The sequence below is a fragment of the Stenella coeruleoalba genome (genome assembly GCF_951394435.1).
Source record: "Stenella coeruleoalba genome assembly, chromosome: 20".
Taxonomy (NCBI): Eukaryota; Metazoa; Chordata; class Mammalia; order Artiodactyla; family Delphinidae; genus Stenella; species Stenella coeruleoalba.
In genome coordinates, this window is record NC_137166.1 from 17,246,537 (window position 1) to 17,493,231 (window position 246,695).

At 39.2% G+C, this 246,695-nt stretch overlaps 3 protein-coding genes and 1 pseudogene across 12 annotated transcripts; 2 read left to right on the forward strand and 2 right to left on the reverse strand.

The window, feature by feature from the left end:
• The first annotated feature begins 3,841 nt into the window (after positions 1 to 3,841).
• Positions 3,842 to 16,104, forward strand: NOB1 (NIN1 (RPN12) binding protein 1 homolog). Its single transcript, XM_079908482.1, has 9 exons — positions 3,842 to 4,047; positions 4,169 to 4,301; positions 6,151 to 6,281; positions 8,699 to 8,770; positions 8,979 to 9,107; positions 9,202 to 9,402; positions 10,008 to 10,105; positions 12,268 to 12,412; positions 15,162 to 16,104. The coding sequence occupies exons 1-9, from the start codon at positions 3,985 to 3,987 to the stop codon at positions 15,429 to 15,431; spliced, it is 1,242 nt and encodes a 413-aa protein (XP_079764608.1). The 5' UTR covers positions 3,842 to 3,984; the 3' UTR covers positions 15,432 to 16,104.
• Positions 16,105 to 34,356: 18,252 nt separating this feature from the next.
• Positions 34,357 to 38,587, forward strand: NQO1 (NAD(P)H quinone dehydrogenase 1). Its single transcript, XM_079908483.1, is given in 4 exon segments — positions 34,357 to 34,520; positions 34,631 to 34,761; positions 37,752 to 37,931; positions 37,935 to 38,587. Coding segments are annotated over 4 exon segments (543 nt in total). The 5' UTR covers positions 34,357 to 34,411; the 3' UTR covers positions 38,058 to 38,587.
• Positions 38,588 to 44,148: 5,561 nt separating this feature from the next.
• On the reverse strand, positions 44,149 to 176,191 carry NFAT5 (nuclear factor of activated T cells 5). Of its 9 annotated transcripts, none has more exons than XM_079908467.1 (17): positions 175,795 to 175,808; positions 174,028 to 174,081; positions 112,830 to 113,044; positions 103,162 to 103,287; positions 89,662 to 89,723; positions 89,069 to 89,208; positions 83,729 to 83,921; positions 81,247 to 81,437; positions 79,562 to 79,734; positions 73,331 to 73,465; positions 73,152 to 73,204; positions 68,604 to 68,736; positions 64,625 to 64,705; positions 56,317 to 56,465; positions 52,999 to 55,507; positions 52,100 to 52,343; positions 44,149 to 51,651 (listed from the first exon to the last, which is right to left on the reverse strand). In XM_079908467.1, exons 6-16 carry the CDS (start codon positions 89,206 to 89,208, stop codon positions 52,108 to 52,110), a joined length of 3,993 nt encoding a protein of 1,330 aa, XP_079764593.1. In that variant the 5' UTR covers positions 89,662 to 89,723; positions 103,162 to 103,287; positions 112,830 to 113,044; positions 174,028 to 174,081; positions 175,795 to 175,808; the 3' UTR covers positions 44,149 to 51,651; positions 52,100 to 52,107. The 9 variants fall into 9 exon arrangements, with proteins under 9 accessions (XP_079764593.1, XP_079764591.1, XP_079764590.1 ...); XM_079908465.1 differs by having other exon boundaries at positions 64,625 to 64,708; XM_079908464.1 differs by having other exon boundaries at positions 64,625 to 64,708; positions 88,650 to 89,208.
• On the reverse strand, positions 60,380 to 61,753 carry LOC307179228 (proline-rich protein 13-like; annotated as a pseudogene). The gene has a single exon. The product of its transcript is annotated as a proline-rich protein 13-like (transcript).
• Positions 176,192 to 246,695: the final 70,504 nt, after the last annotated feature.

The following is a 246,695-nucleotide window of genomic DNA, read 5'->3' on the forward strand; positions in this document are numbered from 1 at the left end:
CTCACTGTGCATTAAAGAAGTAAAAGCTAAATATATACCTGGACCTATAAAGGCCCTAGGTGATACCTCCCACCCCTCCCCTTTGTTTCATCTCATCTCCAACTACTCTTTCACTCAGTACCCTGCTTCAGCCACTCTGGCCTGAGGGCCCTTGGACTGGTTTTTCCCTCTTCCTAGAAAGCTCTTTCCCCAGGTAGTCAGTTGGCTCACCCCCCATCTCTTTCAGATGTTTTCTTAACTGTCCCTTTCAGTGAAGCCTTTCCTGATCACCCTATTTAAAATTGCAACTCATCTCTTCCTTCCCCTCCTACCAGCCCTTTCCTGCTTTATTTTTTCTCTCCATATTTCCTCAGCTTAGCACTATCTGACTTTCATATGAATGTGTGTACGTATGTGTGTGTGTGTATATATATATATATGTATATGTGTGTGTGTATATATATATATATATATATATGTCTGTTTCCCACTACAAAAATTATGAAGACAGGAGCTATAACTCAGCTCTCAAAGCAGTGCCTGGCCCATAGGAGGCCTCTTTAAACAATCTGTTGAATGAATAGACTTCATCAACATTTATTGAGCACTGAACTCATTGCCGAAGGTCCTACAATATAGGAGATTTTTTTTAAGACACAAAAAATCTGAAATATGTCATCATAAAAGTGCCCTGCAAAAGTTAAAAAGTAAATTGAAATGTTCATTTAAGGAGAAAGACCCCTAAAGAAAGACCCCTGATTTCCAACCTACTTAAAGAAGACACACAATTAACTACAATGCAAAGCAGAAGTAATAACTGCTTATTGAGTGATAGAATCAAAATGTCTTAAGTATGGTGAGAAAGAAGGGTTCATATCCGTCCTTGGAGAAAAATCTGATTTGAGTAATGAGGACCAGTTTACAAAGGAAACAATCGAGCTGCTTCTTGGAGACTAAGTACGCAGGGATTGGCCAGCAGAATTTTCAGGCAGAAGAGAAAACAAGGGCAAAGGCAGAGACAAGAAAGTCCAGGACACTCCCAGGAAAGTCCAGAGGAATTCTAGGGATACTTACTGATTTCATGTAGTTTTTCTCTCCCCTACCCCACTGTTAAGCATATAGTTTCATAGCTTGTACATTTTCCAGTCCTGGAAGTGAAGTCAGCTCTTCACTGGCACACAAGACGTTTCTTTCATAAAGGGCCTCACATGTAAAAGTTGTCATTACCTCCAGATAAGTTATACATGGAGTTCTAAATATGTTTGAAAGTGTTAATTTGTTAAGGTAAACTGTTTCAAGTGACCATAATTTCATAATAATGTTTGAGATTTCTTCACTTTTTAAAAAACAAGGAGCTTCAAAAAATTGAAGTGTTTTAGAGTTCACTTCACTTCTGAGAGAACCTGTCCCCAGACACCCTGTGCTACCACAGGCACTACCCTCAACTCCCTGAACACTCCCTTTGGACTTGCATACCTCAATGCTTTTGCCCTACTCATCCTTCAAGATTTGGCTCCAAGGTCATAAGCTCGAAGGTGCCCCTAGACACTACACAAAATATCACTTTGTTCATAACTGTTATATCACCCAAATTGTGGTGGTATAAATTAGCTCTCAGTACTTATTTGTTCACTAAATAAGAGTCCTTCTAAGGCTTCAGTGGACTTGAAGACTAGCGAGCATTACAGGGAAACAGAAAAGGGATTAAACTATTACAAAAAATGACAAAAACTACAAAATGTCAAGAAACCTTTTATATTAACAAGTATTTTTAATATTTACTAGAAAGTGAATGGCTCAGAGCCTGATCTTTCTTTCCCTGGCTATTCCCCTAAATCAGTGGTTCTCAAGTGTGGCCCCAGGTCAGCAGCACCAGCATCATCTGGAACTTATTAAAAATGCAGATTCTCCCACCCTGCCCAGACCTACTGAATCAGAAACTGAGGATGAACCCCAGCTATCTAGTTTGCCAAGCTCTCCAGGTGATCCTAATTCACAGTCAAGTTTGACAGCACTGATCTAGATCATTCTTCTTCACCCTAGTGTCTACAGAATTATTGCCAACTTCAATAAACCTCTTTTATTGTGGAGTCTAGTTTCTATATACTCCCTCCCTTTTTAGGCAACAGGAGCAATTGAGGAAGAACTTAGAGATACAAATATTAGCGTTGAGTGGATTATATTTTCTAGGCATGAAATAAAAACTTGATTAGAGTAAGGTGAATGAATGGAGAGGAGACCCAGGCACCTCAAAACAATTCAGAAGTGACATCAATAAAGTTTAGGAAGAGTGGTATGGGTTGAGAGTGGGAATAAACATGACTCAGAGATTCTTACCTCGAGTGCCTTTTTTGGTAATGCCATTCGGAAAAATAGGAACTCAACCAGTGAAGAAAGTTTAAGCGGGGTCAGGAGAGAAAACTACCTTAGTTTTAACCTTCCTCCGGAGTGAAGATGCCAAAAATTTCACAAAGATGTGGCCAATGGCTAGGCTAGGGAATAAACAGGGATTGGACCTGTAGATTCCAAAGGCATTCCTATAATGCGATAATTGTGATAAGCCTTGGGGATAGATAGTATTGGTGAAGGAGAAAACTTAAGATACAGAGGCCAAGACAGTTCTGTGGTGGGTGCCCCGTGAGCAACGCAGAAGAGATGACAGTGAAGGAGGGTGAGAGATCATCAGAGACACAGCGGGACCAGGATAGTGATGTAACACCAAAGTGAGGCAAGGAGACAGTCCAGAAAGAGGAAATGGTCAGCATTGTAAAATTCTGCAGAGAAACTGAAAGTATAGAGAAATAAGAACAAAAAAAATTGATATGATAGGGAATTCCCTGGCGGTCTAGGCACTTAGGATTCGGCCCTTTCACTGCTGGGGCCGGGGTTCGATCCCTGGTTGGGGAACTAAGATCCCACAAAAAAGAAAAAAAAAAAAAAAAAATGGAGACATCTGGGGAAGGAAAAGGGATTTGGGCACCTATTAAAAGACCCCCGAGGGCAGTGAACAATTTTTGGAAGTACGATGGATAAAGTATAACCAAAGGGTGGGCTTCCCTGGTGGCGCAGTGGTTGAGAGTCCGCCTGCCAATGTAGGGACGGGTTCGTGCCCCGGTCCGGGAAGATCCCACATGCCGCGGAGCGGCTAGGCCCGTGAGCCATGGCCGCTGAGCCTGCGCGTCCGGAGCCTGTGCTCCACAACGGGAGAGGCCACAACAGTGAGAGGCCCGCGTACAGAAAAGAAAAAAAAAAAATTATAACCAAGGGGTAAAAACTAGAGTGAAGACTTGACAAAGAAAGTTTAGAATAACTCAACACCTCTGAAGATGGATGACTGAAAACTCAAGTCATCATTCAGCCAAAATTCGCCAGCATGAATTTCTAATAGACCAGATCTCATAATTATGAAATCTCAGCAAGTAATTATGAGCCTTATGTAAGTGGCGTAAGAGATCCTGGACCCAAGTTGCTCAAAATGAAGCGGGGGTAAGTAAGCAAGCAGCGGTCGGTATGACACAGTAGTAAGAAAGCGGCTCTGAGTCGGTTTGTTTCAGTGTTAATCTCGATACCTCACTAACTACCCATGTTAGCTGGGACTAGTTTTCTTGAGTAGCTACCCCTTACCCGTAAAATAGTACCTATTTCATAGGGTTGTTGTGATCTTTAAATTAGGGCATCTGTATTGATTGACTCTTAACAATGAAACTAATACAGACTATTTGCATTTAAGCGTAAAGAAGGCGCTAAGGAGCAGACGCCAAAGCGAATTTCCTCGGGTGGCCCCCCGCCCCTCCCAAGGTTTGACCCCGCCCACACCTCCCAGGCAGAGCTGGCGGCCTCACCGCGCATGCGCTCGGAGAGCCCTGAGCCGGAAGATGCTGCGGCGGCCGCCAGGAGACGGGGCCTAGCCGCGGCTGCTCTTCCCGGCTCCCAGATGCCCAGATCGGGACAGAGGGGCGAGCGCAATCTGCATGCGCATGCACGCTCCGGCCTCGATGGACCAAGATGGCGCCGGTGGAGCACGTTGTAGCCGATGCAGGGGCTTTCCTGCGGGACGCGGCTCTACAGGTACAGGGAGCTCCGGCGGAGAGGAGCGGGGTCTGGGCTGGTGGCCCCTAAAGGAGCTTGGGAAATCGTGCAGCGCGCTGCGTGGTGCGGGCGGGTATGAGTTGGGCCGATCTCTCCTCAGGACATCGGGAAGAACATCTACACCATTCGGGATGTGGTCAGCGAGATTCGGGATAAGGCCACGCGCAGGCGGCTCGCAGTCCTGCCCTACGAGCTGCGTTTCAGGGAGCCCTTCCCGGAATACGTGCGGCTGGGTGAGTGTCTCTGCCCGGTGTTAATGGCGAAGCTGGTTCCCGGGTTGCTGACTGAACCTGCTCTGGTTCTAATCGGAGTCTGGATACTTTATCAGAGTTGATTTAGAAACTGCACGGTCGGGCAGAAATAGAGACACAGATGGAGAGAACAAACGTATGGACACCAAGGGGGGAAAGTGGCAGGGGGTGGTGGTGATAGTGGTGGTGGGATGAATTGGGAGATTGGGATTGACATGTATACACTAATATGTATAAAATGGATAACTAATAAGAACCTGCTGTATAAAAAAATAAATAAAATTCAAAAAATAAGTAAATAAAAGAAACTCCACGGTCTAGGAGACCGTGGTGGGAGAGAGGAGTTCTGGGTCATGAGTCAGCCAGGCCTTGCCAGTTACTAGTTATGTGCCCCTGGGAATATCACTCAGACGCTCTAGGCCTCGGTTGCCTCCATCTGTAAAATGGGATTAACAGTACCTACCCGAGGGGTTGCTGGGAGCATTAAATGAGGAATAATGTCACTCAGCACAGTGTCCAGCGCTTTGCAAGTATTCAGTAAATTTGTTTGGATTAAAAATAGAAGATGGGAGGGAGCTGCAAGAGGGAGGAGATATGGGGATATATGTATATGTATAGCTGATTCACTTTGTTATACAGCAGAAACTAGCCATTGTAAAGCAATTATACTCCAATAAAGATGTTAAAAAGATTTTTAAAAAAATGGAAGAACCCAGATCTCTTACTCTCGCCCATTTCTTTTCAGTAGATAAGAGTGATGACTGTTTTGGATATGGAGGCCAGCCTCAAGTCAGAAAAAGGGATGGCTTTTAGGCCTTACATTAGTCCTGAAAGAAAACTAAACAACTCTCACTTGGCTTAGGAGTCAGCGTTGTTCTCTTGTTAGGGATCAAGGCGATGATCCTGCCCAGGAAAGGACCTAGGTGGTTGGAAGTGTTTTAGGGTTTAAAGGCCTGATAATGGAGATGTTGTTACCTACACTATTTGTGACTTCTTTAGCTTTCTCCAGCATCCTAGCTGTGTGATCTTTGACAGGTTACTTAATCTTTCTGAGGAAACACTAACAGTACGTACTTCATAAAATTGGGCTGAAACATTCCCACTCCTGGGCATATATCCAGACAAAACTATAGTAATTCAAAAAGATACATGCACTCCTATATTCATAGCAGCACTATTCACAATAGCCAAGACATGGAAACAACCTAAATGTCCATTGATGATGAACAGATAAAGAAGATATGGTACATGTATACAATGGAATACTACTCAGCCATAAAAAAGAACGAAATAATGCCATTTGCAGCAACATGGATGTAACTAGAGATTATCATACTAAGTGAAGTCAGAAAGAGAAAGACAAATAACCATATGATGTGACTTATATGTGGAATCTAAAATATGACGCAAATGAACCTTTTTGAAATAGAAACAGAATCACAGACATAGAGAACAGACTTCTGGTTGCCAAGGGGAAGGGGGTTGGGGGAGGTTGGGGTGAGCAGATGTAAGCTTTTATATATAAAATGGATAAACAACAAGGTGCTACTGTATAGCACAGACAGCTATATTCAATATCCAATGATAACCATAATGGAAAAGAATATTTTAAAAAGGAATGTATGTATATGTATAACTGAATTACTTTGCTGTGCAGCAGTAATTAACAACATTGTAAATCAACTATACTTCAGTTTAAAAAAAAAAAAGATTTGGGGCTTCCGTTTTTCTTGGGATACTGATCCTAAGTTCTTTTCATACTTTCATTATGGTTATCCAAGGTCATATAGCTCTTTGCTTTTAACTGAAGTTGGGAATCTCTTGTTTACAGTGACTGAGTTTTCAAAGAAAACTGGAGACTATCCCAGCCTCTCTGCCACAGATATCCAAGTACTGGCACTTACCTACCAGCTGGAAGCAGAGTTTGTTGGGGTGTCTCACCTAAAACAAGAACCAGAAAAGGTAAATAAGAAAGATAGTTGGTTTTATCTGTTTTAACTTTTTTTTTTTTTTTTTTTTTTGCGGTACGCGGGCCTCTCACTGTTGTGGCCTCTCCCGTTGCGGAGCACAGGCTCCGGACGCGCAGGCTCAGCGGCCATGGCTCATGGGCCCAGCCACTCCGCGGCATGTGGGCTCTTCCTGGACTGGGGCACAAACCCGTGTCCCCTGCATCGGCAGACGGACTCTCAACCACTGCGCCACCAGGGAAGCCCTGTTTTAACTTTTTTATTATGAGAACTATCAGATGTACAGAAGTAGAGGGAATAGTATAATGGACCCAGTGTCCCCATCATCCTGCCTCCACAGTTGTCAACTCATGATCTGTTTTCATCTTTACCCGACCCCAGCCCTGAATATTTTGAACTCAGACAGCCTAACATTTCACTGATAGATATTTCTTGGTGTGTCTCTAAAGATAAGGTATGTCTCTAAAAAAAATAGCCACAAAACCAATATTACACCTACACAAAATTAATAGTAATTCCCTGATATCATCAAATATCCAATCTGTGTTCACATTTCTCAATTATTTTATAAATTTTTTTTAATAGTTTACTTGTTTGGATCAGGATCCAGATAAGGTTCATACGTTGCAATTAGCAAACATGTCTCAGTCTTGACCTGTAGGTTCTTGGTAACGTTGGTTAAATTTAAAAATGCAGGGACTTCCCTGCTGGCACAGTAGTTAAGACTCCACACTCCCAGTGCAGGGGGTCCAGGTTCAGTCCCTACTCAGGGAACTAGATCCCCATGCTGCAACTAAGAATTTGCATGCCACAACTAAGGAGCCCGCTTGTCGCAACTAAGACCTGGTGCAACCAAATAGATAAACTAAATTAAAATAATAAAATGCAGAAAGAGTAAAAATATTCTCATTTTTTTTGGCTGTGTTGGGTCTTTGTTGCTGCGGGCAGGGTTTCTCTAGTTGTGGCGAGCGGGGGCTGCTCTTCATTGCGGTGTACGGGCTCTAGGTACGCAGGCCTCAGTAGTTGTGGCTCACGGGCTCTAGAGCACAGGCTCAGTAGTTGTGGTGCACGGGCTTAGTTGCTCCATGGCATGTGGGATCTTTCTGGACCAGGGCTTGAACCTGTGTCTCCTGCATTGGCAGGCAGATTCTTAACCACTGCGCCATCAGGGAAGCCCCTCTCGCTAGTTTTTTAAAAATAGAATTCTTTTCCAGAAGGAAGCAAGAAAGAACACTTTAAATGATTACCATTTTTTTCAACTCTTGCTACCTTCAAAATTCTGGGTTCCTGTTGTGCTTTTAGGGACTTGTCCATCTTGGCTAAGTTGAAGAGACTAATGGTTTTGTGCCTGGACCCCATTGCCTGTTTCTAGGCCAGAGGATTTTGAAAGATAGATTATTAACCTTATACTGTAATAAGTAATTTCAAGTAGTGTTTGCAAAGAATTACTTGATCTCCGCTGTCTAAGGTCATCAAAACTGTAGTGGGCTCATGATTCTATTCTAGTCAGAACTGCCTTCACTTGTTTTCAACCAAGTGTAGAGTCCTCCAATCCAAGAAGTCTAAAAGTGATGCCTAAAATATAGACATCTGTGTGTCACCAGAATGTTTTGGGGCGATGGGAGTGAAGGGAATAGTTTCATATAAACTCTGACTTTGTGGCTCAGCTGGGTTTCTGCTTTGGCTTCTGTCAATTTGAGATTCCTAAAAATTGCCCTTTCCTGCAGTCTTTTGGGCAGGAATTAGCTGTTTTGTATCAGAAGCTTTAAAACAGCCTGTCTTTTGACCCAGCAATTCCACTCTTAGGCATTTATCCTAAGGATATAACCAAAGATACTTCCAAGTTTTACACATAATGATGTTCATTAAACCTTTATGTCTAGGGACAAAAAAGAAATGTCCTAAAGTGGTTATTTGGTAGTAGTGGAATCCCTGAATAATTCTTTACGGGCTTCCCTGGTGGCTCAGTGGTTAAAAATCCGCCTGCCAATGCAGGGGACACGGGTTCAGCTCTGGTCTGGGAAGATCCCACATGCCGCAGAGCTACTGAGCCCGTGCACCACAACTACTGAGCCTGCACTCCAGAGCCCATGCTCCGCAACAAGAGAAACCACTGCAGTGAGAAGCCCGCGCACCGCAATGAAGAGTAGCCCCTGCTTACCGCAACTAGAGAAAAGGCCGCACGCAGCAACAAAGACCCAACGCAGCCAAAAATAAAAATAAATTTATTTTTTTTTAAATTTTTACATATATTTTTATGTTTCCCACTTTTTAAAAAACATTGAATATCTTTGATTTCAATAACCAGGGGGAAGTATTTTGTTTTCTGTTTTTTAAATTACTCTTCCATGTTGAATTTTCAACCTGCATTTCTTTGCTTAGAGCTGTCACTTTTTTCTTTTCTTTTTAAAGGTTAAAGTGAGTTCATCAATTCAGCACCCAGAAACTCCTCTACACATTTCTGGTTTCCATCTGCCCTCAAAGGTAATTTCTTAGACAGGCCAGGCTCTTCATGCTCTTTTCTGTTACATGTCAGATCTCCACAAATTGTCTGTTTAGAGGGAACCAAATTTACCTAGACAGATAGCATAGTTTGTCCATCCTTGTCTGATCTGGCTTGTATATCGTATATCATTTCATTTATAACCCTCTCAATTTTCAGGTTTTAAAATTATTTTTCTTTTAACTTCAGCCTAAACCCGCACGAGGAACAGTAGAACATGGACACCCAGTCGGTGAGCCTGAGGACCTAGAATTCAGTTCCTTTGTGTTCTGGAGAAATCCTTTGCCTAATATTGATCATGAACTGCAGGAGCTGCTGGTAAGGCCCTGCTTTATGATCTCCTGATGACAAGAGACTAGCGTCTCCCAGCTGCTCCTTTGGGCGAGAAGTTTGAATTCTGTTAACGTTTCAGATTGACAAAGGTGAGGCTATTCCAAGTGAGGAAGAGAACGAAGAGAATGGATTTGAAGAAAGGAAGGACCAAGACAGTGATGATGACGGGGGTGGGTGGATAACCCCCAGCAACATCAAGCAGGTCCAGCAGGAGATGCAGCAGTGTGCCATCCCGAAGGATGTGCGGGTCGGCTGTGTGACTACAGACTTCGCCATGCAGGTGGGTGGAATGGGCATTGGCTGGCCCTGGGCTTGGTGTCGTACCCGTTACAGGCAGTGGTCCTTTGGAGGTTTGGGGGTGTGTACAGGACTGTTGTGTAATGCTTCTTTTCCTGGCTCTAGAAACTTTGCCTGTGCTCTTTGGTAATTTTTAGTTTTGCTTGGAGGTTAGGGAATCCTAGTATACCTACAGAATGTATGTGATGTATTAAATTTCTGATGTTCAGTATTCATGATCTGTTGCTGCTTTTCTTTCAGTGTGTGTAACGTCCTGTGCTCAGTTAAGTATTTGGAGACTGTAGAGGTTTTGAGTCCAGAAATGAGTATATTTGCTCTCACACAGTAAATGTCTCTGTTAAGAGAGATTGCTAAAGGAGGCCTTGGCGAAATGATGTTCTCGGTCCATGGCACCTGAGAGAAGAAAAATCTGGGTCCTTGTCCTAGTTTACATGTCTTGAGAGGTATCCTAAGCTTGCTTTTCTTTAGCAGAAGCCCTTTATGAGCCAAACCAGGGTTTGGGAAGTTCTTTTAACTGTGATTATGCAGATATTAAACAATTCTTCGTTTTGCTATGAGCTCAGTTTCTCTTTAACTTGTTGGTTGCAGAATGTCCTGCTCCAGATGGGGCTGCATGTGCTGGCCGTGAACGGCATGCTGATCCGCGAGGCCCGGAGCTACATCTTGCGCTGCCACGGCTGTTTCAAGTATGTAGCCAATAACCTGGGCTCAGTGCCCCTCTGTTGAACACTCCTCTGTTCCTAAACCTTCTAGAGACTTCTTGAAGGAGAACCTTGCCTTGTGTACAGGCATTCCCTCCACCTTGTCTTTCCTACTCGGGCCAGGTTCTGCCCCCACCAGGGCACTGAAAGCCCTGGGACAGAGGTGGCCAGTGACCTCCCACCTGACAAAGCCAGGGCGGGTGTTTTTTGTCCCTACCTTTGTGTATAGGATTAAGGGTGTGGGTTCTGGAGCAAAGAGCCCTAGTCGTTTAGCAGTAAGTGCCAAAATGTTTATGGATGGGATAATGTCTGGGACTTGCTTTGAAATAAAACAGAAGTGGGAGGAATGGGTGAGGGTAGAGATGAAGCTGGGTGATGGGTCCATGAGGGTTCATTGTGCTCTTTGGTTTACTTCATGTTTGAAATTTTCTGTTTAAAAAAAAAGTGGACTCTGGATCCAGACTATGTGGGTTCCAATCCAGATTCTGTCTCCTAGTAGCTGTGTGACTTTGCAGAAGTTGGTCAGCTTCTCTGTACCTCAGATTCTTCTTATGTAAAATTAGAAAGGTGGTTGTGAGGAATTAGGGAGATCGTCACATAAAAGAGTGCTTGTCTGGCGCATAGGAAGTGCTCCATTGAGGTGAACTGTTTAGTTCACTGACCATGCACTCCTCCCCATTTCTTTTCTGCCTCATGAATTGGTTTTTCTCGTGGTGAGGGCTGGTGTTGTGTGGAAAGGCCCCCAGATCCGAGATCTGGTTGGAATGGAAGAGACTATACTGCAGCCCTGCTGTTGAGTGAAGCATGGCCCTGGGAACTTGGTGGCTTCCAGCCTTTCCACAGATTCAGTCTAGACATGGTAGCCATCATGTCAGGTATCTGGTGGAGCCCCTTAGTGTGGAGGCCTGTGTGCACTGCTTTCCGAAGCAGTAAGGTGTCTCTCCCTGTGTCCCCAGTGCTGTTCCACTGACGGTGGAGTAGCCTGGATGAAGCCCTCCCCCACGTGGCTCGGGGCCCATCTCTGTTACCGTCCTCTGCAGGTCTGCTGGGGAGCCACTCCTCAAAACTGCCTCTGCATTCTTTGAATCTTTAGTGTGTAAACGTGCCAGGCTCATGTCGGTAAAGCTTTTTGCTTCATGAAATCTCATTTCCCCCATTGTCCTTTGTTACAAAAGCTCTAAGTTCCTCAAATTAACATTCGTTCTTAGAAACACTTGGAAATGTTCTCCATTCTTGTTAGATTAACCCCAGTGACTGAGTGGTTTCTTGCACAAAATAATTATTTCCTAGCCCCTGTTGCTTAGTTCACTCGCAGAGACTTCAGGAAAGGGCTTGGCTTCTCTGGCAGTTTCACGCAGCTCTTGTGTCCTTACCACTGGGAACTGAGGGAGAATTCCTCAAGGACAGACACCAGGGCTCCTGCTTGGTCCCTGACAACAGCAGCTTTGCCTGTTCAGGTCCATCGTTGGGCCTTGAGCGGGTGCGAGAGAGGCAAGGCCTGTGGGTCTGCCTCAGCACCCACACCCATTCAGTCATAGCAGCTTTGATAGTGTATCCTGTTGGTTAGTAAATTCTCAGCACCTCCAGAGCCACCTCCTGGCTCAATGCCTAGGCTGATACTTGGGCACAAGGTGTTCAGAAATAGTTGAGTAATGTAATAATATGACCCTTGAGAAAGTATGGTGGTGGTAAGAGCACTGACTCTGGAGCCAGATTCCCTGGGCTTATACCTGCCACTTACTAGCTCTGTGACCTTGAGCAAGGTACCTTACCTTGCCTTCGTTTCCCCATCCGTAAAATGGAGATATATCAACTTCATAGGGTTATTTTGACATTAAACTTGTGGAATAATGCCTAACAAAATTCAGTAAGAGTTCATTATTACTGTAACAACATTCTGCTCAGTTTTCTTACTTACTAACTTGCTCCTTATGTCATTTACCTTTGCCGTGGGAGCCGTGCAGCAGCAGTGTGCTTATATCAGCAGCGTGAGGGCAGGTGGCCTTGGTCTGGGATGTGTGCGGTGCAGTCCAGCCTGTCCCCATTTCTTGTGTCTCCTCCTCTGAGGCCTGAGACTCACCTTGCGCTCTGGGGATGGGGTTTGCTGCCTCTGGCTCCAGTGTGATGCATCTCCTTTGTTCCTGCAGGACAACATCTGACATGAGCAGAGTGTTCTGTGCACAGTGTGGAAACAAGACACTGAAGAAGGTGTCTGTGACCGTCAGCGACGATGGAACCCTACGCATGCACTTTTCCCGCAACCCTAAGGTGCTGAATCCTCGGGGCCTCCGGGTGAGTGGCGCATCTCCCGCTCCCCTAACAGCAGGGCCCAGGTCGGGGAAGCGAGACCTTTTAGCACCAGGATCGAAATGATCAGAGAGGACAAACAGACCCTCCTGGTTTCTAAAGATAGTTATTGAAAGCCTGTGATCCAGGGACCAAGGCAGGTGGGGAGAGCTCACAACTCAACCTCCCTGGGAGGTTTTTGAGGAGTTTGCAGTCTAAGGAGAAATAACCAGTAATTCCACACGGTAAAAAGCAAGGGCCAAATATATGTGGGGTCAAAGAGGGATGGTTTGCAGGACGGTGGAGGATGGATTTGTGTGGGAATTTGAGGATGGGTAGAATGTCTAGAAGCTTCAAGAACCACAAGGGAAGGTTGTGTAAATACTCAGCACAAGAGAGTCCTGGGCTGGATACACAGTGGGGTGGATTTGTTTTGAGGAATCAGGAGAGAAGGGTTGACAGGCAGGCAAGTATGAGTGTGGCTGACCTGGCTCTGAGTTCTCCAGGTATGGTGCATGCCACTAACGTTAGAAAGGTTGTTTTTTTTTTTAACTTTCTATTTTGAAATAATTTTTTTAATGGTATCTCGTAGTTTTTTTTTTTAATAAAAAGTTGCCAAAAATAGTACAAATAATTCCCATTTAGCTTTCACTTAGATTTCCCAATTTAATCATTCACTATATTTGCTTTATCATTTATATTTTTTCTTTTCCCCTAAACCATCTGAGAGTAAATTGTGCATGACGCCCTTTTGCACCTAGATACTTCAGTGTGTGTTTCCTGAAACAAGGACTTCATCTTAGATACCCACAATACAATTACCAAAACCAAGAAGTTAACATTACTTCCATACTATCTAATCTATGAACCATATTCAGACTTTTTTTTTTTTGAGTTTATTAATTAATTTATTTATTTTGCTGTGTTGGGTCTTCGTTTCTGTGTGAGGGCTTTCTCTAGTTGTGGCAAGCGGGGGCCACTCTTCATCACGCTGCGCGGGCCTCTCACTATCGTGGCCTCTCTTGTTGCGGAGCACAGGCTCCAGACGCACAGGCTCAGTAGTTGTGGCTCATGGGCCTAGTTGCTCCACGGCATGTGGGATCTTCCCAGACCAGGGCTCGAACCTGTGTCCCCTGCATTAGCAGGCAGACTCTCAACCACTGCGCCACCAGGGAAGCTCCAGACTTTTTTTTTTTTTCTGGCTGTGCCACGTGGCACGTGGGATCTTAGTTCCCCAACTAAGGATCGAACCCATGCCCCCTGCATTGGAAGTGCAGAGTCTTAACCACTGGACTGCCAGGGGAGTCCTTAGACCATACTCAAACTTTGCCACAGATTTCTTTTACAGCAAGAGAAGGGGGTTTGTTTGGGGTCCAGGATCCAGTCTAGGATCACATGTTGCATTTCACTGTTGCATTTCATTGTCCTATCTCCTTAGTCTCTTTTAAACTGAAGTAGTTTCTCAGGTCTGCTGTCTTTCGTGACCTTGACAGTTTTGAACAGTTTTGAAGAGAACAAAGCAGTTACTTTGTAGACTCTCCTTTACCTTGGGTTTGTCTGGTGTTTCCTCCTGGTTAGATTCAGGCTGTGTCCAATTTACTGCTGATAATAACTTTGATCACTTAGTTGGAGGTTTCTTGTGTAACCACAATATAATTAACAAAACCAAGATTACCAAATTTCCTGTAAGGTTATTATCCGTGATTAATAAGTAACTTAGAGAAAGATAGTCTGATACTGTGTGAATACTGTTTCTCATCAAACTTTTACTTGTTAAAGTCATCTGAATCAGTTTTTACAATGAAGGTTGCCAAATGGTGATTTTCTAATTGCATCATTTCTTCTCCATATTTATTACTTGCCATTCTGCTGTAAAGAGGAACTTTCCCATATATCATTTATATGAGTGTGGTCGCATGTATTTTTATTGTAGTCTGTAGGCTGTGATCCATTGCTATCCTTATTTATTTTGATACTCAAACTGTTCATGGAGACCCTTCAGGATGGCTTCTGTGTCTTTCTGATGTGCCCCAGTTATTCTTTGAACAATTTTACTTTCTGGCACAGCAAGCTGTTCCGACTCTTATACCTCCCTGCCTGTGCCCTGGAATCAGCCATTTCTCTAAGGAGCTCTTAAGTTTTTAGAAGCAAAGATCTGGGCACTGGACAGTGGGTATGCTTATTGTCCTAGGGTGGCATTAATTCTAGGTCCACAGTGGACAAAGATGGGAAATATTATATATAAATACACATATTAATACTTTTTCTCTTATCTGTATTAAAAATTGAATTTATAACTTCAGATTCAGTTCAACACCAGAGTTCATTCTAGCCCTCCCTCTAATATCCATAACACCCTTCATAACACCATTTTCCATAATTATAATTTTGTTCAACTGGAGTGTGTGTGTGTGTGTGTGTGTGTGTGTGTGTGGTTATTTCAGAAGTGCTAACCTATACCATTATGAAAATGGTACCTGCCTACTAGGGTTCTGTGTTTTAGTGTAATTTTTTCCGTCTTTTGTTGAGGGAATGTAGTCACAATACCGTGTTGCTTTTCATCTGTGAGGTGAGAGTAGGCTCAAGTGGGAAGATGCATGTCATGTACTCAGTGCACAGTAGGCAGTGACGATAGACTCCGTTGGTGTCGTCTGCCTGCGTGCAGAGTTGTCAGGTAAGCTTTACGTAACAGGATCTGATGTGTATAAATACGAATCCCCGTCCTCCTAATGGCCTTTCCTCGTCTTATTTGCAGTATTCACTCCCCACTCCCAAAGGGGGCAAGTACGCCATCAACCCCCACCTGACCGAGGACCAGCGCTTCCCTCAGCTGCGACTTTCCCGAAAGGCCAGGCAGAAAACTGACGTGTTTGCCCCTGACTACATAGCTGGGGTGTCTCCCTTTGCAGAGAATGACATCTCCAGCCGGTCAGCTACCTTGCAGGTCCGAGACAGCACCTTGGGAGCCGGCAGGAGACGGTTAAATCCCAATGCTTCCAGAAAGAAGTTTGTGAAGAAAAGGTGAAGCATGAGCTCCACAGGCAAGCTGGACTGATGCTGTGACTGCCCAGGAGACCCATGTCTCAGGTCCCCAGCTGTGCCAACTCCACAACCACTTGGACACAGAAGAGGCCTGGCTTCCATAGTGCTGCCCCAGGACTCACTGTGGTGCCTCGGGTTGGGTTTGTGGTGGAACCCGCCATCCCTTGGCCTGTGTGTATCCAGGAGGTTTATGTGAACATTGTGACCTGACCTACTTGGACATGGACAGCTGCAAGAGCAAAGGATTCCAGCACCAAGAAGTTTGCAACAACCAGCCACACCCCTTCCCTCTTTAGTATAAAAGAAGCCTGAATTCTGACTCAGGTAAGATGGTTCTTTGGGACAGGAGTCCACCATCTTCTTGGTCTGCTGGCTTTCCGAATAAAGTTGCTGTTCCTTGCCCCACAACTTGTCTCTTGATTTATTGGCCTGTCATGCGGTGAGCAGTATGAGCTTGGACTCAGTAACTCCTTCTACCTATAAAAGTCCTTTATTTTGTACAGCTCCTTGGAGCTCCTTTCTTTGTGCTAGATGGAATGCTGCCTGATTCATGAATCATTAAATAAAGCCAATAAGAGCTTTAAAATTTACCCAGTTGAATTTTGTATTTTAAGTTTTGGTAGTAGTGGTGGGATCTGAAGACTCCTGATGACTTCATAGACAACAAGAAATACACGTGTTGATATCCACAAATGCTTTGAGTTCTTTTTTTTTTTTTTTTTTGGCCAGGCTGTGCAGTATGTGGGATCTTAGTTCCCTGACCAGGGATTGAACTTGTGCCCCCTGCAGTGGAAGTGCAGAGTCTTAATCACTGGACCGCCAGGGAAGTCCCTGAGTTCTCCTTCTTTGTCACTGTTTCTGAGGGCCGTGGGTAAGTTCCTCTTGATACGAACTCCACTCTCTACATTGAGCTCCTGGTCTAATTGGCTTTCCAGTCCAGGATTTATGGGTTGGTCTAGACTGACAGGAGTCTCTAACAGAGCACCAGTCCTTAGCCCTTGGTTAGTCTGTGGTCCCAGGACACAGCGTAATGGGTCAGTTTGAGCTGACACCTGGAACCCAAGTCCCCAGCTCTCAGTTAGTCTGAGGGCTCAGTTAGTCCCCACCCCTTTTTTATTTAAATTTATTTATTTTTAGCTGTGTTGGATCTTCGTTGCTGCATGCGGGCTTTCTCTAGTTGTGGCAAGCAGGGGCTACTCTTCATTGCAGTGCGCGGGCTTCTCATTGCAGCAGCTTCTCTTGTCGCAGAGCACAGGCTCCAGGTGCGCGGACTTCAGTAGTTGTGGCACGCAGGCTCAGTAGTTGTGGCTCATGGGCTTTAGAGCACAGGCTCAGTAGTTGTGGCGCATGGGCTTAGTTGCTCCGCGGCGTGTGGGATCTTCCTGGACCAGGGCTCGAACCCCGTGTCCCCTGCATTGACAGGTGGATTCTTAACCATTGCGCCACCAGGGAAGCCCATTAGTCCCCTTTTGTTGGGTTCTGCTGGTTCGGTCTGTAGTTCCACTTTGGGAACCATTTGTGATGAGCACCTAAGGCCTTCTCTTGGCCAGTCCACAGTGCCATCTCCTTGGTTACTGCAGTGTCCACAGTTCCGTTTCCTTGGTTACTGTTGGTTTCTGTTAATGTGCATATGGGGTAAAGGAATAATAGATCTATTGTTAATGGGCATCTTGAAGCCAAAACCACAAAATTGGTGGGCACAGGTTGAGCACTTAAAAGCTGATAGAATGCTCGCCATCTAACTGTAAGAATCCTGTGTTAAGATAAATTGCTCATGGAATGGGATAGGTCAACACTAGGTCACCTGCCACCTCAAGAAAATTTCCATACAATGAAGTATATTGTAAAACACCACAAAATCCCCAGACCCGTGGCACATCCCTCTTAGGTATTAATTTGGCTCCAAGAGACCCAAGGCTTAACTAAAGAAATGAGATCTTCACGTTTCAAAGAACTGAGCATGCACCACCTGGCACAACTGCTTGTTTTATGTTTAAGAACTGTGGTCCCAGAAGCTGTAGATATCTACTAAAATGGCAAAATCTTACTAAGGCAATTTAGAGTTGCAATGGCCATTATGGGCAATGTTCTAATTACACAAGTTTGTTCACTTTACGAAGTGCACTTGAAAGAATGGAACACTTATTTTAAGTGGTATGCAGAAGGCTTGGAAAGGCTTTAAGATTCCAAAATAACTTCACTGAAAGAGTCATTGCAAAAGGCTAATGAAAAATTAAAGGTGCAGTAGGTACTTAAAACAAAAGACTTTAAGACGGAGGTAGCTTCTACTACTCCTCTCTATCCTTCTTTCCCTGAGTACTCAGTCTATTAGTCCTCTATCTGAATTGCCTTTCCACTCTGAATAAGCTATAAAACTGTAACAAAAGTCGACCAAGTTAGTGACCTCACAGCTGCAACCAGTTCCAAGACCAGAAACCTGAAACACCTGGGACTCCCTCACTGCGCCCTCCTAGGGGTCCATCAACAAAACACTGGCCCAGAATTGGTGTCTCATTTGCAATCAACCAGGACACTGGAAAAAAGATTGTCCTCAAAGGTTTTTGTCAAATCGTTCTACACCAAATTGAATGGCCCCCGTATCCACCCTTGAAGGAGGCCCCCAAGAGGGTGCCTCCCATGTGGATGGGACTCCAAGGGATTCTCTGGTAAACTCTACCAGTTATTCCCTTAAATATCCAAGGGGAAACTAAAATTAAAATTGGCAAAAAACCTTGCCAAATTCTGGTAGATACCTGGGCTACATTCTCTAATTTAAGCCCCATCTGCCCTGGAGCCTGCAGATGGGATCCTGGGAAAACTGACAGAAGTTGGCAAAAGATGAGAATTCTTACAAGAGCCAACTCTCCTGGATCTCTGTAGTGCCCAGTCAAGAGAGGAAGGTAAAAGTCCACATTGTCCCTTCCTTTCCAAATTTAGACTCTCATGAATTTGGTTTTGAGGTACCCAATGGTTACTGATCTTTCTCTCTCAGGGACAGCTATTGCCTTCTCATTTGTCTTGTTTTGTCCTGTGAACTTGGCTTGGCTTTCTGTCTGGTTGTCAGTCCTTGCATAAGCAGGAAACTCAACCATCAGGTTGGCCGCCCCAAAATATGACTGGGCAGAAATGTGGGTTTCACCCTGTTTTCAGCTAGACATGGCCAGACAGATGTGGGTTGCACTCCATTTGCAGTGAGGATCCTACCGACTATTGGCAACTCTCAAGAGAATTGTCTTTATTTGGGCTGTCTTTGGGAAGGTTCTGGATCTTGGGGAATGGAGGGAGGAGTACCCTTTGCGCTCTCTTTGGAGACTCCTCTTGTATCCAAGTGGTTGTTTAATACTGACAGGAATATTTACTCTCTGTGCTGGCTGAAACCTGACAAAATATTTGAAAGGATTGTTTCTTTTTTTTTTTTTAAGCAGTGCTATGGTCAGAATTGGCCAAAACAGAAGCTGATATTCAGATCCTGATAGGAATTTTGTGAGTGTTTTTTTTTAAGGCCTTTTCCGCTAAGCTAAATGAAACTATGTACCCAGGGGGAAAGAAAAACATCCCAAAGACAAACAGCTCTAAATCTAGAACATAGGAATCTAGGAACCTTTTGATTTCCATCTTAGTTGAAGAGCTTCTTCTTGCTATGAAGAAGCAAATTAAAGATAATGTAGTTGGACGGGTGGATCCAAACAAGTTGCAACCCAGTTTTTCCAGGAATTAAAAACAACTGTCCTTGTATTGAAGATTGGGTCTTTACAAGAACTGAAATGCAGCTCTAGAAGCAATTCAAAGCCCACCTTTCCTTTCTACCAATTCCCAAACCTCCCCTATCCATCTTAAAAGACTTGTAGATATTGTAAAGCATCTGAACTTAGGGAACAAAAGTCCTTCTTGGTGAAACTTACATTCTTTCTCTGTGCCTTTTGAGATGGAAATGTTCTACCTAGTTCCCTCTAGGAACCAAGGTAATTCTTATCAGAAGCGGGGGAAAAAGGTTATTTGAAAACTAGGCCCATGAAAAATCTTAAAAATCTTCACCACAAGTATGACTGAAAAGCTTTAGGTATCTAAGCAGGACACCTTAACTTATTCCATCTGCCAGAAATACAATTTGGATCCAACTGTTCTATTTTAAACTAGTAAATTTTGCATTATTGTACCTGTCCCATAGCTAAAATTATAAAATGAAACCTATAAGATCCTATTTGCATCTGTATGTTTATGTATGTCTATATGTTATAAATGTGTAATTTTTTTCTACCTCCAGATGGTATTTGTAAAGAGTTCTATTCAAGTTCATGTGGTCTAGGATAATCTTTGGTAAATAAAAGCTAGTTTGTTTGTGGTTTAATTAAAACAGGCATGCCTTTAGAGTTGTCAGCATTAAATATAATACTTTTATTCTACCTAGGTTTATTAAAAGTCAGATAAGTTCATGTTATCTCTGTTACAGAATTTGTCAGCAAGAAAAAGAATTTAACATGATGGTTAGCTGTTTAATGTCTCATGAAATTTTCTTGAGTAATCTAAACATAATTTTTAAGAAAAAGTAAATTAAATAGAGGTAAGATAAAATTTTAAAAATCCTCAAAAAACTAAAAATAGAGTTGCCATATGATCCAGCAATCCCACTCCTGGGCATATATCCAGACAAAACTATAATTTGAAAAGATACATGCACCCCTATGTTCATAGAAGCATTATTTACAATAGCCAAAACATGGAAGCAACCTAAATGTCCATCGATAGATGAATGGATAAACAATAAACAAGATGTGGTGTGTATGTGTGTATATATATATATATATATATATATATATATATATACACACATACACACACACATATATACATACACACACACACACACACACACACACAGTGGAATATTACTCCGCCATAAAAAAGAATGAAATAATGCCATTTGCAAGCAACATGGATGGACCTAGAGGTTATCATACTAAGTGAAGTAAGTCAGAAAGAGAAAGACAAATACCATATGATGTCACTTATATGTGGAATCTAAGATACAACACAAATGAAGATATCTACGAAACAGAAACAGACCCACAGATACAGAGACAGACTTGTGGTTGCCAAGGGGAAAGGGGCATGGGGGAGGGAAGGATTGGAAGTTTGAGATTAGTAGCTGCAAACTATTATATATAGGATGGATAAACGACAAGGTCCTACTGTATAGCACAAGGAACTATATTCAATATCCTGTGATAAACCATAACAGAAAAATATGAAAAAGAATACATATATGTAAAACTGAATCACTTTGTTATACAGCAGAAATTGACACATTATAAATCAATATACTTCAATACAATTTTTAAAAATTTATAACTGACCTTTTCAACAATAATTATGCTTCACAGTATGTCAACTTAAAAATAGTTTCCAGGGGGCTTCCCTGGTGGCGCAGTGGTTGAGAGTCCGCCTGCCGATGCAGGGGACACGGGTTCGTGCCCCGGTCTGGGAAGATCCCACATGCCGCAGAGCGGCTGGGCCCGTGAGCCATGGCCGCTGAGCCTGCGCGTCCCGAGCCTGTGTTCCGCAACGGGAGACGCCGCAGCAGTGAGAGGCTCGCGTACCGCAAAAAAAAAAAAAAAAAGTTTCCAGGAATTCCCTGGCAATCCAGTGGTTAGGACTCTGCGCTTTCACTGCCGAGGGCCCAGGTTGATTCCCTGGTTGGGGAACTAAGATCCCACAAGATGCGCGGCGCAGACAAAAAAAAAAAAAAAAACAGTTTCCAAAATCTTTTTGGTACTTGAAACCTTAAAGTTATGCTGAGATAAGTGATGGATATTCATTAAATATCTAGGTCATTTCCAAACAAGATAAAATACTGAAACATTAATTACTGGTGTATCCACTTTTGGTTTCCTTTTACAGAGAAACTAAAAATATTTGGGTCTATCAGTAAATATCTTGTGTGCCACATAGAAACATTTACTATGAGAAAGAATATACTTCTAGAAATTATAAAATGTATTCATAAATTTGCCAATCCATGGAATGCTAGTGTAACAGACAGTCCACAGTTGCTTACTTCTTAGTTTCAGGAGGAATAAAAGATTCTACGGGTTAAAAATTCTAATATATGTAATTAAAATGACTTACTACAGCCATTATGAAAAACACTATGGTGGTTCTTCAAAAAGTTAAAAATTGAACAACCATATGAAACAGCAATCCCACTTCTAGGTACACATACAAAGGAATTCAAATTAGTATCTCAAGAGGATAGCTGCACAACGATGTTCATTGAAGAATTAATCACAATAACCAAGATATGGAAACAACCTAAGTGTCTGTCAACAGATGAAAGGATAAAGAAGATATAGTAAATATATACAATGGAGTATTATTCAGCCGTGAGAAAGAAAGAAATACTGCCATTTGCGACAAGATGGATGGACCTTAAAGGTATTATGCTAAGTGAGATAAGCCAGACATAGAAGAACAAATACTGTATTATATCACTTACATGTGGAATATCGAAAAACTGAACTTGTAAAAACAAGGGCTAGGGGGTGAGGGAATTGGAGAGATGTTGTTGAAGAGTACAAACTTACAACCAGGAGATAAGTTCTGGAGATGTAATGCATAGCATAATGATTATAGTCAACTCTACTGTATTATAAATTTCAGTTATTAAGAGACTAAATCTTCACTGTTCTCAATACAAAAAGGAAATGATAAATATGTGACATTATAAAGGTGTTAGCTAATGCTACTGAATAATATTGCAATACATAAATGTACCAAAGCAACACACTGTATACCTTAAACTTACACAATGTCTATTACATCTCAATTTTTAAAAATTTTATTTCTATTTTTATTTTTTCATTTTTTGGCTGTGCCACATGGCATGCGGGATCTTAGTTCCCCAACCAGGGCTCGAACCTGCTCCCCCTGCAGTGGAAGTGCCAGAGTCTTAACCACTGGACCACCAGGGAAGTCCCTCAAATTTTAAAAACTTAGAAAAATTAACAGTTAAAGGCAACAACTGTATGAAAAGTAGATAAGGAAAGTAAAATGATTTATTGTTCCAGAATGAGAAAAAGGAAAAAAAAATAAACAGGACAAGATCTGAATGGACATAAAAAAGTTATGAGGTTTATAAAAAAGGAATCCTGGGAAAGGAACTTTATGTGTAGTCAAGCTGGCTAAGATTGGAATGAATTTAAGTTTTTTTTTTTAAATAAATTTTAATATCAACAGTACACTGGTGCAAAATTAGAATTTAATTTTCTCTCTGTTAAAAGAAAAAAGTTTTATTGGACTTTTGGTCTGCTTTTGAAAGACTATGGAAGTTTCCTTAAGTTTTAAGTAATCTGCCCAGATAGCAAAGATTTTGTGTCTTATCAAAATAATTTACTGTGCATGTTTTCTTAAGTAATCAAAAACCTGATAAAGACAACACTGTCTTCTCAAAAGAGCTAAGTTTTGTTTACACTTAGGTGAATTTCTGTATTTGCCTTTAACATCATCTATTGTCATTTTGGTTAAATAGATAATTCAGTATTATTTCATAATGATCTGTGATCCTATTTAATCAAATGTTCAAACCTTTTGACATTTTCCCCAAATCAGATTCTAAAGAGAACCACAGAAGACCCAGAATTGCCAAAGCAATCCTGAGGAAAAAGAACAAAGCTGGAGGCATAACCCTCCCAGACTTCAGACAATACTACAAAGCTACAGTAATCAAAAGAGCATGGTACTGGCACAAAAAACAGACATATGGATCAATGGAACAGAACAGAGAAACCCACACACCTAAGGTCAATTAATCTCTGACAAGGGAAGCAAGAATATTCAATAGAGAAAAGATAGTCTCTTCAGCGAGTGGTGTTGGGAAAGCTGAACAGCTGCATTTAAATCACTGAAGTTAAAACACTCCCTCACACCATACACAAAAATAAACCCAAAATGGCTTAAAGACAAATATAAGACATGACACCATAAAACTCCTAGAAGAGAACATAGGCAAAACATTCTCTGACATAAATCGTAGCACTGTTTTCTTAGGTCATCTCCCAAGGCAATAGAAATAAAAGCAAAAATAAACAAATGGGACCTAATCAAACTTATGAGCTTTTGCACAGCAAAGGAAATCATAAACAAAATGAAAAGGCAACCTATGGACTGGGAGAAAATATTTGCAAAAGACGTGACTGACAAGGGATTAATTTCCAAAATATACAAACAGCTCATACAACTCAATACAAAATACCCCCAAACAACCCAATCAAAAAACGGACAGAAGACCTAAGTAGACATTTCTCCAAAGAAGACATACGATGACCAACAGGCACATGAAAAGATGCTCAACACAGCTATCAGAGAAATGCAAGTCAAAACTACAATGAGGTATTACCTCACACCAGTCAGAATGTCCATTATCAAAATATCTACAGAGGACCTCCTTGGTGGTCCAGTGTGTAAAACTCCACGTTTCCACTGCAGGGGGTGTGGGTTCGATCCCTGGTAGGGGAACTAAGATCCCACCTGCCATGCAGCGCTGCCAAAAAATATATATATATGTATATGTGTGTGTGTGTATATATATATATGCACGTGCACACACACACACACACACACACACACACAAATAATAAATGCTGGAGAGGGTATGGAGAAAAGGGAAACCTACATTGTTGATGGGGATGTAAATTGGTGTAGCCACTATGGAAAACAGTACTGAGGTTCCTTAAAAAACTAAAAATAGAGTTGCCATATGATCCAGCAATCCCACTCCTGGGCATATATCCAGAGAAAACTCTAATTTGAAAAGATACATGCACCCCAATGTTCATAGCAGCAATATTCACAACAGCCAAGACATGGAAGCAACATAAATGTCCACTGACAGATTAATGGATAAAGAAGATGTGGTGTATGTATATATATATATATATATATATACACACACATATATACATACACACAATGGAATATTACTCAGCCACAAAAAAGAATGAAATAATGCCATTTGCAGCAATATAGATGCAACTAGAGGTTATCATACTAAGTGAAGTCAGAAAGAGAAAGACAAATACCATATGATACCACTTATATGTGGAATCTAAAATATGACACAAATGAACCTCTCTACGAAGCAGAAACAGAGTTACCACAGGAGAACAGACTTGTGGTTGCCAAGGGGGACAGGCGTGGGAGAGGGATGGATTAGGAGTTCGGGATTAGTAGATGCAAACTATTACATATAGAATGGATGGATGAGCTCCTACTGTATAGCACAGGGAACTATATTCAATGTGCTGGGATAAACCATAATGGAAAAGAATATAAAAAAGAATGTATATATATGGGTAACTGAGCCACTTTGCTGTACAGCAGAAATTAGCACAACATTGTAAATCAACTATACTTCAGTAAAAAAAAAAAAAAACACAGAACATTTCTTTCCATTCTACCTTCCCTCTCTGTCCTTTTCTCAAATCTTTTTTTTTTTTTGGTTGCACTGTGCAGAATGTGGGATCTTAGTTCTCTGGCCAGGGATTGAACCCATGCCCCCCTCAGTGGAAGCACAGAGTCTTAACCACTGGACTGCCAGGGAAGTCCCTCCTTTTCCCAGTTCTTACACCATGAAGGTCTTTATGATTCTTTTGCCTTGCTCTGGCCTGGAAAGACAATGCCACTATTCACATATCTCAGGCCATTGCAAAGGGGGATAATCAAACCTCCAAATGACTGTTAGACTTGCCATGCTGCTGCGGATCCTGTAGTTCTACCCATCACAAACTTCCCCCAATTTCTTTTTTTTTTTTAATTAATGAATTTATTTATTTTTGGCTGCGTTGGGTCTTTATTGCTGTGTGTGGGCTTTCTCTAGATGAGGTAAGCGGGGGCTACTCTTCACTGAGGTGCATGGACTTCTCATTGCGGGGGCTTCTTTTTGTTGTTGTTGTTGTTGTTGCAGAGCATGGACCCTAGGCGCACGGGCTTCAGTAGTTGCAGCACGTGGGCTCGGTAGTTGTGGCTCACGGGCTCTAGAGCACAGGGTCAGTAGTTCTGGTGCACAGGCTTAGTTGCTCCACGGCACGTGGGATCTTCCCAGACCAGGGATCGAACCTGTGTCCCCGGAATTGGCAGGCGGATTCTTAACCACTGCGCCACCAGGGAAGTCCCCTCCCTGACTTCTAATGCCTCAGTTTCTCTGGAACAAACTTAGCTCCCTCTCTATTGTGTCAGACTCCCTAGCCCTGGGGTCCATTTCCCTGACTCTGGTTAACAACCCCAAACCTGGGGAAACTTGCATCCAGGCTTCATACAAAGACACAAGATAAGGGTAACCAGAAGAAAACTGCCTGTGCAGTCTACAGACCTTAAATTTTCCTGGTTGTCACCTTTCCAGTCTCAAGTCACAGAGTCATACAGAGATTACTAGGAGGCATCATGATTCAAACTTTGCTTCCGTTGGCAGATCCCTACTGCCCAGGCTAAGAGTAAGTACAAATGAGGCTATGATCAAGGATCTCTCCTTAACTCTTGAAGATATCACAGAATCTGCTGCTAAAGCAATATCTGCCCAACAAAAATCGCTAGACTCTCTGGTCAAAGTTGTTCTTGATAATAGGAGAGTCCCTGACTATCTTTTGCTGAGCAGGGAGGTAATTGCGCTGTAGCCCATACCACTTGCTACACTTGGACTGACACTTCTGGGAAAGTTGAGACTCAGTCACATAAGACCATTGGATAAGCCAGTTGACTTTAAAAAGTGACTCCTTCTGGACTTCCTTGGTGGTCCAGTGGTTAAGAATCCACCTTCCAATGCAGGGGATGTGGGTTCGAGCCCTGGTCAGGGAACTAAGATCCCACGTGCCGCAGGGCAGCTAAGCCTGCACGCCACAACTAGAAGAGCCTGCACGCCGCAATTAAGACCCAACGCAAAGGGTGAGCTGTGACAGGGCGAGAGAGAGTCATGGACATATACACACTAACAAACGTAAGGTAGATAGCTAGTGGGAAGCAGCCGCATGGCACAGGGATATCAGCTCGGTGCTTTGTGACCGCCTGGAGGGGTGGGATAGGGAGGGTGGGAGGGAGGGAGACGCAAGAGGGAAGAGATATGGGAACATATGTATATGTATAACTGATTCACTTTGTTATAAAGCAGAAACTAACACACCATTGTAAAGCAATTATACCCCAATAAAGATGTTAAAAAAAAAAAAAGACCCAACGCAGCCATAAATAAATAGGTAGATAAATTTTTTTTTAAAAGTAACTCCTTTGACTTACATCATTCTGATTGGTTTGGGTCTTGGGGACCGTGGCTCTCAAATGCACTCCAGACACTCCTGCTTATAAAAATCATAGTTGTCTCCAGGTGTACTATATTTTCTCAGAAGTTTTTTTTTTAATTTATTTTTTATTTTTGGCTGCTTTTGGGTCTTCGTTGCTGCACGTGGGCTTTTCTCTGGTTGCTACTCTTCATTGTGGTGTGCAGGCGCCTCATTGCGGTGGTTTCTCTTGTTGGGAGCACGGGCTCTAGGCGCACGGGCTTCAGTAGTTGTGGTGCATGGGCTTCAGTAGTTGAGCCTCACGGGCTCTAGAGCGCAGGCTCAGTAGTTGTGGCACACGGGCTTAGTTGCTCCGCAGCATGTGGGATCTTCCCGGACCAGGGATAGAACCCGTGTCTCCTGCATTGGCAGGTGGATTCTTAACCACGGCGCCACCAAGGAAGCCCTCAAAAGTTTCAAATGCATATTTGCAACTGCTAACCACCCAGCTAATGATTTCCCTAAGACTAGAATCTCAGAAGAGGATCAAAGAGAAAGACCAACTTAAAGAAAGTGAACACGATACAGCATTGTCAACTGTGAATAAATACCACACACAGACTCAGCAAAAACTTCGAGAATTCCAGAGTTTAGTTTGGAGTAGCACTAGAGCCTGAACAATTTTTTTATTTTTTAAATCACATCTCTCAGGCTGAGAGTCTGATCAAAACGAGGCATTGTTTAAAACAAGACAACAGGGACTTCCCATTTCTGGGGGCCTAGAGTGGAAGCATCTGGGAGCGGCTGTTTCCCTCTAGGTTATTCCTTCTTCAGCTGTCTGGAGGGCACCAATACCTCTCCTGAAATACTAGGGTGAAAACTATTTCCTGATTTTCTAATTCTACAGAATGTTCTGTATTTATGTGTAACTTAGACAAAAAAAAGGGGGGGAGCTAGTGAGGGAAAATGGGAAGATGTAGATCTTGTATAACTAGTATTAGCCTACCCAGCTAACCAAATCTCGAGGTGAACTGAATCATCCAGAGAACTTGTTTGCAAGTAACAGATGCATCCAACCGGCAGCACATTCCTTGAGGAATTCAGTGAGCCCAGAGAGTAGAAGCAGAATGCATGAAACTATTTGAGGGTCTGCCCTTATTATATTTCCAATAGGTTTGCCTTGATTGCTTATTCTTCCTGCCAAAACGATCATGCGGGTAAGGTGTCTATTACTGCTAAAGAGATCTAGACATGCTTTACATTGACATGATGAACCACAATCCCTTTCTTTCTGTGCCAGCTTTATCTTTTTTGTCATTAAGTTCTATGTTGGTCATCAATGAAACTGCGGGTTGACAGAGTACAGTTTGATCTGAGAGGTTAGTAAAAACTCTTGGTTTCAGATTGGCCTGAGTATGAAGCCAGAGAATTGTAGGAATGTCAGAGCAATAGATGGGGACAGAGGTCAGCCCCCGAGAGACAGGATGATCTGGCCACCAGAATGTACTCTCCACAAAGACAAAGATTTGTGTCTCTTTTGTACACTGATATATTCCAAATGCCTAGAGCAGTGCCTGGTGTGTAGTAGGTGCTCAATAAACCATGGTGGAGAGGCTGAGAGGATGGGTCAGTGAGAACATTAGCATTTCAAGGCAGGGAAAGAAGGTTGGCTAGTGTGGATGTGGGGTGGAAATAGAAAATGTAGAATGGTGAAGAAGGCACAAGGGCTTTCAGGACATAAAGAAGTGACACTGGATTGGGGGCATATTACTTAGGGCCTGAGATCTGAAAGGGAACCGGTGCAGGGAGAGAGAAGCACTAACAAGATGTGCTTAGCTGTGTTAGATGGTCACTTCTGTCGATGTGCAGGATAAGAAAAACTGAATGATAAACTAGAGGTACTGGTAATAATCCCGTTTGTCTTTCAAGACAGCTCAGATGGCAACTCCTTCTGAAGGCCTTTGCTGAGGGGTCAGCCCTGAAGTGAACAGTTTTCCTCTATTAGTTATTAGTGTATGTGTCTTACGCCTTTCTTAGGGTAAATTTCAAGAAAGTCAAGCCTGTCATGTAGCTAGTTAAATGGCAGGAAGGGAAACTGAACCCTCCAAGTCCAAAAAAACTCAGATATGGCCGTGAAAAATGACTTGGAAACAAGCAACTCGGGCTTATGCTTTGGTAGTAAATCTCTTTCTTTACCCTTATCTCTGGCAAATACACATGACCTTTCTGTTAATTGCAAATGAATGCTCTGTTAATTGCCTATTCATAGCCTTTGACCATTTTTCTACTGGGTTGTTTTTAAGAATATATTCCAGATACTTAACTTTGTTGGTTATATTTCTTGCAAATATATTCTTCCTGTTTGTATCTCGTCTTACTTTTTTCTTATTTTTGAAGGTAACTGTCATGCCTATACTGTAGTTAGTAGATGGTAAGCTCTTTGAAAGCAAGGGATAGATGTCCTGATTTTCTCATTTTCTAGGAAGCGCCTTTATCTTTTACTGTTTACAAAATGCTTGTTAGGGCTTCCCTGGCGGCGCAGTGGTTAAGAATCCGCCTGCCAATGCAGGGGACACGGGTTCAAGCCCTGGTCTGGGAAGATCCCACATGCCGTGGAGCAACTGAGCCTGTGGAGCAACTAAGCCCGTGCACTGCAGCTACTGAGCCTGTGTGCCTAGAGCCCGTGCTCCGCAACAAGAGAAGCCACCGCAATGCACCATAACGAAGAGTAGCCCCCCACTCTCTGCAACTAGAGAAAGCTTGCACACAGCAACGAAGACTCAATGCAGCCAAAAATAAATAATTTTTAAAAACTGGTTGAGAGTCCGCCTGCCGATGCAGGGGACACGGGTTCGTGCCCCGGTCTGGGAAGATCCCACATGCTGCGGAGCGGCTGGGCCCGTGAGCCATGGCCGCTGAGCCTGCGCGTCCGGAGCCTGTGCTCCGCAACGGGAGAGGCCACAGCAGGGAGAGGCCCGCGTACCACAAAAAAAACCAAAAACAAACAAAGAAAAAAACTGCTTGTTAATGTTGATAAGTGAAAAAAATATATATATTGGGCTTCCCTGGTGGCGCAGTGGTTGGGAGTCCGCCTGCCGATGCAGGGGACGCGGGTTCGTGCCCTGGTCTGGGGGGATCCCGCGTGCCGTGGAGTGGCTGGGCCCGTGAGCCATGGCCGCTGGGCCTGTGCGTCCGGAGCCTGTGCTCCGCAGCGGGAGAGGCCACAGCAGTGAGAGGCCCGCGTACCGCAAAAAAAAAAAAAAATATATATATATATATACACATATATATATTTTAAAAAATATGTAGGTAAGGAGTAAGCCAAGAGAATAAAAACTGACAAAGCAGTATTTAGTAAACACTGATGTGACTAATGCAAAGATAAATCACAAAGAAAATGCATATCAGAGATTAATATACTCACATCGCTCTCAGTAGCGTTCAGTCCATGAGTTGATAATAAAGGGGGGGTGGGAATTTGTTGAGGCAGGCTCAGGAATTCCTTTCCATTTTCCCAGGCAGCGTCAGAAGCAGATATATCACTTCTGTAGCATTTAAATCCTCATCAAATTTATATTCCACCAAATCTGAGTTTATGGAGACTGAAACGCCAGGACCAAGCTTGGAAATCCTCTATTTTGGCAAGCGCCAAAAGCTTGCCTGAAGCTTACACGTGGCTGAAGCTTACACGTGGCTGAATTTAAGCCAGTAGGAGCTGCCTACACCAGGTGTGGTTAATACTGAAAGCAGCGCAAGAACTGAAGCCTCACACATCCCTTTCTAGTTAATTTTCTTCAAACAACAGCGAAAAAAGTTGCAGGTGCATTCTCTCCCAGCTCCACCCAGTCGCTGCTGTTCAGAGTTCTTAAGGTATGAAATTGTGGCACCAATTTTCGGGAGAACGGTGGTGGTAAACTTCCTTTCTCTGGTACTCCTCCCCACGCCCTACACGTTGTTGCATAGATTTATCTATGTCTATATATTTTTAAATTATTCCAGCTTCACCACTTAGTATGTACATTTGGGTAACTGCTTAAGGTTTCTGTGCTTGTTTTCCCATCCATAATATGAGGATACTAATTCTGTTTACCTCATAGGGTTGCTGTGACAACTGAAAAAGAATACAAAGCACTTAGAACAGTGCCTAGCACATAGTTAGCACCCTTTACATGCTGCTATTGCAAAAGTAAAGCAGGTTCGTTCTAACAAGTTTATTAACACAAAGGAGGTCCAAGAAAAAGTTCACCTTTCCCCTCTGCCTCTACCCTCTTGCCATCTCTTACTTACCTAAGGAAACTAGTAACGGTTTCATGTGATCATTCCACATCTTTTTTTCCCCTCATACCAATATACTGCAAATCTACCTATATATATGGAGTTAATAAAAGTGGATTCACATTCACTCATTTTATCATTTAACGATATATCCTGGATATCTTTCAGGGTGACTATGTGTAGCTAACTCATTCTTGTTAAGAGCAAATATTCTGTAGTATGTGTGTATCGTAATATATTCAAATGTGCTCCAGAAATAGATAATCGGGGTTATGTCTAATTTTTGCCAATGACTAGAATGGTTCAGTACACATCCTTGCTCTTCCATCCTGATGCTTTCAGTCTGTAGGACAGATTCCCCGAAGTTGGACAACTAGATCAAAGATTTATGTGCCTTTAAAATGTTTAAAGATTCAGCCTGATTACCTTCCCCAAAGGCTGAGGCAACTCATATTCCCACCAGCAACGTGCCAGTTTTCCTGAAATCTTTTTTTTTTTTAATTTACCTCACCCTTCCCCGCCTCCTCCATCTTCTTCTTCTTCTTCTTTTTTTTAATTAATTTATTTATTTTTGGTTGTGTTGGGTCTTCGTTTCTGTGCGAGGGCTTTCTCTAGTTGCAGCGAGCGGAGGCCACTCTTCATCGCGGTGCACGGGCCTCTCACTGTCGTGGCCTCTCTTGTTGCGGAGCACAGGCTCCAGATGCGCAGGCTCAGTAGTTGTGGCTCACGGGCCTAGTTGCTCTGCGGCATGTGGGATCTTCCCAGACCAGGGCTCGAACCCGTGTCCCCTGCAGTGGGAGACAGATCCTCAACCACTGTGCCACCAGGGAAGCCCTTCCTGAAATCTTAAATTGCCCTTGATGTTATTTGTCTTAAATTGTTTTGCCAAGTGATCGGTAAATAATGTCTCATTTTATTTTTATTTTATTTATTTTTTTGCTACACCACGTGGCGTGTGGGATCTTAGTTCCCTGAGCAGAGCTCAAACCCGTGCCCACTGCAGTGGAAGTGTGGAGTCTTAACCACTGGACCAGCAGGGAAGTCCCATGATGCCTTATTTTAATTTGCTTTTCCTTGCAGGCCTGACAGGGCACGTTCTCATTTGTTTATTGTTGTTTGCAATTTCCTTCCCTGAATCATGTGTTCATATCCTTGACTTTTTCTTCTATTGCATTGTCTTTTCCTAATTATTTGTAGGCATTCTTTAGGATTTTAACTCTTTGTGATGAGTTCTGGATATCTTCTCCTGATTGTCTTTTGCTTCTGTTTATGGGACCTTTTGTTAAAAACAAATTTTTGATGTTTATGTGGCTTTATCTCTCAGGCTTTTCCTTCATGGTTTCTGAATCTCTAGTCTTTCTTAAAAAGTAGCCTCTGTCCAGAGGTTATACAAATTCTCCCTTTCATCCCATACTATTCTTTTTTTTTTAAAGGTTTTTAAAATAACATTTATGGGGCTTCCCTGGTGGCGCAGTGGTTGAGAGTCCGCCTGCCGATGCAGGGGACACGGGTTTGTGCCCCGGTCCGGGAGGATCCCACATGCCGCGGAGCGGCTGGGCCTGTGAGCCATGGCCGCTGAGCCTGCGCATCCGGAGCCTGTGCTCTGCAACGGGAGAGGCCACAACAGTAAGAGGCCCGCGTACCACACACAAAAAAAACCCAAAACAAAACAAACAAACAAAAAATAACATTTATGTCTTAAAAGTTAACATGTGCATAACAGGAAACCAAAAATCATTAGAAGCAAAAAACAAAGTTATCCATAATCACAAATAGTTTACTGTTTGATGTGTCCTTCTAGGTCTTGTTTATGTAGGTAGCTACACAACTAAGCATCCATTTTTATGTAAATAAGACCATACAGTTATGTATCATGCTTTTTCACATATCACGAATATCTACCATTTCAAAGTCCCAAAGCTATGAGTATTTTCACAACCAAGAATACACTATACCAACTCAGTCTGGAAGGGAAAAATGTAATCTTGCCTTTCTTGGCGACAAAAATTTCATAAAAGACAAAATGGCAACAGGCCTCTAGATAAAGATATTGGCAAGAGTTATGATTAAAATACTGCAATCCCTTAATGTTCAATTAAAAATGAGACATAAAGCAACAGAGTACACAAAGCATCCTATACTATTCTTTTTTTTTTGGTGGGTTTTTTTTTTTGAATTTTATTTATTTTTTTATACAGCAGGTTCTTATTAGTCATCAACTTTATACACATCAGTGTATACATTTCAATCCCAATCGCCCAATTCATCACACCACCACCACCACCACCCGCCGCTTTCCCCCCTTGATGTCCATACGTTTGTTCTCTACCTCTGTGTTTCAATTTCTGCCCTGCAAATCGGTTCATCTGTACCATTTTTCTAGGTTCCACATATATGCGTTAATATACGATATTTTTCTCTTTCTGACTTACTTGACTCTGTATGACAGTCTCTAGATCCATCCACATCTCAACAAATGACCCAATTTTGTTCCTCTTTATGGCTGAGTAATATTCCATTGTATATATGTACCACATCTTCTTTATCCATTCATCTGTCGATGGGCATTTAGGTTGCTTCCATGACTTGGCTATTGTAAATAGTGCTGCAATGAACACTGGGGAACATGTGTCTTTTTGAATTATGGTTTTCTCTGGGTATATGCCCAGTAGTGGGATTGCTGGATCATATGATAATTCTATTTTTAGTTTTTTAAGGAACCTCCATACTGTTCTCCATAGTGGCTGTATCAATTTACATTCCCACCAACAGTGCAAGAGGGTTCCCTATCCCATACTATTCTAATAGTTTCATTTTTTAAAATGTAGATCTTTAATCTGCCAGCAAATTGTTGCTGTATGTGGTGTGTTAGTGGGATAGTTAAAACCCAAAACTTTAATACAATAGACACACTGAAAAGCGCACAAGTTCTAAGTGAATTTTCACAAACGGAAGACACACTTGTGTAATCTGCACCCAGATCGAGAAATAGAATACGGCCAGCACCCCAAAAGCCCATTTGTCCCCTTCTAGTCACTATCCCCTGATGGAGGGTAATTGCTATACTGACTTCTAACACCTTACATTAGTCTTCTAAGGGGATAATTTTGTTTTCATGCAGATGGCTGTTTAAGTATGCCAACACCATTTACTAAATTAGCCACTGTTTTCCCAGTGAGTTAAAATGCCTCCTTTCATTGTTGGTACTTGTAAGGAGAAAATATATTTTTTGATGCAGTGGATGGATTGCATAACCCAAGGTCTAACAAAGTCACGTCTTCCATTATGGATCCCAGCTAGGCTCACCTGTAGCCAGAGCTTTGCTGGTTGGTGACTGATTTTCTCCATGTTCCTTGTGTGTGTCTAAATAGTTAGAAAAGCACTGATCCTACTGGCCCACTCAGAGAGGACATCCTTCAACTATGCCATGAAGGAGGCCGCCGTAGAGGCTTTGAAGAGGAAAGGATGGGAGGTCACTGTGTCGGACCTGTATGCCATGAACTTCAATCCCGTCATCTCCAGAAACAACATCACAGGTGGGAGCAGCTCTCCCCTTTAATTAGGTCTTTGTGGAACTTCTCGCCTGTGGGTTCTCTGGCCCCACCTTGGCCCCTCTGGCGTCAGCCTCTCTTTTTCCTCTCTGCAGGTAAACTGGAGGACCCCGGGAACTCTCAGTATCCTGCCGAGTCTGTTCTAGCTTATAAAGAAGGCTGTCTGAGCCCAGATATTGTGGCCGAACAAAAGAAGCTGCAAGCCACAGACCTTGTGATTTTTCAGGTGTGGCTAAGACATCAAAAGGGGTGTTGGGACACTTGCGTTCTTTTTGTCCTAGACCTGGCACCTAATTAGCTATGTAATCTTAGGAAAGTAACAGCCACTTGACCGCATTCTCTGTAGAGAAGGGTGATTACTTCAAAGGCGCAGTGTTACACAGATTTACAGATGTCGTGAATCTGGCTGTACTACTCTTTGAAAATATGACTGTGATGGCAGAGATGACATTTGAGCCTTGAGCTTTTTTTCCCTAGTATGTTTAATCTTTTTCTTCAGTTAGTTATTTCTTGTGGAATCACTCAAGTTTGCAATTCTCCCCCGCCCCCATCTCCATAGGCATCCTGAAATTAGTTTGTGGAGCTGCTATCTGGAGGATTTGGACTCCACAGAAAGTTCATTAATCCCCCTGAAGGGTCACTGAAAACGAGATACCTGAATTGGGCAGAGAATGATATTCATGTCCCCGTGGATACCCTGCAGAGAGTACATGGAGCCACTGCCACCAGTGGAGATGGAAAGCACTGCCTTCTTATTCTGTAAAAGAAAAGTCATTACCTTCCACATCTCCTTGGTGACAGGAAGTTAATGAAACAGCCCCAGGGGAAAGAACACAAAGGTCCCCCCTCCCATCTGTTGTTTATGTTACTTCATACATTGGCTCCTCTGAGCCTCACAGTATTGACTCTGCAGAAATACCAGCCTGGAAGATGGTACACAGAGGGGCAGGCCCAGGATTCCATACTCCTGGATGTGGCAAATCAGGTGAAGGTTGTCATGGTAACACAAAATCAGTGCTGACTGCTGGTGCCTAGGTGGAGTTATTTGTTGTTTTTTATCTATCTCCGCACACTGCTAGGCATGTATCTAGGCTTGTAATCCAGGAGCTCTAAAAATGTTTCTTGTATAGTTTTGGGTGTCTGCAAAATGAAGACAGACTGACTTTTTTATTACGGACAATTTCAAACATACATAAAGAAGAGAAAATAGTATAATGATGCATCCACCACCCAGCTTTAACTCTCAGTATCCCCTCACTCCTGTTTCTTCCTGGAGTATTTTAAAGAAAATCCTGAACATCCTGTCAAAATATCTATGAAAATATCTATTAAAAATTTTGGGAGAGACATGCATCTCTCCCTAAGGGACCTGGAGCCTGATTTTGGTATCTAATTGTGCTCAAAACTCTGCCTCAGGACAGAATCTACCTAGAATCCAGGTGTTAGAAAAAGCAGAACCATCAACCTACCCAGAAAGGTCCCTTGTCATACACGGCAGCATACGAGTAAGCAAACTCCCCTATGAGCACTCACTCAAACCAGCCTTTCAGGATGGCAGGGACTCCAAACCACTGCAGGGGGAACTGTGGGGCAGAGGACAAAGAGGTCAGATGGGGAACACCCCCAAAATAGAAGACTTAGGGTGCTTAGCTGCTGCCCATGATGTCACTGAGGGGCGAACTTTCTTCAGGACCTGTCATCCCTTCTGGAGGAGTTAGCACATTCAAGAAAAGAAAATTTTAAAGAAAAGAAAATTATTGTCCTTGGTCAGTCAACTTGACACTCCTGTTTCTGCCTAAAAATACAAATATTGGGTGGGTGTGAAGAAACACATGCAATAAGATTTGCTTCTATGAAATCACATTTGGCAGCCAAGTCTGAACAGCAAGGATTGCAGCCAAAGTTGGCTTCAGTGTGTGTTGCCTAAATCAATATTTTCCCAAGAGCTTGCTTTTGTGGGTGTGGTTTCAAAAATATGAAACCTGTACCTTGTGCTCACGGATTTAAAATCCTATCATTTAGAATAAACAGAACCACTCACATATGCAAACAAATGATCTGTGTGACTTAAGTTCATCAGGGAATTGCCATGAGAAAGACCTATTGGGCCTCTTGTCCTGGTAAAAGCTAAGCAAGGACATACCAGTATTTCTTCTTCTCCTTGACTCACTTAAAGGCAGTAACAACAGGAACATGCCCAGAGGTTAAAAAACAAAACTAGGACAGAGAAAGAATTTTTAAGACTTGATAGGTCTCTCTTTGAAGGGTGGTTGACCTACAGGAAAGGGGATAAGGAAGTAGAGTTTTAGGACACGACTGAGAATGAGACCTGTATTCTCACCCTGAATCTGCCAGTAATTTGCCTCATCAGTAAAAAGAGGGGCTTGAGGTATCTCTAGTAGCTTCTCACATTCTCACATTTATGATGCTCCAATTGTGAGGGACCAGATCTGCAGCTTTTAGGATAAATGTGCAGGTTGTTTAGGCAAGTAGATTTGGTCCCTTGTGAATGTTCTACAGTCAGGGCTGAAAAAGAATTGGTTGGTTTGCCAGGTATTAAAAGTTTACTCTCTCAAGTTGTTCTTGGAGGGACTTCCCTGGTGGTGCAGTGGTTAAGACTCCGCGCTCCCAATGCAGGGGGCCTGGGTTCGATCTCTGGTCAGGGAACTAGATCCCACACGCATGCCGCAACTAAGGGTGTGCATGCCGCAACTAAGGAGCCCGCCTGCTGCAACTAAGACCCAGCGAAACCAAATAAATAAATAAATAAAAGGGGCCGCCTATAGGATTAGGGAATTAATATTAACATTGGAGAATAAATGGTAAAAATAATTTATCAAGACTTGTCTAGTAATGTGGGGAGGCAGAGAAATGCACATGTGCATGCCTTGGCAAGGGTCAGTTGCCAAGAAGCTGAAACTCACCCTTAGGTAATAGAACTTTGGGCACTTTTGGCAGAGAATGCCAGGCTGGCACAGTTTCAAGGTTTTCTTCATTCAAAGAAGAGCACAGCTGAATAGGCTAAAATAGGTAACAACTAGGTACAGAAAGCACAAGGTGAGAGGGTGGAGCTATGAACTAATTTTCCAGGGTGCCTCAGGCCTCCACATCAGAGTGTCCTGTTGGGAAACCCAGATTAACTTTTGTTGTTTGTATATGGTACAAGGTCTGTGGGGTTTGATCTGTAACTCACCTTTGTGCTTTGTGTATCCCCAGAGTGGCACTCTGCATTTCTGTGGCTTCCAACTCTTGGAACCTCAACTGACATATAGCATTGGGCACACTCCCGAGGATGTCCAAATTCAGATCCTGGAAGGATGGAAGAAACGCCTGGAGAATATTTGGGATGAGATGCCACTGTATTTTGCTCCAAGTAGCCTCTTTGACCTAAACTTCTAGGCAGGATTCTTAATGAACAAGGAGGTACAGGATGAACAGAAAAATAAGGAATTTGGCCTTTCAGTGGGCCATCACTCGGGCAAGTCCATCCCAACGGACAACCAGATCAAAGCCAGAAAATAAGATTCACAAGACTTGATTTCCTTCTAAAATATAGTCAAATCTAGACTTCTTTCTTGGGGTTCCTTGACTTGCTTTAGTTTTTAAGATTTGTGTTTTTCTTTTGCCACAAGGAATGGATAGAACAGACTATATTCATACATTTTTGTATAGTTTTGTTAAACATAACCGATTCTGTTTTTTTTTTAATTATTAATTAATTTATTTATGGCTGCGTTGGGTCTTCATTGCTGCATGTGGGCTTTCTCTAGTTGCAGCGAGTGGGGGCTATTCTTCGTTGCGGTGCACGGGCTTCTCATGTAGTGGCTTCTCTTGTGCAGCACAGGCCCTAGGCGCATGGGCTTCAGTAGTTGTGGCACATGGGCTCAGTAGTTGTGGCACGTGGGCTCTAGAGCACAGGCTTAGTAGTGGCACACGGGCTTAGTTGCTCCGCAGCACGTGGGATCTTCCTGGACCAAGGCTTGAACCCGCGTCCCCTGCATTGGCAGGCGGATTCTTAGCCACTACGCCACCAGGGAAGTCCCAAATGTAACCAACTGCTATCATGGCAAAATCTGATTAGGCTCAAAAGGCCTCTCAGGCTTAGGACGTAAAGCTGGAGAGAAGGGTGTAGAAAGATCCCAGACAGTATTCTTTAAGGTCCTCTACACAATTTAATTCCTCTCTTTAGAGATACATTTTTAGGAATAAATCTGGCTAGAGAGCATCCAACTCCTCAATGATCTATTTTTCTTTTAATTACCTCTCTGTGGTTTATGGCAGAAGGGAATTGCTCAGAGAAAGAAATGACGAAATCTGTCTGACCTAAGGGACTTGTTTAGTAATTACTACTCTCTGCTTGTTTGTGAGATATATTGGCTTTAATTACTACACAATGAATATTATGCCTAATACGAGTGTCATTCTCCTTCAGCTTTTGTTGTTTCTATACAGTGCACACAGACACCTTGAAATGAAAAGCTAAAAAAAATCTCTTTAATTCAATCTTCTAATTTAATGTCTGCAAATAAACCAACACCTCTAAACACTACATCTGCTACAATGAATGAATTCACGAAAGGAAACAGTACTCCCAGTATCTAAAAACAGCTTGCCACAAACAGTACTTTATTTCAGATCCATGTAACTAACCTTCTGGAAGTTTTTCCTGTATCATTGATAAACTGATGACTTGCCTTTTAAAGATGTGTTTTGGTTTCATGAATTTAGGGACAAAATTGTGAGCCTAGAGTTTCATTAACTTTGGTGAACAATTTTGGCGTAACATTCTAACTTCCTATTTAAATGATTGAGGTGCACCTCTACTCACTGTTGGTATAACCTAAGTAGAAAATGATGAAAGAACGCCCTCTTGTGGTGCACAGAAAGAAAACATGAGAAAATGATGCAAAGCAAGGTTGCATGAAACTGGGAACAGCCTCTTACCTGCCAAGGAAATGATGGCGTCAGGCTGGAGAACCTCATGTGCTAGATGCCAGCAGGCACTGGGTATTCTTTCCACAATATCCACAATGGCAGATGGCTGGGTGCTTCAGTTTGAAAACATATGAAAATATTTACTGTTGCCTTCATCTTCACTGTAGTTTTATGTAAATTTCTAAAAGTTCCAAATGAAATAAATAAAATCCATTTCTACAAAACAGACCCACACTCACTGGTTTCAGAGAAGCTAGTGACAGAGGCATTCAGGCAAAAGTGGAATCTACTGGGCAAGAAGCAATCAGAGGATTCAGTGACAAATTGTGGCCAGAAGCCTATATGGTGACTTGGCTTGAGAGCTTGCCCAATAAGGCTGCTTCATTCTGAATGGCAAGGGAACCTACTAAGATTCTCTCAGGGAATTTAAAGGACATTTAAGGAGATCCAGGAAAGACAGTGGTATAGAAATCAAGAAAAACACAGAATGCAATAAACAAATGCCAAGGAGCAATATTTATTCTGATTTCCCTGATTTATTCTGATTTATCTAATCAATGGGCCAGGCATTCTTCTAGAGGCACTGGGAATACAGCAGACAAAAAAACCTAGCCTCATGAAGTTTGCATTCTAGTAAAGAATGAGAGAGGAACAAATGTCAGTCAGGTGGTGATAAATGCTACGAAGGAAGAGCAGGGTAAGAGGGTTAGAGATGGGATACGAGTTTTATACAGGGTGATCAAGAAAGATCTCTCCTATAAGGTTATATTTGGGCAAAGCCCTGATAAAGTGAGAGAATGACACATGTAGGTCCCTGAAGGAAGAGCATGCCAGGAGTGATGTGAGTGCAAACCCATGAGGCAGCAGCATGATCAGTATGCTTTAGGGAGAGCAAGGAGGTTAGTGTGACTAAAGCACAGAAAGCAAGAGAGGGATAGGTCAGACACAAAGCTGGAATCAGACCACAAAGGGCATTACAAGCATTGTGAAATGTAGAGATAGGAAGTCACTAGAGGGTTTTGAGCAGAGGTGTAACATATGACTTACATTTAAATCTGGCTGGTATGTGAAGAATCAAGTATAAGGGGCAATGATAGAAGCAGGGAGAACTGCTGGGAAGCTGTTATGACAATCTAGGCAACAAATGCTTTGGATCAAAGTGACAGCAATAGATGTATTGAGAAGTGGTTGGGTTCTGGAAGTATTTCAAAGGACAGAGTAACAGGATTTGATGATGGATTGGATCAAGGTCAAAAAACAAACCAACCAACCCTCAAAGGTATTTTGGCTTAAACAATTAGAAGAATGGAAATTCCATTTGCTTAGATGGGGAAGAATCTGGAAAGAGTATTGGCGGCAGAAGTTGGGAGTGGGAAGGGGAGAATCAAAATTTCACTTCAGACATGTTATTTCTGAGATGCCTGTTAAGACTGTCAAGTAGATAGTTCGATAATAGGAACCTGGAGTTAAAGAAGTTATGGCTGGAGATATACATTTGGAAATTTTCAACACATAGTCTATAAAGCAATCTGACTGGATGAGTACACCTAAAAATTGAGTTATGATAGAGAAGAGATCTGATGATTGACTTCTAGGGTTCTCCAATGTTAGGAGGTCAAGAAGACGAGAATGGAAAAGGCCAGTGTAGCAGGAGAGATGAGTGCGGTGTCCTGAAAGCCAAGTGAAAAAAGTGTTTCAAAGCGTGTCATATACTGTTGATAAACTGAGTGAAACAGCCCTCAGAATTAACTTTTGGGTGGCCATTGGTGATGCTGATGAGCTATTTCAGTAGAGCAGGGTGATAAAACCTGATTGGAATGGGTTCAAGAGGATGAATAAGAGAAAGTGGAAATAGTATGTATGGAGGATGTGGGGATGTGTGGTCAAAGAAAATTGTTTGATATTTTTAAGAGATGAGGGACATTACAGAAAATTTATATACCAGTGGATATGACTCAGAGAGAAAGGTTTTCATGCTGGAGAAAGAGGACAATTATATATGTATATGTATAATTGAATCACTTTGCTGTACACCTGAAACTAACATAACATGAAACTAACATGCATAAAATCAACTATAATCCAATATAAAATAAAAATTAAATTAAAAATTAAAAAAAGAAAGAGGACAATTAAAGGAACAGGAGGATGTATTTGAAAAAGCAAAAGGATATGGATCCAGTGCACCAGAAGCAGAAGAGCAAAGTAGCAACAGGACTGGTACACTTATTAGGCACTTAGCTCCTGTGTGCCAGGAACTAAGTAGTTTTACACTGATTAATTTACTTAATTCTTTTTTTTTTTTTCTTTTGCTGTACGCGGGCCTCTCACTGTTGTGGCCTCTCCAGTTGCAGAGCACAGGCTCTGGATGCGCAGACTCAGCAGCCATGGCTCACGGGCCTAGCCGCTCCGTGGCATGTGGGATCTTCCTGGACCAGGGCACGAACCCGTGTCCCCTGCATCGGCAGGCGGACCCCCAACCACCGCGCCACCAGGGAAGCCCTAATTTACTTAATTCTTATAACAACCCTAAGAGGATCATTCATTTTTCTTTCCACTTTATAAATAAAGAAATTGAGGAATGGAGAGGTTAAACAGTAGGTATAGGAGCCAGAACTTCACCCAAGCAGGCAAACTCAAGAGCCTATGCTTTTGGACTTCCCCGGCGGCACAGTGGTTAAGAATCTGCCTGCCAATGCAGGGGACACGGGTTTGAGCCCTGGTCCAGGAAGATCCCACGTGCCTAGGAACAACTAAGGCCGTGTGCCACAACTACTGGGCCTGCGCTCTAGAGCCCGCAAGCCGCAACTATTGAGCCCATATGCCCTAGAGCCCGCATGCCTAGAGCCCATGCTCCGCAACAAGAGAAGCCACCACAATGAGAAGCCTGAGCACCACAACGAAGAGTAGCCCCCGCTCACCGCAACTAGAGAAAGCCCGCGCGCAGCAACGAAGACCTAACACAGCCAAAAGTAAATAAATAAGTAAATAAATTTATTTTTTTAAAAAAAGAGCCTATGCTTTAAATACTATGCAGGCAGGGACAATGACAACATGAAATAGAGCACAAGAGTAGTAATCAATTGTCTTCCTGAGAGAAAGACCATTAAGTGTTGCTGTCGAGAAACTATAGCTGCTTTTATACTTCTAGAGTCCCTCTGTGTCCTGAGCAGGGATAAATGGTGTTCGGTTCTTTTACAGGCCTAATTATATGGCCGCTGAGAATTGTCTGCTCCTCACAAGATAATAGAGCAGGACTCTTACCAGCTTGGAGTAAAGCAGGACAGCTATCTCCCTTGTTCTGCACACTGTAACTTAAATTATGTAACCCAGGATTGCATCAGCCTTTCCGGCAGCCACTCATATGCAGTCCCATTTTCGGATCAGTCTTTTGCCCACATATGCTGTTTTTTGGACCCCAGTACTTTTGATATTTATACTTATTTAAATTCATTTGGTTATTACTCCCTTCCAGTGCTGCTGCAGTCAATAATGCCAAAAGACAACTTTTAAACATATTTAGAACAATAGCAGCATTGTTGTCACTTTAGACTCCTAAAGTGACAACTCATTTATATATAAACATTTGGATGTGTTAAAAAAATTCAGTCACTTTCACAGAATCAACAGACACTGTCTATATTTGATAAGAAGGTATAAGCATACTGTTTAAAGCAGTGCTTCTGAAGCTTCAGTTATTTATATATCACATACATGATATTCATGTATCACCTGTATTAGTATTTATTTAGTATTTGTCTTTGACTCACATTTCCCCATAGTCTAGTAAGTAGACACATTATATATTTTCTAATGTACATCCAAACCTTATATATATATATATATATATATATATATATGTTTAAAGATAATGTTTACCCATGTATCACCTGAAATCATTTTGGGTACCACTAGTGATATATGTACCACATTCTGATATATATATATATGGAAATAACTTACAGAAAAATAAAAAGAGATTGCCTCTGGATGTGGGACTGAGGCCTGGAGAGATGTGGTTTTCATCAAAAGTACCTCCATAATACAAGATTTGTCACCACATGTATATAGTGTTTTACTAAACATGAAACATTTAAACTAAGTAAAACAAACAAAAATTCTATTACACTAAGTCACTTGGTACACTTCCTGGTACAATGTAACTATTCAAAAATATTTCTATATTTCATACCTTTTCCTACTGATTTTTTAAGTTCAATCACATACTCATGTCGCTCAAAACTGACATTCACGGATATGACTTCATTCATAAAATCTGAGGAAAAAAGACAGTTAACTACTACAAAATGAAAACTTTCAATGTTTTATTTTTGACTGCAGCTGTTTACAGAAATATAGTTGCAAGTATACAAATGTTCCAATAGAAGCAAAATATCTTTTTAATATTTAACAAGTTATCACAGATAGCTAAAATCATAGATGCAAATGAAATTCCCTCAGAGAATAAACTGAAAATATCTGGTGTCAGTGCTCTGAAATCCCAACTATGAAAGCCATATACACAAAAATGTAACCCTTACTTACATCATTGCAGGACAATGGAAGAAGGCAGTTCAGTGGTTGATCAGTGTGCTCAAGCAAATAAAATTAAATAAAAAAATTAAATGGCAGAATGGTAGCTAAACCACTTGAGAACAGGTTAATAACATAACTGTAGTATATTCATTAAAAGACTAAGTAAAAGAAATGAATGAAACAGTAAAAACTGTCAAAAAAAGTAATAAATACTTGGAGCTTATCAATTCAATGTAAGGGAACAAGGTGAGCAGATACGTTCATTAGATCAAAGGAAATTAGCTCAATATCATTGGAATCAGTTTGTCGCTATGAAAGTCATAAACACTTCCATGCAGGACAGTTCTTTATTGGACACAGTCTGATTCCAAAGCCACTCTCAAACATCTGAGATGTGCGTGTGTGTGTGTGTGTGTGTGTGTGTGTGCGCGCGCGCGCGCTGTCCTGAGGTTCGTTAGCTAAAATAATAATAATAATACAAACTATTTCAAATCAGGCAAGTTACTTCTGGAAAAAAAACAAAACAAAACAGGGTGATACGGTTAAACACAGAGCCTTTAAAGGAAATATTACAAGTTGGAGTTGAACAGAATTGTGGTATGGTATAATGCTTTGGATATACAAATACAGTATGCAATAAAGCGGGGAAGAGGGGAAGGGGAACAAGAAAGGAGGAATGTAGCTAGAGCATCTCCCAACAGCTTGCCTATGTATTTCCAGCACCAAAGTTTGCAGAGTAAGCCACTTGTATTTCCACTGCTAGTTTTAAGCAAAGATAGCAGTGGTGATTTTCATAAAGTGAGTGTACAATTATTTTCATTTTGAAATGTTTACTTTTCTTACATGAGTTTATTAATTGGTGATTTGTAAACACCAACAATTATGGAGGTACTGAATTATACAGGGAGATTAAAATGAATGAATAAATCTACTTATCTTATGGTTAGTTTACATTTAACAGGATGCATATAACTGGGAAGGGAGAAATGCTCAAATTAAATAATACAGTGTCTTGTTTAACATCTTGTCTGAAGCATAAGTTCCAAGGATAGTTATATTTCTAGTGCATCAATTCTCATACAAAGCAAGCTATTTTAAAAGAAGATTTATCTATTAAAAAAAGAAATTAAATAAGATGTTTTGTTGACCTGGCTAGCTATGTTGTTTAATAGCTCAGATACAAATGTAAATATAAGGAATGACAAATAATTTTGTTCTGAGAGTTGGTCTAGATGGGCCAAAATTGTGGTCTGCTGGTAAAGTAAGAGGCAATGAAAAGAAAGCTTTTATTATCACTGCCCACAATGTATCCATTTTATGGATAAACAGGAGACTTTAGCACCCGTCAATTGTATTAGCTACTTAACTGTCATAATAGTTAAAATAAACACAGAACATTGCACCTATATATTTAAATCAGTCATTTAATGTAAACTTTTTAGTAAGTGGTATGAAAATGCCAAACTAACTGAATTATCAATAACTAGACTAATTTTATATGTACATAAAATATACTGTATTTCTATAGGCAGTACTGAGAATAAATTATCATTGCCAATAAATGATTATAGATAACCAGGTTAAATTGAATTTACATTAAAAACAATGTATAACTGTGTCTGTGTGAGTGGGAAAAAAAAGCCCTTTCTAGATCTTACTGTATACAGTTTACACCAGTGGTTCTCAAACTTTAGCATGTATCAGAATCACCTGAAAGGCTTGTTAAAAAACAGATTGCTGAGTCCCACTCCAGAGTTTCTGATTCACTATGTCTGGGATAAGGCCCAAGATTTTGCATTTTTAACTAGTTCCCAGGTGATACGGATGTTGGCTGGTGGGCTGAGGACCACACTTTGAGAACCATTGGTTTATACATACTATATATATAGAAAACTATATACTATAATGCTATTAATATGAAACAAAAAATATAGGAAGAGGGCTGGTTTTAATTAACTCTCAAACATATCATTAGAGAGCCGAACATTTTAATGTTTCTAAAATGATTTTCTGAAGTGTAATAATTTCCCCTTATAGTCAGTTACATTTCAAAGTCTTAAGTCCTACTATACTTTTTAGAAAATATTTCCATACCAAGTTGGCTATCCAAAATAAAAAGGGACATAAATATTCTAAACAGTTAAGATATACTCATCAAGAAGGAATCATAACTATACAGCATTCTTGACTTCTTTGGAATGATTAAAGTGCATAATATCATTAGGGTATTGAGAATATTGCATAAAGGTTTGCAGTCTTTAGTGCCACTAACAGTCACAGAAATACTCACATGGGGAAAGCAGCTCTATCCCTAAGCTACTACTCTCCTGACCTGTTTGTTGCTGATGGCTCTTTCTTCAGGCACCACCACTATGGTAAGGAGCTGGAACATAGGCAAAATTAACAAAAAACAGAGGGATACTCAATCCAACTGTATTTGGCTGCAAGGAATTATTTTAGTTCTGGAGGGACTCAGATACAACTTCATTTCCTTTGACACTATTTTTCATAGGCAGATTTCTAAAGTTCTGATGGACGAGAAGTACACTATAATGAATTATTTGACTCCGTATGGTTAGAAAAATTGACATTACTAAGCTTTACCTAAACTATGTGTTAGTGGTTTATTTTCACCCATCTTATAATAAAGATCAGAGAAGGTGCTTCAAACACTTCCTTTCTGAAATTTAACTATCCATATTTGTGTACATAGTCTCACATATAGTAAAATTTTCAATAGCATTCAGATAAGACCTATTATTAGTTGGTCAAGATGAAGACAAATTTAGCTAATTTCTATAAATGCTAAATAGTATAATTTTGTGATCTTTTACTTAGCCTCCTTCAAAGAAACAATTCTAGCTATGTATCTTTTCTGTTCCTCTTATGCCAAAGGGTGTTAGAAAGTTATGAAGTTGTTTCTATGGTGATCAAGAAATGGAGAAAAAAATGACTAAATAGAAAAAATGGAAGTTGAGACTATTAAAGTCATTTGCTATGTGTTTTTGGCAACAGTGAAAAATGAAATTATAAGAAAGGGGCACTAACATGGTAAAAAGGCACTTTTCCATAAGCATTTAATCTAGATCTAAAATATTAATTAAAAAAATTTCCTGAAAGAGAAAATGGAGTAAAAATAGAATTTTATTAATAAATGAGCCTAGAATGACACGAAAACAAATGGGGATTAAAGAAGCAATTAGAGTACTGGGACAATTCACAAATGATATTCTAGGTATTATTCTGATATTTACTACAGTATGAACATTATCTTCATGATTTAGCTCTAGTGACACAAATAAGCAGAGAAGAAAACCATTTTTAATACATGTTATGAGATTCTAAAGCTGATGAACTATATACAGTCTCTCTCTCTCTCTCTCATTAAGGCTCTCCATATAACCAAAGGCATGCAGATATAATGTGGCTGTCTTGGTTAGGGATGAAGCCTGTGGTCATGAAGCAGAGTAAAGCTAATAGGTCTCATATAATTTTCAATTAATTAGAAAAAAAACAACTGGAAAACAGATACTAGAACAGAAATTCTCACCAGAAAGATGAAACATTCTCAAATTACTCCTAGTGAATGTTTATAAACCATGCTGAATTTGAGATTTTGGTTATTAAAGCATTTAATTTCTGGTCTATAATTGCTGATGCATCTAAACAGACTTCACTTTTCCAAAATAAGCATCTATAATGGCTTAAATGGTCAAAAGGAATTATTATCTTAGTTCTGGAGGGACTCAATATAACTTCTTTTCTCATTCCCTTTGACACAATTTTTCCTAGGCAGATTAACTGAGGTTCTGATGGGCAAGAAATGCACTATAATGAAATTCCCAACTACAGCGTATACAGTATTACAAAAAAAGAAAGGAAGGAAGGTCCCTCATTAATACTGCTTCTATAATAAACAAAGCCCTTTAAAAACCTGTTCTAGGGAGACTGGCGAAACAGATTTGCATTGGTTAGATAACAACATGATACTCTATTTGTAATTAGAATAAGGTAACATGATAAAGCTCAGAAGCAAAATATGACTTCTAATTATTTTCTCCCATGTTGGTGTGGATATATAATGGAATGACAATAAGGAATAAAACACACACACACACACACACACACACGTGCGCGTGCGCACACACTCACGCAGACACACAGGTAAGCTCCAAGCATTAATGTGAGTTGCTAAAAGCAAGAACGATTGAATGTAACAATAAAAAGGAATAAAATGTGGTTTATAGTTTATTTAGGTCCTTCTGCCATAAGTAAATTTAATAAGTTGTTGTTTCCAAGGCCTCTGTTGGCTCATGGAGTCTCTCCTATATGTAGATATAACTTGTAACAGTAATCTTGAAACTGCATTATTAGCACAAGTATCAACCACTGACTACTAAGCTAACTCTTCAATAAGAAGACGAGTACTTTTTGTAACCAAATAGTATGTTCTGAATGCTATACTTAACATTGACCTTTTAGGGGTAAGGAACATTTAACAATGTAAAAAAAAAAAATCATCATTATTGAATAAGAATATGGTATCTTAGCACAGCCCTTGTACAAATAACCACAAAACTTATGAAAATAAAAATTGGGTTTTCTGCCTCCATCCAATCAAACCACTACAGTTCAGGTGTATGTTCTGTTCTAAACTTAGATATTATAAAACAGAAAATTGGTCCCTGGTGACTTGGCATTGGCAATCAGCATTTTACAATGATAAACTTCTTGCTAAATAACAGAAGTCAGCACCCAAGCCAGTCTTCTTGCCACCACTTTATCCATACAGCAGTGTTAACATTCTAACTGGAACGTGATGAACAAATAGACTTCCTGAGTCTCCTGTGTAATCTCTTGGGAAAAAATTCAGAAAACTCAGAAATAAACTTACAGCATTTTATTTCTACTTCTTATTTTTATACCACTGGATAAGCTTACTGACATGAGTCAACCCTCTGCAGTTAAGAGTTTTACATTTTAAAACTGGAGCACTGGATTGTGTGGTCCTTCTCATACCCTGAACTATACTGGGTAAATTTTCCTGATGGGGTGGGGAGAGAGAGATATATTGAGGAAAATGCTTTTGGTTTAGAGAATTTATAAAGTAGCTCTGGATATTACAAGATGGGGAAAATGTTATTAAAATTACAAACATGGGGTTTTTTTTAGTGTCTTTATAAATAAAAGGCATAGAATACAGAAAGCCAATTAATAATAACAATAACAACAATAATAAAATATTAAATATATAGTGAGCAAAGACTGAATGGCTCATTCTTGTGAAACTCAACTTATACAACTGCCTGGATGGGTTTCCTTACTCTAACGTTTTGCTGAGTGAAAGATCCAGCGAACACACAGTGAGCTGCCTTTAGCCCACTAATCACATCAAGGAACCGCCTGATGGAATGGCCACAGATGAAAAGGTCATTTGTTTCAAAAGATACTTAAATACTCAATAAAGACATAACAAACCCCCCCTCACTTTTATCAGACGCCACGTTGTGGTAGAACATCAGACAAACTCACAAATTTACCACAAAAATGTGTGGCAAAAAAAGAATAGTTTATATATATGTATATATATAAATTTCTATATTTATGCCAATGTACTCACTCAGTACAAATAGCAAAATAGTATACCATTTCCTAAATACAAAATATAGCTTTCCAAAAAAATGAAACACACATTAGATATAAACCATCCAAAACTTGAACGATTGAAAACTGTATTCAAAATTAAATGACCCAGAGTAGGTCTCTTTCTGAAAAGTTCCCTTCATATCGGCAAGAAGCCTGTACTACTGAAAACATAATTCAATGACTCTCAATCAGAGAGAGAAAGAAAGGGTTGGGGGTGGAGGGAAGAATAAATGAGAACAAAGAGAAAAAACAAATTAAAGAAGAGCACAAAGAACCAAGGAAGACCATCACAAAAAGGGGGAAAAATCTGACTGTATAAACAAAACCAACACCACAATTCCACAAAGTTCAGCTAAATGTATCGGATAGAAAAAATAAAAAACAGAATTGTAGCCTTCAACAAACAATTAACAGGCTATTTTTTGTACACTTAAAAAATAAATGAAACTGACAAGAATGCCAAAACATCTTATCTACATATAGAAGCCACACACAATTTGGCCTTAAACTGTATTAACAGCTTTCTACATGCCAAAAGGAGAGTAAGACATAAGCATGTGTCCAGACAACAGGTTGTAGAGAGAAGCAGGCATCCCATGGGTGGTGCGAACACCCAAATCTGTATAACTAATGCTACAACTGCAAGTTCTGGAGTGTGTTATTTTGCTCTGTATAGATGTAACACAAATTAATTCTTCATATTAAGTCAATGATATGACCCTGTAAAGCCTAAGGCTTGTGGGAACTATCAGATAAGTGACCACTTCAAACTGTAAAGCACTGAGGTGACAAGTGAATTACACTCACTGCAGCTCAGGGAGAAGTGATGTTTCAAGAAATTTTAGTTTGTCTTTTTTTTTTTCAGATTAACATTTACACTGTTTCCTATTAGAGGGAAAAATTTGAAGACGTCAGAACAGCACCGTTCATGGAAAAAAAATGCATTGTTTCTTGTTTCTCAGGAGTCAGCTCCCCTCATTCCTGAAAGGATACCCCCCGGCCTGTGCTGCAGGAGTTGCTGGGTTACCCCAGATCAAAGTGGTCTTTTCATTTAAGTTACTACAGGATCACAAAGCTAGTAATATATTACTAATTGTCTAAAATAAAGTGAAGAAGAGGGGAAGAACAGTATCGCTGAACATAAAAATGGAATACCAGTTCAAGACTGGGATAAGAAGAAAACAGACTTGAATTGCTCTGTCAGTTTTAACTATTGTAGGAGGATATCAGAACATAATTTACCATATATTATCCCCTTCATTTTTAAATAGAGCAAGATGTTTATATTTTTCTATGCACAGTTATGGCTAAAACCCTTAACAGAAACACAGAGAATTAACAACTCTCTGAAAAATAAAATCAATAGCATTCCAGCTGTTCCCAGTTTGTGTGTTGTCTGTGATAAATAGAGTCCTCTTATCTGTGTAGAGCTCTTAATACAGCTTACCTGTCAGAATGTTACCCCTTCAGTTTCTCTATAAAAACTGAATGAAGACTGCTTCACTTTGGCCAATAGCTGTGCTTTTTATATTGAAAAATCACAGCCTAAGTTATGATATGAACTTTCCTTTTTCAAAAGCCACTACTTGACTAAATGCAGGAAAGAAAATCTGAATGAAGAACAAAAGTAAACATGAAACATGAATTATTTTCTAATAGCAATAATAACTGAGTGATCCAGCTTATCAATTTAATCTGTACTTTTAAAGAAATAATGCCTAGGAAAATAGCAACAATTAATTCTGTCAGCTGGAAACTCAAATAGATTCTCAGTCATCACTGTTATTAGGAATATAAAATAAAAAGGTGTTAACAATGGTGGTTAATCACTGCAATAGGCAGCACAGGTGTGCTCTTTTGCAGTCAGAGTAAAATCCATCCATTTATTCAATCACAGTTTTTCATATTTTGTTTTCTTTTTAAAGTAACAGTTCAATAATCCTCATGGAATCACAAGATCTCAGGGTATCTTGAAATCAGGATTTTCTTCATGGAATTTCTAAAAAAAGAAGAAGTTTAATATAACTCAATAGGGAGGGAAAGCCTTTACAAAGTTCCCGTAGCCCTGAATGATCCCAAAGTATATTACAGTACTACAAATGATACTTTATCATATTTATACTGTCAGACTTTTCAGATTCAATATTTATTTCTTGAGGAACGGAGATATGAGTCATAATTATATCTGATATATAGTACATTCATCGGATGTTCTGTCATTCCAAGGAAAAGAAGCTTAGAGCCAGAAGGAATGCCCAGTATTAACAATATGACCTAAGCTATCATTCAGAGTAATTTATTTAGGGTAAAAAAGTACCATCTTGTGAGAAAGCCATATTTTAAAAGATCAGAGTCCTAACAGTGTTATTACTTAACTCAAATCTGCTAAGAATAATAAAATTTATTGATGCTTTTCAATAAGAAAAAAGCCAAAATGCAATACTCACATATCCAGTTAAAAGGAGCCAGTTAAGTTGTTCCCTTGGTTTTGCAATGAAACAAGCAAATCAATCTTTTCAATGTTCTGATTGGTGTTTATAGAGGATGCCAATGGAGAATTCTCTGGCATTTGCTGAGAAAGAAGTGTTGTCACAGGTGGTTGGCCCTCGTTTTGCGGTTGGCCTGGCTGACTTATGGCCATCAACTGATCTGGCAATGTAGCTGGTCCAGAAGTTAAAAGCTGACTACAGTCTGCAGAGATATTTAAAATAGAGAAGCTACCTGATTAGTTATTTTCTGTTAAGATTCATAAGAAGGTTATTTATTAGTGGCTGGGATAAATTCATTACTGTGTTTGCTCATTATAGAGTTAAAAGTGAGGCACTTGACAGCCTCCAAAAAGGTTTTCATTGAACAGTAGTAGAATTCATCCTAGGTTTCCTCTAAGCAGTATAAAAATACAACAATGCTTAGTTATCACCATAAGTCCTATATAATTTCCTTGCTATATAAACATTTAAAGAAACATGGTTTTCTACCTCCTTGGAAACTACTTACTTTAATTGGCTGAAAAATTTTCTGTCATTCTTACTTCATTTTCCTTTCAAGTTTATATCTTAAAATGGCAAACACATACATTTATATATGTTACCACATTTAATCCTCCCAATATCCTTTTCAAGTATGTAATATTACCACCACTTTAGATATGGAAACTGAGGTTCATGCAGGTCAAATATCCTAAGGTCTCAGTCTGTAAGTGGTATAGCTGGGATTTGAACTCAATTGTGTCTAACTACAATCTGTGCTCTTAAAACCGCTATGTTGTGCTTTCTTCTAGTAATAATAATGTGACCATTTCGACCAATAACATTTAAGAAATGAGAAATTAGAAAGAGTTTCTTACTATTTTGAATGCCAAATAAGAACATTCCTGAAGTCTGCTGAGAAGAGCCAGGAGAATTTTGTAGTTGGTTCATTGTGCCTCCTGTAGTGTTGTGAAATAAAGTAGCCTGTGGTTGAGGTGAAGATGTGGCTCCCTGGATTCCAGGCATGTTGTTCTGAGGGGAATAAAGGGGAGACTGTTGCATGTCTTGTTGGTTTATACTGTTCTGCAATGCAGACATGGATGCTGGAGAAAGGAAGAGTGTTACTTGCTGCTCTTGAGAACTGGGTGACCCTTGGACCAACTGAATCTGAGGAGAGCTATGGAACAAGGAGGTCTGTGATGATTCGGACTGGGCAGGACCTGGGTTCTGAAGTGAGGAAACTGTGGGCTGGTTCTGAAATTGCATGGGCTGCTGTTCTTGATTCATTGGGGCCATATTATTTTGTTGATGAAAAATTGACTGGTTCTGCTGCTCTTGATTAGCCATTGGATTGTGACTTGGGTTGAATATCATGTTTGGTGGTGGCTGCTTTTGAGATGCCATTGGAGCCATGGTATTCTGATTGCTGAATAAGATGCTCTGCTGTTGCTGCTGCTGCTGCTGCTGCTGCTGCTGCTGCTGTTGCTGCTGCTGCTGCTCCTGGGATGCAGAGTTACTCTGGATGGCAACCATTGAGTGCTGTGACTGGAAGATTGTTCCTTGTTGGTTTTGAGGCATTGGATTAGGAGGAAGGGAGCCCAGGGAAACCTGAGGCTGAAACAGACCTTGCTGGGAGGGTTGTGCCTGTTCTTGGGAAAGCATAGGGGTCTGGATGTGTGATATTGGAGCCTGCTGTTGGAATGCAGCTTGCTGCTCAGTGTTTGATGTTGACTGAAGTGGAGAAATTGAATTCTGAGCTGCAAAAAATGAAATCTGTTCTTCTTGGGCTACTGTGTTAGTTTGAAGATTATTCATTGGACTCTGGGAAAGAAATATGTTGGCTGACTGCTGGTCTTGAGGAACAGAAGAGCCCTGTAGCACAGCCATGGTATTTTGAGAGTGAAACATTGGAGGCTGCATTGGTTCAGAGGAGGTTGTAGAAGTCTGACTGTGGACAATAGGACTTGGACTATGAAAAATAGAACCTTGAGTTTCCTGGGAAAGGTTCTGAGCATCAGCAATAGGATTCTGAGGATGAAAGAGTTGAGCCTGTGATTGAGAAGACTGCTGCAAAAAATTCCCTGATTGGAGTGACATCATCTCATTACCTTGCTGGAATAAACCATTACCTTGCTGCTGAGTACCATTATTTTGAACACTTATCATACTTTTCGTAGATGAAAAAAGGCTAACTTGAGGTTGACTCTCTCCACTATGTTGCATTTGGACCATGGTCTGAAAGACACTGTTCTGAATCTGTTTTGCTTGTGTTCCAGTTTCTTCTCCATCTGCTGAACTTGATGTCTGAAACATGGTAGTGCCAGGAGTTGCAACCTGCTGTGTGGTGGTTGTAGCAGTTTCATTTCCAGAAACTGCAGGAGGAGAAGAAAACAATTCACATTGCATTTGCATGTCCTCATTGGCTGATAACGCACTCATCATATGAGAAGTCTGCTGGTAAACTGGAGACTGCTGAAGGTTTCCATTTGCTGAAGCAGTTGAAGGAAATAGCTCTGACTGAATCTGGGCAGCTGCCTGGCAGATACTCTGTTGCATCTCTATCACCATTGCAGCTGATGATTCCATCACTTGCTGTTGCTGTTGTTGCTGTTGTTGATTAGATAATGTGTTTTCATTCTGTGGGTGAACACTTTCAGCTCTTCCAGCTATTAAATTATCTGGTCTGGTATGGACTGCTGGCTCTGTTGAGGAAAACATTCCAGGGCTTACGCTATTTTGAATTTGACTGACTTGTTGAAAAATGTCTGCACTAAGCTGTTCTTGAACATTCTCATTACCATCTGGAGCAGAAAATAAAACTGAAGATAACTGTTGTTGTGCCTCTAAAACTTGTTGGACCAAGTCAACATTTCCATTGCTGCCACTAGTAGTACTGCCTGTAAAACTTCCTGCCTGCAGCTGTTGAATTGTATTCTGTAGCTGCTGACTCACACTATTTGGTGATGGGAAAATATTTGATGAAATCTGCTGCTGTAAAGTCTGTGCTTGTTCTTGTAGTGGTGACTGCTGCTGTTGCTGTGATGCCTCAGTCAGGTGTGACAAATTAACCACTGTACCATCTGACTGTAATACCTCTCTAGACTGAGTTTCTCTTGTCTGAAACTGTGTAGCCTGCTGCAGTAGTGCATCACTGTTGGGCAGCTGACTAGAAGCAGAAACTGCTGGAAAGGTACCAGGCTGTGAAATGTCCTGTGTTTGGATAGTTGTCAGGGTCTCTGGGTTGTATGCCTTGGGCTGAATCTGTTGTTGCTTTTCGTTTTCAGAAGGTAAGTGGGAAGATGATGATGATGATGAAAAAGACCCATTTCCTGCTATGTTAGAGATATTTTCTAATGTTTGTTGAGTGGATCCAACTGTCTTTGTAGTCTAAAAAATAAAAATTGCCAAATAACATGTACATATAAATATTAAATGAACTCATATGATACTTCAAAAATTATTATTATTATAAAAACATATGCAGGGCCAATTTTACCCTCTATATTATTATTTGGAAAACAGGTGTAAGACTGTGATTCTCAGTGATAACATTATGTCTTACTGTCATCGGGATTTTTAAATAAGTATTATAAGCAAAGATAGTCAAATAAGTAGAAGAATAATCAGCTGCTGGAGAGTAAGAACACAATAATTCTGTGGTTGATGAATTAATAGCCAATTTAAAAATATGTCCATTTGTGGATCACTGGTAACATTATTGAGAGGGGGGAACAAAGGTAAAATGGAAAAGGAGCTTTAGGAAAAGACTGGTGGAGAAAAGGAAATAAAATGTCTCTAGTTTTGAAAATGCTAAAACCAGTACTTTCATTAATACCACACATCACAAAGGTCTAGGTAATGTATTAATCCCTCCCTTGTCAAAAATGTATATTGGCGTATAGCTGATTCACTCTGTGATACAGCAGAAACTAACACACCATTGTAAAGCAATTATACTCCAATAAAGATGTTAAAAAAAATGTATATTGGAAGTTGCTTCGCAGGCTATTTTATTTGAATATAAAATCATTTACTCTGCAAAGCAAAATTCATTAAGTGAATCCGAAGAGAAACAGATATAAAAGAAATAGGAGAAGTAAAAAGCATAAATATGGGGAAAAGAAGTCAAACTACTCAAAATATAGCAATTTTTATATTTGAGGTTAACATGTGGGGCACTAGTCAATGCAGCTCACCTTAAAAATAGGGGAAGATCTTTTCTCTGCTGTTACTTCCATTGGAGTAACATCTTCACTCTTAATCACACTGCTTGATATGAGTGGAGTGATCAGAGCATTAGGAAGAATATTTACCTTATCTAAGTTACATCCAGCAGTTTTCATTGCTGCACACATATCAAAAAAAGAAAGAAAAGTTTAAAATCACTGAAATCATCAACTATTTCATTCTACTGTGTGTTGACATTAGTCATGATTTAAACGTCTATTTTTTGATGCTATGATGGCAGCATGAGATACAAAACTGGTGTATCAAAATGTGCCCTCTTTTTTTTTTTTCTTGGTCGTGCTGCGCGGCATGTGGGATCTTATTTCCCTGACCAGGGATTGAACCCAGGTCCCTTGGCAGTGAGAGTGCAGAGTCCTAACCACTGGACCACCAGGGAATTCTTTGCCTTCCCTCTTTTTAAGTATCAGTGCCCTGAGGACTCCTGGTAAGAGCCTGAGACTATGAGTTAAATATCAACAATTGAGCATTTCAGTTATCAAGTGATACTCCCCAGCACCCTTCCAAGGTGCCTGAATGAATACACTGCTTAACATGACCATAATATATTATAGGATACAGCTTGGAAATCTCTAGGAGGTTCAAGCTACTAAATTACAACTGTTATGTTCTCCTCTTAGTATCTGGCTGCCTGGCAGTATAAAGCCAAACTTTTTAAAGGCCATAGGACTGTCTGAACATTTCTTTCCTCAACAAAACTCAAGCTTCTCATTAAAAGATGCCACCAATTAACCAAACAGATTTCACTTTTCTAAATTAATGTCTTAGAAGACTTGAATTTGCCAAGTTGACACATGAACACATTTCTCTTTTAGATAGTACTTAAACTTCTGAAAAGAAAAAATTTTAAGTCCTATTTTAGGTTTACCAATTAAATTTCCAAAGCAAAACCAACAAGTATTTTTCTACTTCCATCTACTTCTATTTTCAGAAGTAGTTATAGATTAACAACCAAGGAAAGGCAATACATAGCAGATAGGTAAGTTCTACCACTTCATTATAACTATTTTTCCCTCTTGATTCTCTTTCTTCTTTTTCGTCTATTTAAGCCTGCCATTGGCACTTAGTGGAGCGTACTGATAATCACTAATGGCAGTCTTCTAAATTGAACACATAGCCAAATTCTGATCTAAAGGTTTACCACTACTTTGAGACCCTGTGTAAAGAAATATAGATTCCCCAGAAGGCTCAGCTGTTAAACTTTTTTATGAATTATAATTAACATACAATATTATATTAGCCTTAGGTATACAACATAGTGATTTGATATCTTTATACATAGATTTCTTAATTTGATATTGAGAAGAAATCCTGGCTACAAAGAGGGTTTTAAAATGGAATATGGTATATGAGCAGGATAGTTATCTTTGTAAATATTTTGATTTAAAAATATCTGAAACCTTCTAGTCTTTATTCAGCTTGTCTCACAGCCAGCTGGCTAGAAACAATTCCTATGGAAATTGTTATATTGGGGGAGGGCAAAGTGCCCATTTAACTTTCAATATTCTATGCTTTATTACTCTAAGAAATTAATTATTTACTCATGAGTTCTCTGGACCTATTTTCACCTAGATACTATCAATACCAATATGATTCAACTCACAATCCAATTCTGTCTGAGACAAAGCTTCAGATCACGCACAGGGCAGGCATTTAGAAGTAATTCAGGCCCACCCCACAAGACAATCTGAAAGACCATTAGTGTTGTCTTACGTTGATCCTGTAATATCAACTGCTATTCTTGCTTTTGTTGACTGATGCATAGTAGGTAATTAATAAATATTTGTTGAATGAAGAAATGAATGAATTAATTTTACTTTTCCTTTATCGTAGTCAATTTAGTTTGTTGTGGGCTATTTGGTTAATCTTATAGTGTTACATATTTTCATTAACAGTATTTCTGGCCTAAAAAACAAGTTTATATTACATTTCAATTAGACACTGCATATAAATATCCATTGACAAACAAATGCATCACCTACACAGTTACTGCTTAACAGATCTATATGCATATTTGCCCCAAATTTATTTAGGGAATCATTCTCTCTCTCTCTCTCTCTCTCTCTCTCTCTCGACCTCACTGCACGGCTTGTGGGATCTTAGTTCCCTGACCAGAGATCAAACCCTGGCCCACGGCAATGGAAGCCCAAGTCCTAACCACTGGACAGCCAGGGAATTCCCAGAGAATAATTCTTATTAGTGTGATTTTTCTTCTTCTGGAAAGTGAGAATAGGTGGAATAAGTTGAGCAAGAGTCTTTTACTTCTCCTAAGGAGACTATTCACAAATAGGTATGTCTACTAGCGTAGACAAACAAGGAAAGGACTTTTTGTCTAATGCTCACTCAAAGATACAAGTCTTTCTATGGCCATATGCATAAAGTCTTTGTACGGCCAATGATAATTTAGTTTTCTGAGCCCTATTCTGGTCTGCTTGTTGTGTTAGCTTTGCGTGAGCTCCAGCTGGAATCCTGCTGGTGCTGCCTGAAGGAGTGGAAGGTGCTTCCCTGGGCTGCCTGGTGTCATTAGGTGGGGGTGAGGGGTGCTGGACCTGGAGGAGGGAAAACCTTTCTCCTGGTATGTTCTCTGGTCTCCTGGTACTAATGGGGTTCCCATTATATCACTGTTGGTGCTGCTGGGGAAGGGAAGCAACTACATGTGCTGTCTTTTGCCACTGGGTACAAGGTCAAGAACTGTGGGGTCTGGGCTGCATAGCTCTCTGCCACTGGGCGGAGGTTTGGGAGACCCTGGTCTAGTTTACCTTCTGCCCCTGGATTGCCTTCTGCCATTGGATAGAGGGTTGAGAGACACTTGGTCTGGATCTTACTATGGCCCTGGTGGAGGGCCAGGTGTTGCCAGGTCTAGTTCTCTCTCCACTGTTGGGGGAAGGATAAAGACACACAGGGCCTACTGGTACCACCAGTGCAGGTGGAGGGAGCCTGTGTGCTGCTGCCTGCTGTGGGGTGGAGGATGGGTTGGCCCCCTGGGTTCTGCCCTTGCCACTCCTGCAGACATACTGACCTGCTGCTGCTGGCACATACGAGCCCTGTGTTTTGGGCCTCCTGGTTCCACTGTTGGCAGATCAGGTCCATTACTAGTTGGCAGATGTGGGGAATGGGGTGGGCTAACCCTTCCAAATTCTGCTGTTGCTATTGCAGGTTTGGGTAGGGGATGGGTTGGCCCCCAAACACTGCTAATGGGTCAGCTGCTGTCACTTGGTACGAGTCATCTCACTAAGTCTCTACTGGGCTTTCCCTTTCCTGATCTTTTGGCCAAAGAGAACAGGCTTTTCATGCTTATTTACAGATTTATTATTTTGTCTCTGCCTGTTGCCAGTTCTGAGTCACAACTGCTGCCCGACTCAGATAAATTGGAGATAAAAAGAAAACCAGTTAACTCACTTGGTGTTGCTCTGTAAGTTCTAAGGTCTTTAGCCAGTCTTATTCCTTTTTTCTATATTTCAAAGTCATTTTATACTGCTGAATATTTCCAAGGTATTAAGTAGATTTAGAAAGGAGGAACAGGGAAAAGTGAGTCTATACTATCTCCCCCACCACCCCCTCAGGAAAAACAGCTTTATTTGGACTGAGAATTGGAGATGAGAGGAGGACCTGAGGGAGCATACTGAGCTAAGGAGTAGAGATTAGTTTCCAAAATGGCAGTCAGAGCTCATCAGCCAAAAATGGGCTCCACTTCCCAGCAAGCTTGCAGTAAGTGCAATCAATAAAAGGCCTGCTGGGAAATGTTTATTTGCCACTAAATCACCCAAGCATGCCACAATTACAAGAAAGGTACAGGTTGTTTTTTTGTTTTCCATAATTAAATTTCCACAGCATCTTCCCAATCAAAAGTATTACAAAAAGAAGTAAAAAATCACATTTTACAGATCTTAGACTTGTCTTCAGCATTTTGCTCAAATTTCACCATCTTCAAAAAGTAAAACTCTTGTAAAACTCATAAGCTAAAAGTTCTATCCGGGCTTCCCTGGTGGCGCAGTGGTTGAGAGTCCGCCTGCCGATGCAGTGGATACGGGTTTGTGCCCCGGTCCGGGAAGATCCCACATGCCGCGGAGCCGCTGGGCCCATGAGCCGTGGCCGCTGAGCCTGCGCGTCCGGAGCCTGTTGCTCCGCAACAGGAGAGGCCATGGCAGTGAGAGGCCCACGTACCGCAAAAAAAAAAAAAAAAAAATTCTATCCAAGCAGTGCGAATACGGCCTTCGCTAGCCCATGGCAATTCTTTTCCCATTTTCCCTAGCCAGTTAGGGTTGAAAAGCAGAGTGAGGCTCAGATTGCAGGGGTGGGGAGGGGAGAGACTCAAGGGCTAATTTCCCCCAGTACAAGATGGCATCTGAAGCTTGACGGGAGAGCACAACTGGAGGGATTTGAGGGAAGGGTCCAGGCCCTGTATTCAGTCAGAGTCACTGCTGGAAGAGGAGGAAGAGGAGGAGGAGGAGGAGGAGGAGGAGAAATGCTTGCCATGCTTGTGGTGTTTGTGCTTCTTTTTGTGAGCTTTTTTCATTTCCTTCTGCATCTTCTTGTGGATCACCATTCCTGGTCCTACCATGCCAGGAGCCAAAGGATTCACAGGATGCATGCCAAGGGCAGGTGGTGGGTATGCAGGGGGGTAAGGACCTGTGGGTTGGCATCCTGGTTACGTGGTTGTGGCACAGGATGACAGGTCCACTAAGGGGCAAAAGCTGGATTCCCCTGGGGTGATCCTGGGGGAGTGGGAAAGGGGCCTGGAGGAAAGGTAGGGTTGGCAGGTGGTGGATGGGCAGGATTGCAACCTCCAGGGTACCCGATGTTAGGGGGTATGGATTTGGCCCTGGATGCCCAGCATTGGGATTCCACATGTTCAGGTGTTTCCTCCAATCCAGGAATGGAGAAAGAAGGAAACTGAGGAACCAGATGTCCCATCACCTTTACACCACCGCCTGGGCTAAGTCTACACTATCTTTTCTCAGAACCCACAACTGTATCTTAACGGACTTGCAAATAATACTAAATGGCTTTTAATATCTTTTCTTCCTACATTTTCACTATGTATTTAATGAGCCCTTACAAAGTTCCAGGCACTGTTCTAGGTTATGAGGATCCAGTGATGAATAAGATGGATAAAGCCCTACTACCTGGAGGTTACATTTTAGTGAAGGAGGAAAAACATACAAACAAGTAAAGTCTGTACTACCTAGAAGTTGGGGGAGAAGTTTTAAGCCAATTCAGAAAATCCACAAAGTAAATTATTAATTTTTATTTTGGCCATGCCGCATGGCCTCCGAGATCTTAGTTCCCTGACCAGCGAATCAAACCGAGCCCCACGGCAGTGAAAGCGTGGAGTCCAAACCACTGGACCACCAGGGAATTCCTCAGAAAGTAAATTAGACAGACATATTTAACCATCCCCATATCAATTTGAATTTATGAAGAATACTGTTATTGATAGTTTATGCCAAATAATTTTTAAAGAGTGTTCTCCTTCCATCCATGCCAAATAATAACAATTTTGGAAACTTAGAAAAATCTTTGCTAAGTTTGTTGTCATCAAGCAGCACTTAGGTCATATATAAATACATTTGGTTAAAATACAAATTAAGATTTATAAGGGATGGAAATAATAGAGTAAAAAGAATACAGAGTTTTGGGGGAAATCTAAGTTGCAACCTCTGTCAGTTATTAGCTGTGTGACCTTGAGCAAATCACTTAACTTCTCTAAATTTTGGTTTATTTACCTGTAAAATGAGATTGAACTACATTATCTCTATGATTCCTACAAGCTCCTAAAACTTTTCACATAATTGCAACCAGTTAGAGAAAAACATATGCTGGCAACTATTTTTTCACATTCATCCAATTAACCACTCTTTACAAAGCTAAAACTGAGAGACTGCACATCAATACTCTATCCCTGGGTCCTAAACCTGCATCACAGAGTTTCTGAATGATCTGTCTAGAATGTTCACTTACATCTTCCTGTACGTATATAGATATAGAAAACTTTCTGGAAGCTGTTAACAATAGTTTACACTGTACACTTTATCTTATGTAATTTGTATTACTTTTGTGTTAATATATACACAGTTGGGTAAAACTGAAAAATGAACCATGATGCTTTACCACTAGCCTTAATATCTCACTGAGCAGTTGTGCAGTTATCCCCCTTACTCTCCACCTCCCCCTGCAAACCCTCTCCGAGGAATGAGAAACTTGTTGCAGAGTGAAAGCTTTCAATGTCTGGCCATAATGTCCTATTTATGTATCAAGTTCTAAATCTTACTGTAATTGATGGCTATTTTAAAGAATGTTATATGAAGGGTTATGCCATAACACAAATTTAAAAGTCATTTATGTTGCTCAGTCTTCATCATTAAAGCATACCTAATTAAATCTCTCAGAGGGCACCTGGGCATTATACCAAAGCTCTGATTTCAAGGAATCACAAAAATAAGCTATTTGTCAAGGGAAATTCCTAGTTGAAAGCTATTGTTGGTTTAACTGATCAGGAATCTCCAATTAATGATACTGTATTTAAAAATGACAAATGAAAAATTTTAACTGATAAGATAGTTTAGTATTTAATTTTATATCTTCATAAAATTATTTTACATGATTTCAGTTGATAAAATTGTCAAAATAAGAAGGTCTGAATTGTGAAAAATAATAATATGTGTATGTGTGTTTCTTACCCATTTTTTAGGCTTTTAAGATTTTGATCAAATGACTAAATCATTTTATTACCAAAAATTAAACATAGCATTTAAAACCTTTTAACCTTCACTATGAGAAATTTCACACTGGATTACATTAGTGTCCCACCAGCCTGATACTCTATGAAAGAAGCATGAAGGAGTTTTTGCAGAAAAGCAGGAACACATCGAAGTTGGCAAAGGACAGACCATAAATGTCCCTGACTTCCTTTAATGATTGATTAATTATGGTATTATTCAACTAATAAACATCGTTTGAATTATTATTGCTTAGATGTTACCTTATACACTAAAGCTCGACCTGTCTTTTTATTATTTTATTTATTTATTTTTGTGCGGTAAGCGGGCCTCTCACTGTTGCAGCCTCCCCCGTTGCGGAGCACAGGCTCCGGACGCAGGCTCAGCGGCCACGGCCCACGGGCCCAGCCGCTCCGTGGCATGCGGGATCCTCCCGGACCAGGGCACGAACCCGCGTCCCCTGCATCGGCAGGCGGACTCTCAACCACTGTGCCACCAGGGAAGCCCCCTCGACCTGTCTTTTTAAATTCCTCTATGGAACCTTGATTTCCTCACCTGTGAAATGACAATCATAAATTTCCTATCTCATAGACTTGGCAGATTAAATGAGATAATGGTGGTAAAGAGTGTGGAATGCTGCCTAGCATTTAATATATGTTCGAGAAACATTAGCCATGGTTATCCCTAGCAGAGACTTGTAAATTTTCCTGTAGTTAAATCAGATCATTATGCACTTACTTGTGCATAATTCCTAATTAATCTATTTTGGAACTGCTGATAGAAATTATAATGGCAAGCTATACTAAACTGAATATATATATGAATGCTGAATTTTACTATGACAATAGGAAAAAAAATCCACTGTATTTGATAAAATGTATTAAGCATATTATGCCCCTTAAAAATATAAGTATACAAAATTTTAAAATTTAATTTAACTCATGAATTTCATGGCAGAAAAATATAAGTAAAAGCTAGAATTACAGGAATAAATCAATGGCCACTATGCAATTGACATCTTCATATGTAATGGCACAAAAGCATCATAATTGAGAAACACATTATAACATCCTGAAGATATCTTCATTTTCTATTTGGAAATAATGGTGTCAGAAGAAAGAATGGTACCTAAAGAACCTAAAGCAACTTTTTCAAATGCCAGCAGTTTCTATTTTGGTCTCTTTAGTCTCAATGTCAACTACTCTTATTGGCAGCAAGAAGCTTTATAAAGCTGTTTTATATACATTATTGTATTCTATATATACTTTTAAGATTTTTAACATTAGGGAATACAAAACAAAAACTTCTCTATTCCAACACATGTTAAAAAAAAAGTTGTTTATATGGTAAATGAAGGGAAATATCAAGTTGGGAAGCAAGTCTCTGCATTCAGTAAAGTCAAACAAGTATTTATTTTACAATATGGAAGATAACCTGCAAAGTGTTCCGAGTACACAAGAGAAAATAAAATAGTAAGGTTTGCTAGAGAAAATATATAGCATCACTAATTTACAATTTTTGAGCAGAATTAACTTGGTACCTTTCATGGCCTCTTCGAAAGAGCAAGGTCTTGCCGGACTAGATATTTCCTTCTTCACGTTTACATTCAAAGCAGCAGCTGCTGCTATTAAGACAAACAAAAAGGATTAATGTATTTATTTAAACTTATCCTAACAAAACGTGTACCTTAAAATTTTAACTGGAAACTTTAACTGGAATATCTTCTCACAAAGCACTATTAAATTATTTGTTTAGCAGAAATTCTAGGTTCAGATGAGTTTTTATAATCACCAGTCTACGCTCTAAAATGCACCTGTCTCCCAGTGGGCAGAAGCATATGCTTACTTATTAAAACAAAATAAAAACAACCGCAACTTCAAAAAATCTTTCTTGTAACAGTACACATATTTATATGAGATGAGTAGAAGACTGATATGAGATTTTTAAACTTACCAAATATACTGTAACACTAGCATGAAAAAAAAATTCACCATTTACCTACATAAATGATTTATTTAAAATAATACTGATTCAGAGTCAATTGAGCTAAATTTTTTTAAAAAGTGTGATGAATATACAAAATCTATAACATTATGATTATTCTTTTTAGCAAGCCTTAGAAAACATAATCTTTGCTATTATTAAAGGAGAATTACTACACTACTATATCTATACATATCAAGTACATCTACTATGAAAACTTTAAATTTAATGAGCATGAGAGTAGAGAACAGTTCTGAATGGTAAAGTTAAATAAATTCCAAATAAACAGGTTTTTACTTAAAATGACTGTATAATAATTTTATTTAAATAGATGTTAATTTCTATTTTTCATTGTATTTATTTATTTTATTTATTCCCTTATTTATTCAAAATGGGAATTGAGTCAACTTATTTTCAATTTATTTTTCACATGACAATACAAAATGATGGTTATAGAGAATATAAAGAGATAGTTAACTGTGAATAAAGAGACAAAATGTACACATCTCCTAAGAATGAAGTAAAAAAATTTATCTAAGCATGCTGCATTGCACACGAGGTCCAACAAATGATAATTTGAATGAACTATCAATTGAATGAAATTATCAATTGAATAGAATTGATGAGAAAAAAAATCCATAGACAATTTTAAAGCATAACATTAATTCTAATAATTACAGATTTAAAAATGGAAACTAATCTTTGAAAAATTTTTAAATTTCTACTTTTAAAACAAGTTTTAGTCATTTGTCTTTAGAGCAACAAAAAATTATGAATAAATACTTCATCCTCCATTTCTTATAGCAATTACTACTGCAGAGTCACTGCAAAAAATAACTAAGGAGATTTCTGTGTCTTAATAGATGGAAGTAAAACAAATTAATGGCTAAGCAATGCTTCAGTGACTAACTGGCAATGAAACAAAGGTTTTACGACTCTGCAAAGTTAAGTGCCTAAGAGCATGTACATGCAATGTATTTTTGGCAGTATAGACTCAGAAGGCTTTAGAGGGGCTTGTGTCTGGCAGAGCATGCAGAGCCAGCCAGTTTATGTACACTTGAGCCCCTGCCCCAATCCTACTTTTAGACCGTGTACCAAGTATACAAGATCCCCAAATTTTCTGCACAACTATTCTATAGACCATGTGTGAAATCTCAGGCCTATAGGGTGAACAGAGCTTATGAGCACTGGCCAGTGCATCAGGGCCCTCCAGGTAGAGGATGGAGCCAGGAGAGGGAAAAGAAGGGTGCCAGCCTGGGGATTCCTCTTTCTTCATGTTGTCATATCCCAGTTTGGACCTCCAAGCAGTTTGAAAATCCTCAATTCGAATCTGGCCTTCCAGGTTATTATGAAGGTATTTTGGTCAAATTAGGAGGATAGAATATACTTCATTTAATTATTTGTTATTTTTATCTATAACTTTTAAATATTTAGGCAAAATGGTGTAGCAGTTGCCATTTCTACTCTTGACTCACAAAAATTATGCTGGGCCTTGTTCTAGCTGTTACAATTACTATACACCACTGACTATTCAAATGTTTAACCACAGTCCCTGGAGGAATCACAAAAGCAATTAGTTTATCATAATGAGACAGTACAAATTTTCTATAACCAAGTTTTCCTGAAATCATATTCTCTATTCTCTCACATGAACACCTAAAAGATGCTCACATTTTATAAAATATAAAAAAGTGAAATTGTGGGAAGATTCTTTAATTAGCTATATCATAAAGGCAGAAACTGAAGCATTGGATCTCACTATAAAATTTGCATATTATATATTTATTCAATTAAGAGTTTCTGAGGGCGACTGCTATCTATGATATATATAAGGGGGAAATACTTAGAAGAATAAACGTATGTTAGTGATTGCCTAAATGTGGCCAAATATAGCCGATTAGTGTAGGCTTTAAAACAGAACACTTAAAAGTTGTTTTATTTGGCAATTTATTAAAGGGAAATTTTTAATAATCAGTATTCAACACTAAGAAATGAAGATTCATAGTGCTGATGCTAAGCACTTCAAAGTCCTGAAGTTCTTTATTATTGATCATAAAACCAAACAAAAACAACAAAACCTCAGTATTTTCAGGATGGCAAAAACTTTAAGGCTATTTCCACACACACACACACACACACACACTCTTCCTTCTTCCCTTCCCACACAATTAATTACTGTATGCCATTTTTCTCCCCCTATGAGCAAACTCCTCCTCACACAAATACTAAATGTTAATATTTAGTAACTAGCAGTTACTAAAATGCTTTAACTACCATTAGTTTTAAATCAAATTTTCTTGGATTTTTGAGGCCTTCTTAGAAAGAAAACAATCAACTATTTCATCTTTAAGTATAAACCAATATCCTCTTCCCTAGTTTTGTTGAAGCCAGTATATTATTGCCAAACTTTGTCTTTTTCTGTCTGAAATTTCTACTTGTGATCTTTTATTCTGAGATAAATACTAAAAGGATTTCATTAGTGCTATACTATGGCACAGTTTTGTAGCAAACTGGTGGGAAATAACCAATATTGTGAAACTCAGACATGATTAAAAAGAACAAAAAGGGAACAGATCACATTAAGTGATAGAATGTAATTAATCAAGACTAGTTATAACTCTGTCCTAGAGACTGTTTCCATCACTTTTGTTGCCAGGGCTTTCTTTCCTTGCTACCATTTTTCACTTTGTACCTCACTGAATCCTGAACTATTTGGGAATAACATATCGGTAAACGTAAAGATATGGAAGAACTTCTAGCTCTAAAGATTCCTGAGATAGGAATGGAGTAAACCATGGTAAGCATGGCAGAAACCAAACCTAGGTCAACAAAACATGTGAAGAGTTTCCATTTCCAAAATGTTCTCTCTGCTTCTCCAGGAAAAGCCTTCTCTTCTTCAGGCAACTAAACTAATGTAGGCAAAAAACTCTTAGGACACTTCTTACCCAGAGATCTAAATTTATAAGCAACTGCTCTGGTTTCTAAAGCACCTGTTTTACCTAAATGCTTAAAATTACATATAAAATATTTATTCACCAGAAGTCTTTGATATTTTTGATAACACAAATTTGAAAATGTTACAGGCATATGATTCTATTTGTGATATTATCACTTATCATTCCAAGCTATCTCTCACCTCTCCCAAAATGCATCCTATAAGCCAGCCAGACTAAAAACTATTAGCAGTTTCTCAAAGTCGTCACTTTCACCTTTCTGCACATAAGAGGTACTCAATGAATGGTAATTCTTAACAAGGAGTAACCTGTATGACAACTCTGGAGAGCCTGACTTCAGAGCATCTCTAGCTTTTCTTTTATTATTAGAGCATAAGGCAGAAACAGTTCCCTTAATATAAGAGTAAAAGCAGTGTTTGGTGGCCATCTTCTTAGGAAATAATGCCATCTTCAAAAAATACTGATATCAATTCATCTTAGCACACAACTTTCTCTTTTAAATTGGCTGGTCTTCTTCATATTCTTCCAAAGAACTAGAAGTTAATTATTCCTTTTGATTCAGAACTTTTTATTTTGACATACCTGGGTCTGGAGTGTAAGTGAATGGCTGAACATCATGAGATCTTCCAGCATTGGTCACTACGTATATTCCCACTGATACTGGCAAAGTTATATGTTGGTCATGATATGGGGGAACCTTCACAATAAGATGATTCTAATTGAAAGAAAATTATAAGAGTCAGAAAAGCAGTAATGTTTAAATTAAAATTTTCAAATAAAATATGATAATTAAGTACATTTCCTGTTAGTTGTAAAGTTTAAAAAGTCTGACCAGGGGAAAAAACGTAGTATTTAAAAGCATCAGGACATTAATCTTAAAACTGCTTTTAAGGTAAAATACCAATGTTTTACAATGGCTTACAAGGTCCCTGCCCTGTCAAATTTATCTCATTCCCCTTCTCCTCCAGCTTGTTACACTCCAGTTACATTGGCCTTCTTACACTAACACAGTAAATTCATTCTTTTAACACACTAAATTCATTTTTACCTCAGAGCCTTTACAACTTTCTGTTCTCTCTCACTGGAAAACTCTTCCTTTACCTCTTCAAATGGCTAGTTCCTTATCCATTTTCAGGTCTCATTCAAATGTCATCTCCTCAGAGAAGCCCTCTCTGACAATCCTATTTAAAGTAGCACCCCTCTCCAATCTGACCACATAATCTTGTTTATTTCTAAAATAGCACTTATCACCAACTGAAATTACTGTGATTATCTGCTTCTTTTTGTCTCTCTCCAACCAAAAGAATGTAACCTCCATGAGAACCTAGGATGTTCTGTTCTTCATTCTATCTCCATGGTTAAGCACCTCACACAAAATATACTCAAATATATTTGTTGAAAAAAAGAATGAATATATATTCAGGAAAAAAATATGTCCACCAAGCATAATGTCAGTTACCATATGTTTTGTAAACCTTAACAGTGAGATGTATCAATACTTCGCAATGCAGTTCACTACTTCCTAACCACTTTAATTCTCCTTTAAAGTCAATAGGGTTCAGTTTACCCAAACCTCAGTAGATCAAAGTCATTTTTTTTGTATGTGAAAATAGTGGTAGAAGCATCCTTTTAAGAGAAAGGAAGAGTTCCATAAATGCTTCAGCAGCACTTATTCTTCTTAGAAGACACAATGAACCACATTTGACTTGTTCTCTTCTTCCCTAGTATGTTATAGTATTGGGAAGGAATATCAAGGGGTAGTGATTATTCTTTTTATACTGAGTATGTGATATGCAGGAGGCCAACGGTGATAGCTGAGGATGAAGTGAATGTGATGACATTTTTTACTTAGTTAGATTATAGTAGTTGGTTGACTCAGTTGAATAGAACATGTGACAAATGAGGTCAAGATTTTGATTTTTGAGCACTTAATTTGTTTCTAAGCCATCATAAAACACTCTCTGAAATAGTCACATTATACATTGAAAAATAGCTTCTTGGGGCTTCCCTGGTGGCGCAGTGGTTGAGAATCTGCCTGCTAATGCAGGGGACACGGGTTTGAGCCCTGGTCTGGGAGGATCCCACATGCCGCGGAGCAACTAGGCCCGTGAGCCACAACTACTGAGCCTGTGTGTCTGGAGCCTGTGGTCCGCAACAAGAGACCACGATAGTGAGAGGCCCGTGCACTGCGATGAAGAGGGGCCCCCTCTCACCGCAACTAGAAAAAGCCCTTGCACAGAAACGAAGACCCAACACAGCCAAAAATAAATTAAAAAAATATATATATATATAGCTTATTTATGGCACTAATAGAATGCCTCCTGAGTCCAGTTAGCCATCTCAAAAAAAATCACACTTCTAATTCAGGTGCAAAAACATATATAAATGTGTGTACATCCACAGGTATTAGGGGGCAAAAATCTGAATGCACATATTCAATTGCCCATGAGGCCATCAAAAAATGTACCTGCAGTGATCCAACTTCTAAGAAACAGAATCTTAAAATCTTGCCCACCTTCCTTTGTTTAAACACTGCAACTACATCACAAAGCAGTCCTACCTACAGTTAAGGAGATGGTTGAATGGATGATTTGTGAAGTATCTTCCCGGTCTTAAAATTACCTATTTGGCAAACTCAATAACTGAAATTATTCTTCTGAATAAAAACTTGTTTTTTGGTAATTAGTAACAGAATTAGTATCTAAAAGTCAGATGCATATTTTATTTAAACAAACCTTTTACTCCACTTGCTTTGGAGAGCGTATTTAAGCAAATCTAATTTGAAACCTTTTATTTATTTATAAAATTTATTTTATTTTATTTTATTTATTCTATTTTTTGGCTGCATTGGGTTTTCGTTGCTGTGCATGGGCTTTTCTCTGGTTCCTCAGAGCGGGGGCCACTCTTTGTTGCAGTGTGCGGGCTTCTCACTGTGGTGGCTTCTCTTGTTGTGGAGCACGGGCTCTTAGGTGCGTGGGCTTCAGTAGTTGTGGCACACGGGCTCAGTAGTTGTGGCTCGCGGGCTCTAGAGCGCAGGCTCAGTAGTTGTGGTGCACGGGCTTAGTTGCTCTGTGGCATGTGGGGTCTTCCTGGACCAGGGCTCAAACCCGTGTCCCCTGCATTGGCAGGCAGATTCTTAACCACTGCACCACCAGGGAAGCCCCCGAAACCTTATAAAAGCCAAATGAACCTATTTTCATACTAATTCTTCTTACTTCCTCAATCTGAATCCAGAAATTCTACAAGTGGTTTGAATTAAAAACTAAGTAAATTGTAGGTAGTGATAGTAAGCTTTTTAAAAATACTACTCTCAAAAATTAAGAGCAATTAACTACCACTGAGCTAGGAGTACAATACAGACAAAACACACAAAGGACTGGGAGACCTGTGGAGCAGGCAGAATGTTCTCTGAGGTAAAAAGAGAAGAATATCTGAAATTTAATTTTTTTATCTTTTAAAAATATTTATTTTTGCTGCGCCGTGTCTTAGTTGCAGCATGTGGGATCTTTTAGTTGCAGCATTCGAACTCTTAGTTGCAGCATGCGTGTAGGATCTATAATACTTCCCTGACCAGGGACTGAACTGGGTCCCCTGCATTGGGAGTGCGGAGTCTTAGCCACTGGACCACCAGGAAGTCCCTGAATTTTAATTTCTTAGAAAAATCTGCTTGGATTCAAAGTAACGACTTTCTTTTTTCAGCGGATAATCTTTTTCAGAGCTTACAAGCTCTGAAGTGGGAATGGTCTGATCAACAAGTTATACAAGAAATCATAAAATGCCAGAGTTAGAAGGAACCTCAAATAATCTAGTAAAAGAGTTTATCTTATAGATTAGAAAAGTGGGGCAAAAGAGAGACTTGTCTTACACAGGTAACACAGATTGTTAGTGACAAAGAAGGTACTAGAATTTCAGTTAAGACTAGTCTAGCAGAGATTATCTGATGGTAAATGTGACAAAGGAATGGCTGCTGAGTCCTATTATCTCTTCTTGACAGCATGTAGGAAAACTTTCTGCGTAGCATTTGTCTAGGTATACAGGAAGCTCCACCTTAAATGATACTATGTAGTGAAGAATTCATTTAACTCAAAGTGAGGTCTAGTCTTTTCCCTTGTCTACTGGGAGGTGATCTCTAGGCCCCTAGAATGTCCTGTCTGACAGAAGTATCTTCGTTTGTTTAGGGGCTTTGGCCACTGAAAAGTCTAACAATGTAATTTATGAAGAGAGCTTTGAAACATGTCATATCATTTCCAACCTCTGGGGGAACTGGAGACTAAAGGTTAGCTGCACGGGCAGTATGTGATCCAACCCAAATAAAAACTCTGAATACCAATAGCTTGGATGAGCTTCCTAACAGGCAGTACTCTGTATGTACTGCCTATGTTGTCACACATCAATGTGCTGAGAAGGTAAGGCATCCCTGAGGACAGGAAGCTTCACCTTCAGGACCCTCCCAGACCTTACTTTATGTGTCTCTCCCTTTGGCTGGCTCTGATTTGTGTTCTTTTGCTTCTCTGTTCTTTATGAACTGTATTTATACATACCAGTCTTCTGCGTTTGCCTTATATCTGATTTACTCATAAGTTTGTCTTTCTCTTTTGTTAGTTTCAACTTCTATGAGGTTGGTCTTATCTGCTCTACATACTAATTCTTAAGTCAGTTCTTTATCCTTGTTTTCAAACTTTTTTCCTTGTTATTTGGAAAACAATATATAGCAAGGTCCTACAAATATAGACTCTTTAAGTGTAACAGGTAGTGCTTCTGAATGCAAAAAGGTAACTAACAAGTATAAAACACCTGGCACATAGCAGGTACTCAATAAATGTTTCCCTTTGATTTAACTAAATAGTACGTTAAGATAGTCCAGATCCTCAGAGCAAATAAGTATTAGGAAATCTTTCATTCATTAACAATGGTAATTTGCTAATGCTCTTAACTTTTTCAAATAGAGAACTGTCATTTCTAGCATCAGTGGAATAAATCTATTTCAGTTAAAGAAACCCAAGAAAGAAACTTTAAATGATTTATGTCAACCTCATATAAAGAAGAAATTTGTTAATGCAGGAAAATTTTGGAGCAAAACTCAATTTCTCAGAGAGTAAGCAATCAAACTATAAAAAGTTTAAATTATACCTGATGAAATAATTCCATGTCGATTTCAGCTTCTGACTTCCAAGAGTTTTCATCTGATTGAAATAAAAACAGTGACTTACTAAAATTGTGAAAAATTTTTTTACTTTGTAGCTACAACTATATCTTTATAACAAAGTGAAACACGCAACAATTTCTAAGGCAGTATTGTGCCTACTTACCAGAAACATTTTCTTGGAAAATAACTTTAGTTCCTTTCAGAAAGTTCTTGCCGATTAAAAATACTTCTTCCTCTCCTTTCACTGAACAGCTATGTAAGCTCTTCTTTAAGATTTCTGGCACTCCTGCTGGCTGAGCTGTAGATATATATAAGCATTCCATAAAAAGAACCACCAACACTTACTTCTTATCTAAAATCAACTCTCAATTATCCAGTTCTATAAGTTGTCGTTGTTGACCCCTGAATTTGACTTCTTTTATTCTGCATATTAAATTTTACCATAACAGAAAGCAAAGAAAAAACAGAAAAGTCTGTATTAATGTTTAATAACTATTGTAAGATTTTATAGGGATGGATTAATGTCTGCGATGACATTTTAATTTATTAGATGTCATCTTTGTTTTCTCATTACATGAACAAAAAAAAGGTGTAAAATATGAATTTGGTCATGTTTTTGTCTTAATATTTTTTAAAAATTCAATTTAAAAACAACTTTATCTCACAATCTTAACCTTAAAAATGTCAGCTATGCTATGCCATTACAAGACTTCTGAGGCAATGTGAGCCTATGGGTGGTATTGAGGGCCTCTTTAAGGATCTAGACCCAGGACTCAGGCCCTAAACCAAAAGAACACCTGAAAACAGACTGAATGCAATTCAGAGTAATTCTTTCTACCAGGGGATCTCCTTGAACTAGGATACCCTGAGGTTAAAGATAAAAGGCACTTGTTTTTCAATTACAAAGACTAACTAACCACTAGTACAATTAACAAAGAGGTTGACTAGTACTGAGCAGGAGCCAGATCTAAGAAATTGTAACTGGCCTACCAACTTCCTCATGTCATGATTTCCTTAAGAAAATTTAATATGTACTGCATAGTAAAACAGGTTCCAAAGTAAGTGTATCTGGGAATTACTGAGTTAAGCAAAGCTAAATGAACAATAGGATTTCTCCAAGCATTTCACATTCTGATGTACACTGTAAATATCCAAGAAGTGAGTATAGTACACAGTCCCCCCAACATATCTGACTCCAGAAACATTCTTCCATATTGATGCCTAAGGACTAGTTTTCCACCAGAATACTCCCTGGGATACTGGTTAATGCAAATACATACTTTTTAGGTACTCAAAAACCTGCTTCCTTAAGTACTTTGAAATAGAACACACTATTTGTTGTTTTAGTAAACCCTAACAACATATATACTGCAAAGGTAAACTTTAACATGGTTGTATAACTTATCAACTTCTAAATTAATGAGATAGTCTATTAAACTTTAGGAAAAGTTTAAGTTTTTTTCTCAAATACTTACATATTTAATAGTTAATTTTATCTTTACAAGAAAGTAATATGGGAAATTATCCTTGTCAAAATACTGCCCCTCTTTCCCTAGGCCTGCCGTTCCTTGTGGGAAGGCTCTTGCTCCACTCATGTAAGGACTGGCCATGTGACTTGTTTGTATAATGAAATGTGAACTGAAGTAATGTGCCACTTCCAGGCTTTAAGAGCCCCACGTGGTTCTACCATCTTCCTCCACTACAAAAATGGCAATATCCCAGAAAGGGGCAGTTTCTAAAGCCTGGTTCCCAGAGTGAAGAAAATGGAGTTGCTTCCAAACTACACCCAATATTATCATAAAATGAGGAAGAAGTAAAACTTTGTTGTGTAAGCCACTTAGATTTTTTTGGTTGTTTGTTACTGTAGCACCGTTTAGCCTCACTTATTTTAATACAAACAAGTATCTTATCCTAATTCAATATCTGAATGGCAAATAATATTTTCAGCAATGTCTGAGTTTAAAAGAAATTGTGATTGTATAAACATATACACTGTCTGGAACCCACAGGGTTAATGTATGAACAGAATGGAAACAGTTACTGGTCACACACTGGTAATTACATACCCTTTTAAAGAATTAAGTGAATTTATAACTTTTTGGAGTAACACTGGAACTAGACACTTATTTTTATATAACATTCAAGAAAAATATGATAAAAATTATTTTGATTAGAAAAGAATAAGAGGTGCAAAATTATATGCACATATTGTATTAACAAAATGAATGGAAAGTCTATAACCTTCCCCCCCCACTTTCAAAATACTATATGGAAATTCCACTTCATTCATGATTATCAAAACTTTTTTCCTGGGCTTCCCCGGTGGCGCAGTGGTTGGGAGTCTGCCTGCCGATGCAGGGGACACGGGTTCGTGCCCCGGTCCGGGAGGATCCCACATGCCGCGGAAAGGCTGTGCCCGTGAGCCATGGCCGCTGGGCCTGCGCGTCCGGAGCCTGTGCTCCGCGACGGGAGAGACCACAATAGTGAGAGGCCCGCGTACCGCAAAAAAAAAAAAAAAAAACTTTTTTCCTACCTCATTTTTTCCTTTTATGTATTAAAGGCTTAAGATGGCCAAATGAGGCCCCTCTGAAGGTACAATGTGTATTTATCTTTTATATATTTGTATTTACATTACACAAAGAACTAGTCTGTTCAAGATAATTTAACTTCTAACTTTTGACCTTAAAAGGTCTTTCCTATTAAAAAGTTTAATGGTTACCTAACAGGACATACTCCATACTAAACAGAACTGAAGTCAGGATTATTTACGCATTAACTGTTTTATTTTTATCTTTAAGTAATTAGTAAGCTGACTCTTGAAAGTGATCACATTGCTTTAAAAAACTGTAACAAAAAAAGCAGGCACCTTTCTGGTATTATAAAAAACAATGTGCTTTTAGATGCTTTTCTAATAGCGGCCACAAAAATAAAGCTGAGGGACTTCCCTGGTGGCACAGTAGTCAAGAATCCACCTGCCAACACAGGGGACATGGGTTTGAGCCCTGGTCCGGGAAGATCCCACATGCCATGGAGCAACTAAGCCCATTCGTCACAACTACAGAGCCTGCGCTCTAGAGCCTGCAAGCCACAACTACTGAGCCCTCATGCTACACCTACTGAAGCCCGCATGCCTAGAGCAGCCCCTGCTCGCCACAACTAGAGAAAGCCCTCGCACAGCAACAAAGACCCAACACAGCCAAAAATAAAAAGCTGAAAAAAATTAATGAACATCTGAATACTGAATATCTGAATACTGAAAAACAACAAAGCAAATATTTCAACCTGTCAAAAGAATTAGTAAGGCTTTTTAATGTCTGTGAAGAGAAGAGAAGTTTACTCAATGATATTATCCCTTTTCTAAAGTTGTGGAAGAGCTAGAAATAAGGAAAGTAGGAACTCGTTAAATTCAGTAAGATTTAATACAATAAGCATTAGTAAGACAAAATCTAAAATACATTACACTAAAGAAAGCGATGATTAATTTTGCCATATTAAAAAAATTATTATAGAAGGGTGGATACTAAAAAGGTATGAAAATTGATATTCTTAATTTGATCTAGTATATATGTATTGTCTGGAGACATCTAAAGGTGTGAAGAATGTAAAAGGGGATGATTTTTCTATCCTCTTAACAACAAACAAACAAAAAGACAATGGATCCAATGACCACTGTTAAACCAACAAGTAGAAGCAGGACTGTTTTTCTAAGGTCACAAGGCACAACATGAATTCTGGCATTAGGCCTTCTTTCCACTGAGTGTTTCTAGATGGAAGATCAAGTATCTGTTTCCTCTCCTCCCTTCCAGCTCTAGAACCTTTTGGCCCCTCTTCCTTTTCTACCTCCCTCTCATCTTCCTGTTTCCTTCTACCTCCCATTCCAATTCTAACCCTTCTTACTAACCTATTTCCTTTTCACCTCTCATTCTACTCCAACTGCTCTAACCTGCCAAAAAGGTTATATTCACGGAAATAAACACAAACCATAAACCCATAATGGAACATAGAGTGGCTATGGTCATGCTCAAAGTATTAGATCACGTAAAAGAAGAACTGCACATGCCCCACTAAAATTGAAACTCCATTCTAATAATATTCAAGTTGAGACATATTGTGATTTACAGTAAATTAGCACCTAAATTAGAAAAGCTTTATAACTCAATAAACCATCTACAGATTATTTACTCTGTCCCTATCTGAACACAACAGAATGGACATGGAACCTAGAAACTTTAAAAGCAGTATATTTATAACTGAACGTTATCCAGAAATAGCCCAAGGAAATACTAATATCAAAACAAATTTTTCATAATAATGAAAAATAGAGAAATCCAAATGAGCTCTCTTTATTTTTATTTTACTTTATAAAAATTTTTTGGCTGCATTGGGTCTTTGTTGCCGCGCACAGGCTTTCTCTAGTTGCGGTGAGCAGGAGCTACTCTTTGTTGCGTTGCGGTGTGTGGGCTTCTCATTGCAGTGGCTTCTCTTGTTGCGCAGCACGGGCTCTAGGCGCATGGGCTCAGCAGTTGTGGCGCACAGGCTTAGTTGCTCCGTGGCATGTGCAATCTTCCCAGACCAGGGATTGGATTCTTAACCACTGTGCTACCAGGGAAGCCCCAAATGAGCTCTCTTGAGATCAGGAAGATATTTACTACTTTCTTTTTAAAATGAGGGTGGGGCTTCCCTGGTGGCGCAGTGGTTGAGAGTCCGCCTGCCGATGCAGGGGACGGGTTCGTGCCCCGGTCCGGGAAGATCCCACATGCTGCAGAGCGGCTGGGCCTGTGAGCCATGGCCGCTGAGCCTGCGTGTCCAGAGCCTGTGCTCCACAATGGGAGAGGCCACAGCAGTGAGAGGCCCATGTTCCGCAAAAAAATAAATAAATAAAAAATAAATAAATAAATTTTAAAAATGAGGGTGGGGCTTCCCTGGTGGCGCAGTGGTTGAGAGTCCACCTGCCGATGCAGGGTACACGGGTTCGTGCCCCGGTCCGGGAGGATCCCACATACTGTGGAGCGGCTGGGCCCGTGAGCCATGGCCGCTGAGCCTGAGCGTCTGGACCCTGTGCTCTGCAACGGGAGAGGCCACAACAGTGAGAGGCCCGCGTACAGAAAAAAAAAAAAAAAATGAGGGTGTTTGCCAAGCTAACATAGGGGTACAGTCACTTCTGAGATGAATTAGAAAGGAAGGGAAAAATAAGATTTACCAAGGGTGAATAATTTGACAAAACTAAGCTACAATTAAATAACAAAGGCTTTGTAAGTATCCTGGGGGTACCAAGGTCATAATACCCATAACGACCCAATAGGAAATTCAAGTGAATGGAACTCAGTCTCTTCTGCTCTTTTGAATTCAGAAGCAAGGCCAAAGAAAATAATAGTTAATGAAAATCTTCTTAAGGGATGTACAAAGGAAAAAGTTTTCCTATTTATTACTTGTAATAATACTCATTACAGGGAAACCAGACTATATCTTGAAGCACATACAACATGACTGAATTTAAATACACACACACGGACTTCCCCGGTGGTGCAATGGTTGAGAATCCCCCTGCCAATGCAGGGGACACGGATTCGATCCCTGGTCCGGAAAGATCCCACATGCCACAGAGCAACTAAGCCTGTGCGCCACAACTACTGAGCCTGTGCTCTAGAGCCCGTGAGCCACAACTACTGAGCCCATGTGCCACAACTACTGAGCCTGCACTCTAGAGCCCGCGAGCCACAACTACTGAGGCCACGTGCCACAACTACTGAAGCCCGTGCACCTAGAGCCCGTGCTCCATAACAAGAGAAGCCACCACAATGAGAAGCCCGCACACCGCAACGAAGAGTGGCCCTCACTCTGCGCAACCAGAGAAGAGCCCATGCAAAGCAATGAAGACCCAACACAGCCAAAAAAAAAAATTACGCACACACGTCATTTACTTTCTATGCCAAGGTTAGCAAAGTAAGAATTTCATTTCCCACTATACTATAATACTTTAATTTGTAATCAGAATTCCAACTGCTATATATTTACAAAGTTCTGCTTACCTTATTTTTTCTTAAATTCTAATACAAACACTTAGAATCACAGCGATTTATCACACTATGAAGATGCTGTGAAAATCCTGTGCCTTTGCAATTTACTTCAGGCAAACTGTTCAAACTACTTTTTAAATCAGTATAGGATGATAAAAGGAAACTACAAAATGCTACATTCCTTTTGAATTTTATTAGAAATTACCCACCTTTAATTTAGCCTAGAAAATTTAACTATAGCTTTGAAAATGTTTCAAATTTTTCATGATCACAAGCTGGAATATGAAAAACAACTGATATTTAGAGATATCAAAAGATTGACAGAAAATGAAAAAAAAAACTCCATATATTTAATATCTCCATATTTTCTTACTTACTACATAAAATCGGAGAAGAGGGTGTTTGCAGTGTCAAAGTGGAGCCATCTTTCCTTGTGATATTAACTCGAAAAACCAATCTGGCACGAGTGCTTTTTTTCTTGGAACCAGCAATTCCTATTCTGGCTTCAACATCAGCATTCCTCAATTTCAATATCCCTACGCAGTCCACCCTAATACAGAAAAAATATATTAACTGATATTTTCTGTTGTATAAATAGTACAATATTCTTAATCAAACAAGTTTTCTTTTTAAAAATAATTTGCTTCCGTGTTAATTTTTGAGTATGTAATATAATTATACGGTTCCAAATTCAAAAAACAGAGAAGGGTAAGTTCTGAATATTCATAACTTCTCATCTTGTCAACTTTTCATTTTTAATAATAATGGAAAAAATAGTACAGAAGTAAAATCACTATTTCAAAATCTGAACATAAGTAATGGTTTACAAGAGTTACTTTTGCTTTAAAAAATTAAATTTATCCTCTTTCTTTTTGCACCTAATTCAGATATTAAAATAGAGAAACGGATTTTATTTGAAAAAAATTAGTAACTGTCTCCCCCCCAAAATGTAACACTGCACAGCCATTAAAACATATGCTATAAATAATATTTAATGTTATGGGAAAATGCTCATGATAAGTGAAGAGCAGGTTACAAAGCAGTGAGTAGAGTATCATCGCAATTTTATCAGAAAAAAGGATGGAAAAATAAATGTCAAAACAGTAATTAGTTCTATTAAGTTGGAAGCTGGCGTTTGAGGGGTATGTTTTTAGCTTTATATTACTACTAAATTTTATTGAGATTTTTATTAATCTGTATTTTCAACTTATAAGGAATAAGTACTATTTTTATAATCAGTAACTCCCTATCTTCCACCATATACATTTATTTTTACAATTTCAAAAGTTAAGAAATAAACCTTCACTAAATATGTTTCAAAATTTCCCTTTTCAAACTATCCTCTCACTAACTTATTCAAAATGGTTTTCAAAAAAAAAAGAACAAAACGTGAAAACCAAGTAGAGAAAAGTCTTTAGCTATCCAATACGGATAATTACAGAACAGGTCTATCCCAGATCAATATTTGCTGCTGTTATGGTTACTGTTAGGATTAAAGGTCCTTAATAAAAGGATTAAGGAAAAAAATTAATTTCAATCATTTCTAATATATTTCAGGAAATGAAAATGCATAAGATGAAAAATAGGTAGTCCAAGGACATAATTTTTTAACATAGGAAAATAGAAACAGAAGGTAAATTTAGACCAGCAATATGCTTTTTCATACCAAGATGGGTCAAGGCACCATGAATGATCTCTGTCAGTTTCTACTGCAAACACTAACAAAAGAGAATTTAGGAAAGCAAATCAAATTGTTTGTAATTTTATTTTTTAATGTTAATATTATTAATGCCAACATATAAGTCTGTATTATTTTCCAAAAAGCCAGCATTCCACCTGGCTTTTATATCCTTGTCTTTCACTATGGGAATTCTCTAGCAAAGGGCAAAAGAGTTCGTTTTCACCCATTACCATTCTGCAATAAACTATTCTTTTTATTTGTTATGCTTAAAACATTTCAGTACAATACTCAATATCTTTTATACATTAGAAACTAAAAAATTTGCCTGCCTACTGCAAAAGTGTAACGAATTAACAAAAAATTTTTTTACTAAGTACTCACGCCAGTGTCATATTGTTGCTCGGATCAAGGCCAACTTCTATAACAGTAGTGCCTTCAATGTCCACTTCTTTGCAGGGAGTTGTATTTCGCCCAGTTACCCTGCAGGCCTGATAAAATCCATGTGGTTTCACTCGACCAGAGTCATTGCCCACAAACACCTGCAACACTACTGGCTCATTATGGCCTTCCAGCTGGAGTGAGATAACAGGGAGCATAAACACTAATCAGCATTTCAAATAATCTAACTGTAAAATCAAACATTTAAGACCAAGTTCTATATTATTATATTTATAACTGGATTACAATAAAGAAATAACAAGTCTTCCAGAAAAACAGAGGTAAAATATTTTCATAAAGGAAAATTGGCTAAATTTTTGCAGAAAACTCTAAGTTTTAGTTCTGCAATAATCACATTTTAATTTTAGATGTTTAATGATAAATTATCATTTGTAATTAATTTGTACAACCAGATGAGAATGCATACACAATCCTTTAAGGTATTTATAAATTTACGGACTGCCAAAGCATGTGGGTTACTCAGGATTTACCACCACCACTAATGGAAAATTCACTAAACTGTGCTACTGGCATCATTATCATCATCATCAAATGAGAGTACATCTACTAAATTTTTACTCTGTTAAAGCTGTTTGAGTAGGAAAGTGTTTGAAGTGCAGCTATATAAATACTAGGGGTATGGAGCTCATTTTCATAGACTAGATACATATATACAACATCACAAAATCTTAGGCCAAAACATTATGGTCTGAAAAACTGCTGGTTCAAACCAGGACCTATGGGTCATTACAGATCTCTAGCAAGCCTTCATAAATTAAATTATAATTTGTATGCTGAAGAATAAATAAATATTTAAAAGAACACTTGGGAACAAATGTTTCCAATGCTGGTTCTTGATAAGGTTTGTAAACATTGAAGCTGCTAATACAGAATGCAGAAAATCACAAAATAACTTGTACAATCCACATCAAAGTGCTTATAAAAAAACTCATATATCTTCTCTATCCAAGAATAACTGTATCTCTGTGTCTATGGGTATCATCATAATGAGTCAAATAAGCAGCAAATAAGCAGTCTACCCAAATTGTTAGCACTACCTTAGATCAGTGTCTGGCACACAGAAGGGTACGGTATTTGCTGAATGAGTGAATAAGTAAACTTTTAAGATCAGCCAATTCACTCCTTATCACAGGCAATTAATCTAACTACTTCTGCAGACAAGTATTTAGACAAAGCATAACTTAAAGTCAGAGCAATTAGGTTAAAAATATTTACCAAACTATCAAAATGTCTGGTTAGACAAATATTTATACAAAGCATAACTTAAATTTCTCACTTGCCTGTTACTTGTCCTAAGATGGGGGGACTGAAAAAGGATTGGCGTGGTGAGTAGTAGAGGGGTAGGAATGATACTGTACATGTGATTATTAACAAACCGTATAATGGTCATGAGTAAGCTTCTTGATCCCAAGTTTCTACCATTATTTCTTTCAAGTATAAAACGAAAGGCAGTTCAATTAAATATTGTTCAACTAACACATTTACACAAACTGTATTTACAAGAATCTACCATGTGACTAGCCAAAATTCCTCCCTGTTTAGTATTTTGCAAGGGGTAGGAACACTTGTTAAATAAACATCCCCTACTCCACTTCTTTTGGTTTGTCTTCAAAGAGAAATAGTCTTTTCAATAAGGTATCCCAGGTGCTAAAATTTAAGTGCCCCCTCTTTCTTCTGTTAGTCTAAGTTCTGAAAAGATAAAGACTCAACTGATATCCTGTTTTAAATTTTTTTAATTAATTAATTAATTTTTTTTTGGTGGTACGCAGGCCTCTCACTGTTGTGGCCTCTCCCGTTGCGGAGCACAGGCTCCGGATGTGCAGGCTCAGCGCCCATAGCTCAGGGGCCCAGCCGCTCCGCAGCATGTGGGATCTTCCCGGACCACGGCACGAACCCGTGTCCCCTGCATCGGCAGGCGGACTCTCAACCACTGCGCCACCAGGGAAGCCCGATATCCTGTTTTTTAAACTGAAGACTTAAGTTACCTATCAATCAATTATTTTCTGAGTTGAGTAGTCCTGATTGCTTTAGCCATCTCAAAAACCTTATTTTCCAAGTCCAAGATAATTTCTACAATATTTCTTTGGACTCACTTTAAAATTTCTTCTTAAATATAAGGTGTGAGAAGAATCTAAAACAGTTGCTACCAATGTCAAATATAAAGGGAAGATAATTCATGATTGCCATATATTTTACTTGTTAGAACACACTTTCATCTCTCCTTTCATTTAAACTAAAATTCAAAGGACATCAGAGTAATAATATTTGGCCTATAATTCAGTCAGACTTTTAATTTCTAATATATACAACTATTAGTTTTATTTTAGGCAGCTTTTTGGTTAAAAACAAAATAATAAGTAAAAGTAGATAAAATTCTTCATATATTGCTAACTAAAATAAGTACCTTTACTGTAGGAAAGCCTTGCTGTGTTCTGTCCTTTACTGAGCCACGACTACCCTCAGTTAGGTACCGAGCTCTGTGCTGGGTCTCAGGTTGTACAACTATCTTCAGCTCCTTTCCCTCACTTTTAACAGGATACTGTCCGCACAACATAGGGCTCTTCTTTACTCCAGTTCCTTTTTGGTTTTCCAATGTTCTGAGAAGTCAAAGCACAAAGTGGAAAAAGTATCAAAAAGAGTTTTCTACAAAAGTCATCTAAGATAAAGGAAGAAAGAGAATAGGCAATAACATTAAAAACAACTGATTATCTTACTGACAAAATAAAAGACAGCCTGAGGGACACTACATTCCATAAGTAAAGTATCTTTAAAACTTTTGTAATTAAAGAGAATGTATATATGTATATAACTAAGTCACTCTGCTGTATAGCAGAGATTGGCACAACACTGTAAATCAACTATACTTCAATTAAAAAAAATTGAAAATAAAATTTAGTGGTAAAGTTGGACAGGGATGACAAAGAATGCGTATGTGTGGCAGGAGGAAGGAAGACTGAATGCAATAAACCAAGAATAACAGGAAAGACAATAGCTAATGTCACTATAACCTTTCACATTGCACTTCATTCAAAATAAAGTTTAAAAATTACATATATGTGTGAGTGTTACCTAAAGCTACAAGATTACTATTATTTTCTAATAGGACTTACAAAGCAAAAGAAAAGTGGGGGTAGCACAAAGACACAAACAAACAAAAAAACACAAAAGGCCTTAAAGAAACTGAAGGAACATGTACATATTCTTTTGGATATTTTCCTTAGTACATCAAACTGAGAAAATTATACTAAAAAAAAAAAAATCAGTGATTCAATTTTAATTTGGAAATTAGCTTTACTCTAAACAATCTTTCTCAGAAGTTAAATTTTTCAGAGTACTTTAATTTGTGATTAATTAAATAATTAAAGCCCTCAGCATATAAAAAATTTATAATCTGTGCTTTACAGATAGGCAATCTAACTTATTTTTTTTAATTGGGTTTCTAATGTTTATTTGTATATTATGCATTTGCTATGCAGAATGTATGTTCAAAGAAAAATATTTCAAATGGTGGTTAGGACTTCAGGTCAACACATTTAATCTGAAGTACTGTATATATGTGATAAAAATAAATAGAAAACAATACTATTAGTTTAAAAATTACCTATGTATATTTAAAAATAGAGTCAGGGCCTATAATGCTTTCTGTATCACTTTCCCAGTCCTAAGTTTACACTCAAATTGAAAATAAAGGAGCCAAGAGATGACTGTGGACAAAATCCTGTCCAAAAGCAAACAGGTCCTAGGAGAAATATTATGACTTCAAACATAGAGGAGCAATGGTGGCTAAGCAGCCTTAAATCTAGCTCTAATGTTTACCTCTTCATTTCTAACCAAGTTGTTAACTCAGTCATCAATAATAAAGAGGGAAAAGGCTATGTTCTCAATGGAATTTTGGATTGGGGTGAATCCATGGCTAGGATGCAGTAAGGTATGCAGTTAGACTGACTGGGTGAGAGGAAGGGTTCTGAAGGGAAGTACTTTGCTCAATCATCTTCATATTCCCTAAACCTTGCACAATTCCTGAAACAAAAGATGCTGAAAAAGTATTTGTTGATGAAGGCAAACTTGTTGATGAAGTTTGACATAATTAAGTCAAAGATTACCTGTGTAAGTAATTTAAAAGGCCCTGGAAGAATAAATTCTATGAACAAAAGTATCAAGTCAAAGTCAGAACAAAGGGCAATAAATCCTATTTTTTCATCATTCTGGGTAGAAATTCAAATATTTGCACTGAATACAATGTGCAGTACTTTGCATACTATAATGATACTGTTTTATACTCATTAAAAAAAATCAAAGCAAAAATATTCATCTACTTAAGCTATGTAAAAACATTCTCTAAATATGCACTGAAAGGGACTAAAAGAAAAAACAGCAAAATCTAATAGTTGTATTGATTTATTAGATTATAGGTTATTTATTTTCTTCTATTTTTCTGCATTTTTCGAATGTTTGTAATTAATATCTATTAATTTTATAATAGGAAAGGGAACACTTTAGTCTGAAATATAAGGAAAATTTAGCATATCATTAATTTGGCAAGATGTGGCTTTTGTATTCATTTATGCTGGCCAAGCTAATATTTATGAGGGTAAATAGATGATATTGAGTTTTACTATTTCAATAAAACAAAATATTTCACTTGGGATGAAAATTTTAAGTTGATAAAGTATACACATTATGGCTTAAAGAAGAATAGCACATGTAATCAAACAATTTCTGAAATGATACTTTTAAAAGCCCTTAAAACTAACTTTATTCTCTAGGCTTAAATGTAAAAATTGAATACATACATATTTAGATCCCTAGCTGTGTAAAACAATAAAAACATCAACTAATTCTTAGAAAAGCAGTCATTCAAATTACTAATTTTTAATGCATTATGGCTTAAGGAAAAAACAAGAAAATAGCAGCTAATTGTATGGGATTTTACTTCTAAGTGATTATCTAAAAAGAAAATCCACTGTCTTGGAATATTCTATTCAGAACTTAAAATGACACTAATTCCTTTGTGCTGTACATCCTTCTGGTTGCCTGTCACAAAAATAATTTTCACTATAAAATGCCTAAAACAGGTTTCACATGCAGGTGACATCATATCTTAATTTCTAGGAATATCTAAAGAGACATTGGCTACTGATTCTCAGGACATTTAGGTGAAGAATTTAAGAAAAATATGGCTAGGAATGTTTAAATACTGAGTAGTTTTTTAAAAATGATTTTGTTTTCTTAATAAACTCATATAATATTTTATTCATACAAAAATGCTATTTCCATCTTGAAGATCAATAAAAACTGCTGTACTCAACATGTTTGAGGGTACATTTTCTATAATTTAGCATTATATAAATAGAAATTTTATGGCAAAATTTCTTTCATGTTTCTAACATCTTCCTTATTGAAGAACATAGAACTTTAGTTTGAGATCCCCTTAAAAACTGTTTTCAAAGGCCTATTTTTCTATATTTATATATGGTTTTATCCTTTCCTTAATATAGTTCTTATAAATTCAAAGTTTAAACTTCTTCTATCATTTTCATATGCTAGTGTCAAATATTTTTCCATTACCTAAGAAGCTGGACATTTCTTCTGCTGCTTGATGAGTTTCTGTTCCATGAATTATTTCATGAGAGATTTTGTCTTGACAAATGTTATTATACTTTCCCTGGGTAACCTCAAATCATTTCTAAGATATATCTATCATACAAAAGCAGAAGCAGAAAAGATGTAGGTCAAGATATCTCTTTAACAGCAACTGCAAATCATGTGTGTTGACTAACTGTAAGTCAAAATTTTATTTGTTCTTCATTCTGAACTTTAACATTTATTTCAGTATAAAAATGAAAATCTCTCTTACGGAACTTAAAAAAAAAAAAAAAACACTTTCTCCACAGAAGCCCGAATAAACACATACCTGTATTTAATGATAGACACATATGAGCCTTTTAAATCTCTGCTACTGCGTTTCAGAGCATTTTCTATAGATAACAGTTCTACAGATATGTCCTAGAATTGTTGACTCTGCTAATGGCAACACTTTAGGAAAGGGTATATGTTGTTTTCTTTTAGATAATTTCCTAATCTGGACTTTCTAAAAATGAAAAATATGTAAATGTGCGTTTTTATTTACTATTATCACCCCAAAGGAGTTTTAAATGAGAGTAGAGAAGAAAGTAGTATAGAATAATCATTACTTAAATGGTAGGTATTACTTTAAAAATATACTGAGAAAATATTTAAGGACAAGTTTAATACACATTAAGAATATTCTCTATAACTCTCAACCAGATTTTTAACTTAAAATATACCAATGATGTAATCAAATAGTGAAAACAATCAAAAGCATCTCCATCACATTCTGTGACAGCCTGAAATTGTAGGAGATCCTGGGTCAACTAAAGGACCATACATACCCTGCCACCCAAAAAAGTAATCTCTCAAGATCCAGTGAGTTAAATTCTATCAAACTATGCTGAATATACTGTAGGAAAATCTAATCAAAAGTCTAGAAATTAAATGTTACAATAAAAGTATTAAAGGAATCAGAAAGTTAAAAATAAGTCATAGTATTCTCTACTTCAGAAGTGAATATTCTATAATATAGCTATTGAAACATATTTAGTGAGTGTTGTGAACTGGCAGAGATGAATGAAAACTCAAACAGGCACCATGATCCTGGTTCTATCACCCTTTAGATATATAACCCAGAATCACAGAAAAAAAAAAAAAAAAAGTGATACATTTATTTTTTTAAAAATCCTGAATTGGCATAATATATTAAAGAAAAAGCTTAAAATAAATACATGAATCTAAGTTGAGAATCAAACTATCAATTTAGTTTTTCTTGTTTTCATCAAATAAAAGAAAAAAGGGAAATAAAGACTAAAATCTTCACAAAAATGGAAAATGACTGAATCATTTGGGGAGACAACATGAAAGGGAATACAAACTAGCCCTCTGTAAATGTTTGTTTTAGCTGGAGTCATTGCATCACTAGTTATTTCTATGAATAAAAATATTTTAAAATTCTTTTAAAGTATAAGTCCATTTGAAATTAAAAAATTATTTCTAAACAGATTATTTTCATTTTCTACTAAATCTTACCCATACTAAGATAACTATTGGTAAAATCTACTGGTATTTTATTTTCTTCTCTAGTGAAACCTGATAATTTTAAGTTAAAATTTTCATGTTATTTCAATGATAAAACTAATATCTTTGCTTTAGATGCAAACTTGAGCTGAGCAATTAAGAAAAATGAGGAATGATTTATTTTTTTGTTTTGCATAATGGTGAGAGAACTTTAAAAAAATGTGAATACCAACCCATTTCCTGCTTTTGAGTTGCCTTTGTTGTCCGTGGTAAGCTGAGAAAGCACATAGTGAGGTGCTTTGGCACTGTCGGCATCAAATATATCCATATTAGACTCTTCACAATCTCGTCGTTTGACCCCCGGCCTCTGCTTTGGATTTCGTTTTCGTGATTTACGAGGTACCTCAGTGTTATCATTGTAGGAACTGGTGCTCATGTTACTGAAGTTGGAGGGGGAATCCTCCATCCACATACTGCAGCTCTGCTCAGATTCCAATCCACACCCCTCATCCTGGCAGGACATCCGACTGTTATCCAGCAAGTCCTCAGGTGGTGGTGAGATGTACAAGACTGTGTGCCTCTTCGGTGTTGATGGATGCTGCTGAACTGTGTTACTGGTTAACTGCTTTTCACTTACCCCTCGGTTACTTACCCCCAAGGCTGAGGAGCAGCTCTCCACTTGCATAGCCTTGCTGTCGGTGACTGAGGTAGAATAAATGGTAGGGCTGGAAGAGGTGGTAAAGGAGCTGCAAGCACCGCCCATGGAGGAAGAGGAGGGAGCTGAAGAAGCATCTGCAGTGTACAATTTAAGAGTAAATACACTATACATGTTTTCACCTATGCTGGCTAGCAGTCCCATTGAAAATGTGATTTGTGAACTGATTGTTTTTCCCCAAAATGAATAGTTGGAATTTGGTTAAGTTTTAGAATATAAATGCTTCAAGCAATACAAGGCCTAAAAAATGCAATTTTTAAAAATGCCCAAATAGCATTATTTTACTTGTGTTATAATTGATAGATTTTTTAAAATCTAATTTAATGTTTTAAGCTGTAAAGCAAAAACAAAGCTTTTATTGCCTCAGCTGGATAGTTCCACTGAATTTTAATCATTTAAAATAATAAAAAAAAAACCCCAATATGAAATATATGCTTGTGGTCCACATTCAATGCCAATTAAATAATTCATTATAGAATTTGAAAAGTGGGACTGTGCTTAGCCACAAAATATTAAAATAAGTTTCTAACCTATGAAGCAGAGAACTACAGGTCATTTTTAATGCAGACACTCCCTGCTTCAGAGGCAAATCCTGGAATAAAAATATGAGAAAATAAATGAGAAAAGAGCTGCTGATTATTCCAGATATCAATTATAAAATGAGAAATAAATAGAAAAAATATATAATCAACTGAATTGGAGGCAAAATGGAACTGGTACCGTCACTATGATTGTTTTAAAATCTACAAGAATAAAAGTGAAAAAGGTTTGATTTGGAACATGCTGGGCTGTAGAAGATAAGCAAGTTAACCACTGAGGGTCTCCAGAAGTTGGAAGTGGCAGTTCAAAACCATGATCTCTAAAATAAATAAATCCACCCTTTATCGCAGAATGAAAAACAGAAGAAGGACGTATTATTGGATGGATTTTTCTTATTGGCAATTGGTTACCACTGTCCATTTCCTCTCTCTTTAAAAGGCCTCCTTGATTTTAACTATTAAGGGAATTTCTTCAGATGAGTTAACAGTAAATTTTATTGGCTGAAGTCTAACAAAAAAGAGTTAAACAGAAAAAAATCTCTGGAGAGAACCAGAATTAGTTCTTATAAAAAGGTTTTTTATAAAACCATTTACCTATTATGCCTAACAAAAAAAGTCAAAAGTAGATCTTTTCAAAATGTGTGGCAACTGGCATAACAACTCATTGAAAAATGCTACTACTAAACCCTTAACAACATAATATCAAGAGGCACACTAATAATGTTAAAGTTGGAAGTTATCAGTCCTATACAATTTTATCTTGTATAAGATAAGGAAAGGTTTACAATCATAAACACATACAAAAATGAAAATAGGTAACGTGACAGACAACTAAAAATATGTTTAAATCTAAAATTAATTTTTATCTATAGCCATGTATGCTACTGTTTTAAAGTGGTGTAATATGATAAACTTAAAACTGTGATGTGCAGTTACTGGAATTGCAACATCCACATCAATTATATAAAGAGTGAAATGTCAGAATGCCAATGTTTCGATAATCAAAAGCCAAGTGCCAAAGATCTATTTTTAAATTGAAAACATGCACCAAAACACTTAAACCATTTGAAAGAACTAAATGCACCCACAATTTTTCATTGCTGTCAAGGCTGAAGAGCACAGTTATTAATATTAGCCATCAATAATGAAATCTACATAATGCCACATGGAAAGATTTTTCTCAACTACCATGAGTTAAAGCACTTAGAGCATTTAGATGATACCAGTTCCATTTTCCAGTTTGTATCCTTGTCAAATGCAGTAGCTGAAATTGGAAAATTCAGTCACTTTAAACTGCATTCCAATTTAAAGAAAAATTTTTATCAATTTCGTATCATGCATTAATGCAATGTTTTCTTAGTAAATAAATATTTTAAAAGATTTGTAAAAACTACAAAATCTAGATACTAATGTCAGTGACAGTTTAGGAGCTGATTTGTAGCCACTTTGGGTTTAAATAACAAGGTTTTTCCTTATTTTTTGAAAAATATTACAGAATTCATTTTAGAAAAAATAGAGAAGCTATTATGTCTAACATTCCTCCATCTGTTCCAACTATTGGCAAAAAAGAAACTAAACTTTTTGTGTGTATGAGTCTATGTTCATCATTTTCAGAGAAATACAAGTATGCAGCATGCAGTATTTGCAGTGGAACACACAAAGCATGCAGCATGAATTCTGTGAACTTGTATTTCTATAAAGCAGCTTTCCCCCACCCACTCTTTTTGAATCTAAGTACCATGCACATGAGAATGCAGAATATGAACATCTCAGGGATCCCTGTCCATGACAGACGGAAAGTTAGGTGAAATGTAATCATGAACTCAAAAGCAAGTTATATATTTATGAATTTAATATGCAAGCTATAACCTAGCATTGCTCTTTGAAGTATGTGTGATTTTATCTTGCAAATCTTATTTAAAAATCATGGTTATAAAACCCAATTGATTTAACTGTACATAAATATCTGTTCTGGGACAGGTATGCCAAACTGTGATCTCATACCCTACATAAGTTAAAATATTCTATACATTTTCCTTTGACACCTAACACACATTATGAATATTTTACCTGCAGTTTCCTGGATATACTTACTAAATAAAAAAGTTCATTAGCACAAAACTATAAAGCTGAAAACATAAACTCTGTCAAAAGACAGTAGTATCATTTAATTTTAAAAAATTACTTTTTAAAGGTTACCTCAGTTTGATCCTAAATTACAAAGGTTCTACTCATTTTAAGAATACAATGAATATAAGACAAATTTTTTTAAACTATAAAACTCTTTACAATAGTATCATTATCCCTCTGATGATGATGAAAATGGTGTATAAAACCCTTCACATAAGCATGTTACATTCTGGTTAGCAAGACATCACCTAAGTGCATTAATAATGCCAGGTGAGGTGGTGAAGTAATAAGGGATAAGAACTATGGGCCTCTAGAGAGTATGGACAACATCTTTCTCATCTTAGACCCTCCTGACACCTAACATACTATGACTTGCATGTAGTAAAAATTCAATTTTTTAATTAAATTGATTTATGAGAAGCCAATATTTGATATGCATGATGAGTTACATTAAAGTTAAACTGGTAAATAAATGTACCAATGTGTTCATAATGGACACATTATCAGGTCAAAAAAAAAAAAGATTTATACCTTGCTATAATAGCATTAACTTATACAGGGAAGGTTCAGAAGTAACTTAAGAGTTTAATGGTAACTACTCACTATTTCTACAAAGAATGTGCTAATAACTTTCTTTCTTGAAACATACATAAGCCAAATTACCTACTTGTGTATTAATCCATAAATTCACTAAAAATAACAAATTCTTAATATTATCTATTAAAAAGTAAATGCATAACATAATAGCAAGAACATTTTAGATTTCTAAACAGTAATTTGTCATTTCTAAGCATTCCCAGAAAAGCACAATGAATTCCTGGGAATATTAGAAATGTTCTTAAAATATTTACAAAAACGTTTTAATCTATATATTATTAAATTTCAAGAAATAGCTTAACTGACATTCCATAGAATTAAAATGCTAATGTAATCCTGCCTCTTCTATATATTCCTTTATAAACAAAATATGCTAACTACCCCTCCCATCCCTTTTTGGGTTTGAATGCCCATCTTTATCTGTTAGGAATGTAGAGACTATGTTTAATTGCTGCTTATTAAAATAAAAAACTCCAGCATAAAAATGTTTTAATAATTGCTTTTATTTTCTCACCAAGCAGAACAGTCATAATGTATTCTTTTTATAACCTTATAATTTATTTGTTTTTTAAATCCCTTACCAATCCTTCATAAAGTTGAAAGTTTCTTCCTCTTAAAATTATTTACTCACCTAAGTAATGTGTGAATAAATTTTTATTATTTCTTTTATGAAAAAACTTATCTTTGAACTTAAAAGAATTTTTTTTTTTTTTTTACTTTTTAAAGAGTTTTCTTTCTTTCTTTTTTTTTTTTTGATGTGGACCATATTTTAAGTCTTCATTGAATTTGTTACAATAGTGCTTCTGTTTTATGTTTGGGGGTTTTTTTGGTCACGAGGCATGTGGGATCTTAGCTCCCGGACCAGGGATCGAACCCGCACCTGCACTGGAAGGCGAAGTCTTAACCCCTGGACTGCCAGAAAAGTCCCCAAAAAGAATTTTATTTTTCCATAGCTTTTTCTGTGACCACAGAGAGCACAGCAACACCAAAGAGAAAACTGATAGACCATTTTTATAACTTACTGACAGAAATTTATAATCTCAAAAGAATAATTTTTAAATTTATAAGAAAAGCATCACATCTATAGTATTCTATATCTAAACATAAAAATTTCAGATTTGTTAGATTTATTAATTGGCAGTAGCCAATTACTAGGCCAAATGCCAGTAATGATGGTGAACTTAAACTGTATATTTGGCTTCTTTCAAGAACTGATGTAATCATTAAGGTTCACTATGAATATTCAAAGCACTTGGGATAAAAAGAATAGCAGATAATATCTTCCTGGATATTACAGAATTTGCAAGTACAGTTTACCCTTGAACAACACAGGTTTGAACTGTGTGGGTCCACTTATTCACAATTTTTTTTTTAAATAAATACATACTACAGCACTAGGCAACTTGTGGTTGCTTGAATCTGTGGATGCAGAGCCAAGGATAAGGAGGGCTGAGTGCAAAGTAAGTAATACATGGATTTCTGACTGTGCTAAGGGACAGTACCCCTACCACCCTCGACCCCGTGTTGTTCAAGGGTCAACTATATTATTAATTTGATTGGAAAGATGAAAATGGAGTTTTAAGTGGTACCACATAGAGAAACCCATGTAGTTTATATACTGCTTTCTTAAACTGTATTTTAAAATTAAGAACCATTAGTTCTAGATTTGTAAACGAGAAATTATTTAAATTATCATTATCATTTTAGTGCTTTAAATACCATAAAAAAGAGATGATACTTTATGTGGAACTAACTCAACTTTTAATAGAAACCTTTGAAATTAGAAACATTCTTTAAAGTCCTCAAAAGAAACAAATACCTTTCACTGATTTAAAAAAATATGACAGAAATGACATTTAACTAAGCTTCCAAGATAAAAATGTGGTCCCTAGCATTTAAATATGCACTTATATTTTATAACTTCTCAACATCAGTGCAAAATCAGTTGAGTTACCTTAAAAAAGCCGTAAAAATTTGCAAGTGTGCTAAGTGAACCAATAGTGGAACGGAGAGGGAGTAAACTACTGACTGTTCAGAAAATAATAATAAAAATCAACACAGGTCATTTGGAAACAATTTCTGGTCTAAAACCCTTACTGTTCAGTCTCAGTAATTCTTTTTAAGTATTTCCATTTTTCTTACTGGTAACAATGACTTCAAATCTAAACATTTGTCTGATAAAAGTCACCAGATACAAGAATATATTTTCAGATCAAAGAAGAAAGATATTGAGAGAAAAAAATTATAAGGCCAACATTCATGTTGCCAAGGGACTGAAAAATCTAGAACACACAAAGTGGCTGCAAACCTGCTTTGTCAACACCTTACATGCCAACCTTCGTTTTCTACTTTTCTTCTTCTTCTTCTTATAATATTAAGGTAAAGTTTAAAACTTTACAAAAAAGTTTTAGTTTCAATCAGTATCAATCCACTATTTAGAAACAAAAAAAGAAAGGAAGGAAGGAAGAAAGAAAGAAAGAAAAAAGACTTAAGAAGAAGTCTGAAAACGAGACCGACCTATACCCTGGGTGAGATTGGATGGGTTAAATGTCTCTGGCACTATTTGTCTTCACTATTGACAGACACTGTCACACAACCCACCACACGATGCCTGTCTCTGAATGGCGAAGCTAGAATGCAAGTTAAGTGTATTAATAGAAAAAACAACTAGCATCCCAGCATATAAAATAAGCAATCCAGATTACTTTACCAAAAAACAAAAATAAAAACAAAACAAAAAAAACAAAAAGACCAAAATTGTAGGGTCGATCATTTAATTTACATGTTTAAAACAGTTCTAATTTCCCATTTGTACTTTTCCCACCCAACACAGGTTTACATGCTACTATAAGCAATGTTTTAAAACAAACTTTAAAAAATTAAATTATTAACATCCAAATAAATGCATGTGGGTAAATTTCTTATTCAAAATTTTTGTTAACTCATATTCACCAATTTGTTCTCCTGTTTACTAATGCAATCTAATCCATAAGCCAGAATGTTCTCTCTAGGTGTTTTTAAACTATGCCCTTACCCAAATTCCCTTAAAGAGTATACGACGATATGTTCTGACCAATACACTCAAGCACTAAAAAATATATACATTTTACCAGCAAAAGAGTAGTTTCATTTCTCAGGCCAACTTCCAAACACTTCCTCATCACCCCCCCCTCCAAAAAAGTTACTAATTTACACTTTTTAAAAAGATTCTTGGCCATGCCGTGCAGCATGGGATCTTAGTTCCCTGACCAGGGATCAAACCCTTGCCCCTGCATTGGAAGTGAGGCATCTTAACAAATGGACCACCAGGGAAGTCCTAATTTACACTTTTAAATTAGATATGTTACTGTGCATAAAACGTTTGATCCTAGAGGCACTATTTAAAAAAAATAATTAGCACTATTGCTGAAGCTGAAGGGGTTGTTACTGATTTACTAGAGACCATCCTTCTCTCCTTCAGTCCATCAAACTGCCAGTCATAGTTCTAATACTACACAATAATTACTCTCCCGCTTTTAATCTAAATTCTCCTAAAATAATTATTTTTATCTTGTCTGAGTGCCATTAATAAACATTCACAGAGTATTTATTAAAGAATGTTTCCTAAAAAATAAAATGCTTACAGAATTTGTAAGTGTCCTGACACTGAGAGCAATGTTTTAAATATATATTTTATCCTATTCAACCCTAAGTATTTAATCACAGTTTAAAATAGGTACTAGGTACATATTACACAATCTGTTTTTTAAATCCTTTCCTCTTGGAAGACAAAGATGCTTTCTATCATCCAGTGATTTAAGTACTACAGGGTAGCATCAGTCATTGATACTGGGTGGAGACCAAAAATCCCAGAAAGAATCCTCACTCTCAAATAATTTAAACACAAAAGGGAATAACTATACTAGCTGATGACTACATTTATTGTTGTCAAAGACCCCAGGAAGAACAGGGTTTTTTAAACAAAAAGACAGCAATTATACTACTTGAAAGGTAATGTTTACTTTAAGACAAAAAGAGAGATTACCACCACATTAACTTAAGAACTGGAGAGAAAAAAACAGTTCTGAGGGATGCTATTTGAAGGTCACTTCAATGCTTTATCATATAATACCTTTTAAAATAGTTTAAATTAAATAATAAAGTCATTCCTATCAACTCTAGTCCAATGTCTTCATATTTCTTCTTTTTCAGAGGTGACCAAAAAAGGGAAAATAGTATTTGTATCATTAAAATCTTCTGATATAATAATTCAGAATGGTTTTACAACTGGATCTGGATTACAGTGTACATTAGATCCAATTGTAGATAAAATGTCTAGACAAAAAACAGAAGTCATAAATTGCTCTACTAGAAGTTTTGATAATTGATCACACAACTTTATCATTTCATTTTTTAAAAAGTGGGAAGAGAATTCTAGGAAGAATACTTCATCAGTCAACTTTGCAGAATCATCCCTTTGGGAAGTGTCTGTTCTCCCTATGATTCATCATCCTCTAGCAATGCTTCTTTTATTTACAAGGGCTCCTAGTGAGAGTGTCAACATTAAAGAGTAAGTCAGAAAGGAAATCCCATGGCCCATGTGTTGTGTGATATGCAAAACTTCAAAATGAGGTAAAAAACAGACTGAGGATGGAAAGAAAGAAGCAAAATAAAGCTAAAAAACTTGTTTTTATAAAAATAAGATCTATTTTTTAAAACCTTACTAACAAATGAAAGGAGAAATCCATGTGGGAGGGAGGTCAATGTTTACCAAACGATCACTGATTATCAGGCAGTATTAAGTATTTTACATATTTACCTTCATAATAATCTTAAGAAAAAGTTGTTGTTACTGTCTACTTACAGGGGTAATATGAGAAATTTACTGAACTTCCACAAGGTTCTGTCTATATGATAGAAATGATATGATAGCAATCAGATTCAAATTAGGTCTTTATGATTCCAAAGCTCATGCTAATTTTATTATATTTCACATATGGGAAAAGAGAAATAATGTCATAGAAACAGGTGAAGTCTTTTGTTGTATCCTACCCTAATCAATTCCCCTCACTCCAGTCCCAGCTGGAGTGTTTTTATACAACTTTATTACTATTATTTATACAACTAATTATTATAAAACAATTAGTTATGGCAATACTTTTTGCTTATTATCAATCTTATTGGTAGCATAAAAAAAGTAAGCCTACTTCTGTGCATTAATTTCTTAATGTGAAATTCTACAAAACACATAAACAAAAAAAGAAATTGTGTCTATTTGATGTATGTAATTTGTCTATGAATGGCTGAGAATCTGTGTGCAGTTTTAAAATGCTATTCTATAGACTCAGGTAATATAAAAATCTGCTTATTCTACCAGAAAATGAAAAAACCACAATATTTATAAAAGTTGCTAAAAATTAGCAAGAGGACCAAAAAAGGTAAACATTTAGGGAATAAACCATTAATAGGCCATGTGTACTTTCTGTCAGTGAAAATGTATAATATGGATAGTCTCCTGAATTGGTAACTGTTTCTGAATTAACCATTATGGCCCAAGTTTGCTGATGCTCTCCATTCTAATAACGCAGATGTTAGTAGTACACATCTATACATACGTACATACACACATATTTCTATATGTATAAATGTATGTATTTAGATTTACTATGTAATTTTAAAAGTCAGAATGAGGAGAAAAGTTTTTAAACATGTTGTTACTTCAACGTGTTTGTAGCTAGGACCTGACTTCCTTCTGGAAGTGGTCCAGTTTTCTAGGAAAAGTAGGAATGACCATATGGAATAACCAAGATCAATTCACACTTCAGCTCACAACATCAATATGTAGGTTACATAGGTGAATTACTTTTCCTGTTAATGGGCTTTGGGTTTAATCTTCGGAATATATACTACATAAATGGCCCAAATTCTGAAATATGTTAACCTAGTTAGCCCAGGAGAGCAGTCAAAGGCAAATTTGCTCCTTAAATTTAGTCAACTCAAGAAAATAAGAATTACATAACTGCAAGTATCTTCTAACACTAGTAAACAAGTTACAATAAATTCAATGGGCTAAGTACTCTGTTACTATAAATAACTTTTATAAATAATTTATATTCTTCTGGAAATAATATTCCTATTTTTTAGATCCTGAAACTTGCAGAGGAGAATGAGTATGGCTTTTTCAACTCAATGTCCTACACACTGCCTAGTCCAGGATCTTGTGTTTCCCTAATTGAAGTGACAGAACATTATGCTAAATTCCCTAAAGTACAATGGCAAGGAGAAAAGAACTTAGACCTTAGTGGGAAAGAAGAGAGGTGTCTTGTGCCTGGAAGGATTGAGTTATGATATGATATGATGGACGGATCATATATATATGATATCCATATCCATACCATATGATATGATATGGATCATATGGATCACTTCATGTAAATTGTAAAGTACAATTCCTATCACATAGTAGGAACTCAAAAATGATAGCTTATATTTTCTTCAACTCAATTTTTGTATAGTTTTGCTGTTATGGATGGTCTACAAATTTCTATGATTTTAATTTAGGTGATTAAGGTGTCTGAAGTATTGGGATAGCCAAAAAGTTCATTCGGGTTTTTCTGTAACATTTTATGGAAAAACCTGAATGAACTTTTTGGCCAAACCAATAAATTAAAGCATAGCTGTTCTTTGATTATAGGACATTATTTAGTTCTCTAGTGTCCCCTCCTATACTATAAATAGCACACAGTTAAGTTCTTTCAGTATAGAAAATACCTGTTAGGTACTTGCTGTAAGCATAAAATTCAAAGCACTATTTAATAAGTCTCTTCCAACAGAAAAGTTTATTATATGGATCACTTCATGTAAAATTATTAACTTTAATTACAGCCTTTAAAAACTTTTGTATGTGCTTTATTAGTGTATATACCTATACATGTTAAAAACTGCTACCAAGTATTCATGTACTGAGATATTATTTCTAAAGAGGACTAATATATAATTCCTGAAAGTAAAATAACAACTTTATGAAAACAATAAAAGAATTACTAACTAGTTATTCTTAAGATTCTCTGGCTGAATTATAAAACCTATGGTTTGATTAATTCATTGTTTATTTCAAGAATTAGAATTAAAACATTTTAAAGAAACCTGAAATAATTACCCTAGCAAAATATTTTGATATAAACTAATAAACATGATGCTACATCCCAAGATGAGGACAAATAGAATTTAGGATAGAACAAGAAAATAATTTGATTTCTTAAAATGAAGAGTAAAGTTTATTGTTCACTTCTGTGAAAGACTCCCTATTTTAAATAAATTAAGACAATCTAAGGATAAAACTGTAAACATGTAAGTAGATTTTTAAAAATACTTGATTGGTATGTGAATTATATCTCAATAAAGCTGTTATTTAAGAAAAATATCTGCCATATCTCTTTTCAAAAATCCAAAATTCTAGTGTAACTGTTTTAGTTCTCCTTAATAATACTTCTTATATTTTAGTTCCTTCCAACCTATACTGTAGGATTAAAGAAACAAACAAAAAGAATCCTTTCACAACTTTCATTTCTTCTTGATCAACTCCTTATTTTGCCAGAATTTATCAATTCATGTAGATAACTTTTTTTTAGTAAGTGATAATTTTTAAATTTATTTATTTATTTATTTATTTATTTGGGTCTTTGTTGTGGTGCACTGGCTGCTCTAGTTGCAGTGAGTGGACTCTAGGGTGTGCGGGCTCAGTAGTTGTAGCACGTGGCCTTAGTTGTAGTATGTGCGATCTTAGTTCTCCCACCAGGAATCGAACCCTGGGCCCCCTGCATTGGGAACGAAGAGTCTTAACCACTGGACCACCAGGGAAGTCCCTGGATAACTTTTTTGTGTTAGGAAAACAGTCTCTGTCTTAATTACTAAGAACCTACAATATTCTTCAGAAAGTCTGTACTTCTAAAACTTTTATTCATTTATATATTGAACCTCAAACTCCTAAGAAACCTTCTAGTGTGACAAAAACAGATGCCTTTTAAAAATGGGGAAGAGTACAGATTTCAGACTGTTGATTTCCAACTACACCTCCCAGATTGTGACACTTGGCCCTATGGAGAGGGGAGGAGTTGTAAGGAAGTAAACCTCTCCCCCATTCCCAACTCTGGGTCTTACCAGATAAAAGATGTTATTAATGAGAGTATGTAAAAGTGTGAATAGTGTAGAAGCAGAAAAAAGGTTTAAGAGACATTCTTTTTACCCAGTATTCTGGATTGTGGATTAGCAGCATCATGTTTACTCATTCCTTCAGTAATACATAAAGGGAAAAAAATCTAGATTGGCGAATCTGAGAAACACATTTTTAATAATTAAATAATTTAAAATGTACATGAACACCTATATGCCCAGCCTCTAAATTTTAAAATTTAAATTGATTTAGAATTTGTGAAACACAAACCTTTATGGCAGAACTAGAAGTCTGTTCCCACCAGGCCCTCATACCTGATAGCAGCCAATCCGGCTCCTTCAAAACTCTGAAGAATTAACTACATCAAGAGTCATCATTTTTATGCATTTCATATTTAAACAGCAAATGCTATAGATTAAAAAAAAATCAAAGAAGTCTAAATTAATGTATCTTTCCCTAAACATCTAGTCTTTTGGCCAGGAAACACTGAATAACTGGTAAGTTACTCCAAATCTCTTTGACATCTATGTCACTAAGGACATTAATATGTCAAATAAAAAAAGCAACTCTAATTATACATACTAACTGATATCCCTACTATAACTATTCTGCAATTTAAACTCTCTTACCTATAATGTTACATGACAAAGACTCTATTCTACCAATAAGACATTAGAATTCTAGAATAAGACTATGTTGGTTAAAAGTAAACATGTGTAAAAAAAATTACAAACGACTTGGTTTTAGATCGTAGAAACTTTGTGTGTGTGAATATATGAAAATTATCAAGGTCACCTCTTTACTCTCTTCACAATCTTTACAATGTCAATAACTTCTTGATCTAATAAGAATTCATTACTTCAGAATACTTCCTTTGGTTAATTCTTATTTTCATGATTTTTCAACTCAAAGCCTTCATTCAAATTTATCTGGAGAGGATTATGGAGGGAGGGAGGGAAGGAGGGACCTTCAACATTCCATTAGTGACTCAAATTCAAAAACTTTCAATATTTATATATAAAAACTTCTAAAACTGAGTTTGGTATTATTTCAAAGGAAGTGTCGTTCTTTTTCCAAACCTAGCTAACATTTTTTCAGCTTTTAAAAGGAACTGGATCTACTGTCAACAGATGTTAAAAAGCACAGAAGAAACAGACTTTTAGTTCTATACAGATTCAACATGTCTTTAAACAAATCTCAAAAGATACAAAAGAAATCAGTTAGTCAATTTCTACCTGTGGATTTAAAGTGAAATATTTCATTAAAATTAAAAACTATATATTTTATTATCTGATACTATTTTAAAACTAGATTAAATATTTAAATTCCAGAAAAAATATTCAGTGCATATAAAGTGAAACCAGGTCATCTTAACAATTCAATTACTAAAATGTTCACAATTAAATCCACAGAATCTGTTAGAAAATGTCTGGCAACACATGAACAGTGAGCAGGGCTGGTAAGTTTCTTGGCCATGTTTAAAGTTTTCCTGCCCTCAACCAGGAAGGCTGCATATTGCACTATACGGCTCAGGGGAAAGATTGGTACACAAGGTTAACTGGACTTAGGTTAATGCAAATAAGAAAAGTACCCAAAGTTCTATTATAGTACCAATATCCTCATTTAAATCACAACCTTCCGCTTCACTGTTCTTTTTGAAACAAAAAGAATTTACTGAAAACAATGTTTTGATGGATTTTAAGTACCATTTTAAAAGATGAGAGGTATCATATTAGGCAAGAAACCTCTAATTAGTAGGATAGATTAAACTTCAGAGTATATATATGTAATTTTCTAACTTTTTTAAAACACCAAACACACTTAGTAGTCTATAAACCCAACTAAAAAAAGAATTACAGTTGGGCAATATAATATTACTGAAAGCATTCTTTATTAATTTACCACTAATCAAGACATTTTTCAATTAGCTTGTCTGTCAATCTTGTAATTCAATCAAAATTTGAACCAATTTTATATAATTATAAAGTGTATGATTTGAGAGCTGATTAAAAATAAACTTGATAAATTTCAAACATTACTTTCCATACTTTTTCACTGATATAAGAAAATGTCTTTATATAAACATTACATTCAAATCTTCCATTTACTTTCAACTGAATTTAAAATAAGTATAAAGTCACATATGTTTTTAAATGTAGGGAAAAGGTTATAGTAACATGCTACAAACAGAAAAGACACTTGAGTGCTTGAGTCCTTTTTTCAGATTATACAAAATAAAACATTTTCCCCTTTGAGCAAATTTTTTAAAATAATTGTTTTATAGAGACTCAAATATAATTTTCTACCCATAGCTTGGTATTTATAATAACCTTTTTATGTGCAGTGAACAAAAAAACTTTAAACTTGTTCCCATAGTTGAAGATAAGGTCCATTCTGGGAGATGGCACTAATAGATGTGCCAACGTGAAATTTTAAGAAATAACAGTTGTATCAAGAATATTGTATACTGAAAGTTTTTAATGTTAAAAGTATGTAGTTTAAAACCTCCTAAAACAAACCCTCAAATCACACTCTTTGATATGAATTTTGCCAGCACTGTTCATGTTGACCAGATAATACTTTTTCTTTTAAAAGTAAAATGAAATGCATACCAGCAGCAACTACAGCTGGAGGAGGCGAGCCTGCCTCACCACCACTTGTCTGACTCATTGATGCTACAGATGGTTCTCTAGATGGAGGTAACTGTAACTCCTTTGGGAGAAGATCATAGACAGATTCTGTTGGGGGAAAGGGAAAAAACTTTTTTTAAAAGGAGTATAAATCAATAACCTAATTATGAGCACAAAATTAATGTCTTTTCACTCATAAGAAGAACTATATTATTCATACACATACACTAAACTTCATGTAACTACTGTTGTAAAAATTATTAGCAAATATTTTTCTATTATATACTTTTATTGAACTGAATAATGAATTTTCCATTCATTCTAACCCCTGTTTTCTTCTTGGTTTTATCCCTCATGCTTACGATGATCTACAGAAAAAGTTATTAAAATTTTAAAACTGTATAAAACTAGACAGAAGAGATGTCAAATAACCCAAGATGCTCCAATATCTTCCTTTAAAAAAAAAAAAAAAAGAGCATAACTTATCATCCTTTACATATGAGATGGCATGTACTAGTGTATATCAGCTTTAAATTGGCTTCTCCAATTAGACCAATCGTCTACTGCTCTTTTACTCAGCACCTTTATCAAATATTTTAATTTGCTATCATAATGCATTTTTCCCTCCTAAAGAAGAGAAAAAGAGAAATGTTATGGCTCAAGGAACTACTTCTTACTCTGAGGTATCTCCAACTCTAGAAAGGCACAAGTATAGGATACTCTTAAATCACTAAGCACAAGTGCCTATATTAGATTATGATTACTTTTCTATCCCAGATTAAAGAGTACTGTATCTTTTTAATATATTTTATAATATTCTAATTGTCCATAAAATCAAATTTACATCTACTATTTAAAAATTGTTTTATAGTTATTATTACATGGTTTTTGGACAGAAATAATTATCAAGATATCCACTAAAGGTAGTAGAATCAATGTTGGAAGAAACTTCAAAAGACCAGTTATAATCATATGTCTATTTTCTAAAGAATCGAGGCACAGAGTTTAAGGGACCTGCCTAGTATTCTAAGAAAAGCAACATCCCAACTATTAAAGAAGATTATTAACTATTTGTACTAAGTGATTAAAAAAATAAAGGTAGCACTGTAAGACATTTTATCCTTGGTAGCAAACAATACTCTCAGTTAACTGATTACTGAATTCATAAATACTTTGATCCTCCCAGTTAAAATACGTATCCTGAGTTTCATGTGGATAGGAATAAGAAAGAATATCATGAAGGAAAGCTAAAATTAGAAGTTGTAGTATTAAATGATCTCTGTTCACAGTAAAGAATCCACTTAAAAAATTTTCTTTCGAAAAACTATTACCTAACACTTGAAATTTTCATCTTCAAATCATTTAGCAGATGTTACATCTGTCTGAATATAATATGCCCTGACTAAAATTTTTCAGCTTGTTAAAATGTTGCTAAAAAACTTAAGTAGATTACTTCCATCTTTCAAATAATATAGGGGGGATAGTACGAGAAACTAATTAAAACAAATGTCACATCATCAAACATAGATTTTAATACAATTATTTTTCTCAATCCACGTTGAAAACGAGACCCTTATACATAGAAGAAAAGCATATTCAAGACCTTTTTTTGGGGGGGGTGTAGGAAAATAAACAAAAAGGAAATATGAAAATAAAAATTAGCTTAGATAAAAAGAGAAAGGACCTACCAAAATGCATTTATGTCAAGGGAAAAAAAACTTAACCTAGTAAAAGCCCCATCACTAACCACATTTCACTTTCCCAAAGAAGGACATAGAGTCTAAATTAGAGGTATAAAAGCAATGTCAATAAAAATACATTGGAAAGTAACTAAATATAGAACTTGTTATATTTCAATCTTCCCTATAGCCTACCCCCAAACCAAAGTAATAAGCAAGTCAAGTGGAAGGTGTAGGAAGCATGGATTCATTCCTTCACCAAAGGTATTTTCTGATTAACTGACTCAAGTGTTTGGAAATTAGAGAAGTCAGAAGTTTCTTCCTATCTATCCAAGGAAAACAGCAGGTAATACAGTCCTTACCATCACAGGCTCTGACTTCAGACAAAACTGTGTTGGCTCTGCTACTTTAAACAACTTCTCTAAGACTTAAATCCTCACTGAAACTCTTCTTTTACCCCATTATCTCAAAGATTCCCTCCAAGATATAACTGTACACCATGACCACATACCTTGGTCTTACTCTCAAGCCTGCTTCCCATAAAACATAAAAAGATTAAAGGGATATAAATTATGCTGTTAGTACTATTGTCCTTTAGTCCTAAATTCAATCCAAATTAAACACTTATACAGTCTCCACTAGCCAATGAGAGAACTCCTGAACAAGAGCACAGGTCCTTTAAATCCATGAAAACAACAAATAGTCCTCCCTCATGTTAAGCTGCCATATCTATTTTTCTTGCATTATCTTTTAAATCAGTTAAATAGATAAGGAGGAATGAAATTCTAGATTTATAAGCAAAGAATATGAAGAAAGAGAATGGGAAATCTTTAACGGAAAGGCAGTTTCCTGAGACGACTTCCTTAGATAACTATAACCTCTACTACATTTTTTTTTTAAAAAACCTACTAGATTTTAAAAGAATCTACTAGATTTTTTTTTTTTTTAAAGAGAAAGAATGGTTACAAGGTTTCTTTTCGGGGTGGTAAAAATTCCAAAATTAGATTATGGCAATGGCTACACAGCTCTATAATATAAATAACTAAACACCACTGAATCTGCACACTTTATTATTTTTTTTTATTTCCTTACCTAGAGGAACTTACAGTTTAGCAAAAAGCAATACTCTGTTCAACCCTCAGTGCTCAACCTTGTTTGTATAATTCCGCTTATATGAAATGTCTAGAACAGACAATTTTATAGAGACAGAAAGTAGGATAGTGGTAGCCTAGGGCTGGGTGAATGAAAGAAAGATGGGTGACAGCTAAAAAAATATGGGCTTTCTTTTGGGAGTAGTGAAAATACTACAAAATTGATTCTGGTGATGGTTTCACAATACTGTGAAGAGAATAAAAACCTTTCAACTGTATACCTTAAATGGGCAAGTTGTATTATATGTGAATAAGATTGTTAACAAAAAAACCTACATAACCGAACATTTGTTATCTCATATTTTCTGTGGACCAGGAGTCTGGGCATGGCTTAACTGGGTACTTTGCTTAGAATCTCAGAAAACTGCAATGAAGGTGTTGGGCAGGGCTGTAACCATATTGCTCAGTGCTCAAATTTATCTATTTTTGAAAATTTATTGTATTTTTTATTTTTTTTATACAGCTGGTCCTCATTAGTTATTCATTTTATTCATATTAGTCATACTGACATACATATATGTCAATCCAAATATCACAATTCATCACACCACCACCTCTCACCCCCGCCATTTTCCCGCCTTGGTGTCCATACGTTTGTTCTCTACATCTGCCTCTCAATTTCTTTTTTCTTTTTTTTTTTTTTTGGCGGTACGTGGGCCTCTCACTGCTGTGGCCTCTCCCGCTGCAGAGCACAGGCTCCGGACGCACAGGCTCAGCGGCCATGGCTCACGGGCCCAGCCGCTCCATGGCACGTGGGATCCTCCCGGACCAGGACACGAACCTGTGTCCCCTGCATTGGCAGGCAGACTCTCAACCACTGCACCACCAGGGAAGCCCCGCGTCTCAATTTCTGCCCAGCAAACTGGTTCATCTGTACCATTTTTCTAGGTTCCACATATACGTGTTAATATACAATATTTCTTTTTCTCTTTCTGACATACTTCACTCTGTATGACAGTCTCTAGATCCATCCACATCTCTACAACTGACGCAATTTCACTCCTTTTTAAGGCCGAGTAATATTCCATTGTATATATGTACCACATCATCTTTATCCATTCATCTGTCGATGGGCATTTAGGTTGCTTCCATGACCTGGCTATTGTAAATAGTGCTGCAATGAACATTGGGGTGCATGTGTCTTTTTGAATTATGGTTTTCTCTGAGTATATGCCCAGTAGTGGGATTGTTGGGTCATATGGTAGCTCTATTTTTAGTTTCTTAAGGAACTTCCATACTGTTCTCCATAGTGGCTGTATCAATTCACATTCCCACCAACAGGGCAAGAGGGTTACCTTTTCTCCACACCCTCTCCAGCACTTGTTCTCTGTAGATTTTCTGATGATGCCCATTTTACCCAGTGTGAGGTGATACTTCATTGTAGTTTTGATTTGCATTTCTCTAATAATTAGTGATGTTGAGCAGCATTTCGTGTGCTTCTTGGCCATGTGTATGTCTTCCCTGGAGAAATGTCTATTTAGGTCTTCTGCCCATTTTTGGATTGGGTTGTTTATTTTTTGTTTTTGTTTTTTTCTGGTACGCGGGCCTCTCACTGTTGTGGCCTCTCCCATTGCGGAACACAGGCTCCAGACGCACAGGCTCAGCGGCCACCGCCCACGGGCCGGGCCGCTCCGCGGCATGTGGGATCCTCCTGGACCGGGACACGAACCCGTCCCCCACATCGGCAGGCGGACTCTCAACCACTGCGCCATCAGGGAAGCCCTTGTTTTTTTAATATTGAGCTGCATGAGCTGTTTATATACTTTGGAGATTAATCATTTGTACATTGATTCGTTTGCAAATATTTTCTCCCATTCTGAGGGTTGTCTTTTCATCTTGTTTATAGTTTCCTTTACTGCACAAAAGCTTTTAGGTTTCATTAGGTCCCATTTGTTTATTTTTATTTCCATTACTCTAGGAGGTAGATCAAGAAAGATTGTGCTGTGATTTATGTCAGTGTTCTTCCTATGTTTTCCTCTAAGAGTTTTATAGTGTCCAGTCTTACATTTAGGTCTCTAATCCATTTTGAGTTTATTTTTGTGTATGCTGTTAGGGAGTGTTCTAATTTCATTCTTTTACATGTAGCTGTCCAGTTTTCCCAGCACCACTTATTGAAGACACTGTCTTTTCTCCATTGTATATCCTTGCCTCCTTTGTCATAGATCAGTTCACCATAGGTGCATGGGTTTATCTCTGGGCTTTCTATCTTGATCCATTGATCTATGTTTCTGTTTTTGTGCCAGTACCATATTGTCTTGATTACTGTAGCTTTGTAGTATAGTCTGAAGTCAGGGAGTCTGATTCTTCCAGCTCTGATTTTTTCCCTCAAGACTGCTTTGGCTATTTGGGGTCTTTTGTGTCTCCATACAAATTTTAAGATTTTTTGTTCTAGTTCTGTAAAAAATGCCATTGGTAATCTGATAGGGATTGCACTGAATCCGTAGATTGCTTTGGGTAGTGTAGTCATTTTCACAATATTGATTTTTCCAATCCAAGAACATGGTATATCTCTCCATCTGTTGGTATCATCTTTAATTTCTTTCATCAGTGTCTTATAGTTTTCTGCATACACGTCGTTTGTCTCCCTAGGTAGGTTTATTCCTAGGTATTTTATTCTTTTTGTTGCAGTGGTAAATGGGAGTGTTTCCTTAATTTCTCTTTCAGATTTTTCATCATTAGTGTATAGGAATGCAAGAGATTACTGTGCATTAATTTTGTATCCTGCAACTTTACTAAATTTATTAATTAGCTCTAGTAGTTTTCTGGTGGCATCTTTAGGATTTTCTATGTATAGTATCATGTCATCTGCAAACAGTAATAGTTTTACTTCTTCTTTTCCAATGTGTATTCCTTTTATTTCTTTTTCCTCTCTGATTTCTGTGGCTAGGACTTCCAAAACTATGTTGAATAACAGTGGCAAGAGTGGACATCCTTGCCTTGTTCCTGATCGTAGAGGAAATGCTTTCAGTTTTTCACCATTGAGGATAATGTTTACTGTGGGTTTGTTGTATATGGCCTTTATCATATTGAGGTAGGTTCCCTCTATGCCCACTTTCTGGAGAGTTGTTAACATAAATGGGTGTTGAATTTTGTCAAAAGCTTTTTCTGCATCTATTGAGATGATCATATGGTTTTTCTGCTTCAATTTGTTAATATGGTGTATCACATTGATTGATTTGCGTATATTGAAGAATCCTTGCATCCCTGGGATAAATCCCACTTGTTCATGGTGTATGATCCTTTTAATGTGTTGTTGGATTCTGTTTGCTAGTATTTTGTTGAGGATTTTTGCATCTATATTCATGAGTGATACTGGTCTATAATTTTCTTTTTTCTAGTATTTTTGTCTGGTTTTGGTATCAGGGTGATGGTGGCCTCATAGAATGAGTTTTGGAGTGTTCTTCCTCTGCAATTTTTTGGAAGAGTTTGAGAAGGATGGGTGTTAGCTCTTCTCTAAATGTTTGATAGAATTCACCTGTGAAGCCATCTGATCCTGGACTTTTGTTTGTTGGAAGATTTTTTTTTTTTTTTTTTTTTTTTTGGCGGTACGCGGGCCTCTCACTGTTGTGGCCTCTCCCGTTGCAGAGCACAGGCTCCGGACGCACAGGCTCAGCGGCCATGGCTCACGGGCCCAGCCGCTCCGCGGCATGTGGGATCCTCCCAGACCGGGACACGAACCCGTGTCCCCTGCATCAGCAGGCGGACTCTCAACCATTGCGCCACCAGGGAAGCCCTGTTGGAAGATTTTTAATCACAGTTTCAATTTCATTACTTGTGATTGGTCCGTTCATATTTTCGATTTCTTCCTGATTCAGTCTTGGAAGGTTATACCTTTCTAAGGATTTGTCCATTTCTTCCAGGTTGTCCATTTTATTGGCATAGAGTTGCTTGTAGTAGTCTCTTAGGATGCTTTGTATTTCTGCAGTGACCATTGCAACTTCTCCTTTTTCATTTCTAATTTTATTGATTTGAGTCCTCTCCCTCTTTTTCTTGATGAGTCTGGCTAATGGTTTATCAATTTTGTTTATCTTCTCAAAGAACCAGCTTTTAGTTTTATTGATCTTTGCTATTGTTTTGTTTCTATTTCATTTATTTCTCCTCTGATCTTTATGATTTCTTTCCATCTACTAACGTTGGGTTTTGTTTGTTTTTCTTTCTCTAGTTCCTTTAGGTGTAAGGTTAGATTGTTTATTTGAGAGTTTTCTTGTTTCTTGAGGTAGGCTTGTATAGCTATAAATTTCCCTCTTAGAACTGCTTTTGCTGCATCCCATAGGTTTTGGATCGTCGTGTTTTCATTGTCATCTGTCTCTAGGTATTTTTTGATTTCCTCTTTGAATTCTTCAGTGATCTCTTGGTTATTTAGTAAAGTATTGTTTAGCCTCCATGTGTTTGTGTTTTTTACGTTGTTTTCCCTGTAATTTATTTCTAATCTCATAGTGTTGTGGTTAGAAAAGATGCTAGATATGATTTCAATTTTCTTAAATTTGCTGAGGCTTGATTTGTGACCCAAGATGTGATCTATCCTGGAGAATGTTCTGTGCGCACTTGAGATGAAAGTGTAACCTGCTGTTTTTGGATGGAATGTCCTATAAATATCAATTAAACATATCTGGTCTATTGTGTCATTTAAAGCTTCTGTTTCCTTATTAATTTTCTGTCTAGATGATCTGTCCATTGGTGTTACTGAGGTGTTAAAGTCCCCCACTATTATTGTGTTACTGTCGATTTCCTCTTTTATAGCTGTTAGCAGTTGCCTTATGTATTGAGGTGCTCCTATGTTGGGTGCATATACATTTATAATTGTATCTTCTTCTTGGATTGGTCCCTTGATCATTATGTAGTGTCCTTCCTTGTCTCTTGTAACATTCTTTATTTTAAAGTCTATTTTATCTGATATGAGTATTGGTACTCCAGCTTTCTTTTGATTTCCATTTGCATGGATATCCTTTTCCATCCTCTCACTTTCAGTCTGTATGTGTCCCTAGGTCTGAAGTGGGTCTCTTGTAGACAGCATATAGATGGGTCTTGTTTTTGTATCCATTCAGCAAGCCTGTGTCTTTTGGTTGGAACATTTAATCCATTCACGTTTAAGGTAATTATCTATATGTATCTTCCTATGACCATTTTCTTAACTGTTTGGGTTTGTGTTTGTAGGTCCTTTTCTTCTCTTGTGTTTCCCACTTAGAAAAGTTCTTTTAGCATTTGTTGTAGAGCTGGTTTGGTGGTGCTGAATTCTCTTAGCCTTTGCTTGTCTGTAAAACTTTTGATTTCTCCATCGAATCTGAATGAGATCCTTGCTGGGTAGAGTAATCTTGGTTGTAGGTTCTTACCTTTCATCACTTTAAATATGTCATGCCACTCCCTTCTGGCTTGTAGTTTCTGCTGAGCAATCAGCTGTTAACCTTATGGGAGTTCCCTTGTATGTTACTTGTCATTTTTCCCTTGCTGCTTTCAATAATTTTTCTTTGTCTTTAATTTTGGCCAATTTGATTGCTATGTGTCTCGGCGTGTTTCTCCTTGGGTTTATCCTGTATGGGACTCTCTGCGCTTCCTGGACTTGGTTGGCTGTTTCCTTACCCATGTTAGGGAAATTTTGGACTATAATCTCTTCTAATATTTTCTCTGGTCCTTTCTCTCTCTCTTCTCCTTCTGGGACCCCTATGTGAATGTTGGTGTGTTTAATGTTGCCCCAGAGGTCTCTTAGGCTGTCTTCATTTCTTTTCATTCTTTTTTCTTTATTCTGTTCTGCAGCAGTGAATTCCACCATTCTGTCTTCTAGGTCAGTTACCCATTCTTCTGCCTCAGTTATTTGCTACTGATTCCTTCTAGTGTATTTTTCATTTCAGTTATTTTATTGTTCATCTCTGTTTGTTCTTTAATTCTTCTAGGTCTTTGTTAAACATTTCTTCCATCCTCTTGATCTTTGCCTCCATTCTTCGTCCGAGGTATTGGATCATCTTCATTATCATTATTCTGAATTCTTTTTCTGGAAGGTTGCCTATCTCCACTTCATTTAGTTGTTTTTCTGGGGTTTTATCTTGTTCCTTCATCTGGTACATAGTCCTCTGCCTTTTCGTCTCATCTGTCTTCCTGTGAACATGGTTTCAGTTCACCAGGCTGCAGGACTGTACTTCTTCTTGCTTCTGCTGTCTGCCCACTGGTGGATTAGGCTATCTAAGAGGCTTGTGCAAGGTTCCTGATGGGAGGAACTGGTGGTAGGCAGAGCTGGCTGTTGCTCTGGTGAGCAGAGCTCAGTAAAACTTTAATCTGCTTGTCTGCTGATAGGTGGGGCTGGGTTCCCTCCCTGTTGGTTGTTTGGCCTGAGGCGACCCAACCCTGGAGCCTACCCGGGGTCTTTAGTGGGGCTAATGGCAGACTCTGGGAGGGCTCACACCAAGGAGTACTTCCCAGAACTTCTGCTGGCAGTGTCCTTGTGCTCATGGTGAGACACAGCCACCCCCCACCTCTGCAAGAGGTCCTCCAATATTAGCAGGTAGGTCTGGTTCAGACTCCTATGGGGTCACTGCTCTTTCCCCTGGGTCCTGATGCACACACTACTTTGTCTGTGCCCTCCAAGAGCGGAGTCTCTGTTTCCCCCAGTCCTGTCGAAGTCCTGCAATCAAATCCTGCTAGCCTTCAAAGTCTGATTCTCTAGGAATTCCTCCTCCCATTGTCAGACCCCCAGGTTGGAAAGCCTGACGTGAGGCTTAGAACCTTCACTCCAGTGGGTGGACTTCTGTGGTATAAGTGTTCTCCAGTTTGTGAGTCACCCACCCAGCAGTTATGGGATTTGATTTTATTGTGATTGTGCCCCTCCTACCGTCTCATTGTGGCTTCTCCTTTGTCTTTGGATGTGGGGTCTCTTTTTTGGTGAGTTCCAGTGTCTTCCTGTCGATGATTGTTCAGCAGTTAGTTGTGATTCTGGTGCTCTCACAAGGAGTGAGCGCACGTCCTTCTACTCCGCCATCTTGAGCCAATCTCCTGTACACTTTAAATGTGTGAATTTTATGATATGTAAATTATAGATGGGTAAAGCTGTTTTTAAAAAAAGAGAAAGAGGAATAGAATAAGAACAACTGAGAACTGCACAAGAGCGAGCTAGGTCTCTCAATGTTCCTAATAAACTTCATGGACAGAAATATCTTTTCACATAGTTTCTATTTGTGAAAAGTGAAATTATGAAGGCTAAACTGCAAACTAATCTAATTTCCCTTTTAAGGCTCATCTACTGTATCAAGAAATTACTACAGGCATAGGTATCCTATAGTCAGTAAAATGATGAAAATCTTACAAAGTTCTTACGAGCAATACAAGAAATGTAGACTTCATAAAACAGATGACTCTAAACAACACCACCCAAAAATGTATGGGTTCCCCCTTCAGGAATGTGGTTACTACATCAACAACTTGAACAGAGATACAGAATTTGCAAATGACACAGGCTTAAGAGGAATATATCATATGTCATAATTCATCACAGATAATGAAAGGCTGGAATACCTGTGCAAAGGAATAATCAAATTTAATACAGATCAATGTAACATCTGGTAAAAACTGCTCTTGTGCAATGTACTTAAATGCACTCACTCTCTTTCTCACTCTTTTTTTCAAAATCTAGGAATGATTTCACTTTTGTTTTCTAAAGAATTCTTTCCTTGGTCTGCCAGAATTGGGGTGACTGTTGTCTCATATTTTTTTCTATTAACGTTGCTAATAATTTGAGCAATAATAATGCTTAATCAACTCACTTAATGGTTCATTATGAATTTCAGTTGACCAAAATCCCAATATAAGTGTCCTGCTTAAGTATCCATGTAATAGACTTAGATCAAATATGATAAAGTAAATAATAAGTTAACATAAATTATTTTTTTAAATAAATTTATTTTTATTTATTTATTTTTGGCTGTGTTGGGTCTTCACTGTTGTGCATGGGCTTTCTCTAGTTGCGGTGAGTGGGGGCTACTCTTTTTTTTTTTTTTTTTGGTGGTACGCAGGCCTCTCAGCGCTGCGACCTCTCCCGCCGCGGAGCACAGGCTCCGGACGCGCAGGCACAGCAGCCATGGCTCACGGGCCCAGCCACTCTGCGGCATGCGGGATCCTCCCGGACCAAGGCACGAACCCGTGTCCCCTGCATCGGCAGGCAGCCTCCCAACCACTGCACCACCAGGGAAGCCCACAGGGCTACTCTTAGTTGCGGTGTGCGGGCTTCTCATTGCAGTGGCTTCTCTTGTTGCAGAGCAGGGGCTCCAGGTGCGCAGGCTTCAGTAGTTGCAGCACGTGGGCTCAGTAGTTGTGGCGCATGGGCTTAGTTGCTCCATGGCATGTGGAATCTTCCTGGACCAGGGCTTGAACCCGTGTTCCCTGCATTGGCAGGCGGACTCTTAACCACTGCGCCACCAGGGAAGTCCCAACATAAATCATGAACATAAGTGTATGAAAAAAGCAATTAGGCAGAAGAGAAAACAAGTTCAGATCAAGAATTTGCCTTATGTTGGTGCAATAGTGCAGAGCCTTGGGCGATTAGAGGAATGAAATCATTTTCAGATATTGAAAGCGAACTAATGCTTCCCAATGTTTGCTGGGAAGGTGAACAATGTAAAAATGGGCTGACTGGTTGCCATATGTGTTCATTCATTCAGTAAACTCTAAATGATCCTTTTATGTCACTGATTATTTCTGGGAGAATTTGGTCTTTTACCCTTCAACACTGGCTATATGGGGAGGAGAGGGTGGGAGTCCCACCACACTGCATCAAATTCAAGGAGAGAGAAATCCTATCACAAGACAGTGAAAGAGAAGGAAAAACTTGTAACTTAATACTGCAGCATTTTTTTTTCTTCTCACTTAGAAACTCTGGTTCCCTAACTGCTGATCAACCAAATCCCACTTTACTGTTTTGTTTTACATGTTGCTCAGTTCCAGAAAAAAATGAAAAGACCTCAAACCCCCAAACTCCTTCACTTTACCCCAGAAGAGTCCAGGGAGATAAACAAATGAAACAGCTGAGAAAAGGCATGCTTTTCTAGTTCTTCCCTTTGCAAAATAACAACATTGATAATACAGTTACAGCTACCATTTATTGAGCATTTGGGAGTGGGGACAGGCACTGTGCAAAAGCTCATTGTATACATATTCTCACTTAATTTCAAAACAATTATGTGAGGTCGATTTTACCAAGAATGTGAAACTTGTGTAGTAGTAAAAAAAAAGAAAGAAAGAAAAACACATGTGATAAAACAAAAGAAGGGAATGATAAATATAAAGTTTAGGACATTAGTTTCCTTTGATGGTGAGACAAAGATACAGGACAAAGGAGTAGCAGAAATAAATTGGTCTGGACACTGGGCTCATGAATGTTCTTTTTACTAAACTATATAATCTAATCAAATCAATAAATACAATAAAAATTAAGGCTATGCATGGATAGTGCATAGCTTCACAGAGTTGCTATGTAAGGCTTAAATAAGAAGAACTGTTAAAAAGAACTCTGTAGGGACCTCCCTGGTGGTCCAGTGGGTAAAACTCTGTGCTCCCAATGCAGGGGGCCCAGGTGCGATCCCTGGTTGGGGAACTAGATCCCACATGCATGCTGCAACTAAGAGTTCACATGCCGCAACTAAGAAGCCCACATGCTGCAAGTAAGACATCCACATGCCGCAACTTAAAAAAAAAAATCCCGCAAGCCACAACTAAAGATCCCGAATGCTCCAACTAACACCCAGCGCAGCCAAAATAATAAATAAATAAATTAAATAAGTATTTAAAAAACCTCTGTAAATTATTATTCCTTTTTTAGGAATTTTTATCGCCACTTTACCTTTGTTGACCTGATAGCTAACAGCATTCAATATTCAGCTGCTTTAGGGTCAGAAAGTAAAGACCAGAATTGTCAGAGCCCATCTACTCTTTAACTTTTCTGAAGACTCTTATTAACTTTCAGATAACATAACAATTCAAAGTTGTACACAACTAATACCACAGACTTAACTTCATGCAGAGATGAACAATAAAAGGTGGGGGGAAGCTCTGTAAATAAATTGAACTCAATTGTCGAGCAAGCAGCTAAATGGAAGTATTTGTGGTAAAAAGGATGATACTTTGTGTTGGGAATGCTTAAAAAAACTAAAAAACGGTGAATTAATGCTCAGCACAGATATTAGTTATTCAAATAATAAATGCTCCCTGATATTAGATGCAAACACTCTAATACTGGAAAATGTATTTATAAATGTTTGTATTCTGTTTTTAAAATGGGATTTTACTTTTTTTTTTTTTTTTAAACTTTGTATTACAGGGACTTCCCTGGTGGCGCAGTGGTTAAGAATCTGCCTGTCAATGCAGGGGACATGGGTTCAAGCCCTGGTCTGGGAAGATCCCACATGCTGAGGAGCAACTAAGCCCATGCACCACAACTACTGAGCCTGTGTGACACAACTACTGAGACCGCATGCCTCAACTACTGAGCCCACGTGCCAAAACTACTGAAGCCCACGTGCACCTAGAGTCCATGCTCCGCAACAAGAGAAGCCACCTCAATGAGAAGCCTGCGCACCACAATGAAGAGCAGCCCCCACTCACCGCAACTAGAGAAAGCCCGCGCACAGCAACGAAGACTCAACGCAGCCAAAAGTAAATAAATAAATGAATAAATTTATATATATGTTAAGAAAAAGCAGCACATTAAAGAATATTATAAAATAAATAAATAAACTGTATATACAAAGCTACTTAAGCACCCAAAAGAGTTAAAAGACTTTCAAAAAGTTCTTGCAAATGGTTTGGGAACTAATTGCCTTACTCTTCCATGTCTCTATTAACTACCTCAATAAGCTGGTGAATCCCAAAGCTATGGTTTCACATCAGACATTCTAAAACAAAATGCCTGGCACCTCCACTGTGCCAACATAGTTCTGCGTTGAAGAGAGACAGCATTCATTCTGTTAAAAACACTTTTAGGCTTGACAGTCATCATAGTTGGCATCTCCACTGGAAAATGTACTGGCTGCAGGTCTACCGGATATTTGTTTTCTAAAAGATTATTAAGTCCGAAAATAACTTGTAAGTGATCTCTGTTTTAATAAATTTTTCTCAGCTAAGTTTAAGTCAATTTATTAGTTTGCTGTTACTTATTTACTTAATCATATCACCTCTTCCTGATTATATTTTATTATAGTTTTCCTCAAGCTGGTATTCTACAGTAATTTTAAACAATATACAGCAGCACAGATTACAATTATTTCAGGAATAAGAAAAATAAATTGAGTTCCACAATCATTTTAACATAGTACATCATATATTTTTTTCTAATAGTTATTACTTTTCACTTTAAAATTTCACAATTATTTGCTACATAACAACATTTATAAGATACAGAATGGAGTATACTATTTAACTAACCATTTTTGTTATATACTTTAATTTATTTATATTATTCTCAGAAGATGTTATTACTTAAGTCTGTTCTAGACAGAAGACTTTCAAAGTCCTATCTATGACCTAATTATCGATTAAAACCTTTATGGCTTATTTATAATTTTCAAAGATCTTACAAGAATACTTTTCAATAGAGCTTTAAGAGCTGTAGAGTTCAGAGTCCAAGAGGAGTAAGGAGGACCGGGGTTGAGTGTCAGAAGCCCAGTGGAGTGAGAAGGGAATCCACAGTGGGGGTGGGGGTAGCAGAGGCCTGGCAAAGTTTCAGAGCCCAAGCAGGGTGAGCGGGAAAAGATAATCAGATGCAGAATCTAAGCAATGTAAATAAAATATCCACAGCCTGGTGTGTGGTGTCAGAGCCCAAGCAGAATGAAGACTATATCTGGGGGGAGTGGGGAGGGGTGGAGAAGAGTGGAAGGGTGGGATGGAGTCCAAGAAAGCAGGATGAGAAGAGGGAAGCCTGACACACAGAGGGAAAACCTACTGTGGTGGGTTAGAGCCCAAGCAAAGTAAAAGTCTCCTGGGATGGGTAGACCAAGCAGAATGAGGATGGTTATCTATGGGAGGGAACGCAGAGAAGCTAGCATAGGGTGTCAGAGCCAGAGCATGGTGACAAATGCACCCTCAAGGGGATGGCACAGGGCATCACAGCTAAAGCAACTGAGGTGATGGAGGGTAGCCAGCACAGAGAAGCAGAGCCTGAGCAGGGGGAAAAGGGTATTTGTGCAGGGGCACTTGGCACTGGGTGTAAGAACCCAAGCAGTAAGGAGAATGTCCATATAGTAGGGCTGCCTGGGCTGGGTGTCAAAGATTAAGCAGGAAGCAGAGTGTGCCCATGAGGAGTGTGGAAGTCCAGAATGGGGATTAGAAACCCAAGCAGGGTGCGGAGGGCATTCGTGTGAGGCCTTCGAGCCTGAGCAGGATGAAGAGGACATTCCTATGGATGGACAGCCCAGCATAATATGCTGGAGTTCCAGTGGGTAAGCAAGACATCCATGGGGGTTGAAGGAGCAGGAGCAAAGGGTACCTTTAGGTAAGAGTATCAAAATCCTAGTAGGGTGAGAGCTATAGGATGCTATCTGCCTAGCAGGGCTGCCCAGTGTGGGGAGTCAGAACCCAAGCAGGGTGAGGACGGTGTCAACAGATAAGCAGGAGGGCAGCTCTGGGTGTCATAGCACACATGGGATGAAGAGAGCATTCCTGTAGGAGGAAAGCAGCCACAGCCTGGATGCAAGTCATGGGTGTCCAAGTTGGATAATTAGGTATCAACATGTACAAAAGACAGAAGCAATGGCCACAGAAGCTTGATTACACAGAGGAAGATTGCTCAAATAAGTAAATATATTAAAATTAAAGGGAATCAAGTTTTGCAATGTTGAACAAAAGAGTTACAAACATAGGAAGAAAAACAAGAAGGAACCCTATGGTACTGAGTTGCAACTGGAAGTATCAGTATGAACTCATGAGAGAAAGACAGAAAAATAAATAAAGACATTATGTATGTATATAAGCATACATATATTCCCTAGCTCTGTCTTCTGAAAGATTCTGTGAGCAGCAGTACTCCAAAAGCACACTCATGGAAAATAAGCACACCTGGTATCCAGATCTTGGTTTCTAAATACTCTTTTTTACCTAAAGTAGCTAGGGCTTCCTTGAGAAATAGTTGTTATCAGGACTGGGATACGGAAAGTACAAGATGAGCCTGAAATACATACTGTTTTGCTAAAAGTAAGGAAGTACTCAAAGAATTATGGGGGACATGTCAAAAGAATACAGAAACCATCTTCAAGAGGCTCTCACTAACCAATATGAGACAATATGAGCATGAAAATAAGTCATGGGAGTTCCCTGGCGGTCCAGTGGTTAGGACTCAGAGCTGTCACCGACGTGTCTCGGGTTCAATCCCTGGTTGGGGAACTAAGGTCCGGCAAGCTGTGCAGCACAGCCAAAAAAATAAAAGTAAAAAATAATAGTAACAGATTATAATCTAATGAAAACATAGGAGTCCATACTGACATAAAATAGTAATGAATAAACTGAACGTGTGATGAGGAATGAGATATTTAAATAGTTTCAAAGTACAACTCTTACAAAATATTGATACTGATTACAAAGGAGAACTAGGGTAACTTTAAAGTAGAGAAGTCTGACAGAAACCATCTTAATTAAGTGATCAAAGTGAGTAACATCAGTAATGACACAAATCAAAATTACATGCTACCCTAGAGGATTTGGTAAGAATACATCATTATTTCTGTGGTACTTGTGCCAAAGATGCATAATTTGAATGTAATCATGAGGAACATTCCACAAAATAATTGACTTGTAACTTTCAAAAGTATCAGAACCATGAAAGTCCAGGAAAGACCAAGGAACTATCTCAGATTGAAGGAAACTAACAAGACATGACAACTAAATGGATATGTAATTGTAAACTGAATGCTGATGTTATACAGCAGGGGTCCTCAACACCCAGGCCGCAGACTGGTAGCAGTCCATGGCCTGTTTGGAAGCCGGCCGCACAGCAGGAGGTGAGCAGCAGGCGAGGGAGCAAAGCTTCATCTGCCGCTTCTCATCACTCGCATTACTGCCTGAACTATCCACGCCCCCCCCAACTGCCATCCGTAGAAAAACTGTCTTCCATGAAATCAGTCCCTGGTGCCAAAAAGGTTGGGGGCTGCTGTTATATAGGACATTACTGGGGCAACTGGAGAAACCTAAATGGGGGTCTGAGGATTAGATGGAAAAAATGTATCAATGTGAATTTTTTACATTTTGGTGGTTATATTGTAATTATGTTGGAGAATATCCTTGTTTGCTGGCAATACATACTAAAGTATTCAAAGGTGATGGGGCAGGCATCATGCTGGCAACTTACTCTCAAATGTTCAGAAAAAAAGTTCTTTGCACTGTACTCACAACTGTTATAAATTGGCCTCTCTCTCACTTTTGCTACCATTTCTGCCTAAAATCAATCAAACAAAACCAAATATTCTGGTAGAGGAAGGTAGTCTGGGTTACAAAATATATCACAAGTTATCTTCTCCTGGTCATACTCACTTGTTTGACACCTTATATGCCACTCACAGGCTCAGTATTTTTAGCTATGCCATCCCCTCTTCACTAACACCCTCAACCTCACAGAAAACAATTAATTTAAACATTCATTCAACATTTATTTTGCTCCTGTACTGGACTAAAGTACACACTATAAGAGAAAATCACTCATGAAGTTCACAGTTGAGAGAAAATAAAATTAGTGAAGTTTAAAATAATGCAATATGCTACAGGGAGAAAATAAAATTAGTGAAGTTTAAAATAATGCAATATGCTATAGATGGGAGAAAATATTTGCAAATGATGCGACAAACAAGGGCTTAATCTCCAAAATATACAAACAGCTCATACAACTCAACAACAAAAAAACAAACAACCCAGTCCAAAAATGGGCAGAAGACCTTAATAGACATTTCTCCAAAGACGACATACAGATGGCCAAGAGGCACATGAAAAGATGCTCAACATCACTAATCATTACAGAAATGCAAATCAAAACTACAATGAGGTACCACCCTCACACCAGTCAGAATAGCCATCATTAAAAAGTCTAATAACAAATTGTGGAGAAGGTGTGGAGAAAAGGGAATCCTCCTACATTGTTGGTGGGAATGTAAGTTGGTACAGCCACTAAGGAAAACAGTATGGAGGTTTCTCAGAAAACTAAAAATAGAGTTACCATATGATCCAGCAATCCCACTCCTGAGAATATACCTGGACAAAACTATCATTCAAAAAGATACATGCACCCCTACGTTCAGAGCAGCACTATTCACAATAGCCAAAACATGGAAACAACCTAAATGTCCACCAACAGATGAATGGATAAAGATGTGGTACATATATATAATGGAATACTACTCAGCCATAAAAACGAAATAATGCCATTTGCGCAACATGGATGCAACTAGAGATTATCATACTAAGTGAAGTCAGAAAGAGAAAGACAAATACCATATGAGATCACTTATATGTGGAATCTAAAATATGGCACAAATGAACCTATCTCCAAAACAGAAACAGACTCATAGTAGACATAGAGAACAGACTTGTGGTTGCCAAGGGGGAGGGAGGAGGGAGAGGGATGGACTGGGAGCGATCGGTAGATGCAAACTATTACATTTAGAATGGATAAACAACAAGGTCCTACTGTATAGCACAGGGAACTATATTCAATATCCTGTGATAAACTACAATGGAAAAGAATGTCTTTACGTGTATAACTGAGTCACTTTGTTGTACAGCAGAGATTGGCACAACACTGTAAATCAACTACACTTCAATTTAAAAAAATGCAATATGTGCTTTAATAGAAATATGGGACGCTATGCAAGTCAAGAGGAATCCTTAACACTATCCGGAAAGGATCACAGAAGGCTGCACAGGGTATGTGACACCTGAGGTCAGTCTTGAACACTGAAATGGGTATTTGACAAACATATTTGTGAAGAAGGAGGAGAAACTTAAAAGCAAATCTGAACAAACAGAGTATTTGTATTTTGGTTACTTTAGTTTTTCAAGTAATTCAGTTAAATTAGAATACAGTAGTTACATGGAGGAGTAACATGAGATGAGGCTCCCAAAGACATGGAGGGGCTAGATCATGAAAGGCCTTGTATAATCATTCTAGGCAATAAAGATTTTATCCCTCAGCACATAGGGAGCTTTTGAGTGTTTCAAGCAAAGACATGATAAGCTCAGACTTACATTTGAGGATGATCATCCTCCCAGGTATATGCAAAATAGACTAGGTCCTAGAGGTGGCAAAGAGTAAGTTTTTTTACAATCCTCTAAGTCAGAAATAATGAGGTCCTGAACCAAGGCAGCTGCAGTGAGAATGGCAAATAGGATACGAATTTAAAGGTGCTCAGAAAACTGATGAACTGAATTGGATGACTAGCAGCAAAGGGAGGGAGGGAGGAACGATTGGAGGGAGAGGGAGAGAGGGAGAGAGGGGGATGGAGAGAGAGTGAGAGAGAGAGAGAGAGAGAGAGAGAGAAATAGTTCCAAACAGCGCACAGGAATTCTGGCACGAGAAAATTAATGGAAGGTGGTGCAGTTTTCCATGATAGAGAGTTTAGGAGTAAGAGTAAATCTGGAAAGACAATGAATTCCGTTTTAAATGATGAGGCTGAGGTACCTATGGGGCATCCTAGTGAATGTATAAACAGGAGAGGGATCTAGCAATTGATGATGCTGGGCACATAGACTGCTTTACTTTTCTTTTTTTTTTTGCGGTACGCGGGCCTCTCACTGTTGTGGCCTCTCCCGTTGCAGAGCACAGGCTCCGGACGCGCACGCTCAGCGGCCACGGCTGACGGGCCCAGCCGCTCCGCGCCATGTGGGATCTTCCCGGACCAGGACATGAACCCGTGTCCCCTGCATCGGCAGGCGGACTCAACCACTGTGCCACCAGGGAAGCCCTACTTTTCTTTTTAATACAAATCCTATCCTAGATCTGGGATAGAAAATTATTAATTTATTTAAAGTTATTGTTTGCTTTTAAAAATGCAGGTATGTATGAAATAAAAATAAATTTGCCCATGATCTCACCATCCAAAACACTAGTATATTTATGTTTCCCTTCCCTATTTTTCTATGCATTTTTAAAAAGCTGAATAATAATGCACATAAACTTAATATCAAACTTTTCATTGAACATAACTTTAATTTCTCATTTGTACTGTAATTTTGATACCCTCATATTGCTATGTATCATCTTTATGTCTATTTTCTATCTCTCCAATTAACTGAAAACTCTTCAAGGGCAGAAACTGTGGTATGTCTTATCTGAATGACTAAAGTTTAGCAGTACCATACTTACAATAGGCACTCAATGTTTGCTGATGAGGTTATTAAAATACTAAAAGGTTACTGGGTCATAATTTTAAGTTATGAAATAAGCTTCAGGAAAATTTCTAATTTTCATATTATTTCAGAAACACTGCTAATAAATAAAAGAGGTAATAAATAACATATCAGTGGTGACAACACTGTACCCCTTAGAGAATGAAGCACAGTCAATAAATATTCTCATTCTTTTATTCATTCACTCAACAAATATCTACTGACTGCCTGATGTAAGCCAAGCATTGTCTTAGTTCCTGGGGATACATCAGTCATAAAACAGACAATCTGTGCCATGGACCTTCTACTCTAATGTACTTAAATTATGGTAACTGCTTGCTTGCTAAAAAGAGAAGGGGGCTCCAGTGTCCTGTAATTTTCCACCCTTACTAAGCTCACATTTAATTGTAGCAATAGTAAAATAAGTTCATTTCTGGAATATAAGCAGTACAAGCATCTCAAAACACATTTATTTTAAAACTTTATAATATATACAATATAATATATACATACTTAAAATTTAGCTTAATGTTTCCAAAATCAATACTTAATAGAGATCTGTTCCATTGCTTAACAGTCAACCATCTTATATCATACATTTAATAAACTAATGATGTACTTATCAATGTATGTAATAATCAATGAAAAGAAATAAATAGGATTTTTTTTTTCTTTTGGCTGCACTGGGTTTTCTTTGTTGTTGCTGTGCATAGGCTTTCTCTTAGTTGCGGCGAGTGGGGGCTCCCCTTCGTTGCGGTGCGCAGGTTTTTCGTTGGGGTGGCTTCTCTTGTTGCAGAGCACGGGCTCTAGGCGCGCGGGCTTCATAGTTGTGGCTCGCGGGCTGTCGAGTGCAGGCTCAGTAGTTGTGGCGCACATGTGGGATCTTAGTTGCATCACGGCATGTGGGATCTTCCGGGACCAGGGCTCGAACCTGTGTCTCCTGAATTGGCAGGCAGATTCTTAACCTCTTAGCCACCAGGGAAGTCCCGATAAATAGGATTAATGTTATATTATTTTATGCATTTTGAACTTGGAAAGACAGTTTATAAATGATGATTTGCTCATCATTCATAAAGCACATTATTTCATTATGTGCCAGGCAAAATAATAAAGTAAATAAAATAGAGGTCTTAACTTTAATGCTATTTCTAATTGCACAGACCTTGGATTACAAGGTACCTCAGGAACTTAGTTTCTAAAAGAAGAAAAACATAATTTAATCACCACTAATTCATTTTTTTTTTTTACCACTGATTCATTTTGTGTCCGTAAGTGCAGACACTAAAGTGACCTGTATCTATCTCTGTTTTCAAACATTCACAGTCCAGTGAGGTAGACTACAAGTAAATACATAAATAACCAATGGAATCAGTACCAAGCCACAGATGTTATGTGCAAAAAAGGAAAGTAAAAGAAAACAGATATAAAGATGGCAAGGGAAGAATGGTATGAATAGAATTAATGTAGTTTTAGGAGATTAAAGTTCACATAAAAAAGCACAGAATTTTAGAGGTAGAAATGGTAAAAGTACTCAGTGTAACCCTCGGTTTTTACAAAGAAGAAATTATGTTCCAATCAGGTTATGATTTGCTTAGCATAGCCAAGACTGGTTAAAGCTGGGTCCTGAGCAGGAGACTAGCTGGCTGAAAGACAAATTCTTTTCTTTACAGTACGCAGACCTCTCACTGTTGTGGCCTCTCCCGTTGTGGAGCACAGCCTCCGGACGTGCAGGCTCAGCGGTCATGGCTCACAGGCCCAGCCACTCCGCGGCATGTGGGATCTTCCCGGACCAGGGCATGAGCCCGTGTCCCCTGCATTAGCAGGCGGACTCTCAACCACTGCGCCACCAGGGAAGCCCTGAAAGATAAATTCTTTATCCAGCATTCCTGTCTATGCAGTTAGAAAGAACACTGAAGTAGAAACTCCATCTCTTTTATTTATTATATTATTATTGTGTGTGGCACTTCAATAATGTGCTTAGTGAATGAACCGAATGAATGAGTGAACCATCTACCTTGATTGACTCTACTCAAACAATTCTAAAACATCATTCTTATTTTTATACTCATAATCTTAGTGAGGGAGGAGAAAATAATGAACAAAAATCTACCTTTTTTCATTGCTATCATTACCAAAATGTCCTACCACCTCAACTAAAAATGTCATTTTTCTACATTATTTCTGACCCCAAATACCCTATTCCCTCATGTCCCTTCTTCCAACTTCTACCCTATCATCATCTGAACAACCATTTTTCAAGTGAACAAATAAAAACTACTTTTCATGTTTTAGAGTATTCATTTTCAGTGATTAAACTTATTTCCTATCAAATTTCTTTTTTTCTATTCATATAACATGATTTTTTTTAAATACTCTTTTTTTTGGGGGGGCTGCACCGTGCAGCATTTGGGATATTAGTTCCCCTAACAGAGATCGAACCCACGCCCCCTACATCGGGAGCGCCAAGTCCCAACCACTGGAGCACCAGGGAATTCCCCATGTAACTTGATTTTTTTCCTCCTTCAAGCCAATACTGAAGAAATCAACAAGACTCACTTTGTCTTTTCTATTCTACACAAGGATTATCAACAACAAACAGAAAAAATGTGTAAACCTCATACTTTTAGACATAAGCTGATTGTTTACAAAGATCAAAAATATCTGCCTAAAAAAAAAAAAATATCTGCCTAGGGCTTCCCTGGTGGTGCAGTGGTTGAGAGTCCGCTGGCCGATGCAGGGGACACGGGTTCGTGCCCTGGTCCAGGAAGATCCCACATGCCGCAGAGCAGCTGGGCCCGTGAGCCATGGCCGCTGAGCCTGCGCGTCCGGAGCCTGTGCTCCGCAACGGGAGAGGCCACGACAGTGAGAGGCCCGCGTACTGCAAAAACAAAAAAAACTCTGCCTACTGTGAGCGGCAATAAACAAATGACCAAGTTATTACTTCTGCCTTTTAAGAGAGTGGTAATCAACAAGGAATATCAGAATTGCATATATAAATACATATTTTTTTCTCCTGAATGAAGATGCCTGGGATTCCAGCATAGACCTACTGAATAAAGGTTTTAGTACGTAGGATCACGTAATGCATATTTTTATGAAGCTCCACAGATGATTCTGGCTAAGAGCCATTACTTTATTTTATTTATTTTTTAACATCTTTATGGGAGTATAATTGCTTTACAATGGTGTGTTAGTTTCTGCTTTATTACAAAGTGAATCAGCTATACATATACATATATCCCCGTATCTCCTCTCTCGTGCGTCTCCCTCTTACCCTCCCTATCCCAACCCTCTAAGTGGTCACAAAGCACTGAGCAGATCTCCCTGTGCTATGCGGCTGCTTCCCACTAGCTGTCTATTTTACATTTGGTAGTATATATAAGTTCATGCTACTCTGTCACTTCCTCCCAGCTTACCCTTCCCCCTCCCCGTGTCCTCAAGTCCATTCTCTACATCTGCATCTTTATTCCTGTCCCCTAGGTTCTTCAGAACCATTTTTTTTTTTAGATTCCACATATATGTTAGCATATGGTATTTGTTTTTCTCTTTCTGACTTACTTCACTCTGTAGGACAGACTCTAGGTCCATCCACCTCACTACAAATAACTCAACTTTGTTTCTTTTTATGGCTGAGTAATATTCCATTGTATATATGTACCACATCATCTTTATCCATTCATCTGTCAATGGACACTTAGGTTGCTTCCATGTCCCGGCTATTGTAAATAGAGCTGCAATGAACACTGTGCTACATGACTCTTTTTGAATTATGGTTTTCTCAGGGTATATGCCCAATAGTGGGATTTCTGGGTCGTATGGTAGTTCTATTTTTAGTTTTTGAAGGAACCTCCATACTGTTCTCCATGGTGAAAGCCATTACTTTAAAGCATGAAATTCAGCCTCATACTGGTCTGAGTTTACTGTCTCTTTAAATATTGCTAGTGGTTTTTTTCCTAAACAGTATTTATATTTACATATCAAAAAGAGGAAAGGAATGTTGTTTATCTTTCCTGACTAAAATGACAATTGCTATTTCACATGGTGGTAGATAATTTTAGTTATTTAGATTTGATACAACCATGTAGACTTTAATAGTACCTAAAATAATGAAACAACTTAGCTCATCTGTCATTTTGAGCCTGAGAGAAATTATTCAGAAATACTTCTTAAGGGCAAAAACCAAAGAAATTCAATGGGTAAAACTTGCCCACTGACAGCATATGGTAGTCTTCCAGAACTCTCTTGGCTATTCTCTAATACAAATAATACTTGTTATATGAAAGTTTAATACTTTGTTTCTAGCAAAAAAAAAAAAAAATAGCTTGATTGTGAGAACTGACCAGATGTCACTTTACTGATCAATGAAGCCACTCTTTTCATTAATTTTGATAATGATTTTCAGTTGCCATTTTACAATAGCAAATGAAAGGGTAGCTTACATAAATCTTTGTGCCACAATGTGGTCCATAAACAGAAACAGAAACAGCTCTAGAAAATTGAAAACTGTTCTAAAAATAAATTATATCTGATAATATTACAGTTTAGAGCTTACAAAGTACTTTTATATTTATAATCATAGAATTGATATATGTGTAAAGTGCTTTGACTCTAAAGTGTATATAAATAAGATAGATATTACTAATTTTAAAATTACTAATAACTTCAGAATAGATTCTTTTTTAGTGTTTTAATTTTTTATTAAAGCATAATATATACATATAGTAAAGTATACATATCTTAAATCTTGAACTTGAAGAATTTAAGCTAAGATTAAGCATCCTTCATGCTTTCTCCCAGGAACTACCCAACAAGGTAACCAATCTTCTGACTTCTATCACTACAGATTATAGTTGTGCCTGTTTATAAACTTTATATAAAGAAATCATATAGGATATACCTTTCTTTTGTACCTAGATTCTTTCACTCAGAATTATGTTTGTTCAGTTTATCTGTGTTGTTATACTTACAGCAGTTCATTCGTTTGCACTGCTATATATTATTCTGTCAAGTGAATATTCAACAATTAAATCCATTCTGCTGTTAAACAACTGAGTTGTTTACAGTTTTTACCTTTTACAAAAATACTGCCGTAAACATTCTTATATGTGCATATACGTACTTCCCTTGGATACATACCTAGAGTGAAACTGCTGAGTCAGAAGGTATGTGTATACTCAACTTTAATTGATACTGCCAAAGAGTTTTCCCAAGTGGTTGTAGCAATATACACTCTCAACATCAGTGTATGAAAGTTCTTGCTACTCCACAAGCTCAGTCATAAGAAAATGCTTTTATAATTTTTTTATAAGTGATCTGGTAGAGATGGAATGGTATGACACTGTGGTTTTAATTCACATTTCCCTGAAAATTAATGATTTTGAGCACCTTTTCATATGCCTATTGGCCATGTGGTTATCTTCTTTCCTGAGGTGGCTCTTCAAGCCTTTTACCCATTTTTAAATTTGGTTGTCCTTTTTCTAAAAAATCAATTTGTAGGAGTCCATTATCTATTCTAGATGCAAATGCTATGTCAAATATACATATTGTAAATGACTTCTCCCATATGTGGTTTGCTTTCCACCCCCTTAATGATATCTTTAATCAACAGGAGTTCTTAATTTTAATGAATTCAATCTATCAATCTTTTCATTATGGTCAGTGATTTTTGTGTCCTGTTTAAGAAATCTTTGCAATATCCCATGGACATGAAGATATTCTTCTGTTTTCTTCTGGAAGTCTTTTTGCTTTACCTTTCATATTCATATCTCTGATCCATCTGGAATTGGTTTTATTGTATTACCGAAGCCAAAGTTCATTGTTTTTCATATTGATGCCCAATTGATTCATCAAGGAACATTTGTTTACACTCCAAAAATATAGTCTCAGAGGGATTCACTTTTGGAAAGATGGAGTAGACACACTTTTCCCTATTCCTTCTACTAAGTTCAGTGAAAAACCTGGGACATTACATAGATTTAAAAAAAAAAAAACACCTAATAAGACTGAAAGGTGGTGAAAAGAGGTAGACCAGCTAGGGATGGTAGGACCCAGGAATGATGCAGCAGTAAGTTCTCTGGGTTTTCTTTTTGCCTCATATATACCAGACTGGGTATCAGGGAGGCCAATAATCTGGAAATGCCAATGGGAACAGGCTAAAAAAGCCACAAGTCATTTTTAAATCAGTTTCGATTTATTGATTTTTCTCATTACATTTTGTAATTTTCTGCCTCTTTCCATGACTGGTGATTTTTGATAAGATAAAACAAACTTTTAGAAACACGGTGATGATTTTTCATTGGATGCCAGACATTGAGAATTTTACCTTGTGTGCTGGATATTTTCATATTCCTATAAATTTTCTTGAGCTTTATTTTAGGATATGGTTAAGTTACTTGGGAATAATTTGATCCTTTCAGTTCTTGCTTTTTTAAGCTTTGTTAGCCATGACGAGAGCATGTTTAGTCCAGGGTTAATTTTTCTTTACTACCGAGGCAAGACCCTTCTTAACACTACCCAAGTGTTAGTTTTTCTACTCTTGCTGGTGCAAACAGGCATCATATCCAGCCCTCTGTGAGGTCTAAGCACTGCTTCCTGGAATCCTTTCAGGTAGTTCTTTCCTCAGTCTTGGGTCGTTTTCCCACATGCATGTAATGATCACCACTCAGCTGAATACTCAAAGGAGACCCTCTGCAGATCTCCAAAATTCTCTGTGTCCATTTCCCTCCTTTCTAATACTCTGCCCTGAGAACTCTAGCTATCTTGGCTTTCCCAGACTCTGAACTCTACCTCCTCCACTCAGAGAGATTACTGGGCTCTATTTGTACTTCCCCCCTTTCACACAAAATCCTGGAACTTTCTCCAGGGAGTAAGCCAGGGCCCTTGTAGGGCTCATCTCATTTGTTTTTTTCCTTAAGGATCATTTTCCTTCATTGCCTGATGTTAAAGAGAACCATTGTTTCATATATTTATCTGGCTTTTTAGTTGCTTCAGGCAAGAGGGTAAATCTGGCCCCTATTACTCTATCTTGGCTAAAAACAGAAGTCATTATAGTTTTAACCCATACTAGTTGTTCTTTACTTTAAAGAACTTTTTTAGTTATTTAATTAAATATTTGATAAATATTATATGTGCCCTATGTAAGAAATACTGGGTTAAGCCCTCTGAGGTTAAAAAAAAGAGAGTCTTAATCTTGTAAAAGTACAAAAATACTCTGTACATGAAGACACATACAGCTGTACCCTTTGTATTCTTTGCACAAAGGAATATTTAAAAGAAATTAAAAACACGGTAGGCTATGCCCTCAAAAAACTGAAAATCTAGTTGGAATAAGGTAATAATATATATTAAACATTTAGAGAATAAGAATAGGTTATACATTATTGACAATGATTATAATTAAAGCTCAGACATCAGAGGCCAAGGTTTTGAATAATCAATAGGAGTCTTTGAAGCTTTTGCGTCAGATCTAGTTACATAAGCAGCACAAACCTATCGTAAGACCAGTCTACAGCAATAAGCAATTATCATAGACTCAGATATCTTCTAAAACCTAGTTTTGATTGTTCATAGCAGCAAGCGTGAAACTAGGCTACTATGGGCTTCCCTGGCGGCGCAGTGGTTGAGAGTCCGCCTGCCGACGCAGGGGACACAGGTTCGTGCCCCGGTCCGGGAAGATCCCACATGCCGCACAGCGGCTGGGTCCGTGAGGTGAGCCATGGCTGCTAAGCCTGCGCGTCCAGAGCCTGTGCTCCGCAACGGGAGACGCCACAACAGTAAGAGGCCCGCGTACCACAAAAAAAAAAAAGAAAAGAAACTAGGCTACTAAAGTCTATAATTATGTGGCAGTATAACTATAAAATAACACACTAATTAAATACTTGTTGAATGAATATTTATATGAGTGCTTACTTTATGGCCATGCAACCTTATCCCTCTCCATTCTGCTCTTTCCCTCCACACTCTCAAGATACAATGATTTTTCAATACTTCAGCAATGCACTCCCTTACCTTTATTTCTCTGCAGATGCTATCGTTTCTGCCTGAAACACTGACCTTCCCACAGCCCCTTTCAACTGTTACTTTTTCCAAAAAGCTTTTCCCAACCACTCCAGTCTTAGTTAGGCATCCCTCCTCTGTATTTCCTCTACCAGAACACTTATTATCCATCGTTCCACAATTACCAGTTTATCTACTTGTATTTCTTATTATGCTACACATGTCATGAGGACAGTGGCTATGTCCATCTCATTCACATTGTCTCCTCAGCAATAGCACAGTGCCTGGCACAAATAGGCACTCATTCGATGAATGCATGAATGAGCAAGAAAACAGAAACTGTGGAAATACATAAGAATGCTGACAGGTCATATAATGAATGAAGAGGCAGAAGGGTTAGAGTGAGAAAAAAAGCCAGGAAAAAAGCTAGAGAAGAAGAGTCAGAGGATGGCCTGGAGAATAGAGTGTCAAAAAGAAGAATCTTGGAAGTGGATGCCCCCAAATGAAAATGGCTCATTTAGTTCAAGTAAGAAAAAACTTGAAAGAATGTGTTTACTTAATGTGGCAAAAGGTATTTCTTGATACCTTTGCCAAGGAAGTTATCAAGGGAGTGATGGGGATAGAAGACAGAAGGCAAAGCGTTGAAGACCAAATGGAACTGAGGAAGTAAATGCAGTGTAAGCAGAAATATAGACTACTATTTCACAAAACCCTTCCAAGGAGAAGGAAAAGAACACTTAAGGAGACAGGGCCAAATGAAGGGTTTGCTATTTTATTGTGTGGAAGAAGAAATTATGTATGCTTGACAGTACGAGGAAAACAGCCAGTAATGAGGAAAAGTTTGAAGATGCAAGAGAGAACATATAGAAGAGATTTAATTAATTAAGATAACACCATCAGATTTGACAACTGTGAAAACATAACTGAATTTCTGTGAGAATGCCTGCATGCTAATAAAGGGTTAAGGGACAGTTAGATGGTGAAGAAGTTCAGATTAGCATAGCAATAATATAATAAAACAGTTTTCTAGGGCAATGTTATAGAATTATACTACCATAAGGAATTTGTTTTCTAACTTTCTTTTTAAGTATAATTTCTTTTGGAATTGTATCATGTGCAGTGGCAACTCCATAGAAAGTGGAGTTAAACAAAGTTTGGCAACTACTGCTATAAGGAAACAAAAACATGACAGAAAATAATGAAAAAGAAGAGTTGAAAAATATTAAAGCAAGGTAAAGTATGTCATGGAATCAAGTCCAGGAGATTGAGGGCGCCTTAGAAAAAGACTGGGCATTTCTTCTGCTAACATGAAAGAAAAAGAAAATAGAAAATGAAAAGACCTAAACAAATTTTTGAGATGAAGAGGTAAAAAACTGAGGGACTTCGGTGGGAGAACTTCAAAGTCCTCTAGAAGATAATTCAATTATTTCTTTTTGCCGATGGCTGTGCTCTAGAAGCAGATGCTTAAGAGGCAATGTACAAAATCCTTCTATACCTATTAATGTTTAAAGGACCAATTACACTATATAGAGGAATTACGGATTAAGACTCAGGGTAGCCGCAACTAAGACCTGACACAGGGACTTCCCTGGTGGCGCAGTGGTTAAGAATCCACCTGCCAATGCAGGGCACACGGGTTCCAGCCCTGGTCCGGGATGATCCCACATGCCGCAGAGCAACTAAGCCCGTATGCCACAACCACAGAGCCTGTGCTCTAGAGCCCAGGAGCCATAACTACTGACGCCCACGTGCCTAGAGCACGTGCTCCACAAGAGAAGCCACCGCAATGAGAAGCCCACGCACTGCAACAAACAGTAGCCCCTGCTCACCGCAACAAGAGAAAGTCCACGTGCAGCAATGAAGACCCAATGCAACCATAAATAAATAAATAAGTAAATAAATATTAAAAAAAAAGACTTGACACAGCCAAAAATAAAGACAAACAAACAAACAAAAAAGACTCAGGGTATAAAACTTCTAATACTAGGGGGTGTTAATATTATTATTAAACAAAAGTACATGAATTCTCATTTGGCTTAAATCAGAAAGTCAGTATCATGAGATACTATATATAGCAGATGGTTATTAGGTATTTCAAATATTATTGCAATCTTTTTTGCATGAGGGGGGTAGTGAGGAAGGAGAAAGCCACAAGGTTACATAGAAATGTATAAAAGCAGTATGATCCTTGTATCAGGATACCAATTTGTTCACAACAAATAAGAGGTAAGTAGCATGCCATAATGAAAGAGCAAAGGTAGTGAGAACTGGGCTTTCATTACAGCTCTATCACTTATTTTCTGACTTTGGGCAAGTTACTCATCACAGTAAGCCTTTGATTGTCTCATTTACAATGTAACAGTAATATCTATCTACCTTGTAGAGTTGTGAGCACTAGCAATAATGTGCATAACATACCTAGAACAAATTGTCCAGCATAATGTAGGCATACAATATGATTACTATGATGACAAGTAATTAACTCATTCAAAAGTAATTTACTGGGAGCCAAGGATACAAAATTGAATAACACAAAAAAGTTCCTGTACTTAAGGATTTTTTCTGTAATGAGAGAAACAGAAAAACAAGGAAATAATTTTTAACAATTCAAAGTGGGATGAATGCTATGACGAAAACAAATAAGAATCTGTGATAAAGAATAATACTTTAAGAGAAAAGAGTCAGGGAAGGCCTCTCTGAAAGGTTCCTGGAGATAAGAAGAATCAGCAACTCAAAGAGCAGAAAGAGAAGTAAAATAATCTGAGGTAACAACATGTACAAAAGTCCTTAGGCAGGAAAAGGCATGGCATGTTTGAGTAACTGAAAGGTGCACAATGTGGTTAAAACATAGTAATCAAGAGTCTGCTTCCTAGCATGAGATAAGGTTAATGCGGATGGTAGAGGGCAGATCTTACGAGGCCTTGGCCTCTTTGATAAGGTCAATATAATGTTTACTAAATGGATGGATAGATGAATGGATGCATGAAACAGAATTCAAACTTCATACAAAGGACTCAGAAGAGAGAAATACCTAATGATGTGGCCAGCACCTTTAAAAAACAAAAATAAAAACAATGAAGTTCTACTTACGCAAATCAGCATTTTTTAGGGAAGCGAAACAAAGTAAAAAATACAGAAACAGGGCTTCCCTGGTGGAGCAGTGGTTGAGAGTCTGCCTGCCGATGCAGGGGACACGGGTTTGTGCCCTGGTCGGGGAGGATCCCACATGCTGCGGAGCGGCTGGGCCCGTGAGCCATGGCCGCTGGGCCTGCGCATCCAGAGCCTGTGCTCCACAACGGGAGAGGCCACAACAGTGAGAGGCCCGCGTACCGCAAAAAAAACAAACAAACAAAAAAAACAAATAATTACTATCGTCCTAATAAGACTAAAAATATAAACGTGACGGTAAACAAGAGCTAAACACACACTAACAACACAGTACTGCAGCTGTTTCCCCAACCTAAAATCTCCCAACCTATAATGTGCCAAAAGTTTACACGTGAACTGGTTAAAATCTGTGGTTGTTTCTGCCATAAATCTATAAACTTTGTTATGAAGGGAGCCACAGCTGCTAAAATTACATGCATTCAGTGAGGGATTACCAGGAACCAATGAGTTATGGAGATATTAATTGGAGCTACTAACATAAATAAAAGTCATAATCCCTGTCCGCAATAAGGTGTGCAATGAGGAGGTGTTATTGAGATATTCTATGAGCATTATATCTTTTACTCCAAAGGCAATTGGGTGAATACTTCATGACCAGTTCAAGATGACTAATTTCACTTTGAAATGCACAGCTCTTCTTTCTGCAGGTCTTGCAGTTTCTACAGTACGTAACTGGACTTACAGAAGTGTTCTGTCTGGCCTGCACAGTGTTCTACATTCTGAATTAGTAGTCAACATTTAATAATGTGATTTTACATAATCCAGATTTCTGGCTTCTCTTGACAAATCACAAGATCTGGCAACATTAAGTATATATTCCAACAAGGAAAACTTTTTTTTTTTATTAGTCATCAATTTTACACACATCAGTGTATACATGTCAATCCCAATCGCCCAATTCATCACACCACAATCCCCACCCCACCCACGGCTTTCCTCCCTTGGTGTCCATACGTTTGTTCTCTATATCTGTGTCTCAATTTCTGCCTGCAAAACAGTTCATCTGTACCATTTTTCTAGAATCCACATATATACGTTAATATACGGTATTTGTTTTTCTCTTTCTGACTTACTTCACTCTGTATGACAGTCTCTAGATCCATCCACGTCACAACAAATGACCCAATTTCATTCTTTTTTATGGCTGAGTAATATTCCATTGTATATATGTACCACATCTTCTTTATCCATTTGCCTGTCAATGGGCATTTAGGTTGCTTCCATGACCTGGCTATTGTAAATAGTGCTGCAATGAACAATGGGGTGCATGTATCTTTTTGAATTATGGTTTTCTCTGGATATATGCCCAGTAGTGGGATTGCTGGATCATAGGGTAATTCTATTTTTACTTTTTTAAGGAACCTCCATACTGTTCTCCATAGTGGCTGTATCAATATACATTCCCACCAACAGCGTGAGAGGGTTCCCTTTTCTCCACACCCTCTCCAGCATTTGTTGTTTGTAGATTTTCTGATGATGCCCATTCTACCCGGTGTGAGGTGATACCTCACTGTAGTTTTGATTTGCATTTCTCTAATAATTAGTGATGTTGAGCAGCTTTTTACGTGCTTCTTGGCCATCTGTATGTCTTCTTTGAAGAAATGTCTATTTAGGTTTTCTGCCCATTTTTGGATTGGGTTGTTTGTTTCTTTAATATTGAGCTGCATGAGCTGTTTATATATTTTGGAGATCAATCCGTTGTCCATTGATTCGTTTGCAAATATGTTCTCCCATTCTGAGGGTTGTCTTTTTGTCTTGTTTATGGTTTCCTTTGCTGGGCAAAAGCTTTTAAGTTTCATTAGGTCCCATTTGTTTATTTTTGTTTTTATTTCCATTACTCTAGGAGGTGGATCAAAAAAGATCGTGCTGTGATTTATGTCAAAGAGTGTTCTTCCTATGTTTTCCTCTAAGAGTTTTATAGTGTCCAGTCTTACATTTAGGTCTCTAATCCATTTTGAGTTTATTTTTGTGTATGCTGTTAGGGAGTGTTCTAATTTCATTCTTTTACATGTAGCTGTCCAGTTTTCCCAGCACCGCTTATTGAAGACACTGTCTTTTCTCCATTGTATATCCTTGCCTCCTTTGTCATAGATCAGTTCACCATAGGTGCATGGGTTTATCTCTGGGCTTTCTATCTTGATCCATTGATCTATGTTTCTGTTTTTGTGCCAGTACCATATTGTCTTGATTACTGTAGCTTTGTAGTATAGTCTAAAGTCAGGGAGTCTGATTCCTCCAGATCCGTTTTTTTCCCTCAAGACTGCTTTGGCTATTTGGGGTCTTTTGATTTTTTGTTCTAGTTCCATAAAAAATGCCATTGGTAATTTGATAGGGATTGCATTGAATCCGTAGATTGCTTTGGGTAGTATAGTCATTTTCACAATATTGATTCTTCCAATCTAAGAACATGGTATACCTCTCCATCTGTTGGTATCATCTTTAATTTCTTTCATCAGTATCTTATAGTTTTCTGCATACAGGTCTTTTGTCTCCCTAGGTAGGTTTATTCCTAGGTATTTTATTCTTTTTGTTGCAATGGTAAATGTGAGTGTTTCCTTAATTTCTCTTTCAGATTTTTCATCATTAGTGTATAGGAATGCAAGAGATTTCTCTGCATTAATTTTGTATCCTGCAAATTTACCAAATTCATTGATTAGCTCTAGTAGTTTTCTGGTGGCATCTTTAGGATTCTCTACGTATAGTATCATGTCATCTGCAAACAGTGATAGTTTTACTTCTCCTTTTCCAATTTGTATTTTTTTAATTTCTTTTTCTTCTCTGATTGCTGTGGCTAGGACTTCCAAAACTATGTTGAATAATAGTGGTGAGAGTGGACATCCTTGTCTTATTCCTGATCTTAGAGGAAATGCTTTCAGTTTTTCACCATTGAGAATGATGTTTGCTGTGGGTTTGTCGTATATGGCCTTTATTATGTTGAGGTAGGTTCCCTCTATGCCCACTTTCTGGAGAGTTTTTAACATAATTGGGTGTTGAATTTTGTCAAAAGCTTTTTCTGCATCTATTGAGATGATCATATGGTTTTTCTGCTTCAATTTGTTAATATGGCGTATCACATTGATTGATTTGCGTATATTGAAGAATCCTTGCATCCCTGAGATAAATTCCACTTGATCATGGTGTATGATCCTTTTAATGTGTTGTTGGATTCTGTTTGCTAGTATTTTGTTGAGGATTTTTGCATCTATGTTCATGAGTGATACTGGTCTATAATTTTCTTTTTTTGTAGTATCTTTGTCTGGTTTTGGTATCAGGGTGATGATGGCCTCACAGAATGAGTTTGGGAGTGTTCCTTCCTCTGCAATTTTTTGGAAGAGTTTGAGAAGGATGGGTGTTAGCTCTTCTCTAAATGTTTGATAGAATTCACCTGTGAAGCCATGTGGTCCTGGACTTTTGTTTGTTGGAAGATTTTTAATCACAGTTTCAATTTCATTACTTGTGATTGGTCTGTTCATATTTTCTATTTCTTCCTGGTTCAGTCTTGGAAGGTTATACCTTTCTAAGGATTTGTCCATTTCTTCCAGGTTGTCCATTTTATTGGCATAGAGTTGCTTGTAGTAGTCTCTTAGGATGCTTTGTATTTCTGCAGTATCTGTTGTAACTTCTCCTTTTTCATTTCTAAGTTTATTGATGAGTCCTCTCCCTCTTTTTCTTGATGAGTCTGGCTAATGGTTTATCAATTTTATCTTCTCAAAGAACCAGCTTTTAGTTTTATGGATCTTTGGCTACTGTTTTCTTTGTTTCTATTTCATTTATTTCTGCTCTGATCTTTATGATTTCTTTCCTTCTACTAACTTTGGGTTTTGTTTGTTTTTCTTTCTCTAGTTCCTTTAGGTGTAAGGTTAGACTGTTTTGAGATTTTTCTTGTTTCTTGAGGTAGGCTTGTATAGCTATAAACTTCCCTCTTAGAACTGCTTTTGTTGCATTCCCATAGGTTTTGGATCGTCGTGTTTTCATTGTCATTTTTCTCCATGTATTTTTTGATTTCCTCTTTGATTTCTTCAGTGATCTCTTGGTTATTTAGTAAAGTATTGTTTAGCCTCCACGTGTTCATGTTTTTTATGTTTTTTTCCCTGTAATTCATTTCTAAACTCATAGATTTGTGGTCAGAAAAGATGCTAGATATGATTTCAATTTTCTTAAATTTACTGAGGCTTGATTTGTGACCCAAGATGTGATCTATCCTGGAGAATGTTCCGTGTGCACTTAAGAAGAAATTGTAATCTGCTGTTTTTGGATGGAATGTCCTATAAATATCAATGAAATCTACCTGGTCTATTGTGTCATTTAAAGCTACTGTGTCCATATTTATTTTCATTTTGGATGATCTGTCCATTGGTGTTAGTGAGGTGTTAAAGTCCCCCCACTATTATTGTGTTACTGTCGATTTCCTCTTTTATAGCTGTTAGCAGTTGCCTTATGTATTGAGATGCTCCTATGTTGGGTGCATATATATTTATAATTGTTATGTCTTCTTCTTGGATTGGTCCCTTGATCATTATGTCGTGTCCTTCCTTGTCTCTTGTAACATTCTTTATTTTAAAGTCTATTTTATCTGATATGAGTATTGGTATTCCAGCTTTCTTTTGATTTCCATTTGCATGGAATATCTTTTTCCATCCCCTCACTTTCAGTCTGTATGTGTCCCTAGGTCTGAAGTGGGTCTCTTGTAGACAGCATATAGATGGGTCTTGTTTTTGTATCCATTCAGCAAGCCTGTGTCTTTTGGTTGGAGCATTTAATCCATTCACTTTTAAGGTAGTTATCTATATGTATCTTCCTATGACCATTTTCTTAATTGTTTTGGGTTTGTTTTTGTAGGTCCTTTTCTTCTTTGTGTTTCCCACTTAGAGAAGTTCCTTTAGTATTTGTTGTGGAGCTGGTTTGGTGGTGCTGAATTCTTTTAGCTTTTGCTTGTCTGTAAAGCTTTTGATTTCTCCATCGAATCTGAATGAGATCCTTGCTGGGTAGAGTAATCTTGGTTGTAGGTTCTTCCCTTTCATCACTTTAAGTATATCATGCCAGTCTCTTCTGGCTTGTAGAGTTTCTGCTGAGCAATCAGCTGTTAACCTTATGGGAGTTCCCTTGTATGTTACTTGTCGTTTTTCCCTTGCTGCTTTCAATAATTTTTCTTTGTCTTTAATTTTGGCCAATTTGATTGCTATGTGTCTCGGCGTGTTTCTCCTTGGGTTTATCCTGTATGGGACTCTCTGCGCTTCTTGGACTTGGGTGGATACCTCCTTTCCCATGTTAGGGAAGTTTTTGACTATAATCTCTTCAAATATTTTCTCGGGTCCTTTCTCTCTCTCTTCTCCTTCTGGAACCCCTATAATGTGAACGTTGTTGCATTTAATGTTGCCCCAGAGGTCTCTTAGGTTGTCTTCATTTCTTTTCATTCTTTTTTCTTTGTTCTGCAGCAGTGAATTCCACCATTCTGTCTTCCAGGTCACTTATCTGTTCTTCTGTCTCAGTTATTCTGCTATTGATTCCTTCTAGTGTATTTTTCATTTCAGTTACTGTATTGTTCATCTCTGTTTGTTTGTTCTTTAATTCTTGTAGGTCTTTGTTAAACATTTCTTCCATCTTCTCGATCTTTGCCTCTATTCTTTTTCTGAGGTCCTGGATCATCTTCACTATCATTATTCTGAAATCTTTTTCTGGAAGGTTGCCTATCTCCACTTCATTTAGTTGTTTTTCTGGGGTTTTATCTTGTTCCTTCATCTCGTACATAGCCCTCTGCCTTTTCATCTTGTCTACCTTTCTGTGAATGTGGTTTTTGTTCCACAGGCTGCAGGACTGTACTTCTTGCTTCTGCTGTCTGCCCTCTGGTGGATGAGGCTATCTGCCCCAGGGTGTAGCATGGAAGCAGCTGGAGGGAGAAATGCCCAGGCTTTGTGTCGAAAAGGCTCATTTGCTCATCTTCAGGAAAACTCTTTTAGTGTGCTTTCCAGTTACTGAAAGTACCATTCAGCCAATTTCATTGATTTACATTACACTGAGTTCTGTAGGCATCTGATTTTTCAATATCTACACTAGGAGTTTTATGACTGAGATCTTCTTACGAAATAAGAGGAGGGAAAGATAAAAGATGAGTCTTTCCTGAAGAAACTTTTCAAGAGCTTAAAAGACTAAAACGGTGGTCTCAACTTTCTTGATCATATAGATCATAACTTTCTTGATCCCTTTCCAGAGACAAATTTAATATGAGAAAGAAACTGTATATGTTAGTCAAGGGCTGGGAAGTACCTGATCTTCCAGAGGGTGAAATAAAGATGCAGTACCAAAACAGTTCGTAGTTTTAAAAAAAGTATAGACTTCCACAGAACTTAAAAATCTGATTTTTAAAGAGTTTATTTACTGTACTTCCTTATATTATAGATATAGGAACTGTATCTATATAGTTCATAGATATATAAACCTTATCTATATAGGGCCAGAGATTAAGAATTTGCCCCAAATCAGATAATTGACAGCAAAATCAGAATTAGAAAGCAGTCTCAAAACCAATATTTCAATTTAACATTTACTAAACATCTAATATTTTAAAGTCTCCATGCAAGATGATAAAGATATAAATGTGTACGACAGTACTTTTTAATATATTGCTTTCCCACTTTTTTTGTTAATATTTTTATAGGATTTTTAAAGAATCCAATAAAGGCCACTTTTTTTAAAACAAACAAAAAACCTACCCCAAAGAACTGAAAGCTGGTACTCAAACAAACACATGTATGTGCATATTCACAGCATGTGACTAGCAGCACTATTCACAACAGTCAAAAGGTGGCAACAACCTACATGCCCATCAGAAAATGAATGGATAAACAAATTGTGGTATCCATACAATGGAATCGTATTCAAAGAATGAAGTACTAATAGATGCTACAAGATGGATACATCTTGAAAACATGCTAAGTGAAAGAGGCCAGACACAAAAGGTCACATATTGTATGATTCCACTTATATAAAGTAACCAGGTGGATAAATCCATAGGGACAGAACACAGATTGGCAGTTACCAGGGGCTAGGGGGAGGTGGAGGTGGGGAACAACTGTTTAATGCATACAGGGTTTCTTTTCGGGTGATAAAAATGTTTTTGAGATAGATATATAGAGATAGTGGTTGCATAACACTGTGAATTGATCACTTTAAAATGGTTAATTTATGTGAATTTCATATCAATAGACTTTTTAAAGAACAATTCCTTATTTGACCACCAGGTGGAATATGCCACCTAAGTCAAAGTAATTGCTCTTCCTATTAGGAAAAAATAAAGCCAAAAAACAACCAGGGACTTCCCTGGTGGTGCAGTGGTTAAGAATCCACCTGCCATTGCAGGGGGACACAGGTTCGAGCCCTGGTCTGGGAAGATCCCATATGCCGCAGAGCAACTAGGCCCATGTGCCACGACCACTGAGCCTGCGCTCTAGAACCCACAAGCCACAACTACTGAGCCCGCGTGCCACAACTACTGAAACCTGCATGCCTAGAGCTCGTGCTCCACAACAAAGACAAGCTAGCAAAACGAGAAGCCCATGTACCACAATGAAGAGTAGACCCTGCTTGCCGCAACTAGAGAAAGCTCGCACGCAGCAACAAAGACCCAACGCAGCCAATAAATAAATTTATTTATAAATATTAAAAAAAAAAACAACCACCAAAAAATCCCACAACCACAGACCACCTACTAGGTACAAATGCAGTGCTAGATTTTTTTTTTAAGAGTTAGCTTTTATTTATTTAATTTATTTAATTTTGGCTGCGTTGGGTCTTTGTTGCTGTACACAGGCCTTCTCTAGTTGCGGTGAGCTGGGGCTACTCTTCATTGTGGTGCACAGGCTTCTCATTGCAGTGGTTTCTCTTGTTGTGGAGCATGGGTTCTAGGCGCACGGGCTTCAGTTGTGGCGTGTGGGCTCAGTAGTTGTGGTGCAAGGGCTCTAGAGCACAGGCTCAGTGGTTGTGGCACACGGGCTTAGTTGCTCTGTGGCATGTGGGATTTCCTGGACCAGGGATTGAACCCCTGTCCCCTGCATTGGCAGGCGGATTCTTAACCACTGTGCCACCAGGAAAGCCCCAGTGCTAGATGTTTTAAATATAAATTATCTCAGCAAATCTCACCAACAACCAGGACAGATAAATTTATCATGGGGGGAGGGGGAAAGGAGAGGCGGTTCTGGTACCAAATTGAGTACCATCTGAATGCCAGTTCTACTGCTTGCTACCATGTACCCCTGGACAAGTTACTTTCAGTCTGTTTTCTGATCTGTAAAACAGATTAGTTACGATGCTACCTACACTTCACAGGGTTGTTCTGAGGATTAAATGAGATAATTCAAGAATTTAATGACCCAGGCTCTTTGAAAGAATTAAACAAATTTTAGCCATTGTTATTTATATAATTAGTCATTAATATAATATAATTAATCATTAATAGAGCGAATTGCATTAATTAATATTAATGCCATTGAAAATCTGTAACTGGTTGTTCTCTCAATCACCAAAAGCTGCTTGTATATAATGGTACTGACAAGTAAATTGTTCAGATCTCAAGTTCTTTTGTTTAGAATATATATGAAGGAAATGACAATCCTGAAATTATACACAAAACAGAAGCAGATCTTAAAAGCAAAAATACATTCTAAGTCCTTTAATGCATTATATAAATGAAAAACATGAAGAGGACTTAGAGGGCTGTAATAAATGCAAACACTGAAAATTAAAATCTGTGAGGAAAAATTAAAAAGATGGTATCATAAAAGTTTCAGGTAGGGGGACTTCCCTTGTAGTCCAGTGGTTAAGAATTGGTCTTGCAATGCAGGGGATGCTGGTTCGATCCCTAGTCAGGGAACTAAGATCCCACATACCATGGGGCAACTAAGCCCATGCACCGCAACTACTGAGCCCACGCCACAACTAGAGAGCCCATGTGCTGCAACTACAGAGCCCACGCACTCCAGAGCCTGCGTACCACAAATAGAGAGAAGCCTGTGCACTGCAACGAAAGATCCTGCATGCCAAAATTAAGACCCAATGCAGCCAATAAATATTAAAAAGAAAATGTTCAGTTAGTTACAATGTTCTCTTAGGTTGGCCAAAAAGTTCGTTCTGGTGTTTTCCGTAACATCTTATGGAAAAACTGGAATTAACTTTTTGGCCAACCCAATGATACACGAAGCTTCCTATTTTAACATTTTAATATTTCATTAAATTACAAAATTGACAGGCAAAAAAAGATATATAAAGGATATATCATTATGGAAAATGGGGATTTTTTTAAGTATAAAGGAGAAAATTAAGTCACTTCAAATCCCAATTCTCAGAGATAAACATTCTAACATTTTAATCTATTTCCTACTAGACTTTTTTTTTTAGTAAAATTGGGATCATAGTTTTATATTTTCCTTTTTAAAAATTTAACATTCATCAGGGACATTTTCTTTGATCATTAACTATTCTTTGAATACATGATTTATAGTAATAGATCTTATGAACGTTGTTTTTTTTTGTTTTTTTTTGGTTTTTTTTTGGCGGTACGCGGGCCTCTCACTCTTGTGGCCTCTCCCGTTGCAGAGCACAGGCTCCGGACGCGCAGGCTCAGCGACCATGGCTCATGGGCCTAGCCGCTCCGCGGCATGTGGGATCTTCCCAGACCGGGGCACGAACCCGTGTCCCCTACATCAGCAGGCGGACTCTCAACCACTACTCCACCAGGGAAGCCGTTATGAACATTTTATAGACAAAAGATAACAAAGAATTCTTTACCTTCCCTTAACTTAGAAAAGGAAATTCTAACATTAAATTGCATCCTGAAGGATTTTAATTAAATTTTTTAAAAACTAATTATTATTTCTTCTTAGTTATAAAATTTTCCCAAGGAAAAAAAGGTATTATGCTTTAAATGTCTTTCATTTAACAAACTGGAAAGCTAAAGTTTAGAGTCCTACAACTACAGTAAGTAGCACAGCAAGAATTTGAATCCAGATCTGTTCTGACTCCAAAGCCTAAGCACTTAACCAAAACATTATAGGATGGTCTGGATGTGGTCTTATCTAATTACATGTGGGTAGTCTTACTTAGTTACTCCATTCTCAAGATGAAGCTAAAAGATGCACATCTGAAGGATTCCCTCGAAATTTAACAGCAGAACAAATTTAAAAGTAAAAGTCAAATTTAAGTGCTTAGGGCTTCCCTGGTGGTGAAGTGGTTCAGAGTCCACCTGCCAATGCAGGGGACACGGGTTCGTGCCCCGGTCCAGGAGGATCCCACATGCCGCGGAGCGGCTAGGCCCATGAGCCATGGTCGCTGAGCCTGCGCGTCCGGAGCCTGTGCTCTGCAACGGGAGAGGCCACAACAGTGAGAGGCCCGCGTACCGAAAAAAAAAAAAAAAAAAATTTAAGTGCTTAGAATAGTGCTCGCCATAGACAAAACACTACATAAGTATTAGCTATTATTACTCACAGGAAATAACCATACTAGTACAGAAAAAAAAGTATCCATGGTGTTCTTTATAGTGATGTTTGTAACGGTTAAAAAGTAAAAAAAAAAAAAGCCCATCATCAAAGATTGGCTGATTTAAGTATAATTTGTTATTAAACTATGGAATACAGTCAGCTCTTGGGATCCCCAGGTTACACATCGTTGAATTCAACCAACCACAGTTTAAAAAAAAAAAAAAAAAAAATTCAAGAAAGTTCCAAAAAGCAAAACTTCAATTTGCTACAGACTGGCAACTATTCATGTATCATTTACATTATATTAGATATTATAAGTAACCTAGAGATGATTTAAAGTATATGGGAGGATATGTGTAGGTTATATGCAAATACTAGCTATTTTACATAAGGGACTTGAGCATTTAATTTTGGTATCCTTGGGGGTCCTGGAACCAATCCCTGGTGGATATTGAGCGACTACTGTACTTTGCAGCTATTATAATAATTATAATAGATCTATAAATAATAATATCAGGAAGTAGATAAGAAAACAGGATGTACTGTATCCCATTTATGCAGAAATGTACAAATAAGTAGATGTGTATACATACATAGAGTACAGAGAGATATGGCTGAAAGAATAACATGTTAATGGTGGTCATATCTAGATACAATGGGCTTTCATGGGATTCTTGTTTTGTACCCTTCTATATTAAAAAAATTCAAGATACATAAATATATAAATACATATTAATTATATAGATTAAACGTAAGGCAGCATTAACAGTGAAAAGAAACACAAATGAAAAAGACCAATGGAGGATAACTTCAAGGAATAGATGAGATTGTATCTTGAAGAATTCCTTTACCCAGCCCTTATTGTTTTTCTAACATATTCACCCTATTAATCATGCCCAATCCTCAATAACCTCATCTTCAATATTCCTGAATCAGTGTCTATTCTTTTTTTTAATTTATTTTATTTATTTTTGGCTGCATTGGGTCTTTGTTGCTGCGCGCGGGCTTTCTCTGGTTGCAGTGAGCGGGGGCTACACTTCGTTGTGGTGCCCGGGCTTCTCTTGTTGAGGAGCATGTGCTCTAGGCATGCGGGCTTCAGTAGCTGTGGCATGCGGGCTCAGTAGTTGTGGCACACAGGCTCTAGAGTGCAGGGTCAGTAGTTGTGGTGCATGGGCTTAGCTGCTCCGCGGAATGTGGAATCTTCCCAGGCCAGGGCTTGAACCCGTGTCCCCTGCATTGGCAGGCGGATTCTTAACCACTGTGCCACCAGTGAAGTCCTGGTCTATTCTTTTTTTTTTTTAGAAGATGTTGGGGATAGGAGTTTATTAATTAATTTATTTATTTTTGCTGTATTGCGTCTTCGTTTCTGTGCAAGGGCTTTCTCTAGTTGTGGCAAGTGGGGGCCACTCTTCATCACAGTGCGCAGGCCTCTCACTATCGCAGCCTCTCTTGTTGCGGAGCACAGGCTCCAGACGCACAGGCTCAGTAGTTGTGGCTCACGGGCCTAGTTGTTCCGCGGCATGTGGGATCCTCCCAGACCAGGGCTCAAACCCGTGTCCCCTGCATTGGCAGGCAGATTCTCAACCACTGCGCCACCAGGGAAGCCCCTGGTCTATTCTTTAATGGAGAAAATAAAAACACACAGACTAGTACTACTATGAATTCATGATTTTCCTCAGAGTAGCTCAGGAAATCTCTCTCTTTTTTTTTTTTTTGGCCATGCCACATAGCTTTCAGGATCTTAGTTCCACCACCAGGGATCGAACCGGCACCCTTGGCAGTGAAAGCAGGGAGTCCTAACCACTGGACTGCCAGAGAATTCCCTCAGCTCCCCCATCTTAAAGCCACCAACCTCTATCTATCATTCTTGGCAAATGAGTGTTTATTGCTCCAGAGAGAAAATAGGCAGGCTATAAGGCATGAATTCCCCATACTTCCTTTCCCAGACACAAATTATCCTTACCTGTGTCCCTTTAGGTCCAAGAGAAGAAGCAATCCTATGTACTAGATCCCTTTTTCTTCCTTGGTCCTTGAAAAGTTTCTTCTATTAATAAATTCCTATCCTTTATCTTCAACTCCCTCATTCCACAAGATTCCTATTCCTACTATATCTCTTTCTAGTTGCCACTTTCCTTCACAACCACACAGTACAACAGTTGTGTTCACTAGCTACCTCTATTTCGTCTACTTACAATTATTACTCAACCTACTACTACTACTTGGCTTCTGTTCCCACTAGTCCATTAAAATTTCTCTGTCACCAATAAACTCCTAACTGACTTATTTGCAACTTCTGACTCTACTACTGGAAACCCTTCTCTCCATTATCTTCTATTTCTTTTCCTCCCTCTTTGATTCCTCTTTAGTTTACTACTTTTTCCATTCCCCTTAAATATTTTGGGTGTTTTCCCCAGGGAAATGAATCCTCAACCACCTTCTTTCCTATTTTTCTCCTTTTATTGTTAATTTCAACTTGAACCATAACTGCATGATATTCATAAGTTGACGACTATCAATGTTTGCTTCCAGTTCCAGATTGTTAGATATAAATACTGACTCAATATCTTCATTTGGATACTTATATAGACATTTCATCCTTAATGTGTCTAAAACCAATCTCTTCATTTACTTCTCCCCCACCCCACCGGAGTCTTTACCATCTCGTTAAATGAGAACTCCATTCTTCCAGTTTGCTCAGTTCAAAAATGTTGGTTATCATCTTTCACTTTTCTTTTTCTCTCACACTACACACCTAATCCGTGAGCAATTCCTGTCTGCTTTTCCTACCAAATATATCCAGAACTCCACCACTTCTTGCTACCTCCACTACCACAATCCTGGTCTACTTGTCTCACCTGGACTAATGCGAGCGCCTCCTAACTGAATTACTATTTCACTCCTATAGTTTGTTAGCTACACTGTAGCCCGAATAATCCATTTAAAACCGAATTCGGGGGCTTCCCTGTTGGCGCAGTGGTTGAGCATCCGCCTGCCGATGCAGGGGACACGGGTTCGTGCCCCGGTCCAGGAAGATCTCACAAGCCGCGGAGCGGCTGGGCCCGTGAGCCATGGCCGCTGAGACTGTGCGTCCGGAGCCTGTGCTCTGCAATGGGAGAGGTCACAGCAGTGAGAGGCCCACGTACCGCAAAAATAAATAAATTTTTAAAAAATAAAATAAAACCTAATTCGGATCACTCCTCAGCTCCCATGTCAGAGTAAAACCTAAAGTCCTTACATGATCTCAGCACACCAACATCTCTCTCTACAACTCTCCTCCCTACCAACGCTGCTCCAGCCACACTGGCCTCCTTACTAGTAGTTTCTTGAACATGCCAAGCACCTTCCCAACCTCAAATCCTCTGAATTTACTATTCCTCCATCTGGGAAATTCTTTCCCTAGATATTACCATAGCTTACTCCCTCAATTCCTTCAGGTCTCTGTACAAATGAGGCACCACTTCTTTGAGGCACTCTGACCACCCTATATAAAATAGCACCCACTAGCACTTTATTATCCTTCCTAATCCTGCTTTGTTTTTTTCACTCCCTGCCATTTTTTAAAAATCGAGATATAATTTACATAACAAAAGGGTACCCTTTAAACTGTACAGTTCAGTGGTTTGAGTTTATTCACAAAGTTTTACAGTCATCACCACTACCTAAAGTTCCAGAACACTTTCATAACCCAAAAAGAAACTACATACCCATTAGCAAGTCATTCCCCACTCCCTCATGCCCCAAATCCCTGGCAACCACTAATTGACTTTCTCTCTCTATGGATTTGCCTGATCTTACCCTCTGACATTTGATTATTTGTCTGTTGTCTCTTTCCAACTACCAGAATATAAACTGGTGAAGGCAGGAACTTTGTTTTCTTTAATTCTGTGTCCCCAGCATCTAGATCAGTGCTTGGTACATAGTAGGTGCTCAATATCCCAAAACAGTCTTAATTTCAACATATCCAAAATGGAACTCATTATCTTCTGCTGCCTTATTTTTAGCATGAAACTATTTTGAAGTAGCACTTACCAAACTATGCTGAAATTGTGTCTGCCTGCCCTATTAACAATGGTAAGCCTCTTTAAAGCACTGAGCACAAAATATATTGAATAAATGGCCACCTCCCCAAATATCTTAATATTCAGTATATTAACAACCTAAATTTATGTTTAAAAATTAACTAAATACTATTATGGCAACAAATCATAATTTCCACCCCTCCATTCCTACTTTCTCCCTAACATCTTCTCTAGACAACAGAGATAACTATTAAGGTCTATCAAGGGTAACCCTCACTTACTTATATATCCTCTATTAACTTTGGGTCCAAGACCTGCTTCAGAACACGTTGGAGGAAGATTAACCCACACGTACCAGAGTAGGGAAGCCAGAGTAGAAATGGTTGCAAAAGAATCTTATAGCCAGAGGTGATCTCCAAGATTCACCATGGTGAAGAGTGCAGAGTTACCTGTTTTCAACTATTAGGATCATGTGACCTTCACTGTACAAAGAAAACACAAGACATATGTAATAACTGTATAAAATATCACTAGTTGACTATGATATCTCTATCACATTTATTCAGCTTTCTATGATACCTGACGGTCTCTTCTCTGCATTGTGTTGCTATTCAGGTTCTTATCATATCCAGCCTTGGTTTACCACATCTTACACAGCTATACCTTTTCCCTCCCTTATTCTACTCTTCCCCAATCTCTAGCTCTATGATCCAGCTATATTGAATTTCTTTCAATCCTCCAACATACTAAGCTCTTGCTCATCTCCAAATTTTCCAACATGGTAGTCTCCCCTTTGCCTAAAACATTCTTCCTCCAACACAGCCCCTCCACCTTCACCTTATGAATTTTTATAATTTCAGGACTGAGTTTGGATGTCATCTTCTATCAAAAGCCCCTCTCTGATTCCCTGGCACATTGGTACCTTCTCACGTCCCACTTCATCAATCTGTATTTCCCTTTCAGAGCACTTAGCATACTACTTTTAACGGATTATTTATTAGTCTGTCTCCCCAACTAGAAGGTAAGCTCAGTTAGGGCAAGAATCATGTTTTTGTCTTTTACTATTATATGTGCAGTCAGTAAATAAATGATCTTGGCCAAGGTTAGAGAAAAAAAAAAGGAACAGATCAGAAGTCAGAATACCTTTTTTAAACCTAGCTGTTCTACTGATTAACAGTGCCAACTTGGGCAAGTCTCTTAATCATTTGGGGTTTTGGTTTTATCATCTATAAGACGTAGATGATAACTATACCTCTTAGGTGCAAAAAGATTAAATAAAGTAATGTATATCAAAGTGCTCTACAAAGTTGTGGGCGAAGTGTAATACAAAACTAATGTAAGCTATCTACTTGCCCACTCTCCTATAATAGAAATAATCCTACTTGTTGTTTATTATAACATGGTAAGTCAGTCTATTAAAGTTAAAAGGAACTTTTCTCAAAATGAAATCAGATTTGGAAGATATACTAGAAGCAGAATAGTTCCAATTCCAGCTCTTAGCAGTTTCAACTAACAAGCAGTAGATTTTTTTGAACCTATTAGTCAAGTGCTAATAGGTTAATGAACAACTAGGTAGACCGGAATAAATTCAGCCCTCTAACAGCTACAGCTGAAAATAGCACCTGGGAAAAAAGTTCTAACATGAAAACAGGTTAAAATGCAAGTTTTTATATTTAAAAAATGCTGATAATCTTATATTCTTATACTGTATCAAAAAGTGTCATAGTTTCTTATAATAATAAACTCATTTCAATTTACCATTTTCCTCCTCTAATTTGTTTCCTTTTCCTCATCCTATTCTACACACCTGCCAGTTTTAGGATTACAACCTTTATATCTATATTCTCAAAATTACTTTTTTTTTTTGCGATATGCGGGCCTCTCACCGCTGCGGCCTCTCCCGTCGCGGAGCACAGGCTCCAGACGCGCAGGCTCAGCGGCCATGGCTCACGGGCCCAGCCGCCCAGCGGCATGCGGGATCCTCCCGGACCGGAGCGCGAACCCGCATCCCCTGCATCGACAGGCGGACTCTCAACCACTGCGCCACCAGTAACTGTAACTGTGCTATAATACTACAGGTGATTTAAAGTTATTGCAAATGCCATTCCAGTCTCCTTCTTAGATGTTATGTTTCACTATAACATCTTCTATAAAGACAGAGAGATATAGGAACTCAGTAAGAGTCACATTTTTAAAAACTTGACCAGTTAAAATAAAATTCTGACTAAGATTTGTTGTTTAGGGACTTCCCTGGTGGTACGGTGGTTAAGACTCCGCACTTCCACTGCAGGGGGCATGGGTTGGATCCCTGGTAGGGGAACTAAGATCCTGCATGCCACGTGGTGCAGAAAGACTGAATTCATTTATTCATATTTAGTAAAGGTATACACATATCTATAATCTTCAAAACACATTGGTAACCTAAAACTAGCTTATTCATTTTTGGCACTAATATAACTAGAAAAAATGTAGTTAAATCTGGCATTTTCTCAACTCTTCACAAAAAAATAAAATTACCATTAATTTTGAATTTTAAAACTATGTCTGTCAAATACCCATTTCAGTGTTCAAGACTGACCTCAAGTGTCACATACCCTGTGCAGCCTTCTCTGATCCTTTATGGACAGTGTTAAGGATTCCCTCTTCTCCACTTGCATAATATCCCATATTTCTATTAAAGCACATACTGCATTACTTTAAACTTGACTAATTTTATTTTCTCTCAACTGTGAACTTCACTAGAGTGATTTCCTCTTATATTGTGTTCTTAGTCCGGTAGAGGAGCTAAATAAATGTTGAATGAATGTTTAAATTAATTGTTGGTCTATCAGGTTGACAGTGTTAGTGAAGAGTGGATGGCATAGTTAAAAATACTGAGCTTGTGAGTGTGACATATGTATGGTATCAAACAAGTAAGTATGACCAGAAGAAGATAACTTGTCATATATTTTGTAACCCAGACTACCTTTCTCTACCAGAGTATTTGGTTTTGTTTGATTGATTTCAGGCAGAAATGGTAGAAAAAGTGAGAAGAGAGGGAGGCCAATGTAGATTACCTTTTTACGATCATGTATCCAAATATGAAGATGTGAAATAAGCTTGTTTTCTTTGATATATTCATTTCTTTGGAAATTGCAATTTTAAAGAGTAAAATTACAGTTATGGAATTGAATATTTGGATTACATAGTAATTAACTATTAAATTTTTAGTGAAAATGTGTGCACGTGTGCCTCTATGTACTTTTTGGAACAATCTTAAATTTATAAAACAGATGTGAGTACAGTGCAAAGAACTTTCTTCTTTTTTCCTGAACCATTTGAGAGTAAGTTGCCAACATGATGCCACATCACCTTCGAATACTTTAGTATGTATTTCCAGCAAACAAGGATATTCTTCAAAATATTTTCTCCCATCCATAGGTTGTCTTTTTGTTTTTTCTATGGTTTCCTTTGCTGTGCAAAAGCTTTTAAGTTTAATTAGGTCCTGTTTGTTTATTTTTTGTTTTTAATTCCACTACTCTAGGAGATGGATCCAAAAAAATACTCCTGCGATTTATGGCAAATAGTGTTCTGCCTATGCTCTCCTCTAGGAGTTTTATAGTACCTGGTCTTCTATTTGGGTCTTTAATCCATCTTGAGCTTATTTTTGTATATGGTGTTAGAGCATGAACTAATTTCATTCTTTTTTTTTTGGCTGCGTTGGGTCTTTGATGCTGCGTGCGGGCTTTTCTCTAGTTGCAGCAAGCAGGGGCTACTCTTCGTTGGGATGCGCGGTTTTCTCACTGCGGTGGCTTCTCTTGTTGAGGAGCATGGGCCCTAGAGCATGTGGGCTTCAGTAGTTGTGGCTTGCGGGCTGTAGAGCGCAGGCTCAATAGTTGTGGCACACAGGCTTAGTTGCTCCACGGCATGTGGGATCTTCCCGGACCAGGGATCGAACCCGTGTCCCTTGCATTGGCAGGAGGATTCTTAACCACCGCGCCACCAGGTAAGTCCCTAATTTCATTCTTTTACATGTAGCTGTCCAGTTCTCCCACCACCACTTACTGAAGACACTGTCTTTTCTCCACTGTATATCCTTGCCTAATTTGTTGTAGATTAATTGACCATAAGTGCGTCGGTTTATTTCTGGGCTTTCGATCTTGTTCTATTGATCTATATGTCTGTTTCTGTGCCACCACTATACTGTTTTAAAAATGAAAACACAACGATCTACTTGTATCTTAATCCTATAAAGCACATGTAAAATACTCAAGATCTGTGGATCTTTGGAGTTTGAGATGATAACAAGTTTATAGCCACTTTAACAATTTTTGACAGAAAAACATCAATGACAAATAATTACCACATTTCATGCAAAAGAAAATAATTATAATTTACCTTTTTAGGAAATTTTAAATCAATTAGGAGGAAAATGAAGACTCCTATAGCAAATTTAGCAAAGGATAAGAACAGACAATTCAAAAAGATACACAATGGCCAATATATACATGAAAAATATTCAATTTTAATGGCTAAAAGAATAAGACAGCATAGCATATGAAACTGTAATAGTCTTTAAAAAATAATACTTGGTGCTGGCAAAGGTTCCAGGAAATTGGTATTGCTAATGGATATAAACTGGTAAAACCTCTTTGGAGGCAATAAGGCAACAGGTCATTGTATTTCAAATGTGTACATGCTTTTTCCCAGTAATTATACTTTTATAAATTTAAATTAAGAAAAAAAATATAGTTAAGTTTGCAAAGATATGCATATACAAAAATGCTCTCTGCAGCATTGTTTATAAAAATGAAAACCAGAAACATCCTAAATGTCATCAATAGAGTAGTTAAATAAATGATGGCAATGATGGTACATCCATATTATGAAATATAATGTAGCTATTAAAAATAAAAACACAGATCTATTTGGACCACAGAAAACATCTATAACTTATTGTTGAGTAAAGGAAGCAGGCTATAAACAGTATAAAACCATATAAAAATCCCATTTACATAAAAAAAATATATATGTGCATAGAAATATAACAGTGGTTATCTATGAGAGGTGGGATCTTTTGTAACTTTTATTCTTTGTATTTGTTATATTGTTTGAAGTCTTTATAATTTAAAAAAAAGCTACATTATGTTCCATTTATTAACCTAGAGTGGTGTCCAAAACATTCTAAAAAAAAAAGCACAATATGATTCTATTTTAGAAAAAAATAAATAAATGTAAAATGCCCACATTGCACAGAAAAGAATACAGAATGACATACTGTATGTCAAAATGTGAACAGTTGTTATCTCTGTATGGTAGGATTATATATTATTTTCCTTTTCTACTTTATATGCTTTATATGTAATACAATGACCTACCCTTTTTGTAATAAGCATAAAAGTATAATTGTATTATAATCTGAAAAAATTAAGTTTTCAATTTTTAAAAAATTTCTATTAAAAATATCTTAAACACCCCAAAAGAATAACTTGTCCTAAAAAATTAACATTCTTTCCTTCAATATATCTTCGACTTTTCCTCAAAATATCCAGAGAAAATTGGAGGTTCACATTCAAATAATGTTTAAAGGCACTAGGGCTTCCCTGGTGGCGCTGTGGTTGAGAGTCCACCTGCCGATGCAGGGGACACGGATTTGTGCCCCGGTCCGGGAAGATCCCACATGCCACGGAGCGGCTGGGCCCGTGAGCCATGGCCGCTGAGCCTGTGCGTCCGGAGCCTGTGCTCCGCAACGGGAGAGGCCACAACGGTGAGAGGACTGCGTACAGGAAAAAAAAAAAAAAAGCACTAGCATAATGAAAACCATTATTTCATATAAACTTCATAATAACCCTGTTAGATAAAGAGGAAATGAGGATAAAAGGATAAAAAGAAATACGACTAGCAAAACGTGAAACAGGTATTTTAAAATAGTATGTTTCTTTTTTTTTTTAAGAGCTTTAACTTAAGCCATTTAAAAAATATTTATTTATTTATTTATTTTGGCTGCACCGGGTCTTAGTTGTGGCCTGTGGGATCTTTAGTTGCAGCATGTGTGCGGGATCTAGCTCCTCGACCAGGGATTGAACCCGGGCCCCCTGCATTGGGAGTGAGGAGTCTTAGCCACTGGACCACCAGGGAAGGCCCAATACTATGTTTCCTAACTATAAATTCTGTACTTTTTCCCCCACCACAAAGGTACCTCTAGATTAACTGAATTGCAAATAAAATACAAAAGTAAGTTAATTTTTCCACAGAAGCCAGTCTGGTATTAACTATCTAAACCTTTTTCCCTGTGTCTCATTCTCCCAAAATAAGAAAATGGAGCCTTAAAACACAGACACTCTGGACAATACAATCATTAGTAAAGAAGAGATGGCTGGCAGCACAGTTTCTCTTGCACTGGCACAAATTCTTGTTTTCAAACCCAAGAAACTTTGGTACTCTTATAATTCCTAAAGTCAGATATATCAAGAAACCACCCAAAGAAATATGGCCATAAACATAGAATGCCAAAAAGACCAATACCGATGTTTATTCTGCTTTATTTAAGATGTGATGTCTTCCACTTTTTCTTTGGCACTAATGATAGTAAATAAAGGTATATTTTTTATTCTTTTCAAAAAAATATGTAGAAACTAGATTCCAGTAATAATAACATCAACTTAAGTAGCCTATGCTAGGCACCCATTCTAAGTACTTTACTTCTATTAACTCATTTAATTCTCACAGCCCTATGCTGTAAGCTCTATTATCAACAGCACCTTACAGATGAGGAAACTGAGGCAAAGAGAGGTCAATGAACTTGTCCAAACTGCCACATAGCCAGTGTATAATATAACCTGAACCTGAACCCAGGCAGTCTTGCTCCAAGGCCCATATCTTTAGCCACTATACACACTGCCCTCTCCATATTATTAATATATTATTTTGGGAGAGAATATGGTAACAGAATGAGAAGAAAAGTTTTTTGAAATTGCCTTAATGTTTTTAAATTCTATATGGTTAGAGAATAAGAATATTGCTGTTGAACAAGAATACTGGCCCCATGGGACTTCCCTGGCAGTCCAGTGGTTAATTAAGACTCCATGCTTCCACTACAGGGGGCACGGGTTCTAACTCCGGTGGGGGAACTAAGATCCCGCATACTGCCCGGCGCAGACAAAAAAGAAAAAAGGAGGAAAAAAAAAAAGAATACTGGCCCCACAAAATGGGATATGAAATGTTCCTATGTAGTTGGGCATTAGACCTTGGAACTGGATCCGCTATAGAGAATAGACTCTCATGACATAACTTCTGTGTGATCCTTATTTCAATGGAGAAACTGAGTGAGGCAATAGAGCACAACTACCTGACTGAAATGTTAGAAAACAACTCACCTTTGAGACAATGTCTCAAAGACTCAGTGTCTTTTTTTATCCTTGGCCCAAAGGCAGCCATTTAAAAATATGTTTAGCAAAACTGAAAAATAATTACAACGGGACAATCTCTAACCTGTCAGGCTAAGGGGGGAAAAGTCTAGAAAAAGATATAGAATACAACTTGAAATTTACAGAACATTAAACTTAAAATATGACTGTCTAAACCACTTTAGAAGTTATTTTCTCCTTATAATCTTCTAACCTGAGACAAAATAACTGTGAACAACTTTCCAATATTTACAAGCTGAAATTCAACTGTTTTTTTTTAATGATACAAAGAAGAAATAATACTGTTCTGTAATGTGAAACACCTCTCCTGAAAAATCCTGAACTTTGACTAATATGGTTTTTTGGTTTTTAATAAATGCTCAAACCTAAAATTATCAGGAAACCATTCTGTTGTATATCATCACCTAATTGCCTAAAACAAGATTTGTCAATTTACTGGTTCATTCAGAATACTTGTATTAAGTCACCTGGTATTTAGCACTCATTAAAATCTGTACCAAGAAGACATACAAATGTCAAAGTAAGGAGCTCTTTAGATATCTGGGGTGTCAGAGTCACCTATGATGAAAGACAAAATACACAGAGAGAGAATAATGAAAAACAAAGTAACAAAGTATCAAAAACAAACCCTTCCTGCTGCAGATCCAAAAAAAAAAAAAGAAAGAAAAAAGACACTTCTCTTTTATTTCCTGGATTTGGAATTGAAGAGCCTTACTTACCCTGAATACTCAAAGGAGAGATTTGAACCATCCTGAAGTTTCTAGTCAATCTTAGTTGAATACCAAAATTAGGGATATTGCTTTTTACTGTCTATTTATAGCTATTTTAACTCATAAAACTTTTTTACTGTCTTATTTTTATCCTTTGAATTTCCAAGTTGAATTTCCTTTGAATTTCCAAGTTGAAGTTTTATCTACATTTAAGGATTTTTAGCAATCCAAATGTGGATTTGCTTATCCGTCCTATTACAGCACATCCACATTTGGTTGTTACAAAGGTACTGTTCTCACAGGACACACCATCCAGTCCCTTTATGAAGAGCTATGCTTACTACAATCCATGATCTCTGCAATACGCAATTTATGGACAAGTAGATGAACAATATCCTACTAAGAAGGAAGCAGGAAAAGAAGAGGTCTAACACACTGGGAAGGACCCTCCCTGTAATGCTCTGGTCTATCTTTGTTCCAGAACTAGACAGTGGTGAATATTCAAATAGTTCTTAATGGAAGAAGGCCTAGAACCTTTTTTTCCCACCAATTTCCCTCTAAATTGGCATATCCAATGGATATGCTCTCTTCTGGGCAATATTATAGGGTCCAAACTACAATGATTTTTCCAAAAGACCTTACTTCTCATAGTTCACTTTTTCTGTTTTATTTTGCTCACATAATAAACGACTGCTAAATTTCACTTTTAAATCTATTTGATTTGGGAGATTCCAAAATATAATTTGTTTCTATGTTGGTTGACAGTTGATGTTTCTGAAAAGCCCTAACAAGTTCAAGAGATACTAGTATAGATGTATAGGAGAACAAAGCGCATCTAAATTTAAGGGAAAATGCACTTTGGGTTCACACAAATAAGCAAACAAGTATGGTGAGAACACAATGACTCGGTAGCTATCTTTCAGCTCTAGGTTACCTTTCTATTTTTAGAATTAGCAGCCATCTCCCCTCTGAAGTTTGCCATCTCAAGCAGCCCATTGTAATTCCAACACATGAGTAAAGGCAACGGTGATTACAGACCTAATCTTAAGTATTCTTAGGAGTAAGTTGGTTTCTATTATTAGGGGAAATATTAAGCTTATAGGGTACTCGAGGAATCTATGATGCAATTAGTACTCGGTAAGAGCGCTAGTCAGTCTACAAAAATTATTGTATAAATTACCAAAGTGCCTAATTTATACCTAAAACATTATTTATTCATAAAGCCTATTCATACACAGATTAATATGCCTTTACCAGTAAACATACGAGTACTGGTCAAGATAAATTTAACTTCACTAAACTGAAGTAATGTTCAACATTGAATCATGTTCAAGTTCTCTCACTTATTCTCAAACTTAAAACTTGAGCTGTGGCAATAATTTAAGAAAACATCCTTTTAAACAGAAAATATTTTAGTAGTTGAGGACCATAACAAATCAAAGAAAAATAAATTAAGCACTTTCATGTTCACACAAAACAAATACTAAACTAGCCAGCAATGCCTCTTACTCAGGAACTCTGATGAATACAGTTATACCTATATTTAATCTAGCAGTATGTGAAATAGATGCATGTATATGTATACATGAATCACTTTGCTGTATACCTGAAACTAACACAACACTGTTAATCAACTATACTCTAAGACAAAAAGTTAAAATAAATAAATAAATAAAAGATACCATTAAGAAAATAAAAAAAAAAATCTAGCAGTTATCCAGCGTCCTCATTATCCTCTACTAATGTCTAATTAATAATACAAATACAAAGAGAACGTTTCAAGACAGTAGGGTTTATAGTTTCCACTGCTACAGAAGTGTATCTCACTTCACTTATGCAGTTTTTCTTCCTCCTAGCTCACTGTCACAATTCTGTGACATTTATTAGAAAACTGCAATCCTCTTGCTACTATTAAACATTTGCTTTCAGGAAATCAACAAAATGAATCAACCATGCATATTAATAGTCAAAAAAATTTCCAAACTAAACAAGGTTAATCTACTTCATGAATTTTTCAGTCATCTGTTGTCTAATCTTGCTCATCAAAATTTTTTGATTATTCAAGATGTAGCACACTCAATATTTGATCATCCTATCTACATTTAAAGCACATTTAGATGATTTAGACAACTAAAATATACTGTGTTAAATGGGAAACTGAAAAAAGTCTCCCTTCCATGTGCCACCACACAATTACCTCTGTCTCAATAACTTTATAAAAAAAGTTAGTATATCTCAGAGTCTTAAAATTATTTTTTGTTTTTTTAACATTTTGTGTGTGTGGTAAAATATACATAAAATTTACTACTGTAGCCATTTTTTTAAGTCTACAATTCAATGGCATTAAGTTCATTCACAACGTTGTACAACAATCACCACTAGTATTCACTTCCAGAACGTTTTCATTGCCTCAAACATAAACTCTGTACCTACTGAAGAATACCTCCTCATTGCCCTCTCCCCATAGTCCCTGGTGACCACTATTCCACTTTCTGTCTCTATTCTAGATACCTCATGGAAACTTATAATATTTGTCCTTCTGTATCTGGCTTATTTCAATTAGCATATGTTTTCAAGGTTAATCCATGTTGTAAGATGATATCAGAATTTCATTCCTTTTTAAGGATGAATAATATTCCACTGTATGTACATACCACATTTTATTTATCCACTCATCTGTTGGTGGACACTTAGCTTTTAGTACACTCAGAGTTGTGCAACCATCATCACAATACATTTTAGAATATTTGTATCACTCTCAAAAGAAACCCCAAGCCCTTTAACTATAATCCCCCTCACTCCCCTCCACCCCAGGAACTACTAATCTACTTTCCGCCTCTCTAGATTTGTCTATTCTGTAGATTTCATATAAATGGAATCATACAGTATGTGGTCTTTCATGATTGGCTTCTTTCACTAAGCATACTGTCAAGATTCATCCATGTTCCAGCATGTATCAGTAACTGATTCCTTTTTATGGCCAAATATTATTCCATTAAACGGATATACTACATTTTGTTTATCCATTCATTCATTAGTTGATGGACATTTGGGTTGTTTCCATACTTTGGCTATTATGAACAATGCTGCTCTGAACATACGTATACAAATACACATGTATATTTTATGTGTACAGATGTTTTCATTTCTCTTGGGTATGTATCTAGAAGTGAGATTGCTGGATATGGTAACTCTATGTTTAACTCTTTGAGGAACTATCAGATTATTTTCCAAAGTGGCTGCACTGTTTTACATTCCCACCAGCAGTGTGTGAGGTGATTTCTCCACATCCTTGCCAACACTTATTATTATCTGTCTTTTTGATTATAGCCATCCTAGTAGGTGTGAAGTGGTATCTCACTGTGGTTTTGCTTTGCATTTCCCCAATGACTAATGATGTTGAAAATCTTTTTATACCCTTATCAATATTTAACATATTTTTATTGCATCAGTGCTTTTATTTTAAAACATTTATGTTTAGCAATATATTAAAGTCAGTATGTTCTTAAATATAACAAATATGTTTAATAGCACAAGCAGTATTTTGCTGCTATTAAACTAAATATACAGAAATAGTTGTCCTAATCAATAAAATGAAGTATAGTCAGACTCTTCATATTGTATTTGTTTATAGCCAGTCACCTAAGTGCTTCTCTCATTTAACTGACAGGTTTTTGTTTAAATATAATCAATTCCTGTGCTCAAGAATGCCAATCAGGTGCAGCCACTACAGAAAATAGTATGAAGATTCATCAGAAAACTAAAAATAGAACTACATGATCCAGCAATTCCACTGCTAGGTATTTACCTTAAGAAAACAAAATCATGTCTTGAAAAGATATCTGCACCCTCATTTTCACTGCAGCATTATTTACAACAGTCAAAACAAGGAAACAACCGAAGTGTCCGTTAACAAATGAATGGATAAAGAAGATGTCATTCATACACACACACACACACACACACACACACACACACACACACACACACGCATGCGCGCACACACAAGAATATTACTCAGCCATAAATAAGAAGGAAATCTTGCCATTTAACACATGAATGGACCTTGAGGGCATTATGCTTAGTGAAATAAGTCAGAGGAAGACAAATACTATATGATATCACTTACGTGAGTAATCAAAAAATTATTTTCTTCAAAATTGAACTAAAAGATACAGAGAACAGATTGGGGGTTGTGGGGGCGGGGAAGGTGAGGGCTGTGAATTAAATGGGTGAAGGTGGTCAAGCTTCAAGAGAACCTTCTTATTTGAGTATTCCAGATTTAGTGAACAAATCCACCTCCATTTGCATCTGAATTACCTAAACCTTTGTCTTTACTAATTAAATAGCTCCAATTTTTTAAAGGTCTAGGTTTCCACCTATAATCATTTTAATCCAATTATTATTCCAATTAAAGCTTTCTACATGGTTGTATATAACTAGAGCACAATCATTTCACACTTCCAATACTATTCCTTCCTTCTTTTCTGGATGTGGTATTCATTCATTCAAGCACCTTTTGGATATAAGCGCTTGTGCCAGATGCTAAGAGAATGTGAGGTATAGTCCCTGTCCTTGAGAAAAATACCATCCAGTATAACTTTTTAAACAAAACTGGACTTTACTAAATGTTCTTTATGGTTTACTGTGGCTTTAATTCCATGGCTGATTCTAATATTGTACAATTACCTTATTGTGGTTTCGGTTTCATTTCCTGAACACACGCATGATCTAGTACTTTATTACCGAAGCTCGGGCTTGCCTGGTGGCACAGTGGTTAAGAATCCACCTGCCAATGCAGGGGACACGGGTTCGAGCCCTGGTCAGGGAAGATCCCACATGCCGCGGAGCAACTAAGCCCGTGGGCCACAACTACTGAGCCTGTGCTCTAGAGCCCGCGAGCCACAACTACTGAGGCCTGCGTGCCTAGAGCCTGTGCTCCGCAACAAAAGAAGCCACTGCAGTGAGAACCCCACGCACCATAACGAAGAGTAGCCCCCACTCAACACAACTAGAGAAAGCCTGCGCACAGCAACGAAGACCCAACACAGCCAAAAATAAATAAAATAAACTTATTAAAAATAAATACTAAAGCTCTCCTAAGTTTTGAGAGACCTTTCTCCAAATTATTTCCATAATTTTATTAACACTTAAAAACAATGATTAAAAAGAATAAAATACTTAAATGTTTAAAAAGTGTAAAACTTATACTCTGAAAACTACAAAACACTGTTGAAAGAAATTAAAGACCTAAATTAAAGGAAACACATCCCATGTTCATAGACGATAAGACTGAATACTATTAAGATGGCAATGCTCCTCAAACTGACCTACAGATTCAATGCAATCCCTATTAAAATCACAGCTCTCCTTTTTGCAGATATTGAGAAGCTGATCCTAAAATTCAAATGGAAATTCAATGGATCCTGAATAACCAAAACAATCTTATAAAAGAAGAACAAAATTGGAAGACTCACTCTTCCCAATTTCAAAGCTACAGTAATCAAGACAGTGCGTTAGTAGCATAAGAATAGACATACAGATGAATAGAAAAGAACTGAGAATCCAGAAATAAACCCATATGCCTATAGTCAACTGATTTTCAACAAGGTTGCCAAGACCATTCAAAGGGAAACAATAGTCTTTTCAACAAATAGTACTGGGGGCAATTGGATATACACATGCAAAAGAATGACACACCACAGGCTGCACACCATAGACAAAAATTAACTCAAAATGGATCAAAGACCTAAATGTAAGAGCCAAGAATATTAAACTCCCAGAAGAAAACACAGGTGTAAATATTTGTGACCTTGGATTAGGCAGCAGTTTCTTAAATATGACACAAAGCATAACCAACAACAACAAAAAAGATAAAGTAGACTTCGAGAAAATTAAAAACATTTGTGCATCAAAAGACACTACCAAGAAAGTGAAAAGACAGCTCACAGAACAGGAGAAAATTTTGGCAAATCATATATCTAATAAGGGACTTGTATAAAGAATATATAAAGAACTCTTACAATTCAACAATGAAAAGACAAAAATTCAATTTTAAAATGAGCCAAGCCTTGAACAGACATTTCTCCAAAGAAGATATATTAATGGCCAATAAACATATGAAAAGATGCTCAACATCATTAGTCATTAGGTAAATATAAATCAAAACCACAGGAGACTGCTTCATACCCAACTAGAGATAGCTATAATCAAAAAGCTAAGAGTAGGTGTTGACAAGAATGTGGAGAAATCAGAACCCTCAAACATTGCTGCTGAAAATGTGAAATGGTGCAGCCACTGCAGAAAGCAGTTTGGCAGTTCCTCCAAAAGTTAAATATACAGTTACCATATGATCCAGCAATTCCACTCCTAGGTATATACCCAGAGAAATGAAACGCGTGTACACCCAAAAACTTGTACACAAATGTGCATAATAGCCAAAATAACCCAAATGTCTGTCAACTAATAAATGAATGGATAAACATAGTAGTATGTAACCATCTAATGGAATATTACCCACCCATAAAAAGAAATGAAATACTGATACATGCTACAACATGAATGAACCTTGAAAACATTATGCTAAGTGAAACAAGAAGTCACAAAAGACCACATATTATATGATTTCTTTTATATGAAATGTCTAGAATAGGCAAATTCATAGAAACCAAAAGCAGATGAGTGGCTACCAGGAGCTGGGGATGTGGGAGGGAATGGGGAATGACTGCTAAATGAGTAAGGGGTTTCTTTTTGGGGTGATGAAAATGTTCTGGAATTATATACTGGTGCTGGTTACACAACACTGTAAATGGACTACAACTCACTGAATTATACACTTTAAAACTGTTAAAATGAGGACTTCCCTAGTGGCGCAGTGGTTAAGAATCCACGTGTCAATGCAGGGGACATGGGTTCAATCCCTGGTCCAGGTAGATCCCACATGTCGTGAAGTAACTAAGCCCATGTGCCACAACTGCTGAGCCTGTGCTCTAGAGCCCACATGCCACAACTGCTGAGCCCATGAGCTGCAACTACTGAAGCCGTGCACTCTAGGGCCTGCGTGCCACAACTACTGAGTCTGTGTGCTGCAACAAATGAAGCCCACACGCCTAGAGCCGGTGCTCCACAACAAGAGAAGCCACTGCAACGAGAAGCCCACGTACCTCACGAAGAGTAGCCCCCACTCACCGCAACTAGAGAAAGCCCGCACGCAGCAACGAAGACCCAATGCAACCAAAAATAAAAAATTAAAAAAAAATTTTAAATTGTTAAAATGATAAACTTTATGTTCTATGAATTTCACCTCAATTAAAATAAAAAGATAATCAGGAACCAAGTCTTTAAGAATGTGGATTTCACCCTAAAACCCATGGACACCATTACAGGATTTTTAAGTAAGCAATATGATTAGATCTGTATTTTAGGAAGATTAATCCTGCACAACATAGTGCTGTGAATGCCTAAACCTTAGTATATAAATTTAGCAACATCTGATTTGGGTGTTCAGAAGCTTATGCATAGTAATAAAATCCTGGTTTCTTGCTACATCTTGAGTAAGTATGTTTGCCAAATAACTTACCTGTAGATATAAATTCTATTTTACTTATTTAACAAATACTTATATAGTGCTTACTATGTGCCAAGCATTATTCCAAGTTCTTTAGAAATATTAACTCATCCAATCCTCATAACAAATATATGAATCTACTATCTCCACTTTATAGAAGAACAAACTGAGTGAAGAAAGGTTAAGTAACTTGCCTAAAATCACACAGCTATTAAGTAATGCGTGTTTTTGAAACTGGGTTTCTATTCACAAGTCAGATAAATAAGTGGGACTTTGATTTACTTCTTATTATCTCTACCACTTTTAATTTCTAAGAAAAACTTCATATTCTTCTATTTCAACTCTTCTGTTTATTTGTTCGCAATTCACTATGCACTAAATTATTTTTTCTGTGCAGAATTTACAGTGTTGATTCTATCCATTCTTGTGAAGTTTGATTGAAAAACATTCTCAAGAAAATTATTTTTTAGTTTTTATTTACTATATACTATAAACATGTTATTTATGTTTACTATAACAGAGTAGTAATTTGGTTAACTAATTACTTTCTGTTCTTCAACTACTTCATTACCCAGTTTTTTTTTTTAAGCAATGAGTTTTTTAAAGGAATTAAGTAGTAATTTTATCCAAAGCATGTTATTCAAGTATTATATATAAATTTCCATCCTGTACTCAATATTATAGGTCAAAATAAACTAAGAAAATGAAAAGTTCTTCAAAAATAATTTTAAAATTATAAAATTCAACTATATGTTTATATTTCCCATTCATTCACTCTACATTAGCCTAATAGTCTAGAGAGTATGACCTAACAATAAAAATGAAAAAGGAATATAGAAAAAAGTCTTGGAGGTCACAATACAATTTTATAAAAACTTACTCAAGTAAATTTTTGATTTACAGTGTTTCTAAAGTACTTATAACTGCCCATTATCTAGGCACTTATAAATTGAGCCTATAATGTTCACAAGTTATAAATTTATAACTTGTGAACATTAATTTATTATCATTAATTAGCATTTACAGTAGTATTTTTACAGTTAAGCACAAGAGAGTACTCACATGGGACAGAAAGCTCATATTGTTTTTACCTAATTTTTGCTTAACCTACAGAAATAATCAGAGTACAAATAAGTACATACCCCCTACCTACATACTCTTCAGCTCTATAACCCTCTGAAGACTAAAACTATTTTAAAAATAAAGTTTAAAGTTTTAAACTTCATTTTACAGTTATTAAGTACAGGGGCAAACTATATGCTCAGGTATACTTCGCACGTAAGTATTTTCCTATTAACAAATAGGAACTTCATATTAACTTCATTCTTCATTCCAGACTGAATTACAAAACCCTTTAAAACTCTGTGTTATCACTGTTTATTTACATACAATCTCTTTTACTAAACTATAAGCAATATGTGGCCAGGATATATGGGTGAATTCACTTTGAGTGAATGAATAATAATAATATTATTATTATAATATTACTATGTAATACTATAATAATATTATGACTAAGTAACCTTGCACATAAGCATAAAAAAATCATCTCTAAAAAACTACACTTGGCTACATTATAGAATATAGGAATATATAAGAGAATAAAAAATGCCTTATTAACTTTATGTCCTTTAAAAAACTAGTTTTCCTTTCTAGAAGGTTATGGTGGTTGAATAACAAAAGTTAAAGAGAAAAGAGTACACACTGTATACTGTAAATATAGTGTGTACTGCATAAATCCACTTAAACAAAATTCTGAAGAAAGGCAAAACTAATCTTTGGTAAGGAAAAACATCAGTTTTCCTGAGGGGCTGGAGTGGGCAGAATTTACTACAAAAGATCAAGAGGCAGCTTAACGGGATGACTGAAATGTTCTGTATCTTGTCTGTAGTGATTACACAAATGTATACACCTGTTAAAAACTCAAGGAACACTTGAAATGGGTGTACCTGGGTACCTCTATAAGGATGGTTTGTTTTTCTAAAAGAGAGGAAAGAAAGGATACAAGAACAGCAGAACCAACAAGCAAAATGTAGAGAGTACCATGAGAAAATGGAGACATGGGTAGAATGGGAAGATTGGGGGAAAAAAAGAGACAGACAATGGAAAGAAGAACCAAAGTAAATTAATAGGGCCCTATGCAAAATATCACTATTCGTATAGCATTTCATAGTTTTCAAAATCCTCTAACATTTATTTCAGTTATTCTTCCTCACAACTCTTAGGTAAGCAAGCCTGATGACAATGTCTCTGCTGAAGAAAAGGAATGCTTACACGATTTTCCACATGGTCTCAAGGCTTAACTAGAATTAAAACGCAAATTTTCTACTGCCTAACAGAATTTTCAGGAAGTTCAAAAACAAACACCAACCACGACAATAAATAGAACTAACTCCCAATGCTCTATGAGTACTGCTTTTTCTGTTACTCATCTCTTCTCAGGTTTAGTTACGCTCTGAAACATACCAGCAGAAATAGGGTGCAATGACTTCTATGCTTCCATAAAACTACTGCCAAAGAAATCAAGAGCCCCATGGCATCTTCCGTTTTTAAAGCAGTTCTCCTTAGGTGGTGGCTTGCCCTTCCTTTTCACTTTTGAGCACCATCAACAGTCAAAACAGAGGTGGTTCAACCAGCAGTGTGCTTCAGCAAAATCTTGATTTACATGCACCAAAGCCAGGAAATGATTTGCTAATTTTGAGTGCTAAAATATTCCTAAAAAGGGTTATCATCATAATCTTTACTGATTTTTTGTGTGGCTTATAGAATTTCCCTCCTTACTTTATGGGAACTGTTAAGCTAAAGAAATCTACACAAAGTACTCTTTATATACCATCTGAACAGTGGTGTAATCTTTTTAGGGCCTGAAGTGTAAATGCCAATTATCAAATGTTTGTATTGTAAGAAAGTTAAGTATAAACTCAAAACTCTGGGGTAAAATAGTCAAGTTTCAAATACCAGCCTCCTTCACTAGCTATGTAACCTTAAGAAAATCAGTGAATCCCTCTGTACCTCAGTTTCCTCGTTTATGAAACAGGGATACTGATACTATCTCACAGGACTTTTCTGAGGATTAAACGTGGAAAATATCTGTAAAATGCTGGTACACACAAATTGCTCAAAAAATGACTTCAATTATTACTAACACTGAATTTATTATTCTTTATTCTCTTTACCAACACTTTCTTTTGACATGTCCTACAAAGACTGCTTTACATAGATTTTTTAAAACTAAAACTAAATTTATAAAGATAAGAGTAATCAACTTGGCTCACTATTTATTAGTAACTTTTCTGTTCTTGTCTCACCTTCAAAACCAACTACCAAATTTACTAAAGGACTAATAATAACATTTCTGAATGGGAAAGAAATGATAAGGATTCATGGCTAGCCAGCAGTAATAATCAGTACCTACTTATCAAATAAATATTAAAAATAAAAGCAAGAGAAAAAATCTATTTTTAAGTTATTAAGAATAAATAAAAGTAACTGAAAAATCTCATGTATCACATCTTTAGTTGAAACCATCAAATATATAGATCCTTCATCACAACATCAGGTTTTATTTACATTTGGAAGCTGAAATCATTACCTGTAGTTAATCCATAGACTATTTCTACCTTTTCATTCAAATACATGTTTATAATTAGTGTATATACCTCATTAGTTTTTTAACCTTGATTTTTATTAAGGCAACAGGAAATAAAAGACGTGACTCTCTTTCATGTAACTTGGAATAAAATCTTAGCAACAAGAAAAGAGCGTAAGATAATAAGCAACATATCTATTGAAGAAAGTCTTTTACTTCTCATAAAGTTAGCAGAATTATCCTGTCACTACATAATCAGGCCCAATTGGTATCTCAGATTAATTTGATCTTTATTTTTTTCTAATTACCTGTTATTCTTAATAGAAAATAATCCGATGGGTCAACTTTTTCTAATAAAAAGTGGTTATTTTTATATATAACATTGACCACAATAAGAAATGTTTATCTGTACTACCATTTTCAAGTTTTAGGGGACTCCTGGAATAAATACAGTAGAGTCAAGAATGAATCAAGAGCAGACCAAGGACCATCTGATTAAATATGAATTTCTATCATCTTATTGTAACAAGCAATAGAATTCCAGTATTGAATAAAAATAAAAATTAAAAAAGCAGAGTTTAGGAAGAGACACAAAAACAAATGATAGGAAATCAGAGAGAGATGGATCCTAGAAACAAAAAGTTGGCAGGAACTAGGTATGATTCTGTCATATGTTTGAAATTCATTTCCATAATTATTTCCTCAATAATATTTTTAGTTTATTAAGTATGGAGCAATAGAGAATACTAGATACTAAACAAGAAAAGAATCCAATAGATTACTTTTAATGTTAAATACTTTCAAAAAGTCCTTTCCAGTAAGATATCTTCATACATTTCATCATGTTAAGAGTTAATGGCCTGGGGCTTCCCTGGTGGCGCAGTGGTTGAGAATCTGCCTGCCAATGCGGGGGACACGGGATCGAGCCCTGGTCTGGGAAGATCCCACATGCTGCGGAGCAACTGGGCCTGTGAGCCACAACTACTGTGCCTGAGTGTCTGGAGCCTGTGCTCCACAACAAGAGAGGCCGCGACAGTGAGAGGCCCGCGCACCGCGATGAAGAGGGGCCCCCACTCGCCGCAACTAGAGAAAGCCCGAGTACAGCAACGAAGACCCAACGCAGCCAAAAATAAATAAATAAATAAAATAAATTTATGGAAAAAAAAAAGAGTTAATGGCCTACCTTACGAACACAGGCCCTAGGAAACAAATAAATCAGGCTTAATGGTAATTCAGATATATTCCATAAAATCAGTAAAAACACTTACTATTTTTAGGATTTTCATTTTTGAACTATAAAGTAAAATTATGCATGGTACAATATCAAACAGATTGAGAGTAGTTAAAAAAAAAAGGTTATTTTCCCCTTACTCAATGTAATATTTCATATTTTCTTTTAATTTGATCCATATGTAATTTAACTCACTTTTAAAAGCATTTAAAAATTTTAATCCATTGTTTTTATTACTTTACTTCTTCCAATTTGCTTATATTATTTTTCCTGTTTTATCTGATTTTTCTACCATCTTATCTTACATCTCTATAGGTACTTCTAGAATGACCTCTTATTATTTGCTTATTTAGTTTAATTTTTAATCTCAGTTTTTATATAGCAAACTATATATGCCAAAATCAACATTTTTTAATACAGAAAGTGTAAGAAATGGCACCTTTTTTTTCCTGTAGTTGAACATTTTTTCCAGGTCCTCCAAAGAAGAACCCTAGCCTTAAAGTCTGAACACTGTAAGTGTAAACCATTTTATTTTTTTAAAAATATATACAAACTACCTTCTTTAAAGAGGTACGGAAAATGCAAAAATAGAATCAAAAAGTAAAAATCTGTAGTGTATACTTTTGTCCAGGATTTTTTTCTATGCAAGCTATTTTTAATATAATTGCAACAATATCTTTTATTTACTTATTAGGAGTTTCACATGTAATTATGGGGTCACCAGAAACATTATTTTAATGGCTACATATCATTACATTAAATAGCTAGACTCTTTTCCCATTGTCAGGCAATCACCAAATTACATAAAACGGTATTAGCAGAACTATGCAGGGTGACGGATGTTAACTAGACTTATTACGGTGATCACTTCCCAATATATATAAGTATCAAATCACTGTTGTGAATTTGAAACTAACATAATGTAATATGTCAACTATATCTCAAGTAAAAAATAAGAAACTAATTTCCTATTCTTTTTTTGTGTGTGTGTGCGGTACGCGGGCCTCTCACTGCTGCGGCCTCTCCCGTCGTGGAGCACAGGCTCCGGACGCGCAGGCCCAGCAGCCACGACTCATGGGCCCAGCCGCTCCGCGGCATGCGGGATCCCCCGGACTGGGGCACGAACCTGCGCCCCCTGCACCAGCAGACGGACTCCCAACCACTGCGCCACCAGGGAAGCCCTAATTTCCTATTCTTGAAAAGGGGGAGAGGGAGTAGAAGGACCAGCATTGATATGAAAGATAAATGCAAACTGAATAGTAAAGAGATTTTAAATCTATTTTTGAAGCTAAATACCCAACTGTAGGTTTTCCAACCTTGTCTTCCTTAAAAAAAAAAAAAAAAAACAACTTTTAATTTGTAAAACCTATGTTCTCTAAAAAATTTAACAAATTGTATGATAATAATTAAATTCCCTTCACACTGGGCTGAGTTTTTTAGTTATTAGATAGAAATCTAGACTACTGGACTTCCCTGGTGGCACAGTAGTTAAGAATCTGCCTGCCAATGCAGGGGACACGGGTTCGATCCCTGGTCGGGGAAGATCCCACATGCCACGGAACAACTAAGCCTGTGTGCCACAACTGCTGAGCCTGTGTGCCTAGAGTTCGTGCTCCACAACAAGAGAAGCCACCGCAATGAGAAGCCCGCACACCACAATGAAGTGTAGCCCCCACTTGCCACAACTAGAGAAAGCCTGCACGCAGCAACGAAGACCCAACGCGGTGGCGGCGGGGGGGGGGATTAAACCATTAAAAAATAGTTTGTTAAAAAAAAGGAAAAAAGAAACAGACTATTGATGTAAAGCATACATACATAAATATTACTAGACAATACTTCATATTATATATCGTAGGGAGTCAGTACAGTATGGTACTTAAGATAACAGATTCTGAAGTGAGACTACCTGAGCTGGAATCTTGGCTCTACAACTTACCAGCTGTGTGACTCTAGGTAAGTTACTGAAACTCCCTATGCCTCCTTAGCTTCCTCATCTGTGAAATGGGGTAATAGTAACAATCTCAAACAGCTGTTATGAGAATTCAGTGAGTTCATATTTGTAAAGTTCCTGGCACATAGTAGGAACTATATAGATGGCTGTTTAAATTTTTAAAATTTTAAATTTAATTTTTCAAATTTAGCTAACATTTATAGAGCTTACTATACACCAGGTTAAATGCTTTACACGAATTTGCCTCAAATAATCTTAACAACACCTCTGATGAAGATATTATTGCCCCCATTTAAAACAGAGAAAATTGAAGCACAGAAAGATTAAATGACTAAGCTGAGGTCACACACAAACATCAAACAAGGATTTGAACCCAAGTCTGACCACATAACCTACAAACTTAGCACAGATTGCTCTTATACACTAGGAGCAGTAGCCTCCTGCTGTACAATATCTTGCTGAAATAAGAATTTTTTGTATTTCCTGGAATACAGTATTTTAAAAAGTAATATAAAAAATATCAATATGATACAAAAGTATTTATACATGAAATGATTATGATGTCTGGTATTTGCTTTAAAATAATACAGCTTGGGAGGAGGAGAGAGGATTAAAAAAACAAGAGTAGACATACTTTGATAGCTATTAAAGTTTGGTGATGGGTACCACCAAACCCATAAATAAATAAATAAACCCATAAATAAACAAAATGATGTGTTCATCATTTTATTCTCTCCACTTCTGTGTATTCTTTAAAATGTCCATAATAAAAGGTTGAAAATAGAAATAGGGTACATAGATTAAATCCTTTCATCACACAAGCAAACAACTTTCTTATGATACCTTGTATCAAAGATATGAGAACATGACATACTTGATACTTATACATTTTACAACTTATATATAATCAATAAAGGGTGGTATTACTTTAAATAATTGAGTATCCTCTCAACCAAAATGAAAAATTAGTGAAAGTATTTTGGCATAAACATGTAAATATACATACTAGATTGTTGCCTACATTTCCATCAACTTGTTAAAAATATTTGCTTAAATAATTAACACTAGTTTTTTTTTTCTTATCCTTCTCCTGCCTGATAATCTCTATGATTATAACACTCTGGTTTGCTGCCCAGAAAATGGATGAGTTTTTGTACAGACAAATATAACTCCACAACATGGTCACAAATTGAACAATACAAATAGAAACAACAAATCTACTTCACTAAGAAACACTTCTAAAAATTCCTTGCCTCAAAGTGTAGTTGATTTTCATACTAATATATACCATACGTATATATATACCTATGGACTTTTTGTAAGTATAAATATAATCAATAATTAATCTGAGAACTTTTATATGCTTTAAATTATAGTTAAAACAATTTAGCTGATACTAAAGGAAAAAAAATTTATTAAGCCAGACACTATACTAGGCATTTTCATACACATTAGCTCACTAAATTTAAGAGATTATATACATCTTTATAAAAGAACATTAAAGTTTAGAGAGGTAAAATCAGTTGCCCAAGGTCACAGAGCTAAAGGTCACAAGTAGCTAAATTGGTATTCAAATTTAAGCTTAATTACAAAACCCACTTTTTCCCTTGACACCTACACTCAAGTCGAACTTAAATATTTAGGGCCTTTTTTAAGTGGACCATAAAATGCTTATGTTACTGGTTACATATATATTTTACAGTGGCAGCCTGGCTTTGGGTAAAGAGCACCAACTACAACACAAAAGCACTGTTTGTTTCTACTACCGTATGATTTTTTCCCCCCAAGTCTCTTAATTTCAGCCTCAGGTTACTCATCTTTATAATAGGAAAATTAATATCCTTGCTGTCCAGTTCCCAGGATTACATGATTCAAAAATGACATACGTGAAATCACTTCAAAAACTGCAAAAACAAGTAGTCCTTTTTTTTGTCTTAAAATGCTAAAAACAACACAGAATAATGTTTTCTAAAGTAATCGTCAGCTGTTTAAATTATGCTACACATTCTAACATTTCCAGAACTTTCTAAAACCCTTTTTTCTAAGCATAGCTCAATCATCATCTCTATTACTTGGCTTTCCTTATCCTTAAAAATGATGCAAGAGTAATGACATCAATGCTTCTGTAATAAATAATTAATATGCCATTCTGAAATGCTCAGCATATGAAAGTTCTAAATTCTGACTTTCCAAACTAAATATGTGTTTGGTGTCACTCTTTTAGTTATGTTCATGATCTTAATGTTTGAGCCTTTTCATATTCAGTTTGTTTTGTAAAAAACTAGAATCAAGATATGGAATTCTACAGTAGAATACCCAACACATAATTTTTAATAGTTTTGTGGGGTTTTTTCCCAAGGCTTCTCGAAACAGATAAAATAGCTAACAAGGACATCAAACACAGTAACAAAATCCACTAAAACATTCAGCTGCTCTAAAAGAAGGATCAGGCTCTTTAGGAGAAAACTAGATTGTATGAGTTTGCAAAGTTTAACACTTTCTCATTTAAACTCCATTTCAGAGAAAGCCTTTGCATACTCACACAATATGCTTTAAAATGGCACTTTGCTGACCTTCCAATAGTCCAGCTCTATGAAAATTCTGTGATGGGTGTAACTTCAGAGAATCTGAAAAACACAAAAAGCATTAAGTACTTTTTATGCTGAATGACTTAAAAAAAAAAAAGCCAAGGATAGCATACATCTCTTATATAATTGTCACGTAATTTTAAGAGCTGAAGTCCCTATTTGTGAATATATTCTCGCAAAAGAAGGCTGAATTGCCTCTACACTGGTCTCTATACTAAACTTAGATTTTCATAAAGCATTTGTTTCATGGAAAATTATCTGATGATTACTGCACAAACGGTGTTAATGTCTTGACTATTCTTAGCACCCAACTGTACCACATTAGCCCTTCTCTAAGAATCACCTCTAGATATCGTCTCTTCCTTTCTGACACTCAAAACTACAATATTTCCAAACTATTTCAGGATGGTGACTGCCAACTAAAGTCATCAGAGCAACAGACAATGGCTACAGTTACTAAGTAGGACTCTGTGTACAAACTCAATCGTCAGTCTATAAAGTCCAGCACCTTCCAGAGAAAACCACCTCACTCTGATTCACTTCAACGATTTTAAATACATGAATGTGAAGCTGAAGACCCCCTTTTTGCAGGGGGTGGAATCAGCGGATGGATACATCAAATCAAAAACCGAAGAAACCCTGAATTTCTCAGGAAGGAGGTTCACAATGGCACACAATGTTTTTTTTAACATGGTAAAATAGCCCAGTTATGTCTTTTGCCCCCTCCCAGTGATTTAAAAAGTGACTAAGTGCAGTGGGAGCATTTTGGTTTGATGGCCCTTGCACAAGGAACCTGTTCTAACACATTCTTGTGGTGTCCAGTATAGGAATTTAACCCCAGTAGCGATCAGCTCAAGTGTTAATATTTTATATCCCGGGAATCCCCTTCAGGCCTTAGCCAAAAGAGTTTTAAAACGGGAAACTGTGTCCGATGCCCCCTCCCTGCAAGGAGCCCTGGAACGGCAACGAAAGAGAAAATTCTCAAAGGGCAGCAACTGTGCCTGAGCCGGTACCCCTGGGACAGGAGAGGAATAAAACTAATTCAGGGAGAGCACCTCTCTCTTTGTAAAACAGAGGCAGAAGTAAGTAGTTAGAATGCCACAGAAGTGCAAAGAGAGGAAAAAACAAAGAAAGAAAAGGAAAGAAAATTCGGGCTCTTTCCAGACATAAGATGACGAGGAAAGAAGGACGCCTGGTCGAGGGGGGCCGTCCCAACAAGGGGAGGGAGTGGACTAGGCCGGAGAAAGAGGGGGGCAGAACGACGGCGCACAAACAACCTGGAGAGGGAGAAAAATGGTGACCCTGAACCCAGAACCCGCTCCAGGCTATGCCACCCGTTTGGGGGCAACTTTGCCGGGGACGATGGTCCTGGTAAGAGGAGCCGCAGCAGCCGGATCGCGGCGGCCCCAGCGCAGGGCCCAGTCCGGGGTGATCCCCGAGCCGGGGAGGCCAGGGCCGGCCGCTCGAGGAGGGTGGCGGGGCCCGACCGCCGAGGAGCGCTCAGAGCCACCGGGTCCGCAGAGACCCGGGGGCCGACGGCATTTGGGCCCCGTGCGGCCGGCGGCTCCGCGGGGGAGGGGCCGCCACTCCTCCCTGGCCCCTTCCACCAACCCCCGACCTCCTCGGCCTCTCCCCACCCCCCAAGACAAGCCATCCCGGCAGGGGCTCGGCAGCCGCCCCCGACCGGGACCCCTCCGGCTCCGCGGCGCTGGGCCTCCCCGCCCCCACGCCCCAGCCCCCAGCCTGACTCACCTCGCGAGTACAGGGACTTGGGCGACTCCAGGTCTAGGTCCGCGCTGAGCAATGAGATGAAGTCCGAGGGCATCGCAGCTCGACCCAGCCCGGCCCGAGGGCAGCGGGAGGGGGGGAGCGGCGGTGGCGGCGGCACCTCCTCTCCGGGACCGCGGGCACCGAACCGGGGGCGGCAGGCGAGGGCGGCTGCCGCTGCCTCCTCCTCGAGGGCAGTGACTTCCACTGAGCCGAGGACCGAGGAAACGGCGTCGGGGTGGAGGGGAAACTCCACGGAGACTAATTTTCGGCGAGCCAGGAGGGGGGTTCAGGGCGGGGAAAGGGAGGGGGAGAGCCAACGGGTCCGTTTCGTGCTTCTCCTCAGCGAAAACTGACGGTCGCTGCCGCCACCGCCGCCGCCGCCGCCGCTGACAGGAATCTGAGCCCCGCCTCCCGCGGGGCACTGCGCAGGCGCGGAGGGGGGGCGCCCCAGAGCGGGGAAGAGCCCGGGCGACGCCGGAGGGCGGAGCGGCGCACCACGGAACAGCATCAACAAGGGCTTCGCTTCCTGCGAACAGCGGCCTGGGGCTGCTGTTCCCGAGCTGAGAAAAGTCCCCGCCGGCAGGGAGGGAGGGAGGCTGGGAGGTGTCCGCGCCTGGGGCCCCGGGGAGGGAAAAGGTATTTGCACCGACCTGGTGGCGGCGAGCCGAAGGCGGCCAGCCCAGCGCCGAGCTGAGCGTAAGAGGAGATAGAGCTGGGGAGGGGGGGAGCCGAGGCGTCTGCGAGAAGAGGGGAAAGACCCCAGAGTCGGAACGTCCTGGGTGGGCAGGCTTGGGGTCTCGCAGGGGAATAGAGTGTCGACGCTTGCACAGTCACCACCCCTTTGGGGTTTGCAGAGCGATGTCTGAATTGAGTTGGTCAAAAGGCTGTCAAACTCATTTCTTAATTAGGAAATGACGGACCATATCCTGAAGACCTCGCGTTATTGGTTGTTTTTTCATTAAAGTACCCTTTCCCCTTCCCCTTTTTTCTCTCCCCCCTCCCCCAACCTTTAGGGGCTGAAAGAAAAAATGTTTTTTTAAGTCTTTCTGATTGTGCTGGGATGGCCGGGTTTATTCGGTGTGGGAGATAAAAGTCGATTTAAAAATTGAATCATATTAATCCACGTGACTGTTGTAGAGGAAAAAAGCAAACTTAAAAACCATTCTTCCAAACGGTTTTCATTTTTTTACCTTTGGACTAGGCAAGGATGGGGGAAGAACACATTTGAGTTTTTGCTATTCTGTTCATGGCGGCCAAAAGTTTCCGTTGCAAAAACTGAAAATCTTCACCTACACCGCAGACCGTTTCCTGACTCTAATAGACTTATGAGAAATTTTTAATCAAGTTATTAAAATATCAATTGGAGTGCAGGGTATGCTACTTGGGAATTTTAATCTTGTGTAGAATATTGATGCCAGCGGTCACTGGGGCAACATTTTTAAGCTATTTGAGTTGGTTTAGTTTCTCTTATCTACAAAGATAGTTACAAAGTTTAAAAATTAGTGTTATGCATACATATGTATACACATACACAGTTTATAGAGACTTTCCCCTAGGAATTTGAGCAGTTCATCTGGACTTGGAGTGGCGGGGATGGGGGAGAAGCTCTCAGCAAAGGAGGCCCTTGTGCAGATGTCTCTGGGGTGGGTCCCTCTGCAAAGCTTTACCCGCAGACCTAGAATTTAAACTTGTGTCATCAGAGTCTACCTATCTTTCCATCTGAACATCTGAGTCAGGTTGCCCAATTGTCTTTACTGCATTCTGTGTAGTAATCAACCCTGTGAACATTTTCTTCCTGTCAGAGGTAAGAAAGCTTTTCAGACCCACCCCAAGATGGCAAAGCAGAACAAGAAACTGTCCTCAAGTCTACATCACCACTGTACCCTGTTGTAACAAGTCCCAACGGAAGTCCCTTCAAAACTGGTCCGAGTCCCACTCATTTAAGAGAGGAAGATTCAAACCCCACATTGCCCAACGGGCTAAGGCCTAGGCCAAAGCTTTTGAATCTGAGTAGGTGTAAACACCTGTTGGAGACCTCCCCCCTCCATTAGTCAATATATAATGTGAGGAGAGGAAAGTGCAATGCACCAGGCAAAACCCCAACACAAAAAAAAAAAAAAAAAATGGGGTGAGTCACTCTGAGTGTATCCCTCTTCCCCAGACCTATGTAATCATTCAACAAACTTAGGGTATAGGAAATCCCCATTGCTGTTCTGACTCTAATTAACAAGTCAAGAATTGGCAAGGCCTCTTCCTTCCCCTTTCCCTCAACACTTCTCTGCCCTTTTGTGATTTTCTTTTTCCCCAGGACTGATGCTTTGTTGTTTATGTTAATCAGATTTCCCCTGATTAAGTAAGAGCAAAGTGAATAGGGGTCTCCCAAAGAGTGACTTGACCTAGACTGTGAATTCCAGGGATTCTTTAAGCTCAGGGCCCACTCCATCAAGCCCTGCATCAAGCAGTGATTATATCTAAATGAATATTTGAAAATTCAATGGTTAACTCCACCTCCCATCCTTTTACAGATATACATTTTTTGGAAAAAGTGCTTAAATGGATAGTTTTCATGGTCTTGCTTCGCAATAGCATAGAGACCCAGATTTTCAGTTTGTACTTAAATTTTCAGTGACTGAAAACACACATAAATTCATTAGTAAACAGTGTTTGCTCTGCTCTGATCACAAAATACAATATGATCTTCCTGATATTCAGGGTTACCAAAAATAACTATCTGATCATTGTGTCTTTAGTAAATTACACGCTACCTCAAGTTCCAATGATACTTCCTTCTCTGGTCATAAATATCTCATCTGCTCTCCCTTCTATATGATATTAGAAATAATTTTATTTTATATTTTAAAAACCACCCTATCACCAAATCGTATACCTTCATAAAACTTTATGCACAACGAAAAGTAAAACTTTAAGCATATAAACTTTGGAAATTTCCTCTCACTGAAAATTACAATAGAGTCATGGAACAAAGCATAAAGCAGATTTAGTAGTTTGTAGAATTTCTTTACGTTACTTCCCAATTGTTGTATCACATTCCGTAGTTATTTTATTAAAAAGTCACAAGAAGCCCAGATTCAACTACAAGGTTGTGTAAATTATGCAATAGAGTGGCAGTTCTTATATTGATGGTATGTTCTTTAACCCCTCCTGGACCTGTTTAGGCCCTTAGTGAATTGTGTAGCTGGATCTGCTCTCAATGAAAGAGGTTCAAATATCAACCACTGAAAAGGAATTAAACAAACTCATACAGAACAGAGGAATGTGTTGTCACAAGATCTACAGAATCTTCATCATTGTAATACAATTAAGGCTGTTAAAATAATTTTAGTCACATGTACATTGTAGAGAACCTGCTAAACAAACACAAAACCTGAAAGGAAAATTTCTAGAGAGATTCGAGTCACAGACCAAAAAAACGTTTAGACCACAAATTATCTTTGCCCCACCTTGGGAACACTCCTTAATAATGGAGAATTGGAACTTCCCTGGTGGTGCAGTGGTTAAGAATCCACCTGCCAATGCAGGGGATACGGGTTCGATCCCTGGTCTGGGAAGATCCCACATGCCGTGGAGCAACTAAGCCCATGTGCCACAACTACTGAGCCTGCGCTCTAGAGCCCGCAGGCCACAACTCCTGAGTCCACAAGCCACAACTACTGAAGCCTACGTGCCTAGAGCCTCTGCTCCGCAACAAGAGAAGCCCCCGCAATGAGAAGCCTGCACACCGCAACAAAGAGCAGCCCCTGCTCACTGCAACTAGAGAAAGGCTGTGCGCAGCAATGAAAACCCAACACAGCCAAAAATAAATAAATAAATTTTTAAAATGGAGAATTGATAGTGGTGGGAAATAGCAGTGACTAAATTTGTGCTGAAATTGTAAACAAATTCTTATTTGATTGTGTCTATGTGTCAATTTTCACCCTTAGAACGTGTTCTAGCAAATATTTCTGAAGACAAAATTTGTTTCCATAGTTTTGCCATTGAGTTAAGAATATTCTCACCTCTTACATCTTTCAAAGTGCCCAAATCTGATAATCAAGCATCTAATTCACTTTGATGAAGTACTTTGGCACTTTATGAGTTGGTTGGTCTGAGACGTAGTTTTCATTTGAAGTCTCATGGAAACAAAAGTCTCTCAAGATCTAGAATGATTGCAAGTCCTGAGATACAGTGCAATCAGTTTGAATCCAGCAGACTTAGCAGTGGGAAAGGAGGTAAATGCCAGAGGGATTCAAAGGGTGGATTAGGGAGGAGAAATTTTAATGGGAAAATAGAAACCCCTGAGTGAATTAAACCAAGAAAGGAAGACATCTCTAGGTCATCTCATCCCAACAGTAGGCGGGTTAGACTTATGCAAACTGCACAAGTTCTTATTCACACTGGTCTTGATACCACCACCTATGTTTGCTATGGTGCTCTTTCCACATCTAATTATAATATATATTGAGTCTAGTAGCCCTACCTCAGCTGTAATATTAGTTTGACCAAGAGTACAAATTAGAAGTGGTTTTACAATTTGCCATTACCCTCTCTCAATTCATGGAGTTTTAACCTGAGGTCCATGTCCTTCAAGACATCTGTGATCTCCCTAAACTTGTATACAAATTTTTGCAACTGTGTACCTACATACATCTCTTTCTTTGGGATGAAAGTCTTTAACATTCATAAGGTTTCTTAAAAAGAAATCCATAACCTGGAAAAGATGAAAAACCATTCCTCCATATTAATTAAATCCATTCTTCCCTCTTTCCACAAATGGGCTCCTGGAACTATGCTAGATACAGGAAACATGAAGATTTTTACAGAGACGAATATGAGAAGTTTACTCTCAGCCTGATGAGGGAGATGACCTGTAAGTAAACAAACTTGCGTTGTGACAGGTGCTAAGCCAGAGTTCTGTACAGGTATCTAGAAATAAATTGTCCTTTTGCTTTCTTAGCTGATAGAGGGGAAAAGGAAGGAATGTCACCTAACACATCACTCTTTCTCCTCTGCCTGCTATACCCCACAGCTGATATCTCTTTACTCCAACCCCAATTTCCTAAAGTGGTTAAAAGAGGCTAGATAATTGCAGGGCAAAGTTCTAACATACAAATGTTTACATTGTGATGCATCACAGCTATTATGTGTTGATACAAATATTCCAAGAAATACCTGGGCTTCATTGGACTTTGTCAGTAGATGGTCAAAGAAGCAGAGTGTCTTTTTTTTTCAGCTTTTCTGAGGATTATGGCTAAATACTTAGGTTAAGTATGCAATGATAAAATAGTTGAATTGGTAATCCACAACTAAGCTCCAGAATTGAAGGGCTAAGTTGAAGTTATTGGATAAACTAGACTGACTTTAGAAATAATATATTCCACCTAAGAAACATTTGTTTCAGCCGAATAGAGAAATGTGGACTGCTCCAGACATGGGAAGCGACACACAAGGGATCTACCCACAGGTGTTAGAATCTAATTATAAAATATGAGGCTTAGAGAGAATATTCATTTATTTATTCATGCAGTTTCTCTACCTGTAAAAATCCTACTTATCCTTCAAAGTCCAGCTCAGATATTAGTTCACCTGTGAATTCATCCTGAACCCTTCCAAGCAATATTAATTTTTCTCCCCTCTGGGTTCCCATAGCATTTTGTTCAAACTGTTAGTATAGCAATTATCACAGTGAATTACATTTCATGGATCCCTCTCTAATATATTGTGAACACTGGTTGTACAGTCTCTAAGAAGATCAAAATAAATAAAACACATCCTTGCCCTAAATAACTTATAACTGATTGTGAGCACATAATTTAGCACCAAGACAGAATGAAACAAACTCTCTAATAAGCCATTTGTAGATATTTTAATAGGAATTTGACACTGGGTACAGAGATGGATAGAATGAAAGGAGAAACTAAGAAAGTAAGAAAAGGGGGCTTCCCTGGTGGCACAGTGGTTGACAGTTCGCCTGCCGATGCAGGGGACACGGGTTCGTGCCCTGGTCTGGGAAGATCCCACATGCCGCGGAGCGGCTGGGCCCATGAGCCATGGCCGCTGAGCCTGCACGTCCGGAGCCTGTGCTCCACAACGGGAGAGGCCACAACAATGAGAGGCCCGCGTACCGTAAAAAAAAAAAAAAAAAAAAAAAAAGTAAAAAAAGGGCAGAGGTGAAAGGCCTTTGAACATTATGCCAAGGATTTTGTTCTTCATCCTATAGGCACTGGGGGGCCACTGAAGGTTTCTGAGGAGGGAAATGACCTGCCCGGAGCTCTATTTTAAGTAAATAACAGAGGCAGCAGTGTGGAGAGCAAATTGGCATCTGAGAGCCTGGAAAGAGAACCCAGGCAAGAGTGAATGAGGCCCCAAAGAGAAGAGTCTGAAAAAAATGGAAAGAAGGCGTTGTGTAGTATATATCGTGAAAGTAGAATTAGAGGAACTCAAAACTGCTTAAATGTTGAGTGAGGGAGAGAGAAATTCTGAGAATATTCAAGAAAAGGAGATAATGGGACAAAGGTCTGAAATATCCACCAATAGTTTCTTCATCGTCGGAGTCCAATAAATTAACCTATCAAAAAAATATTTAACAGAGAGGCAAACACCACTAAACATGAATTACCCCAAGAGACTTTATACTTAGTTATCTAGAGCAGCAAAAACTCTAACCAGAAAAGAAATTATCCTAGATTTACTTCTTACCAGTAGGAAATCCAAGTAAACACAACTTGCTGAAACTCAGTAAAAGAGTAAACTGATAAGAAACAAATCTACATGAGCTTGCATTCCCAATTTTCACTCTAAACATACTTCAGCATTAACATTTAAGCCTTTAAATGCTTGCTTTCAGAGTAACTGCATGTGGAAGAATTTCAAGAATCCTAAAGGCCAACAATTCTTCCGAAAAAAAGAAAAAAAAAGGCTTGTGGAAATAAAAAGCAGCCATGATGTCTTTAAAGAGGATCAGTTTGCAAACCTTCCATTCACGGAAGACTTGGGTAATAATGGACCTAAGGTTTACTCTGTAAGGTCTAGACCAAAAGCATTTAAAAGCCAGGTAAAAAACAGGCTAAGGGAACTCTGAACTTAGCCCTGATTGTCTGAACTGGAGCCATAAGGAACAAATAGATCATCTGCCCTTTATAGTTATTAAATAAGTATCTTTTTGGGGTGCAAGAGATATGAAAAGGGGGGAAATTCAGGAAGAGAAAAACAGAGAGAAAAACCCATGGAGGACTGATCTAGTAGATTTCCCTCCAGAGCGAAAGAGGAAGATGTAACCTGTATCACTGCTCTTGAGCAGGTTCACCCTAAGCCCCAAATCTGACTTTCTCTGCAGAGTTGGGGACCACCTTTAGAGTTCTCATTGCTTCTAGATAGACTTGGTATTTTCCCTGCAGTGTTCACATACCTCAGTGGTCAAAACCTACCCAAGGAGCATGTAATCGCATGATCCAAGGAAATATCTGACAGATCTGTATTGCTCATGGATGCACACACCTGTTTATGATAAGTCTATCAGAGGCTATTTGATGAAGTGGCCAGTGAACTGACTCGGAACCAGGAGTCCTCTAAGTTCTAGTTCTAAGCACACACTAAGCAGAGGATGTGCACTTCTGGAATGCCCAGCAGGCAGTCACACTTCTCCTGAGTAGTGTGACTTTCCTCCAGGGAGGAGTTTTGGCTTTCCCTCTGGACTTAATCCTGGGTGGGGTAAGGCTGGAGCGGCTGGCAACACCTCACCACAAAGAGGAAAGAGCCTGTCTGAAGTGGAGGGAGCAGAAGCAGCATTGCCAAGAGGTGGAGAGAGAGGAAAAACAGAACCTGAAAAAGTCATTTGAGTCTCTGGAGGAAGCCACGCCTGACTTCAATGATCTGAATTGATAAATTCCTTTTTTTTTTTTTTTTTCTTAAGAGGTTTGGGATTGGGTTTTCTGTCGCTTCAAAGTGAGAAAGTCTTAACTTGATACAATCTGCCCAAGTTTATGGAACTTTTCTTGGGTCTTTGTCTCCTCGCTGTGAAATAAGTGGGTTAGATTATTTATCAGGCAGGCATTGTGTTTGGATGCTAGTAACACACACCAGTGGCTCACAGGTTTTATTTTTCTCGTGCAAGGAGTCTGGATTAGGCAATCCAGGGCTAGTCTTGAAGTCCCACGATGCCATCAGGCACACAGGCCTTCTCCTCTGCTAGGGTTTGAGATTCGGGCCCTTGTTCTCATGTTTGCAAGATGGCTGTCACCTCCAGGCATCCTGTCTGCATTCTAGGCGAGAGGAAAATGGAAGGGTAAAGGGCAAAAGGAACAACTCTGGTCCCTGGACCACCCACACGGTGGGTTCTACTTACATGTCACTGGGCAGGATTGTGTCACGTGGTCATCCCAGCTAAAAGAAGGCTGGGAAATGTGTAGGTACATTAGATGGCTACGCTGATGCTCTCTGAACACAATTGGGGGTCAGGTGGCAAGGAAGAGGGGGAAAACAGACGTTGGGTAGACATTTACAGACAATTACAGCGCCTGAGGCAGACTGCATAATAGCAAAGGTAACCTCCCTCTCTGAAATTGTGTAATTCTAATCTTCTTTCTACTTCGTATTACCTAATCCTTTCTTTTTTCTTTTATCTTTTTTCACCGTGCCATGCGGCTTGTGGGATCTTAGTTCCCTGACAAGAGATTGAACCCGCACCTTGGGCAGTGAAAGCGCAGAGTCCTAACCACTGGACCGCCAGGGAATTCCCTCTAATCCTTTCTTAATGCAAAAGAGCTAAATATTTTGCATAAAGGGAGCACATTTTAAAAATCTCAAATTTTGGAGAAGTAGCAGTACATCTCATAAATGAAAAGACCGTAGGTTCACGTGAGATATCAGATTTTTAGTCAAAAACCCTTCACATTTATTTTCTCTTCTGTGAAACTTCCTTCAACTTTTAAATTTCAATCTTCAGGAAGCCTATTCCCACCCATCTCAACTATTCTGATGTCTTCTTTAATTGAACTAAGTTCTCTGATTTTTCCTTCATAGTTTCCAGTACTTCTCAAATGATTTAGAGCCTCATCTTTTACCTCTCCAACTAAATTGTTAACTCGTAAAGAACAGAGCCCAACACTTAGCACAATGCAGTGTTTGTAGAGAGCAATCAATAATGGCTGAATGGGGCTTCCCTGGTGGCACAGTGGTTGAGAGTCCACCTGCCAATGCAGGGGACACGGGTTCATGCCCCGGTCCGGGAAGATCCCACATGCCGCGGAGCGGCTGGGCCCGTGAGCCATGGCCGCTGAGCCTGCGTGTCCGGAACCTGTGCTCCGCAACAGGAGAGGCCACAACAGTGAGAGGCCCGTGTACTGCAAAAAAATAATAATAATAATAATGGCTGAATGAATGAATAATTGAAATCTGAATTTCTATGTCTTTTCTCTCCTCAGAACTCCTGTCCTCGATGCATGCTTGTTAACTGACTGCATCTCAGGGTCATTACCAAGGAAATTTGTATCCTAGGAAGCCAGCTTTAGAAAGCTTTTGATTTTCTACCTTTAAATCCTCTCCAGCATTGTACATTCAGGTCAGCCTCAGGAATCAGCACCCTAATCACCTCCCTTCACCTAAGTGTTTCACCTAGACCCTTACTTTTTTTTTTTTTTTTTTTTTTTGCCACATGGCTTGCAGGATCTTAGTTCCCTGACCAGGGATCAAATTGAACCCGGGCCCACGCAGTGAAAGCACCCAGTCCTAACCACTGGACCACCAGGGAATTCTCTAGACGCTTACCATTTTAACAGATTAAAGGTCTTACCTTCATGAAATTCTTCTTATATCTAAATTAAATTCTGTGCACAGCCATGTCCTCCCCCTTCACTCTCTAAGTTGACAGAACGTAGTAGGTAACATGTTCGCCAATGCTTTATACAGGGCTGAGTGGATTGTTTCTTTATTTTAATTAAAAAAAAAGTTATGTGGGGGTTTTATACTGCTAAAGCAATACGTGTTCATTGGAAAAACCAAAAATAATAGCAGAAAATATAAATAAAAAAGTAATAAATAACAATTAGTCAAAAACTCCTAAACCACCACATAGAGATGATCACTTACCATATATCTTCCTGGAAATTTTCTATGTATATTTACATTCTATATACAAAAATTGACTACACTATGTATACTATTATTCTGCCTTCTTGATGTAACTGTGGACATCAGTACACATCAATAAATATTTTTAATAATGTGTGATGGCAAAGGAGTACTTGACTGTAGAATCAATCTTAATTTATTAGCCAATCACTCACTTTTTTTATGATTCTTTTTTTAAGATTAATTAATTAATTAATTTATTTTTGGCTGCATTGGGTCTTCATTGCTGCACGCGGGCTTTCTCTAGTTGTGGCGAGCGGGGGCTACTCTTCATTGTGGTGCACGGGCTTCTCATTGCGGTGGCTTCTCCTGTTGTGGAGCACGGGCTCTAGGCGTGCGGGCTTCAGTAGTTGTGGCACATGGGCTCAGTAGTTGTGGCTTGCAGGCTCTAGAGCGCAGGCTCAGTAGTTGTGGCTCACGGGCTTAGTTGCTCTGCGGCACGTGGGATCTGCCCCGACCAGGGCTGGAACCCATGTTCCCTGCATTGGCAGGCAGGCCAATCACTTACTTTTGTCATTTAGTTTATTTCCTTTCTTGAAAACATTTGTAAATACCACTGAGATGAACATCCTTGTAGCTAATCTGTATTTATAGCCTTTTCTTAATTATTTCCCTTGGATATGCCCCTCGATAAGTTTTACTTTGATGAGCAGTAAGGAAAAACAATGTATGAAATAGGAGAGAATGAAGCAAGTCCATAGTAGCTTTTCACCATTATTTTGGGACCTAAAATGTGTTTGGCTTGCAGGTTCGAGGGCTTACTCAGCATAACATAATGCAACGAATTTAAAATATATTCCTGTGGCTCAACACCTGGAAATCCGAGCTCTCTGCAAAACACTGCAGAAATGCTGATAGGGAAACTTAAAATCACAAAACAAATAACTTCATGCTACATCAGAAACCATCCTATTCCAGCATCTAGTACAGACAAGCATGAGGTATCCAGTTAAGAAAAAAACATCAGGGAGTTCCCTGGTGGCGCAGTGGTTCAGAGTCCGCCTGCCAATGCAGAGGACACGGGTTCGAGCCCTGGTCCGGGAAGATCCCACATGCTGCAGAGCAACTAAGCCTGTGCGCCACAACTACTGAGCCTGCACTCTAGAGCCCGCAAGCCACAACTACTGAGCCCATGTGCCACAACTACTGAAGCCCGCCTGCCACAACTACTGAAGCTAGTGCACCTAAAGCCCATGCTCTGCAATAAGAGAAGCCACCGCGATGAGAAGCCCGCGAACTTCAACAAAGAGTAGCCCCCACTCTCCACAACTAGAGAAGGCCCGCAGGCAGCAACGAAGACCCAATGCAGCCGAAAATAAATAAATAAATAAATGTATTTTAAAAAAAAAAAGAAAGACACATTAGAGAATTTTTTTTTTTTTGTGGTACGCGGGCCTCTCACTGTTGTGGCCTCTCCCGTTGCGGAACACAGGCTCCGGACGCGCAGGCCCAGCGGCCATGGCTCACGGGCCCAGCCGCTCCGCGGCATGTGGAATCTTCTCAGACCGGGGCACGAACCCATGTCCCCTACATCGGCAGGCGGACTCTCAACCACTGCGCCACCAGGGAAGCCCAGAGAAAAATTTTTAACTGAGAAAGTTTGGCCCATTAATTAATTATTGTTCTACTCTAAACTGAAAAAAAGGCTGGCATTATCTGATTTGGTGGAGCTCAAAAACTATTAGTGCAGATGGAAAAGCAGAATATTTTGTTTTGAGTCTCTACTCTGCCACTTATTAAATGCATAAATCTCTTAAACACTCTGAAGCCTCAATATCCTCTTCTGCAAAATGGGTTTATAATAGTACCTTTGTCATTCACAGTGTTATTACAGGGAAAAAATGAACTAAATTGTGAAAAAGCACGTTGTGAAGTGTAATATTGTAACACAAATGTCACCGGTAATGGTTATTGTAATTGATGAAGTGCTGAAAAATTCAGGCTTTCCTAAACTGAGTTTGTCACAAAGATTGGACCGCATAAATATAATCCTAAATATAAGAATTTAAAGATTTGAGAGCACTCTATCAAACCTGCCATAAAATAAATATCTTATAGAAAAAAATACTTAAATCAACCTTCAAAAGATGAGGTTAAAAAATTCCTTTCAGTTCTATAAGTTCTTTTATTCTGTGACTCAGGTGAGAAGGGACACTTATTCTATGAACTTTTATTGTTGTTCAGTTCATGAACATGTTGTTCATGTTCATTCTTACATGGAAACTTAAAGGACCTAAACTTTATAAAAATAAGTAGCTTTTCAAAAAGCGAAAAATGTCTCTATACTAAAATCATAAGCACAAAAAACAACAGTATACGAACAAGGACTGAAAGACAGTAGACAACAATAAGAATACTTACACCGAGATCACAGCTTTACAGATTTTTCTTTTTAAAATTCCTGTTATTCATAATACATCATTTGAAATAAATTTTTAAATGTATAAAGAATTGTCTTTCCTCTTTGTCTTATCTTTTTCCTTTCTACTTCTTTAAAGTTTTGAATTACATGGGCAAATCAATTTAAAGAAATTCATCCCATGTTAACAGTACTTAGAGTTCTATGCCCCTTAATCAGTTTATTCTCACCCAACTTTCAAAATATTTATAATTAGGCAGGAAACATATCTTTCTAACCTATGTTCTAGAATAATAAAATCAATCTTCCTATCCTGGTTAGAAACAAGTTACAAGGTAAACAAATGTTATAGGTGAGGTGGAAAGAATATTGTAAAGGAGACAAAATTATGGTCATCTCAATCAATGCAGAAAAAACATTGTGTAGTATTCATTACTCAATCGTGATGTAAAACAAAAACTCTAAGCAAACTAGGAATAAAAGGGAATTTCTCTTATCGAATAAAGGTTTAATTAGGATAAGCTTACCTGCAAATGACAAAACAGAAAGAGTGGCTCAAACAAGATAAGAGTTTATTTCTTACTCATGTGAATCTGGGCGATCCTGGCTAGCATGACAGCTCCAAGATCATCAAAAGATCAGCTATCGAGAAGATATACCTATCGGGACTTCCCTGGTGGTGCAGTGGTTAAGAGACTGCGCTCCCAATGCAGGGGGCCCAGGTTCGATCCCTGGTCAGGGAACTAGATCCCACATGCATGCCACAACTAAGAATTTGCATGCCACAAATAAGGAGCCTGAGAGCCACAGAGCTAAGGAGCACGCCTGCTGCAACCAAATAAGACCCGGCGCAACCAAATAAATAAATAGAAGAAGAAGGTATACCTGTCAACAGAAAGGAGGAGGAAAAGGAAGGGGGAAAGCATTTCCCCTTTCCTTCAAGGATATGTACCACCTCTGTGTGATACATAATTATATCTTCTTAGAGATAACCACATCTACTAACTGCAAGGGAAGCTGAGAAATATAGTATGCATTTCAGGTAGCTATATGATCAGCTAAAAATCTGGGGTTCTATCACTGTAAGAATAAAACAGATAATGGGAGACAACTATCTACCAAAAACCAACAGCAAACTTACAGCAAACATCATGGTTAGTGCTGAAAAATTAGAAACATTTTATAAAAATATGAAACAAGACAAAGATGCTTTCCTTTCTGTGCTATTAAACATCGTCCTAGAAGTCCAACCCAATGCAATAAGAAAAAATAAAAAAGAGGAATAAGGATTCAAAAATAATACAGAAAAATCTTTGTTATTTGCAGTTGAAATGGTTGTCTGTGTAGAAAGTCCAAGAAAAACATCAGAATAGTTCAGCAACTTGCTGGTAAAAACAACATCCAAAAATCAAGAGTGTTGTTAATGATAAAAAATACAATAAGAGCAACAAAAACTATGAGATACCCATGAATAAAGAGACAAAAGATGGACAAGACTTTTAAGAAGAAATTTACAAAACACTGAAGGATATAAAAGACGACTTAGGTAAACACAGACTACACTTTGTTAGTGAATAGAAGGACTCAATATTAGTCTATAATTTAGCCTATAAATTCATTAGTCTATAATATTAGTTAGTCTAGAAATTCATTGTAAAAATCAAAATTCCAAAAGGCCGTTTTATGGCTCTTGATAAACTGATCTTAAATTTCACATGAAAGAACAAGTATGCCTAAAATAGCCAAGATTATTTTGAGGGAAAAAAACAAGGAGGAGGGAACTTGACTTACCAGACCAGATAAGAAAAATTTATCATAAAGCCACATTTAAAAAACAATTCGACTTTTCTTTAGGGATAGACAAACAGATTAAAGGGACAAATGGCCCAGAAACAACTGAAATACACATGGAAACTTGGCATAAAATAGAAATCGCATTATAAATCAGTGGGAAAAGATTAAAAACTCAATAAATGATGCTGGAACAATTAGCTACTAATACAAAAAATAAAATCAATTTGTTTCCTACCTTACACTAGATAAAAAGAAATTCCAGTGTGATGAATTGGGTGATTGGGATTGACATGTATACAGTGATGTATATAAAATTGATGACTAAAAAAAAAAAAAGAAATCCCAAGTGGATTAAAAATCTTTAAGGTAAAAACGTAACCTGTAAAAATTGTTAGAAGAGAACAAGGACTATCTTTGTGACATCAGAATAGGGAAAGATTTTCTACACAAGACTCAAAAGTACAAAGATAAAGAAAAGCACTTTGGGCTTCCCTGGTGGCGCAGTGGTTAAGAATCCGCCTGCCAAGGCAGGGGACACAGGTTCGAGCCCTGATCTGGGAAGATCCCACATGCCGCGGAGCAGGTAAGTGCGTGCGCCACAACGACTGAGCCTGAGCTCTAGAACCCATGAGCCGCAACTACTGAGGCCGCATACCAGGACTACTGAACTCCACGCGCCTAGAGCCTGTGCTCCGCAACTAGAGAAGCCACCGCAGTGAAGAGCCCGCTCACCGCAACTAGAGAAAGCCTGCACACAGCAACAAAGACCCAACGCAGGCAAAAATAAATAAATAAATAAAAACAATAAATTATAACATTAAAATTTTAAATATCTGCCAGACCATATTAATATAACATGATAATATACCATAGAAAATATCAAAGGATACTTACAAACTGAAGATATTTGCAACTCAACACAACAAAATTAATAGATGACCCAACAAAAGATTAATACACTGAATATATATAAATTCCAACAAACATTTTTAAAAAAATAACACATTTTTTTAAAAAAGGCAAAGGTTGTGAACAAGAAATTCATCAAAGAGAATCCTGGATAGTCAATAAATATATGAGAAGATGCTCAACCTCACCAGTAACTAGAGGAATGAAAATTACAATAACAATCAAATAACTTCAGGAGTAGAAAAAAATTAATAGAACTTATATTTTGAAATAGTTCTAGATTTACAGAAAATCTGAGAAAATAGTAGAGTTTCCATTTACCTCAAGCCCAGGTTCCCTGTATGTTAACATCTTATAAGTGTGGTACATTGTTACAATTAATGCACCAATATTGACACATCATTATTCACTGAAGTCCACAGTTTATCCAGATTTCCTTAGTTTACCTAATGTCCTTTATGTGTTCCAGGATCTCCCAACCAGGATACTACTTTACATGTGGTCCTTATGTCTCCTTAGTTTCTCTTGGCTTGACATTTTCTGACTTTCCTTGTTTTTGATGACCTTGACAGGTTTGAGGAATGCTGGACAGGTATACTGTATGTTACCCCTCTATTGGAATTGGCCTGATGTTATTCCTGTAATTAGAGTGGGGCAATGTACTTTTTAGAGGAAGACCACAGAGCTAAAGTGCCATTTTCACCACATCATATCAAGGGTACATATCAACATGATTTATGATATTGATGTTGACCTTGTTCACCTGGCTGAAGAGTTGAAACATTTAGGGACCTTAAAATTCTAAATTTAATTAGGACGAAAGGAAAGGAAATGAGAACTTTCATACACTGCTGATGCTGGTGGAAGTATAAATTGACAAAACAAAAAATAAGCAAATGAACAAACAAACCCCTCACTTTGGGTAGAAATTTGGCAATAGTGGTTGGAAAGTTGGAAATGTCTATACTCTTTTTTTATTTTATTTTATTTTATTTTTATTTTTTGCGGTACGCGGGCCTCTCACTGTTGTGGCCTCTCCCGTTGCGGAGCCCAGGCTCCGGACGCGCAGGCTCACCGGCCATGGCTCACGGGCCCAGCCGCTCCGCGACATGTGGGATCTTCCCGGATCGGGGCACGAACCCGTGTCCCCTGTATCAGCAGGTGGACTCTCAACCACTGCACTGCCAGGGAAGCCCGGAAATGTCTATACTCTTGACTTAGCAATTCCCCTTCTAGATTTGAGAAACTCTTACTCATGTATATAAGCATGCAATAACATGCTTATTGCAACATTATTTGTAATACTGAAAAACTAGAAAGTGGGAATAGATGTCATCATTTAAAACGCTGGATCCATTGGTGCTTGAAGCCTGACCAGCTCCCCTGCAACCCAGAGCTTTTCAATTACGTGGCCAAATAAAATTCTACCTTATGCCTGTTTGAAATGATTTTTCTGTTACTTGCAAGCTTATTGAGTCCTAAGTGGTACGTCTAGGTATTATTGTCAAGTTGACTTAAATCCATGCCCAGTTTTTTAAAAAAGGAAAAAGGCAACAACTATTAAGCAAAGCCTAAACGCCTAGACTCTAGACCCTAGAGGATAATTAAACCACAACAGCCAACATCCCTGGGGTTACAGTCTACAAACTATTCCAGACAAGTCTTGATCAAAGAGCAAAATCAATAAATGAAAGAAACGAAATAAAAATAATACTTGAAACTGAAGAAAATATTTTTATAAAGTGATGTCTTACAAAGTGGCATTCATATAATCAAGGTGAAGTTTTTCTTTTGCTTATTTTAAAATAGGAAATATTTCAAATATGCAGGAAATAGATGCCATGTATCCATCACTCAGATTTAACAAATTCAACTTTTCCCTATATTTCTCCATATTTTTTAGGAAGACAGAAGACATTATACATAACACTGAAGTCTCCTTTCCCATCCTTTTTTCCTTTTTCTCTCCCTATAGTAACCACTATTCTGAAGTTGGAGTGTGTCATCCCTTGCTTGGTTTTATACTTTTACTACATGTATGTATCTCATTGTTTGAATTTGCATTTTCTTACTACTAATGAGTTTGAACATTTTTTCAGATATTTATTGACCATTAAAGGTCTTCTCCTGTTTGTTTCCTTGGTCTTTTCTTTTTTTCTTCATTTGGGTTGTTTGTGTTTTGTTAGTCTTCCACATAGTCTGGATACAAATTCATTGTTGGTTATATGTATTGCAAATATCTCCTCCCTATCCATAGCTTGTCTTTGCCATGGTTTATGGTGTCTCAAGGACATCTGAAAAACCTCAGACTTGAAAGCCAAGCCTTGGGTAAGGAGGGTCTTATCCATTATACAGAGATTTGCTCCTAGGTCACAAAACTCTGTCTAACATATGAATGATGAACGGACAACTGCCTCTAAAATAACTAAAGAAAGCTCTTTGTTACAGGACCAGTAATCTGTAGGGTACTCAAAACTGTCCGAGAATCTGAGAATTAGTAAATGGTTATCAACACATATTCTAATTTATGCCAGTATTCTAACATCAGAGATTTTGGAGTAGCCAGCTAAGCTTTCTTGAGTGAATTAGGCTTTCTTGAGTAGACACAAAAAGAAGCCCCCCGGTTCAGATGCCTTTATGTAACCTGAGGGAGTCATACCTTAAACCAATACTCAAAATGTGCTCCACATAGGACATTACTTCTTTGGGATGTTTATAGATGTTAGCGGAACAAAAGAGTTTTGCGATCAAGTATGTTTGGGAAATGTTGGGTTAAAACTCTTTTTCCCTTGGACTGGTTTACTTTTGATATCTTACTATGCACTGTGAATCAAGGGCTGGCTAGAATAGACAGGGTTTCCCAAACTCATTTGACCATGGAACATTTTTTCCATGGATTTATTTTCAGCCATTAAGATTGGTTAAGCAGGATCAAGTTTTAGTTTTAAAGAATAAGGAGATAGTGATAATAATAATAATAAAAGAACGAAATAATGCCATTTGCAGCAACATGGATGGACCTAGAGATTGTGATACTGAGTGAGATAAGTCAGACAGAGAAAGACAAATACCATATGATATTGCTTATATGTGGAATCTAAAAAAAAAAGGGTACAAATGAACTTATCTACAAAACAGAAATAGAGTTACAGATGTAGAAAACAAACTTATGGTTACCAGGGGACAAGGTGGGAGGAGGGATAAATTGGAAGATTGGGATTGACATATACACACTACTATATATAAAATAGATAACTAGTAAGGACCTACTGTATAGCACAGGGAACTCTACTCAATACTCTGTAATGGCCTATATGGGAAAAGAATCTAAAAAAGAGTGGATATATGTATATGTATAACTGATTCACATTGCTGTACACCTGAAAGTAACACAACATTGTAAATCAACTATGCTTCAATTAAAAAAAAGTTTTCATTTTAAAGGATAAGGAGATAGTAATAATAATAATAATAGCTGTCAGTTCCTTAGTGTTTGCAATATTCCAGGTCCCATGCAAGGCACGTTATTATCTCGTGTCATTGTCACAACAACCTAGAGATATATATTATTATGATTTGCAATATAAATATGAGAAAAGCGAGGCTCAGGTATGTGGCTGAAGGTCACATAATTAGTAGTTGGACTGGAACCTCATCAAACCGCTGGAGAGCTCTCAATGCTGGAGGGAAATGGCAGGGAGCACATGTGCCAGGCACAGAGTGAGTTCTCGATATTCATATTATCATTAAATCTCATCAATCATCACATCCACTCTGAGGCAGATACTATTACTGCTCCCATTTTACAGATGAGAGAATGGAGGTTTTATTCTCCTATCCTGCTCAGGATTCCTATACCTCAAGATGGATATTAAGATAAAGAACAATGTTGTAGTATCAGTATCGATACCTTGAAGCAACACTATATGTCACCAGAAATTTTTTAAAAACCTGTAACTAGGAATAAATTTTTTAAAAAGCCACTCAAAAGAATACCATATATTGTTCATATAAAATATACGTATGTGTCTCTCTCTATATATGTATCTCTGTATATACATACTTACAAATACACACACACACACACACACACACACACACACACACACACATTCAAGAATGAACTGAGGGGGCTTCCCTGGGGGTGCAGTGGTTAAGAATCCACCTGCCGGGCTTCCCTGATGGCGCAGTGGTTGGGAGTCCGCCTGCCGATGCAGGGGACAGGGGTTCGTGCCCCGGTCTGGGAGAATCCCGCATGCCAAGGAGCGGCTGGGCCCGTGGGCCATGGCCGCTGGGCCTGCGCGTCTGGAGCCTGTGCTCCGCAACGGGAGAGGCCACGGCAGTGAGAGGCCCGCATACCGCAAAAAAAAAAAAAAAAAAAGAATCCACCTGCCAATGCAGGGGACACGGGTTCAAGCTGTGGTCTGGGAAGATCCCACATGCCGTGGAGCAACTAAGCCTGTGCACCACAACTACCGAGCCTGCGCTCTAGAGCCCACGAGCCACAACTACTGAGCCCACACACCACATCTACTGAAGCCCGTGCACTCTAGAGCCCGTGCTCTGCAACAAGAGAAGCCACCGCAATGAGAAGCCCGCACACTGCAACGAAGAGTAGCCCCCACTGGTCGCAACTAGAGAAAGTCCGCGTGCAGCAATGAAGACTCAACACAGCCAAAAAAAATAGTAAGTAAATAAAAATAAAATTAAAAAATAAAAATAAAAAAGAATGAACTGGGGACTTCCCTGGTGGTCTAGTGGTTAAGACTCCGAGCTCCTAATGTAAGGGGCCAGGGTTCGATCCCTGGTCAGGGAACTAGATCCCGCATGCTGCAACTGAGAGCCTGCATGCCGGAACTAAAGAGTCTGCATGCTGCAACTAAAAGACCCCACACGCTGCAACGAAGATCCCGCATGCCGCAACTAAGACCCGGCACAGCCAAATAAATAAATAAATAAATAAATATTAAAAAAAAAAAAGAAGGAACTGGAAGGGAAAATTCCAACCTCATGATAGGGGATGGTGGTTAAATCAGCCTTTAGCTTTATTTTCAATCTTTCTTTCAATAAAGAAACAAAACAAAGATTGGTAGCAAATATTACAAAATGTTAATGGTTATTTCTGAGTTAGCAGTCAGAATATAGGTCTGGTTTTTATTTTGTTACTCTTTGTACTTTTGTGTATTTTTGAAATTTCTCCAAATACAAAAGAATTTCTTAAAAAAATGGGAAGGAACTACACCAAAATAGTAATAGTGATCATCCTTTTATTCTTCCTTCTGCTTTTCTCTCATAATTTCCTAAGATTTTGTAATAAGCAAAACTATAATGGGAGGGAAACCACCAAATCATTTTTGTCTTGTTCTAAAGTTTTGTTTTTAGCAGACATAATCCTAATATCTGGCGGTAATGTCAGTCCAGAATCAACCCTGAGCTATCATCTTATGCATTTTTATAAACATTCTTCTTAATATAATCCCCAGTACTGAGTAGCTGCAATTAAATAGGTGATGGAAAAGCCCATACTGTCCTAATAATATCCCCCACCCGGATCAGTGGGTTAAAGCCCTCTCATGAGCTTGGAGTCATGAGGACATGAGTCATGGACAAGGTATCAATGTCTATTGTGTCTTTAATTTCTAAGGAATATAATGTATATTTGCCTGTACAAGTGGTATTCTGATATCCTGAACTGAGGTTACTGCCCAGAGAAAATGGACACGTTCAAAATAAATAGAAGTAAGGTATTTATTGGAATTAGATAGGGTTCCTCTTACAAACTATTTTGTCATTCATTGCATTGATATTAACAGTTGGGTAACAGCAGGTGTGAGTGGGTAAAATGACTCTAAATCACAGTCATGTGGGGCAAGTTAGAAAAATTGTGCATAGCATGGAAACCTTTTTACTTTTGTAACTCTCTGAGCAAGGAAAGCTTGAGTTTCCAAGTCCAGTGACAGATTTATTTTAATGTAATTGAATAATTGGAGTTTTCCACTGTCAGAAACTTTTATCCACTTCATTACTTAGAGGATTAAAAGAAAATCTGATCTGGTGTTTTATGGAGGTTTCTCTTCCCAGGGACCTAGAGAGGGAACAACAGGGAACACATGACCCTGGATATTATCTGTTTCCGCTGCATCTGACTGAGCACAGTATATATGAGATAACTGCCAAGAGTTTAAAGTCTGCCTCCCCCCTCTATTGTCTCAGAATGATTGCATTTTAGAGCTGGGGGGAAAGAAACCTTAGAAATCACTGAATCCCTCTCATTTTACAGGTGAAAGAATTACAGCATGATTTTGGAAGGAAACAATGAAATTAAACTTAGGCATTCTCTATGACCCAGCAATTCCACTATTGAGAGCAACCAAGGAGAAGCCTAAGGAGACACTCAAAGATGTTCATTGCAGTATTGTTTGTAACAGAAATAATAATAATAATTAGAAACAACTAAAATATTCATCAGTAGGAGAGTGGCTAATAAAACATAAAATGGTCATATCATGAAGCACTATGCAGTAGATAAAAGGAATGAGCTGGATTTAAGTAGACAGATGTCAAAACCAGAATGAATCCAAGAGCTAAGGTGCAGAAAACTGGAAAATTCATTTACATAAAAACTCATTAAAACAAAACAAAACAAAATTCATGGGACTTCCCTGGTGGTGCAGTGGTTAAGAATTTGCCTGCCAGTGCAGAGGACGTGGGTTTGAGCCCTGGTCTGGGAAGATCCCACATGCTGTGGAGCAGCTAAGCCCGTGAGCCACAACTACTGAGCCCGTGAGCCACAACTACTGAGCCCGTGAGCCACAATTACTGAGCCCGTGAGCCACAACTACTGAAGCCCTGCTCCACAACAACAGAAGCCACCGCGATGAGAAGCCCGCGCACAGCAATGAAGACCCAGTGCAGCCAAAAATAAATAAATAAATTTAGTTTAAAAAAAAAACCTCATACAAGAAATGCATTTACCAGGGGCCTGACCTAATCTTTAAGGGGTAGATGAGGAAAGCTTCACTGAGCATGTGACAATATTGCCTGCTCTTTCAGCCAAACATGGACGGAATATGCCTGCCATGGACACAATTCTGAATAAATAAGTTTACGCCAATGGTCTGCAGCAAAGGACATCAGATGTGACTTTTACTATCTAAAGCTTGCTCAACTGTCATAGCTTGGGCAGGCTACCATGAACTTAAGACTAAACCAGCTGGTAAAAAGATGGAGCTCAGTACAGGTCCTGTCCTCCTCACCAGAGATCTGGAGGTCATAAATAATAAAGCAAATTGAGAATACAGGATTTACCATGTTTCTTATTTCTCTAAGAATTTGGACAAAATCTCCCTCTCCAACAAAAATACATCTTAGTAGACAGAAATGGAAAAGACCTGTTAGATCACCAAATACCTCCATCCCCAGTGACCATGGGAGTCAGATGAGTCCCCAGTTGGCAGATGTGATCAGATCTTTGTTCCTTTCCTTAATGAGGCCAAAAGGGACTCCTTGGAGCTAAGGCATCTATTTTAACATTTTGAGAAGTGTGTTTTATTTATTTATTTTTTGGCTGCATAAGGTCTTTGTTGCTGCACATGGGCTTTCTCTAGTTGCAGTGAGCGGGTCGTTGTGGTGCGCGGGCTTCTCATTGTGGTGGCTTCTCTTGCTGTGGAGCACGGGCTCTAGGAGCACAGTCTTTAGTAGTTGCGGCACACAGGCTCAGTAGTTGTGGCACACAGACTTAGCTGCTCCGCAGCATGTGGGATCTTCCCAGACCAGGGATCGAACCCGTGTCCTCTGCATTGGCAGGCAGATTCTCAACTGCGCCACCAGGGAAGCCCGAGATGTGTGTTTTAAAAGAGCCTCTGCAAGCAATTATACTCCAATAGTTAAAAGATGTTAAAAAAGTAAATAAATAAAAGCGCCTCTGCATCCCACTTTAACGTCCTGATTTTTTTGTCCGCTGAAAAACGGTGTTAGCTGGACTTAAGAGAGGGAGCTTAGCAATCTCTTGCCCTACCCATTTACTTTATACGTGAGAAAACTAAGGCCCAGAGAGGGGAAGCATCTGACTCAAAGTTGCACAGCTATTTATGACAGAGCCATTCTCAATCCTCTTGATCTCCTCTTTCACCCACATTTGGTTGAAACATATATATTTTAACATATACTCTTTTGTTGTTCCCAAATTAAGAAGTGATACAATGTGGGTGTGAGAGATCCTGGAACAGCAAAAAGACATTAGAGAAAAACCAGTAAAGTCTGAACAAACTCTGAAGTTTAATAGTAGAAATTTACCAATATTGGTTTCTTAGTTTTGACAAATGTTCCATGATTATGTAAGATGTTACAGTAGGGGAAAGGGGGTAAGGAGTATAAAGAATCTCAGCACTATTTTTGAATGTCTTCTGTAAATCTTAAATAATTCCCCAATAATATTATTTTTTAAAAGTAATAAAGATGTATTAAAATAAGTTCAAACAAAACAGAAGTATTTAAACAAAAACCAAAAAGAGGCCTTGTAGAACCCCCCTACATTGTTGGTGGGAATGTAAATTGGTGCAGCCACTGTGGAAAACACTATGGAGGTTCCTCAGAAAACTAAAAATAGAATTACCATATTATCCAGCAATCCCACTCCTGGGCATATATCCAGACAAAACTATAATTCAAAAAGATACATGCATCACTATGTTCATAGCAGCACTATTCACAATAGCCAAGACACTGAAGCAACCTAAATGTCTGTAAACAGAGGAATGGATAAAGAAGATGTGGTACATATATACAATGGAATATTACTCAGCCATAAAAAAGAACAAAATAATACCATTTGCAGCAACATGGATACAACTAGAGATTATCATACTAAGTGAAGTAAGTCAGAAGGATAAATACCATATGATATTACTTATACGTGGAATCTAAAATATAACACGAATGAACCTACCTGTGAAACAGAAACAGAATCACGGACATAGAGAACAGACTGGTGGTTGCCAAGAGGGGAGGGGTTGGGGAAGGGATGGAGGGAGGTTGGGGTGGGCAGATGTAAGCTTTTATATATAGAATGGACAAACAACAAGGTCCTGCTGTATGGCACAGAGAACTATATTCAATATCCTATGATACACCATAATGGAAAAGAATATTTAAAAAAAGAATGAACATATATGTATAACTGAATAACTTTGCTGTACAGCAGTAATTAACACACACTGTAGATCAACCATATTTCAATTAAAAATAAGTAAATAAAAATACGGACTTCCCTGGTGGGTCAGTGGTTAAGAATCCCCCTGCCAATTCAGGGAACACAGGTTCCATCCTTGGTCTGGGAAGATCCCACATTCCGTGGAGCAACTAAGCCCGTGCGACACAACTACTGAGCCTGTGCTCTACACCCTGCGAGCCACAACTACTGAGTCAGCAAGCCACAATTACTGAAGCCTGAGCGTCTAGAGCCCATGCTCCTTAACAAGAGGAGCCACCACAGTGAGAAGCCCACGCAACGCAACGAAGAGCAGCCCCCACTCACCGCAACTAGAGAAAGCCCACGCGCAGCAACGAAGACCCAAGGCAGCCAAAAATAAATAAATAAATAAATAATTTTAAATAAATAACTAGAAATATAATAGGTGCACAAAAAGGAGCCTTGTAATTCTGTCCCTAAATTCTAACCACTTTTAATAGCTCAGTGTGTCTCTTTCCAGGCATTTTCTTTTATGTTTATTCAAACACACACATACAGTTTTAAAATATTCTATCTCATTTAACCCTTCAAACAATTGCATGAAATTACAATCAAATGAGGAAACTGAGGCTCAGAGAGTGTAAGTAACTGTGCTCAGGGTCACAGCCAGTAAATATCTGGGACTAGATTCAAAGCAGACTCTACCTAACACCAAAACCATGTTGTTCCCAGGGTCCACGAGGCTGTGCCCTGCACAAGGGCACTCAACTCAGGGGTTAAGGGGGGCCCCCACTCTATGCTCTGTAAGTCATGCACACTGGCAAGGGCTGCATCTGCCCAGAAGGCAGGGGCCTCTTTTACTTGGCATTAAGGCTCCATATGGAGTAGCACCAGCCCTCCTCGCTCCCTCTCTCCCACACAAAGAGGACAGCGACGCTGGCCATGGCCATGATTGTTGTAGAAAATAGTGAGTGTAATTTTCGATGTGTTTTGTGTTGCCAGCGGTGAAGGGTGGGAAGAGGGGTGGATTCTGTAAATATCAGGAAGCACAGGGGCGTGGCATTCCATAATATGTACTGGCAAGCCCATATTCTGCCGATGATGGGCACACGTTTTGGGTCCTCTGATGTTAACTAATAGCAAAGGATTCAAAACACAAAATATGTTCAGCTGTCTTTCCCAAAGCAATGTGCTCCACTTGCCAGGAATGGAATTTTCACACATTTAAGGTCAAAGTGAAATTTCTGGGAGGGATCTCAATGAATCATAAAGTCAGTCACCACGTGCAGGGGCTCTGAATAGGAGGAAATCGGAACAACAACAAGCTGAGTTTTTCAACGCTGGACTGTGGGCAGTTCCTGAGCCCTGTGTGACCTTCCCAACAGAAAAATCACCTTTGGTTACATTAGCACAGCGGCATTCTGAAAAATTTGCTGGCAAAACAACGTGTATAAGTGTTGCCCCTTAGAAAGAAAGAAACTACACCTCTGTGCCAAGTCCAGCATCAAGTGCTTTTATGTGCTCTCACTTAATCCTCACATCTCTCTGTGACGAATGTACTACTTTTTTTTTTTTAAGTAAATGGTGCCTCATCACCAGTGGTTAATTTTTTTTTTAATTTTATTTATTTTTGGCCGCGTTGGGTCTTCGTTGCTGCGCGCGCACGGGCTTTCTCTAGTTGCAGTGAGCAGGGGCTACTCTTTGTTGTGGTGCATGGGTTTCTCATTGCAGTGGCTTCTCTTGTTGAAGAGCACAGGCTCTAGGCACGTGGGCTTTGGTAGTTCTGGCGCGCGGGCTCAGTAGTTGTGGCTTGCAGGCTCTAGAGCACAGACTCAGAAGTTGTGGCGCACAGGCTTAGTTGCCCCATGGCATGTGGGATCTTCCCAGACCAGGGATTGAAGCCGTGTCCCCTGCATTGGCAGGCAGATTCTTAACCACTACGCCACCAGGAAGACCCTGAATGTACTATTATTGTCCCCATTTTACAGGCGAGGAAACTGAAACCCAAAGAGGTGACTCACTTAAATACCACACAACTACTAAGCAGCTGAAAAAGGATTGCAATTCAGATGCGTCTGACTTGGAAGCAGGTGCTTTTTTCTAAATGTTTCAAAGTAACTTTGCAAACAAACTATATATACATTTTTAAATCTCTGAAGCCTAAAAAAATAAACCACTTCTACAGCATATGCTATCCCCACACTGTGGTTTATATTCTGAGACCAGATGGTAAAATAACCAACAGTCCTTTCCAGCACTCACACAAGTTCTGGTCACACTTTTCTATACTCAAGGAAGATCTAAATACATTGGATGTGGTACCCAAGGAACAGATTCCACATTTCAAACTTGGTATTACGTGTTTACCTTGCACCTGACTTTTTCTAAGATTTGCTCCATTCTCTCCTTAGTAAACAACCATGAGATCAACTAACATTACATTTATCTATGAAGCTTTCCTTTCCCAACATTTTATTATGAAAACCTTCAAACACATAGAAAAGTTGAAATAATTATATAGGGAGCACATATACCCACCACCTAGATTCTACCATTGACATTTTACTATACTTAACACTTTTTACTGGTTTTAATAGGTGCCGAGAACTTTGCATGTCTCATCTCACTTATGCCATGAAGTTGGTACTATTATTACTCCCATTTAATGGATGAGGAAATTGAAGCTCAAAGAGTTAGTGACAGACAATGAGTTTGTCTACAAAACCACTACTCTGGTTATAGTCACAAAGAGGGAAGCCAACTTGAGCTGAATTTAATGGTATCTTATTAGTTCAGTTCATGTTGGAGGTTTTTTTTTCTGAATCAGAGAAGGAATTTCCGGGTGTAAAATTCAGCAAAGGAGGCTATGTGTTGAGCAGGAAGAGTTTGTTCTTTTGAATTCTTTATTTTAACAAGTGTACAGCAGAGATACATACACAAAGATGTTCACTGCAGTGTTATTTAAAATGAGAAAAAATTGAAAACGATCTAAATGCCCCAAATTAAAAAAACAGTTGATGAGGGTATGCTCAAAAGATGGCATATGATGCAAATGTTAAAAATTATCTTTCATTTGCCTCATAGAAATATTTGTCAGTCTAGCATAGGACATATGTGCACGATCCAAATGTAATGTGATAGTCAGGAATGTAAATGCTAAGATTTCATATTATTCTCTTTGGCATAGGAAAATAACAGATTGAATATCAGAATCTGAAAGGCACAGAACTCCAGGAAAAAAGTATCTGTGAAAGGCACTACCATCTAGGACACGTATTGGGTGCATTTAGTTCAGTCTTGAAAAGCCTAATATAAGGTACAACAGCAACAACAACAAAAATCACCAGCATCTTTCATTGTGCACACATTTATCGAGTAATTATTAGATGCAGATCCTGGAGACTCCCTGGTGGAGAGAAAAGGTTCTTATCTTAGTGAGGACAACAGTCTATATAGGAAGTAATTGTCCTACCTCATCTCTGGGTCACATCAAATGACTGGTTTAGGAAAGACTCCTCCATCTGATAATACTTAGAGCAGTGGTTCTCAAACAGGGGCAATGTTCCCCACCACCACCACCCAGGGCATCTGGAAATGTCTGCAGACACTTTTAATTTTTTTTTTCGGCTGCATTGGGTCTTTGTTGATGCGCGCGGGCTTTCTCTAGTTGCAGCGAGCAGGGGCTACTCTTCGTTGTGGTGCACAGGCTTCTCACTGCAGTGGCTTCTCTTGTTGCAGAGTCCGGGCTCTAGGCACGCCGGTTTCAGTAGTTGTGGCTCGCGGGCTCCTGAGTTCAGGGTCAATAGTTGTGGCGCATGGGCTTAGTTGCCCCGCAGCATGTGTGGATCTTCCCGGACCAGGGCTCGAACCCGTGTCCCCTGCATTGGCAGGCGGATTCTTAACCACTGTGCCACCAGGGAAGCCCAATGTCTGCAGACACTTTTGTCACAACTTGGCAGGAAGTGCTACTGGCATCTAGTGGGCAGAGGTCAGGGATGCCGATAAACAACCTATAATGCACAGAACAGCTGCACACTCCCCTCCCCGAGCAAGGAATTATCTGGATTTAGAGAGACTCTCAGGATTCTTTCTTGGAAGTTACAGAGAAGGAGAAACATGGAAGCGGAAGAATGTCCCACAAGAAGATGGCAGCCTTGGGGGCATGTGTGTGCAGTGGGGGGAACAGGATTTAACTGGGTAATTTCAGAGGTTGTTAGGCAAACCCATGGGTAGAGACAGCTCCAATTTTTTGAGAATTCTACTCCAAAAGTTAATTTGTAAATGCTTCTTTGGCATATCTTGGATCCCCTGCCTGCCTCCCTCCAGAAGGAGACCATATGGTGAAAATGAAAGGCTCTAGAGATAAAATCTGAGGATCTGGGTGGAATCCCAATTTTGCAACAATGAAAATCACTTTTGAGGAATGGGGATGGAAATGCTCCCACCTCCCAGTACTGAGATGAGAACAGGTGTTTGAACATGCCTGGCTCTCTGCAGAGGCTCAAAGGTGACATTGTCATCATTATTGTATGTCCACATGTATCATTAAGTGAAAAGAGTGGTTATAAAACAGAACATATTGTATGTGTCCAATTTTTGCTCAGTATGAATACTTACGGAGAATACAGTCTAGAAATAATTGTATCAAATGGCTAACACACACCGTCCCTGAGTTAGGAGAAACAAAACAAAAAACAAAACAGAAACCAATCTATTACCTTTGGAATTAGATAGTGAATACATGTTGCTTAAACTCTTAAAATACTTTTTTCAAAAGATATTTTATGGGCTTCCCTGGTGGTGCAGTGGTTGAGAGTCCGCCTGCCAATGCAGGGGACGCAGGTTCGTGCCCCAGTCCGGGAAGATCCCACATGCCGCAAAGCGGCTGGGCCTGTGAGCCATGGCCGCTGAGCCTGCGCGTCCGGAGCCTGTGCTCTGCAACGGGAGAGGCCACAACAGTGAGAGGCCCGCGTACTGCAAAAAAAAAGATATTTTATGATATGAAAAAATACTTAAGATGCAATTTAAGCAAAAAACTAAGGCAAGATAGAAATTTCATAGAGCTGTGCTGCCCAATAGGATTGCCACTGACCCCATGTGTCTGTTGAGGACTCGAAAGGGGCTAGTCCGGATTGAGAGGTGCTATAGTGTAGCACATTTCTTTTTGGCTGTGCAGCGGGGCATGCGGGAACTTCCCCAACCAGGGATCAAACCCATGCCCCCTGCAGTGGAAGCGTGGAGTCCTAATCCCTGAACCACCAAGGAATTCCCCAAAAAATATTTCAAAGACTTAAAAAGAATGTAAAATCTTTCATTAATAATTTTTATATTGATTGTATGGTGAAATGGCAGTATTTTTGATTTACTGGGTTAAATACATTTTTAATTTTACCTGTTTACTTGCATTTTTCTTTGATGAGGCTACCAAAACATTTAAAACTACGTACGTGGCTCGCATTTGTGATTCACATATCTTTTGAATAGTGCTGTTTCAAATATAAACAAATAAACTTGACCGAGGAATGAAAAAAATACAGAGAAAAAAATTGAATGGAAAAATACCAAACTCATCACCATGATTGAGTCTAAATGATAGGATTATGGGTGAATTTTTTTTTCAGCTTCTTTACACTTTTACACTTTACACTTTACACTTTTCTGTGGTTTCCAAGTGTTTTATGGTATGCAGATATCTCTGTGATATCTAGAAATGGGCACAAAGAGTCTAGAATCTCTCCTGTATTCCAGGACAAAAACTGTCCTTTCTTAGAATGATTGCATCATATGGGGACTGTTATTTTGTGGATCGGAAAATGACTTTGTAGCTAGCTGACCTCTCCTTTGGTCCTGGTTATGAAAGGGAAGGTCTGGCACGCTGCTCCCCACTCTCCGGGGGGGCAGGGCGATCCTCCTGAGGTCTTCCCCACAAAAAGGGAACAGAGTGTGAAGACGTGAGGATGGATGCTCGGTGGACGCTCAGATCATCCCTGAGTAAGGAAATGAGTCAGCCAGTGAGTCAGCCCCGCTGCCCGGCTTTCGTTCTTCGTATTGTTCCACTTCACTGTTCCTCTCTGTCTATCACCCTTTCCCCCTAAACCACACGTGAGCCTCGAGGTGGCCCAGGCAGAGCGGGCTGAGAAGGGTGCCTGGGTGCTGAGCACCTAAGGTGCATCCTTCACTGATGCTGCCTGTGGTCCCCACTTCATCTCCTCACCCATTCACAACACAGGTGTCATCAGCAGTCTCACCTCAGAAATGAGGAAACTGAAGTACAGAGATCCTAGGTCAAGGGCTCAAGAATAGGAAGAGGCCAAGGTGAGATTCAAAGTCAGGCCTGACTCCAAAGCCGGTACACAAACATGGCAGACCCCACCACTTGGCCTTTCCTAGAGCTCTCACCTAGGTCTACACCTGAGAAGACCAAGAAGTAATTAACTAGCGTCTTTCAATTGCCCTACATTTCAGGTGCCCTGAAGTGGCCCAGACATCTGGAATATGGGTAGTCTGCTTGCTCTCTTCCAAAATATGTCTCTGGGAAAGAGTCTAAGAATCTGATATCATTTATACCAAAGTATGAATTCAGACCTATAATTACTCCTTCAGGGAGCATCTGTAGGTGAAGTCCTACTCCAGTTGTGGGGTGAAAGACAAAAAAATGGATTTCTGCCATTGGGAGACACATGGGGAGAGCGATCTGAGGGAGAACGAGAGTATTCTCAGTTCTGCTCCCTCCTGAGAACAGGAGTCCACCGACCCAAAGAGCTAAGTCTTCCCTTCAGTCTATTAGCAGGGTGGGTGGGGTCAAGGCCGAGTAAGCAGATGCTCACGTGATGTGGCTGCCACAGAATGCCACCCCCTCACAGATTCCACTGGAGGAGAGTCATGCCTAGGGATTAAAGATTTCCCCTTCTAAAAAAAAAAAAAAAAAAAAAGATTTCCCCTTCTTTTAAGCCTTTTTATTATTTGTTTTTTAATTTAATGTTTTTATGGGTAATATGTTCACATAATTCAAAAACGTATACACCATTTATATAAATGTATATAAAATGATATACATTTTAAACCATGTGACTGTATTACACACAAGTACACACACACACACACAAGTTATACTGAAAAGTCTTTCTCTGATTGGGTCCCCCACCTGCCCAGTTCCTACAGCACTCCCACGGTCACCTCACCACTGTTATTAGTTTCTTGTATTATCTTTTCATACATACAAATAAATATAAATATACATTGGCACGGACTGCCACCCTTCTTTCTCTACAAAAGTTGCAGGCTCTTTTTACAAAAGTAAAACTGCTGGAGAGAAGAACACACCGTTACTAACGTTTTAGTGAAAAGGAGTCTATAGCACTTTTCTTCCTGGGGGCACTGAGCCAGGCCCTTTTCCTTTGTTTTGACACAGAGCCCGTGCTCCACAACAAGAGAAGCCACCGCAATGAGAAGCCTGCGCACCGCAACGAAGAGTAGCCCCCGCTCGCAGCAACTAGAGAAAGTCCTCGTGCAGTAACGAAGACCCAACGCAGCCAAAAACAAATAAATAAATAAATAAGGTTTTTTTTAAAAAAGGTCTATTGAGGCATAACTTACATACAGGAAAATTCACCCTTTTCAGTGGACAGTCCTGTGAGTTTTGACAAATGCATACAGTTATGTAGCCACCACTGCCATCAAGATACTGAAAGGTTCTATCACCACCCCCTCAAAAAATTCTTTCATGACCCTTTGTAGTCATCCACTACCCCCAACCCAGCCACTCAATTTACACTCCCCTCTCCAGCCCCTAGCAACCACTCATACATTTTTGTCCCTATGGTTGTTCCTTTCCAGAATGTCATGCAAATGGAATCATCCAATATGTAATCATTTATGTCTGCCTTCTTTCACTTAGCAGAATGCATTTGGGACTCATCCCTGATATTGCTGTGTATGTTGTGTGTATCAATACAGTTGACTCTTTTTTTAAAAAATTTATTATTTATTTATTTTTGGCTGCGTTGGATCTTCATTGCTGCATGCAGGCTTTCTCTAGTTGCGGTGCGTGGGCTTCGCACTGCAGTGGCTTCTCTTGTTGCAGAGCATGGGCTCTAGGCGAGCGGGCTCAGTAGTTGTGGCTCGCGGGCTCTAGAGCACAGGCTCAGTAGTTGTGGTGCATGGGCTTAGTCGCTCTGCAGCATGTGGGATCTGGGATCTTCCCGGACCAGGGCTCGAACCCATGTCCCCTGCATTGGCAGGAGGATTCTTAACCACTGCACCACCAGGGAAGCCCCCAATACAGTTGACTCTCGAACAACACAGGGGTTAGAGGCACCAACCCTCCGCCCAGCTGAAAATCCGGGTATAACTTACAGTTGGCCCTCCGTATTTGAGGTTCCTCCGTATCCATGGCTCTGCATCCTCAGATTCTACCAATGGTGGTTAGTGTAATACTGTATTTACTATTGAAAAAATCTGCATGTAAGTGAACCAGCATAGTTCAAACCCATGTTGATCAAGGGTCAACTGTAGTTTATTCCTTATTTTCGGTGAGTTGTATTCCATTGTATGGATGTACCACAGTTTGTTTATGCATTCATCAGCTGAAGAACATTTGGGTTGTATGCAGTTTGGGACAATTATGCATGAACTGCTGCAAACATTCAAATACAGTTTTTTTGTGTGTGTGAACATGCATTATCATTTCTCTTGGGTAAATATATAGGAGTGGGATTTCTGGGTTGTATGGAAAGTATGTATCATCTCGTTTTTAATCCTTACAATAGCCCCGTGTCCTGGTCTTGTTATTCTCAGAGGGGAAGTCTGAGGGCCAGAAAGGTTTAGCAGCCTGTATCCCACATCACCCATCAGGTAAGTGGTAGAGCTGGGATCTGAACTCAGATTCGATCAAAAAAAGCCTCCTCTGGTAACAGTGATATAATCCAGTTCTTTCTGCTCCTCTGTTAAAAGAGGTCAGAGACACATAAGGTGTAAGGGCTCAAGGTATTAATGAAACACAAACCTTACTTTCTAATTTTGGCTCCTTTACAAGAATTCAGACTTCTAGTTGAGAGGAAGTCCTAGCAGGGCCCCCTCTAGGGTGGTAGTACGCTCTACTGCCTCAAGAATACCGGCTTTCCCAAAGGGAATGATTCCTAATGTTTATGAGTGGGTCTGGAATGCTCTTAAAAGTTTATAGTTCACTTAACGTGCATCATCTCATCAGAGAACGATTTCATGAGGGGGTGGATCTGTCTCTCCCTGTAACCCACCCACAGAGCTTGGCAAGCATTGTGCAGAGGGATCCTATTTGTGACCCTTATCTCAGTCTATCCTGAGCCGCACACCCCTCCCTTTGTGCAATGACAACCTGGCAATTCCAAACACCCTCCTGGCATGCCTGGATTGGCAGGGTGGTGGCCTGGAAAGGGCATGGGTTTGGGACTCCAGTTCCTCCCACGGGAGTTTCTTGGGAGTTAGGAGGGCTATATGAGTGCCCAGCATGGGACCTGGCAACTAGGAGGCTGTCAGCAAATGTTGGTCCCCTTCCCTTTCCCTAATAGAGGAGACAGGTACCAAGTCAGCGAAGAAGACACTGGAGGTTAGCTTCTGTCACCAACATGCCGTGTGTTTTAAGTAAGTCACCTCCCAACTCTGCACCCTTGGTCTCCACATGCATACAAGTGGGCCAGGTCCAAGTTCACGACTTGTAATGTAATTATACATGGAGCCTTTCTTTCAGCCCAAAGAAGAGGGATTAAGGGGGAAACTCCTTAATCTCCTGGCTGCCCAGAGGGCCCTGTCTTCTCCAAGCAGAGATGAGATTTTACAGCCATGGAGAGGAAGCAGTAGGGAGAGGCCTCAATCTTATTGATCACATACTACCTTACTGGATCGTTCTGGGGTGAAATGAGGTGGTGTGTGTGAGCCAGAGGTCTCACATGAGTTCTGTTTGGGCTACACATAAGTAACCAACCTGTCCTGGTTTACAATGAACGTTCCACACTCCCAGGAAACCCCTCAGTCCTAGGCAAACTGGGACAGTTGGTCACCCTACCTACACACCCACTTTTTAAAGTCAAACTCATAGCCAAAGTTGAAAATTTAGAAGTTCACATTAAGCATCCCAAATGTCCAGAATCTCTTAAAAACTAGAGGATCTGGCAACTCCGCCCCCATATTTGTACATGGAAACAATGGGCTGGGGCTGAGTGGTAGCGGGCTTTTTAAGACGGATCAAGCACTCACCACTCTGCCACAGTCCCCATCACTCCCTTTTGTCTTACACCATCCATCTACTTCACTCATTGATACTACCCTGCCTGGCTCCTGTAGCACTGAGGTATGCAACCCTTGGTGTAAATTCACTCTAACCTCTGAAGAAAAAATTCAAGAGATGAAACTGGTAAACGTTGTCCCTAGATTGCTCCTTTTCAAATGGTCCAAGATAGGAACATTTTAGTGGCTACAAAGCACCATCAATCTTTTCACTAGTATTCTTTATTTTAAAACAAAGTAATGTAAACTGTAATAATCTATACTGTTTTGCCATAAAACAACGTATTGTCATTCTCTAACGTAAAAGAAAATGCAAACTCAGATGTTCCCCTCCTGAACTGACCCTCAAGCACAAATTCTAGTTGCAAGAAACAGAAATGTAATCTAAAGCAGTTTAAAGAGGGAGAATGGGAGAGGGGAAGAGCAAGAAAGCGAAAGCGAGAATGAGAAAGAGAAAGAGAGAGAGAAATTAATTTAATGGCTTCTGTAATCAACCTACAGTCAAGTGGGAGTGGGAGTTTGGATCCAGGGTCAACAGGATTCAGATACTCAGACTCTGCCCAGCTAGGACTCTGGTCCAGGTTCTCTCTGCAAATCAGCTTTAATCTCTCAGGCCAGCTTCTGTACACAGAGGTGGAAAGGAGGAAATGTAGCTCTGGGCTCCCATCTTTATTTTTTGAACCCCAAAAGAGGGGAAAGGGGGGGAGTGGTGAGTAATGATGATATTTGCTTTTCTACCAGTTAAAAGATCCAATTGGAAAAATCCTAGGGAAGAATTCTGATTGGTCTTGCTTGGTTTCTGTGGCGGTTCCTGGACCAATCATGGATCTAATCCAGAAGAAAAGAGGGATGAGTCTTAGGTCCAAATCACAGCCACCAACAGGTTGCTCTCTGTGGGTTTAAATGATCTCCAGGACCCTCCAGTCTGGGAAGCTCTTCTCTGCAGTCTAGTGTTTTGCTACCAATTAAGGTAATAATGATTGTTTACTATGTGCCAGGTACTGTTTTAATTGTTTTTGCATATATTCTCTCATTTAATCTCCTCATTGACCCTCTAAGGGGGGTTATTATTCCTGTTTTACAAATGAGGAAACTGAGACACAAAGTAGTTAAGTAGTTAAGCAAGTTGCCCAAGTGGCAGACCTGTGCTGTGAACCCAGGGGGTCAGGCCAGGAATCACATGGCCCAGTTGTATCACAGCTGCCTATCTGGAGACAGCTACCTACTAGACTATAAAATTTTTGTCACAAACGCCCGTGTGCTGGCGGTGTTCAAAGGTGTGACCACTAACGGTGAGGCTTTCCATCTGTGAGTGTGGATGGGGGACTGGGTGAGAGGTCCCCCAGATTCCTGCCATGCTTGCTGCCTGTGCTGGGGAAGCCAGCTTTGATCTGCCGCTGAGCCACTGGGCACAGGCTATCTGTTCATCTAGCCCTCTGCCAGGCACCTTGGCCCAGACTCTCCTTCTGCTGCATTTTTGCTTCTCATCAAGTCTTTATCCAGTGACCCAAGCCCTGAATCAGGAATCAGAAAAAATCATATTTTGATTTTTGTTTTGTTTTGTGTTCCTCGTCCTGGCTCCGACTTGAACAGAATACAAATAGCAATGTGTTCCTTGTTTGGGTTTTAGTGGAATTCTATTCAGTCCAACAAATGTGTAGTGAATTTCTACTCTGAGCTTAACCATGAGGCCAGGGTTAGAGCAATTAAATGAGAAGCAGACTCTGCCCTTAAAAAATTTCAGGCTACATTTTTTTTTAATCCCTGTTTCTAAATTGCTCCATTCTGGATTAGGCAAAAGCTTTCTTGATGGTCTGGGTCCCTTCATTCTCTCAACTTTTGGAAAAGTCCTGTGGACCACAGCCAGCCTAAACGCTCTAAAATGCTGCTTTCATCCACAGCTGGGGTGTCTTTTTTCCCCTAAGACTAAATCAGACCTTTATTTATTTATTTATTTATTTTGCGGTACGCAGGCCTCTCACTGTTGTGGTCTCTCTCGTTGTGGAGCACAGGCTCAGCGGCCATGGCTCACGGGCCCAGCCGCTCTGCGGCATGTGGGATCTTCCCGGACCGGGACACGAACCCGTGTCCCCTTCATCGGCAGGCAGACTCTCAACCACTGCGCCACCAGGGAAGCCCTAAATCAGACCTTTAAATCAGGCCTTGCTTAAGAGTCTGATAGCCTTCTCCGTTTACCACCCCTACGAAGTGAGTTGATTTTCTCCCTGTATCTTTAACCTATTATTGCCTCCTGGTTCACACGCCTTCTTTGGAATCCTCCTTTATCTGCAGGTCTTGGTAGGCTTAGTCAAGTTTTAATCACATACTTTGCCTCCTGACCACAGCTGATTGGTTCTGAGGGATCACCTGACCCAGGGTACCCATCCATAGGCTGAGCTGAGCCAATCAGCTTCTCTTTCCTTGATGTTCTGATCTAAAAGGCTCAGAGAGCTGATAAGGATGACTGGCCCTGGAGTGAAAGGGTACTGTGGTGTGAAGCTTGAGCCCGAGTAAAATCCTAGCAATCCTAGCAAGAGAGAGAAGCGAGGGAAGGGAGTTGCACATGGAGAAAGTGGTAGAGACAATCGAGGAGGCACTGCGGGCGGAAAGGAAGGGAGACGAACCAGCTCAATTTACCAGATCTAGCCTCCTGGTTTCCCTTTTCAACTTTACTTCCTAGCCTTGGATGTCTGGTACACCTTTCAATAGATATTCAATTAATTTGAGCGAGTTTGACACGATCTCAGTTTCTTGCATCCCAACCAACTGTGATTAGAGCATCAAAAGATTTCTTCCATACCATCATTTGCACAGTTATTACAATAACGTGCAGCCATTCTGCCCATCCCCGACAGATGGTGATGCCTTTTAATTCCTCTTTCTATTTTCACCACCTTCCCTTGCCTCGGAACCTAGCAAATGGTCCACGTTCAATAAAAGCTTGACGTGACCTCCTCTACATTTTTCTGCCTGGCTTTCCAGCCTTCCCCTGTCTGGCCCCATATCTAACCTCATTTCCCACTACTCCTCACTACACACCCTTCACTGTGGTTAAACCGGTCTCACCAAGACATCTGACTCATTTTCTGGGCCTTTCCTCATGCTGGAATGCCCTCCTCCCTCTTCCTCACCTATTTAATCCTGCTAATATCAGCCCCCTCCTTCTTCATTCCTTTCCTTTACTATTTCCTGAATGCCCACTCTGTATCAGGCATTATGCTAAGTGCCAGACTATAGCAGAGAACAGAACACATAGGCTTGCTGTCACCGTGGTGCTTCTGGTCTTGTGAACACTCTCTGAAGCCTTCTCCCACTCATCTCCCTCTTCTCTTACCTCTTGTAAGATTAATTCTTAGTACCTCACACTACTGTCAGTTCAGTTGCTTGGAGTTTGCTTTGCCCACCATGCCTCCTCCAGCTAACTGGATTTTATGTGCCCTGAGGGCTGGAGCCTCAATTTTGTACTTTTTCTATTTATATTTATGTGGCTCAGCATTGGGGACACCGTGGGCACCTCAAAAATAATTCTTCACTGCCTGGCTGCTTGACTGAAAGTGTCTCCTGCCCTCTTGGCCTGGAAGATGGAAGGACAGAGAGGTATTTGTCTGTTTTTGCAATCCCAGGAATAAACATCAGCCTGGGTTTCAGTTGATCCCAAGAACCCTGGCCATAAAGCACCATCTAAATCCAAGGTAGAGACCAACAAATAGAGGTTTCATTTGTTCTGTTTAGTCCCGGATACTCTGGGGGGAGGGCTTCACGGACCTCCTCACCACAAACCCACGCTAACAAACAAGAAGCCACTTCTCTCTGGCAGCCTCCTGTACAGCGTCCTTTTACCTACAAGTCAACTCTCTCGTCTCCAGGTTTTCTGAAAGACACCTTTCAGCTCTGTGTCTTTACTGGGTGGGAGGGAAAAAAAATAGGGGCACTAGATTTTATTCTCTCCCCAGACATAAGCAAAGGTGGTTCATCCCAAACCGAGCCCAGCGAGCCCTCACCACAGAATTTCTCTGTATAATGAAAGTACCTTTTTGAAACACAAAGTTACTCTTTCTACTCAGGAAGGGAAAAAATAATCCACCAACCAACCCCCAAACCTGCACTTGGCCAAAATCCTGAGGTCGATGGCAGGACCAAAATGAATCATTTCTCTTTGCTCTGATTGCATCAGCGACAGGCGTCTGGGAGCTGCTTGGTCCCCAGTAGAGGCCTCACACCACATTTGTGCCTAATTCTGATTCCCTTTTTGTTTGTAAGCAGGGCCAACTTAATCAACGCAGGACAGGAGTTCGGTTCAGCTCAGCTGGTTGAGTCCAGGGACAGAGAGTTCTGAGGAAGAAGCTGTTGTACACATTTGGGGTTGTTCCTCTTGAGTTTAAAAGTCAAGCCCAGCTATAGCTCCATCTCTCTGTCCCATTTGAGATGCTCCATAATGCCTTCAACATGACGTCTTAGTTTATAGGTATCTCTTCACAATAATAACAGCCAGCAATTTTTGAGCCAAGTCTTCCCAAGCATCCTACCCTCACTAAATATCATTTGTATGTTATTTCATTAGTTCTTAAAAACAAACAAGCAAAACAAACAAACCCCCCCCACACACAAAAAAGCCCTATGAGGGGGGCTGCCCTCGTAGCACAGTGGTTAAGAATCTGCCTGCCAATGCGGGGTACGGGTTTGAGCCCTGGTCCGGGAAGATCCCACATGCCAAGGAGCAACTAAGCCCGTGTGCCACAACTACTGAGCCTGCGCTCTAGAGCCCGCGAGCCACAACTACTGAGCCTGCGTGCCACAACTACTGAGCCTGCGTGCCACAACTACTGAAGCCCACGCACCTAGAGCCTGTGGCTTCTCTTGTTGCAGAGCAATGAGAAGCCTGCGCACCGCAATGAAGAGTAGCCCCCACACACCACAACTAGAGAAAGCCCATGCACAGCAACGGAGACCCAACACAGCCAAAAACAAATATATAAAATAAATAAATTAACAAAAACAAAACAAACAAACAAAAAACCCTATGATGTTGGTGCTATGGTTATCTCTACTTTATAGATGTAGAAACTGACACCCAGAGAAATTAGGAGGCTTGTCTACAGCTAGTAACTGACCAACGCAGGACTTGAACCCATAGCAGCTGACTCCAAAACCAAGTTCTTACTCACTATGATAAGGTTTCTCTCTTTCTTCTTACTTTTCCAAGGACTCCCCATTCTTCAAAGACTGAAGAAAATTCCACCCCCTCCCAGGTATCTTCAAGCCTCTCTGGTCTTCCCTCATCTGACTGACCTCCTCTTACCTGTTAGAACCTCTCAGGCCATTCTGAAGGAAACATTCACTCATGCAACAACAAATACTGAACACCTACATAGACCAGGCACTGTTCCAGGAGACTCAGCAGCGAACAAAACAGATAAAAATCCCTGACCTCGTGGACTTTACATTCCAGTGGGGAGAGACACATTCTAAAAATATAAATACATGAAAATATATGTATATTAGATGGCAAGAAGTGCTAGCGAGGCAAATAAGGCAGAGAAAGGAGAGAGAGAGAAGACGTGAGAACATGTACAATTTTAAGCAGGGTGGCCAGGGCAGGCCTTACTGAGAAAGGGATACCAGACTTAAGCTCTAATAGACAAGAGAATGAGTCGTGGAGGGGGAAGGGCATTTGAAACAGAGGGAAGGGCAAGTGCAAAGGCACAGAGGCAGGAGTGTGGCTGGGGTGTTTGGGGAATGGCAAGGAGGCCAGTGTGGCTGGACTAGAACCAGTGAAGGCAAAGAGCAGTGGGAAATGAGGAGAGAGAGGTAAAAAGAGGAGGCCAAGCTGTGCAGAGCGTTGCGGGTCATTATAGGGATGCTGGCATGCACTCCGAGTGAATCAGGAAGCCATTGGAGGGTTTCGAGCAGACGTGCATTTTAATAGTATCACCCTGGCTGCTGTGTTGAGATCAGGCTGAAGGGGGGATGAGGCTGGGAGGCTGTTGATAATCCAAGTGAGAAATGATGGTGGCTCGGATGGAGGGAACGAAGGCAGTGAGAGCAGTCAGAGTCTGGATGTATTCTGCAGTGAAGTCAGCAGGATTTCCTGACAGATGGGAGGTGGGAGGTGAGAGAAAGAGAGGAGTCAGGAATGACACCCAAGTTTTTGGCCCGAGCATCTGGAAGAATGCAGTTGCCATTTACTGAGCTCACTGTGGGAGGAACAGGTTTGGAGGAGGGAAATCAGGAGCTCAGTATTGGATATGATAAATGTGAGATGCCTATTAGAGATCTAGGTGAGCAGGTAGTTAAACAGTTCTGGAGTTCAGGGGAAGAGATCTGGCTAGAAACACAAATGTGGAAGTCATTAGGGTGTGGGTGGTATTTTTTAAGCCACAAAATTGAGTGAAATCAGGCTTCCCTGGTGGCGCAGTGGTTAAGAATCTGCCTGCCAATGCGGGGGACACGGGTTTGAGCCCTGGTCCGGGAAGATCCCACGTGCCGTGGAGCAACTAAGCCCATGCGCCACAACTACTGAGCCCACGTGCCACAACTGCTAAAGCCTGAGCGCCTAGAACCGGTGCTCCGCAACAAGAGAAGCCACCGCAATGAGAAGCCCGCGCACCGCAACGAAGAGGAGCCCCCGCTCGCCGCAACTAGAGAAAGCCCTCGTGCAGCAACGAAGACCCAAAGCAGCCCAAAAAAAAGATTATAAAATTGAGAGAAATCACGGAGAGTGAAAGTAACTAAAGAGGTGGGGTGTAAGGACCATGCCCCAGGGCGCTTAAACATTTAGAGGTCAAAGAGATGAAGAGGAACCAGCAGGAGACCAAGAAGGAACAGACAGGGAGATAAGAAGCCACCTGGAAGGGTCTTTCAAGGAAGAGGGAAAAATCAACTGTCAGACACTTCTGATGGGTCAAGTAGCAAGAGGACTGAAAATTCACCCATTGATCAAAAGAAGAAATGTTTAATTAAACAGTCTTCTTGTTTTGTTTAGATGTGTATTCATTTAGACATCTCAACCAATCACAAGGGTGGAAGAAGCAGAGATTGATTTGCCCCCCAATGCGCTTCTGTACCCTACTCCCCTCCCCTCATGCCTCTCCTCCCCTTCCCCCTGTTGTGCATCCCCACTCCTAACCCCACCTCTGACTTTGCTGGGGTCTAGGGGTTGACTCACCAGTCAAGGAAATCTTGGGCCTGAGCTGAAACACCAGAACAATCTCTGAGGCAAGTCACTGCTTCACAGATTTGGTGAAGGGAGTAAGCTGCTGTCTCGCTTTAAAAAGAAGGGGTATGACGGATAAAGTGAAGGTGGCAGAAAAGGAAGATGCAGACACCTGTGTAAAGGGAAGACAATTTTGCTTGTAAAGGACGCCTGCAGCAATTTTGTTGTTGTTGCTATCAGGAAGCAAAGGAATTTATCTTGGGGCTGCATGGCTCCTTGGTTTAGGTAAGTCATTAATGAGCCTTTTCTAGTTCGCTCCATTCTGGAGCCTAGAATAAGGTAGATGTAGAGAACTAAATTCCTCTGCACTGAGTTTTTCCCTGGCAGGTAAGGGAGACAGGCGTGTCAGAGCCTGGGAACTGAGAGAAGAGAGGTGGGAGAAAGATGGCTGGCAATGAATTCCCAGGGGTGGGGTGGGGTTGAGCAGCCTGTTTTAAGAGAAGTGAGGTCTAACATTCATTTTTTTCTGGAACTTTTTTACCGAAGTAGTAATAGATATAGAGAGAAATGTGTACCACTTGATAACTTTTCATGCACCCATATAACCAGCACTCAAGTCAAGCACTCCAGCCCTCGTGTTCTTTTCCAATCATGACTCCACCCCAGGGCAATCACTATCCTGACTTTGAACAGCATGGACTAATTTTACCTGTTTTTGTATATTATTAAAGTGGGTCGTGCCTTTTAGTATCTGCCTTCTTTCCTTTTTTTAATATTTATTTATTTACTTTTATTTATCACCTTATTTATTTTGGCTGCGCCGGGTCTTAGTTGTGGCATGCAGGATCTTCGTTGCAGCATGTGGGATCTTTAGTTGTGGCACGCAAACTCTCTTAGTTGCGGCATGCAGGCAGGATCTAGTTTCCTGATCAGGGATGGAACCCGGGCCTCCTGCACTGGGAACGCGGAGTTGTACCCACTGGACCACCAGGGAAGTCCCGGTATCTGCCTTCTTTCACTCAACATTACATTTGTGAGGCTCCACCATACTGTTGCATACAGTTATATATCTTCATTGCTGTAGACTCTTCCATTTTAATGATTATAATGCAATTGATTTATCCCCTCGACTACTGATGGACATAGAAGTTATTTCTATTTGGGGGCCATTGCAAACAGTGTCGTTACAAACATATTTGGACAAATCTAGTATTCACTTTCTTTTCCAACTTTTTATTTTGAAAATTTTCAAACACAGGAAATCGAAATAATTATATAGTGAACATCTATATATGAATTACTTTGGATGCATTTCAAAGTAAGTTGAACTTTCCCTAGCATTTCAGTAAACGTATCATTGACAAAAGTTTACTGCTTATTTATGGGTTTTCCTTTGAGGGAAGACTTACACAAAGTGAAATGTATTCATGTTAACAGTATCATTCAGTGAGTTTGTGAAATGCATACACCTGTGTAACCCAAACCTCTAACAAAATCTAAAACATTATTGTCATCTAGAAAGTTCCCTCATGACTCTTCCCAATTTTCCTGCACCATCACTGTGTTCTCATTTTTTTTCACCATAGATTAGTTTTGCCTCCTTTAGAACTTCATATAAATGCAATCACACAGTATGTACTCTTTTGCCTAAGGCTTCTTTCACTCAGCATAATATTTCTGAAATTCATTCATGGTGTTGCATGAATAAGTAGTTTGTTCCTTTTCATCTCATGAATATACCACAATTTGTTTATCCATCCTCCTGTTGACTGACATCTGGAATGTTTCCAGTTTTGAGCTTTATAAAGAACAATGCTGGGCTTCCCTGGTGGTGCAGTGGTTGAGAATCCGCCTGCCAATGCAGGGGACACGAGTTCGAGCCCTGGTCTGGGAAGATCCCACATGCTGCGGAGCGACTAGGCCCATGAGCCACAACTACTGAGCCTGCGCGTCTGGAGCCTGTGCTCCGCAACAAGAGAGGCCACGACAGTGAGAGGCCCACGCACCACGATGAAGAGTGGTCCCCGCTCGCCGCAACTAGAGAAAGGCCTCGCACAGAAATGAAGACCCAACACACCCAAAAATAAATAAATAAATAAATAAATTTAAAAATAAAGAAATAAAACATTATAAAAAAATAAAGAAAGAAAAATGTTATTACCGTTCTCATACTAGTCTTTTTGTGGACATAGGCTTTCATTTCTCTTGGGTAAATAACCTAAAACCAAAATTGCTGGGTCGTAGGGGTATGCTTAGTTTCTTATGAAACTGCCAGACCTTCATTTCAAAATGGTTGTATGATTTTACACTCCTACCAACAAGATAGGAAAGTTTATACTGTTCAACACCTTTGCTAACATTTGGTGGTGTTCGTCTTTTTCATTTAAGCTGTTCTGGTGGGTGTGTAGTGGTACCTTACTGTGGTTTTAATTTGCATTTCTCTGATAACTAATGACATTGAGCACATTTTCAAGTGCTCACTGGCCATTCATCTAGCTTCCTTCGTGAAATGTCTATTCAAATTTTTGCCATTTTTTATTGGGTTGTTTGTCTTTTTTGCTCTTGACTTATAGGAGTTCTTTCTAAGTCCCAAATACCAATCCTTTGTCAGACAAATGCTTTCTTTATAAATAATGTCTCCCAGTCTATGGCCTGCTTATTCGTTTTCCTGTCTAAAAAAAAAAATCTTTGCTTACCACCAAGTCACAAAGATATTCTCCTAGGTTTGCTTACAGAAGCTTTATAGTTTTAGTTTCTATATTTAGGTCCATGCTCCATCTCAAACTAATTTTTGTACAGAAGATAATGTTTGAGGTTCTTTTTTTAAAATATGGATATCCAGTTGTTCCAGTATTGTTAACTGAAAAGACTCTCCTTTCTCTATTAGATTGCTTTACCTCTGTCAAACATTAAACCATCCTATAAGTGTATTTCTGAACTCTCTATTCTGTTCCATTAATCTACTTGTTGATCCGTTTTTTTAAAAGATTTATTTATTATTTTATTTTATTTATTTTTGGCTGCATTGGGTCTTAGTTGTAGCACGTGGGATCTTCGTTGAGGCATGTGGGATCTTTGTGCCGCGCGGCCTTCTCTCTAGTTGTGGCGTGTGGGTTTTCTCTTCTCTAGTTTTGGTGCACAGGCTCCAGGGCGCGTGGGCTCTGTATCTGTGGCGTGTGGGTTCCAGAGCGCGTAGACTCTGTAGTTTGCAGCACACAGGCTCTCTAGTTGAGGCACAAGAGCTCAGTAGTTGTAGCGCGTGGGCTTAGTTGACCCGCTTGCATGTGGGATCTTAGTTCCCCGACCAGGGATCGAACTCCTGTCCCCTGCATTGTAAGGAGGATTCTTTACCACTGGACCACAAGGGAAGTACCCTATTTGTTGATCCTTATGATAGAATCACACTGTCTTGATTACTATAGCTTTACAGTAAGTCTTGAGATCAAGTAGCATGAGTCCTTCTAACTTTTTGCTTCATCTTCTTTTTCTTTCAGTATTGCTTTGGATATTCTAGGTCCTCCATATAAATTTTAGAATCAGCTTGTCATTTTAAAAAGAAGTCTTCTAGGATTATGAAAGAGACTTTGTTGAATCTCCATATCAACATGGGTAGAATTGACAGATTAGCAATATCAGGTCTTCCAAGCCATGACATGGTATATCTCTTCATTTATTAGGTCTTCTTGAATTTTTTTCAGCAATAATTTATAGTTTTCAGTGTGCAGGATTTGTCTTTTATTAAGCTTACTCTTAAGCGTTTTATGATTTTGATACTATTGTAAATGGAATTGTTGTTTTAAATTTCATTTTTCCAATTGTTTACTGAGGTATATTAAAATACAACTGATTTTTAAAATAATAACACTGTATCCTGTGATGTCGCTAATTCCATTTATTAGTTCTGTTGTAGATTCCTTAGTATTTCTATATAGGCAATCATACTATCTGCAAATAGAAGTTTCACTTCTTCCTTTCCACTTTTTATGTCTCTGGTCTTACAGCAGTAACTAGGATCTCCAATACGATGCTGAATACAAAAAGTGAGAGCAGACATACTTGTCTTATTCATCTTAGGGGAAAAGCATTCAATATTTCACCATTAAATATGATGTTAGCTCTAGATTTTTCATAGATACTCTTTTGCAGATTTATGAAATTATTTTCTATTCCTAACTTGCTGAGAGTTTTTCTCATAAATAAATGTTGAAATTTTTTTTTTTACTACTTGAGATGCTCATATTTTTTTCTCTTTTTTCTGTTAATATGGTGAATTACATTGATTTTCCAATATTAGACCAGTCTTGCATTTCTGAGATAAACCCCACAGGTTATGATCCCTTCCTCCCCCTCTCCCCTTCCCCCTTTCTTAAATTTCTTTTCCAATGTCTTTGCAAGTTTTGGTGTCAGAGTTATACTGGCCTCACAAAACAAATTGTAAAGTATTTCTTTCTTCTCTATTTTCTGAAAGAGTTTTTGTTACATTGGTAATATTTTTTCTTTAAGATCTGATAGAATTCACCAGTTAACAATCTGGGCATGGAGCTTCCTTTGCAGGAAGGTTTTTGATAATGAATTCAATTTATTTACTAGCTAAAGGGACATTCAGATTTTCAATTTTACCTTATGTCAGTTTTTGGTAAGATGTTATTTTCAAGGAATTTGTCCATTTCATCTACATGGTTTAATTTATTAACGTAAAATTGTTTATGACATCCTGTTACTAGCCTTTTAATGTCTTTAGTATGTGTAGTGATATCCTTTCTTTTATTTTTGATGTTGGTTATTTGTCTTCTCTTTTTGTGTGAGGTGGGAGGAAAGTTGTTGGTCCATCTAGGGGTTTATTTTGTTGACCTTTTCAAATAACCAACTTTTGGGTTTGTTAAATTTATTTACTGCTTATCTGCTCTCTCTTTTATAAATTCTGTCCCCTTTATTATTTCCTTCTTATCATTTACTTTAGATTTACTTTGCTCTTCTTTTTCTAGGTTCTGAAAGTGAAACCTAAGCCTTTTTCTACTGTCCGGTTTTAAAGCTATAAATATATCTCTAAGAATTGCTTTGTTTTGGCTCACAGTTTGGTATGTCTTAGTTTTATAATCATTCAGTTAAAATATTTTGTAATATCTTCTGAGGTTGTTTGGATTATTTAGATCTGTGCTGTTTAAGTTCCAAGTATTTGGAGTTGTCTACACCTATTGTTACTGATTTGTAACTTCATTGTGGTCAGATAACACTCTCTGTACAGTTTTAGCCATTTTAAATTTGCTGGCACTTGTTTTATGGCTCAGCATACAATCTACCTTGGTGAATGTATCAGGGAACTTGAAGATAATGTGCATTCTGTTGTATCCATTGTTCTGCAAATATCAATTAGATCAAGATAGCTGATAGTATTGTTCAAATCTTCTATATCTTTACTAATTTTTTGTCAAGTTGTTTTATAATTGCTGAGAAGCTGCTAAAATATCCAATTATGATAGTAGATTTGTGTATTTCTTCGAATTCTGTCATTCTGTTTTTCCTTCATGCATTTTGAAACTCGGTTATGTATGATTGCTACACCTTCCTGGTGCTATTTGTTATTATGAGATTCCCCTTTTTATCTCTGATAATAGTCTCCGTCATGAAGTTTACTTTATTTGATCTTAATTTAGCCACTTCAACTTTCTTATGCTTACTGTTTACAGGATACATCTTTTTCCATTCATTTCCTATCAATTTTTCTTGTGTGTCTTGTAGACAGAGTATAGTTGAAGCATACATTTTTATCCGTTCTGACAATTTCTGCTTTTAATTGGAATGTTATAGACTATTTTTTAAAATAAATTTATTTATTTATTTATTTTTGGTGGCGTTGGGTCTTCGTTGCTGCGTGCGGGCTTTCTCTAGTTGCGGTGAGCGGGGGCTACTCTTCCTTGCAGTATGCAGGCTTCTCATTGCGGTGGCTTCTCGGGCTCTAGGTGTGCAGACTTCAGTAGTTGTGGCACACGGGCTCAGTAGCTGTGGCTCACAGGCTCTAGAGCACAGGCTCAGTAGGTGTGGTGCACAGGCTTAGTTGCTCCGTGGCATGTGGGATCTTCCTGGACCAGGTATCGAACCAGTGTCCCCTATATTGTCAGGCGGATTCTTACCCACTGCGCCACCAGGGAAGTCCCTGAAGTGTTACAGACTATTAACTTTTAATGTAATCATTGATTTGGTTGGATATAGGTCTACCATTTTACTATTTGTTTTCTCTTTGTCCCCTGGTGTTTTTTTGTTTCTCTTGTCTTCCTATCTTGCCTTCTTTTGGGTTAATTAAATATTTCTTTAGAAATCTACTTTATCTTTTAGCTTTTTTTGTTATGCTTCTTTGCATTTTTAAAGTGGTCACTGTATCCTCCTACACTGTTGGTAGGAATGTAAGTTGGTGCAGCCACTATGGAGAACAGTATGGAGGTTCCTTAAAAATACTAAAAACAGAACTACCATATGATCCAGCAATCCCACTCCTGGGCATATATCCAGAGAAAACCATAATTTGAAAAGATACATGCACCCCAGTGTTCATTGCAGCACTATTCACTATAGTCAAGACATGGAAGCAACCTAAATGTCTATCAACATAGGTATGGATAAAGAAGATGTGGTACATATATAACAATGGAATATTACTCAGCCATAAAAAAGAATGCAATAATGCCATTTGTAGCAACGTGGATGGACCTAGAGGTTATCATACTAAGCGAAGTTAAGTCAGGCAGAGAAAGACAAATATCACATGATATCAGTTATATGTGGAATCTAAAAAAAAATGATAAAAATGAACTTATTTACAAAATAGAAACAGACTCACAGACTTCAAAAACAAACTTATGGTTACCAAAGGGGAAAGGTGGGCGGGAGGGATAAATTAGGAGTTTGAGATTTACATATACACACTACTATATATAAAATAGATAATCAACAAGGACCTACCGTATAACACAGGGAACTGTACTCAATACTCTGTAATGGCCTATATGGGAAAAGAATCGGAAAAAGAATGGATATATGTACATGTATAACTGAATCACTTTGTTGTACACCTGAAACTAACACAATACTGTAAATCAACTGTACTCCAATATAAGATAAAAATTAAATTAAATTAAAAAATTAAGTGGTCACTATAGAAATTAAAATACATATCCTTAACATTTAACAGTCTATTTAGAATATTGTGCCACTTTATATTAAAATATGTATTATGTTACATTTTCATAAGTTGTAAACGTCACAATACAATGTTAAAAGTTTTGCTTTAAATATTCATAAGTATTTTAAAGAAATGAAGTATTTTCAAATGGTTTCTAATATTTATTCTTATATTTATTTGCCCTTCATTCTTCCTGGAGATCCAAGTTTCTATCAGATATCATTTCCTTTCACCCTGAGAAATGTCCCTTTAGCATTTCTTATATAGCAGATTTGCTGGCAATGACTTATCTTAGGTCTTGTTTATCCAAACATATCTTTTTAAAATTTTAAATAGTTTCCTGTCCTGGGCTGTGCTGTCATGCCCTTCTCTACTCCCCACAAACGTTCAGGAAAAATCTGTTCCACAGATAGGCTTCTTACTGGTACCTTGGAGAGGTGGGGAGAGAAGCTGTCTGCATGGGGCAAAGAGCATTGCCCAGAGAGGACTACAGCTGCATGGGCAAGAAGTCCTGCAGGGTTAGAGAGTCAGTGTAGCAGCAACTGGGAGTAGGAAAGGACAGAGACAGTGCAAACCATCCTCCTTTCCCCTCGGGAGCATCCCAAGTTTTATACGACGATGCCCAAGTCTCTCATTTGGATGTTAGAAGAAAGGTAACCTCAGAAACGTGGAGCATTTGAGAACATTCAGAAGTTTAATTCAACTTGACAAGTATTATTAAGCTTATAGTGTGTACCTTTGGGCATCCATTAGGACTTTCAGAAACTTTACTTTGCATTCGGGGAATGTCAAGACTCAGCAGGAAGATTCCCTCCCGCATTGGTCTATGGGGTCAGCTGACTCCATGACAACACCTGGGAAAGCTGCCCACCAGCCAGAGACCGCCCCATGAACAGGTAAATGTGTCCAAACGGAAAGAGTGAAAACAAGTTTCCTCTCACCATCAGTGATACCAGGGAAAGAAATTTTCCTGAGACACGTGTGGCTCAGCTCACCAAAGCCAGGCACACGTGGGGTGGGTGGTGTGCGAGCTTCTTTCCAGCTTTCCCTGGGAAAGGTCTTCAGGGCTAGGGCAAGGCAAGAGAGGCATTCGCCTCAAGTGCAGAATTTAAGGGGGTGCCAAAAAATTCAGCAATCAAGATAAATAATATTTCACTGCAATGTTTTCTTTTTAAAAAAAGAAATCTCTGTGATGAACAAAATATCAAAATTTTAAATAAAACAGAATCTGACTCTGCACTTGCAGAACTCACATCATTTGTCATCTCCTGATCCCAACCCTGCTGGGTCTTGCCTTTACTTATAATTTTAGCATTTTGTTCATCATGGATTCTTTGCATTAATTTTGATTTTTTAAAACTATCCCATTAAAATGGCATTTATCTTGATTGCTTTGGGTTTTGTCACGCCCTTAAATTCTGCACCTGCCTCAGCCTCGCACCAGCCCTGAACATCAGTAAGTACCTCTTTAAAATCCCTCCTTCTAACACCCCCATCCCACCAAAAGAAATCCACCAGCATACCATGATGATAAGAAGGCATTTTTTTCATATATAAAAATAAAAGGTTTCCTGGTGACACCAATAACAGCCAAACGATGAATCTGGGTAAGTTCTTGGCACAGTTGTTTAGCTGTTTTGTAAGTGGGAGCTCTGAAAGACTTCTGGATCCCAGAGTAAAAATTCATATTAAAATGATCCTAAATTTTCTCATTTCAACATAAAAGACTAAGGGTTGAGGTTGAGAAATTAAAGAAATTTGAGTACAATTCATTACATTTCTTACAATGCACATTAATGTATTTGTTATGTATTCAAGGCTTCAGATGGATAGAATAATTCAATCTCAGGTCAATACTTAGCGGTTGAGTATGGTCAGCATGGGTGCCATTCATAACATATTGAGGGACTTCCCTGGTGGAGAAGTGGTTAAGAATCCGCCTGTCAATGCAGGGGACACTGGTTTGAGCCCTGGTCTGGGAAGATCCCACATGCCGAGGAGCAACTAAGCCCGTGAGCCACAACTACTGAGCCTGCACTCTAGAGCCTGCAAGCCACAACTACTGAGCCCACGTGCTGCAACTACTGAAGCCCACACACCCTAGAGCCTGCATGTCGCAACTACTGAAGCCTGAGTGCCTAGAGCCCGTGCTCCGCAACAAGAGAAGCCACCTCAACGAGAAGCCCGCGCACCACAACAAAGGGTAGCCCCCACTCGCCGCAACTAAGACCCAACGCAGGTATAAATAAATAAATAAATAAATAGGGAAAAAAAAGAGATATTGAATCCCTTTGATTCAATGCCATTACATGTGGGTATAGGCAACATGGAGTAACTGCAGAACTTGAGATTGAGAATCCCCACTATATTACCTGTATCAACTTGAGTAAGTCACTAAATGTCCTTAGGTCTCACTTCCCTTATCTGTAGAAGGCTGTTACAATTTACCTTAAATACCATGTCACTTAAAAAAAAACCAACAATAATACTTATCTATATGAGATGATGAATGTGAACTAAACTTACTGTAGTAATAATTTCACAATACGTGTAAGTCAAATCATTATACCATGCACTTTAAACTTATACAGTGTTGTATGTCAATTATATCTCAATAAAACAGGAAGAACTTTTAATCTGAATGTTAATGATATCTAAATAAAAAAACCTCTACAAGAGTGTAAAAAAACCCTATAATTTCTCTGTCCTTTATTTATGCTAAATAGTTACAGGCCATCTTGATTATGCTTGATCTCTAAAATTATAAATGCTAATTTTGAAAAATAAAGAATTGTTTCTAAAAGAACATTTTGAAAAAGGAAACAGGAATAAGCAGAGCCAGATATTGTTTTAAAAGTAATGGGAGTTCCCTGGTGATCCAGCGGTTAGGACTCTGTGCTTCTTTCACTGCCGTGGTCTCAGTTCAATCCCTGGTCAGGGAGCTAAGATCCTGCAAGCCGCGCAGCATGGACAAAATAATAATAATAATTTTAAAAATAAATAAAAGTAATGGTTACAAAACTTTTTGGAGCCCAACGTACAGGTCTGCATATGCCAAATGGGAATAAACTTAGTTTATTTTTTTATACAGCAGGTTCTTATTATTTATCTATTTTATACATATTAGTGTATATATGTCAATCCCAATCTCCCAATTCAACCCACCACCACCACCACCCATCCCCCCCACTGCTTTCTCCCCTTGGTGTCCATATGTTTGTTCTCTACATCTGTGTCTCTATTTCTGCCTTGCAAACCAGTTCATCTGTACCATTTTTCTAGATTCCACATATATGCATTAACATACGATATTTGTTTTCCTCTTTCTGACTTACTTCACTCTGTGTGACAGTCTCTAGGTCCATCCACGTCTCTACAAATGACCCAATTTCGTTCCTTTTTATGGCTGAGTAATATTCCATTGTATACATGTGCCATATCTTCTCTATCCATTTGTCTGTTGATGGGCATTTAGGTTGCTTCCATGACCTGGCTATTGTAAATAGTGCTTCAATGAATACTAGGGTGCTTGTGTCTTTTTGAATTATGGTTTTCTCAGGGTATATGCCCAGGAGTGGGATGGCTGGGTCATATGGTAATTCTATTTTTAGTTTTTTAAGGAACCTCCATACTGTTCTCCATAGTGGCTGTATCAATTTACATTCCCACCAACAGCGCAAGAGGGTTCCCTTTTCTCCACACCCTCTCCAGCATTTGTTGTTTGTAGACTTTCTGATGATGCCCATTCTACCTGGTGTGAGGTGATACCTCATTGTAGTTTTGATTTGCATTTCTCTAATAATTAGTGATGTTGAGCAGCTTTTCATGTGCCTCTTGGCCATCTGTATGTCTTCTTTGGAGAAACGTCTATTTAGGTCTTCTGCCCATTTTTGGATTGGGTTGTTTGTTTTTTTAATATTGAGCTGCATGAGCTGTTTAGATATTTTGGAGATTAATCCTTTGTCCGTTGATTTGTTTGCAAATATTTTTTCCCATTCTGAGGGTTGTCTTTTCATCTTGTTTATAGTCTCCTTTACTGCACAAAAGCTTTTACGTTTCATTAGGTCCCATTTGTTTATTTTTGTTTTTATTTCCATTACTCTAGGAGATGGGTCTAGGAGGTTGGCCGCGCCATGAAGCTTGCAGGATCTTAGTTCCCCTACCAGGGATCAAACCCACACCCCCTGCAGTGGAAGCACAGAGTCCTAACCACTGGACCACCAGGGAAGTCCCACGACTACTTCTAATCTGTAACTTCAGAGAGTTCAGAGTAGACGCTCTAGGCTGAAACAGCAGTGATCTGGATCGATTAAAAAAAAGGGGAGAGTCTTAAAGCTTCGGCAGGGCTAAAGCTTCAGCAGGCAAAGGAAGAAGACTGCTCTTGACAGTGGTTGCCATTCTTAGAGGGTGGGAATATCACATTCTTAACAGGACTTAATTAGGAATCCAGGTTCTATTATTAATTTTCTCCCCAAAGTCTAATCTTTGTCAGGGTTACGAGTCATGACTCTGATTGTACAGCATTTGGTAGGTTAGAATGATTCTTTAATTATTTTAGCAGAACATTCCTTTTGCTCCTCCCTTTTAATTCCAGCAGTTCTTTTCCACCATGTAGCCAGGTAAATCTCTTAGGACCTTCTCTAAGCACCTGGCAAAAGAGACACTAATATCTTAGTTGAAAAGAACAGGAACTAAACCCCTATGAGGTCCCTAGGATAGCTTGTCTCTTTATAATTTTTTTATAACAGCCTTATTGAGATATAGTTCACATATACAATTTACCTATTTAAAGTGAACAATTCAATGGCTCTTAGTATACTCACAGAGTTGTGCAACCATCACCACAACCAATTTTAGAACATTCTCATCACCACTCCAAAAAGAAACCCTGTACCTCCACAGCCCTAGGCAACCACTAATCCACTTTCTATTCTCTATAGATTTGCCTATTCTGGATGTGTCATACAAATGAATCTTACAGTATGTGGTCTTTGTGGCTGGCTTCTTTCACTTAGCCTAATGTTTTCAAGGTTCATCCACGTTGCAGCATGTATCAGTATTTCATTCCTTTTTATGGCCAAATAATATTCCACTGTATGAATGTACCACGTTTCATTTATCTCTTCATCAGCTGGTGACCATTTGGGTTGTTTCCACTTTTTTTGGCTATTGTGAGTAATGCTGCAATGAATATGTTGTACAACTTTTTGTTTGAACATGTTTCAAATTCTCTTGGGTATATATCTAGGAGTGGAATTGCTGGAACATGTGCCTCTTTATAATTTCCAATGGAATAATGTATCAATTATGTATTCCTGCACAGGAAATAACTCCCAAAGCTTCATGAGTTAAAATAATAGTAACTTATCTCTCTCAGTTTCTGTGAGTCAGAAATTTGGGAGCACCTTGAATAGGAGGGTCTGCCTCCAGGTCTCTCATGAGGCTGCAATTAGATGATGGTCTACGTGGCAGTCATCTGAAGGCTTGGCTGGAGCTACAAGATCCATTTCTAAGATGACACTCATATAGCTGGCAAGTTAGTTGGTTGGGAGCCTCAGTTCCCTTCTACATGGGCCTCCCCACTGGAATGCCTGAGTGTCCTCAAAGTAGCTGGCTTCCTCTAAAACAAACTAGCCAGGAGACCAAGATGGAGGCTGCACTATCTTTTACAACTTAGCCTCATATGTGTCACTTTCACCACATTCTACATAGGCCAGCCCTGATTCATGTGGGAGGGGACTAATTACATAAAAGGGGGGGATACCAGGGGAGGCGAGGTTGGAGCCATCTTGGAGCCTGGCTATTATGAAGAGGTTGACTTCAAAGCTCTATTCTCTGTTGTTCCTAAGGAGATGATCCAAATTTATAGACTCCAGGCAGGAGGTCAAAAAAATACACATCAGGGCTTCCCTGGTGGCGCAGTGGTTGAGAGTATGCCTGCCGATGCAGGGGACACGGGTTCGTGCCCCGGTCCGGGAGGATCTCACATGCCGCAGAGCGGCTGGGCCCGTGAGCCATGGCCGCTGAGCCTGCGCGTCCGGAGCCTGTGCCCCGCAACGGGAGAGGCCACAACAGTGAGAGGCCCGCGTATCGCAAAAAAATACATGTCAAAGTTTGTAGGATCCTAACATCACTGTGATTCACTCCCTCCATGTGACGAATTAAACCTGCAATGGAGCTTCCTGACTCTCCTGCAGGGGAATTTGAGGAGAGCCTTAGTGTACTTAGTGCCTAGCAGAAATAAGATAAAGAACTCCAAGCCTGCCGCTGTCCTTGGGTTGATGCCCCAGGTATTCACCTCTGGAAGTGCCAACACTTTGTCTCTCTAGCAAAACCCTTCCTGGAATGTCGTTTAGGTTATTTAATCCAGAAGTCAAATCCACTTTCTCTCCTGGCAAATCAGCAAATACTTATTAGCATCTACTGTGTACCCAAGAGCAAACCCCAGGATCATTTGAGACCAGTGTAGATGGATAAGCCAAAAATGCCCAGGCGTGACCAAAATAGATTGTTGTCAAACCCACCTGTCTTGAGGCTTCAAAGGTAAGGAACTGAAAAGGTCTTTTCTTTTTGAGTTAGCATTTAGAGAAGTGACAGCCACGAGAATGCTTTTAGATTTAAATTCGTTTAGAAAACTCCTGAGGACATGAAAGACAAAGAAAGATTGAGGAACAATTCTAGAGTAAAGACGTTAAAGGCGCCTATCTATAAAATGTAATGCTTATCCTGGATGAGTTCCTTGATAAAGGGAAAACAGCTATAAAATACATTATTGGAAACTGGTGAAACTGGAATACAAACTGTAGAGTAGATAATAGCATTGGATCAATGTTACCTTTTCTGAATTTGATACTTATATTGTGGTTACATAATAAAATAATTTGTTCTTAGGAAACACAAACTGAAGTATTAAGGGGTAAGTGTGTCTACAACTTATTTTCAAGTTGTTCAGAAAAATATTCTGTATATATACACACACATATATGTACACACATATACATGGAAAGAGATAGAATAAATGCAGCGAAATGTGAACAGGCTGAAGGATATATGGGAATTCTTTATATTATTGCAGCTTTTCTATAAGTTTGAAATTATTTCAAAATAAAAAGTTTTTAAAAAGAAGGAAACTCCTGAGGGTCTTCTGTGAAGAACAGGATATACTGTGGTGTCATTGCCCCTTTGCAGAATATGGAACGGTAAATCGTCGAGGTCAGGTGGGTGCCAATTCCCTACATGAACGAGCCAACACTGTGTCTAGGGTGCTGGAGGTGACAACTGTCTGAATTGACATCTCCTGGCAGTTATTAGGAACCCCAGCATTACCAAAACTTTGCATGGTCCTTGTGACCCCACAGTCAGCCCCTGGAAGTGGAGGTCTCAGCTCACTCCACCCTTGACCTCTGGTCTGACAGCATCTGTACAGCTCCTCCATAACATCCCAGGCTTGGAGAGCGGCACCACTTGGCCTCTTGCTCCCCAAGATTGAGTGCATCCTTCTGCTGAGTTGAGCCCTGGGTTGGAAGGCAGAAACGTCTCCTGTTCCCTCCAGATCAGAGGCAGCCTCGCCAGAAAGCCATAGTACAAAATCCCCCAAGTTTCCAAGAACATCTCAGAGCCAGAGAGTTAGCCAAGTGTCTTTGAGCTGGCCCAGAGTAAGAAATGCTCAGTTCAGATGTCAGGGTGCACACCCTGATTCCTTTCCTACTAGGTGGGTAGGAGGCAGCTGGGAGCTCCACTGACTTAGAAGAAACAGATGCAATCAAGGTCCAGAGGATGCCCAAGTTAAATGCATTGGCCCTTCGGCCTTGCAAACTCACGAAATCCGAATTCTACAAAATAGTTTCAATGCCAGCCAAGCCCAAGTATCACCATCTGCCTCCCAAAGCCAACCCACCGACTGCCAATTAGCAGTGAGAAGAAGTGGAAAGGCCATCAGCCCCAAGGGCTTCAAAGTGCAGGAGGTCAGGGAGCTTCCTGACAAGACTCAATCACAGAACCCACGATGGGGACAGGAGAAGAAGGTCTTTCTAGTTCTTATGAAAGTGGTTACTAGACTGTGATGGCCCCAGGCAAGCCCACAGCCCAGTGGCCACCTGCTGGGGACAAAGACCGTTTACCTCCAGCTTGAATTCTATGATGTGTGTGGGGAAAGATCAACCTTCCTCTGTTCACCATTCTAGAGGATGTTCTCAGCCTTCCTGACTACCTGAGACCAGGCAAGTGAATCACAGGTCCAGCACACAAGTTGTCAAGAACAGCATACCTTTTCATAGTACTTACCAAGGGCCAGGCACTGTTCTAGTCGCTTTACAGATAACAACTTGTATAACCTCCCAGTGGCCCTATGAGCATGGTACTCTTATTATCCATTTGGTAGTTGTGGACACTGAGGCACAGAGAGGTAAAGTAACATGTCCCAAGGCACTGACGTAGTAAATAACGAAGCCAAGATTTGAACCTTGACGTCTGGCTTGCGTCTGTGCTTTTAACCACTTCCTTATGTGAGGCCTCCTGGCTTGTTCTACATGCTGCTTCTAAAGAACCCATAAATGAGGAAATAATCATATTTCAAAAATCATATATAGATAGGAAGAGATGGATAAGGGGTCTGTCTGCAAAGCAGGTTGATAGATGATAGGAAGAAGGAGGGGACTCACTATTCCCTAGTACACTTATCAACTGTACCAGATCATCCATCTGCCAATTCATTATTCACTCACTCTCTCATACTGAGGATTCAGGGCCTACTAGGTGTTACAGTGGGAGGGAACAAGAGGAGCCCAATTTAGTTGATGAAATGAAACCTGGGCACACAAAGAGTGAAATGATCAGAGGAGGATGATTTTAGGCAGACTGAGAGGTGCTGACGGCAGGAGCAGCGTGGGATCGGGAAAGGAAATTTGGGCAAGTTGTACGGGCACAAGTCCAGGAAGTATACCCCAATCACCCCACCCCCCCAGGTTGGGGGACCTTCTTTAGTCTGCCCATATCCGCCCACACTCAGCAACCTTTTTTTTTTTTTGGCCGTGCCACACAGTATGCAGGATCTTTAGTTCCCAGACCAGGGATTGAACCCGTGCCCCCTGCAGTAGAAGAGTGGAGTCTTAACCACTGGACCTCCAGGGAAGTCCCCAAACTCAGCATCCTTATTTTAGCATTTCCCACACTGAGGTGAAGTTTCCTATGTGTTTCTCTGCCTGCTCTTAATTTCTGTATCCCCAGTGCTAGGCTTGGACTAGTCACTCAGTGTTTGTTGAATGACCTTCTGAACGAAAAAGGCACAAGGTCCCTGGACCTCACTTTGACTAGCAAGGTCCTCGATGATCCCTGGCCCTTTCCAGCTCCAAGAGCGCCTCATTCCTCCCGAGGACTCCCTTCCTCTGCCCCTGTGCTTCTCCTAATGCCCTTCACACAGCCTTAGACACTGATCCCATTTTTCCTCCTCCTTCCCAAACCCAGACTTTAAGATAATCTACCAAATCCCTGCAGTTCCCACAAAGTGTGCTCCACTGGTCCCATGGGAGGTGTGGTGGGGTGCCCCTGTGGTCAAGGACATCTCCCAGATTACAAGTCACATCTCCCAGAACTCAGGATCACAGCACACTTTAGCATCTCCAAGAGGTTTCAAGTCCTGGGAGGACAAAGGTTTGTACAGGAGCTGAAGGGATGTCTGAGATGGGGAAGAGACTTAATGCCCCCCATAATCCTCACAAGCACCACCCCCAGCTACTCAAATCTAAGTAAAGCCCCAGAGCTTGCTATGCGATAGCTATGGCTGTTTCCCATCCATTCAAGTGACCATCCTTAGAGCCTTCTCATATGGACATTCCAGAGCCACCACTGGAAACAGGCAACGTTTGTCTTTTTTTGGGTGGGGGGATCATTTCCCCTGTCAGTGACGCTCTTTCCTTTCTAACACTTCAGCATCCTGGTCCCTAGTCTCCTTTCCCTCAGCTTCCTGAAGGATCTGATGCCCTTATTTATATTGAATTGTACATGACTGATAAAACTAGAATATGTCACCACTGAAGGTTTATTCTCGGTTTGCTCCCTCATTCCCACCCCAGATCCATTTTCTATTTTTCTTAGTTCTGGGGAGGGTGACCGCTGGGGACCGCATTACCCAGGCCCCCTCACCCTGTGGCTTCTGGTTGGGTTGGCCAATGGGGCCCCTGCCAGGAGACCTGAGGGCAAGTAGAGAAGAACACGGAGATATTTCATCCTTGGTGCAGCCTCACACCACTGGGCAGTGGCTGCGTCTCTACAGCCTTGTCCCCCTCAAGGCGGCTCTTCCACAGCTCAGCTCTCACTGGGCTCCCTTTGGTTCTGCCACCCTAGATGCTAACAGCTGCCTGCTGTCGCAAGTCCCAGGGCGCCTCGCCATCCCTGCTGGTTCTTTCCATCCTGCCCACTTCACTGTAAGTTGTCCTGCCATTAATTGCCTTATTTTATTTTTCAGTTAAACCCTTTCGAGTGTACTGTCTGATCCCTGCTAGGACTCTAATACAGAGTGTTGCATTTTTATCAGGTACAAGGTCCTAATTTGCCTTAAGCCAAAGCAATGAAGTTCTAATCGTAGAATCTGGGGCCAGAGGCAGTCCAGAGAGAGCAGGTATTTTTTGATAGGGGAAGTGTGCCAGTGTATCTCAGTGCCTTGAAATCCAACTATATCAAGGCCTGGTAGCTGGCTTCAGAATAATTTTATTCTGTTCCACTGCCATGAACTGAGAAGCTGCTGCATTCCAGACATGGTGCTCAGGCTTATGGGAACCAAGGACGATGGAGACCAGGCCCTGTGTCCGAGAGCCTCACACTCAGAGACACTCGAGCCAGGGCAGAATGAAAGCCCTGGAATGGAATTGAATGTGACAGGCAGCCAAGCAGGGCAAAGCCGGCTGAGATAAGGACCTAATCAGAGTTCAGACAGAGAACAGTAGTGGAACAGCAGACGGAGGCTTTGTTCCAACGCTGGGGACCTGGGAGGACCTCACAGGGTGGAGGAGGAGGTCACACAGGACCTTGGAGAACCGTGAAGCCAGCCAATCAGCTGCCTCAGTGCACAAGCCAGAGTGGGGCCCCTTTCTACAGCCTCCTGGGGGAAGCCTTCTTGGACGCCCAGGCAGTTTTATTTGCTCTAGATTCTAACCGCACATCTGCTTTCCTCCTACGGCTCCCACTGATCGAGGGCTTACCCTGTGCATGCACTGTGCTGGGGGGCTTTGAATGCATGAGCCCATTCAATCCTCCAATCCCCCTTGCAGGGGGTGCTATTCGTCCCATTTTATAGCTAAGGAAACTGAGGCTCAGTCCGAGGGACCAGCCCACGATTTTATGAACAAGCCCTGGAGGAAACAGGATTTGAATCCAGACTGCCTGGCCCAGAAATGCACACTCTCAATCACTTTACTTTATCTGCATTGATTTCTAACTTGAGGCAGGGGTGGTACTGAGCACTTTGTATCATTATCTCATTTGCTCCTCACAGCGCCCCCATGAGGTAGGTACGAGTATCACCCCCCACTTTACAGAAGAAGAAACTGGCCACCAAGAGGGTCCTTTCAAGGTCATGGTGGAGTCAAGGTTTGAACCCAGGAGACCAACTAGGAATTCATGCCTCCAGCCACTACCTTCTTTGAGAGCAGGGCCTAGATTATTAATATTTTAATACACCTTATTTTGTAGAATGGTTTTAGATATACAGAAAAATTATGAAGATAATACAGAGAGTTTCCTAATTGTTCTTACTAGGACTTCCAATACTATGTTGAATAACAGTTGCAAGAGTGGGCATCCTTGTCTTGCTCCTGATCTTAGAGGAAAAACTTTCAGCTTTTCACCACTGAGTATGATGTTAGTGGTGGGCTTGTCATACATGGCTTTATCATGTTGAGGTATTTTCCCTCTATAACCACTTTGTTGAGAGTTTTCTTCATAAACGGATGTTGAATTTTGTCAAATGTTTCTTCTGCATCTGTTGAGATGATCATATGGCTTTTATCCTTCATTTTGCATCCCTGGAATAAATGCCACGTGATCGTGGTGCACAATCCTTTTAATGTATTGTTGAACTCGGCTTGCTAATATTTTTTTGAGGATTTTTGCATTTATGTTCATCAGGGATATTGGCTTATGCTACAATTACCAACATTCTGCCACTCTTGCTTCATCTATTCCTCTACCCACTTCCCACTCCTACTCTCTTCACTGCTTTTCTCTTACAGCCTCCACCCCCCGCCTTTTTTTCTGGGGAGAAGTCACACATATTACAATATGCAAATCTTAGGCTACACAGTTTTAACAAGTGGGCACAGCTGCATAACACACACCCCTTTCATGATAGGAAGCATGTCCATTCCCACTATTTTTTTTAAAGTTTATTTATTTTTGGCTGCGTTGGGTCTTCGTTGCTGCACGCAGGCTTTCTCTAGTTGCAGCGAGCAGGGGCTACTCTTCCTTGCAGTGTGCAGGCTTCTCATTGTGGTGGCTTCCCTTGTCGTGGAGCACGGGCTCTAGGCACGCGGGCTTCAGCAGTTGTGGCGCACGGGTTTAGTTCCTCTGAGGCATGTGGGATCTTCCCAGACCAGGGCTCGAACCCGTGCCCCCTGCATTGGCAGGCGGATTCTTAACCACTGCGCCACCAGGGGTGTCCCACCCCAACTATTTTCTGTCCTATTTTCTAGGACCATCCATCCCCCCCCCATCCAGAGATAACCACTGTCCTGATTTTTTCACCTTAGGTTAATATTGCTTGCTCTGAAACGTCATGCAAATGGATTCATATAGTTTGCACTCTTTATTTCTTCTTTTCTGGCTTCTTGCACTGTGTATAGCGTCTCTGAGGTTCACGCACGTTGTTGTGTGTGTCGGTATTGTATCCCTTTCTATTGCCAAGTGGCACTGCATTGAATGCATTTGCTGCATCTTGTTCATCTGTTTTCCTGTTGATGGGCATTTGGACTGTTACCAGTTTGAGCTGCTGTGAATAAAGCTGCTGTGAACATTTTTGTCCAAGTCATTTTGGGGTGTATGTTCTCATTTCTCTTGGATAAACACCTCTTTGTATGTTTCTGTATCCATCAATGCTGACGATCTAGTCAGTACTCAGAAAAAGTGTGGTAAAATGAACTGAGTCGTGGAACTAAGAGCTGCGAGGTGGCAATAATCAACCGTTTCATATAGTAAAGTGCATTTCATATAGTAAAGTTCCAAAGTTGAGGGTGAATGCCAATAGCAAAGGCTGGATAAAAAGAAAGGACATCTGAGGTAGGGACTGAGTGATTCAGTCAAGAATTTTGAAAAAGAACAGCCTTTGAAGAAGAGCCAAAACGTAGAGACAACCAGGAGACTTCCTCCTGCAAGGGACGGAGACTTCTCTCCAACATGCTGGCTGGACTGGAGTCCTGCAGGGTGTCTCTGCTGGGGTCAAAATGGTGCACTTGGAGCAAAATCACGACGCCCAGAGTTTGTTAGTGAGATTCTTCACGATGTTTTATATCTTGCTGAAGAGCGTTGATACCCTTTGTTTTGTCCTCCCTAAATCCACTGCTGAACTGCCACACTGAGAGACTTTGTCCTGCCAGGGCTAGTCCAGAACAGGAGACCATCCAGCAATCTTTTCTCCTTGGCGCTGGGAGATGTTTGTGTGTAGCTGGGAAATCTGGGCTCCTGCCATTAATTAGCCATGTGCGCCTTTGTCTCCAAAGTTCCTTCCAGCTCTGAAATATTACAACCTGGCAACTATACTTCTTTTTTCAATACATATTTTTTCTTATTACAAAGGTATATGAGTTTACCATAGATAGTTAGAAAATATAAATAACAGAACCGAAGAAAATATAAAATCACTCACCATTTCACCACTCAGTGCTGACTCTTATTAACCTTCGCTCATTCATTAACACATATTCATTGAGTGCCTACCATGTGCTGAGCAGTTTGAAGTGTGTCTTTCTAGACAATTTATATTTTAATGAAATCCTCCTGCTTTGTAACCTGCCTTTCACTTAATAGACAGTGGTGAACATAGTCTCATGTCAGTAAATATTTTTCTACAGCCTTCCAGTTTTTCATGTTAATAAACACTCTCAGAGCTAGATTTTGAGAACCGTTACTTTAAGGTAATTCCCACAAGCGGAACTCCCAGGTTAATTAGTAATCACACTTATAAGGCTTCTGGCAGGTGATGCCAAAATAGCCTGCCTCCCCAGCCTCTCTTTACATCTATCCACTCAGACGTATGCACTAAAAAGGGTCCAGAACCGCGCTGCCCATTACAGCGGGCACTAGACATACAAGGCTGCGTATATTTAAGTTAAAATTAATTAAAATAAACAATTCAGGTCCTCAGTTGCACTAGCCACATTTCAAGCACTCCACAGCACATGTAGCTAGGGGTTACTGTAATAACACAGAAAACATTTCCATTACTGCAGAAAGTTCTACTGGACATCACTGGTCCAGATGTGATGTTTTATTGATGTTAATTATTGTTATTTTGGGGTAGAGCAATTTGGGGTGATTTTCCTTTTTATTGCATTTCTTGACCCCTTTATTTATTTTTTTGGCCGTGCTGCATCGCTTGTGGGATCTTAGTTCCCTGACCAGGGATTGAACCCAGGCCCCAGCAGTGAAAGCACCAAGCCCTAACCACTGGACCACCAGGGGATTCCCTCGTGGTCCCTTTATAATGAGCATTTCTCAATTATTGTTTTACATATATCATGTTTAAAAGCTTTCTCCTCTTTGGAAAGGTGTACCTCGTGCCCACTGGCCCCCCGTAGATATGTCTGATTATGGCAAAACTTCAGAGCCCTTATGTCTGGTCATTGGGTTTGAATTCTAATTTCCAAATTAGAGCTCCAAAAAAGTTGAACTAAGAATCTCTATTCAAATTTACTTACATATGCATAAAGAAATTCTGGAAGGATACAAAAGAAAAAATTAGGAACATTACTTACCTAAGACATGTGGAGTGGGTGTCTTTGCAGATGAGGACAAGAATGGGAAGGAGATTTTCCATGTGAATGTATCACCTATTTAAAAATAGATTAAAAATAAATTTAAAATATATCTCATTAAATTACACAAATAGCATATGATTGTAAAAAGAAATTAATAGTAGACAGTAAAATTCCTTTCCCCGAAGATTATTAATGGCAGGTTTGTGAGAATCCTTTCAGACTTGGGTCCATTATGAACAATCACACATAATATCTTTTTTATATGAACAGGATCACGGGCACTTACGCTCTGCAGCGTGCTTCACACGTCTCTAAAATGTTATTCTGTCAGTGTGCTTTCATTCCTTAGGCATCACCAGAGTCCTACCTCCCTTCCTGTTGATGACAGCTGGAAAAAGTGGGCTTTTAAGGCTCCAGGACTTTTTTCTCTTATGTCTCCAGGTGGCCCTTGATAACACCTCCACGTCTCCTTTGAAAGCCCGTGTGTCAGACCCGTTTCCAGATGACGGCAGAGCTGGCATCAGTCGGTCCAGGTCAGTCCGATCCTCACGGACGTTGCAGCTTCAGTTCTCTTACTTCTCACCGTCTCCCTTCCTCAGGTGTCTCCTTGTCTGCACCGTTCCCAGGCAGCAGGGGGTGAAGGGAGTAAGAGCATTTCCAGGTGGAGCCTCGGGGCAGGGAAGAGGCAGGGACATGGGGCACGAGTCACCTCCAGGTCCCCTTCTTCTTCTCCAGGGAGCCAGTAACAGTCCCCTTGCTTCCTCCTCTTTTTTTTCCTTTGTTTGGCTGCGTCGGGTCTTAGTTGCAGCACACGGGGTCTTTTGTTGCAGCACGGGCTCTTTGTTGTGGTGCATGGGCTTCTCTCTAGTTGTGGCCTGCAGGTTTTCTCTCTCTCGTTGTAGTACGCAGGCTCCAGAGCACGTGGGCTCTGTAGTTTGCGGCACGCAGCTTCTCTAGTTGAGGTGCGCATACTCAGTAGTTGTGGCGTGCGGGCTTGGTTGCCCTGCAGCGTGTGGGATCTTAGTTCCCTGACCAGGGATAGAACCCATGTCCCCTGCATTGGAAGGCAGATTCTTTACCACTGGGTCACCAAGGAAGTCCCCTTGCTTCCTCCTCTTGTCCACCCCCAGTTCCAAATCCACTTGCAGCCCCTACTGTGCTGGACACATTCCTGAACCTTACTTGCATCTTTTTTTGCAATTCTGTGATGGGTTTCCCACATTGACCTTGGAGAGTCCGTTCCACACACCTTCTTGGGTGCATCCTTGCCCATATCTCCCACAGGAGGGGAATAAGTGAGTAAGGGGCATTTCCAGAGGACTGGGTGGGCCTGGAGTAAGTGTAGAAAAAAGTGGAGATGAAAGGTATGAGTCACCTACAGGAGTCACTGATGCTCTTGGAAGTCGCCCAATACTGTGTGTGTGTGTGTGTGTGTGTGTGTGTGTGTGTGCGTGCGCCCCTTCCCCCAGAGGCCCAGTAACTCGCCCAGCTTCAAAGACTCTGATCCTGGCTTCACAGGACTGGAACCAGGAAATCCACAGAGACATAAAGTAGACTAACTGTTGCCAGGGGCTAGGGTTGGGGGGATGGGAAGTGCCTGTCAATGGGTACAGGGTTACTTTTTGGAGTGATGAAATGTTCTGGCTAGTGATGATGGTTGCTCTGTGAATATATTAATAATCACTGAATTGTACACTTTAAAAGATTGAATTTTATGGAATGTGTCTCAATAAAAAAGTAATTTAGAGGGTTGCAAATCTATTGAGATATAATTTACATGCACTAAAATGTAAACTCCCATCTTAATGTAGAGTTCAATGATTTTTGACAAGAACCCCCATGCCGCCACCACCACTCTAATCAAAATATAGAACATGTCCATCACCCCAAAAGTTCCCCTGTGCCCCTTCAGGATTTTTTTTCAACAACACTGAATAGAGTAGAAACTATCAGAATTCATCACACATAGTAAGGGGTACTAGTTCATAAAATTTACATTGTAGTTATATTTAAAGATATACACACGGGCTTCCCTGGTAGCGCAGTGGTTGAGAGTCCGCCTGCCGATGCAGGGGACGCGGGTTCGTGCCCTGGTCCGGGAAGATCCCACATGCCGCGGAGCGGCTGGGCCCATGAGCCATGGCCGCTGAGCCTGCGCGTCCGGAGCCTGGGCTCCGCAACGGGAGAGGCCACAAGAGTGAGAGGCCCGCGTACCGCAAAAAAAAAAAAAAAAGATATATACACACACACATTATAGGGTTGTGATATGAATCACAGTCAAAAGGACTGAAAGTTCCTATTGAAACATGCACCATGGAAGGTGTAAGGGGGTCGTGGCAGAAATGTTATGCACTTGCTCTGAGGGTTGCTATGCGGCTGGGCTCTCTGCTCAGCACTTACATGCATCATCTCATTCAAGCCTTACAGCCACTTTCTATTATGTGCCTCATCACTCATTCTGCAGATGAGGAAACCAAGGCTTCACGATCTCTGCTGGAAGCCAGATCTAATTTCAAAACTTACTGCCCATAATGCCTCAGTTTTCTCTTTATGGGTTTATAATTCCAGCTGAAATGTCAAATCCTGGAGGATGAAGACAGTATCTGTCAACCTCAGATACTGTCATTCAAGAACAGCAAAACAATAAGAAGATGAAGAAGAGAAAAAAAAAGAGGACACAGTCCTCCCTGCATGGAGCTTGCAGTCGAGTCACAGGTGTGCACACCCACCAGAGAGCTTGAAGCACCAAAGACAGGAACATAGTGTCATGTTTCTCTTTGTAACCCTGCGTATAACCCTGGGTGTGATGGGCTGGTTTTTCCTGTGTCCAGTTGCTGGGAATGTTGCCCCAGCCTTTCTCTGAGACACTCCTGGGCAGTCAGACCAGGTGGACCCTGCAAGGACCATTCCCTTCTGGGTTGTTCTGGAAAGCTCAAGACCTGAAGGAGTCCTCGTGACACAAAGAGTCCTGAGGGTGCAAGGACCCCAGACCAGGGGTCTTGCTGGAAACACTGGAGCCCTCCAGAGCCCTCCTACCAAACACTGGCCGCAGAGCAGCAGGGGGAGGATTACAGCATAGAATTCAACATTAGGGTTTTTGTCCCTGAATTGCGCCTCCATGATACACTGGTAGCCACCATCAGTCTCTCATTTCAAGAGAGTCAAGCCAGATGGCATAAATCCTACCTTCCAGTTAGCCCTAATTGATTTCACCCTTATTGATTTGTTGCTAGTTAATGAGCCTGTTTATCTCAAGACCCAAATCCTTCTTTCCCCCTTAGATACTCTGGCATCATTAAATCTTTTAAACATTAGGAAATGTCTTTATTTTATTATTTTTAGGGAACGTCTTTAAATGCTAGTTTTGGACATCACTGTATTCAGCACACTGCATATTCTAGAAAAGTCAGGGGACCCCCAACAGAGACCAGTTTTACATCCAAGGAGTAGCTAAAACCCTGGAGTCTCGAGGTTACTAGGGCCTTAGTGTGTTCACCTGGGATGGTGTGGAAAGACTTGGAATCACACAGACCTGGATTTGGATCCCAGCTCTGTCACTTGTTAGCTGTGACCTTGGGCAATATACCTAACCTCTCTGAACATCAGTTTCCTCATCTCAAAAACAAAACAAAACAAAAAACCCCAGGAGCCTTGTAGGGTTACTGTGGGATTAGATGAGATCAAGGTATGCAGTAGGCACCTAATACATACCAGCTCTCCTCCCCACCTCCTGCCTGCCAAGGAGATTAACATTCTACAAAGACAAAAACAGCCAAGCAACTTTCTGTAAAGGAGGATTTATATCTTCGTTCTTGTTTTTCCTGAAAGGGCACGAACAGGAAACCTTGCACTGGTAAGAACACCCTAACTCTGGTCCTTCCGCGCAGTAAAGTAAGGTTCCCACGGGGTCTTAACCGCCGTGCATTGTCATATATTATGTGTGAACCACATAATATATCATATTATGATATGAACCATATCATATTATGATATGAACCAAGTGTGTTCACTGGAAAACGGTTGTCTTGCCATCTGTACGGCCACCAAGAGGTCCCAGCCACCATCTCCCACTTACCTGGATCATTCGTCAGCCTCGTACTTCCGCTCTTGCTCTCCCAGAAGACACTTCTTTCCACGGAGGCGGGTTCTCAAAATGCAAATCCAATCACATCAGACGCCTGCTCCACACTCTCCGTTGTCTTTTCCGCAAAGCCCGAAGCTGTCCATCCGCTGCCTACCTCTTCCGTCCCAGCCCCGACCTCCCCTCTCCCGGAAGCTGCACCAGCCACACATGTTTTCCTTGTCCTCAAGCAGCCCAACTGGTTCCAGCTTCTGGGCCTTTGCAGCTGCTCCCTCCACCTGGAGCTCTCCTCCTCCTCCCAATGGATGCTTCGTTTTCAATACGCAGGTTTCAGCTCCAAGGCACCTTCTCAGAGATATCTTCTCTGATCATGTCCCCACCGCCATCACGTCCATCACTTCACCCTATTTTATTTTCATCCTTGCACTTGCCGCTAACTAAAATTCTCTGGTACCTTGTCTGTCTGACTCACCGTGCACCCCGGTGCCTAGAACAGTGCCGGGCACAGGACAGGGATGTAATTCGTGCCTGTTAAATAAGTTAACCCAGGGAATTCCGTGGCGGTCCAGTGGTTACGACTCCAAACTCTCACTGCTGAGGGCCGGGGTTCAATCCCTGGTCAGGGAACTAAAATCTCACAAGCCACGCAGTGAGGCCAAAAAAAAAAAAAAAATTGTCTTGCCATTTACAGTATAAATCAATGATCTTTGGGATGGTCTCTCCACATATTAGAGCTTCTAGTGTGTAAGTGTCTAGACAGTCTTTTATTTTTGGCATTTTTGGCAAAGTGACTTGCTTCTGGAATTTAACAAAACCAGACAACGCCTGTCTCCCTAGTCTCATCCAAAGCTGTGCCATCTCTTCTATAATCTGCCGAGACTCTGGCTGCCTGGCTCCTCCATAACCAGGCACGGATGAGACAGAGATTTTACAAATCCCACTGGAATACTCTGCTGCCTGAAAAATTGAAGCACCAGTGGACTGGAGACTTGAAACTGGAGACAGCCCAAATCCAGCCAGAGTCCCTGCTCCTCGGTGGGCTGTATACATGAGATTAATTCAGGCAGGAGCCAGGCAAGAAATGCTGGCCCCTGAGGACGGCTAAGAGAGGGAATTTTAAGATCCAGATGGAAAAGAAAGCTGGGGCAGGGGGTGAGGGGTGGAGGGGTAGGGAGGACCCACCCCTATGCAACCCAGGGGTTCTGAACCTGCTAGGACTGATATTAAATATTAAATTCGGGGTATTTATGTGCATGTGTATGTATGTACATTTTGGGAAGAGGGTCCATAGTTCTTACCAGAGTTGCAATAGGGTCTATGCCCTGAAAGGTTAAGAACCATGGATCTGGAAGGCATGCAATTAGGTTAGCGAATCATCATCCTAAACATGACCTGAGCTGAGACAATCACGAGAAAGGAAAAGTGCTTTGTGCTCCAAAGAAAACAAAAGCTATTTCCAACAGGAATTGGCTGTCACATTCTCTGCACTTGGAAAAAAAATCAACAGAACATCCGCCCAGCCTGCCCAAGGCCCATCCCTAAGCCCAGGTCTCCAGGGAAGGCTTCGAGCCTTTGTTTTCCAGTCTGTGGGCAACTGACTGGGCAGAGAGCCAGAGGGGAGAGACCTTTATGGAAGAAAATACAGAAGCGTGCCATGTTGTGTGGGCTAGAAGCACCCGAAGGTGCTGAAAGTGATGACTGCTACCGCAGGACCCACTAGGTGAGAAAGAATGTGCTAGTTGAGATTAAGTTCTCTCCTGACCCTTTGACTTGGCTCCAGCCACGATGTTGGGCCTGCTTTTTCCTCTGGGTGCCCTGGGCACCACAGTATTCATCACGGGCCTCAGTGCCTTTCTAAGTAGATTTTGGACCCTTTAGGGGTGGCAAGCCCACTTTTCTCCCTATGGCCACCCCAGCTATCAGACTGGAGCTCCTGCCTATTTAAGGCTATGTGTCACATCTGGTGCTCAGAAGGGACACTCCCTTCCCCTGCCCTTCTTGCCTTTGTAAGGGGAGGACCTGGGACGTGGCAGGAGGCCCAAAAAACGCTGGAAGGAGCCCCACAAGCAGGCGGGCGGGCCGGGAGCCAGAGCGCTGTGCCAGCACTTGGTGTAACCTCCAGGGAGGGTGCAGTCCACACACGTCCTGGCTTCTGAGAGGCAGGCCCTGGGTGTCAGCCCGCAGCCATCACCTCTCCTGCTCAGCCTCTCCATGAGCCACGCGGAGTCTTGCTCAGCCTTGTTATCCTTCTGCGTTTGTATAGGTTCTATCTTTAATATATCCCAGCGAGGTCTCTTGATTTCCTCCCCCAAATCTGATTCTCCTCCAAGCTTCCCCATCTCAGCCTATGGCACCTTCATCACCTTGGGGCTCATCCTTCAGGTCCCAGCTAAACAGCACCTCCTCCTTGGAACAACCTTCCCAGGAACCAAATCTAAAGGTCCGTCCCCCTGCCCAGCGCCACCAGCCACCCCCCGCAAGATGCCCTCCTTCATGTCATTCTGTTTGTTGATCACGTTTATATTTACATTTCTATTAAGATATAATTCACATACCGTAAAACTCGCCCTGCTAAGGCACACAATTCAGTGATCTTTTTTTTTTTTTGCGGTACGCGGGCCTCTCACTGTTGTGGCCTCTCCCGTTGCGGAGCCCAGGCTCCGGACGCGCAGGCTCAGTGGCCATGGCTCACGGGCCCAGCCGCTCCACGGCATGTGGGATTTTCCCGGACCGGGGCACGAACCCGTGTCCCCGGCATCGGCAGGCGGACTCTAAACCGCTGCGCCACCAGGGAAGCCCCCAGTGATTTTTGGTATATTCACAAATTTGTGAGACCATCTTCATCATCTCAAAAAAGAACCCTGTACCCATT

Excerpts from the sequence above, each read along its gene's own strand:
- NOB1 (XM_079908482.1), top strand. The coding sequence starts at position 3,985 with ATGGCGCCGGTGGAGCACGTTGTAGCCGATGCAGGGGCTTTCCTGCGG. Across the intron at positions 8,771-8,978 it reads GTTTCCATCTGCCCTCAAAG|CCTAAACCCGCACGAGGAAC; the intron begins GTAATTTCTTAG and ends TTTTAACTTCAG. Across the intron at positions 9,403-10,007 it reads CTACAGACTTCGCCATGCAG|AATGTCCTGCTCCAGATGGG; the intron begins GTGGGTGGAATG and ends TGTTGGTTGCAG.
- NFAT5 (XM_079908460.1), bottom strand. The coding sequence starts at position 175,867 with ATGCCCTCGGACTTCATCTCATTGCTCAGCGCGGACCTAGACCTGGAG. Across the intron at positions 81,438-83,728 it reads AAGGCTTTCCTACAGTAAAG|CTGGAAGGCCATAATGAGCC; the intron begins GTACTTATTTTA and ends ATCTCACTCCAG. Across the intron at positions 52,344-52,998 it reads CTTATTTGGCATTCAAAATA|ACTGTAGTCAGCTTTTAACT; the intron begins GTAAGAAACTCT and ends ATATCTCTGCAG.